This window comes from Cetorhinus maximus, chromosome 25, assembly GCF_964194155.1.
Source record: "Cetorhinus maximus chromosome 25, sCetMax3.hap1.1, whole genome shotgun sequence".
In the NCBI taxonomy this organism is placed as follows: Eukaryota; Metazoa; Chordata; class Chondrichthyes; order Lamniformes; family Cetorhinidae; genus Cetorhinus; species Cetorhinus maximus.
In genome coordinates this window covers 34657912-34946269 of record NC_135903.1, presented here as the reverse complement: position 1 = coordinate 34946269, position 288358 = coordinate 34657912, and the positions used below count along the sequence as shown (strand labels likewise).

At 44.8% G+C, this 288358-nt stretch overlaps 2 protein-coding genes across 13 annotated transcripts; one reads left to right on the top strand and one right to left on the bottom strand.

Annotated features, from left to right (window-relative positions):
* Positions 1 to 61519: 61519 nt before the first annotated feature.
* LOC144668048 (supervillin-like) lies at positions 61520 to 202799 on the top strand. 4 transcript variants are annotated; one of them, XM_078529791.1, is made up of 31 exons: positions 61520 to 62159; positions 76440 to 76477; positions 84170 to 84231; positions 84901 to 85046; positions 97689 to 97935; positions 105423 to 105930; positions 108026 to 108254; positions 109586 to 109715; positions 114505 to 114573; positions 114815 to 114886; positions 121358 to 121505; positions 124553 to 124648; positions 131081 to 131167; positions 134441 to 134618; positions 137200 to 137372; positions 139239 to 139394; positions 140987 to 141123; positions 141957 to 142104; positions 143674 to 143819; positions 149742 to 149917; positions 151796 to 151934; positions 163142 to 163418; positions 167077 to 167231; positions 175410 to 175512; positions 182302 to 182512; positions 188629 to 188762; positions 189422 to 189577; positions 193478 to 193618; positions 193734 to 193846; positions 198135 to 198293; positions 200056 to 202799. In XM_078529791.1, the coding sequence occupies exons 1-31, from the start codon at positions 61642 to 61644 to the stop codon at positions 200140 to 200142; spliced, it is 5139 nt and encodes a 1712-aa protein (XP_078385917.1). In that variant the 5' UTR covers positions 61520 to 61641; the 3' UTR covers positions 200143 to 202799. The 4 variants fall into 4 exon arrangements, with proteins under 4 accessions (XP_078385917.1, XP_078385918.1, XP_078385919.1 ...); XM_078529792.1 differs by lacking the exon at positions 114505 to 114573 and adding an exon at positions 111460 to 111504; XM_078529793.1 differs by lacking the exons at positions 114505 to 114573; positions 114815 to 114886 and adding an exon at positions 111460 to 111504.
* An 11500-nt stretch (positions 202800 to 214299) lies between these two features.
* tmem98 (transmembrane protein 98) lies at positions 214300 to 287774 on the bottom strand. Of its 9 annotated transcripts, none has more exons than XR_013573415.1 (9): positions 284608 to 284694; positions 276353 to 276431; positions 245704 to 245922; positions 239529 to 239660; positions 237496 to 237529; positions 235284 to 235399; positions 233941 to 234000; positions 221329 to 221895; positions 214300 to 220979 (listed from the first exon to the last, which is right to left on the bottom strand). XR_013573415.1 is itself a non-coding variant. In XM_078529786.1 (9 exons), the coding sequence occupies exons 4-9, from the start codon at positions 245832 to 245834 to the stop codon at positions 221688 to 221690; spliced, it is 681 nt and encodes a 226-aa protein (XP_078385912.1). In that variant the 5' UTR covers positions 245835 to 245922; positions 257525 to 257606; positions 276353 to 276431; positions 284608 to 284694; the 3' UTR covers positions 221299 to 221687. The 9 variants fall into 9 exon arrangements, 8 of the variants coding, with proteins under 8 accessions (XP_078385912.1, XP_078385911.1, XP_078385913.1 ...); XM_078529786.1 differs by lacking the exon at positions 214300 to 220979 and adding an exon at positions 257525 to 257606 and having other exon boundaries at positions 221299 to 221895; XM_078529785.1 differs by lacking the exons at positions 214300 to 220979; positions 284608 to 284694 and adding an exon at positions 287630 to 287774 and having other exon boundaries at positions 221299 to 221895.
* Positions 287775 to 288358: the final 584 nt, after the last annotated feature.

Below are 288358 nucleotides of genomic sequence, written 5' to 3'. Positions count from 1 at the left end.
TGTTCTGGCATCGGGGGAATTTTGGGCATTGTCGGAGCTTTAATCCCTCAGATTATGTGTTAAACTAAGAGATAGATCATCAGGAGAGGCACCACATCAGCTAGGCTTTCAGAAGTTGCAGTTGCGTCTAGGAGTTGGAATGGACGATGGTTCCCCTTCACCCTGGCTCTAGGAGCTACTGACAGCTTCCCCTCCCTACCTCTGTAGCCTCCTCCAGAACCTCCAAGATTCCTCAGCTGCCCCAATTCTGGCCTCTGGCACATTTGCAATTCTAATTGTCTCCCCAATGATGGTCGTGCTTTCAGTTGCTGAAGCCTGAAGTCCAGAACTCCCTCCCTAAGCTTCTTCACCTCTCCAGCTCCATATCCTCCTTTAAGATGCTCCTTGAAACCTATCTCTTTGACCAAGATTTTAGTCGTCTGTCCAAATAGCCCCTTGGGATGTCTTATTACTTTAAAGATGCTATATAAATGCAAGTTGTTGCTCTTGTATCTCTTGCTTCTGGGACTAGGAGCTACTGGTGGTTCCATCTGTGTCTAGACCGTTTGGGTAGACTGTGGGGCAAAGGTGACGTAGTGGCAGTGTCACTGGGCTAGTAATCCAGAGGCCCAGTCTAATGCTCTGGGGTCACGTCCCACCATGGCAATGCGTGGAATTTAAATTCAGTTAATAAGCCTGGAATTGAAAACTGCGCCATGAAACTATCATTGATTGTTGTAAAAACCCATCTGGTTTGCTAATGTCCTTTACGGAAGAAAATTTGTCATCTTTACCCAGTCTCATCTACATGTGATTCCAGGCCCACAGTAATGTGGGTGACTCTTAACTGTCTCTAAAATGGCCTAGCAAGACACTCAGTTCAACAGCAATTAGGAGAGAGCAATACATAGATTAGTAATGAAGTGTCATCAATTTAAGAAAATGAGGAGAGGTGAAGTTGCTTTCTGCACAAGACTGCAGGAATGCTTTGCCACAGGAATGCTAGATGCAGAGATCATTGCATCTTTTAAGGGAAAGTTAGGTAAATACTATGGGACAGTGGTATTAGCCTTGGATTGCTCTAGTGCAGGATGATTGGCCAAATGGCCTCCATCTGTCCTGTAAACCTCTATAGAATGACGATTATATTTGTATATCTAACAGCCACTGCTCTCTTATTTAAATAAAACGTACCTCAGGGTGTGAGTCATTTTCAGGTGTTTTGACACAAGGTTCTACATAAATGCCAGCTTTATAATTTTCAATTTAAATTGCCTCTATCTCTTTTTGTGTAATAAGAAAATTAAAGCTTAGGAGTAATGTTCTATTATTTTCTGTTTGTTGAATGAGTTTTTTGGCGAGAATGTAAACATGGAATTCATTCACCTGCTCCAGCTGGAGGTGTAAGATCAGCAAGTCCTGGACTCATCTGAAGGAGGTGAAAGTTATTCTCTCAAACAACAGAGCGTTTTCTCAATTACCGCTGACAACATTATTTAATCAGCTCATAATGCATCTTCTTAATTAAATATTACCATCATCAACCTGCTTCCCAACAAAACAAACAAGGGTCATTTCAAACTTCCTGTTGTAGAGGTGGGGTCTGCACCTTGCTAAAAACACAAAAGCAGAGTTTCACTTTCATTCCTCTGTGTTATATCCAGACAGCCTTCACAACTTGCACTCTGTTTCACACTCTGACAAGGGATGCTGTTTGTCCAGGACAATATATTCTTCTGATAATGATGATTTTCCATTGCGATTCCATCTTCTTTTAATCCCCTTTCTCCTTTCCTTCTCTCCTGAAAGTCCTGCATCTTTTTTGGACCTAGTTCCTTAGGTACCCTCTGGCACCTTGTTCAAATGGTCATTGTTTATTTGTGAGTTAGGCAGGGGGCGGAGATTGTGAAAGGCACCATAGCTTCACCTGATGCTGTCCTTACTTGATGTCCATGTGCATTTCCCAGTCAAAATCACCAGATAGTACAGGAACCATGGTTGATTTCATATCTTTCTAGTCAGTGTAACAGGGTGCAAGGGTGGTGGAGTATGGGGAGTTGAGGTTGTGGGAGCTCGAGCTAATAGTTGCACTTGTTGCCCCCAATTCCTAAGCCAGTAACACAGCCACAAAACAGTGAGTGGAAGCCTATTGAGATTGTAGCTCACATTCACATCACTCAACTGCATGAAAGTCAGTTTTTAATTCAAATGATAAACTAGTTGGTCCTGTAGGCCTCAATTAAATATGACTCTGACTCTAAAGACATTTTTCCATTTTATAGAAACACAGTCAATGAGAGACAGGTCAGTCTCTCTCTGGCAGCCCTTCATGTTATAAATGTTCACATGCTCAAGGAGCTAAAGGTACCATAGGCCCATGTGGGTTGCCAACTCTGGAAGGATACATTCCTGGAGGTTCTATCGCATGATCTCCAGCCTCCAAACATCTCAAACAGCCAAGCATTCGTTTCTCCATACCTCCAATACTCCTTAGAATGAAATTTAAAAAGTGGCCAAAGGTCATTAAGAAAAGCACACCCATTTTTAAATCCTCCCATCAATTTTCTACCAAGGCTGTTCCCAACAGTGTCCACAGGTTTATTCTTCAATTCCCGGAGGCTCCCGGTTAATCCTGGAATGTTTGGCAACCACAGTGTGCCATCTTGTTAAAGGAGCTATTTCCAGGACAGTAACTGTGGGAGATGGGGTTGTGCATTTCCGTGATGCCGCAACTGATCTTCACATTCCACAGCAGAGCAACCAGCACCCCACTTCATAGTGAAAAGGAGAGAAAGGTGTACAGAGGCCACTCTCGCTCCAGCTGGGGAATGTACCAGAACATGTTTAAAACTAGCCTTCTGTCTTCATTCCTTTTGACACCTGTCCGGGGAGATTTGAATTCCTTCAGGCCAAAATCCTGAGCTAGGAGCTGTTTAATTCCTACCAGCTGCTGGAACTGAACAGAATGCTTCTTCTTGTTCTGCTACTCGGTTTTAAGTTCTTATAAAAAAGAACATGAAGGAATAAACATTGTTGCTAAGAAACATATATAGCACAACAGGATGGGATTGGGTAACCTTTACCATGAGGTGCTTTTCTTTAATGTAATTAGCGGAGGCCTGGGAATAACAGGCTGTAATTAAATTGCCTGCAATGTTCCTGGGGATGCCCATAGGTTAAGAGGAAACATGCTGAGAGGTTGAGGAACAGAGCTAATCAGTCAATTTATAGTGCCTGCATTTTGCTAGCGTTTGTCTGCCCATGCATCTAGTGTAGAGTGGGACTTCTATTCATGGGAAATTCTCTTTGACATAAATTTTGTAAAAGCAACAGGAACCGCTTGCATTTTTATGAGTTCCTAAAAAGAGTCATGTTGGACTCAAGATGTTAACTCCGTTTCTCTCTCCACAGATGTTGGCAAACCTGCTGAGTTTTTCCAGCACTTTCTGTCTTTATTTCAGTCTTCCAGCATGTTTTTCTTTTATAACATTACATTTATATGGCACCTTTAGTAAAACATCACAAGGCACTTCACAACAGAGTTATCCATCAATATATGACACTGAGCCATAGGAGAAGACATCAGGACAGACAACCAAAAGGTTGGTTCAAGAGGTGGGTTCTTTCAAAGGAGGAGACGTTTAGGGAGGAAATTCCAGAGCTCAGGGGCAAGGAAGCTGAAAGTCCGGCCACCAATGGTGGAATGATTAAGGGATGCTCAAGAGGTGAGAATTGGAGTACAGATATCTCAGAGGGTTGAAGGGCTGGAGGAGATTACAGAGTTGGTGAAGAACAAAGTCATGGAGGGATTTGACAATAAGCGTGAGAACTTTAAAGTTGAGACAGTGTCGGACCGTGAGCCAATGTAAGCCAGCGAACACAGGGTTGATGGGAAAGCGGAACTTGACACAAGTTAAGATCGGCATGGTTAAATGGATTCTGGTTTCAGGATTTGGTTCTGTGGCAACCTCCTGGCATTAATATCCATCATTTATTTTCTCACTCAGTACAACATTAGTTACAATTTGAGAAACCAGAGATTTGTTTGCTAAAGGAAAATAATGCCATCTCTAAGACTGATTCCTTGACTGTTCCTTAGTTGGTAGCATTGCCCTCTGAATCAGAACACGTGAGGAGCTTTCTCCAGAGTGCTCTCGCACTCCAGAGACCTCAGTACAAAGTCCAGGTTAACACCCCAGTGTAATACTAATGGAACATTGCAGTATTGGAGGTTCAGTCCTTCAGATGAGGCATTAAACCAAGGCTCTATCTAGCCTCTCGAGTGGATGTAAAAGATCGCAGTGTATTATATGGAGAAGAGATCCTTCATTGGCTGTGAAGTGCTTGGGAACTTGCTGAGTTTGTAAAGGGTGAAATTTAAATGTAAGTTTCTCTTACCGTGCTATGGGCTGAGACATTTGTCCACCGACCCCTTGTATGAGGAGCTTGGGTGCTCCTCCCTCCTAAGATAGTGTAGCTGCCATTTCTGAAACCCTGAGACTCAGAATGCCAACCTCTCTGCCTCACTCCAAGCATTTTGCTTTGACCCTGGTAAGATACCCAGCTGCACCAAGCTGCTCTGCTGGTTTAGTGGGACAGAAATTGAACCAACGGATTTGGCAGCAGTTCACAAGATCAGTCCTTTGAGAAAGGTGGATCTCCATTGGAACAATGGCGGGTTGAGTGTTTTACTGTTCCCCAGGCAGCTCAGAGCAGGAAAACTGTTCGTTTGATGCCAGTTACATTCTATGAAGATAAAGATGGCTGTGGAGACCATTTAATAGTCAAAATAGGAAGAGGACACAGAAGAAAGAGAGGTGATCTTATTGAAATGTACAAGATCCTGAAGAGGGTGACAGAGTAGATGCTGAGAGGTTGTTTCCCCTGGAGGGGGGAATCTATAACACAGGGGCACAGTCTCAGGATAAGGGGTTGATCAGCTAACACTGAGATGAGAAGAAATTTCTTTACAAAAAGGTTTGTGAATCTTTGGAATTGTCTACCCCAGGTTCAGGAAGATCCATGGTTGAATATATTTAATATAGAACGTTTTGCTGTCAGGGTATCAAGAGATATGGAGAGCGGGTAGAAAAGTGGATTTGAGGTAGAAAATCAGCCATGATTCTATTGAATGATGGAACAGGCTCAACCGGCCATATGGTCTACTCCTGCTCCTCTTTCTTAAGATTTTATGAACAGGAGGGCTCGAACTATTTATTGTTCCAAGCAGCCAGGTAAATGTAACAGTTTAAACGAAGGCTGATGAGCGGGTTGGTCAACCAGGCCTGCCCCACACCCACCCTTCCCCATACCGCACCAACCCCAGTCCCCTGTCCTGTGTCTGTAAAACCCAGAAGTGGGCAGGTTGGAGACGAGTTTGGGTCGGGTTTCAGATTTTAACAAATTTTAGCAGCTGACCAGATCCCAACGCACCCATTCCAGTTTGCTAAATTTCAGTTCTTTGTTGTCCCAAAAGCATTTGTGTGGATGTCCTTCAGTTGTCCCATGCAAAGGGTTATTTTCTCCCAGGCTAGTCATGGGGGTTTTTATTGAGGTAGAGAGGTTGCTCCTGCTGTGAATACATTAACTGAACATAATGAATAAAACAAGATGAAAGTCTAAATGCCTCATTAAGGCAACTAAGGTTAGGCAATAAATGTTGACCTTGTTTGTGACACCCCATATCACAAGGGTGAATCTTAAGAAGCTTAGAGTAGAAGTAAGTAGAAAGTCCAGGGGCGGAATCGTCCCAGATTTTCACAAAGTGCAGTAGCTGCATTGGCGGCTTTTCACGCGGTAATCGTCCCAGACCCGCCTCATTAATCATGCATTACCAGGAAACTTGCTGTTTGGATGGTGGGCGGACTCTCATTCACCCGCCATGCCATCATGTCGCTTCATCACGCCGGGCGCCATATTTAAAGTGCAGCCGTGCGCACACCTCAGTGCTCCCAGCCCAGGACTGCTGCACAAAAAGCATGGCCCCAAAAGGCAAGAAGACTACAGCCCCCCCCAATTCAGTGACACGTCCCTGGAACACCTTTTGGATGCTGTGGAGGCCCACTGTGGTCCGAGGTTTGTTTGCCTACCTTGCTTCAGGCAGCACGCGAAAATGTTAGCGCCAGGCTTCGCAGGCAGCACCAAAGCACTTTTAGGGGGGCTCATGGGCAGATCTCTACCTATCAGACCAGCAGAAAGGTGGGTGTAGCTTTTCAACAGTTGCCGGGCAATAGCTTGCTTGGGGATGGGGGAGGTGGCCTCAGGTAAGGGAAGAGGCTGCAGGGTGAGGGCTGTTCTGAGGAAGGCAGTATCCCAGGGTGTGTGTGTGGGGGCACATGTTGATCTGTGCAAGTGGCCTTAAGACGGTGAGGTCTGAGGAGGCAGTCTCCAGAGGAGATTACGCCAGATGGAGATGTGAGGGTGTGTGTGAATTAGTAATTGGTAATGTCCCTTGAGCTGGAAGGGGGCGAGATGCCAGTGAATGTGTGATGGGCTTGTGAGTGTGTGAGTTGAGAGTGAAAAGATGGTTGCTTTATCCTGGCAGCACGGACAAGATCATTCATCCATTTTCTGCACTGGATGGCCAACCTCTTTTGAGCAGCATTGGCACTGACCACCTCTGCCACTGCCTCCCAAGCCTGAGTGGGGAGATTGATGGGCCTCCTGCGGTCAGAGTGGGGGTAGAGGGCATCGCGGTGGGCCTCCATGGCATCCAGAAGGCGTCTCTGGGATCTGTCACTGAATCAGGGGGATGCACTCTTCTTGCCTTTGGGGGCCATATCTTCACCAGAGCAGTCCTGGGCTGCAAACATTGAGAAATGTGCGTGTGGCAGCAGTTTAAATGTGATGTCCTGCATGAGGAAGCGGCAAGGTAACGGCGTGGTGGGAAAATTGGAGGCCGCCCGCCTGTGAGATGGCGTGTTTCCTGTGGCTGTATAATTAATGAGGTGCAATTGGGATGATAGGGATTCTGCCCATAGTCTTTGATGTACCAGCTCTCTGGACATATAATTTTATTTCACATGTGGCTGAAGAAATGTAGCACTTTTCAGTTCACCATCGTTGCCATGATCCAAGAAAACTATTTTCATTAAATGCAAACCCTTATGTCCAATTCCTGCTCTGCACTAATTGACCTGCACTGAGTGATGCTGATAGTAGTCATGTTAAAAATTAACCTCAGTACCCGCTGGGCATGGGAGGGGAAATTAAAAAGCTATGGCTTCCTCTTCCTGGTTGTCATCCAGTGATTCCTGCCAGTGAGTGAATTTATCCTGAAGCTGAATTGCAGACATGCATAATGCCCCACTTGGTTGAATGGCCTGCCAACATTGACTGTTGAAATTCACGTATTAAGGTGAGATATTGAGGGTAACTGACAAATTCCCCAGCATGAATCAGCGTCTCCAGCAGCTACAAAACAATTGCACAAAAATGGTTAGCAAGTGATTTAACAAAATAGAAAATTGCACAGAGTCTTAGAAGTTTGTTCATGCAGCATGCCAGACAGGCGACATCGATTCTGCACGGGCAGGCAGTGTGCCAGGCAGGTGACATCGATTCCCCGTGGCCAGGCAGTGCACCAGGCAGGTGACATCGATTCCCCGTGGCCAGGCAGTGCACCAGGCAGGTGACATCGATTCCCAGTGGCCAGGCAGTGCGCCAGGCAGGTGACATCGATTCCACACGGGCAGGCAGTGCGCCAGGCAGGTGACATCGATTCCCCGTGGCCAGGCAGTGCGCCAGGCAGGTGACATCGATTCCCCGTGGCCAGGCAGTGCACCAGGCAGGTGACATCGATTCCCCGTGGCCAGGCAGTGCACCAGGCAGGTGACATCGATTCCCCATGGCCAGGCAGTGCACCAGGCAGGTGACATCGATTCCCCGTGGCCAGGCAGTGCGCCAGGCAGGCGACATCGATTCCGCACAGGCAGGCAGTGCGCCAGGCAGGTGACATCGATTGCACACGGGCAGGCAATGTGCCAGGCAGGTGACATCAAACCCAGCCTGTGACCTTATACTTTCGTGTTCCCCAGCAATCAGTCACTGGCTGGGTTAATTAATTATCCAAAAGCAGTAATTTGTCTGGTGATCTTGGGTCAACAAAGGTCACAAGAAGTGTTTTTATTCCTTTATTGTTAGGAATTGCTAGACGACAAAAGACCAAAACCCATCTAGTTGACCATCTACCATCCTGGTATTTACATAATACAATAATCATGGAGTTGTTAGCATTGTAATCAATCTCTATTCTATTGATTGGTCTACAACAGACCAGGAAATGACACAAGGGAAGCCCCAGTAGAGGCAAGTTTTGGGAAATTGTTCCACCCAAACATGCTCCACTTACCACCAGTCCAGGCCTCAAGTTACTCAGATAACAGAACGTCCCTTGCTGTTTGTGAATACGGAACCTAATGCCTATTGGGATTTGTTCTGGAAATTGGGCTGTGCTGAATGCAGCAGGATCTCTTGACTGACATGCAGCCTAACTAGCAGAAATAAAGGAGGACACCAACAAAACATGCACTTTCGTTTCAACTTGTGCAGATGGGAGGGCCAGGATTGCTCCTGCCAGCTCCACAGCATTAATGTAGACCGATGATGCTCCTAACCCCTCATGACCCGACAGCCACTGCCTTCTGGCTATCAGTGGCCATGTGTGTGTAACAGTTAAGCACCTTCCTGCACTCAAAAGGGTTGGTTTCAAAGTTCCAGTACATCAAGGATATATGCAGGGCGGTAAGTTATGTAAGTGCACAGTGGTTAATTTATTGCAGCAATCAGAATAGCCCAATGACAAAACAGAAGTGACTTTTAGAGTTTGGTCTTCTACTGATTTGCTTTAGTTACAGATCAAATGTAATTCTGGCTCACCGAACAGAAGTCTTGTTGCAAACAGCATTTCACCAGAAATTTTTAACGGGATACAAATAGTAAATGATGTGAAATAAAAACAGAAAACGTTGAAAAGACACACTGGGGTGATTTTCCCGCATGCCCATTCCTTGTTTATGAGGCAAATGGCATTTGAAAATGGCAGGGTGACATTGGCTGCTTCTTGAATGGACAAGTCCACTTGGTGGCATTCTCTGTCTGTGCCTATCAATGGACATCAATTATGCTGCCTCAAACAGGCAGGAGATTGTTTTTATCTGTCCCAGTGTGTGTCCCCATTTGCAATTTACATGTAGAAATATGAGGGAGTGTGTGCCTCGCATCATCCACCCACCCAAACCAGGCGCGGGTGTTAGAAAGTATAATAATTTTCATATTATTTTTCTGGTTTATTGTAAGGTAGATTTATGGGGATGAGTGTAGTTGGTTCTGTCTGTGATCTAATTACATTTGGAGTCAGGTAGACTGCAAGCTTGGAATTATCAAAAGAAGCTAGGTGTAGAATTGTGTTTGAAATGCTAATGAGTAAACATGAATGCTGGCTTAGCAAGTAAGGTGTGAAGGGAATTTGCATTTTTAGACGAGTGAAGGGATTGTTTGAATTTTAAAGGGATGTTAGTTTGTTTACAACTAGCCAGATAAGCAAGGCTAAGGAGCGTGTTTATTTTTCCCAAAAGTTACTGACAATATTGGTAACATGAAAGTTTTTATATAATGGGAAAGGTACCATTCCAAACACATATGAAACAATAGAATTTATATATTAAAGAGAGAGAAACATATATAAAGGAGCATGAAAGGCTATGTGAGGGGAGGTTCATGTAAGATCTAACACCAGTGTGTGAAACAGCCTTCAATAAGCCTCCAGCCACTTGTGCATAAGTCTGTTATGTCCAGTAACTGAGATTGGAGGAAGTACCCACTTGACAGTGGAATTCCAAATGGCTGTGTTAACTTGCTGCTTTGTTTTTAAGTCCAAAACCTATTTTGAACTGTTGCCTTAAAGGGGCTGTGTAACTAGAAGTCAGGTTAATTAGGAATTTTAGGATTTGTTATAGTATTAAGAATTGAAGTCTTATGTATGTGCTTGAAATCTCTTATTTTGTTTATAAATATATTAATTTAATTTTTAAAATCTTTAAAGATCTTAGTGGACTCATTACCTCTGCAGTCAGTGTACACATCTTCTCATAATAAAAACAAATTGCAAAGTCATTATGATAGGGTGGCCAAGTTTCCCTTGTAGATTTGGTCTGCCAGGCACACATCATCTGCCACGTCATAACACGAGGTCTAGCCAGCTTGAGGCTGCTCCAAAAATAGCCTGGAACATTTTGTTGGGGGAGGTCAAGGGGAGCAGGTTGGTCAGTCCAGACTCCTCTTAAATTCTGGATTTTTAGCACCCTGGCCCTCGGTCTGCAAGTTGCCAGCTAATGTTCATTGAGAGTCGGGCAGATTACCAATTGTATTATAACGAGGCCTGCACCATCTTGAGACTCAGGTCTCCTGTTGAATGGTCCGGATGGGCACAGCAGGTGCATCGCTAACTTGCCACTGTATTGGCCATTTGTTTAAAATCACTCTTAACATCAGAAAAGTGCCAGGTTGAAGCTTCAGGTAGAGATCAGTTTATCAAGTTGAAAAAGGGAGTTTAACATGCCAGGTATCCAAAATTTATACAGTTTGTGATGTATCTCCAGTCCAGAATGGCTGCTGTATTTGCCTATATAACAATGGTAAGCAAAATCCAAAAATAATTAGTTGTCCAAGGCACTTGATAGTTTTATAATTTAGAGCAGGGTGTACTGGTACAAGATAGAGCTACCACTAAAACAGTTTTAACAATTAAGTCTGTTTTAATATTAAAAGAACAGCTGTGATGCCCCCCATGGTCAAACAGCCCTTGGTGCTCAAGGACAAGTTCACTGGTCCCACACTCCCAATGAGGAGCTGGAGTGTGTGAGGAAATCGGGCATAATCATAGCACCACACTCTGACAGGAGGGTTGAATTTTAGTTACAGGGTCCTAAACCCTATTGCCACACTGAATTCCAGGCTGAGAACATAGAAGTGGCCATAACAGGACCCTAGAGGAAATTTATGAGGAGGCACCTATTAACAGGCTGACTCTGAGAGCCCTATCCAATGAAAGATGTTGAGCGGGCTCCACAGGAAGAGGACCAATGGGAGCACCTGAAGCTCTGGACAGCCAAATGTCCTACAAAGAGAGATGGGCACTGCCCATGTAGGTAGTTGACAGTGAAGGCACCTCAAGATGGAGGAGCTCTCTGAAAACTTGTAAATAACACCTTGTGGGCCCAATTGCCAGGCCATCATTGCAGAAGGGGAACCCCTCCACAGGATGGCCTGCAGCTGTCACTGTAGCCATAGCGGCCCAGTGGACCCATGCTGGTATGCTTTTCAGGATATGTCTCTGGCCCCCTAGTGTAGCATTGAGAGGCCACCACCATGTTGCCTATAGGCTCCAGCTATATTGGGGGACCTGCTGTCTGGAAAATCCAGAGGGTGTGTGAAGAGTGCCCACAATTGGCACTTAAATTGGCCTCATTGGCTACCTGCTGGAGGGCAGGGTCTAAGAAGCCACCCCCTGTAAATAGGTCAGAGGTGGAACATGCTGGAAGACCAGCACTCCAACCTGTAGCATCAAATTGCTGACATGCCAGGCTCCACCACGGAATGCATATCCAGCCTCGAACCTAGCTCCCTGCTGGGATCAGCAAGTTAATCCATGACTATGAGGCATCATACGGTGAGTTGGCACAGGTGATGGAAGCCTCCCGGTCCAACAGAACTCTGGATGCATCTTGAGCAGAGGAAAATTAGGGGAAAAAGCTCTGCCTCTGGTCACTTCATAAAAGGGAGAGCTGGCCGTTAGGTCTTGTGGCTTTCCTTCTTCATTTTCCAGTACCACTGCCATTTACGTGAAGGTGAAGTCACACAATTTTCCAAAGTCCGGAATTCAATAAGGTGCATTTACATAGCACCTTGAATGTGGTAAAATGTTCCAAGGTGTTTCACAGAAGCATAACCCTATGTAAATTTAGCCAAAGAAGAAGACATGAGGACAGGTGACCAAACTCTCAGCCAAGGAAGTACATTTGAAGGAGCGTCCTTAAGCAGGATAGACAGATGCATAAGGTAGAGTTTGAAGGAGAGAACTCTAGATCTTAGGGTCCAGATGGTTGATAGCTCGACCACCAATGTTAGTCTGGAGGAAAGCATGAGTGAAGACCCCAGAACATATAATATGCAACATATAACAACAATGTTGGAGGAATGCAGAGTCCTTAAAGAGTTGGGGCATTGGCAGTTCACTGAGGTGAGGTGGGTCAGGGCCTTGAAGTGATTTGAATATGGAGATGATAATTTTAAAACAGGGGCATTCAGGGAGTGTGAATCATCCAAAAAAAAGTGTTTGTTAATGGGTCTGACACAGCAAATAAAAGCCGGCTAATGTTTACCCCTGCTGTTTGCTCTCAAAACACTATCACCACACCCATTCTAAGCTGTCTGATTATCACAGCAACCAAACAGAATGCAAAAAGTATAGTTCCAATTTCATTCTATTTTTAATAAAAACACATGGAAGCATATCAAAACACAATTGGCAGAATTTCCTGTGAAACACCCCTATTTGACCATGTCACGAAGGTTCATGTTTTTCATGAAATGTACTCATCTTATTGCACATACACGATCAATGAGCATGAAGATAGGAATGCAGATAGCCCAGCTGAGTCTGTTACTACATATGCTATCACCCTCCTTCCCAGGCATATATTAAACATTTATATATCTGGTGGTGAATGCCTAAATGTCTGGACAGGGAGAAAATGAGACTGTATCTCCAAAAGCATGTGCTGGTGGCACCCACAGGGTAATGACAGCCTGTGACCCACAGTCACTGTAACTGGTGCCATCTATTAATGAGTTTGAGTGTACAGACGTAAATACATTTTCAGAAACAGTTTAACGTTTGTTCACACAATGGCTGTATAAAATAAGCGTTAATTTTCCATGATTTTCTTCACCTAAAAGGTCCCACATAGTCATTATGTAATGGCACCCATGGCCTTCCTGGCCACTCCCAAGGGTGTAACGGGGCTGTTGGAGGTTACTTTTGCACTTGCTGACACTGTATACAACTTCTCACTAAACTCTCTGGGCAGAATTTTGCCCTTGGTGGGTGGGCAGGCCCCAGCAGCTCGGCAGCAAGCAGACAGCCGACTCCCACCACCGAAACGGGGCCTGCCGCCATTTTGAGTGGGTGGGCCAATTAAGGCCCGCCCAGTGGCCTGCCCGACAGGAAGCGCTATGCACTTCCTGTGTGTGGTAGGGGGGAAGGAATCCCCAGCTGTCAAAGTGCACACTGCTCCCTGAGACGAAGTGCTGTCTCAGGGAGATTACTGACAGTCCAAAAAACTTTAAAAATAGAAAAATAAAAAAATTATTAACATGTCCGCTACCCCCCACCCCCCCGGCCCCCCCCGTCATGTGACCATTCATGTGACAATGTCACACGAGATGGGACATGTTAATAAATATCACATAAAATGTATTAAAGTTTTTAAAAACAGACATGAAACCTCATCCCGCCAGTGAATGAGGTTTCATGTTTTACCAGAAGCCCCCTGGGCCTCCTGGCCTGCCCGCTAGCCTTAAGGTTGGATGGGCAGTTTTTTAATTATCTTAATTACTCTGTCAAAGGCCTTAATTGGCCATTGACAGGTCGGCGGGCAGACAGCTGATTTCGCTGTCCGCCCGCCTTCCTAAAAATTTAAAGGGACCGGGATGACGTCGGGGGTTCCTCCCAACGTCATCTCGCATCATTTTCCCGTCGGCGAGCAGGCCCCACCCCCAAATCGCCGACGGGAAAATTCAGGCCTCTATTTCTCCATCCATCCCTGGCCACCATAGATAGCTGCATACTATGGTCTTCATTCGGGAAATTCTTGGATAAGCACTATGTAGTTCAGTTAACAATGGCTTTCATCCTTTTAGAGGAACAATCACTCGAGCTCCCCATAATAAGATACCATCCTGGCTGGTTATCTCATATCTTCTGTGAAAATATGGTTTCATTTAATCAGATTCCTGCTCTTGTGATCAACCGTGAAGAACTTGTTCTCATACTTTGGATAAGACTGCGTCTCAACTTGTCCAATCTCTGATCTGTCTAGCACATACTGGTGATGAATCTAAGAAGATCAATAATAAAATGAGTGCTTGAGGAACTGGAACATCCCCATCGTTTTCTTTCAAAGGCAAATGACTAAGTGCATCAGCATTTGCAATCTGATTTCCTGGCCTGTGGATGAAAGTATACTCATACCCTGCCAGAATCAATGCCCATCTCTGTATTCTTGCTGAGGCTATGGTTGGTATAGCCTTGTCCTCGCTGAACAATCATAGCAAAGGCTTGTGATCCGAAATGATAGTAAAATGAAAACATGTACATACTGGTGAAATGTTTTGACGCCAAAGATGATTGACAGGCCTTCTTTTCCTATTTGTGAGTATCCCTTTGCCGTTGTGTTGTGTGTTCTTGATACATATCCAATAGGCCTTTCTGAGCCACCATCCATTCGATGGGAGAGCACTGCTCCCACTCCACAGGGAGATGTGTCACATGTCAAAACTAAACCTTTCCTTTGCTCAAAATGTAGTAATAGGGTGAATGAGTGCAACAATTGCTTCACCTTTGTGAAAGCTTCTTTCTGTGGTGTTTGCCAAGACCAACGTGGGTTTTTCTTGAGTAGGTATTACAGGGGGTGCCAGTTCTGCCGACAAATTGGGCAAGAAGTGTCCATAGTAATTGATCATCCCCAAGAATGATTTGAGCTCGGAGGTGTTCTTTGGCGCTGGTGCCTCTCTAATGACCCTCACTTTTTCCTCAACCGGGTGGAGGCCCTGGGAATCTACCGTGTGATCTAAATAAATTACTTCTTTCGCTTGGAACGTGCACTTTTCTTTTTTTAAACATACTCCCGCCTGCGAGAAATGTTTCAAAACTTCTTCCAAGTTTGCCAAATGCTCCTTTTCAGTGAATCCTGTCACCAGAACATCATCTAAATAAACTACAACATGGGGCAGTTCCTGCAGCAAACGTTCCATTGTTCTCTGGAAAATGGTGCAAGCTGAGGATACACCAAAAGGCAAACGGGTAAATGGTACAACCCTTTATGTGTATTAATTGTGACAAATTCCCGGGAGGCTTTCTCTAACTCTAATTGTTGATCAGCATGACTCATATCAAGCTTTGTGTAGGCAGTTCCACCTACCAGCTTAGTATACAGGTCTTCAATTTTTTGGTATAGGGTGTCTGCCCAACTTAGCCACTTTATTAACAGGCAATTTGTAGTCTCCACAAATTTGAATGCTTTGGTCACGTTTAAGTACGGGGACTATTGGTGCTGCCCATTCTGAGAACTGCATAGGTTGTATCAATCCCAGTTTCTCTAACTTGTCCAATTTGGCGTCTACCTTTTCCCGCCTTGCCTTCATAAATTGGGGGATAGCGTCTGGATCCACATGAATTCTTGCTTGTAGCCCCTGGATCTTCCTGAGTTCATCTTGGAAAACTGAGACATATTTTTGTAGTAGTTCAGGTAGCCCACTGGCTCTCAGTTGGAAGATCTCAGCTCAATCCAATTTAATATCTTTCAGACAGTTTCATCCAAGGAGGCTTGGCCCCTCAGCTGTTACCACCATCAAGGGTGATTTTACTGATTGACTTCCATACTGTACAGTAACCCTGCTTTTGCCTTTGAATTTGATGTCTTTTCCTGTGTAAGTTTTCAATTTGGCATCTGTTTATTCCAAATTTGACTTACATTCTCCATAATTCAGGTATGTGAAGGTATGCTCACCTATTACCCGTAGTGGAAGCTCCAGTATCCATCTCCATTCTGATAGGTCTATCATTCACCCTCACTGTTACATAGATTGGATCTGTTCTTCCTACCTTTAAATTATACAATGATTAAATATCTGAATCTGTTACTTCAGGCTGTTTTACGTTATGGATCTCCATGGGGTTTTTCTTTTGATTGAAAATCTGCCTGATCCTATCCTTGCAATGTCTCATGCGGTGTCCATTTCGATGACAGTGAAAACATTCAATTTTTGTAAACTTCCATTCTTTACAAGGTTATCTGCTTCCACCTCTGTTACTATTATTCCATGTTTTCGCTGCTAAGTCATTTCTTTTTATTTGCCTGCAAGAGGTGGCTGCTTCCCACTTCTCAGCTGTGCATTTTCAAGCCTTTTGTGGCTGGGGCTTCCCACCCAATATGGAGAACTGTGCCATTCTACACTCCTTGTATGGCTTCCCAGTCCCTCACTGTGCTTTCCATGGCCAGTGCTATTTCTAGCACCTTCTGAAAATCCAAAATTTGTTTCAGACAGTAATCTCTTCTGAATCGTATGTGCATTTATACCACACACCAAACAATCTCTAAGTATATTATTTATAGATGTACCAAACTCACAATATTCTGTAAACTGTTTCAGACTTGCCACATAACAAGCAACTGTCTCCCCTGGGGCTCTATTTCTTGAGTTAAATTTGAACCATTGCATTGTTACCGGGGGCTTGGGCTGGTAATGACTCTTTACAAGGTTCACCAAGTCATCAAAACTTTTCAAACACGGGGGACTGGGTGCCGTCAAACTTTGAATCAATCCATAGGTCTTACTCCCACACATGGATAAGAGGATCGCTCTCCTCTTCTCTTCCCCCGCAATGTCATTAGCATGGAAAAAGGACGCGAGGCATTCAACATAATGAGGCCAATCATCCTCATTTGGGTCGAAAGATCAGCTCTTCCAAGCTGCAGTATGCTTCAGGGGGACTTCTTCAATTTACAATTCTATTTACAATTACCGTGCGAGGTACGGCCCGCTTTTGGTCCATTTGATTTCCTTCCTCACGTTTTCTTGCTTTTTTTCTTGTCCTTCCTTGTTTTTTCCTCATCGCCAGTTTGTTGGATCCTGGTTAGTAGTTTAGTTGGACTAATGGATCCAGGTTGCACGCTTGTCTCAGGATGCCAAGTTGGTACCATAGACAGAGTGGATCAGCAGACAGTTCTTATGTCGAATACATTCTATTTATTTACAAAGGAACTCAGCAGCTACACGTGTGTGCTTACAACTCAAACCCTGTCTCTACATTACAGAGTCTAACTCTGTACTACTCGCTACTGATTACTGGCTACTAAGGTAGCTTGCGCTACTCTGCTATTGGATGCTAAGATTATGTGATCTTCCATTATAATATTCTTCTTAAAGGTATATTACACATCAGATTATCACACCCACACTGTTTCTTTTAAACAGACTGGGTTAGATCATCTCTTAGATTCAATCTGATAAAGATTTGGATTACAAATATTTGTCATGACAAACCTCATCAGGTGTAGAATTCAGAGCAAGACCAGCTCCGAGCTTTCAACAGTTCCAGGTGGCACTGGTAATTAACTAGCGTGCCAGCACATGATCCATTTGCAATCCCCAAGGAGATGCTTTTGGCCTGGCAAAAACATGCTCCAGTTTTAGTACTGAGCACATTTTCTCCTTATTTGTGCCTTTGTTCCTGCCCAGGTTTTTTCAGCACTGAGGGTTTTACGTCAGTGGGTCTTAGCTGAAGTTAGGCAAGGAAAAACAAGAGGAGCGTCAGCATGGAAATCTGGGATCGTTCTCCACAGAGACAGTTTAGGGGAGCTTTAGCTGTTCAGTGGTGCGAAGGGTTTGTTAAACTAGGGAGAAACTGTTTCCACTGGCAGGGTGGTCAGTGATAAAATTTAAGGTAACTGACAAAAGAACCAGAGGGTGGATGAGGAGATTTCTTTTAACGTAGTGAATTGTTGTGATCTGCAATGCACTACCTGAAAATGTTCTGGAAACAGATTCAATAATAGTTGTCAAAAGGAAATTGGATAAATATTCAAAGTGTAAAGGAACAGCAGGGCAACTGGGGAAGAGTGGGGCAATGGGACTAAATTGACAGCTCTCTCAAAAAGCTAGCATGGGCAGAGTAGCTTCTTTATGTGCTGTATGATTCTATAATTCTATGAAGTCTGAAAACATGTGATATCCACCTGGAAACTATCGTGCACTTGAGTACAATATGTACACAAGAATTTGATTTTTGATACTCTAGGTAAAAAAGCAGCAGCGATTAATCTCAAAAAATTTTGGTAAGTTTTGATTTAAAATAATTGACAGGAGGAGCTGTCAGAGATGTCAGAGAGTTTCCTGACAGCAGGTTCTTTTGACAGCACTGAAGGGAAATCCAGGAAGGTATTTGGCCCACATTAGCTCCAATGTTCCCTCTAAGCTGTGCAGATGTGCGACCATCCAGCACTCACGAACATACCATGCAGTGCAACAAGCAGGCTGTGCGCAGCAAAGAAAATGAAGAACTTTGGTCATCTCCCCATCTCACTGTTTGTTGAATTAATCTGATTCTCATGCCCTCACCTTAATCTGGCTGGATGCATTCCCATCAACATCCTGGGTGTTACCATTGATCAGAGACTTAACTGGACCAGCTATACAAATACTGTAGCTACAAGAGCAGGTCAGAGGCTGGGAACTTTGAAGCAAACACTCACCACCTGACTCCCAAAGCCTATCCACCATCTACAAGTCACAAGTTAGGAGTGTGATGGAATACTCCATATGCATGGATGTGTGCAGCTTCAACAACACTCAAGAAATTCACCACCATTCAAGGCAAAGAAAGCTACTTGATTGCATCCCATCCACTACATTAAACATTCACTCCCTCCACTACAGGTGTACAGTAGCAGCAGTGTAAAGCAGCAGTAAAAGATGCACTGCAGCAACTTGCTAAAGGCTCCTTTGACAGCACCTTCCAAACTCACATCCTCTGCCTTCTAGAAGGACAAGGGTCCCAAAAACATGGGAACACCACCACCTGGAAGTTCCCCTTCAAAACACTCAGCATTTCCCTTGGAAATATAATGCCGTTCCTTCACTGTCATTGGGTCAACATTCTGGAACTCCCTCCCCAGTAGCACTGTGGGAGCATCTATTCCACATGAGCTGCGGTAATTCGAGATGGTGGTTCACCACCACCTTCTCAAGGGCAATTAGGGATGGGCCTTGCCAGCAATGCACAGCCCAAGGACAAATTTTAAAAATGTGTTGTTTACTCTTTGCCCGGATATGTTCTTTCAGACAGCTGTCCCACTGGACCGTTCACCAGTTTTAACTTATGCCTCTTGTTTTAATATTCTGGTCTATCTTGAAGTAGTGCTGCAGATTAATCTTCTCTATATAGTTTAATATCTTCAACATTTCTATATAAGGCTTATTTTTGCTTGCTTGCTCAGGACTAAAGAGCCTTACTTTCTCCAGTGTTTCCTCATAACTAAATCTTTTGATCCTTCTTCGCACTGTCTCCAAGGTTTGAATTTTCCGTTGATGAGTGAGAGATCAATATTGAACACAGTATTCCAGGCGTAGTCTATCCAACATGCTGTCCAGTTTTAGTATGACATCTCCTGACTTATATCCAACCAACCTCAAAATATAATTTAGCATCTGTTTGCTTTTATTGCTGTTACGTGTCAAATCTCCGATCATCATGCGCTCCTTTTACCTTTAGCTGTCTCTACACGATCCACAGTTTTGGTGTGCCATCTGTATTGAATTTCATCTTCCACTGTTCTAGCCAGTTACATTTCATCAAAGGTTTATTTATTTCAAAACCAACATCCTTTGCAGCTAAGGGCTGAGTTGAAGTAAGGTTTACAATCAATCATTCCCAAGTTAAATATAAAATACAAAAAAAAAGATAGAAAGAACAGAGTCGAATAACATACTGATCATCAGGTCAGGGTCTTTATGCTATCAAGGTTCAAAGTTTAACAATCCTTAGAGTTTGTTCATTGTACAGTTGAGATATGGCATTGGACCGTTGATGAAATGGAATGAAATGAACTGCCAAGAACACCCTCATATTTTTCTATCTTTAAGTCTGTCGCTATCTTGCCCTGTGGGCCAATTGGGGTCTGATTGATTGATTGATTACATGAGGGACTGACTAGTTTTCCTGCATGTGCACTGAGGGCCTCAACCTAATGGCACTTGCAACAGGCCCTCTGGGAATGTCCAACACCGCTTAGTGTCTAGAAGCACTGCAAGTATACAACCACTCTGTGAACTGAACACAATGCAATGCTTTTTTTAAAATCTAAATCGGTATTGTCGCTTAATACTGGTTGATCGCAGTTGATGATTTTGATGATGATCCACTCCTGTGGGTCTATGTGTTATCCATCATGACAGGGCTGTTAGAGCAGATCCAGATGTTTGGACAGCAACATACACTCTCTGTTATTGCACCTACAGAACTGGTTTGTTTGCCAAGGGTTTTCCACCTCTGCACTGACCTGCCCTCAGTTTGCTGTCCATTTACAATGCTGTCTACAGCCTTCAGAGATTAGGGGGACTTAATTCAGCAAATGAGGTAGAAGTGCCATGAATTTTTGCACCTGGAGTTCAAATCAACAGCAATTTGCTGCTTTTCCAAGAAAAAAAGTCATTTTCTGTCCTGATTGGAAGCAAGCACTTTCATTGCAAAGTTTTTAAAATCATTTTTATTTTATGAATATACCTTTCTCAACGATTATGCATTGAGAATAGTTCAGTTGTTCCAATCTGACTGTTACCACAAACATCTGTGGAATTATTTCCTCCAAAATTCAATAAATCAGCTGATAATACCTAAGGCAGATGGAGAATAAAGCTTCAGAATGTGCCATCTGAGTCAGAGCAATTCTAGATCCTCAGCATACAGGGATCTGCCACACGTTGTTCTTCCCGTCTCTGCCTGGCCCATACAGTGTACACCCCGATGGGCCACAAGCAACAGGCCTCTCTCCACTGCCAATGTAACATTTAGTGCCACAACCCAATTTCTGTCCCTGGCTCCAGCATATTGCAAAGAGGTGGAAAATACTGTGCGAGTCATAATTCTTGTGCATATTTTTACTTTGTTCCCCTTGGCACCTCTGAATGCATTTGAATATGTCAGGGCTTTGGACAATGTTAGACCCACCCCCAGGTGAGGTTCCCCAAAGTTGTTGACCCAGGCGAGACCCCTCAATTTGTCAACATCTGGCTGGGACACCTCCAAATTGTTATGCCCCGAGTGAGGAGGGGTGAACTGGCTCCCTGTCTTTATTCAGCCCAACACCCACCCACCCACCCCTCCCCCGCCCTCTTCTGTTGTTTGCAGCAAGATTTAATCCAAAGAGGATTCCTTTCATGGATACTTTTTTCCCAGGCCCAATCACTCTGGTTTTGAAGGAGCTGATTTGATCAGACTTTCTTGAGTTAAAGGTAAGGGTAAGTTTATTAACTACTAAAGGCAAGAAAGGATGAAACACATGCATATACAGTCATACAGTTTAAAAATAAGAATTTACCTTGAAGTAAGTGTGTGTTTGTGTGTGTGTATATATATATATATATATATATGTACCGGTGGACGAATAGTCAGTTTAGAGGTTCCAGTGGTGTTGAATTCGGTCAAGAGGGAGAGAGATTGGGATACCTGCAAAAAATGGTGATTTTTCAGGGGCACTGTGTATGGCTGTTACGTCTGAGTCAAACTTCCAGCACGTGCCCTCTCAGAATACCCACCAACAGACAGACACTGGGGCAGCTTTTCAGCTCACTTTTAATCCCTTCTTCTTTATATCTCAAGTGGGAAGCGAATTCACGAATCTGTCTGGGCATTGCTCACAGGGTTTCTGGATGAGGTGAGATGATATTTATCTCCCAATATGTCCCACTGTCTCGACCGGAGGCAGCAATTAGTTTCTGGATGTCTTTAGAAGTACCTTGTTTGGTAACAGGGCAGGATTCCATTACCTCTTAGGGAGTCACCCTGCACCATTCCAGCCAGTGGGCTCGTGTGCATTTTTAAAAACTCAGATCTTATTTTTAAAGTCCAATCTTTCCAGATGCAAATCAGTGTTTTTCCTTTATTATCATGACCATAGAAATGGGGACATGGAAAAAGGCAGGTGGAATTATCTGCTCGAATGTACTTGTCATCCCAGTTATGCTTAGGGTTGCCAACCCTCCAGGATTGGCCTGGAGTCTCCATGAATTGAAGGTCAGTGGCTGTGTACAATCCTGGAGAAAAATCACTGGGACATTAAAAACATTGGGACTTTTTTGTCATTTCTTTGAACATTTCTATTTTCCAGATATAAAAATATTGAAAATGGGAAAAAACGGTGGTTTGGCTGACAGTCAAGCATCAACCCAATTGGGATATGAGTCTTTTTGCTTTCCAATTGGCATAGGAAGGCAATGCGTCACAAAGATGGATGTGGTGGCTGACTAATGGCTGGAGCATGGGAGCAGTCATGTGATGAAACCTCCAGGAATATATTTAATCACAGCTGGCAACCCTAGTTAAGCTGGAAATCAGTGAGGGATGGTTGGGAAGTTAGGTCAGAGGGCACACTAATGAATAATATTTGAAGTAACTGTGACAGGAAGTAAATGTGATTCTTACAGGGAGTGCGCACTTTAAGCAGCACTTAATCTTTTATTGATAAATAGAAATAGGTTCAGCAACTTTTTATGTCTTTTTTAGAAGTATTTTCAATCATGCACTTCATATAACCCAGCAAGACCAAAGAATTAAAATAACCAACCCTGACACTTTGCCACATAACTCTGCCCTTCACTGTACTGCAATGTAAACCTCCAATCCAGATGCCGGCCTTTGACCTGTGTACATTGACCTTTATATTGGACACTGACAGCTGGCTTGTAAAACTGTCCCTCTGCACTGATTCAACGCTGATCGGTGCTGCTGTCCTGTTACCAGTCAGACTTGAAGAAGTCGGCTATATGACAGATCCATGACTGATGAGCAGTTCCCATATATGTGGATCAACACAGACGCAGAGGCTCATGACCAATTTACTGAGTCCTGGCATCTTATTTAGGCATCGGATCTACTTTGAGTGATGGCTCAGCCTGCCCATGTCATTCACTAAACATTCAGATAACATTTCACTCAGGCGCTCCTGCAAGACACAGGCAACATAAATTTAAAAATTTTTTTTACAGAGCAAGAATTCCATAATAGTCAAGTTGCTATGGTTCCATTGAACAGCCTCTAGTTAAAAATTAAGTATTTTAGTGATATCAATGCAGGGCAAAGTCAGTTAGTAAAACTGACTTCAGGAACAATACGGAATATTATCAATGCCTATGATCCCACTGTAGGAAAAGCATGTTCATTGCATGAGTGTCACGAGGCTATACTGTTAACATGCAGTAAGTTGCTGTTCCCCAATATACACAGTTTATCTTCATAATATGGTTGTTATTTTATGAATAGATAGAAATAGCCTTCTGCACCAGTAAGTCAAAGTTTGATTCTCAAAATTGAAATCTCTATTATTAGTCAGATGGGAAAGTTTAACCATTCTTAACACATTGGCATGGGAATAGAGCGAGAGAGAGAGAGAGCAAACTGGTCTGTTCCTGACTGACTGCAGCATGAAGCCTAGAATCAGAGAATGCTACAACTGTCTGATCTTTGTATCTCGGTCGCTGTTCCCTGTGTTCCCCTGCCCTCCACTGCCCTTCCCTTTGCTGTATTGTGTGCTCTCCCATGCACTCCCCTGTCGAGCTCCTCCTATTGCCATGTCTGCTCTAGCCTATGCTATCCTGCCTGCCCTCCTCTCCCTTGCATTCTCCTGCCCTGCCCTACTCCTGAAGTTGAAAGCTTTTACCCAGTGCCAAATGGTGTTGAGAGTGCATTGGCTGGATTTTCAAAAAGTTAAAACTAGGACACATTTGAAAGCCTGGGTGAGGCCGGGCTCCATGATGATTGACACGCTGAGTGACCAATGGGAGGGGCAGTTGACAGTAGGAGATCATTTGACAACATCTCCCGGAATGTATCCAGGCAGACTTGGCAACACTACAGACACCCATTAGACAGCCGTTAGAAACCACAGACTTTTGTTTCAGTGACGTTCCTGCTTCATTTTCTTTCATAAAAACTGAACCAAGTCTTTATTTGGCACGAGATCCTATTTTGAGAAGAGCAAGGGAGTTATCTCTGCTGTCCTAACCAATATTTATCCACAATCAACATTACAAAAACAAATTATCTAATCATTGTCGTATTGCTGTTTGTGGGAGCTTGCTGTGCACAAATTGCCTGCCATGTGTCCTACATTACAACAGTGACTACACTTCAAAAAAAGTATTTTTAAAGCGTTTTGGGGTGTCTGATGGTCATGAAAAGTGCTATATAAATGTAAGTTGTTATTTTCTTTCTATAAAGGGATTTAAGTACTTTCTCCTAAGGAAGCAATGTAAAAAACACATTTGTAAATCTTACTCTGGTCTCTGGCAGTTCTTAAGATTAGCCAATAAGTTCATAGAAACTTAGAAAATAGGAACAGGAGTAGGTCATTCGGCCCTTCGAGCCTGCTCCGCCATTCAATATGATCATCGCTGATCCTTTATTTCAATGCCATACACCTACTCTCTCCCCATACCCCTTGACACCTGTAGAGTCGAGAAATCTATTTCCTTCTTAAATATATTCAGTGACTTGGCCTCCACAGCCATCAGTGGTAGAGAATTCCACAGCTTCAGTCCCCTCTGAGTGAAGAAGTTTCTCCCCATCTCCGTCTTAAATGGCCTGCCCCATATCCTGAGACTGTGACCCCCTTGTTCTAGGCACCCCCATCCAGAGGAAACATCGTCCCTGCATCCAGCCTGTCCAACCCTGTGAGAATTTTATACAATTCAATGAGATCCCCCCTCTCATTTTTCTAAACTCCATTGAATACAGGCCTAGCCAGGCCAATCTCTCCTCATATGACAATCCTGCCATTCCAGGGATCAGTCTGGTGAACCTTCGCTGCACTCCCTCTATGGCAAGTATATCCTTTCTTAGGATAGTAGCTGGCTTCCTGTTTTAGTTTAAAATTAAAAATTGCTATTCCATCTATTGGTGTTTTTGGAATCGTCTTCAGAACTCTAGAGTTCATTGCTTTTAGGAGAGGTCAGCACTTCCTTATTACATTATGATGATCTGAAAAACAAATCTATTTTATGTTTCTATCACACCATTTTATATTAAAGTTAACTTGTTGGAACTTTTTATAAACAGGTTGATTATGTTAAAAAGCTGCTGTCAAGATTTGGTTAATATCAAATTTAATAGGTTCATACATAAAACGACATTCAAGTTAGTTAGTAGCTAAATCCCAATGTTCATTGGCTCTCTCCGATAACCAAGAAAGCTTTGCCTTTTTGAAGTGTTGTCTCATTATGTAGAGGGATTCTGTCTCCTAACATTTAGTTTATGACTTGAAGGGAGAGGCTGAGCAACATTGATTATAATCTATGTAGTTATGAAGGAAGTTTCTCAAAATCCAGCTACTTCTTTATTTGTGCTCCCAGTTCCTTGTTAACAGAAGGGAACCAAGTGCCTACCAGTGGGCGAAATTCAACTCCATCTACTAGGGTTCGAAGAGTACTCAAGTTTTAGGGCTGAATTTTACGTCCCCGTGGGCAGGCGCATGCCCGACCCAATCGGGTGTAAAATCGCACGAGAAGATGTCAGGCGAGCGTCCTGACATCATCGCGCACTTGCACGATATTTCACGTTTCTGACTTTTGCATGTGCCCTCCGACAACTAAGAGGGCAATTAAGCCCATTAATGGTGCAATTGTCTCCGAGTTTATTTTTGTGGCCCGTCCAACCTTACGGTTGATGGACGGGCGAATTGACTGGACGGCCTTTGCATTTTTCATCAAACCTCATCCAAGGGCGGGATGAAATTTCCATTATGAAATAAAATAAAAATAAATATCTGTGGACAGCATTTTTATCAGATATGTTTTCAGGTGATTGACTGTGATACATAGACTTTTTTTTTGCAGCTTTTGAAACCTTTATTTGAACATTTTCAGGTCTGCAGCTCCCTGACGCAGCTCTATGCTTCCAGGGAGGTCTCTCGTTGTGCTAACCTGTGCCTGTGGAAACGTCATTGCTTGCCTCTTCCCACCTCAGCAGCGCTGCGCTTTTCAACGCGCGTTTCATGCTGGCTGGCTGTTAATTGGTCAGAGATTGTGGTCAGAGGTCCGTTTCCCAACTGCTCCCGGGCCTACTGATCGCATGCACCTGCCAAAGGTAAAATTCAGGCCTAGATATCTGTATCTTGAGATTATATCACAAAAGTGATGGGGCTGAATGCCAGAAAATATTTTTGTGGTCGAACATAGTTGGCTTTCTCATGCAGCTGTCACTGTGAGCTCTGCACTCACTAGTCATTTGGCCTTTGTACTGCCACAGTATTGGCCCAAAACAACCTGTACTGGGATAGTACCGTAACCAATATTGTAGATAAAGCGTTAATGGTTATGTTAATTAGATAATGATGTTAACAATGATGTAAGCATGATATCAGGGGTTGGTGACCAAGAGACTCCAAGGGTGCAAGACACAGAACAGTCTGTGCCCAGAGAACAATGTACTTGCCATGAGGTTTTGTATGTAAATAGTTCCAAATGGTTTGAAGAAAAGCTTAATGTTGACTATCCCCAAGTCACTCATGGAGTTAGAGAAACCATACTAGCCAGAAGCCAACACAAGTACAAAGGAACAGGACAAACCAAATATCAGATTAGAAAAGTCACTGCTTCAATTATCATTTGCTGCAGGTGTTCCCCTGACTGAACAGGAATCAAACATTGGGACCCAGGAATGTATGGCATCTGTGTTCTGGCCCCTTGTACCTGGTTGATTGGGCAGGAGAGTGTGGGGTCTGTCGGGCATCATAACAGCCTTACACAGCAGCAGATACAAAACTGGGTGACCATTTCAAAGCCTTGTTTATTTCATGGACGCTTACACAAGATGTCGCGATGGGTTCTTCTACTTCTAACAATAAAATAGAATTTTCAGCCAGCCAGAAGCAGGGAACCAGCAAGCGTACCTGGAGTATGAAGAACCAGAGCTGCAAGCAGGAAAGCATGCGACGATCTTCAGACCTCAAAACGAGAAATTTAGTTGGGTGCCACAGCTCAACAGGATTTGCCTGCCACCGCCCCTCAGTGCTAATTGGTGCTAAACCTCTACAAGTGCAGCTTCAGTTGGTGGACACCGCCGTCAATCTCCTATCATCACCCAGCTGATTTCCTGGATGGAATGGGAGGAGCGGGGTAAAGGGGGGTGCGGGGGGCTTCAGCAAAGCCGAAAACCCGGATATTTGAGCAATGCGGAGATAACTATCAGGACACCAGCACATTTAGAGAGAAACCCGGACTGTCCTGTTTAAACTGGGGTATCTAGTCACCCAAGTTGAGAGTGATCACACAAGAATAGGACACAAATTATATCAGTTTCTCCACAGCCTTCTGGGCTCAACATTAAAGTTAACAATTTTAGATCATAAACTCTGCCTGCATTTTATTTCATGTATTTTTTCCCCCACTGGCTTGTTTTCACTCTCTCTTGTTTCTTGCTTATTCCCTTCACTTTGCATTTGGATGACTGCCATCCAGCTATTCACACCCTCATCCAGATACATCTTTTATTTCTTTACCCACTTGCATTCCTTTTATAGCTTTTGTACTATGGACCTTCTTACCATTTAATCTGTCTTGCTCACAGGGACCTTCCCTTTTGGTCTTCCCCCACCTATTCCCGCTCCCCCCTGCCTTTCACTTACTCAAAACCAATACGTTTCTAACTTTCCTCAGTTCTGTTGGAAGATCATCAACCTGAAACGTTAACTCTGTTTTTCTCTCTGCAGACGTTGCCTGACCTGCTGAATGTTCCCAGCATGTTTTGTTTTTATTCCAGGTTCCCAGCACCTGCAGAATTTTGCTTTTGTGCCACTTTCATTGTGTAGTTTATGCTTCTTGGTGACTTCACAAGAGATCATCCTTTCCCCTTGGGAAGAAATGTGGATTTTTCAACCAGATTGGTGCATTGATTCTTAAAAGCTTGTCAATTGGAATGACTCAGCTAGCTAGCTTTTAAGGAGAGATATCCCTACCTGGACTTTGCAGGCCTGTTCCTTGTCATTCCCATGTTCTCAAAGCAAGAAACCCATCAAGCTGTAATAAGTTAACAGGTGGGCATGTTTCATACGGCTGAGAGCTTGGCCATTACAGATTATCCATCGTCCAATCTGTTGCCACGTTCTTTGCATTATAAATAGGTTATGATCATTTCAAACCAGGTTTTATATCTCATTTATCAAGTGCTATTTCAACGTTTCATAAATGTACATCGATCAAGCGAATCTCATTTCAGGTCTAATAAAAGGAATTTAAATAGATAAGCAGAGCCAGTGGGCTGCTGATTCATTTGATTCTGTTACTCTTTAACCAATAAGGCATGTCCTCTTTGGGTTGAAGGCAATTCACCAGGGGGAATATTCTTGGCAGCAGTTTCTTTGAAGGTAATTTCTAATGCAGCCATCTGCTCCCCTTAACATTGACTCTCTGAATATCTGCATTGCCCTTTTTGCGCAAAGCAGACAGGGAGAGCGGCTGCTGCTAGTACTTGTACCGCAATTGGTTTTATCATCAGGTTTGTGCATTCTTCCATCTAAACGAGAATCTCTGAGGCGAGCACTGATGCGAGCAATGAAAGGCTGACATGAAGAAAGGGAAGTACCACAGAGAAAGATCTTGAGTGCCTACATAGTCGCACCCTCATCCTCTATCAACTACGTCTTAATGTTATTCTTTTTTACCCAGAGGTCTGGAATGCACTGCCTGGGAGGGTGGTGGAGGCAGGTTGCCTCGCATCCTTTAAAAAGTACCTGGATGAACACTTGGCATGTCATAACACTCAAGGCAATGGGCCAAGTGCTGGTAAATGGGATTAGGTAGGTAGGTCAGGTGTTTCTCACGTGTCGGTGCAGACTCGATGGGCCAAAGGGTCTCTTCTGCTCTGTGATTCTGTGTAAGTCATCGTTGAAATGAACTGGCTAATAGTTAATGGGCAGAGTATTTAAAGGCTACCTAATGTATTTTTTTATTCTTTCACGGGATGCGGACGTTGCTGGCTAGGCCAGCATTTATTGTCCATCCCTAATTGTCCTTGAAAAGGTGAGCCACCTCCCTGAACCGCTACAGTCCACGTGGTGTAGGTACTCCCACAGTGCTGTTAGGAAAGGAGTTCCAGGATTTTGACCCAGCTACACTGATGGAACGGCGATATAGTTCCAAGTCAGGATGGTGTGTGGCTTGGAGGGGAACTTTCAGGTGCAGGTGTTTCCATGCATCTGCTGCCCTTGTCCTTCTAGGTGGTAGAAGTTGTGGGTTTTGAAGGATCCTTGGTGAGTTCCTGCAGTGCATCTTGTAGATGGTACACACTGTTGCCACTGTGCGTCGGTGGTGGAGGGAGTGAATGTTTGTGGATGGGGTGCCAATCAAGCGGGTTAATTTGTCTTGGATCTTGAGTGTTGTTGGAGCTGCACTCATCCAGGCAAGCGGAGAGTATTCCATCACACTCCTGACTTGTGCCTTGTAGATGGTGGACAGGCTTTGGGGAGTCAGAAGATGCATTACTCACTGCAGAATTCCCAGCCTCTGCCCTGTTCTTGTAGTCATGGTATTTATATGGCTAGTCCAGTTCAGTTTATGGTCAATGGTAACCCCAGGATGTTGATAGTGGGGGATTCAGTGATGGTAATGCCATTGAATTTCAAGGGGAGATGGTTAGATTCTCTCTTGTTGGAGATGGTCATTGCCTGGCACTTGGGTAGTACAAATGTTACTTGCCACTTATCAGCCCATGCATGAATGTTGTCCAGGTCTTGCTGCACTTGACACAGACTGCTTCCATATGTGAGGAGTTACAAATGGTGCTGAACATTGTGCAATCATCAGCAAACATCCCCTTCTGACCTTATGATAGAGGGAAGGTCATTGAAGATGGTTGGGCCTTGGAAACCCTGAGGAGCTCCTGCAACGAGGACCAGGGGCTATGGTAATTGACTTGCAACAACCACAATCATCTTTCTTTGCACCAGGTGTCACTCCAGCCAGTGGGGAGTGTTCCCCATGATTTGACTCCAGTTTTGCTAGGTGTTCTGTCCAAGGGGCATCTCCTGGAACATGACTTGTATTGTATAAACATTTTAGCCAAGCCCACATAAAGGTCTCTTAGGCGTTACATCTGCACCAGCCACTCTGGATAAAGGCAGAGCTATTTGGGACTTGTCATCTCCAATGTTGTACTAATGGTTATTCAAGTACCTGCCCAAATCACAATGGGTGATTGTTAGCTGAATAGCTCAATCTGAAGCTACCTGTCACATGACCGAGACTTGAGCTACCTGAATTCCTTTAATTTTACAGTTTTTTGAATTTTAACTTCAGTTGCGTTTTAATGTCTGAAGAGCACCAGACTCCAGGCTACCAGCCTGCCTTTAACCTCCACCTCTCTCCAAGTCTGATCTCCAGAAAGAATCCTGTATTTCGCCTACAGAATTAACTAATATCCAGGATATGAGAATCCTTTGCTGCATCTTCAATTGACTCACCCTGCAACCGAGTTCCTAGGATCAAGATCAGGAATTCTGCCAGAAAAAGCCACCTGAAAGAACCTTCCTTGGACATTGATTCTGGACACTGGACTCACGTGAAACCATAAATCTTATTTTTATTGTGGCTTTTGCCCTGAACCCCATTCCTTCCCTTAACCCTCTTTTATTTCATGAATGCAAAGAGGGGTGGATGTTGCGAAATCCCTTCCCACATTTTTTGTGTGTGAGTAAAATAAACCAATCCCTCTTAGTTTACCTTATCTTGAGTTTACTGTGGGGTTATTAATGGAGGATTGGTTAACTCCAAAATTGAAGGTTTGGGGAAATCAAAAATTAAAAACACTTTTCTGTTTACGGATGGGTAGTGAGTGAAGAAATCAGGCTGTTTAGATTAATGACTATCCTGTCCATAACAAGCAATTGGGGGCTCATCCAGGATAACCCAATTCGAATTTGGCCAGAGTCCAAATTTTAAAATGAGCCTGAACTGGATACTGAAAGAAACCGATTGGAAGCCAAAGAGAGAAAACTCAGTGGCCAAAATGACCTGCAAGACAAATACACGTACCGTAGCAAACTCTGTTAGTCTTACATTAGAGCAACATGGTAAGTTATACTCCAAAGATGGGCATGGAAAAGGAAATACTAACTACTGAAACCTTAGTCTCCCCAAGTTGGGGACAACTCAGATTTGTAGCTTAGAAAATACAGGTAAAAGTTCCTCATGAGGCCAAAAAGCCTGAGGCACTCCAGATACTTTTGGAGAAGTTAGACCTCAGGGCCTATCCAGACAGATAGAAGAATCAGAACCAAACACTGATTGGAGACCTGTATTCAAGATAATTACGCCAGCCACAAACCGGCTGTTAGAGCTGGAGAGGAGGAGACTAGAGAAAGAGTTCCTGAAAAGAGAGCAAGAGAGAAATTGGGCTCACCAGAAAAAGATGCTGGAGATAAAATTAAAGGCTCAAGAAGCGGAGAGGGAATTCCAAGAGGAGAGGGAAAGGAGGCAGAGAGAACTAGCTAGATTACGGAGAAATGACTTGGTGAGGTCCCAAGCACTGCGGCTGAGAACCCAGGACAGTCCAGAGAAGTTGGGCAAACCAAACGATTTCTGCAAAGCCCGGCAGTGTGGCAGGAGGCTAAAAAAAAGTTCAAAGACCCTGCAGGGGAGTGAAAGAACCCATCAGGGATAAGGTGGCTCAGGAGAAGCTACCTGGATTTTAAAAGGCTGAGATTAAGCCAGTAAAAGTAAAAGAGGCCAGGAAAATGGATTTCAAAAGAGATGAAGGGAGTGAGCCAGAGACCAAATTGGCAAACACCTTCTTTGCTAAATTAAACAGGGAACAAGGCCATTCCCAGGCAGCGAAACTGATAGTGAGGGAGCTGCCTCACACAGTCAAAGAGCCACATGGCAGAGCCATAGAAGCTAGCCAGCCCTATGTGAGCCAGGGTGTCCCAGAGGACATGGGATCGAATAGGGACCAGCCCACCCCTACAGTAACTACACTGGGGAAGTCATTACCCTGTGAGCAAGTCCAAAAGGCAGAGCAGGTGTTGCAGTTAACGCCGGGCCATCCAAAACAGGCAGACAGTGCTGCACTGAGGAGCCAGGGGGAGGAAAAAGGCTGGAATGGCAGTAGCAAAGGGTGGAGGCGATGCAGCCAAAGAGGGGTGAGCAAAATCCTTCTCCCGGGGATAAATGGGGGCATAGAAAGCCCCCAGACTTTAAAAAGAAAGGAGCCCATATCCCTGCCGGATGAGCAGGAGGTCTGGCTGTCTGAAACCATCTTTTCAATTTCAGATGAGGGATAACAAGAAATTCCCCGAATAGATGCTCAGTTGCTGAGAAAACTACCTTGCCCAGATTTAAACCAAAAGGAGCCGGCACCCCTGCTGGGTGAGCATGAGGTGTGGCTAGCCCACACCATCTTTCCAAACTTAGAGGGGGAACAGGGAATGTCCCAAGTAGACATGCAGATGGTGAGGGAGATGCCTCACCTAGTTGATGAGCTGCAGGGCAGTGCAGCAGGAGCTGGACAGCCATTTGAGGGCAGTAGTGGCCCAAACAAAATGGGACAGTTTGGGAACCAACCCCTCCCCAAAGTAACAGGTCAGGGAAAGACAGTAACCTCGAAACTTCGCCCCCACCCTTGGGACTACCACAAGGGGAGTTCAAGTGCAAATAGAACCAAATTGAACCCAGAGCCCAGTCAACCGGTGAGTGTCTGCCAGGCGTTGGATGCATCTGAGGGTGGCCAGGAGGGGTTAAGTGAGAAGGAAGCTTCCCCAGTTGAACCCTCAGCCGTCAGTCTGGCAGATCCAGAGTCTCAACCCCCCCAATCAGCAACCCTGCCCCAAGAGCAGTGGGAGGATGTGGCCACCCTGCTTGGGAAATTTAGAGAGGTTCTCAGGGGTCCTCTAGAGGTTCCCCCACCAGCAGTTCATGACATGGATGTGGGAAAACCCCCACCGATACATTGAAAGCACTACCAGCTGAGCCCCAACCAGCTGGCCCAGGTCAGGCAGGGAACCCAGCATCAGCTATCTGATATAGCTGGAGTTCCCCCAATACCCTGGAGTTGGATCTTGTAGTCTTTTAACCAACAAAAGAAATTACTCACATTGGCTGACCCCCCTGTCCCAAGTGTAAACCTTAAGAATGCAGCAGGGGACTGACATTTCCCCCTGCTAGATGTGTGTGTTTGTTTTTTTCAGGAGAGAATGAGAGAATGCAGGTATACTTCCTCACTTCCTCTTCTTCCTTCTTAATGCCCCACATATAAAAAAAAAACGAAATGGAATTCATTTTGTTTTTCTACAGCGGGCAGGTGTGGCCCATCCAGTAGACAAAAAATAAATAAAACATATATCTACATCAGCCTGGCTACTTTACAAAATTTTTTCTTCTGTTTTTTACAAAATGGACAATTGCTGGGCTGATAAAATGGCTGCAGTTGATCACGTGCTCGTAGTTCTGGGAGATTCTAAGCTGTTCCAATGGACAAAGGCTACCTCATCAACTTCCTGAAACGTGGCTTGTATTACATAAACATTCCAGCCAAGACCACAAAAAGGACTCATGGGTGATATGCCTGCACCAGCAATCCCTGGACAAAGGCAGAGCTGTTTGGGGGTCATCGTCTCACACTACAAATGGTTCTTCAGTTACCTGCTCAAAACACGATTGGTTTTAACAAGGGGTCTCGTCAGCTGAATAGCCCAACCTGAAACCACCCTGTCACATGACTGAGACTTGCGGTGTCTGAATTCCTTTAATTTTACAGTTCTTTGAATTTTATCTTCAGTTGCGGTTTAACCTCTGAAGGGAACCAGACTCCAGGCTAGAAGCAAGCCTTTGACTTCCATCTCTCTTAAAGTCTGATTTCCAGAAAGAACCATGTATTTTGCCTACAGAATGAACTAATACCCAGGATACAAGAATACTTTGCTGCATCTTCAATGGGTTCAATTTGCAACTGGGTTCCTAGGACCAAGATCAGGAATTCTGTTAGAGCAAGCCACTTGAAAGAACCTTCCTTGAACATTGATTCTGAACTCTGGGCTAACGTGAAACCATGATTCTTATTTTTATCATGATCTTTGCCCTGAATCCCTTTTTTTCCCTTATCCTTCTCTTACTGTATGAATACAAAAAGGGGTGGATGTTGCGAAACCTCTTCCCATGTTTTGTATGTGAGTAAAATAAACCAACCCTCTTAGTTTATCTTATCTCAAGTTTGTTGTGGGGTTATTAATAGAGGATTGGTTAACTTCAAAATTGAAGGTTTGGGGAAAATACACCATCACTAATATAGGGGGGAAATCAAAAATTAAAGACAAGCCACTTCTCTGTTTATGGACGGGTAGTAAGTGGAGAAATCAGGGCTGTCTAAATTAATCCCCTTCTGGTCTGTAACTTAGGGCTCCATGATGCCACACTCGGTCAAATGTTGCCTTGAATTCAAGGGCAGTCACTCACACCCCATCTCACTATGGGAGTGATTGAGAGTGGCACAGAAGACCTTCATTAAAATCATCAAAAAGTGAGCTTAACCTAAATGTTCAAGCAGCGGAATAATAACCTTGCAATGATGGGTGGCATTTGCATTAGTTTCTGTATCAGGAGGTTTGTCTGCAGCTTGGCATTACCTTTTATGTAAGCAGAATGTTCCTGTACAATGTTGCACAGCTCTGATGGTAAGTGATGTCAAGTGACGGACAGCTCTCATCCCACAGAATCGCTATTGTGCAGAAGGAGGCCATTCGGACTATCGTGTCTGCACTGGCTCTCCGAATGATGATGCACTTAGCCAGGCTTAATTCTACTAATCCTTTCACTGCGAGACACTGATGTTAGCAAGTACTTAGACAGAGTTGCAGTGTTCTGTGAAGGTAGGTATGTTAAGTTTTACTAACCTTCCCTTATTTAACAAGTCAGTGAAACCATTTTTTAAAACTGACTTTTCCATCGCTCCTGTGGTAAAAAATTAGTATTTCAAAATGAATTTTGGTTGAGACATTTCCATTTTGTAGAAGATGTTTGACTATTTGAAGCTTGACTTTGCTTATTGTGTATTATTATTTATGGGATCTGTATAAAATGAATTTAAATAGGTGAAAATGGAAGTAAGCCTGTGACACTGACTCTCTGGGGAATTTTTAAGTGTGGTAACCAAATGAAAAATAATTGCTTCAAGTGTTGTCAATCCTTGTGTGTCAAAGTCTTAATTATACATTAGTTTGAGCCATTCAGCTTGCTCAGAATGGACTTGCATGCAGCGAATCTTTAGCATTGCCAGGAATACGTCTTCAATCTAAATATATTTTTAATGTCATTTAATACAATGAAGGTAAGGGTCCTTGTTAATCTGGTAGCACGGGGGCCCTTGTGCTGATTTCTTTCTGGAGTTCCCAGTGTCTCTTCCACTGATCCAATTAATATATATGTGATTACTAAGAAATGATGGGAGTACATGAACACTTGGCAGGAGTCTACACTTCAAATAAAATCAAAGTGGATCTTATTGCAAAATCACTTGTTTTTCCCATCTCTAATTTTCTTCCCTGCTCTCCCGCAGACTCTGAGAGATGTAAGGGTTTGATTCTACAAAAGCCAGCAGCCCTCTGTTATCCAACCCAATTAACCTGACAGCATGTGCTCGCAGGTTATTTTCCCAATATAGGGAGGGGGAGCATCACAGCGGAGCCCAATCCTGTCCTCCACTGATATCCACACGGCCACAATGTTAAAGGATACATTTTGTTAGGTAAAGATAGCAATGGCAGGAAAATTGAGTTGAGGTACAGACCTGCTGGGAGGAGGCCCTGGGGTGCAGTGGGTAGTGTCCCTGTTTGTGAGCCAAAAGCTTGGGTTCAAGTCCCACTCCAGGACTTGATGGCCAAGGAAGATGAATTCATAATGTGGCCAAACAGGTTGAGTATCAACCTGTAAATCCTTCCAGCACATGCCAATGGCAGGCAGTAAGATTGGGAGAGATTCCTGGTCATCTGTCTGATGGAAAGAAAGTTGGAGATTTATCCATAGCTCCAGACTACAACATGCATGTTGTCAGAACAACTCTGACTCCCTGGGCTGGATTTTATGTCACCCACTCCCCAGTCAGAGTATTGAAGGTGGTTGGGGTTGGGGTTGGGGTTGGGGTGGGGTGTGGGGGATGGGGGGTGCAGCAGGTGGAGGAGCTTGTCAAATAAAGCAGGTGGCCTTCCTATTGTGTTCCTGCCCACCCCTGACTTCTCCTATATTACTGTGGGCAAGGAAGGCATCAGGCAGCATGCTCTCCCTTAGGCCTATTGAGGCCCTTAAGTGGCCAATTAAGGCCCTCATCCCACCTCTGTTGCTATTTTACTTGTGGCGGGGGAAGGCAGAGGCCAAGTGGGTAGCCTGGCAGTTTTCACTGTGCGGACTGCCATCAGGCAGCAAGTGGCGGGGAGAGGGGAGCCTCCTTTGGGGGTCCTCCATGCCCATCAAAGGCACACACCCCCAAGATCATATCCCCTTTAACCTTCCCCCACCACCCCCCCAGCCTCTCAAACACACCCTCCCCATTCCCTCTACTCCCCACCCCTTACTGGGGTCTGGCAGCCAGGCCCAACCAAAATGTTAGACTCCCCTTTAAGTCTGGGCTCCATCAGTCTTCTGCCTCAGGAATTGCCTGTAATCCCAGCAGTGGCCACTGTCCGAACGTGGCACTGCTGGGGCTACAGAGCTGCTGGCCAATCAGATTGGTCAACAATTCTCTAGGGCGGGACGTCCCTCCAGCTGGGGGTGGAAGTCCCACTCTGACCCATTTAACGCTGCTCCCAGAGTAATCTCGCTACAGGGCAGCTAGGGTCTCGGGTGGGCAGGCTGACAAATGATTTTCCTTTTGGGGACATGGGGAATACGGAGCCCTGTAAAATCAAGCCCCTGAGTGATCTGTAACACACCTACCACCACCACAGATCCACCATGATCTAGTTGATGGTGAACTAAGCCAGAGGGGCTAAATGACCCACTTGGGTTTCTAATGTTACTATGCTAAGGAGCAAGAACTCTCGATGAATTTGTCCTCCCAACACAATGGAGGTCAATTGTGATAGTCGACTATCTGATCTAGTATGATTCAAGCCAATTGGTGAAGTTGAAACTGAGACACAGAGCTTTCCTTTATTCAGAGAGTTTATTGACTTTGTTCAGACTCACAGCTCTCCTCCCAAACTATCCAGTGTGCCTGCTGTCCCCTATTTTATATGTGCTCAAAGTACTTAATTAAACAATGGCGTTTACCTGTGTATCCAAACAATATAACTAACATAGCAGACCTGATCACGGCTGAGGTCAGCCAACTCAGCACAGATTAGAATCAAGTCTGGGTCCTTCCTTTTCCTTAGTGACACCATTGGAAATTACCTTGGTGGGGGGATGAGAGCTGGGGGCTGGGGGGAGGGACAAGGCATTTTTAGAAATTCCAGTAGCACAACCTATAATATTTACATCAATTGAAATGAATGGATGGTGAAATCAGTGTCTAGAGAGCACTGGATTGTAATCTGTTCCAGTACAGCTACAACCTGGCATTGAACTGACAATGTGGAAAATTGCCCAGGTATGTCCTGTCCACACAAAGCAGGACAAATCCAACCTAGTCAATTACAACCCCATCAGTCTACTCTCAATCATCAGCAACATGATGGAAGGTGTTACTGACAGTGCTATCAAGTGGCACTTACACAAAAATAACCTGCTCAGTTTGGGTTCTACCAAGGCCACATGCCACCTGCCCAAAAATGGACCTAACTGGAGTCAATGGGAATCAGCGGGGAAACTCTCCACTGGTTGGAGTCATACCTAGCACAAAGGAAGATGGTTGTGGTTGATCGATGCCAAACATTTCAGCCTAGAACATTGCTGCAGGAGTTCCTCAGGATAGTGTCCTAGGCCCAAGCATCTTCAGCTGCTTTATCAATGACCTTCCTTCCATCATAAGGTCGTTGTGGCGATATTGGCTGATATCTTCACAGTGTTCAGTACCATTCGTGACTCCTGAGATACTCAACCAGTCTGTGTCCATATGCAGCAAGACCTGGACATCATTCAGGCTTGGTCCAATATAATATTCATGCCAATGAATTATCATCTTCAACAAGAGAGAATCCAACCATCTCCCCTTGACATTCAGTGGCATTACCATTGCTGAATTCCCCACTATCAACATCCTGGGGTTACCATTGACCAGAAACTGAACTGGACCAGCCATACAAATACTGTGGTTACAAGAGCAAGTCAGAGACTCAGAATTCAGTGGTGAGTAACTCACCTCCTGACTCCCAACACCTGTCCACCATCTACAAGACACAAGTCACAAGTGTGATGGAATACTCTCTACTTACCTGGATGAGTGCAGCTCCAACAACACTCAAGAAGCTTGACACCATCCAGGACAAAGAAGCCCGTTTGATCAGGACCCCATCCACCACCTTCAATAATCACTCCCTCTATGGCAGCAGCGTCTACCACCTACAAGATGCACTGCAAAAACTCACCAAGGCTCCTTCGACAGGACTTTTCAAACCCACAACCTGTACCACCCAGGAAGACCGAGTACAGCAAGTGCATGGGAACACTACCACACCCGCAAGTTTCTTTCCGAGTCACACAGCATTCTAACTTTAAACTATATCGCCATTCCTTCCCTGTCACTGGGTCAAAATCATGGAACTTCGTCCCTAACAGCACTGTGGGTATACCTACACCACATGGACTGCAGCAGTTCAAGAAGGCAGCTCACCACCACCTTCTCAAGGGCAATTAGGAATGGGCAACAAATGTTGGCCTGGTGAGTGAAACCCCCATCCCATGAAAGAATTTTAAAAAATCTTTCTTAGAGTGTGCAAAGCTCCTGAGAGAACACCCAGCGAATCAGGGAGGCATTGAGGAGATCTCGGCTTCATGGAGTAAAAGCTGATAAACCACTTAGTAGTGAGGCGGCAGCACGGTGTACATGTCTGTCCATTTTTCTTCTCATTGAAGTCAGTGGAAATCAAAAAGGGACGAGATATAAAACAGGCTGTGAACTCGCTACCACCGGTTTTACACAATTACATAAAAGCAAAATCCACCTCAGTTAGACTGCAGGGTCTCCTTGGATTGGGAAAGGGAGAATCGGCCACAATTCTTACTTCTGATCACTCATCAGTGACATCTTTTAAAGCATAGCCTGCCTGTGGAAACCAGATGCTGACAAGGGTTGGTCTCGGGTGTGATGCCCTACAATTGAATAGCTGCTGACAATAGTTGTCTATGTTCACAAGCAGCTTCCTGTGAGGGATTGTGCCTCAGCAATAGCAAGTGTAGCATCAACCATTCTGAAAGTGGAGTGGGGGTGTGGTGGGAGGGTGAGGAAGTGATACTGGAAGGGACAAACAAAAATGGAAGCATGTAAGCAATGCATCCCACATCTCGACAGAGGGATCACCCAAAGACCCAACCCTTACACCGACCTCCACTTCACGCACACAAACCCAACCTCGTACCTTGCCTGTAAGCAATGTCATGGGAGTTCCACAAGGAATCATGAAAGAAGTTACTTAAAGAAAAAGGTTTCCGCTGACAGGAAAGTGAGTAACCAGAGGACAGAGATTTAAAATATTTGTCAATAAAACCAGAAAGGAGGTGAGGAGATTTGTTTTTTGCAGGCAGCAATCTGTTAGGGTCTGGAATGCACTTCCTGAAATGGTGATGGAAAAAAATTCAATAATTGCTTTCAAAAGGGAATTGGACATTTACGGTACATACGTAAAAAAAGATATATTTGCAGGGCTATAGGCAAGGAGTAGGGGTGGAGACTAATTGGATAGATCATTTAAGGCATTGATACAGGCTCAGTGGGACGAATAGCCTCCTATGTTGTATGATTCTATAAATTTACCAAATAACTTCTTAGTTCCTCTAAAAGAAAAAGAATTTTCATTTATGAAGCGCCCTTCATGTCTCAAAATGTTTTACAGCCAATGAATTATCAAGTGTAGTCACTGAGGTAATGTAGGTAAACACAGAGCAAGTTCCCACTGGCCACAGTGAGGTGATAGTTGATTATTAATGGAGTTTGTTGAAGAATAAATATTGGCCAGGACACAATCTTGTTCTCTGCTCTTTTTCATCTCATGCCATGTGACATTTGAAGCCCGCCTGAGAGGGCTTTGCCTAATGCCTGTCCCTTCAAGTATCGCTTCCTCACCCTCCCACCACACCCCCACTCCACTTTCAGAATGGTTGATGCTACACTTGCTATTGTTGAGGTACAATCCCTCACAGGGAGCTGTGTGTGAGCATAGACAACTATTGTCAACGGGGAGAAAATGAGAGTAAAACTTGTAGCTGTATTTGAGTGATTTGTTGCTAAATATCCTGATTTGTTCAAACTGTTCAGGTAACGCTGGGTGAGTGCCATCTGAATGACAGGCACCTCCCTAGAAGGAGGGGAGAAAACAGTCAGTTGAAATTATAATATTTAAGCTAGTGGTAAATTTAAATTAGAAGTTTAACTCAATAAAGTCAGTCAATGTTCTAAAGGACATAGCTATGACCAAAGGTGTCAAGTGGACCAGTAGCAACTGAGTTCTTATTCTCAATGGCCAGCAAGGTGTGTAGGAAGGATCAGAACATTTATAAGCAGGCAGGCAGAGTCTACCCAGGTGAAGCTGCAGAGCCAGGAGGTCGGGAATGCATCAAAATTCAAACTTACTTAAAGGCTGTGCAATGAGCAAGGGTGTTCCTCTGAACCAAACTGAACACTGCTTCCTGCCTTAACATCCCCCATCCAAGCCTCCTGTTGCACACCTAGGCATTCAGAAGTAAAGTGTGCGGTATGATTGGGTACATGCCCCTCCCACTCTGAGGCTAAAGTCTACATCCACCTTTAGGGAAATGCAGTACCAACAAACACTTCCAACAAACCGCACAGCATACAGCGTCCGACATCCGCACACAACCTTTCGTTTTCTGTTGCCCAGAACATGAACAGGATGGGTCTGGGTGTCACAGGACGCAGGAACATTTGGCAGGTATCGGCGAGAGGAAGGGACGAGAGTTTTGATGTGTCTTCTGCGAGATACTAGAGTTGTGGCTCCGCCAGTCATCTGTACCCTTGTGATCTGTGCCTGTCAGTGAGGGCTGGACCTGTGTCAGGAGAACCTGTTTGGTCACATTTCCGCTGAGTGACAAGTCTAAAGTGACAGTTTCGTAATCTGCTGTGGGTGTGTGGGATGATTCTGTTTAAAAACCTGCGGCAGGGAGGCCACTGAGTGAACCTCCTGTTTGCTGGCGCTTCCTCGGCAGGGTAGATGTGAGAAGCTCTCCCGGGAGCCGAGGGGAGGAGAGTTGCTCAGAGCCACCGAGAGTTGTTAGCGCTGTGCAGTCGGATCGCCAGGCGAACTGCCCTCAACCTCACACCGCCCGATGGCTACAGGGGCAGGAAATCTCAATTGACCGGAGCCGAGAGAAACCATCAGATTGTGAGTCAGTTCAATTTTTGAAAATGTTCCAAGCCTCTTTTAAGGAAGACGAAAAATAAATATTTTTAAGAAAAATTCCGGGAGCATAATCAATGGTCAGGAGTTTACAAAATGCTGCAAGTTTGCCACAAGTGACTTTTCAACTTCAAACCTACTGTATTTTTAATAATATATTAAGTTAGAATTTTGATGGATTTATTATCATATTGCCTGTTCTTGCTTGTGGTTGAGCCTCTTGGATACATTGTAAATTGATTTAAGAATCAATTCTTTATCCCTGTTTCAGATGTGTTTTTTTTAAACTACTCGTTCGACTTTTACTACTTTCTGCTGATGTTTTGCTTCTGAGTCAGTTTCCTGCTGGACTATTGGGTTACTCAGTACACCTGGAGGTAACAGCTCGGCTGGAAGACTGAGTCCGTTTAGTCAGTGTGCAGAATTAAGCGAGTCGTTTAGGGAAGCGCTCAGCTCAGCAAAACCTACAGCAGGCAAAGGAGGAAATGTGATTTTCATTATGTGGGCGGTGGCGAGTGACACTGCTCTTTGTAGGTGTCTGAGCTGAAGCACGTGGTAATTCAGAAAGCTGGGATTATTCGCTCACTTTCTCATTTCTCCACTCCTCTCCTCAAGGTGCTGCCTCTGGTCAGGGGGCAGTTCCACTAGATCCAAAAACCAGCCAGTGGCTCATGCAACAGGATTTTTAAAAATAATAATTCTCAGCATGTCGGTGTGCCTGGCCGGCTTGGCATTTATCGTCCATCCCTCCTTGAGTCATCTTGGACTGATGCAGTCTTTGAGGTGAAGTCGCAGTCATAACGCTCTTGGCTTGGTTCAGTACAATTTTCTGCAAGGGGATTGTAGGGGTTGGGGTGGAGATGGGGGTGGGGTGGTCAGTTAGCTCAGTTGGCTAGATGGCTAGAGTGTGATGCAGAATGATGCCAAGGGCATGCGCTCAATCCCCGTACTGGTTGTGGTATCTCTTGGAGGCCTTGCCTCCTTGCCTTGCCCTGGGCTTGTGGAGTGGCACCCCTCAAGCTACAAGTTGCCAAAATTGACCCCCACCCCTCTCTCTCTCCCTAATGGAGAACGATGCCTATGGGCGTTTGGGACTATGGCTACATGACATGACTGATGACAACTTTCTGCTGAACCAGGTATTGTCCTTGACTGACAGCTCACACAAAAGCAAACCCTTGCTGATTTGCTCTCCTCTCAGTCCACCAGTGCTAAACCCTATTGTACAGCTACAATTGTAGGTCCAGCAAAGAGCCTGGTCCAGGGCTCAAACCGGGAACTTTCTGATCTGCATGGTACTGAACCATTGCAAGCATCACACATGCTCAGAGAACTACCCAAGAAAGAGTCTTTAAATGGATCAACAACTGTTATTGAGATTCCCCCAAGATCAGCCGATGGATCTTTGCACAGATAATATATAAGATATATAATATATATATTTTATATATATATCCAGCATTAGTCAGTCTTTGGTGGAAAGATTGAGCAAAGTGTATGCAATAGGTGGTTGCTTTGGTATACCCCTGCTGAAGCTGAATTTCAACACCCCACCCCAAAACCCGGCCCCACTCCCATCCACCTCCCCCCTCGCTGCCCCCAACTTTGTTGATCTGGATGATCTTGGCCAAAGCCACTGTCATTTATCTCAGCACTGTCTGGCTGGGAAGGGGGCAAATCAGTGTCAAGTTCTGCTCCCAGTTGTGACCCCTGCTGGAAGTGTGGACATTGGGAGCAATGTGATGCCCCTTGTGGTATATTCTCCTGCCTCACTGTCAAAGCTCGGACTTGACTAATAGCCACTTAGCTGATGCAGAACGGATGATGGCCATCTGAGGAACTAGAGCCTACCAAAGACTCAACCTCCAGGAGAGGAGAAAATTAGTAATAAAAATATAAATATGGATAATTGGCTGAGCGGTCCGTTATTTAAATATAGAATAATGATTAGCAAATAATGTATTTAAGACAACAATATAATTGATAGGAGGCCCAGTGACGACATAAAAGGTCAGAATAAAACTGTACTAGATTATTAATGTCCTGTGACTCTTGGTATTAGGTTACACCCTTGTAATTACTCCCTTCTGTTTGCCGTTATGTAAAATATTTGTTGCAAAGTTCAATTTGTGTCACTTAGTGTGTTTGCTTTCTGGCTGCTCTCCTGCCTCCAGGAGTTGTGCAAGGTAAGGAAAGTGCCAAACAGTTTTGTGCTTCATTTGGTTTTTTGTGCTGAGATCCTAGGCTGAATTTTGTCAGCCCTATGGAGACAGGCTGGGAGGTGGGACAGCTGGTAAAATGGCGGTGGAAGGTGTGAAGAGGAGAGCCTGATGTCCTTCTGTGCCTTGGATTGTACCAGCAGCAGAGCCTCAGAGGCATGGCTGTCCACTGGATGTTCAATTGTGGCCACTTAAGGGCCACCCCCTACCTTGCTGGCATTTTACCGGCATCGGGAGGGGCTGCCACCACATGATGAGACCACAAGGTAAGCTATGGCAGTCTCCCAGTGGGTTCCTGGGGTGGGTGGGTATGGAGGGGTCCCTCCTTTATGGCTACTCCATGCCCCCCCATGGCATTGGCCATCACCGTGGCAATGGCACCACTGCTTGAGCATCCCCCAATCACTGGGGGCTGCCTCCCTGGTTACATTAAACTCAACATGGAGGTACCTCTCCTTAACTTTGCTCTTTTAGCAGTGGCCACCTCTGACAGTGGCATTGATGAGGCTGCTGAGCTGCTGTCCCTCCGATTGGGCTGGCAGCTCTGAAAGAAGGTCCATCATGATCAATTGGACAGCGGCCCTGGGGGTGACCTTTTAATTGCCTACTGCCAGTGAAATGCTGCCCATGGGTCCCACTGCCTGTCGGTGAGGGGTCGCCTCCCATTTTTGTCCCAGCCATGGGACTTCTTCACTAATGGAAAAATTCAGCCTTGTGCAGAGAAATATTCCAACCCTGTCAGTAAATGATGATGAATGACAGGCAAAGTACGACATTGTTAAGTGTCAGCCATGGCTCAATGGTAACCAGAAGGCACTATTTGAAGAAAAATCAGGGAGTTCTCACTGGTCAGCATGTATCCCCTAAATCAACAGATTATCTGGTTACTGTCAGATTGCTGTTTGTGGGAGGGGAGCTTGCTGTGTGCAAAATGGCTGCTGTGTTTCCGACATTACAGCAGTGTCTACACTTTATTAGTGGTAAAGCCAAGGCTGTGAGAGGCACTCTATAAATGCGAATCTTTGCATCTTCCTTGTCTGACTGCCCAAAGTGAATTTCACCCTCATGAAGAAAAGTTGAACCTTGGTTCTCGTCAATTTGCTCATATCTCAAGTTGCTGATACTTTAGATGTTCTGCTTTAGGAAGCAGTAAGTCTAAAACCAGTCTTCCCCAAACTTCCAGAGCACCACTTTAGTGAGTTTGTGTACTGGACAGCTGACATCAGTGCAATTACCATTTTGAGAAGCATTAAGGTGTTTGCGAAACAATGACAGAAAAATGCTCTGTAGCTTATTAGAGAGAAAATCCATCCCCTTTAGCTTTTGAATCATAACTTTCTATAATCAATTGTAATTGATGTATTTCTGTTAGCAGTGCAGCAATTCTTCTGATCCATTAATCAAGTTTTGTTACACTAAAAACCCACAATTTTTTTGTGTTAAGGAATGCGACCTTTCTAACTTTAAAACAGTAAACAGGGTAATGAAATAAGGAAGAATAAAATTAATTTAAGGCAGAGAATCTTGGGTTGATGTTCATGTGTTTAAAAAGTGAATTCTTGCTTTGAAGAAAAGGTTTATATAATATACTTGACTCATATATTTCATTCAGTTATAAACTGTTTGGCTCTGTTCTTGTAACTTTTGACATGGTTTAAACCTCCTCCAGTGGAACATGGAAATTGTACATAAGTAAAACCAACATCAGGATCAAATGTAACACAGACTATGACAATTTCTAGTGCAAGACTAATGACCAACTAACAGTTCTGCTTTTCAGACTGTTGACTTCTTAACACACATACAACAGGCCATTAGACTCATGGATTTTAGATAAAGGCTTGCATTTATGTGGCACCTTTCAGAATGTTGGAGCTCAATATCCAGTTATTCTGTTTTTGGTGGCATTGATTGAGGAATAAACGTTAGAATAACCCTAATGTGTGGCTGTTCTTCACATAGTGCCGCAGAATCTTTTACACCCTCCAGAACAGCTGGATGTGGCTTCAGTTTAACACCTCATTGAAGAAGCAGTGCCGCTGACAACGTGGTCCTCCATCAACACTGCACTGAAGTCTTGGCTTAGGTTAGCAGGGCCCATAGTGGTGATTAAACCCACTACATTTTGAATCAGTGGTAAGAATGCTACCAACTGAGCTAAGCTGTCATTTCTGAAAAGATGTAAGGCAACTCAAAATATAACTTGGCTTGTATTATATATGTTTTATATGCTTTGTTACATGATTTATTTTATGAATGTTTAACTCATCTTTATCACATTTAATAAATAAATTAATATCTATATCCAATACAATTGTGGATGAGGGAGTGTTATATGAGCATATGATACATTGGAACACTAACAGGACAAATAGTAATATTTAGGCTGGTATGAATATTTCCCTATCAGCATTTGCAATATGTAATAGAAATTCTTCCTGCAAGTATTTAGTCAATGCCAGTTAATTATTGAGAAAAATTATGCGGTCTTACTGAGTTCAGTTAGCAGTGGAAACAGGCGATCAGGACTACTGAATTGATAGGAATTTGAGAGAAGCAAGACATTGCTTTCTGTGTCGCACTTTTGCATGTTAGTCAGAAGGTTGTGGGTTCAAGCCCTACTCAGACTTGAGTATAAAATCTTGACTAGCTCTAGTGCTTTGCTGTGGGAGTGCTTCACCGTCAGAGATGCCTACTTTTGGAAAAGATGTTAAATCAAGGCTCATCTGCCCTCTCAGGGAGATCCTATAACACAGTTTTGAAAACTGGAGGGGGGTTCTCCCTGGTGTCCTGGTCAATATTTAACCATAACCAATATCACAAAAGCAGTTTTCAAATTATTGTCACATTGCTGTTTGTGTGAAAATTGGCTTTATAACAGTGACTATACTTCATTGGTTGTAAAGATCTTTAGAATGTCCTGAAGTCACGAAAGATGCACTAAGAGAGTAAATAAGCAGTCTGTAACTCATTTAAAACCCGTAAGTGATTTGCTGAGCACCTGGAATCATAGAATGATGCAGCATTGAAGGAGGTCATTCAGCCCATTGTACCTGTGATGTCCCTTTGGTAGAACGAACCAATTATGTCTACTCCTAACATTTTCCGACACCCATTTCCTCCATTCTTATAATGATTGTAGCCGGCTTTCTCCAGCAGTACTTCATATAGCAAGGCTCCGTGTTTTAAAATATTTGTTATGCATTTTAGTTGGCGGAATATCAGAACTTTGAGCATTGCAATGCAAACAATTCTTTATGATTTGATATTAAATATTCAGAATTTTTGCAATAATGCATATTGGAATTCATGCCAGTGAGTTTACATTCTGATTATTACTGATAGTAAAGGTACACTTTTGTGGAAGTTTGAGGATGTCAAGGTAAGGGATGTCCATCCTGGTACCTGTTAACACTTCTAGATCAGGTATTGCATAGGGCGACCCCTCTACTGAGCCTCAATCATATGCATGAACCCAAGCCTCAAATGAGCATCTACTGCATCAGTGTGAATGTTTCCATTTGCTGTACCAGCCATTATGGTTGCAATGTGAAGCTCTAATAATTTAATGCCAACTTGTTTAACACCATTAGCTGTTCTGTACTGGAAACTCATGGCCCACAGGAATTGGGCTGGGACTCTGCAGACTTTTTTCACCTAAAACTCTTGTTTTAAGAGAGCAGACTTTTGACCCATCAGTTTTGGGTGGATATTGGAAAAGCTCAGGTCCCACACATTTTGCTGCCCAATTCCAGTTATTATATTGGTATATGGAAAAAGTTGTGTACAATAAGGAAGTTAAATATACTGAGTGGATTTGAGGAACACAATGGGTCAGGACCTGAATTTTCCCATCTTTAGTATATAGTAGAAAGCTTTTAGGAAGTAATGTATGCCAGGAACAAAGGGACCTTGGCATGTGTGTCCATAGATGTCTGAAGGCAGAGGGGCATGTTAGTGGGGTGGTGAAAAAGGCATAAGGGACACTTGCCTTTATCAATCGAGTCATAGTTACAAAAGTAGGGAGGTCATTTTGGAGTTGTATAGAACCTTGGTGAGGCCACAGCTGGAGTACTGTGTGCAGTTCTGGTCACCACATTATAGGAAGGATGTGATTGCACTGGAGGGAGTGCAGAGGAGATTCACCAGGATGTTGCCTGGGATGAAATATTTAAGTTATGAAGAGACATTGGATAGACTTGGGTTGTTTTCGTTGGAGCAGAGAAGACTGAGGGGCGACCTGATCGAGGTGTACAAGATTACGAGGGGCACGGACAGGGAGGATAGGGAGCAGCTGTACCCCTTAGTTGAAGGGTCAGTCACAAGGGGACATAAGTTCAAGGTGAGGGGCAGGAGGTTTAGGGGGGATGTGAGGAAAAACTTTTTTACCCAGAGGGTGGTGACGGTCTGGAAAGCACTGCCTGGGAGGGTGGTGGAGGCGGGTTGCCTCACATCCTTTAAAAAGTACCTGGATGAGCACGTGGCACATAATAACATTCAAGGCTATGGGCCAAGTGCTGGTAAATGGGATTAGGTAGGTAGGTAGGTCAGGTGTTTTTCACATGTCAGTGCAGACTTGATGGGCCGAGGGGACTCTTCTGCACTCTGTGATTCTGTGACTCTGTGAGGTGGTGATCAATGTGTATGTGGTTTATGAATGTGACAGCACTCTGAGTGAAACTGTTGATTAACTCTTTTAGAGTCAACCAAATAAACTAAGTTATGTGGACTCATTATGGCTGAATGTTAGTTAGATGGAGATCATTGTTAATGATTTGTTCAAACTCTGGAGAATTGCTGTGTTGGTAGGGAGGAATGTACTACTCATTGTTGTGATCTCTGGCTATTTCCCATTATAATAATCACTCAATGTGATTAGAATGGTGGCTCAGTGAAGTGAGCAGAGGTGGTGTGCAAAATTAGATTTCAAATTTTAATCAATCAAAAATGGAATAAATTGTTTAATTAACTTTGGGAATAATACAGGCACAGTGAGCCAGATGGATTCCTTCAATGCTGTATCATTCTATGACTCTATAAGCATCATAATTTCTATCCACCAATTTCTTTTGCTGCTTCAGATCATTACCCATAGTAGAATAAAGACGCAAACTGATACATTTATCATTCACAGCTGTTTGTGCATCATAAAATACACTGCAAAATCCATTGCATAAATCACACGTTCATACACAACGTTAATTGTACTGGGGATATCTAAAATTAGAACTTTACGGTAAAATGAATTAGTTGTGGCTCATTCAGCAAGAAATTGAACTGATATTTCATTGGGAAGTTTTAATGACTACAGGCAAATTTCACCCAGAAGTCTGTGACTACAAGAGAGGAGACTTTTGACTTATCAGTTTGGGTGGATTAAAACCAAAATGTTGGAGAATCTCAGGCCCCACACATTTTGCTGCCCAATAGCAGTTGTTATATTTACATTATATTGGTACATGGAGGAAGTTGTACATGAAAAGCAATATAAATATACTAAGTGGATTTGAGCAACACAGTGGGTCAGGACCTGAACTTTCCCATCTTTAGTATACAGTGGAAAGCTTTTGGGAAGTAACGTTTATGCACAAAAATTTAATAACCATTACTATAAAAATAGCCTGTATTCATCAGGATATAATGCTGATAAATATGTTTGGTGTTTCTATAATGGTGGCTGCATTCAGTGAAGATTTATCTGTTAAAAGAATGAAGACTGTAGGAGTCTGTAAAGTTCAAAATAGTTATGATGCGATAGTTTTGTATGGAATTCAGAGATTAACTTGGCACAGTCTGGGCTGTGGAGAGAGCTGGTCAAAGGCTGCCAAACTGATTGCATTTTGTTTAAAAATCAGGATCACGTTCCTCAAATGGGAGAATTGGTAAGGACACTCCCATGTGGGACTGAGCCATGAAGAGTATGAAGGTTCCTCAAAAGAATCCCTGACCTGGACTAAGTTAGCAGATTTCAGGAGCATTGCTAACGTTGACATCTGCGCCAAGGGTTCATGGTTCTTATTACTGCGCTGTGATTCTTGATAAAAGGCGTCATATGCATGATCATCATATGATGCCCCCCACAGAAGACTAGCCTACACTATCTGGACGTGGGTATAACACTTTCAATTGAATGATGTATGAAAGGTCTGGCAGTGTTACATTGTGAAGGTTTGTTAACTGCATTGTTAAGGTTAAGAGAAACAGGTGATGGGTATTAATTGTCTTTGAACACATAAATAGGGAATCGCTGGGACATTGGGTTGTGTGGGAGAAAAGCTGCGAGACTAAACGAGTCAATAAAATTTCTCAATAAAGAAAAGTATTGTGTCTTGGTTCCTGCTTCACAACCGCCTGGGATCCTATTAACAAGCCGTCCCTATGGAAGAATAGCCCATTAGTCTATACCTTCAGACTAGAAGAGGTTGAGAAACTCTATTAAACTTGAAGTTGTGTTAACTAAGATTGATACTCCCTCTCTCTCTTTTATATACCACTGAAAAAGATCCTTTGATTTACCATTTTTTCTTTTTAACAGCAAATTTCTATTGGAATATAAATGAAATCTGTGACTTATTTGGAAGGGATACTCATTAAAACACACTTTGGTTATGTGATATGCATTCCTCCTACTTATCCATGTATAAAATGTATGTAAAGAATTAGAGAAATTGAGAAAGAGAGTATGAGCCAGAGAGAGAAAGTTACCATGTGAGGAAAGTGTAGGAGAAATACAGAGAAGGGGTATGGAAGACACTCATGGAATTAGAAATGGGGAAACAAAGAGGCACATGATGTGCAGGTTTTGCATGGAATTCAGAGATGAACTGTGCTCAGTTTAAGCTGTGGAGAGAGCTGATCAAAGGCTCCCAATCTGATTGCATTTTCTTTGAAAATCACAATCAGGTTCCTCAACGGGCTAATTGGTAAGGATGCTCTCATTCTGCTGATAGGTGTTTCTTTCCTTTTTTAATAACTGCTTTTGGCACCTATCTTATGTCGAGTTCAGACCAACGTTTTTACCGATTTGTGTCAATTACTCTTAGTATTTGGGACCTCTTGAGACTAGAGAAATTAACTTGAAGCATGAGGGAAGAAGAAGCCTAGCAAAATATTAATTGTGCAAAAATACAAGCTTATATCACATAAGCAGGAAAATTTGAATAATTGAAGGTAATATCTAATCTGGTTGATGTAAAATGGTTGAACATTGCCCTTGTGTTTTGTGTAATCTTATCCATTCAATACAATAACAGCTTCTTTCTTCCAATCCTTATACTCATTTATTTTGTTGGCTGGGGTAAACAATCAGGGACCCTGTTGGGAAAGGATTCGTTAAAGCTACACAAGACATCTGGTGGTATTTTTCTTCATTCTACTCATGGTGGATCAGCTGAGGATCAAAACTTTTTTGATGACTTATTAGCTGGGATGGAGTAAATTGGGTACAGGAAGAGAAATAAGGAAATGGAAAAAAAAATTAATAGAGAGCAAAGAGACAAAGAAAAAAGTAAGGGTTTTTTTAATTCAACATTTAAAATTTTTAAAAAGTTGTTAAGATGATATACTACCTGTTGGAATGAGACTTCATAGTTTAAATTGTTCTCCTCCTGGGCTGGAGAGCTTGAGTAAATCTGCAGGAACATAAATCTCCTCAGTAAAAAGGTACTTGTGCTGCTAAGTAGAACTATACTTATTGCTTGTACATGGCAACTGACAGTGAAACTAGTCTTTCTAATCCCATTGTTCCTCCAGATTAGCCCGGCAGCCATTCTAGCAAGTTGTTTACTGGTCTACCCCATTGGTAGTGTCAAACCTGGTCTTCAGGGGATTTAGTAGTAACAGTTAATATGGTGACGTGCTTTCACCTCTGGAACATGGGCTGAATTCAAGCCCAGATTGTGATGAATTTAATTTTGTGATAGTGCATTTAAATTGTTCAATGGTATGCCATACAGTTTCCTTTTGTAGGATGTTTGAGCTTGGTAATGGCACCTATCTTTGAAGACCCAGAAAATTGTTCAATAAATGTTCAGTCTGCAGAAGTTAATTTTTCTTCAGTGCAACTTGTGACCTTGTATTTCAAAACCTGTCTTAAAAGCAGGCTTTATAATATTGGTTCTGATGAAGAGTCATATGGACTTGTTAACTGTATTCCTCTCCGCAGATGCTGTCAGACCTGCTGAGTTTTTCCTCAATGAAAAATAGTGGGAACGGCACAAGTAATGTTAAAAAGATAAGCCTCAAGGCTTTGTGCCTTAACGTGAGGAGCATTCACAATGAAGTGGATGAATTAACCACGCAAATAGATGTAAACAGGTATGACATAGTCGGGATTACGGAGACATGGCTGCAGGGTGACCAGGGATGGGAACTGAACATCCAGGGGTGTTCAGTATTTAGGAAGAACAGATAAAAAGGAAAAGGCGGTGGAGTTGCATTGCTGGCTAAAGAGGAAATTAACGCAATAGTGAGGAAAGATATTAGCTCCGACGATGTGGAATCTGTATGGGTAGAGCTGAGAAACACTAAGGGGCAAAAAATGTTAGTGGGGGTTGTTATAGACCCCCAAACTGTAGTGGTGATGTGGGGAATGGCATTTAACAGGAAATTAGAGACGCATGCAATAAAGGGACATCTGTAATTATGGGTGACTTCAATCTGCATATTGATTGGACAAATCAAATTAGTAACAATACCGTAGAGGAGGAATTCCTGGAGTGTATACGGGATGGTTTTCTGGACCAATACATTGAGGAACCAACTAGAGAACAGGCCATCCTAGAATGGGTATTGTGTAATGGGAAAGGAATAATTGGCCATCTAGTTGTGCGAGGCCGCTTGGGGATGAGCGACCATAATATGATAGAATTCTTCGTCAAGATGGAGAGTGACGTAGTTGAATATGAGACTAGGGTCCTGAATCTTAATAAAGGAAACTACGATGGTATGAGGTGCGAGTTGGCTATGATGGATTGAGAAACGTTACTTAAAGGGATGACGGTGGATAGGCAATGGCTAGCTTTCAAAGAGCGCATGGGTGAACTGCAACAATTGTTTATTCCTGTCTGGCACAAAGGTAAAATAGGAAAGGTGGCCAAACCATGGCTTTCAAGGGAAATTAGAGATAGTATTAGATCCAAGGAAGAGGCATACAAATTGGCCAGAAAAAACAATGGACTTGAGGATTGAGAGCACTTTAGAATTCAGCAAAGGAGGACCAAGGGATTGATTAAGAAGGGGAAAATAGAATTTGAGAGTAAGCTTGCAGGGAACATAAAAACTGACTGTAAACGTTTCTATAGGTCTGTGAAGAGAAAAAGATTGGTAAAGACAAATGTAGGTACCTTACAGTTAGAAACAGGGGAATTTATAATGGGGAACATAGAAATGGCTGACCAACTAAATACATATTTTGGTTCTGTCTTCACACAGGAGGACACAAGTAACATACCAGAAATGTTGGGGAACACAGGGTTTAGTGAGAGGGAGGAACTGAAAGAAATCAGTATTAGTAGGGAAATGGTGTTTGGGAAGTTGATGGGATTGAAGGCCAATAAATTCCCAGGGCCTGATAATCTACATTCCAGAGTACTTAAGAAAGTGGCCCTAGAAATAATGGATGCATTGCAGTCATCTTCCGAGATTCTATAGACTCTGGAACAGTTCCTATAGATTGGAGGGTAGCTAATGTAACCCCAGTATTTAAAAAGGGAGGCAAAGAGAAAACAGGGAATTATAGACCAGTCAGCCTGACGTTAGTAGTGGGGAAAATGCTAGAGTCCATTATAAAAGATTTAATAGCTGAGCACTTGGAAAACAGTGATAGAATCGGACAGAGTCAGCATGGATTTACGAAAGGGAAATCATGCTTGACAAATCTACTGGAATTTTTCGAGGATGTAACTAGTAGAGTTGATGAGGGGGAGCCAGTGGATGTGGTTTATTTGGACTTTCAGAAGGCTTTCGACAAAGTCCCACATAAGAGATTAGCGTGTAAAATTAAAGCGCATGGGATTGGGGGTAGTTTATTGAGATGGATAGAAAACTGGTTGACAGACAGGAAAGAAAGAGTAGGAATAAATGGGTCTTTTTCCGAATGGCAGGCAGTGACTAGTGGGGTGCCGCAGGGATCGGTGCTGGGACCCCAGCTATTCACAATATATATTAATGATTTAGATGAGGGAACTAAATGTAATATCTCCAAATTTGCAGATGACACAAAGCTGGGTGGAAGGGTGAGCTGTGAGGAGGATGCAGAGATGCTTCAGTGTGATTTGGACAAGCTGAGTGAGTGGGTAAATGCATGGCAGATGCAGTATAATGTGGATAAATGTGAGGTTATCCACTTTGGTAGCAAAGACAGGAAGACAGATTATTACCTGAATGGCTATAAATTGAGAGAGGGGAATGTGCAACGAGACCTGGGTGTCCTAGGACACCAGTCGCTGAAGGTAAGCATGCAGGTGCAGCAGGCGGTAAAGAAGGCAAATGGTATGTTGGCCTTCATAGCCAGAGGATTCGAGTACAGGAGCAGGGATATCTTGCTGCAATTATACAGGGCCTTGGTGAGTCCACACTTGGAATATTGTGCGCAGTTTTGGTCTCCTTATCTGAGGAAGGGTGTTCTTGCTATAGAGGGAGTGCAGCGAAGGTTTACCTGACTGATTCCCGGGATGGCGGGACTGACATATGAGGAGAGATTGAGTCAAGTAGCATTATATTTGCTGGAGTTCAGAAGAATGAGAGGGGATCTCATAGAAACCTATAAAATTCAAACAGGATTAGACAGGGTAGATGCAGGAAGGATGTTCCTGATGATGGGGGTGTCCAGAACCAGTGGTCAGAGTCTGAGGATACGGGGTGGACCATTTAGGACTGAGATGAGGAGAAATTTCTTCACCCAGAGAGTGGTGAGCCTGTGGAAATCGCTACCACAGAAAGTAGTTGAGGCCAAAACAATGTTTGTTTTCAAGAAGGAATTAGATATCGCTCTTGGGGTGAAAGGGATCAAAGGATATGGGGAGAAAGCAGGAGCAGGCTATTGAGTTGGATGATCAGCCATGATCATAATGAATGGCGGAGCAGGCTCGAAGGGCCAAATGGCCTACTCCTACTCCTATTTTCTATGTTTCTACGTGGGACCAAGTCATGGCTGAGTGAAGACCAGTCATGGCTGGTTTTGACTTTTGTCTATTAGTCTATAAATAAATATGGTTTATATAATACAAAGGAATTGATCTCTATTTCTATTCTCTTTTGTATCTCATCTTATATTTTGCGATATATCATTATTTTACTTATCTTTAATAATCTTGAATTGTGATTTCTTCAGTATGCTTTCATTCTGATCTTATACTTTCAGCAACTTCAGTAAGATGCTATGAAGTACAAGCTGATTCTTTGGTTGACAAGAGGTGACTCATTTGGCTGAAGGTGCTCCCTTGTCATGAGGTATTTGTTGCCTCTTCATAGCCTGGAATCTTATTCCTCCAGCCCAGTACTGAGGGAGTGCTGCACAGTCAGGAGTGCCATCTTTCAACTGACACCTTAAACCAATGCCCTATCTGCCCTCTAAGATGGACATAAAAGATCCCGTGACACTATTTTGAAGACGAGCAATGGAGAAAACCTCAGTGACCTGACCTGTATTTATCACTCAATCAACATCACAAAAACAGATTATTTGGTCATTATCATATTGCTGTTATTGGGAGCTTGATGTGTGCAAATTGGCATGCCACATTTCCTATACTACAATAGTGATAACGCTTCAATAGTACTTCATTGGCTGTAAGGTACTTTGGGATGTCCAGTGGTCATGAAAGGCACTATATAAATGTAAGTGGAGGTCTTGTGGCACATTGGGTAGAGTGCCTACCTCTGAGCCAGAAGCTCTGGGTTTGAGTCTCACCCCAGGACTTGATGACATGGAATGGGCATTCATGGCGTGGGCAAATGTAGTCTAAGGGTATCTAGCATAGCAAGGGTTAATGTGGGATTGGGAAACAGTACTGCCCACAGTGTGATGTAGAGACACATGACCTGAATCTAGAGAGAGTTGTGGACTGGTCAGAGACCTGTGCAGAAACAAGCATGGAGTTAGCTCATAACTTGGGCTATACCCTGTATATATGTACATAGTTATGTGTTATCAATAAACAGTTCATGATCAACCACGCAAGACTGAGAACCTCTTTGTGATACCTACTGAACGCACAACACCAAGAAAATTGATGGTCAACCTGTACATCTTTCTGGCAGGCGGTAAGTGCGGGAGAGTATCCCGGTCAGCCAGAACCTTGAGGTCGCTGCAGCGCAAAAGTCTCCATGTGCAAGGTCTTGCCACAGGCACGTGGCAAGCCTCCTCCTTGCTTTGAGGGACTGCTAGAGAGAAATGCAAGTGATTTTTTTCATTGGATTCAGCTGTCGATTTTTCTGTTTTTGATTAAATGCGTCCAGTCCTTTTAGGCCCTTCCAAGAGTTAAGAATGTGCATCTGCTGACCAGTGATGATATAGATAAGGTCATTGGTTTAAATTTGTTCTTTGCTTGGTTTTGGTCATGATGTATGTGTGGTATTCCATAAACACCATGGACTATGTGAATTCGTTTTGGAAGCAAGTATGTTTGGTACTTTGCAAGGATGAAATCAGATGGGCTGAATGGCCTACTTTACCTGAATTAACCTTGATCCTTCAATGGTTTGAGGTTGCCTCCTTCTTTGATCCTGCCTTTTTGATTTTTGGAGATGTTCAGGAGAAAAGTGACTCCAACACCTTTTGGCTCTTTTGAAACTGGATTTTGCTGTCAGCAAATTCAAGGTTATTTATCAACTACAGAGATAAAACTGACGGTGAAAAGATCACAACACAGGCTATGAAAAAGAGTTGAACAGGTTTTTGACGAGAAAAACTATCCATCAGAGCAGTTTAATATCTCCAATCTCACAAGGATTTGTTCACACACCACAACCCAAATACAATTACGAAATATTAAATTTTGAATTTTTCAAATCATGAAGGACCTAGATAACATTTTGAAATGTGCTTAGGTATTCGTGCCTGAACAAGCTCAAAGAAAAGAAACACTGGAAATCATGTACTCTGCTCAATGCATAGCAAATTGTCTGAATGCTGATGTGTTTATACATGCAATTGTCTGCCTGTGTTAAAATATGTGTGGTGAACAACACTGTGTCAATATGATTGAGACTTTAACCTGTAGGCAAATGGACAGCATGGAGCTTCAGTCTTCAGAGAACTAAATCTTCCTCTGTTAAAGTTTCCATTGTCTAAAGCACCTCCACAAAATCATAAAGGGACTCTACCTCTCTTTCCCTTTCCTCTTAAATCCCCTCATAAAATTTGAAGAATTCATGTGATGTTAAAGGTGTAGATCTGCTAAAGTAATGGGAAAAAAACATTGGGACCTTTTTTAAGATTACAAACCAGCCATCTACAAAATCCCAGAAGTGCATTTCCCTGACTCCGGCTCTTTGGTGCATCTTACAAAATAGTGACAGACTGGATATGAGCTGGTACATTAGCAATGAGTTTAACCCTGTGATAACTGAACCTTACAGATTTGGAAGATCCCATCTTCAATTCCTGGATGTGCCAAGTTACCCAGTCTCGGTTGGAATGAAAAGAGGTGTTATAACTGCTGTCAGTTTGGGACCCGAAAACCAGTCAGCCTCCTCACTCCTGATCACTATCTAGTGACTCCTGTTATCTAGCTATTATTCTGAACATTACTCAATTAAAAGCTACTTCCTTAGATCTGTTTTAAATTTACCATTCACTAATTTGCATCCTCTGATCTTTCCATTCCGCCTTAATTTGAAGAATAACCTGGGTTTACTTAATCTGTTACTTTTAATATTTCTTAACTTCCTTCAGGCCTGCCCTCAACAACCTTCTCTCTACACCATGGCTTAACATCCAATCCTTGCTTGTCACTCACTCTAATACTGCTTAGGGTAATTAGTAGGCAGATATTTTATTCAATATAAAATAAGAGAGTTCTTTTAAATAATAAATACCTTTTAAGATCTAGTCGTAGAGTGTTGCCTTTCATCCCACCAGCTGGATTTGCTTCAAACCCAAGTGGGTCTGATCGGACATGAGAAGGAGCCTTTGATCTGGCTAACATGGACAGTCACGGTATCATTTCAAACAATCTGCAGTTTTGTTTCTACATGTCTTTTTTTCTACATGTGTACCTTGGATTCCTAGGATCTGAGGTCTGGAACTATATATCTGCTATGGACTTCAAAGGAGTTAATTTTCTCCAACATACGTACAGTTTCAGAATTAAGATTCTGGAAATTCAAGTTCCACAGTTGTGGCCAAAAAATTGGTTTGCTGTGAACAAATGAACAATTGCTCATCCCTATTTACCTATCTCGAAACATCCAGAATTCTGTGGCCCAAACTCCCTTGCTCAATGAATACCATGCACCTTCCTCTGTTCTCATCCGTCTCCAGCAGCTTCATCAAAATCCATTTCAAGCTCTTTGTCCTTCATTTTCAAATCCAAATACAGTTTCCCCCATGTTCCTGAGGGAGATTTTCCAATCCTATGTCCCAGCCTCATTCCTCCCTTGACTGTGGGCCTGGTTCCTTGCTCCTTCTCTCCACCATCTGATGCCAGTTTTTAGCCACTAAACTTCTGGAATTCACTTCCCAAATCATTTTGCCTTGCCATCTTTATATCCGATTTTTTAAAAAAAAAATCCTCTTAAAATTTGAGATAGATTTCAACTTTTACTGTTGGCTGGGAGAACTGATGGCAGCAGGTCAGTCACCTGTTAAACATCCTGCTCAATGTTCTTTTCCATTGAAGGTAATAGAAAGGTATAGCAGACAGGCTGTATAATGGGCAGATGATTCACTATCACTAGTTTTCCTCCAGATGGTGAAAGTGAAAATATACCAACGTATTTTTTCAACCATGCTTTCAGCTTTTCACAATTGCTCACTCCCTATTTACCTCGCTCTCAGAAACCCCTTTACTGGATGGGTACTCTGTCAATATATGTTGTTGAGCCCTTTCGCTTGTTACAACAACAACTTAAATTTATATCGCGCCTTTAAAGTAATAAAACATCCCACGAGACTTCACAGGAGCATTATAAGCCAAAGTATGATAACGAACCACATAAGGAGATATTGGGTCAGATGACCAAAGGTTTGGTCAAAGAGAGAGTTTCTTACAAGTGTATTAAAGGAGGAAAGCGAGGTAGAGAAGCAGAGAGGTGTAAGGAGGATATTCCAAAGCTAGGTGCCTGGGCAATTGAAGGCACGGCCACCAATAGTGGGGCAATTATAACTGGGAAGGCACAAGAGACCAGAATTAGAGGAGCGCAATCTCTCAGAGGGTTGTGGGGCTGGAGGAGGTTAGAGATAGGGAGGGGTGAGGCCGTGGAGGGATTGAAAACAAAGATGAGAAATTTAAAGCCAATACACATTTCTTTAAAACTGGTGGCAAGTTTCTTTCTCCTGCATTGCTGGTGCTCATGTTTTATACGCAGTACTATTTTAGCCTGCTCATGGCCTGTTGATCCAAAAACCTCGTTAACAATGGGGAGTCAAAAGCAGCACTTGACACCTTCATGTCACTGGGAGTCTTCAGTCTCTGTTCTACTGTTATTTTTGAAGTTTCAAATATAAATGACCTCAGCACTGCCATTTAACCTTGGGAATTTGGGAGTGAATCCAGCTCACACAGATGGGAGAAAGGTTTGCTTGGGTTAGCTCTCCACAATTCAAAGGAACTATCTTTAAAGCCCTTTAAGTAGCTTATTTCCTCATTTATGTGGAAATAAACTGGGCGAAAGCACAGTCAGGTGAGTTCTCTGCTTATTACTAAGATTTCCAGTTCCCTTTCTAATTACCAGTGAAGGGAGAGGGGGCCCTTTGAGTGCCAGTCTCCCAGACATTGGCATGGAAGCTGGCAGTCAGCAGCACCTACAGTCCATACCAGAATTCACTTTCTATCCTTGTCAAACAGCAACCACAAATATTATGGATTCTAAAGGATTTAAGATTTTTTTCCAATTTAAGGAAACCAGGCCAAGATGCAATGAGAGATAGACAGTGGCCACACTACTAATCCCCCCCACCATCCCCCCCCCACATTGAGCAGGATAGGGTGGTGGGGGGAAATGGGGCAGAATTAGAAGTGAAATACATGAAATGCACCCTGCCACACCTATCATTTTACACCTGCAGACATTGGGCCATACAAATTTTCCACCGTGGCAAGGTGGCATGCTTAATTAACAGTGTAATAGGGCGCTCAACTTGAAATTTATTGTTGCTGCACAGCTTTCCAAGGGGTTGGGAAATCAATAGTGAAATAGATGCGGGGCTATGGTAAGTGGCTGTTTCAACACTCCTTGTGGACCAGAAGGAGCGGGAGTACCACCACCCAGTCCCTCAAGGGAATCTTTGGCTCCCGCCCAGCCCCAATTGTTAGCCTCCCCAATATTGATCACTGGCCTCTTCATGACCCCCTCCTCTTCCCTTCCCCCTCCTGATTGCTAACTACTCAATTGGACCTACCCCCCACCCCCTAACCTGATTGCAGGCCTCTTCTATCCCAACCCATCCCCCATTCCCGATTGCCAGGGACAGTTCCCAATGGTCTCCAGCTACTGCATTTTGCAGCTGGTGTACCTCTCCACCAGCTGACCAGACCAGTCATTTGGCTGGCTGATGGGTAGGAGTCTGAACTACAAAGTGCTAATGAGGTCGTAACATTAGTATTGGCACCACCTCTGTATCCCTGGCCTTGCTGGATTCTTTAGCTGTTTCTCACCTCCACCTATCTCCCCATAAGTATCATGGCCCTTGAGATTATGAGAAAATTATGAGAAAAGTGAGTGAAAAGGCCAGAGACTCATGTCACCTTCATTTGCTACTGGCTCATGGCCCCTCTACACTGTATCCCATCCACTGGCCACTCATTTTGTTCTGTATGGCTGGAGTAACTGCCTCCCTTTCTACTCAGTCACCTCACTGCATTGCTCCTTATGTAATCCTGCCAACGAAAGCCCAATCATCAGATTCTCAACACATGGAGATAAATGAGCAAATCTCCAGAAAATATTTTCAAAATGCTGGTGAAAGATTTAGCACAAAAGGACCAACAATTTAGCTTCTACCTTTCTGACTGCCTTTCTTGCTCACAATCAGAAGCAATGCATATCACGTAAGCATCAGAAGATGCATGAGTTTAGGGAACCTCGATACAAGGCACTTGAGACCACCTATAAAATCTAGCCTTGTAACTGACCCAAATGGCTCTAGCCCATAAACGTTTTATTGATTCCATATGGAGTGTGCTTCAGTGTAAAGATTGGCAGTAAGCACTGTGCCAGGCAAACAAAAGGTGATCTATTTAATTTGTGCTATACTTTAATTGAGAGCAGTGCTTATTGCCAATGTTAGACTCTGACTGGGTAAGCAATGCTATTCTACAGAACTTCTCTCCTTCACCTAGATAAATAGAAATAAAATGACCCAAATGGAAGCTCCATTATAAAAACACACATTGGCCACACTATAAAAAGACACAGAGAAATCAAAGAGCAGGAAAACATGCCTTCTGCCTTGGGAAGTTTCCTGCTTGTGACCATACTCTCTTCTGTCCATCTGCCCTCTCCTTGCCTTCATTATCATTTCTCTCTGTCTGCAGGATTCATTTCTTTTCCTCACACTAAGCTTAAAATTAAAATTTTCTATTCTCTTTCTTATTAACAGTGAGAGGAGAGGGGTCTTTTGAGTGCCAGTTTCCTAGGCATCGGCGAGAAGGCTGACTGCTATTGCTCTTAGTGCCCACGAGAACGTCACTTTCTACCCAACCTTTCTGCCCTTCCCAACAGATGTCACAAACATCATGCATTCTGAGGAGAACCAGCTGACAGAAGCTCGGGCAGAATGCATTGCCAGGTTCAAGGCTCAGAGGCACCGAGGCTTGGCCGAAAAAATCAGCAACCTCGCTGAAAATACCATCGTCATTGCCAAATGCTTGAGGAAGGAGAAGGAAAAGGAACCTTTGGAAAATAGACATTCTCTTCCAGAAAGATCCAAGGCACTGGAGAGCTTTGTGAGCAAATCGACTCTGCACGTTCCTTTCAAACTCCGGGGATTAAAGGGCACTGAAATTCCGAAAGAAATCGTTTTGCATAAAGACAGTGGGAACGCCATGGAAAAGGAGGGTTCCTTGTGTGTCCAAAGCCGAAACAGTAGGAATGAAGTTTGGGCAGCAGGGAAAGGGCTTGGTGATTCTCATGTTCAGGAGATTGATGGTTGCTACAAAGAAAATGTGACTGTTGGTTTGGAAAAATCGCTGCTTTTCCCACAGCAATCGTCTATTCTTGAGACCCAAATCACAGGTTTACCTCCACGAGTGAGGTTAGTATTTGTGTTTTTAGTTAATGCATGACTGATTATTCAAGTTGCTGAGGGATCATGTGTCTCCATGCAGTTAAACATTCTTGGAGATTGTTGCCATTTATCTCATGCTGCCTTTGTAGTTCTAAATGGATAGAGCTCTCCTTTTACTGATAGCTAAAGAAAATTGACTTTTACTTTATTCCATGTCTGTCTGCAAGAGAGTATGTTCATCTCAATGAGTTATCCAGTTAGCTCTATTGGTTAAATACTGAACTGGAGGTTAGTAAATTGTCGGCTTGACTTTCATCAGAGCTCATTCAGCATTTTAACCTTCTGAGACAGATAAAATGAGCATCACCAGAGAAAGCAAGGGATTACATAGACTGTGCAGTCCTACTGTCATAGTGGGATGAGAACGTCAACATCTCCAAGTCTCACACTATCCTTGCCTTGCACTCTTCGTTGTTACCAGGTTAAAATCCTGCAACTACATACCTAACAGCAATGAGCAGAATTGGCCCAGATTTGCACTAAGTGCGGTAGCGGGCGGGTAAATGATGTTTTACCTGCCGGATGCAATGGTGGCTTCACACGCCGTATTGCCCCAGATCCCCGCATTAATTGTGCATTCCCGGGAAACATGCCGTTTCCACGGCGGGCAGGCTCTCATTCGCCTGCTGCGCTATCACCTCGCCGCTTCACCGTGCCAAGTGCCATATTTAAAGTCTAGCTACACGCACATCTCTCAGCGATTCCAGCCCACGACTGCTGCAAAAAAGACATGGCCCTGAAAAGCACAAAGACTGCAGCCCCCAGGTTTGATGGCACATCTCTCCAGCACCTTTTGGACGCAGTGCAGGCTCACTGTGATGTCCTCTACCCCAGCTCTGGCCGCAGGATGGGCAGCAACCTCACTAATCCAGCTTGGGAGGCGGTGACAGCGGTGGCCAGCACCAATGCCCTGCAAAAGAGGATACCCACCCAGTGCCACTACAGGATGAATGGTCTCATCTGTTCTACCAGGGTAATTCACTCTTCTCATCACTCTCAACTCACACACTCACAAACCCATCGCACTTCAAGGGACAACACCATTAACTCTCACACACACCCACACATCTCCATCAGTCTCAAACGCTCTCCAGCTCACATCCTCATCCTGTCCATGGCTCCACTCACCACACAAACATTCCACGCAGAGCCATGTGTCCTGCTCACACTCTCTCCATCTGTTTTCATGCAGGAGAAGCTTGCTCACATCAGGAGGGAGAGGTCCCAGACCTGGGGGTGGAGTGGCCCACATTAGGCCCCTCACTCGCTTTGAGGAGTGTGCCATCACGCTGACTGGTGAGGACATGGAACATTCCTGCGGTAACAGTGAGGTCCACAGAGAACACCCTCATAAGGATCCCGCACAACATCATCCCTCTCTCAACGCAAATTTGAGTGCTCTCTCTCCTGCTTTTGACTCTGCTGCCTGCACTACTTATTTCTACTTTGGTTCACAAGGAGCTCTGCCAAGTGACCGACACCCTCAGCCAGCCATTCCCTCAGCTACATCCACATTCTCGCCTCCAGCCAAGAGGACACCTCCTCCACTGAAGAGCTGGGAATAAGCAGCCTGGAAGACCCATCACAGCGCTTACCCACACCCTGCACCAGCGCAGAGACACACACCTCGATGGGACCTAGATCTAGAGCAGGCTTGGGTTCACAATCTGGTGTTCACCGCACGGACACATGTCCGCAGTAGAAGGAGGCAGATTTGGCCAAGTTCCCTGGCACTCGGAGGACTGCTGGGGAAGAGGTATCTGTGAGGTCCGAGTCAGTTGACAAGCCTCTAGATTTGGCCTTCCAACTCATCATGGAGAGTCAGCAGGAGGTGTGGGAACATTACACAGAGCTGTTGGAATCCCTCAACACAGCAAGTCCAAGGAGTGTGTCTGCCTGCTCTCTGATGAAGTGGTGCCCACATGTGAGTGTGTGGAGGTCTCCATGGGGAGGATGGCGAACTCCATGGAGACCCTGGTCCAACAGAATACGGAGATTTGTGCAGACGTGCACTCCATCGCGGGAGCCGTGGATGAGTTCCTGCAGTGGCATTGAGAGGGGGAAACGGGGCACCTCGACATCCCTCCAGGTGCTCTTTCCCCTCATGGAGTCAGGCTGGGTCCCCGAGCACCCGAAGGGAGGGGGAGCAGCAGTTGGACACCCCTGGGACATCTACTGAGGAATTTCAGAGGCTGTACTCTCCCTCCAAGTCCCCTTTGCCTGTGAGCCCCTCAACCTCATCCTCTGTTAGTGCAGAGGGAGCAGCTGGCCAACGAGTGATTCTGGAGGGAGGAGTGTGAGTGTGGCAGGGTCTTTCGGAACTGCATGCAAGCACTCTCCCATGCACGTGGATCCTTCACGTATCACACTCACCTCAATGTCCTGAGCATTTTCAATGCTGTCTGCTGGGGTTCGCTTTCAGTTGTCCATCTGAGTTGACCTACATCTCCGCCCACCCAGTGATCACACCCCCATGCAGCACCTGAACTCGCCCACCACGACTCTCATTTCACTTTCGATTTGGACAGCATGGTCTGGATTCAGTTTTTCGTGTGCTCTCCCATCTTTTTCCCTCCCTCAGTCGCTCATTTCCTTTTCCCCATCACAGTTGACCTCTCTGGCATCACCTTCCACCTCCCCTCCGTGACCTACCAGCCACAACCCTTACCTTTCGAGGATGTCCTGGTGAATGTGCATGTTCCCTTCCTTCCCAAAAATCCCATCCCCATCCACATTCACCTCCCCATCCTCCTCCTTCCCACCTCCAGGGTCCGTGCCTGTTTCCAAGTCCCCACCTAACCATCCTCATCCTCCCTTCTACTGCTACCATCGAACCTTCACCCTCCCACCCCTCTGGCCTCAGTCATTCTCACCATTCCCTCGTACCACACCCACCCTTAGCTCACTCCCCAAGAGGCAGTCACAGACCCATCAGAAACCTCCCTTGCACGTTCACATGGACATACCCCCCCTCCAGACCCCTGTCCCCCCGGAAGCCTCCCCCCACCCCCTGCTTTATCTTCCCACTTCCCCCCCCCCACCACCTCCCCCCCCCCGCCCGCCTAGTCCCTCCCCCTTACTGACTACCTCAGGCACCCTTACTTCTTCAGCCACCCTTAGTCCTACACCCCCTCCCACCAACTCCTTCATCCAGCCTCACCTCTTCCTCCAGTCTCACTTCTTCCTTCAGCCTTGCTCCTTCCCTCTTCCTGACTCCCTCAGACACCTTCAAATCTTTCTCCAGCTTTACTCCTTCCCCCTTCCTGACTCCTTCCTCCACCCTTACTTCTTCCTCTACCCTTATTCCCTCCCCTCTGCACACTCTTTCCTCCTTCCGGACTCCCTCCCTTCTCTACACTCCTTTCTCCCGCTGGACTCCCTCCCCTGTCCGCGTTTCTTCCCCTCTGAACTCCTTCCTTTATACCTTCCACATCCCCATACACATACCTCCCCAGTTGCCATCTTCTCCCCCGTTACCCCCTCCTCCCTTCCTCCACAACCTTAACCCCCACCGACACCTTCATTCCCCCACTCCCAACCCCACACCCTCGACACCTTCATTCCACCCCCCCTCCAACCTCACCCTCCCTCGAAACCTCTTCCTCTCCCAGTCAATCTTAGACCTTCCTCTCCCACCCCCTTAACCATGTGAGCATCAATGGTGACTTTCCAACTTCTGTGAGCTGCTTCTCAGCAGATCCATGTCCATGAGAATCCACCCAGTGTGCCATGGACATTCCTCCAGGATCCCGTTGCTGTCGGGCTCCAGCATCTTCTGCTCCTCTGATGTCCACCATGTGAGCAAGGCTCTGGTTGTAAGTCCCGGCTTTTGCATGTTACAGTTGTCAAGGCACGTTCTGCACCGGCGTGTTTTCCTGCTGACATGGGCGGACGATCCAGCCGGGAGGTGGAGTGGGGGGAATGAGTCCGGTGGGCTAGCCTTATAATGATATGCCGATGTATTACAATGAGGTTCCTGATGTCGGATGGCGGGAAACGCAGCCCGTTATCAACGGGCGGGGCGGACAATCACAAACTGGTTTCACGGCACTGTGAAACTGATTTTTGGCCTTCCCGCCATATTGTCTGCTCACGCCACCAATTACACCCAACGCCAGTGGGTGTGGAACATCCTGGCCATTACTGGAGCGTCATCATCACATGGAATGCAATTGTTCAAATCGATCAATTTCTTCTCAACTATGGTATGAGAAATAAATACTAACCTTGCCAGTGATGCTCACATCCCAAAGAATTAATAAATGAAACCTATCTGTCCCTGGGTACCCTCATCAGCTGCAAAAGAAACAAGAATTCAAATACCTCATGCTACCTTCTGGTAAATGTGTGGCTTTTGGCCTGTTAATCTGTCTTTCCTCTTTTTCTCTCTCTCTTTCTCTCTGTCACTCTCTCTGTTCCTCTCTGTCGCTCTCTGCCTCCCTGTTCCTCTATGTATCTCTCTCTCTATCTTTGTCCCTCTCTCTGCCTCTCTGTCTTTCTCTCTCTGTGTCTCTCTCACTCTCAGTTCTCTGTTTCTCTCTGCCTCTCTCTCTCTCTCTCTGCCTCCCTGTTCCAAAATGTTTCTCTCTTTATCACCGAGTGTTTCTCTCCCTGACCCTCTCTGTCCCTGCCTCTCTATTTTCTTCCTTTCTCTTTCTGCTTTGACTCTGTCTCTTGTTTTCTCTTACTCTTTTTTTCCTTTCCCTTTCTCTCTTTTGACTCTACCTCCTTCTGCTGTTTCTCCTTTGGCTTTCTCTCTTTGTCCTTCACTCTCTCTTTCTCCTTTCACTCAGTCTCTCTTTTGCCTTTCACTCTCTCTTTCCCTTCCTCTCTGTTACATTTGAAACGTAATTGACAATGTCCATAAAGAAGAAACAAAAGCCTCCCATCATATCACCAACGAAAAGCCTATTGCATTCAACAGGACTGATACAGGACAGATGTCTGTCAAAGGAATATAAACCTTGTGTAACAGAAATCTACACACATTAATCATTTTAACATTTTAGTTGTGTGATGATATTTAATATCATGCAGCTTTCGTTTCTAGTTGTACACGCAAAATACATTACTTGGAGTTTAATTGTGAAGGACAGGTGATATAATTCATTGGAATGTTAATCTTTCATTTCTACCAGTGTTAGACTAATACTTTCCAAAGAGGTTCTTCCAGCCATGTGTAACGTCTGTGCAGCTTGAGCTGTTAGTCAGGTGCCACAGGTGATTAATGTCCCAGTGGTTTTATATATCTGGTTCTAATCCAGAATTCACTGGGGAGCTGTGAGGGGGAGAACTCTGTGTAAAACTGCCCTTGGCATCAATTCTCCATTTCAAATGATCTGGAATGCAAAATGTTGAGAAGGTAAGGAGGACCAGTTTAATAAGGTCTCGGTTATGCTACAAGCCATCAAACTTAGGTTGCTATTAAATTCTACATAGCAAATTCCATTTGTTTTATGTTGTGCGAGGTGCAGGATATCAGGATTGGGGGGATGGATAATGATGCGTTGCAGACATCCAGTGGATGTGGGCATCAAACACTTGTTAGCCTGTTAGCTTCATGCGAGTTCATTCGATGATGGTAAAACAATATTTTCACTCGTTTAAAGTTTAATCCTCGAAATAAGGTGAAATACTTTTTAAAAAATCAAATGAACCTGATTCAGGGAAACGAGATCTATCAAGTATACAGTCCTTGGGCTCAAACTTCGCAGGTCGTATCAAACTCCTGTTATAATTCATCACCGTTACTACTTTTCTAAGCCTCAAAATTTATCAAAATATCAACATATGGTCAACTCCACAGAGTTCTAAATACAGAGTAGTGACTAAAGGGTGATCTACAGTGCTTCTGATTGACAAAGGTAAGGATAATCATCTCCCACTTTACTGTCATCCTCCATTTTCTCAGCCTTCTTATTTCTTCCTGAGCTGGATTTTACGGTTCCCGCCAGGAATGTTTTCGTGGGGGCGGGTGGGTGGGGGGGCATATGGAATATGCCAGGTGGCTAGTCCACCACCTGAACGCCTACTCCCGATGAGGTAAGGCGCCCGCCCACTCTTAGGCCTATTGAGGCCCTTAAGTGTCCAATTATTTCGCACTCAAGGTCCTCAATCCGCCTTCACTGCCATAATACACTTGGCAATGGAAGGCAGCGAGAGTGAGAAGGACCTCTTTTCAGTCAAGCTGGTGAAAAGGCGGGAAGGAAGTTGGGGGGGAATACATCATTTGGAGGGTGCCCTGTGCACCTTGGGGATTCCCCCCGCAAGATCATTCCCTCCCTTTGTGCCTCCCTACCTGGCCAGCTCTAAAACCCGCTCCTACCCTGCCTCCCTCCTTCCCTATGGTGCTCAATCCCTCCCCGTCCTAAAAGCCTAGAGCCTATCTCGGTCTGGTCTCCGTGATCTTCTTACCAGAACCTCCTTGCAGTCCCAGCAGCACCCACTACTGAGTCCTGGTGCTGCTAGAACTGCAAGAATTGACGGTCAATCTGATTGACTGGCAGCTCTCGAGGGAGGGTCTTCCTTCCACTGAGGGGTGGAAGTCCCTCTCTCTGCTTGTTAAGCCTCCCTCAGTGTGTTATCATGGTGGGGCAACCTTATCTGGTTTGAGACTGACTTTTCTTCCCGGGAGCTGAGCATTTTGCAGCCTTGTAAAATCCAGTCCCCTAAGTTTGTCCAATAAGCCTAAAGTTAAATTTTGGGTTCACTAAGTAAAACTTCAAGAATCTGTCAAATAACTGGGTTACAATTCCCAGCAGCAAACACTGGGTTACAATTCCCAGCAGGAAGCGCTGGGTTACAATTCCCAGCAGGGAACGCTGGGTTACAATTCCCAGCAGGGAACGCTGGGTTACAATTCCCAGCAGGGAACGCTGGGTTATAATTCCCAGCAGGGAACACTGGGTTACAATTCCCAGCAGAGAACACGGTGTTACAATTCCCAGCAGGGAACACTGGGTTACAATTCCCAGCAGGGAACGCTGGGTTACAATTCCCAGCAGAGAACACGGTGTTACAACTCCCAGCAGAGAACACGGTGTTACAATTCCCAGCAGAGAACACGGTGTTACAATTCCCAGCAGGGAACACTGGGTTACAATTCCCAGCAGGGAACACTGTGTTACAATTCCCAGCAGGGAACACTCGGTTACAATTCCCAGCGGAGAACACGGTGTTACAATTCCCAGCAGAGAACACTCGGTTACAATTCCCAGCAGAGAACAGTGTTACAATTCCCAGCAGGGGACACTGGGTTACAATTCCCAGCAGGGAACGCTGGGTTACAATTCCCAGCAGAGAACAGTGTTACAATTCCCAGCAGGGAACACTGGGTTACAGTTCCCAGCAGCAAACACTGGGTTACAATTCCCAGCAGGGAACACTGGGTCACAATTCCCAGCAGCGAACACTGGGTTACAATTCCCAGCAGGGAACACTGGCTTACAGTTCCCAGCAGGGAACACTGGGTTACAATTCCCAGCAGGGAACACTGGGTTACAGTTCCCAGCAGGGAACACTGGGTTACAGTTCCCAGCAGGGAACACTGGGTTACAATTCCCAGCAGAGAACACGGTGTTACAATTCCCAGCAGGGAACACTGGGTTACAGTTCCCAGCAGGGAACACTGGGTTACAGTTCCCAGCAGGGAACACTGGGTTACAGTTCCCAGCAGGGAACACTGGGTTACAGTTCCCAGCAGGGAACACTGGGTTACAATTCCCAGCAGAGAACACTGGGTTACAGTTCCCAGCAGGGAACACTGGGTTACAATTCCCAGCAGCAAGCACTGGCTTATGATTAAGATGTTGCTGATTTCCCCTCCCTAATTCAATGGTTTCAAATATTTGGGTCCACTAAACGTGATGTTTTAAGTTGTTAAGACCTGTGAGGGAATCTAAAACTGAGGAACATAGAGAGAAGAAAATAAATCCAGTAGGGAATTCAGGAGAAGCGTTTTACCCAGGGAGTAATTAGAATGTGAAATTGACTACCACAGGGAGTAGTTGCGGCAAATAATGTAGATACATTTAAAGGCAAGAATAGGTTAGGCTGATGGAGCTAAATAATGTAGGTTGGGAGGAAGCACATGTGGAGCATAAACACTGGCAAAGACATGTCAAGCCGAATGCACTGTTCCTCCACTGTAAATATTTTGCAACTCCTCTCCAGAAGCCCAGCAAAGCTCTGATGGTAAACTTTTCTGGTAGATATACGCTACAGGCACCAGTTCACAAAGCGCCAGTGGTACGGAAGGTCTCCTGTTACGACGGCAGTGGCTCACGGCGCCCTGAGCTGGCAATGGTGGACACGCGGGTCTCCGTGGGTTGTCTGCGCAGCACTTTCCTGGGGAAGAGCAGCAGCTGCTGCGAAGATAAAGTGTAGGTGCCGAGGCTTGCTCTGCGTTCCACCTGACTTACCCAATTGCTAAAATACACTTAGGTTCTGAGCATTAATCCAGAAGAGCTTTGTTGGTTTGTTTGGCTGATGTTAGAAGCCATGTAGAAAATAGTCTGGTTCAGCCCTTAGTGCCTTTAAACATAATGATCGGGGAGTTTTGTGGTTTTCGAAGTATTTATTCACTGAGGTCAATGCATTCCGGAGCACGGTTATTCAGTAATTAAATTCCAGTTTTCAGCACAACTTTTGTTGCCAATTTTGGTAACAAAGGAAGCCCAGAGCCAGCAATCAAGTATTGCTGTGTCTGCCTTACAACTGCACTACATTGTGCCTTGCTGCAGTCTGGTACGAATGCAGAATGTAGTTGTGGGGAGTGTTGTTCAATATGTTGACAATTAGCCTCATGAGGGAAAATGGGAATCCAGATGTGGCCAATTGCATTTCTAATTAGCATACAAAAAATTAGTACTAGACACCGTGGTTGGGCATGTAATCTTAACACTCATACGCATGGCGTTTGCATGTAGATTTGAACCTTTTCTGTGTGTTTGTCAGTAAAACAAGCGTGTGAGTATTTTTTCATTGATGTGAGTGCTTTACTTCCTTAGTTACTGAATGGTGGCAGATGTTTGTTAGGTAAATGTATGCATGTGTGAAATACATTTACCTGTATTGTGTGCTGATGGGTATTTGAAGGCATGGGGGATGGAGTGGGAGAGCGGAACTGACTGGACTGCTCTGCAGGGAGTTGGCATTGACTCAGTGGGCCAAATGACCTCCACTGTAAATGACTATGACTATGATACTGCATTTTCTATTAAAACTACTGCAGGTGGTTAAAACAGTGTCACCCTAGCAACACCTGTAGCTAATATTTAGGGATCCCAACATGAGTCGCTAAAAATAACAAGTATTCCTACGTGTGATCTTGCTAAATCCAATAACTCAGAAGCATCTTTAAACATGAACAAAGTTAGTGGCCACCTTCCACCCCAAGATCCTTGATGCACTATGACTGGTTCTGGAGTAGGTATTAATCTGCTGTAACAGCTGGAAGAGCTGGAGAACTGGTGATCTGAGCTCTTAACAGATTCCAGGATCCATAATCGACAGCTTTATTGATCTGCAGCAACTTTGAAAAATGGCTTTTGAGGATTAGCCTGTAAGGGAGGGTTGCATCAGTGTCCCCTTTTTAGCAGGTACACTGTTCTTAATAAAAGTCTTTGATTTAAATTGAGCAGATCTAGAATTAACTGGGGGCTGGTGTGAGAGTTGACAAGGTTCCTTGTTCTACAGTTGGAGTATTCAGGGAGAGGTAAAACTAATGTTAATTAACTGCAATGCAGCAAGAGACTTCCCTTTCCCATTCCCCCTCTCCCTTTCCATGAAGACACATGAGCAGTGCCAAACTCAACATGTCTTCTGATTTTATATATAAAATGCTACCGGATGTCTCTGCTATCCTAGGGCTCACCTCACACCATGATTGGTCTCATCTCATTGTCATCACTCTTCTCCCTATCCAGACCTGGATGCCCAAGGGTTAATTCAGTGTCCCAGATCACCAGACTTTCTCCATTGGCTATCTGGTTAGCAGCTGTGGGATGTCCATGTGACTGTGCAACTCACAGAGGCCACGCTAATAAAGACCCAAGGTCCAAAGTGTCTAACGCTTCGCTACTGGGACCAATGGATGGGGTCAGCCAGTCAAAGATCCAAATCTATCTTAGGAAGCATAAATGTAAGATAGTCACTAACAAATCCAATAAAGAAATTCTTTACCCAGAGTGTGGTTGGAATATGGAACTCGCTAATGCAGGGATTAGCTGAGGCGAATAATACAGATACCTTTAAGGAGAAACCGGATAAACACAAGAGGGAGAGAGGAGTAGAAGGGTATGCTGATGGGATTAGATGAGGTAGGGAAGGAGGAGACACAAGTGGAGCAACATCAACATGAAATCTGTTGTTCTGAATGGTTTCTGTGTAAATATTCTCTTTAATTCCATGTCATTCCCTCCAGCCAGAACTTGCTGGTTACCCAAGCATCATAATTTATTTATACCAGGATAAACACACCAGAAGGTGCCCTACTTATTATTCCCACTCCCTTACTACTATTTTACACAGTGTCTATCAGGATCCCCTCCCTCCACCTTCATTTTTATCTGCTCTTCTTATTTTCTCCTCCTTCTCTGTTCATTGTTTTCCCCTTTGTGCTGGTGTCTCTCTGACAATAATGGGGAAGTGAGAGGGTAGGTTATGACCAGAGTGTGACAGGGAATCTCTTCAAGGAAAGTTCACAAGGAACCACTTGTGATATGACCTTCAAACTAGGCCAGGCTCTCTTCATAAGTGTTTCTGTCAAGTGCCTGTTTGAGGAAGATGTGAACACTGCTGAGTAATGCAGAAAAAAAATTGAAATGTAGAAGAACTAAAGGGAAACAGTTGTGACAATTGACAACATAATGAGAGACCTCCTCGGGTACAAATTGGGAAGAATCTCTGGGGAATTTTTGGAAGAGGGATCAGTAAACAGATAGGGACAGCGAGGAGGATGAGAGTTCTTGATCCCCACAGTCATTCCGCTCATACAGCTTGGGTGTGCAGGGGCCTTGGTTTAAGTTACAATGAAATGGCAGAAAGGAATAAAAACAAAAAGCTAAAAGCTACTGCGGATGCTGGAAATCCAAAACAAAAACAGAATTACCTGGAAAAACTCAGCAGGTCTGGCAGCATCGGTGGAGAAGAAATCAAAAATCCGGTTCTGCCGAAGGGTCATGAGGACTCGAAACGTTAACTGATTTCTTCTCCGCCGATGCTGCCAGACCTGCTGAGTTTTTCCAGGTAATTCTGTTTTTGTTTTGGCAGAAAGGAATGACTGGGAGACTTCAACTCAATGACCCTTTGTTTCGGCTTTGCTAAGGTATACAGTGACGGGTAGTTTTATACAATGCAATTGATTGTTTCCATTCATAGCTTGGCTTCCTTAACCCATGGAGGCCTGAGTCCAAATTTTTGGAAGTGTAAATGTTGAATTCTGTTCACCCACCTGATACCTTCAGTTACACACTCAACTGCCAGAACAAGAGTCACTTTGATGCTGTACTTTGTTCATGTTCAAACCAGCAGCAGATCCAGGTCAATTAATCCCTTCCTTCTCTCTGCCTTTTACTTTGCTCACACTGCAAATTTCTTTTCTTTCTCGTTCATGCTGTCCATATTTTGTTCTCTGCTCTCTCTCTCTCTCTCTCTCCTGAACCAGTGGTGATGATGCTACCCTGACACTGAGTCTCGATCTGGCAACAGGGCCTGGCTCAGAGGTGCGGAGGAGGACCAGGCGGTACATTAGCCAAGGCCTGAATCGCAAAACGTCAGACCGGTTCAGGACACAGCCTCTCACAATGACTGAACGGTGAGGTACAAGTGGGCAAGAGGCTGCTATATAATTGTGGCTTGAATGTTTACTTTCAATTAAGAAAAGCAATAGAGCAATGTTTTAATCCAACTTTCCTTCCCATGATGAATAGTCGCTGCAATGCAGAAAACGTCAGAACTGAGTGTTGTACGATATTTTTAACCACATTGGAGGAACTCTGACATTCTATCTGATTTTCATCTCTCCACCAATTTCCTCGCAGCCCCCACCGCCTAGTTTCTTAAAGATGCTGGTTCTTGCAGGGCTGCAGGTTCACGTGCAACCCTAGATAGTGCACGTTGACAACCTATTCAACTGTTGAGGCATCACAGTCATGCCTTATCCTAGCCTACATGCAGATATGGATACTTACCAGTTTCTGGACTGTGATCATGAGCAGGAACTCTGCTGGTCACCATCATGTCCAAGGGATTTTGTTATACTAGTTATAGCACCTCAGCTCCTGCCACACTAACATCAACTAATTCAGCACTGCCAGGAAGGTGAACTGAGGACTTTCCAGTCTGTGGGGCGGAGTGATACACTGAGCCAGTTATCCATCTCATGCTGTAACAAGCCCCCAAGCTAACCTGTCTAACTGCTTACAATGAAACAAGCACTGGAGAGAGAAGTTATGTGATGAAATGATTGTCAATCTGAGCTTTTGTGGCATCTCGCTGAACAGATGACTGCTTGAATGATTGTCCGGGAATAACGTGGCAGGGTTTATATGGGATACTTAAGCCCCAATTTTAACTCAAGTCTTCCGGCAAGGACTGGCTGATGCCAATTTGATGATCCATCTGATACTTTATGCTGGCTATCTGTACACTTTCTCAAATGTTAATCAGAAAAGAAAACACATTTTTGATTAGCCCCTGCTGTAGAAATAGCTGCAATCATAAAATTAGAGCTAGACCAATGAGGACTGAAATCAAAGCACTCAGTTCACACAGTGGGCATTGGAAATGTGGAGCTCTCTTCCCCAAGCTATCTTCATCTTAGGCAGACCCTCGAGACCGGGGTGACTTACATCAATGGGTTCTGAGATGGCTGATAAGTCCAATATGCGACCTGCAGACTCTGCCCCATGTGGGGCAGGTGGTGCTTGAAGGGTTGGGTAGGTGGGTTGTTTGGAGGTTTGTGTGGCCCCCTGACTTCACCTCTGCATGTTCCCAATGAAGTCCCTCGATGTGTTCAGTGCCTCCCTGAATGAACCTTCTCCATTTTGATTGGTCACAAGCCAGGGTCTCCCATGCGTCCGGTGGGGGGGGATGTTTGATCTCTCCAGGGATGCTTTGAAGAAAGCGTTTCCACTGTCCTCCTGGGAGTCTCCTGCTGCAGCCGAGTCCTGAGTAGAGCAGTTGCTTTGGGAGTCTGGTGTCAGGCGTACAACAACATGTCTCACCCAGCGAAGCTGATTTTCAGTGATTAGCGCCTTGATGCTGGGCAAGTCAGCTTTTGAGAGGATGCTGCTGTTGGATTGCCTTTCTTGCCACTGGATTCAGAGGATCTTGCGAAGGCATCGCTGGTGGTACTTCTCCAGTGCTTTAACGCACCTGCTGTAGGTTGTCCAAGTCTCCGAAGCACTTGGACAATCCCCAAAATATGATGAACGTGGGCTCATAGAAAATTTTCAAGACTGAGATCGATCGATTTTTGTTGAGTAAAGTTATTAAGGGATGTGAAGCAAAGGCATGTAAATGGAATTGAGACGCATATCAGCCTTGATCTAATTGAATAGTGGAGAAAGGCTCGAGGGACTGAGTGGATAATTTCTGTTCCTATATCCATATTTAGTTGTTAAAGTTTCAATTAACTTCCAACATCAGCAAAGATCAGAAACTGAGCCGCCATCTCTAATCCCTGCCCTTCATCCCTGTCTGCAATAGAGCTGATAGAAAGATAAGAGACTAGATGGCCTGGTGTGTTGTGATTCATCCTCTGATTATACATGGAGGGTGATTTTCACTTGCATGTCTGTGTGAAAAATGTTGTAACTTCCAAGTACAGAGCAAGCATGGCCCAGGAGCACAATGAAAATTGCTATCATAGGTGCAAGAGTACCAGACTCTAGTACAGTGTCACAAACCTTCCTTTTGTCTTTGTTCCACCCACCCCCCTCCCCCTTTGCTCAAAGCCTATTCAATTTCTAACTTTCCCCACTTCTGATGAAAGGTCACAGGTGTGAAATGTTAACTCTCTTTCTCTCCCTGCGCAGATGCTGCCTAATCTGCTGAATTTTTTTTCCGTCATTTTCTGTTCTTATCTCACCTACGGACATGTAGTTTGTAAAGATTTAATTATCAAACTGAGATTATGCTGTGTTGGGGAAAGATATGAGTTTTGTTAATTTCCCCATAACATCCTTCTGCACAGTTTGTATCAGTGCCTGATGCTCAGTATCTCTCTCCTTTTCGATTTTACAGAAATTCAGTGCTGAACGCAAGCAAGGGAGACACAGAGGGTGAGTACCACATCTGAACTTCCACCCACACCCAATCAACTTGAAATATTGGTGATGTAAACACTTTATAAAAAATCTAAAAAAATTGAGGGCAAATTGTTGCAGGTAATTGCAGAGTGGCCTTTAGACAGTTTCAAACAATAACCTGTAGGGCTGATTTCTGACTTTGTGCCTCTGGTAGGGAGCCAGCCACAAGCATCAGGAACGTGGCACCCTTGTTCCTTTACGACATCTTTCTCTTTTCACTGAACTCATGTAGCGATGTGAACATTGATGCATTGCTGCATATTTCAACCTCCCCTTTCTCATTCCCCCCCTTCCCTGAGGGAGTGATTCACTTTGTGCCTCAGTCCCAATGTTGGTAGCAGCTTTGCTGGACCTCAGATACTTTACACACGAGCCTAGACTATGAGTTGTCAGAGGCCAGCAATTGGAACCCTGCCTTTTTTGTTCTCCCTCCCTAATTCAAGGACTATACTGAGCCTAACTGAAGCCCAGCACAGACTGAATGTAGCTTTTGCTCTCTTGCCAATTACTTTAAAATTGTGCTCTCTTGTCCTCGTTCCTTTCATGAACAGGAACAGTTTCTCCCTATCTACTCTGTCCAGACCAGAAAAAAATGTTCCGCAGCAACATGTTAAAAGTAAAACACAAATTAATTGTTAAATGGATCCTAGCTAGATGGTGAAGTATGAACTAGACACAGATCATTTTCTTGACAGTAGGCTGATTCACAGAATGCAGCATTACAGATCTCTGCCTCCTACCTACCAACCTCTCCAGTGTCCCAGCAGTCCCCTTTTATACTCTTTTGAGTATACCAATACAATAAACAAATGAGCTAATAATCAAATTAGTTAATTAACAGTCCCTTAAAGGGGCACTGTAATAAAAAATCAAAACTTTAAAAGAAACTAACTGAATTTAGATTCCATCAGCTGCTGTAGCAGGATTTGAACCCACAGCCCAAGGCCTAGGTCTCTAATCCAATGACATTACCAATGCATCGCTGTCTCCCCTATGGCCATCCCTTTTTATACTCTTTTGAGCAGAACAAAATAAAACTAAATAACTAATAAAAGAAAACTGAAGAACCGCCCCTTAAAAGGGGCACTGTAACAAAAGCAAAACTTCAACAGAAACTTATCAAATCAAACTAAAATGTCATTGTTGGGGGAAGATAATGAACTACAGAACGCCTTTTTATTCTCCTTTGAAAAACCAGTGACCCAATAGATTAACCTAATTAACAAGGGTGACAAGCCCAGAAGAGACATTAAATTCCACGAGCTACCATAGCAGGATTGGAACCCACATCCCCAGGTCATTACCCTAGGTTCATATCCAATGATATTACCTCTACACCACTGTCTCCCCAAGTCTTTCTAATCTGTGTCAAACATAATTAACTAAGCAATACCTACCACCTTGTTTATCCTTAACTGTAGAAATATAATTGACATAACATTAACATTAATGTTTTGGATTGAGGAGCTTTAATCAGAACAGGTGAATTTAGTGAATTTGACACCTCCTTCCTGCTTTTGCCCTTTAATTCATTGTTGTCGTCATGCCAACCTGATAAACCTTTACATTCAGGGTTCCGGTGCTCTAGTGATTTCTTTTCCATCTCCAGCCCTGCCCAAAGGATTGTATTCACGGGTAATCCCTCATTTCCTGTGAACCAAAACATGACCTTATGCATGGAGTAATGCTGACGGTGCAGTCTAAACAATGAGCTTCTTGTGCTATTAATAAGCTCACTGAATAGTGTGTGAGATACCTCAATGGTAAAATTAGCAGAAGCGAGAGCAAATTTAGGGGATTTAACTAGTCGGCAAAACCTCACTTGCAGCTCCTGCTCCAATAAATTAATAATATCTCAAGAGTACTCAAGTTTATTTAGAAATAATGTTTAATTGGGTCCAGCATCAATAAGTTTATATGTGAAATCAAGAATTCATTGGGTACTCCTATTCATGTCCCTGCTTGTGAAGTACCTGACAGAGGAGGAATCCACACAATGGCCGGGATTTTCCGGCCCCATCGTTGCGGAACTCACCGGGGGAGATTCAATGGCCCGGCCAAAAGTCCATTAACTTTCGGCAGGGCCGGACAATCCCAGCAACAGTTATTCTCACTAACAGAATGGCGAAAGGACATCTTGTACAATACAACTGTCACTCACAGTAGAGTTTGAGAGCCACCTTCCAAAAATTCCATTGACACATCTGACAGTGCAAACAAGGCCTTTGATAAGGTACCACATGGTAGGCTTATGAAAAAGGTTAGTGCCTGTGGAGGCGGGACAAATAGCTAATGGGTAGCAATTTGGCTAGAAGATAGAAAACTGAGAGTAGGCGTAAAGGGTATTTATTCATGTTAATTGGAGGAAGGTGGAAAGTGGTGTTCCGCAAGGCTCGGTGCAGTAACCACTGTTATTCACCAGTTACCTTAATGATTTGGACTTGAAAACAAACAACTCGCTATCTAAATTTGCAGATGCAGCCAAACTATGGGTGAAGCTAACATGGAGCAGGGTTGAGACAAAAGGCAGGAAGACATTAATAAACTTGTAGAATGCGCATTTAACTGGCAAGCAAACTTCAGTATGGATAAGTGTGAGGTGGTACATTTCAGTAGGGAGAGGGAAGCCACATACTTCTTGGCTAAATGGGGTAAAGGAATAGAAGGATCTGGGAGTATAGATACATGAATCATTAGAAGTAGCAATGCGGATTAATAAAGCTATTAAAGATAGAATTGAAAAGCAGAAAAGTTATACTAAACTTTTATAGAACCTTGCTTAGACCACACTTGAAGTACTGTGAGCAGTTCAGGTCTCCATATTATTTTTTCATTCGTATGGACAGGGAAGCAGTTATAATATGTTAAGGTTAACAATCCATTCTATGGCTTCAGCTGATGCAGTGTGAATGGATGTGATGCCACCAGGAATGGATGTCTCAGGGCTGGAGTTCAGTATGTGGGCGATGCTCTGACTTGGATGGCCACAGTCACAATTTAAGCTGTTCCTCATGTTCCACTTGTGGAGCAAGGGGCCACATCCTCCCTGGCCCGTCCTCAAGCAGTTGAGGGTTGTCCACATTTTCCATGGAAGGCGGAAAACTGGGACTTCACCGCTGGCGTCTATTACCAAGGTGCAGTTGGTGATGTTTGCGGTCAACCAGGAGGTGCACCATTGAGAGGTGGGGCTGACGTCAGTTTGTAGAGTATGGAGTGTGTTCTAGTAGGGATGACAGGGTTTCAAACGAGTGTGTGGGGGTTTTTTTTTGAGGTCCTGTGTCAATGTAAGTTCTTTGTTAGCTGTCAGCCATTGGTATTCTTTGAGGAGGATGTTTTCCTGTGAACGCCAGGACAGTCAGTATGTGCTAGCACAGGAAGGCACTCAAATTGTGTTGATTTGAATGTCCCAGAAATAATCCTCATGGCTTCCCAGAGGTGAATATCGACCACATTTCTGTGGCCACTCCTGAACCAGATTGAGCAGCAATTGTGTTGTTGGATGGACCAGGGCGGGTGAAGCAGTGCGAGGTGTGTTGACTCTGCTGCCCCAGGTGGTACCCACCAGTTTTCGCAATAGATTCACCCTCGTCTTGACCTTGGCTCTGGTGTTCTGGAGGTGTTGCTGGTGGGTCAAGAGTGATTCCAAGTTATTTTGGAATTGGGTCATGGGTGAGTGGTTGGCCACAGAACTGGACATGAGGTTCCTCCCTGGACTTCGAGTTGTTCAGGTGGAAAGCTGAAATGACAGTCTTGGCAGGATTTGCTTGAAATCTCCATGTTGGCTCCAGAGACCATGGGTCTTCAGTGAGTGTTTTCTCAATGTCCTGGAGTTCTTTAGTTTGGAAAGCCAGGGCCAAGTCGTCAGCATATGTGAAGAGCCTTGACATTGTGGTAGGGAGATCGCTGGTATATATGTTGCAGAGAGCCGGTGTGAGGACTGAACCCCGTGGAGCCCATTTTGTTGGGAATGTGTGGGCAGCTGACAAGGAGCTGTCAGTTGCTAATCGTGGAGTTGATTAGTTGTCGGGTTTTCACACAGCAGATGATTTTGCAGAGTTTCAGCAGCATGCCTGTGTGCCTCACTGTGTCATGGGCACGGGATAAGTCAGTAAAGACAGTTCCTGTCTTCAGATCTTTCTGGAAACCCGCCTCAATATATAAGGTCAGTGTCAGGACCTGTTGGGAGCAGCTGTGGCCTGTGCAAAAAGGGTGTTCCAGGACCTTATATGTTATTGAGAGCAGGGCGATGGGGTGCTAGATGCATGAGTCATCGAGACCCTTCCCTGACTTGGCAATGACAACTATCTGGGATTGGTGCCGGAGGTTTGGAATGTTGCTGTGCTGTGAATGTTGGTAAACAGCTTTGTTCGCCACTTCCTTCCCTGTGATTCAATGTTCTTCTGGAATTGTGGGTAAATCCCATCAACTCCTGCTGCTTTCCCTGACTTGGTTGCTGTCAGGGCGCCATCCACTTCCTCTTGTGTGTAAAAGATTGAGAAGTCTGTCTGCTCTGGAGCAGTCTTGCACCACGGCTGTTTTTACTGCCCACTTCCCCGCTTGCTGGTATCTTTGAGTTTATTAGGAGTTGTAAAGTGACAGCATCAGCATTGATTCTGGGTCACTGGTGTGGTTGTTGCTCAGCTGCTCCCAGGTGGTGCAGGAGTTTCCACACCTTTCAGCTTGAGTGCGTGAAGCCAATATTCTCCGTTGTTATTATCCACCATCTTATGAAGCGTCCTTCATCAAGGGACCAGAGTAGTGTTGTTGCCACATTGGGCTCTTCATTTTCCCTGTGCAGTGCCAGCAGCCATTCCCTTTCTGAGGTCCAGCAGGGATGGAGGTTTTCTGATGGGACTCCATGGTGGTTTCTAAGTCTCTGCTGTAGACATCCCAGTTGCCCTTCTGCAAATTTTAGCTTTGAGTTTATGGATGGTAGTTTGAGGCCAATGCAAGTGGGTGATGTAGGACTGGGGTAAGATGGACAACACTTGTTGGGAGCGGATCAGCGATTGCTCATTGCTGCCAGTGGTCATGAAGCAAAGATCAGTCCTTCTTCTACCTGGAGGAATGGAATGTCCCAGGCTGCTTTACATCATACCCAAGCTTCAGGTCATGCACAGAGCCCCAGTCTGACAGCAGTTATCCCATGGCTTTGTTGCTGAGATACCCCACATGTGAGCAGCTGTGGCCTGTGCCAATGAAGACCTATCCTCAACAAAATGTGAGCTACTTGCAAAAGAACTCTCTGACAGGAATGTGGACATAGTCACCCTGCAAGAAACCCATCTCGCAGACCACTCCAGCCATCAAGCTCACATTCCTGGGTGCCAACTCACTGCAAGCAGGGATAACAAGATATACGGCCTAGCCACCTACATCAAAGAAAGCCTCACCAAAGGTGCTGAAGACTGAAAATCAGATGTCCCCTACTCCATCTCCATCAAAGTAGGATAAGCTGACCCTCACAAATGCCTGCAAGCCATCAGATGACCTGTGGCCCAACATCGTAATGCAGCCTGCAGCACAGCCAACCATCCATATTGTTCAACAACATCGTGCGTTTATATCATGTTTTTCATTCCACTGGACATCTCAAAAATCTTTACAACCAATGAAGTACCTTTTGAAGTGTGGTCACCGTTGTAACAAAGGAAATGTGACCGCCAATAAGTGCTCAGCAAGCTCCCAGAGACAAGATCGTGACAATGAACAGATAATCCATTTTTTCTTTTGGTGGTTGAGGGATTAATGTTGTTCAGGACAATGGAAATAACTCTCCTGTTCTTCTTCAAAATAGTGCCTTGAAACCTTGTGCATCTACCAAAGTAAGCAGATTAAATTCAATTCATTTCAATCCAAGTCACTTCTATTGTCCATACGGTTATTTCTTTTGGGTACATTGCTTGTTCATTTAAAAAAAATGTCTCAGCTTAACATCTCATCAGAAAGAAAGCATCTCCAACTATGCAGTGCTATCTCAGTACGGCACCAGAGTGTCAGCCTTTATTTTTGCTTAAGCCCAGGAATGGGACTTGAACTCAGAGCCTTGGGAATGCTGAGGTGATAATGTTACTAACTGAGCCATCGCTGACATGGAAAGTAAATGCTAGACAAGGCATATAAACAGGACATATAGAGGCACTGGAGACAGCACAAAAATATTTAGCAGAGTGATACCAGAACTGAGAGGTTGTACCTATCAGGAGCTAAGGCTCTTTCCCCTGGAAAAGAAAAATAACAGCTGGCAAGACAATAAACAATGCAATTAAATAAGCTTGAAGGGTTGCAAAGAAACTTCTTTTTACTATATTAAAGGCATTTCTGGACTGTTTTTCTTAAATTTCCTGTTAGCTGTTTTGTTTATTTATACATTCCCACACAATTAATGTGTTTCCCAGTGGGAATTTCCCAATATGAGATGCTGGGAAGAAATGAGAATCTCTGAAGGAATGCCAGGCACCCCACCCAGGTGGTGATCTAATACCCACATCCAAAGGTGACCAGATCTCCCTATAGTAAGTGATTAGTCCAAGCAGAGGTTCCAGTTCTAAATGTAAATTGTAATAGCGACCCCAAAGTGCGTGTGAAGAACAGACTAATTATTTTGCTGGATGGTTTATCAGATGAACAACATGATATTGCATAGAAGAAGGCATATCAGGGTAACCATCAGCCAGTGCTGCATCCACCAAAATGCCATCAAACTACCTACAGGTATTGTTTCAGCCACCTGATTGCGACCATGGGGAAATGTTGTCACAGAGTCTGATACAAACCTACCCACCTACTTGCTATAAGGACATCGGCACAGCTTATAACAGAGCTGTGGTCTCAAGGAGGGGGGTGTCCTTTGGTTTCATTTTTTTTCTTCACTTGCTAATACCCCCAGTCCTTCTACCTTGTCAAAGGTATTAATGGGTTGAGATGCCTTTTGAGACTTTCTAAAGGTTTTCATAATTTTTGTCTGCCTAAATTAACGCTCCCCTTTAAATTTCACTCTATCTTTAAATTCTACATGCGCATAAATTTCCTCTCCTGCTAAGATGCTGTGTACACCTGTCCCAATCTGCACCTGCCAACTCTGATGAAATGTATTCCTGGAGGTTTCCTCGCATGACTTGCTTCCACACTCCAGCCATTAGTCGGCCAACACATCCATCCTTGGAACGCGCTGCCTTCCAATGCCTATTGGAAAGCAAGAAGACTCATTACCCAATTGGATGATGCTTGACTGTCAGCCAAACAGCTGTTTCTTTCCCCCCACTTTCAGTATTTTTATATCTGATAAAGAGAAATGTTCAAAGAAAATGACAAAAAAAAACAAATCTTTCTTAACGTCCCGATAATTTTTTTTCTCCATGATTATACACAACAGTGTCCTGGAAATTGATCTTCAATTCTTGGAGACTCCAGGCCAATCCTATAGGGTTGACAAGCCAAATCTGGATCTTGAACAAGGAAATTTGAGTGTTGGTTCCACACTACCACTGGGCACATTTAAAGCTTTTTAGCCTGAACTTACTCAGGGAAGGAAAACTAGCCTCATTAATGAGATCTACATTGCTTCCCCTTCATTCCCCCTCACATATTAAAAAACGCATATGCTTCATGTAGGATTGATGTGTTTGTCCCTTCAGTAACCCTGGTCATGGTTTCCTCTTATAGACGATGAGAAGATGGATGCAAGATCGAAGCTGAGTGTGGCTGCAAAGATGTCACTGTTTAAAGTAGGTGCTGGTTTGCAGAATATTCACCATGATGCAAGGAGAATTTAATACCTTATCCCCTGTTCATACCTACTAGTGGAGTGTGGGGCATATTTGGAATCTTTCACATTTTTATGAATTCTGACTGCTGTTGTTGGGAGTGGGATAGAAACCTTTGTTGCAAAATCTTAAAAATACAACCATTGAACTAAACAGAGCTTTCAAAGGGGTTAAATTCAAAGTACAGCAGGGAGATGTAGATTAACATTCTGATTGGATGTTTAAAGCAGTGACAATGAAAGCTAGCTTGGACATTTCAACAGTTGTTCATGACAACTTTGATTGAGTTGATTTAACTCGGTCCATTTCGAGACAGTTACCAGGCTCATCGGATGAAATTCCATTTCTTGGGGTCAGAAATAACAAAAAGAATAGAAAAGAATGTGTCAGGCCAGACAAGTCAAATGCAGGCTGCAAAATGCATAGATGTTTGCCTGAGTTGGAATTAAGCTGTAGCAGGTTGGCTTTCCCAGCTGAATTGTTACTCGAAAGAAATAGAATGAGGACTTATGTGTAGTCTCTTTGGGACAATGTGTTGCACAGGGAATCTAATGCTAGGATTATGCCTGTTTATGGAGAATGATTCTGTTTCTTTTTATTCTGCCATAATGCTTGTTGTATTTCCATTAGGAACTGGAGAAAACATCCCCTGCGGAGTCTGTTGCCTTGCTGCGTCCTCGGAACAGTAACGTAGCTATGGAGCGCAAACTGCGACGATTGCAAGACCGAGCTCGGACTCAGCCAATCACCACGGAAGAAATGATGGTGGCAAACAGGTATGGGATGGATAGAACAGGGGAAAGTTATTTATTCAGGGTAGTCTACTGAGCATGCACCGTGGCAGGAAACCCTGCCTGCCTTTTACACATTTCACACCTTTCCAGTGTGTGTGTGAGAGAGAGAGAGACACAGGCACGGTTTGTGCTACCATGCATACTCCGAAGGCATCTATAAAGGAATCACAAATGTTTACAGTGGCACAGATTTTGCCACCAGAGTAAGAGTGAGCTGAATGGGGCACGCCACTGTCAATGTGTAACTCGTCCAACAACATGTAGCATGGAATAGGTACTCCATGAATAGGGAATCGCCATCAGTTACCGCAAGAATTGTGCTGCTCCCTGTTAGCCTCACAAAAACAGCAGCTCACCCTTATGAGGGGTAGTGTCCACTTAGCTCTCTCATCTATAAGTTTAGAATGTTGTGGGTTAAAGCCCCATTTCAGTTGTCAGGACATAACTTTGGTCGACACTCCAGTGTTGTACTGGATTGCCAGAGGTGGTGTTTTTTGAACGAGGCAGTCAACCAGAAACAACAACAACTTATGCTTATATAGCACCTTTAACATAATGAAACACCCCAAGGTGCTTCACAGGAGCATGATAAAATGAAACATGACACTGAGCCACATGAGGAGATATTAGTCCAGGTGACCAAATGGTTGGTCAAAGAGATAGGTTTTACAAGTGTCTGAAAGGAAGAAAGCGAGGAAGAGAGACAGAGAGGTGTAGGGAGGGAATTCCAGAACTTGGGGCCTCGACAACTGAAGGCACGGTTACCAATGGTGGAGCAATTAAAATTGGGGATGCACAAGAGGCCAGAAATTGAGGAGCGCAGATACCTTGGAGGGTTGTGAGGCGGAGGAGATTACAGAGATAGGGAGGAGTGAGGCCGTGGAGGGATTTGAAAACAAGGATGAGAATTTTAAAATCAAGAGGGGGAGCCAGTGTAGGCCAGTGAGCACAAGGGCGCTAGGGGAATGGGTCTTGCTGTGAATTAAGACATGGGCAGCAACTTAGACCCTCTAGCCTCAAAAAATACCATTTACTAATTAAAGAAGAGGAGGGAGTTCTCCTGGTGCTACAGTTCATCAGTCCTTATTATAGATTATCAGTCTTTATCAGTCCATCAGTCAATACTACCAAAAGAATAATTGAGTGGCCTTTCATTTACTATTCGTGTGCTGCCACATTTATCCAGGTGACACTCACTTAGGGACAATGGGGACATGGTAAGGTGCTAAATATAATATCAAGGGGAAGCTACACCCGAGAGGGAAAGGTGTAGAAGGATATGTTCATGGGATGAGAGGAGATTCCTGTGGAGCATAAATACCAGCATGGAGCTGCTGGACTGGATGGCTTGTTTCTGTGCTGGAAACACTTTGTAATACTTTGTCAATACAGGTATTTCTTTACCTTGGTGTGCATGAACCTTGTGAGGTTGTGGGGAAACGGTTGGACTGCACGGTGAGATTGTTCAGTTGAAACCTTCAACTCAGCAGTCCATTTTCCACTTTCTAAGTGGCATATCTGCTTCTGTCAGCTGCTAATACTTGGTTAGCACGACTGAAATGAATCATGGGCCTGAATTTTGTTCAGAGGCAGGAGGTCCCGGCAGCGGCACCAGAAGTGTCTTGCAGCCAGTTAACTCGGGGGAGGAACGGGGCCCCTCCAATTGAAGGATGAAGGTGGGCAACGATCGCAATGTTAACTGACTCAAAGGCAGATGCTAGTGTCATATTTAAGGGTTTTAAAGTCCTCCATGCACTGCTGCCTTGTTTGAAGTGCTTGACTGACCAACAGTGCAGAAGATCCCTCCTATTGACCCACCGTGCAGAAGACCCAAGGAGCTGAGCAGGAAGCAGGGCAGAGAGAAGACACTGGATGGCCCCACGGTTTAATGATGCCTCCCTGCAAGTTCTCTTCCAGCCTGCAAGGGCAAGGCAGGAGGTCCTCTTCTCAAGGAATGGCAAGAAGACACTGGCCTACCTACCCAGGATGGAGATTGGAGAGGACGTCAGCAGCTGTGGGATCATCTCCTCCCCCGCTTCCCCGAACCTGGGTGCAGTGCTGCAAGAGGATCAATGACCCCCCTTTTGCTCCATCAGGGAGAGTTCCCCATCCCACTCTCCTCTTTGGGCCTCCATGTGGGGCACTAGGTGGGGAGGGGATTGGTGGAAAGGGGTTCAGGCAGCTCCAGGTCCTGTCGGAGCCATGACTGTATCGCGGCAAGAATCTCCCATCTCTATTTGCTGACCTCCACCACATCCATGCAGAGCCAAGAGGAATTCGTGAGGCCCTCCATCATGAGCCAAAGAGCAGCCACCAGCATAAATGTTGTGCCAGTCTTTGTGGAGAAACTAACAGTGTCCTTCCTTCTGCTTACAGGAGAAATGGGCACACAGCAATGAAGAGAGGGCCAAGATGGGTGGATGCCTCCCAGCCCTGATCCCACTGGAGGAGGAGGTCCTGGAACTGGTTGGGTCTCAAGGTTTCTGGTAGTGAAACAGGAGTGTCCTCACAGGAGAGTGAGTGAATGGGTGCAAGGGAATAAGGGTGCATTTGGGCCACGCCAGAGGCAGAGTGCTCATGTGTTCACCACTGGACATATGGAGTGTCCACATCAGGCATAGTTGGGTTTTGGAGATGTGAAGCCCTAAATGTTTATGTTCCCTTATACAGGTATCGGTAATCCCAAAGGACCTGGAGCTGGAGGGAATGGGGGCCAACTGACCACCTCTGAGGAGGAGGAGGAGGGGCCCTCGAATGCTGCAGCGTCACTCCATTCCCCTGCACCCTCCCCCAGTGCAGATACTCTCATGTTGATGGGTCTGTGTTCACGATTAAAATTCAGGCTCACAAGCTGGGGAGCACATCACAGATGTGCCCAAGCAGCTATTGGAGGCTATGAGAGCTGAGGCCACTGACAGTAGGAGGAGGGTGGAAGCCCAGGTCCGTGCTGAACCCCAGGCTGATGATGGGCCTCTGGAGTTGTCAGCAACAAGGCAAGCACTGCAACTACACTGAGAGGTAAGGGAACATCTGGCAGAACTGCCAGAGGCTATGTACACCAGGCATAGATGGTGGAGGAGTCCATCCAAGCCACAAGTTCTGCCATGTCTCAGGTGTGTGCATGGCCTGGCTTCCTTCATCAAGAGCTTGGTAACCCTCATGGAGATCCAGACCGAGCAGACCACTCAGCAGCTACTGGACATGTGCACAGACCTGCATACCATCTCCTTCTTCAGGCGCTCAATACAGCAGGGGTAAGGCGAGAGGAGACTAGGTACCTGGAGTCTCCGCCATGTCCTCATCCTTCTCAGGTGAGTAGGAGGTAAAAGTGTGCCTTGTGAGGGAGGAGAAGTGGCTCCCTTCTGCATCTGGGGCCACCTCTCAGGCCTTCCAGTGTGGATAGTGATTCCTCTGCCAGAGACCCCAGTGTCTCCAGTAGCTGCAATGACAGAGGAAGGTTCTTTATCTGAGCAGAAAATCCTCAGAATGGCGGGACCCTTCAAGCCTCAGGCTGCCAGAGAACAGCCGCCAAGGTCACCCCAGGTCACAGGGCTGTTAGAAAGCAGGCTGCCTCCACCTCAGCTGCAAACTTAGGGGTCGCGCCTTGTGAAAACGCATGAAAGCCAGTTAAGAAAAGCACCTGACTGCACTGGGGGTTCGCAGGCAATTAAGTGTTGTACAGGTTGAGGTTTTATTACGTTATACCACCCAATAAATGTTGGACTCACTGCTGTTGGTCACCCTTTTCATTCTCGCTGCCATGTTAGATGCCATCTACAGTTTTACTCCCTCGTTGGGGTGCTAGGTTTGTGTAGAATAGTCAGTTTCTCAACTTTGTCAGAGTGTGTTGTGAACCTGGCGCTAGGCAATGGAGTGCGAGATGATGGAGGTGACAGCAAGTCTGCATAAAAGTGAGTCTTCATTGCACAGATTGTGAATCCATCCCTGTAGGCATAAGGGAAAGTGGCACCTGGGACTGCCAAGTGTTGTAGGCATCATGTCTGCCCCATGGGAAGTGGTTACATGCCTAAAGGGCTCGCTTTCAATGGCCACAGATGAGTTGCACATTGATGGAATGGAAGCCCTGCTATTGATGAGGGCCACTGGCTGCTCTGTGAGAGCCTTGATGACCACGTGTGCAGCCAATGACAACGTGTACCTGGGGGAATCCAGAGATCACTCCGAAGCTGATGACCCTCTCTTCATGACTGTCAGGGGCAGTTCAGTAATACGCATAGACCTTGGCTCCCTTGAACATGGCATGGGCTTGATGCATTGATGGGCTGCATCCTGTGAGATCCCATACATGTCCCCAGTGGATCCCTAGAAAGATCCAGAGGTGTAGAAGATGAAAACCATGCTGACCCTCAGGGCCACTGACATTGAGTGTCTACCAACCCCCCCATAGTCTTAGCTCATAGGAACATAGCAGCAGGAGTAGGCTATTTAGCCCATCGAACCTGCTCTGCCATTCAATATGATCATGATTGATCATCCACTCCAATGTCTTTTTCCCACATGATCCCCGTATGCCTTTATGTCATTATTTAGAAATAGGTATTTAGAAATCTGTCAATCTCTGCTTTAAACTTACTCAATGACTGAGCTTCCACAACTCGCTGGAGAAGAGAAATCCAAAAATTCACAACCCCTTGAGTAAAAAAATTTCTCCTTATCTCGGTCTTAAGTGGCTTCCTCTTTATTTTGAAATTGTGTCCCCTGGTCCTCAACTCCCCAACCAGGGGAAACATCTTACCTGCATCTACCCTGTCTATTCCTTTAAGTATTTTGTAGGTTTCAATGAGATCACCTCTCATTCTTCAAAACTTTAGAAAATACAGGCCCAGTTTCCCCAATCTCTCTTCACAGAACAGTCTCACCATCCCAGAAACAAGTCTGGTGAACCTTCGTTGCACTCCCTCTATGCCAATAATATCCTTCCTAAGGTAAGGGGATTAAAACTGCGCACAGTACTCCAGGCTCAGTCTAACCAAGGTTCTACATAATTGAAGCAAGACTTTTTTGAAGCATTGCAGAGAGATCAATGATTGCCTCCCTGGGGAATCTTAGGGCAGAATTTTGCCCTCGGATGGTGTGCGGGCCCCACCGGCTCAGCGGCGGGCGGACAGCCAATCCCTGCCACCGAATCGGGGCCCGCCGCCATTTTGAGCGGGCGGGCCAATTAAGCTATGCGCTTCCTGTTCCGGGGGGGGGAAGGGAATCCCCAACTGTCAAAATCCGCTCTTTCATGCATGCGCACGAAGGAGTGCACTGCTCCCTGAGGCAAAGTCCTGTCTCAGGGGGATTCGTGAGAGGTAAGTAAACTCTAAAAATAGAAAAATATTAAAATTATTAACATGTCCCCCTCATGTGACAATGTCACACGAGATGGGACATGTTAATAAGAAACACATAAAGTTTATTACATTTTTAAAAAACGGACATGAAACTTGATCCCGCCAGTGGATAAAGTTTCATGTATTATCAGAAGCCCGCTGGGGCTCCTGGCCTGTCCGCCAGCCTTAAGTTGGACGGGCAGGTCTTTAATTATCTTAATTAGCCTGTCAATGGCCTCAATTGGCCTTTGACAGGTCGACGGGCGAACAGCTGATTTCGCTGTCTGCCCGTCTTCCTAAAATTTTAAAGGGACCGGGATGACGTCGGGGGTTCCTCCCGATGTCATCCCGCGTAATTTTCTCGTTGGCGAGCGGGCCCCGCCCCCAAATCACCGAGGGGAAAATCCTGGCCTTGGCCTGTGCTGACACTGCCATTTGGACATCTACAGATAGTTGAGCTGTGTATGGTAGACTGTCTCTCGGGGAGAGACACTTCTTTATGTAGGAGGCTGTTCACGTGCCCACTACGGCCTTCTCAGGTGTTCCCACCCGCAGGTTGGCCCTCTTGTTGCTCCTGGCATTCATGCCGTGCCCTTCTGGTGCCTGGACCTCCTGCCCTCTCCTCAGTGGAAAGGGTGACTGGTTGGATCAGCACCTTCCAAACCCGTGACCTCTACCACCTAGAAGGACAAGGGCAGCAGATGCATGGGAACACCACCACCTACAAGTTCCCCTCCAAGCCACACACCATCCTGGCTTGGAACTATATCATCGTTCCTTCACTGGGTCAGAATCCTGGAACTCGCTTCCGAGCAGCACCATTGGTGTTCCTACAAAACATGGACTGCAGCAGTTCAAGAAGGCAGCTCACCACCACCTTCTCAAGGGCAATTAGGGATGGGCAATAAATGCTGGCCTATCCAGCAATGTTTCATATCCCATGAATGAATAAAAAAAAGGCCCCATGGTAGGTGGGCTCTCTCCTAGTACTGTGTGTCTTTTGAGGCCCACCTTCCCCAAGTCCCCTTCCTTGACTACTCCTTAGGGAACAAGTGCCACTGCGCCTCTGTGACCCTTGCAGCTTGCCCTTAGTGTTGTTACCTTCACACATCCCCCTCCATTAGTGCTGCCACCATCACCAATCTTCTGCCATCATCGCCACTGGTCTCCGTTCCCCACCCTCCTTTCCAATTGTCTCTCAATATGGCTGGCTGGCAGAGGCAGAACTCTCGCCTCCTTGTCGCCTTCTTTAACCAAATGGGGTCTGAAACCATTCATAAAATTCTAACAGCACCGTAAAATTCAAACTAATTGCCATTTAAGCTACTTTAATTGATGTCTTCCCACGTCATAGTGAGGAGACTGCCTTCTGTGATCCCCTCTGCAATTAACATCACGCATTTGGGCTTCTGGACAAACGGGTCTTGACCACTTTTTACACGCATACACACGCCCATATACATGTGCATATATTTGTGCGCAAACACATATGCACGTATAAACACGCACATGCACAAATGCACAGACACACATACCTCACCAATCAGAACTCAGAAATCAGCCAATGTGAACCTTTGTTGAACCCTCGAAATCAAGCAGATCCTTCTTTTGGGAAGTGGATCAAACAGTACACAATCCTCAGGTGTGCTCTCAGCAAAGCCTGTACAATTGCAGCACAATTTCCTTACTCTTATACTCCAGCTCCTTACAATAAAGGCTTGTTTTCCTAATTAATTGCTGCGTCTGCGTGTTAAATTTCTATGATTTGTGTACAAAGAAACCCTAATCTGGCTGAACACCAACATTTGCTAATTCTCATTATTTTTAAAAATGTATTCTGCTTTTCCATACTTCCCACCAAAGTGGATAATTTTGCATTTCCCCACATTATAACCTATGTGTTAACTTTTGTTCAATGACTTAGCCTGCTTACAGAGCCTTTGCAGCCTCTTTACCTCCTCCTCATACTTTACTTTTCCACCTAACTTTGTATTGTCAGCAAACTCACATATATTGGGACAGGATTTTTAGGTTGGCGGGCGAGTGCAATTGGTGGGCCCGCGAGAGGCCGGGGAAGGGACTGCCGACTGCAATCAGCCCCCCGCCGCGATTTCACGCTGGATGGCCAATTAACGGCCAGCCAGCATGAAACTCAAGCTGAAATGCTCAGCGCTGCCAGGGTGGGGGCGGGAGGAGGGTGGGCACTGATGTAAGTGTGGGCATGGGCGAGCGTTGAATGAAAGCTCCCTGAAGGCAGAGAGCCGCCTCAGGGAGCTGAAGACTTCAAAACTAATAAATAAAGTTTTTAAAAATCTGGAAAAGAATGTCCAAGCATCACAATCAGTCACTGAACACATACATGATAAAAAATGCTGTCTATAGATGTTTTACATTTGATAACGGTAATCTCATCCCGCCCTTGGATGAGGTTTTATGAGAAATGTACAGTCCGCCTGGCTGATTCGCCAACCATAAGGTTGGATGGACCATGAAAAACCGGAGACAATTGCAACTTTAATAACATTAATTTGCCTCTTAATTGTCGGCGGGCACGCTTCCGACTTTTACACACGCCCGCTGACTGAAATATCACGCGAGCGCGGGATGACGTCGGGACGCCCACACAACATCGTCTTTCCGCATCCGATCGGGTCAGGCACGCGCCCACACGCCAACCTAAAAATTCCGCCCTTGGTCTCCTCATCTAAGTCATTGATATTGTTTATAAGTAGCTGAAACCCAAGCACTGACCCTTGTGGTTACTCCGCTAGTTATACCCTGCCATCCCGAAAATGTATTCCTATTCTCTGTGTTTTGGCCATTAACCAATCTCCAATCTATGCTAGTATATTATCCCCAATCCCATGAGGCCTAATCTTGTTATCAACCTCTGTGTGGCACCTTACCTAATGCCTTTTTAAAATCCAAATATATTACATCTACTATATCCCCCGATCTTTTCTGCTAGTTATTGTAGTATAAGGGTGTTCAGCATAGCAAGGGTTAAAGTGGGACTGGAGAACAGTACCGCCCACGATATGATGTAGAGAGTCCGACATGACAGTAGACAGGAGACAGAGTGGTGCAGGGAGAACCTGAGAGAAGTCGGCATGATGACATCACCTAGATTGGGCTAAACCTTGGAGGTAAGTATATAGTTGTGTGTTAATAATAAACGGTTTATGTTCAACCACACAAGCCTCCAGAATTCTTAGTGAGACACCAAACAACTTTACAACAGTTACAGAACTCTAATAGATTTGTCAATGACAATTTTCCTTTCAAATATCATGTGGAATGGCCAACTCATGGTCTGATGTTCCTAAAATGTGCTTCCTGATTTCGCTCTCGTTTAGCTCTAATTTTAAGTTTATGTCCCTCTGTTCTGGATTCCCTGATCAAAGGAAATAGTTTTGCACCATCTACCCTATCAAATCCTTTGATCAATTTAAACATATCGATCTTCAAGTTATATAGTTCCAATAATGACTTGTCAGAGTCATTATTCTTCAACTGTGAGTCTGGATAGTGGATGTTGGCAGGATATTTGACCATGGATGGCATCACATCCAAACCTAATGGGAGGGCTGGAAACATGAATTTCTGAGAAAGGGTCACTGCAGTGCCATCAGGAATGGGATGCCCAGCAGTTTTAAGGCCATTTGTGGTTGACACCAAATTGTAGGGTACAGTTAGTACTGAGGAAGGCTGCAACAAATACAAGAAAACATGACCACATGTGCAGAATAGGCATGTAAATGGCAATTGTGCTTCAATATTGATGAATGTGGAGTTGGGGAGGGGTTAATTCTAGAAGGAGAGGTTTGAAAATCAGAGATGTTATGTTAAAATTGTTTTGGACCTTGGTTTGTGTGCACTTGGAGTACCTTGCACAGTTCTATTCCACATGTTGTATGGATGAGCAGCCATTGGAGGAGGTGCTAAACAAAAAAATCTACAAGGATGAAACCAAGGATTACACCTGTCAGTTGAACAAGCTGGGCCTTTTTTTCCAAAAAGAGGGAAGTCTGTGAGATGACCTGGTAAACCTTTAAGATTATGGAATGATTTGACAGGGTAGATGTAGAGAAAAGAACTTGCGGGGAAGACCAAAACTGGGCCATAAGTATTTTTTTTAAAATCACCGATAAATCCAATAAGGAATTCAGGAGAAACTTCTTTATCCAGTGAGTGTTTAGAATGTGTAACTCACTCCCCCATGGATTGACTGAGGTGACTAGCATAGATGTATTTAAGGGGAAGTTAGATCAACACATGAGGGAGGAAGGAGTAGAAGGATATGCTGATAGAGCTAGATAAAGTAGGATTGGAGGAGGCTCGTGTGGAGGATAAACACATGCATTGACCCCCCCCTCCCCCCTCACTACCACCACCATTCCATGTTACTCTATGTAATTTGTTTATGGCTGATCAGTAACCTAACTCCCTTTACCCACTAATACAAAAGCAAAATACTACGGATGCTGTAAACCTGTAACAAGAAAAAAATTGCTGAAGATACTCAGCAAGTCAGGCAGCACATGTAGCGAGAGAAACAGAGGGCAGAATCGTCCCAGATTTGCACTAAGTGCGTTAGCGGGCAGGTAAAATGACATTGGCGGATTTTCACGCTGTACTGTCCCAAACCCGTCACACTGCTTATTCATTCCCGGGACACATGCAGTTTCTGTGGCGGGCAGGCTGGACGATCGCAACTGATTTCACACCGTCGTGAAACCAATCGCGCCATATTGTCCGGTCATGCCAGCGAACAGGCCCAATGCCGCCGGGCACGGATAATCCCGGCCAGAGGTAACGTTTCACTTCAATGACCTTTCATCAGAACAGAAGGTCATTGACCTGAAATGTTAACTGCCTTTACCCACTTTGGTTCCGCAGCCCTTAATACTCTTGTCTACAAAAAAATATCTATTTCAATTGACCCTCAACTTCAACAGCTTTTTGGGGGAGAGTTCCAGGTTTCTACTTCCCTTTGCGTAAAGAAATGCTTTCTGATATCACTCGACTCGCTCTAATTTTAAGCCTCACTGTTCAGGTTGCCCCAAATAGTTTCTCTCCCACTACCCTACCAACTCCTGTGATCATCTTAAACACTTCAATTTCATCACCTTTTATACTTCTGTCTTCACTATAGGGGGTACAAAAATCACTCCAGTAATAGCTGTAAGCCTGGAGATGGAGAGGAGAGGGCAACTTGGTGAAATTACAATCACTATGGAAGCAGGACTGAGCAAACTGATTGAACTGTGAGCTGACAAGTCTCCAGGTCCCGATGGATTCATCCTAGGGTCTTAAAGAGGTGGCTCATGAAGTAGTAAATGTGTTAATTTTCCAAAATTCCCTAGATCTGGAAAGGTTCCATCAGACTGGAAATTAGCAAATATAATCCTTCTATTCAAGGGAGGAGGGCGGCAGAAAACAGGAAACTATAGGCCGCTTGGCTTGACGTCTGTCGTGGGGAAGGTGTTAGAGTCGATCATTAAAGAGGTTTAGCTGGGCACTTAGAAAAGCTCAAGGTAATCAGGAAGAGTCAGCATGGTTTTATGAAAGGGAAAGGGAAATCACATTTAACCAATTTATTAGAGTTCTTTGAAGGAGTAATATGTGTGGTGGACAGAGAGGAGCCTGCAGATGTACTGCACTTGGATTTCCAGAAGGCATTTGATAAGGTGCCATATCAAAGGTTATTGCAGAAAATAAAAGCTCATAGTGTAGGGGGTAACATATTAGCCTGGGTAGAAGATTGGCTGGCTGGCAGAAAACAGAGTGTATGCATAAATGGGTCTTCATCTGATTGGCAGGCTGTAACAAGTACAGTCCCACAGGGTCTGTACTGGGGCCTCAACTTTTTACAATTTACATCAATGACTTAGATGAGGGGAGCGAAGACATGGTAGCAGATTTTTGCAGATGATGCAAAGGTAGGTAGGAAAGTATGTTGTGAAGAAGACATAAGGAGTTTGCAGATGGATATAGATAGGCTGAGTGAGTGGGCAAACATCTGGTAGATAGAGTATAATGTGAGAAAATGTGAAATTGTTCACTTTGACAGGAAGAATAAAAAAGCAGAGTATTACTTAAATGGAGAATGATTTCAGAATTCCAAGGTGCAGTGGGATCTAGGTGTTCTCGTGCATGAGTCACAAAAAGTTAGTATGCAGGTACAGCATGTAATCAAGAAGGCCAATGGAATGCTATCCTTTATTACGAGAGGAATTGAACATTAAAGTAAGGATGTTATGCTTCAGTTATACAGGGCTTTGGTGAGACCGCATCTTGTGTTCAGTTTTGGTCTCCTTATTTAAGGAAGGATGTGAATGGATTGGAGGCGGTTCAGCAGATGTTTACTCGATTGACACCTGGAACGAGCAGGTTGTCTTATGAGGAAAGGTTGGACAACCTGGGCTTGTTTCCATGGGAGTTTAGAAGAGTGAGGGGTGACTTGATTGAAGTATATAAGATCCTGAATGGTGTTGACAGGGTGGACATGGAAAGGATATTTCCTCTTGTGGGCGAACCCAGAACTAGGGGGCATTGTTTTAAAATTAGGGGTCACGCTTATAGGACAGAGATGAGGAGAAACTTTTCTCTCAGAGGGTTGTGCGACTTTGGAACACTCTGCCTCCGAAGGTGGTGGAGGCAGGGTCACTGAATATTTTTAAGGCAGAGGTAGATAGATTCTTATTAGGAAAAGGAATCAAAGAGTATTGGGGGGTAGATGGGAATATGGAGCTCAAAACACAAACAGGTCAGCCATGACCTTATTGAATGGTGGAACAGGCCCGAGGGGCCGAATGACCTACTTCTGCTCCTATTTCGTATGTCTTATAGTCAAGGAAATACAGACTTAGTCTATGCAAGCTGCATTCCTTATTTAAGCCTTATGGCCCCTTCCTGGTAAACCAGAGTTTCAATCTCCAGAACATCCTACTCCTTTTTCATACAATGGGTAGTGGAAAACTGAAAATCTCTCACCACCCCCTGCCCCTTTCAAATGGTCGTGGCTGCAGGGACAATTGGAGTTTGAAAAATTAAACTGGTTGATTTTAAATCTATCAAGGTATATGAAGCATAAGCAGATACATGAAGTTGAGATGATGATCAGCCTAGATCTAATTGAGTGTTGGAGCAGGCTGGAGGGGCTGAATGGCCTAATCCTGTTCCTAAACCCAAGAGGCATTTAGCTGTCTCTGAAGAGAAGGAAGGAATTAAATTTTCATATTGCTCATTTTTCTGTTTCTTCACTAATTGAAAACTCCGCTGTTAGCATCTCCAGGGCACAGTCACCAAAGGAGCAGGATATGGAGGGGAAAAAGGAAAGTGCAGTTCAACAGGAGGCAGAAGAGAGAGAGGATAAGAATTCAAAGCTGAGTCTGAACCAGAAGATGGCCTTGTTCAACAGCCTGTGTCAGCCTGTGCCAAAGAAGATGCCCGCATTGGAAGGGCGTAACGGGCGGAGACAAAAGGGGGCACGATACCGCACCCAACCTGTCACCATCAATGAGGTCCAGCTGGTAAATATTAGTTTTATTTTAATGTTACCAAGATGATGAATAATTTCCTCTACTTGTCCTGTCACAGTAAAGAAACTATAAGTGTTCAGAGTGTTAGTGCAATAATTATTTGCTGAATGTGCATGCTGCTAAAAGGTTTTAAGAACAAAGAACAAAGAACAGTTTTACACTTTATTTGAAGACTTTAAACATTGTGATTGCAGCTCCCTTCATGGCTTGGTTGTCACATGATAACATGTTAACTGAGCCATGCAGAATGTACAGGCCCAACCTCTGGTCTGTGCTAGTTGATATGTGCCAGGGTATCAGTACTGATATAGCTAACTGCCTTGTACTAGCAAGAGCAAAAATCGGCCACCATTCCTGCTCACACTTAACATCTAATGATTCCTGCTGGATGATGCATGGACATCGGGTGAGGATAGGATGGGTCTTCAACTGTGGTGCCCTCTGTAATCAAATGGCCCGCTGGCACCATACAGGATCACACTTGAATAATGACTATCTGGGCATGGAACTGTAGCATTGAGGAAAGAAAGAAAAGGATTAGTGTAAAATATTGGGCCAGAACTTCCAAGGACTGGCGATCACAATTGGATTGCCGCTCTGCTTCTTTCTTCCTACCTTACTCAGGAGCTGCACTTTCCTCACCTCACCCTCCAACTTGGGCTGGGTGAGGAAAGTGCAGCGCAGCGATTTCCTTGGGCCTTCAGTGCAGGGCTGCAGAGTCAGGGAGAAGTGAGGCCATGCCCCCAATTTACATCACTAGCTGTTGTAAACTGGGTAAGTTTAAATTTCCCAGCCACTTTAAAAACTGGTGAGAAGGTAAGTGTTTAAGGTAAGTGGGTAGGCGTGGTGGAGGGGCAGGGAGATGGATCGGGGAGGGGGAGGTTTCAGGTGATCATTGCAGGATGGGTGGGGGTCGGTGGGGGAGGTTTGTGGGTTAGTTGGGGCGAGTCGGTAAGGGGTAAGGGGTAGTCGGTGTGTTGGGAGGGTAGTCAGGAGGTTGGAAGGGTAGTTGACGGGGGCTGGGTGATAGTCGGGAGTAGGGGTGTATTCGGGGAGTGTCAATGGGGTAGTAGGGGGCGTGGTCAATGGGGTGGGGGGGTAGTCGGGGTTTTGGGGGGGTTTCCAGTGGGGGTTTGGGGGGGATTCACTAATATAATTAGCCAAGCGTTAGAAGTGTTTTTAATCCTTTTACCATTTCCCGAGTAACTGTTCTGCTAAGACAGTCAGAACCATCTAAAGTCTCTGATTTAAATTGGAATACCGTATGGTTCCCAGTGCAGGGCAATTGCCCATCGGAAGTTTAAGGTTCCTGGGCAATTCCCATGCAGTTCTTGTGTGGGGACTTCTGGGGCTCCCCCATCGCATTTTCTGGGGTACCTCCTGGGTACAATGCCCCCGGAGATCGGAAGCTATGGGCCAGAAAGTTGATTGGAAAATGTACCTGAAAATATCATTGCAAACTAAACCGCAGTGCTATCAGCCCAGCAAGCCGTGACCTATAACCAACTCTCATTCCCGAGATCTTTAAGCAATGCCTGTGAGGGAAACTCAATTGTATTTTCAAAGAGGCTGGAATTGTCAGTGAGATTGGGAGCAGCAAACTCCTGAAAATGGACCATTGCCAGTTTCTCATTTGTGTTTATTTAAATAGAACAATGACCAGTGGTAATCTATGGGGAAGAATGAGCACATCACAAAGCAGGTAAAAAAAATAAAGCCAGTCAAAGAAACCATTCAACCAAATCGTGATGAAATTTATAGTTTCAATGTTCAAAAGCCCAAAGGCTTTGACCTCAGATTGCCAGTGTGTATTTTATAAACATATACGACTGGCAAGTCAGGCTGCACTCACATTTAAAAATATATTCTTATATCAACATGGTGTAGTTGGCAGCACTTGAAACAACAGGTTGAAGGTTCGAACTCCACTGCAGGTCTTGGGCACACACCCTAGACTGACACTTTCAATGCAGTACCAAAAGAGTGCTACACTGTTGGAGATGTTAAACTTGAGATCTCTCTGCCTGTAAAAGGTCTCACAACATGATTTGTAGAAGAGCAGAGAGTTCTCACTGTGTCCTGGTTAATATCCCTCTCTCAATCATAACACCAAGAACAGCTTAACTGGTCATTTGTTCATCTGCTGCTTGTGGGATCGTACTGTGCATAAGTTGAAGCAACATCACTTTAAATGTGATTAACTGTTTGTGAAGTGATTTGGGGGAATTGAGGATGTAATAAATTGATTTATAAATACAGAATCTTTCCTATGTTTGCGGAGCCTGAAGAAGAAAGTTTTAGCTAACAGGACAGTCGTGTATTCTCACTTCTGTCTCCTTTGGTATTAATTTCCACTAGCTTTGAAATGATACTGTGAATATTAGCAATCCATTCATCATATACTACCCTTAATGCAGTGAGAAATCCCAAGTTGCTCAGAAAGGAGAAGGTCGCGTGTCGAGTCTCAATTGAGAGAAGGTTGGGAAAGTGACCTTAAGCCTGGTCAAAAGCAAAGGTTTGAGGAGGCTTTTTAAGGAAGACAGAGGGGGTAGGGCAAGGCAGGAGTACTTAGGCAGGGAATTCCAGAGTACAATGTAAAATCAATCCCAAGCCAGTTGAAGTATGAAACTAGACACTAATACTTTTCTTGATAATAGGTATTTACGAAGGCGTTACTAATGTCTGCATCCTACCTCCTAACCCCACTTCCCAGCAAGTCTCTCTTTATATACTTTTGAGTGAACAGTTAAACAATGAGCAAATTAGTAAATTAATAAATCAAATTAAAGTAATAGCCTCTCGAAAGGGCACAGTAACAGAAACAAAACTGAAACTATCCAACTAAATCAAAATGTTATAATGTGGGGGTGAGGGAGCACTCCAGCCCCCGCAGTGCACACTGGCTGTGGAAGGCCTCAAGCCTGCCAGCGGGCACCGGGTGCCAGTCTATCTTTATGCTCTTTTGAGCACCGGTGGAAAGAAAAATTAATTAACTAATAAAGAAAAGCCAACTAAACTAATTAATAGTCCTTTAAAAGGCATTGTAACTAAAAGGAAACATAAAGGAACCTTACATTATTAAATGAGAATGTCATTTTGGGAAGTCTATCTTTATAACTCTTGTAGAGTCAAAACAATTAACTAAATTAACAATAACAAGGGAGAAATCAAGCACAGCCCCTAAGTCAGGTCAGCTGTAAAATCAAGGAAAAACTTTAAAGGAACCTTACAAACATCAAACTAAGATGTGATTAAAGGGGTCAACAAAACACCCCAGACCCCGCGGTGCCCACCGGGCACGGAAGGCCTTGATGGTGCCGGCAGACACCGCGTGCTCCCTTTCCAGGGACATCCGGCCGCGAACGTAGCCGCGGAAGAGGGACAAACAATCGGGCGGGACTCCCCCGTCGATCGCCCGCTGCCTGGACCTGTTGATGGCCAACTTGGCCAGGCCCAGGAGCAGGTTCACAAGGAGGTCCTCCTCCTTCCCGACCCCCTTCCGCACCGGGTGTCCATAGATCAGGAGCGTGAGACTGAAGTGCAAACAAAATAGTAACAAAAGATTTTTTAAATAACTAAAAAGGGAGTGCAGCCTAAGACACCCTATATATGCATGGTCCACGGACTCCACAAGACCACAAAAAGGGCAAGTGTCCTGGGAGTCCGTGAACCTAAACATCCTCCTATTGTAGGGGACTGCTGTATGCAACACCCTCCAACCCAGGTCCCCGATAGAAAGAGGGAGAACACCTCCGTAGAGGGCCTCCCATTGGGGGCCTCCACCGCCGGACGGCAACAAGGCACGCCAGGGCGTGTCCGGGCGGCAGACCAGGGCGAGAAAATGGAAGGTGTGCAGCAGCAGTCCGTACAGAAAACCCCTCCGCGCCGTGCCAAATGGCACGGAGGGCATGTCCCCGAGGCGGCTCATATTATTGCGGGGCACCGGCACCCGAGGGAGGGTTCGGGGCTTGGGGCCAATGTGGAATTCCGTCCGAACAGGGGAACGTTCAGCCGGAAGATCACCGCGCACCTGGGCCACCTCGAGACCTAAAATGACTTTGGGTCCGAGCACGACCGTCCTTAGGTCTTGGATGGCATTGGTTGCGATCTGGACACTCACTGACGCGCGATGCGCCAACTCCTGCGGGAGCATCCAGCCCAGTCCTCCGCCACCCAGCAAGTCTATCTTTATAAGTGCTCTAGATACTTAATTAAGCAATGTCCTTCACCTTGTGTATCTTAATGTATTTAACATATCATTAGCATGCGAGGTGGTCACAGCTGAATGGAGTGGACAGGCTGAGCCCACGGTGTTGTCCAGACACAGAGGGACAGAGGTGGCGAGCTGGCATGTAGGGTCAGATGAGGCTGGAGGGGGACAAGGCCATGGAATGAACCCATGAGCTAAGGAATGGGGAATGGGGTTTAATCTGGGATAGGGGAGCGGGATTTGGGAAAGAGGTGGGGATTGGGGATTGGGGGCTGGGGATTGGTCTTGTACAGCATAGGATGAGTGTGACAGGTTCAGATAATATGTTGTTGGTGCTAAGGTGACCTTGGGAGGTGTCATTTTGCCTGAGAGAGTTATTTTTGTGAAAGAGGGAGGCTGGAATTTGAACCGGCAATTTGCTGAACGGTGCTCGATTTTCTGCCTATTCATATATTCAGTGAGAAGTAAATCAAGCTTTTAAGTGCTGGAGCGTCAGCTCTGGAAGGACATTACTAATGTAAAATGAATTAGAACAGGGTGGGGCAAAGAGCTAAACATGTAGTTTTGCTGAAATGAATCATTTTTTTCACTGCAAAAAAAAAATCAGGTGTGTGGAGTTGGCACTGGGCCATGAATTTAAATTCAAGTCTTAACAACTTTTTAGAGAAATGTAAGGATTTGAAAAGCACTGCGGGATTCTCTTTCAGGTAGGAGCTGGTCCATCTGCTTCAGTACGTAGAGAAACAGCTGGTTTTAAAAGTTTATAGATCACTTTGTTTGATGTAAACTGCTCAACTGTTAAAGTACATCTTAACAATAATGTTATACGAATTTAACGCAATAATCGGGCTCCCCCAGAATGGATTTTGCCAAGGAGAGAAACGTGCAGAGGATCAGATTTCAATTGCTGTCTGTGCAAACTTGGCTGGTGCAGGCAAGTGCAAGTTTTTGGGAACTAGATGTTCTCCACAACTTTACTGGCCACCTTCAATCATCAGTAATATGTAGGAGCGGACGTGTTTATTCAGCAAGTACACAATTGTGAAGTGCTCCCTCAGTGTGTTAGCTAACTTGACGTGTCCAAGACCCTGCAGCCAGGGTTGAACCTGCAAACTCTGAGGTAAGTGTGCTACCAACTGAACCAAGGCTGCAAGATGGTTATTAACGGTGTTTGTCTATAGGAAGGAAATACTTGACATTCTCAGTATGGTCTGCTTGACGAACTGGAGGAAATCGAGTATGCAGTGAGTTAAGGCAGTTTAGCTGGTGTGCATGTTTAAAGTTCTGCGGCCGATTGACACATTAAGCTGCCAGCTTCAGTTGGGTTGCGGTTTAATATTTCTCAGCTGGGCTGCCAGGTGAAATGCTGTGTTTATAGTGGTGTTTCACTCCAGGGAGGAGAAAGTGGACATTGTCCAGTGAGAGAATAACAAGTGTACTTTCAGTGGGCCAATTGCGGAAAGCAGTCATCGAGACATTTATGATCTCAACAGAATTTTCACTCTGGGCGGAAGCAGTGCAGGTAAAGTGGGAGGAGGGAGCAGGGAGAGCTGGAGAAATCGGGGGCTCAATTTAAAAATCGTCCATGGGAATTTGGATCAGGTCAATAGAATCACTGAGGCTAATTTGACCGGGGAGTGATTCCCACACACGGCAACAAAAGCAGGCACAGTTAGAAATTGTGATTTTTTTTTTCCCCCCTGATTTTAGTCACTGCACTCATCAGTGGGCTGGGTCAGCAGTTTAGCAAGTTAGTTCAATTTCTGCCGATCTAGACTCCCTCAGGCAGAACAATACAGTATTTGTGCTTTGATCTCTGGACTTAGATTGCCCCTGGTTCTACATTCCTGCTGAATTCTTCATCGGCAAGTATGTCATGATTTTAAATTTGTGTCAAGCTCTTACTGCCCTTTTACCATGATTTACCACCGATCTGCCATCAGTGGCACCCGACAACCTGAAGTCTGCACCTCTGATGCTGAGGGCTCAAGTTTTCACAGGGTCTACCAGATGCTGTTGGAAGGAGAAGAAAAATGTGGGCTCCATCCTATTGGCTGCAAAAGGTCTGACAGGGCCGGACACACTGCAGGCAAAATCAGGGATGCTGACGCTCCATCAATCAACAGTTTCTGTTTGACCACTGCCCTCTACATTGACATGATTATTCATGATGTAGATTGGATATAGCGGCCTGCATATTAACAGGGGCAGGTTACACAGGTGGCAGGGGAGACATTTCTGATGGGAAACCTGACATGCTGTGGAGTTTTCTCTCAGTGAGAGGTTCCCCATCCAGACGTTAGGAGGAGCGCTCTGGATCAGGCCGCAGGAGCAGGTAGGTCAGATGTGGGCATTGGGGTGGTGGCGCGATATCTGATCCCTAACCCAGGGGCCTTCCTATGTGGGGGCTATGTGATGTTTTTATTTGTATATTCACTTATGGGATGTGGGCGTCACTGGCTGGGTCAGCATTTATTGCCCATCCCTAACTGCCTTTGCGAACTGAGTGGCTTGCTAGGCCATTTCAGAGGGCATTTAAGAGTCAACCACATTGCTGTGGGTCTGGAGTCACAAGTAGGCCAGACCAGGTAAGGACGGCAGATTTCCTTCCCAGAGGACATTAGCGAACCAGGTTGGTTTTTATGACAATCGACAATGGGAAAAACTTGGGGGATTGGGGGGGAGGGGGGGTGGCATGGGGTGGGCATGGGAAGCCTTCCTGTTCCTCCTGGCCCACAAGCAGTGCTGTAAAGGCACTTACCTTCTCTCTTAGGCTGTCCTCATGCCCCTGGAAATGTGGTGTTTCCAGAGGCCTGGCAAATCCAGCCAGTCACAGATAAAGCTATAAATCAGGTTAAAAAAGAGTCTGTCAGCCTCATTAAAATATTTACGTTCCTGGTTGGTTGCCGGCCACTTGTCCCATCTCATTAAACTCAGAAGCGGGAGGGCAGATTTTTTTAAAAATTCACATCTGCGCAGACCCTGACCAATCCATTCTTGCCTGTTAAAATTCAATTTACTGCTTCCTTTGTGCTTGTCCTGAATTCATGTTATAATTCAAATCGTCCTCCTCTACACGACCCTTGGTCCTCTCTCGAGGTCATCTTGCTCTATCCAGCCTCCTCCAGTCTGTGAACTAAGCCAATCAAGTTAAATCACTTTCAAACGGTCACAGATTAGAGGCTGGGATTGTAGACGCGAATCCCAGTTAACAAATCCCTGAATAGCTTGCGTGCATCAGTAATTAAAGCATGTGTCACACTTTCAGCTCCAGGGAGTACCGGAACAACAGCTTCATCTTCTGCCCAACTCCCAAGTACAGACTCCTGCAGATAAAGCAGCATTGGATATTTTAAGTCTTCCTCCAGCCCAGAAGGAGATTGGGAAGCCTGAGATAATGTCAGCTGTGCCAGTCACCAACTCTGAGGGCAGCAGACAGACGGCTACTGTGGGAAACGGGGAGACAGCTAAGGAAATTAAAGGGGTATTGAAAACACAAAGAATCAGCAAGGAGCGAGATGACAGCTCAGAGAGTCATATCCTGCAGGAACAACCTGGGAAATATGAAGCCAGCAGCACAGCCGGTACACCAGCAGAGAGCAACTCCATTCCAAGTGCCCTGTGTGGAGATTATAGAGAGCAACACAACACAGGCATGACACACGTAACCCAGGAGCTGGAGAGAAGTGAAGATGAAGTGAGAGTAATTGAGAAAGGTCTTTCAGAGAAACAAAACTCCAGTGAAGTACAAGAGGGCGACCAGAGAGAAACAACAGGTAAATAAAATGTTTGTGCAGTACCACTTGTCTCTTTACAGTTCGAATGTTGATTGTTGTACATCATGCCATTTATCCTGAATAGAGGCCACAGTGCTTGAATTGTGCTGTTATCATTTTTCTGGATGAAAGTGAGTTTTCTCTATTCCCTCTCGGGGTATAGGCGTCGCTATGAAGGCCAGCCTTAATTGCCCATCCTTGAAAAAAGTTGTGAGGAACTTTCTCGAACCTCTGCTGTCCGTGTGCAGAAGGTGTTCCCAGAGTGCTGTTATCCCCCACATGGGAAAGTGGAATTCAAAACACAAACAGATCAGCCATGGTCTTATTAAATGGCAGAGCAGGCTGGAGGGTCCGAAAGGCCTACATCTGCTCCTATTTTGTATGTTCGTAGGTTGGAAGGTCCAGGATTTTGACAATGAAGGAACCGTTCAAGTGTGGATTGGGTGCGGCTTCAGGGAGCTGAGAGGTGAGGGTATTTTGATGCAAGGCAATGGGTTTGAGATGATTTATATATTGACACTTTCATAGGTGGCGTTATATTCACCAGGGACTGATGTTGACTGTCCACATGCAGTCTTTCTCCATTGGCCACCCTCCATAGTGAGAACTGGCTGAGGTTCCAGGAACAAAGAACCTCATAGATTGTTGATGATAAAAAATTGGAACCTGGCTCCATAATCCAAATACAAAAGTGGGAGACCGAGGTCCAGAGGTTAGTCTCTGCAGAATGAATGAAGTGGTATAAAACCAGCTTAGATATTCTGCCGCTTCCCTTCAACAACAGAAGCCACGTTTGCAGCCTGATCACTGACAACAGGTTGTGGATTGGTCGTTATTCAGCTCCTTATTCTCTGTAAGGGGTGCTATTACAGAGTTATTAACAAAGCACCCAATATATTCTGTGACTCCTGATGTGGAAATATTGGCTGGGATTTTCCACTTCTGCTCTCCTTGGCCCATTACTATCTGCCCGATTCAAATGAATGGAATGAGTGCAGAAAGGGGAAAACCACACTCATGAGTCAATAAGGCCGCAAAGATTTTTTGCTGCGTCTTAAGGAGGAGCAAAGTAAACATTGGAACATAGGAAAGGAAAATAGGCAACACTCATAATCCAGGGATGTTGCTGAAATAAGTCATGGTGAAACTGAAAGAGGCCAAGTGGTGAAATCAGCCATTGTGGAGCAACACTCAACAAAGGCAATAGTTATGACCAAAACGGTAGAATATAAATTAGTGAATGTATAACCTGGCTGTACTGCCTCCAGCTCTAGTCCCTGAGAAACAAGGGAGCATTCAGGGGAAGGGAATGTTCCCCAGTGTCAATGAGAAACTCGGGCTTTCCAACTGAGAAAGGAGGCACCTTTTAGGTGACAATGGGGAACATCCCCTTCTCTTGAATTTATTTAAGGTAATAGAGCTAAGTTTATTCAATGTAGTAAAGGGAATGAAACAGTTAAATCTGGAACACTACTTGAAATTAAGTTGCTAGGGTAAGACAAAGGGTCAAACCGGTAAAGACAAATTTAGGACTGCTGTCAAATCTTCTTCACACTGAAAATAATTAACACACAAAATGAGCTCCCAGGTAGTGGATGTGAAAAACCTGACATCATCAAAAAAAAAAGCAGTTACAGCAATGAGAGGACATTAAGGTCGTTCTGGGTGGATGAGTTAAGATGGGCCAAATGACCTTCCTCGTCCGTAATTATCTTGAGAACTCAAGACCAGGGGAATGGAAAACCAGCTCAGGTTCCTGTTCCTGCTGCTGATTTAGTGATTGCTGCCTTAAACTATTTGGCTGTGGGCACCGGTTAGAAGGCTGAAATTGGCTGAGCTGTGAAGGTTCTGTTAACACTCTCGCTGTCTAGATCTCGCTCCCTGAACAGTGGTCACTTGGGAGGGGAGGCAAGTTGTTGGGGGAGGGCCAGGTGCGTTTGCAAGAAGAGTTTTGGAATTAAATGTAGTTATGATGGTTAGAGGTGCACCTTCAATATATTCGGTTAGGACCTTGGTCACTGTTAGTGTCAGTGGAAATGCTGATGCTCCTTTTGTTAGGGTGCTGGTTTAAACAGATTTCTGTTCCATAATGCAGAGACTGAAAAATTAGAAGTGCTGTCCCAAGACATTTTCTCAACACCACCCTCCTCACCGCCATGGCAACAGGGAGACAACAGCTCCTCACTGCAATACCAAGAGGCCGATATCTACTCCACGCCAATGGGCCAAGGGCAAGAGAAAAGCTATGTGGATCAGTTATTTGACGATAACAATGTGGAGCAGTCCCTAACTCCAATTCATGTGGGAGCATCTGTAAGGGACAGGTACAGAGATTGAGTACAAATCTGCCTTACCCATCAGTTACATTCTAACCCCACCTGCTCGTCCCTCCTCCCTCTTTCTTTCTGCCTCTGATTGTTTTGTTCTGATAGAGGGTATCCAGAGCCTATTACAATGTCCAGTTGGCCAAGCTTGCACAGGAGTCTGAAGAGCAGGAACTAGCATGCTGTTCGACTGTGGAAGGCAGCACTGCTGAGTACGGTGCTCTTCTTACCCTACACTCACATAGGTGCACTTTATAGTAAGGATAACTGACAGTGATTCTGGCCAGTTACCCTGGTTTGGGCAACTGAGCAAGTGTAGTGCCCACAACTGCTGGTCTGTTGAGGAACCACAGTAAGACCACAGTGACTTAATCAGTCCAGCCTTTCCTCCAGTTTTACCTTGAGTCATTCTATTGCACAGAGTTCCTTACAGTAAAACGCATGTAAGATCATCAATATTGAAAAGAATTGTTTAAAATCTCCAGTCAGGCAACGGACAGAACCAGATTCTGACCATGTGTAAATGGTTTACTCACTGCTAGCATCATGCACAAACAGCATATGTCAATGAAATCATTTTAGGTATGGTTTTCATTTGAATCGGAAGTGTTTACTTAATGTAAACTGTCTGCTTTGTATATTAACAAAACTCAGCACCAGGGTATGCGGGAGTGTCTGTTTTCAATGTGTTCCTCAGCAAGTCATCAGGTGATTTTACAATTGTGTGAATGAGACCACTCATTTCCACCTCTAACACCGTCCGGCGCTGTCTCTGCCTCAATGCCCCTGCTGCTGGAAACCTCACCCATGCCATTGTTACCTCTACACTTGAGTATTCCAATGCACTTCTGGCTAGCCTCCAGTATTGGCCCTTTTTAATCTTAAGATCACCCAAAACTCTGCTACCCGTGTCCTAATTCACATCGAATCCTGTACACCCGTCAAATCCCTCCATGGTCTTGCCCCTCCCTATCTCTGCCATCTCCTTCAGCTGCACAACCCTCCAAGATGTCTGGACTCCTCTAATTCCAGCCTCTTGAGCATCCTCAATTTTAATTGCACCACCACCACCCGCCTTCGGCTGCCTGGGCTCCAAGCTCTGGAATTCCTTTCCTAAATCTCTCCATCTCTCCCTGCCTCTCTCTCCTCCTTCAAAAGGCTCCTAAAAGCCTTTGACCAAGTTTGTGGCTGTCTTTCCTGATATCTCCTTATTTGACTCCGTGTCGATATTTTGATTTATAGTGAATCTGGGAGGCACCTCGGGATGTTTTATTACGTTATAGGTAAATACGAGTTGTTGTTGTCCTATCTCACTAAGTGTGCTCCACCAGGTTGCAAAAGCTGAAAGGTGGCGAAGAACAGTGGAAGAATAAAATGAACAAGAGGCAGAGTGATGTCCATGTCCGGTTGACTGAGCGCTGCAGCCAGCTTCAACATGCTGAAGACGCCTGGAAGAAAAAGGTAACAAGAGTCACGAAAGGTCAGGGTTGAGATGTGAGAGGTCGGTCCTGTTGATACCAGCCGTGTAATGTGCAGCCAGTTGAGGGGTATTCATGTGAAAATGAAATTGGTCGTTGGGCTTGGAGTTACTGGTGGATTACTGGTCAGTGAAAAATCCTAGGATGTGATTCAGAAATAGTAGAAGAATGGAATCAGAATCTTTATAATTAATCCCCTGTTAGCAAGAGCTGCACAAGATATTACATATCAACCTAAATATACCGCAGAGCTGAGCTGGTAAGAGCACCTTGCTGATATCACTGGTTAAAATTTATATCTCAGTCAAGTTTACTTTACCAGCAGTTACAGGGGTGGAAATTGTCTGTTTTTAATTTCTTCCTGCTCAGCTGGTGACACTGTATATATTATTAATTTTAAAAAATATAGCTTTGTGTTTATGTCTGTATCCAGAACTGGAGAGACAGATTCTGTAATTAAGCTATTCATTTTGTGAAGTGCAATATTTACTAGAAACCAGAGCCTGTAAAATTCAGGCAATGCCAGATGATGCTGTTTACCACTTTTAGGTTGTGACAGCAATATTAATGCACTGAGTCCAGGTCTACTGATAGCTCAGCTTTTTAAAGCAGTGAGTCACTGAGCCGTGAAGCCCAAGACAGTCCAAGTCTGATATGAGGCCTGTGCTGAGTTAGCCGATTGAGGTCAGCTGGTCAGCTTCCACGTCCTTGGGCTTGGAAAGGAAAAATTGATAAGATTAAACTTTGCCAAGTATTCAATGGTTTTGCACTTATATGTCAGTCAAATCCATTCATCAACACTTGATTCCATCGGAAACAAGCATCTTGCAGCAAAGCAGATGTCTGCAGTGTGCAGCCCTATCTCTAGAGCACATCACCAAATTTGAACTGGGTTCCTTTTGAAAATGCAGATAGTCAAAACTGTCCTCTTAATTTCATTGCAATGCCTGGAGAAACCCATTACTCAAATAATAAATCATTTGGAATCTGAATACCACTCGTCCAGAGCTCTTCAAAATGAAACTCGCCCGGGATATTAGCGGGAGAGAGATGAAAATAAGAGGTTTAATTCACAGAATTTCTTCACTTTGAGCACAGGAAATGTGCAGGAGAGAGCAGGGTAGAGGTTCTGGTACTCTGTGTGGTTTGAGTGCTGAAGTTGATTCTTGCACAACAGTTATGTCACTTCAAAAGCATTTCATTGGCTGTAAAGCACTTGGGACATCCGGGGGCTGTGAAAGGCACTATCTAAATGCAGCTCTTCCTTTTAATTATTCTTTAGCTTGCTGTTCACCTGAGGCTGCATCCTGTTCCCTGGTTGTTCCACTGATGTCCAAAATGTACTTGTGTAAAGAGGGCAGGGATCCCTAACTCTTCTGCTTCTGAGTAGGAATGTTGCAATTCTCGTGGTGTTTTGTCCCATTCTTACAACATCAGTAAGCACAGTTCTGATCTACAGGTCCTCCTGCCATAGGCTATTATTGCCAATTGGGAAAGTTAGCAAACAGATTTACCAGCTGGTGTATTTGGCTGAAGTCCAGACCAAGAAAGAATTTATTTCCTACTCCTTAACTTACAGACAGACCCTTCCCCCATCTCTGCTTCTTTTTGTTTCAATATCCTTGGGCAGCGTGCTCCGTTAATTTGTTGCGTGTGTTCACCCTCTCTTCAGGTAACCTTTTCCTTCCTGTATACCTCTATCTCTCTGTCCTTTTTCCTGAATGCAGGGAGAAGATGGGAGCCTGAATGATGCAGAGCAGTCACAGTATTGGGTAAGAGCACAAGTCCAACAAAGCCCACTGGAAGAAAGACAATATGATGAAAGCCAGGATCAAATTGTTATATGGTTGAGTGAAATGCATTTAAATTGGTCAAATCCATCACAATCCCACAGCCACCATACACCCCACATACAGGTCACCCCTCCTTCCTCATTGAAATATGAGCTAAGGTACGGGCAGGGCTAGACCTGACTGATAACTTTCCAATCTTGGGCTCACAATCAACTAAACCCTCTCTGATTTTCTTTTGCATCACTCCTTCTATATCTCAGTGGATGGTGTCCACCGTAAGTTGATCAGTTCTCTTGCTGGTTACCACACAGTAACAAGCATATAAACAAACTGAAAACAGCTGTCAACGTTAAGGAAAATGAGCCCTGCAGTCACGCACAAACAATCCCACAGTCCAAGGGACACATCACAGACATACACTGTAGTAAAATCCTAAATAGATATCGAAATCTCAGTATAATTTGTAAAATAAAGCTCATCATCACTCCAACCCACTCCTTATAAACCTTCAGATTTAAGGCAACAATAGGACTTGCCTCATAATGTTTCTTTGAAAAAGATGAGATGTTTTTCAAAGCAGCCTACTTGTTATATACAACTTTGTTAGGAAGCAAACAGTAAATTAAAAAATATATACAACAGTATTCTAGGCTCCCAGTAACAGTTTATTTTAAACCTTGCTTTAAAATCTGCCACCGACAGTGAGAGGAAAAGTCTGGTTGGTTCTGTAGCTAGCAGTCCCACTGCTCTGTAATCCCACCGCTCTGTAATCCCACCGCTCTGTAATCTCACCGATCTGTAATCTCACCGCTCTGTAATCCCACCACTCTGTAATCCCACCGCTCTGTAATCCCGCCGCTCTGTAATCCTGCCGCTCTGTAATCCCGCCACTCTGTAATCCCGTCACTCTGTAATCCCGTCGCTCTGTAATCCCGCCGCCCTGTAATCCCGCCGCTCTGTAATCCCACCGCTCTATAATCCCGTCACTCTGTAATCCCACCGCTCTGTAATCCCGTCGCTCTGTAATCCCGCCGCTCTGTAATCCCGCCGCTCTGTAATCCCGCCGCTCTGTAATACCACCGCTCTGTAATCCCACCACTCTAATCCCACCGCTCTGTAATCTCACCGCTCTGTAATCTCACCGCTCTGTAATCCCACCGCTCTGTAACCCCACCACTCTGTAATCCCACCGCTCTGTAATCCCACCGCTTTGTAATCCCACCGCTCTGTAATCCCACCGCTCTGTAATCCCGCCGCTCTGTAATCCCGCCGCTCTGTAATCCCTCCGCTCTGTAATCCCACCGCTCTGTAATCCCACCGCTCTGTAATACCACCACTCTAATCCCACCGCTCTGTAATCCCACCGCTCTGTAATCCCACCACTCTGTAATCCTGCCGCTCTGTAATCCCACCTTCCAGTTGATCTGATGGATCGTGACAACCTGCAGTTCCAATGGAAAAAAGTGCCTGACTACTTGTCGAACACCAACAAACTGACACATGGGCTGAAACACTCTCAATTTAAAGACTGTAATCACTGGCATGCACGCAATCCTCACTCCTTTAATTTCGTCCCTCATCCGTCAGCCTGCACACCCTCCAGGGGGAGGACTTTCCCCTCGTCAAGCGGCCGCGATCAGGTCCTGACCGTGATTTCACGCTGGATGGCCAATTAACTGAAGGAGCTGAAGGATTTAAAAATGAAATATAAAGATTTGAAAAATAAGGGAAACATGACCCCCACATGTCACATGAACAGGGACATGCTGAAAATGAGTTCAAAAAATTTTGATTGTTCTTTTTATTCACTGTTGCCCACCCGCAGTTGAGGTTTCACATAAAATGCAAAGGCCGCCTGGCCTATTCGCCTGCCCACCAACCCGCAGCAACAAATTCAACATAATTACCAGCTAAAGGGCCTTAATAGGCCTCTTAATTGTCGGCGGGCGTACTGCTGACTCTTGCCCACCAACTGAAATATTGTGCGAGTGCACGATGACATTGGGATGCTCGCCCGATGTCATTGCACATTATTTTACACTTGGGCATGTCGGGCACGAGCCCGCACGCCAATCTTAAAATCCTGCCCCAGAGCTGGTTTGAGTGCTCCGATTTTAAGACAACGAATGACTGAATGGTGGCTACATTTCTTTCCTCATGCTTTACATCATCTCATCTCTACCAAGAAATCATCTTCCCCCCCCCCTTCATTATCCCATTAGAAACATTCCCGACCTTTCCTTTAGTCCTCTTATCCCAGCTTCAGAGTGATGGATGAAATAGAGAGAAATAAAAGTGAGGGGTTCCTTGTTTATTAACTGAGTGACGGGGTTAATGGAGTTGAGATAACAATAGTCATTGAGGAAAGTTTAAAAAGTGCTGTAGTACATTTCTTTAACGTTTTGTTTTGTTACTGCTGAACCCTTCAATCTGAGGGACTGTACCCTTGTGGAAATCGACAGCTTCAGAAGAGGTGGGGAGAAAACTGGGGCAGAGGGGGAGGGGTGGAGGGGGACTGAAAGCCAAAGGTGAAAAATTGCTGATGTTCCTGAGTTTCATCTCATGCTTTAGTAGTGCGATTAAAAGCCGCCCAAAGCCCTGGGATGTTATTTGTCAGCAGGGTTATGTTAAGATCTAATTTCACTTATAGGATGCTTGCTGTACAATTAGAAAATGTTGCTCACATCTGTAACCTTAAGGCTACAGCAGTAATCCTGGCAATCTGAATTTTAGCTTTGCGCCTCTAACTATTCATTGTGTTTCTGTTACTTTTAGTGAAGTTAATCTCTTAATATAGCACAAGCTGATTCTTGCAACTATAGGTATTGCTGTATAAATATATTTTTGTACCAGGCTCCTTTTTTATTAGTTAAAGAAATGAAGGGGTTGTGTATTTCTGTTGGCCTTACACTTTTCTCAGGCTGCCCTGTCATGTCTTGTTCTAACCTTTCTCCATTCTGTCTCTTCTGGCACATGTAGGACCCAGTCTTTTCCTCTATCTATTCCCCTGTTATTAGACAGTGCCAGTACATCATGTATTATGACCAGGTGAGCTCCTTCCCTATCCATGATTCATGCCTGTTAATTTAAACTGAAATACTAAACGCATGCTGCTGTTGCCCATAGTGACAACCTAGCACTAACAGTTCTTTGGGCTGTGCTTCAGGTCTGGCTTCTCAGTATTACTATGTCAGTGCATCAAGGTTATGATTGGTCTGATGCATTTTTCACAGCTGTCTCCAGTTCTTCTTTATCATTCTTCTGTCTCTTTCTCTCTCTCTTCCTGAAGGAAGCTTTTTCTTACAAGCTCAAAGAAGCGACGTTTAATCAGAGTGGCCCTGAGTGTCTGTGGAGACGAAAGGTGACCATTTAACTATTTCCTGTGTCTGGCTTGGGTGTATAGGGAGCAATGGATACCTGGGAGTAACCGTTAATCACCTCCCCCTCCCCTTTACCTCTATAAGTGAGTCCCCGGATTGCATCTTCAAAAATGGTGTTAAGAGCTCAACTGATTGTCTTAAATTGGTCCTCAGTCCTGAGTGTGCTAAATTAACCAACTTAGGATAATCAGTTCAGCTCATAACGTGTCTCATTTATACATGCTAGAAGCAACGCAGGGACCCATTCTCTGCAAACAGAAGGAATATGTTCAAACCTTGTGCCTTTTTTGACTTATGCAGGAGCTTGAGGTGTCTCTAGTTCCCCGTTGCTTTTTCCATGGCAACAGAGTTGACTTGCCAATCAATCAGCATCCTTTTCTCCTGTAGTCTAAATTGTTGTGATCATTTGAAACTTGGCATTCTTTCATTTGTCCTGATGAGTGCAAGATGAAAAGCTTTGGCAACACATCCCTCTTTTCAGCAATATTCAAGTTCTGTACTGCTGAGTGAATCTTAAAATTAGAACTAGGGCACTTAGGAGGGAAAACAAAAAATGTTTTTTTCACACAAACGATCGTGGAAATCTGGAATTCTCTCCCTCAAAGGCTGTGGATGCTGGGGGCAACTGGAGCTTTCAAGGCTGAGATCAGTTGATTGTTGTAGGATAAGAGCATCAAGGGATATGGAGCAAAGATTGGAAATGGAGCTGAGGTATAGATCAGCATTGATCGAATTGAATGGCGGAGCAAGACTTCCTGGGCTGAATGGTCTCCTTCTGTCCCTTATCCTGACCACCGACTGAAACAATTGGTAGCCTTTTTCCACTTCTCGATTGCTCAGCCCATGATATTTTCACCTGTTCTAACACACTGTTGGAACAGCAGCAACAGGCTGCTGAGTGCAGAAAGGTGTCTGTGTGTGTGAGAGAGAGAGAGAGATTACATAAACTATGTTTCCAGCATCAACAAACACTGTTCTGTTGGGAAAAGCAGTGAGCAGAGACCTGTTCAGACTGGTACGGCCAGGGAGACGGAACACTAAAACAATGAGGTCATAGCAAGTCTGGGTAAACTGACTACTCTAGAGTGCTTGCTAAATCAGTTTTGAGTACAGTAATCCAACTATGAGTGGATGCCACTGTATCTTTGAGGGGTGATTTTTGAATTGATAATATCATTTATCACAGCTCTGGAAGTCTCCGGTCTTATGTCATACTTTTAACCTGGGGCCATGATTAGTTCTGGCATTCCCCAGTATGAGAATTTATTGACCCAGTGTGAGAATTTATTGTAGGGCAAATACCTGCAGAGACACACGGGGATTCTCAAGTCTGGGTTTTCACCAAGTTGGGATGACTTGAGAGCCCTTTAAAAATATTGGATGGATCCCAATTCCAAGATTGCCGACCCCATTCCCGGGCTATCTGATTTTCGGGAGTGCCTTTCTAGGGTGCAGTCTGGTTCAAGTCAAAAGCCTTCACCTGGCCCTCCTGACCTGGCCAGCTCCGTTGCGGAGATAGGTATCTCCTACTCCTCTGCAATTTTCATGGATTCGGGCCAGGTTTTTAAGGAGTCGTAGTTCACGGCCCCTCCAAGGAGTCATGAACCCTAGTCTGCATGAGGGGACCTTTTCAAAGGTAAGTTCAAAAGGTCCTCCTCATGCCCCCCCCCCCCGTGCCAAGGCAAGACCTCTCCACCCACCGCAACGTGTGACCATTTCTCCACTAGCAATTCACATCTACCAGCAACTGAGTGAGACTGACCCAAAAATGATCAAATATAGGACTCTAACAGCTATGAGTGTACTGGAGGGAATAAAATCTTAATTTCCATTGACAAGCATATACTGGTTTTAAATTGGGTAGCTCAGTGTTTTGTCATAGTATTATTGTTAACAACGATAATAATAATAACAATAACAACAAAGCTTTGGTCAGAAACCCACCTCAGAGAGGGAACCTCTGAACCCAAACCTACGGCCTAGAGACCTCGCCTAGTTCGCTGGGCGATTACAGATGAGCTCCAGGCTTAAAGGGTAGGGTCAGTCAACACAAACCATTCTCCACCTTAAAGCTCCATTGCGCAGGCAGGAAGCAAAAAAAAATGTCCACCCAACTGCAACTCAACAAGAAGAAAAATATCACCTTCCAAAAACCTTTGTCCACAAAGAAATGCCAAGAATTGTTAACAAGAAATTACCTTCCGCATGCCACATTGTCTAGAAAAGTTGGTAGAACTCTAATGCTGGAAGAAAATTTGAATGAGTGGCTGCAGCAGAGACAAATAAGTTGTTCCTCTAGTCAGGGTTATGAATGCTTTGTATATCAATCCAACCTGGTGGTTTCCATGACCGGTGATTGACCGTTCCTGCATCCAATTATGAAATTATCTTTCAATGATGATTTATTTTTTTAGCTTGGGCATGAATCAGTCAAAGTGGAGAGTCCTGCCAACAAAAACAACTTGCATTCATATCGAGCCTTGAATGTAGTAAAACAAGGCACTTCATGGGAGCATTACCAGGCAAAATTTGACACTGAGCCACATAAAGAGAGCTTAGTACAGGCGCTCAAAAACTTGGTTAAAGAGTTCGGTTTTAAAGAGTGACTTAAGGAAAGAAAGAGCAATAGAAAGGTTTAGGGAGGGACTTTCAGGGCTTGGGGTCTGGGCTGATGAAAGCATGGCTACCAATGGTGAAACAATGAAAACTGGGGATGCGCAATAGGTCCGAACTGGTGCAGCTCGGACTTCACACTGGGTTGTGGAGCTGGAGCAAGTTACAGAGAAAGGAAGAGGAGAGCCCATGGAGGGATTTGAAAACCAGGTTGAGAAAGTTAAAGTTGAGGCGTTGCAGGAGCAGGTGCCAATGTAGCTCAGCGAGCACTGGGGTGATGGATGGACAGGACTCGATACAAGTTAGGATACTGACAGCAGAGTTTTGGATGACCTCATTTTTATGGAGGGTGGTAGGTGGGAGGTGGTAGGCAAAGAGAGCAATGGAATAATCAAGTCTAGAGATAACTAAGACACAGGTCTGCTTTTCAACAGCAGATAGACTGAAACAAGCACGAGCGGAGATGGTCGATGTAATGGAAGTGCAAGTATGTGGTCTTGGTGATGGAGAACATAAGGGGTTGTAAGTTCAGCGTCATCGTTGGTTGGTGCCATTGGAAGATTTAGAATGGGGCTACAATCAATTGTCACATCATTAACACTTTTATATTAGACACTCACGATGAAAATGGTGAAGTGGAGGTGTGTCACTTCTCTGTTAATGTGTCCTACAGGCGTGTGAACATCGTGTAGATTAGCATATCAATGAGACCCTGTCAGTCTGGCTCACATCAGCCTGTTTTTAATGCTGTATATTCTAGCATTTCTATATAACACCAACCTTAATGCACTTTTAGCCATCAAAAAATGGTTTTCTATCAAAACAGATCGAGGAGAAGGCAACCAGCGCACAGGTTCTTAGAGACTTGCCAATATCTGTTAAATTGGACTTGGAAAACTCAAACAAAATTTTGATTCGAAAAATTATTGGTAAACAATTGTGTGGAATTTTCCCTCTTGTCCTTCCATTACCTCAGCTAACTCAACTAAGTTGTGGGGCTTTTAAATGCAATCAAATTTTTTTCACTTGCGAAAGAAAATGGAAAGAAAGGAAAATGGTTGAGTCAAGAGACACATAGGAAGAGTAAGAAGTTATTCTGTCCCTCAACCTTGATCCACCTTTCAAATAGAACATGACTGGCAAATACCCCACATCCATTAACTCCATTTTACCAGCTTCTATACCATATCCCTTGATATCTTTACGTAACAAAAATCTATCAGTCTCAGTTTTTAAACTTTCAATCAAAACCACCATTTGTATAAAGAGTGCTCCCTGACATCTAGGTTCAAGGGAACATCAGCTAGGTTTATGCAACATGTCCTTATAACTTAACCCTTTTAGCCCTGGTATCATTCAGTTGAATCTGAGCTGCCCCTTCTCCAAGGACAGTATGTCCTGCCTGAAACATGATGCCTAAAGCAAAAGTGAAATCAATCAAACAATGTTTCCTCTGGGGATCAGCTGTTCTAGTATTCTAATAGCTGTCTAGGCTTCCAGCCACTGACAGTTCAGGCTCTCTGATCTCTACCGTCAATTTTGCAATGTTGACACAAGTTAAGTGGTTTCAAGGGTTTGTGAAACTTCAAAGGGCCTGGACGATTGACACTTCTATTAGCTTGCACTCCAGACTTTTTTTTTTGCACAGGAGAAAGTTATCAATGGATTACATTTTTTCAAAGCTTTATTTTTTTACACATCCCACTATACACAATGGTGTTCATTGGTTCTAGAAAGTGTACAGTGAGTCAATAGGAATAGAAGCACCAGAGATTGGCATAGGGGGCATGAGGGGCCTAAGGGGGTGGGTGGAAGGGCAGAGCTTGGCATAGGGGCATGAGAGGACATAGGGAGTGGGTGGGAGGCATGAGGTGGCATGGGTGTGGCATGGGGAGTGTTTGGAGGGTGAAAGGGGTGTGAGGGGTGAGGGCTGGGAGGGCCTTTGTGTTTTTCTATCCACTGGGACAAAGTCCCACAGCACTGAGGTGGGCCTTTTAAACAGCCCGCCTCTGCACCCAACACCCCTGTGGCTGCTTCCGCACATTCCCAGGTCGGCTGGCCTGACTCCCACCCACACCAGGGCCCTGGCAATTGAAGATTCCGCCTTGGCAGACACTTTCTCCTGAGGCAGGTGGGCCGAGTTGGAAACTCTCCCTCCTCAAGGATGAAAATCCAGGCTTTTTTCTCTGGAGAAGGGAAGACTGAGGGGTGACCTGTTGGAGGCCTTTCAGATTATGAAAGAGTAGATGTAGAGAAGATATTTCTGTTTGCAGGTGAGACCAGAACTAGGGACCATAAATATAAGATAGTCACGAATAAATCCAGTTGGGAAATTCAGGAGAACCTATTTTAATGAAAAGAGTGGTTAGATTGTGGAGCAGCTGAAGCAAGTTGCATGGAGGAAATTTAAATGAAAGCTGGATAAGTATATGAGGGAGTAAAGAAGGAGAATAGAAAGATACGTTGATGGGGTCAGATGAGGAGGACTGCAAAGAGACTTGTGTGGAGCATAAACACCATCGTAAATATGTTGGGCCCAATGACCTCTTTCTGTGCTGCAAATATTTTGTAATAGATAAAGAGCAGTTAGTTCATCAAGCCTGCCCAACACCCATGATGGCTCAAGTATCATAACTGGGCACTCCCCACCCCCTCTGCTGCCATGTAAACCCCCGGAAGAGGCAAAACAAAATCAAAGAACCCGGGGTCGATAGGGGGTCCTGGAAAATTTTCCCCTCAGGAGATTGAAACCAGTTCAGGAGATCGTGGATATTTATGATGTTTGCCTAATTCATGCAAATCAAATCCCTTACAAAGACCTTACTGCTTCAATGTGCTGTGTTTAAATGCAGATAGCTTGGTGGAATGATTGAAGCTGCTGAACTCACTCCACCTGAAGGAGAATTATAAAAGTTCTCCCTGAGGCTAGAGTTTGCAACACAGGGAAGGTTTAAGCTTCTTTTTCTCTGACATTTCCAACTGCCCCAATTGATGTAACTATTGATGATGAAGAACTGTGTCGGTGTTGGAAACAGTTAAAATTTCCCATAGATTAGAAGGGTTTTCAACCTTTGAATTACACGTTATTTTTCATTCACTTGAGTGCACAATGGACAAGATGTTATGGACAGAGTGCACACCTGTACAATTTACAGCATTTGTTTAATTGGTGTCGAGACCAGGGAAACTTTTTGGTCTCAAACTTAACAACCTTTATTGTTGCATGGTAGGAAAACGTTAGAGTATATAAAAGATCATATCGTCACTTGGTAGTACAGCACTTGAGTATTGCTGAAAAAAGAAACATGCTGTCCAAGCTTTTCATTTTGCACTCACTAGAACAGAATCAAAGGCAACAACAATTTATACTGCATGATAAGAAGGTGCTGATTGGTTGGCAAGTGTACTCTGATTTGTAAAGGTGTTGCCATGGAAAATGCATCAGGGAATAGTTAACTGTCAAGCTTTTGTTTAAATTCAAACTAGGCAGGTCGGTCCTGATTGGTCAAGGCATTGCCCATTCCCCATGGTAAGGTTTATTTCCATCTATCCTATCAATTCCTTTCAAAGTCCTAAAAACCTCAAATCAAATCACCTCTTAATCTTCCATATTCCAGGGAATATAAACCGAGTTTATATAATCCTTCCTCATAATCTAACATTCGTAAGTTTTCCCTGTGTGTGCACCTCCACTGCACAGCCACTGATGTACCTAGTGTCCACGCAGCTACTTCCTATACAGGTGGATTACTCCCACACCTGTGACTACGGACAACCCAGTGTTTTCTCTCTGTTTTAAAATAAAAACAATAGTGCTGAGATACCTTTTACTCTGCCAGAGAACAGCATCTGATGTTGGGGGACAGGTATCGCTGCAGGAACGAAAGCAGCTGATCAGTGTGAGTGAGGAGCAGTGGAAAATGAAAGGCAAAGGTGCATTCAACGACTCCACCCAGTTCACAGTGGCAGCGCGTATGGCGAAGAAAGGTCAGCCTCGAACTTCTCGATCTTTGAACGTTTAATGATTGGAATACTAACACTTGACATCGCAGAAGGGTTTTCTTATGAACAAAAGCAGAAAATTAGAAATAAAAGCAGAAAATGTTGGAAATTTTCAGCGTGTCAGGCAGCATCTGTGGAGAGAGCAGAATTTTACATTCAGCGTGCGGGCACGCACCCAACACGCTGGAACGTAGAATGACGCACGATGACATGGGGCGTGCGTTCCGACGTCATCGCGCTGTCTCGCGATATTTTGTTTGGCGGGCACGCGCCGGAGTTGGCTGCACACCTGCCGATAATTGAAAGGTCTTTTAAGGCCATTAACAAACTAATTAACTTCAAATTTACGCTACCCATCTAACCTAACGGTTGGCGGGCAGGTGAAAAAGGTTAAATGGTCTTTACGATTTTTAGGAAACCTCATCCACGAGCGGGTTGAGGTTTCCTGAAGCTGATACTAATTATATAAAAACCTTATTTTGAAATTAAAAACATGACTCATCTCATGTGACACAGTCACATGAGGGGACGTATTTCATCAAATTTTTACTGTCCTTATATATATATTTTTTTAATCTCCCTCAGGCAGCTCCGTGCCTTAATTGGCCCGCCAATCGCGGTGCGGAGCCAATTGCGGGTGGCAGTCAACTCCGCAAATGCCCCTGCCCACTCCCGCCGTGCCCACCTGACCAGTGTAAAACCCTGGCCATTGTTTCAGGTCAATGACCTTTCACCAGAGCTAAAAATTACAGGGACTGGTTCCATTTTCCAGCTGCTGGAACATATTTGCCACGGTTTGTTTTCAAATCTCTCTCTTTCCTTTCATATAGGTTTTAACCACCACCCTTCCTCTCCCAATTGAAGGGGCACATGGGCAACTTGTCTCCGAGCCCCTAATAATATCTCCCCTGAGGTGGCCACCCCAAGGTTCTCAAAGGTCAGGAAGCGGATCAGATGGCTGGCATCACAGGACAGCACAGCTCATGCACAAACCTTATCAATCCTGAGAGGTCCTCACATGAGCGAGTCACCATGGTCTGCAAATTGGTTTGCACCAGCTTGGCACTGGCTGTGTTCAGGGCAATCTGCTTTTGCAATGACTGCCTCGATGAGGCATTAGGAAGGCCACTTTATTTGAATATGAAAAGGACCAAAAGCCGGGATTTGATGCACAGCCTCTTTTTCTGGCTTTACCAATATGGTGGGTGGCACAGTACCAGCGTGGAACCTCTGCACGCACATCGCCCACCAAACTGAACACTTCGGTGTCTGTTTGACGCCTGTCAAATAGGTGCAGTGCCAACCAATTTCTGGACCGCACCTGGAAGTTCTGTCTCTGTTTTTGGGCTGCAAATAATTAACCTTTGAATTGTATTGAAAGCTGGACGTCAAATGGGCCAGAATAACCTGACATGAAACATAACTTGATGGAAATGCAGTCCCCTCTGGCAACAGTTGCAAATGCAGTGTGAAAAGCTTTACCAATCTCAGGATTGATAGTATCTGTTATCATCATGATTGCTTTAGGTGCGGTGAGACTGAATAATTAAAATGCTTGCTACTTCATGCCATCATTTCAAATTTTTGAAAAATTTGTTGACAGAATTTTAAGCTCCTCTATTATCTTTCCTGGTACTGATATGAAAAGCCTGACAGCCTGTTCTGTACAAACCGGGAATGTCTCCAGTATGATCGCTGGCCTCTGCGGAGTTGACTGATCTCATTTTGAGTGGAAAATCAAAGCATCAACAGCTTTCCTTTCTATAGCACCTTTAACTTAGTCAAAATGTTCCAAGGCAGTTAACAGGAGCATAATCAGACCTAATTTGACACCAAGTCATGTAGGGAGCTAATAGGACAGGTGACCAAAAGATTGGTCAAAGCAGCACGATTAGCTTTACTACTGCTGAACTAGGAGAGGGGCATAAATCCACTCCTGTTCCCAAAGAAAGTGTTGGGCTGGAGTTTGATATCCTCCATTGACCACTGCCACAAAGACTCAGGTGTTCAGGTCAGGTAGACTGCAGCATGAATGATCATATCAAAGCTAGTGTCGGTGGGAGAAGAATCATAGAATCTTACAGAATAGATGAAGGTTATTCAGCCCATCTTGCCTGTGCCAGCTCTTTGAAAGAGCTATCCGATTAGGCTCACTCCCCTGTTCTATTCCCATTGCCCTGCATAGGATTCCTGGGCATCCCCCATGTTTAGGAGAAGGGGAGCAAATTGGGAGCAAAATAAATCCCAAGGAAAATATTTACCTCAGAATTTGGTTTGAATCAAAACCATTTTTTTACTTTAGTGCCTGACCTCACCAGGTACAAATATAGGAAAAACACTCACCTTGTAGGAATGTCTGAGACATATGGAATAAATCTGAGCTTTATGCTGAATAAAACTACAGTGTGGAAGGTAGGGACATGCTGAGCGAGGTGTGAGCTTTTTAATCACGTGACGAATTTACATCAGTTAAGCCAAGTCTAGCCTAGAAATCTCAACCGCCCTTGGCTTGTTCAGGGCCAAGTTCAGGCTTGGAATGGAATGGAATTCTCTGATCTGTCAGGAATCAGAAACCTGGACCCCTTGGAACAGGTCCAGCTCTCCACTAGTATTGCTGCCTGTCAGAAAGTGCAGAGTTTAATCTGGAGGGTTTTTGGAAATGGAAAGAGCGATAGAGAGGAAGGCCCTTTCGGGGTGACTTAATAGTGATGAAGAGTGGGGAACAGTGGCCGATTTCATCATGTTCTTCCAAGCTCGGGAGCTCTGCCTGTTTGTATAGAGTCCAGATCGCCACTGTTGTCAAGTTCAGTAAACTCAGCACAGGTCATAGGCTGAACTTTGGTCCTTCTGGTTTGTACAGCACAGCCACAACTAAGCTAATAGTGAACGGGGAGCAAACATCATCACTTATGTAATCTAGGGTTGAAGTACTGGCTTTTCGATTCAGTTTAAGTTGGCACATCACACTGTCATTATCATGTTGTATTTAAGATTTTATAATTATTCTGAAACACCATTTTATTGAATTATAGGGTTAGTGCCTTTGACTGCTGGAAATAATGATGATGCAATTATTCCTTTCAAGAAAGTTGCTACAGCATCGAGCACACCAATCAAACCTCTGGAAGGTGAGTGAAGCTTTTCAGTGTTTCAATAAAGTCACTATAAATTTTTAAAAATTTGAGTTAGATATAAATGTACCAAGCTTTATTCACTCACTCGGGTAAAGACATGTTGGGCAGAATCTTGTTGAGGCTTCGGCAGTCTTGCCTGCCAGCTGGAGAGCCGGCGAGAGACCTGTGCTGCTTCTTTGTGCAAAGGCCCGTCGAACCACAAGCCAATCAGGCAGTGGTGAAGCCTGGGGTGGGCCTTCCCCTGGGATCAGGTGCCCGGGGCAGGAGTCTCACCCACCGAGAGCTGCTGGCGAATCAGAGGCCGGCAGTTCTTGTGCTCAGTAGCACCACATGGGAGGCAGTGGCTGCTGCAGGAACAACACCTAGTGGAATCCCAGGATCGCGGAGTGACCCAGGCCACACAGAAGTAATGTTGAGGAGGAGAGGTTCACAGGATGGGGATTGCGGGGAGAAGGGTGTAGGGGGGGACCTGCAACAAGGGAAAGGTGGCATTCATTGGGCCACGCCCCCCACTCCCCCCCAGCCATTGTCCAGTCCCTCCCCACAGGAGGTGACAAGCTGGCCTTACAGTTTTAGCTGCTGTGCTCACCGCATGCAGGTCCACCTGCAGCTGGGTTAATATTAGCGGCGGCAGGATGAGATCCTTAAGTTGCCATTGATTGGTATTTAAGACCGAGATAGATAGGTTCTTGATTGGTAAGGGGATCAAAGGTTACGGGGAGAAGGCGGGAGAATGGGGTTGAGAAACTTATCAGCCATGATTGAATGGCGGAGCAGACTTGATGGGCCGAATGGCCTAATTTCTGCTCCTATGTCTTATGGTCTTAATTGGGGGTGGGTGTGTTGACCATGAGCCTTCCCACCCAGAACTTAATTCTGGACAGAGGCGAGAATGCGGCAGGGTTCTGATACGCCACCATCCCGCCTAATTAATTGCCCTTCCCGCCTCCAAGCTTGCCACCAGCGAGTGCACAAGATACTGCCCTCTATCTGGGGAAATGCATGTCTGAAATCCGCCTCATTGCTGCAGCAAATGGCTTCACGTTGTTGCTGGAACAAAAACGATATCAAGTAAAATACCTGGGGATATTGCTTCCATATCATAGTAACAGTCTGAGAGGCCTCAACATGAAAGCTCCTTCAACTTTATACTGGTCGACAGTTGGTATTATGGGCTCCCAGAATCCATATGATAAGGGATGTGGTCACGCACACACATGAGACACAGGGGCCAATGCAGAATTTAGAGCTGGGATTCCCAGCTCCATTTACCAGGAGTATTTGGAATTGGCTTTAAACCCTAGACTTTGTGACTCCAAGGCGGAAATGATACCACTTCACCAAAGGCTCACTGCAATCCCTGTGGATCATTAAACATTAATCGTTGTGTAAATTCATACACTTTATTGTGCACTGGGACAATCATGTGACCTTCGTATATTCATCCATTTGTCCATCTCATCAGTCTGGTTAGAAATAGTTTGGTCAATTGAGATTAACAAATGAAGTTGGGATAAGCAGAATGCGCATTGATGAAATGGATACTGCTTCTGAATTGCACTCATTGCTCACTCATAACTTTGTCTCACGGAAATCATCACTTTCGCCCAGGCACAGGATACAATTCTAATCCCACATCTCTACATCTGTGTGCTTGATGTTCCCTTTTCACAAGGCTTTACTTATTTTGTTTCAGTTTATTATTTTGTGATCCTCTCGGCCCACAGATTTAATGTTTTGGTGATGGATCAGAATGGAGATGGTATCAGGCAGGAGTGGGTTATGTGTCAGTCTGTCCAGTATGCACGATCCCTCCTGTATCCATACCTGCTGGTATTTGTGCTTGGTAAGGATGACGATGGTGGGAACCGGGGTTGGGGCTCGACAGGTTCAACTGGAGCCCAGTCCGGTTTCCTTGGAAACAAAACTTTGCCTGAGTGAATAATGTTGGGACTTGACGGAGTATGAAACTAGCATGGTTATATATTAATATTCATAAACATTATGACAGAGTGGTGAGGCAGTGCACTAGCGTCATTTCTGGTAGTTTACTAGCTGTTTACTCACCAGTGATGCCAATTTTTTGTATCGTGTTCATTGTTTAATTAATCCTGAATTTTTGATTCCTGTCAGAGGCTGGACCAGAGGTGGGATATTTTTAAGTTCATAATATTGCTGAGATATTATAATGAGTTCAATAATGAATATTACAATGAAAGGGACTCAACTTCTGTCATCATTCAATTGTCAAACAAAAAATAAAATCAGAGCTTCACTTGGTCTAGTTTCACCCACCTCCCACCAACCCCTCCCCCAGGTTTTTTATAATCCTTCTTTGGAATCTCCTATTGACTAAAACCTGCAGCTCCCCTTACATTAAGGCTGAGGTAGCCAGTGTGTTTATAGATTAGGGCAACAAAATCAGAAAGTGTTCAGCTCAGCCAATTTTGAAGAAACAGTTGCACCTGAAGAGGGGATTAGAAGGGATAGATTTGGGAATTTTGGATCCCATTACTGAGCTTGGTCTGCTTACTTAAGGAGGGATATACTTATATTGAAAGCAGTTCAGAGAAGCTTCACTAGGTTGATTCCTGGGATGATGGTTTCATCTTATGAGGAAAGGTTGAGCAGGTTGTGCCTGGACTCCTTGGAAATTAGAAGAATGAGAGGTGATCTATTGAAACAAGATTCTGAGGGGGCTTGACAGGTTAAATGCTGAGAAGATGTTTCCTCTCATTGGAGAATCTAGAACTATTTCAAAATAAGGAGGTCTCCCAATTAAGATGGAAATGAGGGGGAATTTCTTCATTGAGGGTCATTAGTGTTTGGAATTCACTTCTCTGGTGAGCAGTCGTGGCTGAGTCAGTGAATATATTCAAGGCTGAGTTAGGCAGACTTTATTCACAAGGGAGTTAAGGGTTATGAGGAACGGGCAGGAAATTGGAGTTAAGGCCACAATCAGTTCAGCCATGATCTTACTGAATGGTGACAGAGGGTCAAGGGGCTGAATGGCTCCTATTTCTTATCTTCTTTTGGATTCTTAGGGCTTTGGAGCACTTGCCCAAGTCCCCATTGTGATTCCAATGAGTTAGGTTCCCTTAAGACCATGAAATCATAATTTATATTTGTTGTTATAATACCTTTCCTCTAGGTGTAATGGGGTTTGCAATGGACTGGGGGGTGGGGAAAAGGGTTTATTCTGTTTTAGCTTCCTTTTATGATGTATCATAGCTGCTTTTTTAAATTCATTGATGGGATATGGGTGTCGCTAGCTAAGCTAGCATTTATTGCCCTTAAGAAGGTGGTGGTGAGCTGACTTCTTGAACTGCTGCAGTCCATGTGGTGTAGGTACACCCACAGTGCTGTTAGAGAGGGAGTTCCAGGATTTTGACCCAGCGACAGTGAAGAAACGATGATATATTTCCAAGTCAGGATGGTGAGTGGCTTGGAGAGGAACTTCCAGGTGGTGGTGTTCCCATGTGTCAGCTGTCTTTCTAAATGGGTCATGGGTTTGGAAGGTGCTGCCTAAGGAGGCTTGGTGAGTTCCTGCAGCACATCTTGTAGATGGTATGCACTGCTGCCACTGTGCGTTGCTGAACGTTTCTGCATGGGGTGCCATATCAAGTGGGCTGCTTTATCCTGGATGGTGTCAAGCTTCTTGAGTGTTGTTGGAGCAGTTATACTCATCCAGGCAAGTGGAGAATATTCCATCGCACTCCTAACTTGTGTCTTGTAGATGGTGGACAGGCTTTGGGGAGTCAGGAGGTGAGTTACTCATCACAGGATTCCTAACCTCTGACCTGTTGTTGTAGCCACAGCATTTATATGGCTAGTCCTGTTCATTTTCTGGTCAATGGTAACCCCCAGGATGTTGATGGTGGGGAATTCAGTGATGGTAATGTCATTGAATGTCAAGCGGCGATGGTTAGATTCTCTCTTGTTGGAGATGGTCATTGCCTGGCACTTGTGTGGCGCGAATGTTACTTGCCACTTGTCAGCCCAAGCATGGATATTGTCCAGGTCTTGCTGCATTTGGACATGGACTGCTTCTGTTGGTACTGCTTCCAGTTCACATGGACCAGTATTTCTTATTATGCAAGAAAATTGCAATTGATCACCTTACAATTGATGCAAACTCTGAAAAGTCATATTCAAACATTCTTAGAAACATTAAAGATTCCCTTGACATTTGAAAGAAATTACAAACTTCCCTTTACTGTACAGCTTCCGGGCCAAAGTTCATCACGAGAGAACAATCTGGAAAATCAAGAAATAATGATTAGAAGATGTGAGGCTTGAGTTTCACAGCCTCATAGATTGTAAGAGGAAGGGAAGTCTGAGAGGGGTGAGGAGCCCCACAGTATTGGGGATTAAATTCAGCAGCTTCCATTTTTGGGTCGCTCTTTCCCCTGCAGCATTGTGCAAATGTGCAAACATTTACCATTTTGAGGCCTTAGGAGGCTACACTGGGCAAAGTGACAAAGTGCCCCGTATTTTAAGGGACTGGCCCTCATAACTGTTTGTCCCTTGTCCCTAAGGGACACATTTTGTGCAGTATTTCTGGGCCAGCCTGTGAGAGACTGAGCAAGGGAGTCTCAGTTGAGTGGTTTGAGCGGGACTGCTAGTCTGTGAGTCGGCCAGCAGAGAGATGGTAATGTTGTGACTTCACAAGATCTAATTTTTGTTTGCTTTAACCACCGCCCCACCAACACCTCTAACCCTTCCCCACTCTTATAGTCACCAGCAACACCCCCTTTATCCTAGCCCCCTGATCCTATGGTCAAAATGTCCTTTATTTTATTTCATAGGAGTTGGTCACCCTGGCAATGCACCTGATAAGTGGGCAAATCAATTTAGCCCCCCCCCCCACCAGCCGCCACCTTAATACCCTGAGTGCGACATTGAGTGATGGTTGTCTTGATTTCACAGGGGAGATGTGGGTGGTGAGGGAGGGCAGTGTTTGAGGATAACCTGTGGGTTGGTGTTTGGAGCTTGGGAGGAGCAGGAAAAGAAAGTGCAAAGGAATGATTACACAAAGGAGCAGTGAAAAATTACTATTCTATTAATATAGGGTATATTATTCCAGTTTGCCTATGTGCGTTTTTTAAAAATATACCCCTGCACACTTATTGTTTTAATTCTCAATTTTTATTCTTTGATGGGGTGTGGTTGTCACTGGCAAGGCCAGCATTTGTTGCCCATTCCTAATTGTCCTTGCTAGGCCATTTCAGAGGGCAGCTAAGAGCCAACCAATTGCTGTGGGTTTGAAGTCATATGTAGGCCAGATCAGGGAAGGGTGGCAGATTTCAACGCTTAAAATGTCACGCGAGCATCCCGATGTCAGCACACGGCATCGTGATGTTTAGGTCGGCATGCGCACTATGCAGCGCGACGCACGCCCGCCATTAATTAAAGGCCTCGTTAAGGCCATTAAGTCACCAATTGTTGACGATTTTGAGGGGCCCATGTGAACTTCGGCTCGGCGCACGGGCCCAACGGGCAGGCGGGTAGGTGATTTTTTAACCAACCTCATCCAGTGGCGGGATGAGGTTTGATTTCGGATTTTAAAAAGTTTAGTAAAGTTTCTGTGTACTTCATTAACATGTCCCATCTCGTGTGACATTGTCGCATGACGGGGACATGTTAATGATTTTTTTATTTTTCTAGTTTTGAACTTTCACCACCTTTTAGCGATCTCCCTGAGGCAGCACTTAGCTTCAGGGAGATGTGTGCACTCTCGCAGTTGGGGAAACCCCCCCCCCGCTCGCACAGGAAGCGCATAGCACTTCCCATCGGGCGTCACGCTGGGCAGGCCTTAATTGGCCCGCCCGCTTAAAATGGCAGCGGGGCCCGTTTCGGCGGCGGCGATCGGCTGCCCTCCCACCCGTCAAGGGCAAAGTTCAGCCCCTGATGTTTCACAGTCACAATTACTAAGACTATCTTTCAATTCCAGATTTTATTAATTTAATTTAAATCCCACCAGCTGCCCTGGTGAGATTTGAACCCATGTCCCTAAAGCCTTAGCCTGGGCCTCTGGATTATTAGTGACATTACCACCACACCACCAGCCACCACCAAACCACCCAACCGCGCCCCCGCTCAGTTAATAAAGTAGGGAACAAAAAAGTTACATAATGATGAAAAATAAAGATGTAAAACTACTTAATAATTTAAGCATTCCATTTTTATGCAAACCAAACAAAAGACAGCTTTCCAATTGAAAGCAATATCTTTGTGAAAGTGTTCAGCACAGTGTTCCCCTCAGGCAATAATGATCTGTCCGATGTTCACAATGATACACCTGAATTAACGTACAACTTTGTTTTGCTGGAAGATTCTGAAAATGTAGCTGTGCCCTATGTTGTCATGTGATTCTTCTTTCTAAAAACCTCCTGGCTGTTTCAAACCCTCTGATCTTTGTTTCAGAGATTACAACTCGCCCTGACATATCCCTGGAGAGTGATGCGACACTGGATAACCTGGAGAGCTTCCTCAATAAGCTGCAAGCTAAAGGTAAGCCCGTTATCTACAATCATCTTGTTTGAGTTGTTGTTCTGTCTGTAACGCCTCAGGGAAGCCAAATATTTAATGAAGGATCAGCCATTAATGGACTGCCCTGTACTAGCAACCTGAACTACCTTCTACACCCTGGTGTAGCATTACAGTCTACACTATTACTGTTCAGTTATAGTCTGGGATAGTGTTTAAGGCACTTGTGTCTTGAATCATTACCTTGGGCTCAAAGGGTAACATAGAACTTTCCATTGTCATTGACATCATGGAAAAGCAACTGGCTTGGACCCAGTCATGTATTGGAATGCCTGGTAAAGCTATCCTTGATTGGGTTTGAATATGAACCCTTTATTCAATTGGAATTGTGCTGCAGCATTTTCAAACGATATCAGTGAATACGCACATCCTCCTTTATCCGAATCATGGCTTAGCTGATTGCCAATGGAACAGCAGTCACCACTTTTCTAGAAATAAATTGCAATGCAAAATGCGTGAGATATTTCGAAACGATGGAGTTATACATAAGCACAAGTCTTTCTTAACTGCCCTCACTTTCTGGATCCCATTCAGACCATGTTGAGATCTATGCAAATTAAAGTGAAGATTGAAGTCAGACAGCTAGGATGGGTGAGTGAGGGAGTCGGAATGGAAACTGACAGGTCCGCTCGCTCTCGCCCCTGCCATCTCTACTTGTCCAATCAAGCGTCAGATGGACAATTAGTGGCCGTCCAGCAGGAAGGAGGCCAATTAAAGGAGCAAAGTGGGGCTCCACACCCAATCAGGAGCGCAGGCCGGGATGTCAAACAGCCGAGGCCTAACGCCCGCAGACAGGAAGCTGGTCACGGCTACAAGTTTAAAGACCTCCTGCTCTCAGAATCAGTCTTTATTTTTTAATGAAGGCTCAAAAAAAAATTTTAAAAATGACTTAAAAAAAAACATACAGATGCCGCCACCTTTCCCAGCAGACTCTGCAGCCGCATTCAACCATGGTCTCAGTGGCAGGCATTTTCTCCTGCCCTTGTGCTACCTCGTCATAGCTGCTGTAAAACACAACCAAACATTTTCATGCGATGCCCAGAAAATGCAGCGGGCAATGAAAAATTGCAAATGATTGGGTTGTTAACAAGCTCAACGGCTCGTTAATTAGTTACACGAACATACAAACTAGGAGCAGGAATAGGCCACTTGGCCTCTCGACCCTGCCCCGCCATTCAATACGATCATGACTGATCTGATTGCGACCTCGACTCCACATTCCCACCTACTCCCAATAACCTTTCACCCGCCCCCTTGCTTATCAAGAATCTATTTAGCTCTGCCTTAAAAAAGTTCAAAGGCTCTGCTCAAAATGGCAGGCGGCCTACCAATATCCACACCCGCTTGCCTTCTGTAATTTGGGAGATTGTCATGATGACGTATTACCCGCCCAATTTGCTGACACAAAATCCAGTCCCTAGTTTTATTTGTTTATAGGATCCAGATCTAATGATTCCTTACTTCACTGTATTCTGTGCACATCATATTCATTTCCATCAGAAAGGAAGATGGGCTCCCTTAACTCTGTGAAGTACAAACCTATGCACAACCCAGCGCTGTTCTCTTCAGTGCAGTGGAGACTTTATTAATAATCTGCGCAGATCTAATGGATCAGTGTTTGTCGGTACATCCTATTGTTACTAGTTCCCCACGCTTGATTAAAAAATGCTCTTTTCTAAAACCTTGAGAATGTGGAATTCAGAAGAAATAGAAAAAAAAGTCCATAGCAATCAAAGCAGCTTGCATTTACATAGCTACTTTAACATAATTAAATGTCCAAAGGCGCTTCACAGGATTGTTATCAAACAACATTTGGTACCACATGAGGAGATATAAAGACAGATGACCAAAGATTTGGTTTCAGGGAACATCTTAAAAGAGGCGGAGATGTTTAGGGAGGGAATTCCAGAGCTGAAGGCGTGTATGCCAATAGTGGGGAAATGGAAATTGGAGACATGCAAGAGGCCAGAATTGGAGGAACGCAAGAGTTGTAGAGGGTTTCGGGCTGAAAAAGTGAACAGAGATAGGGAGGGGTGAGGAAGGGATTTAAAGACAACAGCATTGTGTAAAAACATTGACCAAGTTTGGCTATTTTAGATTGATCAGAAGACTGCTGTTAGAGGCTGTTCCAAAGACACCTCCCTCAAGTGACCAACTTTCACTGAAGCCTAGATTTTTCAAATCGGTGCTGCTTAACCTATTTATTTTAAATAGGTTAATATCAAATTAATGTAACTCCATTGGTAAAATCTACATTTGTGTTGGAAATTATTTCACTGCAGTAGCATCATGGCCAACCCCAATTCTGCACCGAGACACTGTCCATACAGGTGCTTTACACCAGAGATCACTGAATAATAATCAGGGAATGGGGGTCCCAGTTGACCTTCCCCTCGGTATTACAGAGATGCTGAGGTACCTCAACTACCATGCTGGTTAAAATCAGTAAACTCAGCGCAGACCAAGGACACAGCTGAGATTTTCCTGTTCTGTGGGGCTCAGTTATTCACCAGCTGGGCCACCAAGCAAACTCAAAGGTGAAATTTAATCTTTTTATCTCAACCAATTGGTTGTGATGACACCGCACTGAGAGAGTGTTGCACTGCCAGTGATACCAACTTTCGGATGAGATTTTAAACCAAGGCCTGGTCTGCTTGTTCAGATGGACACAAAAGATCCAACGGTATTATTCAAAAAAGAGTTATCCTGATAAACAAATAGCAGTATGCTGCAGATGTTGGAAATCTGAGACTTCCCAGCCAACTATTATCCCTTATTCAACATCAGCAGAAAGATTTAATTATTATCCCATTACTGGTTGTGGGAGCTTGTCGTGCACAAATTAACAGCTCCATTTCTTTCATTTTAACACCGACTACTCTTGAAAAGTACATCATTGGCTGTGAAGCATTTTGGGACTGCCTGAGGTAGCGAAAGGTGCTATATTGAGGTTATATAATTTGAGGTTGTGTAATTTAATTTTTTAAATTCATTCATAGGATATGGGCGTTGCTAGCTAGGCCAGCATTTATTGCCCATCCTTAATTGTCTTTGAGAAGGTGGTGGTGAGCTGCCTTCTTGAACCGCTGCAGTCCATGTGGTGTAGATACACCCGCAGTGTTGTTAGGGGGGGGGAGTTCCAGGATTTTTGACCCAGCGAATAGGGGATAAAATCTAGTCATCTAGATTCCTAGGTGTTGCTGTGATTGACCTAACTTTGAACAATCTTTATCCCAGCCACAAGTAACATGGAGACAACGATCACAGTGACAGAACAATCAGTGAAGGAAGTGATGAGGCCAGATGACGAAGATACCTTCAATAGATTCTATAAGCATACGACCACCATTCTGACGCCCGATGTGGTGAAAATCGAGGAGAGTTTTGATGCTATTTTTGAATCCAACACCCCAAAGTAAGAGTTAAACTGTTTCACTCAAGGGGATTTGCTTTGAATTTTAGAGGAGGGATGGCATATCTTTTGTTTCAGTTTAATTCACAAAGAAAGACAAGAGCAATAAAATCTGATGAGGCCAGATATATAGGAGAAAGCAAACTGTACAGGAAAGGAAACAGTCGGACATCTCTTTAGATTTAAATTATGACATGGATCAAAAGGGATGCAGGTTTAGGCCAGCAAGAAGGAAATGTAGGACTGATGTCAGGAACTGTTACCTTTCCTTGTTTCAGAGAGTTCAACATATGGAATGGGCTTCCAGATACAAGAGTGGAGGTCAAGATCATTTTCAAACCAGTTGGGTGCGGAGACTATGTAGGGTCCATAAGTTCTTCCTATGATATGTTGGGCCAAACAGCCTTCCTCATCCATTTCTATCATGTGAGGCTTAAGAAAGTAACTGGGAACCTTCATCTCAACCCAAGGCTTGAGATCACCATTGACAGGAGAGGGAGCCAGGAAAAAAATCTTCTTTACTCTGAGAGTGATAGATGTTTGGACCAATTTACAGATGGAGGCAGAGGGCTGCATTTTATGTGCCGCTGCCATATTTAAATAGCTAATTAAGGATCAATTAGGCTTGTTATCAAGCCAATTGACCCTTATAATACGTTTCCCACGTCATAAAACGTCTGGCATGGGTGGTTGGGTGGGAGTGGGCAGCCTGATTTTTTTTTTAAATAAACTTTTCAAAGGGTGGGAAGGAAGAGGGGGTTTCTATCTTTGGGGGCTGACCTTTGCCAATCAGGGTGCAATGCCCGCTTTCTTCCTACCCACCCACAGCCTTAAACCCCCACCCCCACTCCAACATCCTTCTCCCTGACCTGTCCAAACCCTCTCTGCCCAAGACCCCAGACTTACCCATCTCCAGGGATCCATGGGCCTTCTTCCTCCCCCTCTAGCAGTCCCGGCAGTGCCCACTAATGCGATCTTGGCGCTGCTGGGACTGGTGGAGCAAGCTGTTCGCCCCCGCAGGACCCTCCCCACCCCCACCCATTCAGCCCATAAAGTCAGAGACAGAGAGGCTCAACATTGCTAGCTTGTGTGAATTATGATATGAGTGCCGTTAGCTCAGTGGGGTAGCTGGCCTATTTTGTGCTTTTTGGCATTTGGTTATGTTCTCACAAATGGAGGTGTGGCAGCATGTCACTCTAGTTGTAGAGTCGGAGCTTTAGGTTTTCAGTCATGCCCTGCTATCAGGGCGAGCGGGCTAGAGTTGCTGTGGGTCACCAATACAAACCCAGTGTTAGGAAAGAGAACTGTGAGCTTTGTTTAGCGAAATAGAGCCAGGCTTGTCCACAAGATGAAAATCTGACTGAAAGTTGAGATGGGAGAGGTTCTATTGAAATAGGAGAGTGAGAATGGCTCGGATTATAGAATCTGTTAAAGAGCAGTTTGAAGGCTGGGGCAGCGAAATAGGCAGCAACCTCACTATGGTGACAAGCGGATCATTTTTAAACCTATCCAGGCTTTCAAGTTTGGACTTATTCCATTGCATCTCTGAATAGTCCAGTGTGTATGTACATTATATATGACCTGTCTGATAGTTTTGAATTAATTTAGGAAAATAAGCTATGGAACGTGTGATGTCACATATGCAGTCTGTTTTCATAACTTTGTTTACAGACAATCTGTAACTGTCTGGAACAGGGTGATGGGGGCATGGGGAATGAGCTATCCCTTAACAAGCCTGAAAAGCGCATGGTTGAGAGCATGTGAAACAGTGAGTTTCTGTTCTGGGGAACTAGCCTCTGTAGAAAAGCGAAGTCTGGCCTCCCATTGTAGACTGTCTCTCTCCCTGTGAGCCCTGGCTCAGTTGGTAGCACTTTCACCACTGTGTCAGAAAGCTGTGGACTCTAGTCCCACTTTCGGGACTCGAGCAAAAAAAGTCAAGGCTGATTCTTGAGTTCAGCACGGAGAGAGTGCTGCACTGTTGAGGTGCAGTCTTTCAGATGAGCCATGAAATTGAGGACCTATCTGGCCCTGCAGGTGGATGTAAAGAATTCTGTGGCACTGTTTTGAAGAAAAGCAGGGGAGTTATCCCCGATGTCCTGACCCAACATAATTCAAACAGATTATCTGATCATTACCTCATCGCTGTTTGTGGGAGCTTGCTGTGTACAAATTGGCTGTCGCATTTCCTACATTACAACAGTGACTACACTTCAAAAAGAGCTTAATTGGTTTTTAAAGCACTTTAAGACGTCCAGAGGTGTGAAAGGAGGGGTATTTTTGCAAATCTTTTCTTTACTTTGCACCATAGGCAGGGGACGGAGTGAGGATAGGATCCAGTTCAAGAGTGAAGATGAAAGTGTCTTTTTATTTGAGTTGGTTTGCTTTTGTATCACCAAAGTGCTGGTTTGATGTTTGACTTCATGTACAAAATGCAAAAAAAAAAGGTAATTTCCTCCTCGGGTCAGATCAGAGTACGAAGTAATAATGATAATGAAACCAATGCTGAGCAAACACCTAACGGTGAAAAGCTTAAGGTGGTTCCTCACTTGGAGCTGTGTTGACTTTCACTTTTGACTTCTTGCAGACTGACCTCAGAGGTGGCAGAGCACAAGCGAGCTGTGAGACCTCCACGAAGGACGCAGTGTTCTCGCAATCCCCTGAGAACCTTGGCCGCTCGAGAAGATATCCGTCAGGAGTACACCGAGCAGCGTTTGAATGTGGCTACAGTGGAGGTCAGGAGGATCCGGACCGAGAGAAGTAGGTCTGAGAGGTTTCCTCCTTCAATTGTCCCTCAATGTGTTCGAATATAACTGCCCGGCATCCTCCATAAAAGGATGTGACACAGTAGAGGTCCATTTGGGCCATTGTGCTTCTGTTGTCCATCGCATCCCTTTTGCACTCTTCCCAAAGCCTTGACAAATAGACAACTTGGGCTATTTTATTAGAAATTCTTGAAGGGAAGGAACACCATCTCTTTGTGGTTGAAAGTATTCTTCCATCACATATCTTTTACAAATACATCAACCGACTTTCCAAGCCTTCCCTATTGAGAAATTGTCTGAGCAATGCCCAAGATTCTATTCACAACAAAAACAGAATTACCTGGAAAAACTCAGCAGGTCTGGCAGCATCGGTGGAGAAGAAAAGAGTTGACGTTTCGGGTCCACATGACCCTTCAACAGAACGGATTCTATTGTCCAAGATTCTATTGTCCATTCACAGCGCAAACTTGGAAAATATCCTCACGCAATTATAAAAATCTTACTTTTTTATTTTTGGAAAAATGTTTATTCTCCTGCACTGAGAGAGACTGGTCGTCCCTGCTCGCTGCTATGCCTGAGAGGTGGTCCATCCACATCTGCCCAATAGGAAACTTTCCTGAAATCCATTGACAACCTGGACCAGTTATTAAGTCTGCTCTGAAACCATGACCCAAGTGGTTTTCAATGGGATCGCTCTGGATCACTCACTAGTCTTGTCCTCCGGCGGCCTAGTATTCAGGAGGTGACCAAATCTAGCTGTCCCATTCATAGCGTAATCACAGAAGCACAATCATACACATTTACAGCACAATTCACAAATATTTCTAATAATCCTCCTTCCAACGAATGTGTGTATTGATGTCCCTCCATCCCCCCTTCTACAGAACTTTATTCCTCATTCTCCCTCTCTCCTGCCCTCTAGTGACAGTAGATCGTGCAAAACAGGCAGCTAATCTGATCCTGTCAGCTCTTTGGTGAGTGATATAGGTTAAAATAACCCCGTCGTGTCTATTCCATTAAAAAACAGATGTCTTCATATATTTCAGTACTTTAATAGGTGATTCAGATGATCATAAGCTGATGTCACCTTAACCTTTTTATATCTTATAATCCCTATGTAAGGCTCTAATTTTTGTACCAACTTATAAATAACACACTCCAGCCCGGGTTGTCTCCACTACATCATATTCCAACCAACGTATTGCATTCTATATAACATGGCACACTCTTTGCATTATCCTCTGTCACAGACTGCAGTAGTTTCACTAACCTGTAGATAGAATTGCCTGTAGCTCTCTATAGCTGGTGCGTTATCCCATAAAAAAGACTCACATTTATATAGCACCTTTCATGACCACTGGACATCTCAAAGCGTTTTATAGCCAATTAGAACTTTTGAAGTATAGGAAACACAGCCGGCAATTTGCATACAGCAAACAACAGCAAATAACAACGTGATCATGACCAGATCTTTTTTTTTTGTGTCAGGTTGTTAGAGGGATAAATGTTTACCAGGACACCAGGATTAACTTCCATGCTCTCCTTCGAAATAGTGCCAGGGATCTTTTAGATTCACCCACGCAGTCAGATGGGACCTCAGTTTAGCATCTCATCTGAAAGATGGCACCTCCAATAGTGGAGCACTCCCTCAGTACTGCACTGCTGCACTGGAGTATGAGCCTTGAATTTTGTGTTCAAGCCCTGGAGTTGAACTTGAACCCAGAGCCCCTGTGACTCAAGGGCAAGGGTGCCCTGTGTCGATCACCTTGTTTAGCTGTTCCCAGTGTATAAAGTAGATCAATTTTTTATTCTGCCTTGGAGTTATTAGTCCATCTCAGGAACGTTTTTTGCCTGTTTACAGTGGCGAAACACTCTAACTACGCAGATGTGGCGTTGGCAGGGCTAGCAAGCAAGGAGAACTTCAAAAATGTGAATCTCCGGAACGTGAAAATAACAGAGCAGACGTCCAGTAACAGCACACTCCCCTTCAACAAAGTGATGCTGCTGCAAGTTAAAGGTAATCATGGTCCAGGGGTATCATTTCCTGAAAATTAAGATGAACATTTAAGGCTTTGAGAAAACAAGTTCATACTTTTAGTTAAAAAAACACAGCATGGCCTCTCTGATCTCGTATCAAATCGAACCACTGTAAACATGAACTGTAAAGTGTTTGACTTCAATTGGCTTTGGTCCCTCCTGTTTGTTCTTTTCTGAATGAACTCACCTACAGTTCCACAGATGTTGACTCAGCTCCCTAGCTTAAATGTCCCATGGGAGCCAAATACTGAAACTCTGATTTTGATTCAGGGCAGGAGAGCAAGATTTTAGCAAGTGGCCTTGAATGTCTCAGCGTGAGACCTGCATCATTTTAGCTCCCAAGCCTTGTTTAAATGATTGAAATCCCACTCCTACCCAAACACAGCGGATATTGCTATCTGGCCAGAGTGTGATTTCGGCCAGCAGGAAGCCAAGGGAATAACCCTCAGCATAAGGTAAGTGTTCGGAGGGAGGGTGTCTGAGGCAGTCAGGGTGGGGGAAGGGGAGGCAAGCTCGAAACTGGGGAGGCCCAAGATTTCGTTCCTCCTTCCGAAGGAGTGTTGCTTACTCCCGCACTGAGCATTACTACCACAATCCCATGTTAAAATCATGTCGGAATCCAAATGACATCACCAGGATTTTAACCCCATCAGCCTTCATTGTTCCCACTGGTGGGAGGAGCTAGAATCAGGCTCTAAGTGTCAGCAGACATGAGCTTTGTGGAATCGGGTAGGAAAGTGGGGAAAAACATCCTGAGTGAAACAATCGAACCTGGAAGAAAAACATGTTCTCCGCCATGTGTTGCTACCTGAACCAGTTGTGTCACTGAGTGATGTGGTCCATGCGTCTGGTGCTAACTGAGTTCATGTCATGATAATCCTTCTAAACACACTACTTTGTTTAAGAAAGCTGCTACCACTCGATCTCTGTTCTTTCTATGTAACAAGGTGATGGGGAAATGTCACAGATATGTCTACAGCTGTCGTCACTATTGAGTCATTTGGACTTTGGCTGAAAATGTAAAATGGGTGACATTGAATTGACTGCTATCCAACTAAAGTTAACCAAACACGTGCAGGAAAAAAAATAAAAACAAAAAAACTGCAGATGCTGGAAATCCAAAACAAAAACAGAATTACCTGGAAAAACTCAGCAGGTCTGGCAGCATCGGCGGAGAAGAAAAGAGTTGACGTTTCGAGTCCTCATGACCCTTCAACAGAAGTTCTGTTGAAGGGTCATGAGGACTCGAAACGTCAACTCTTTTCTTCACGTGCAGGAAAAATCTGGCCAACCCTCCCCTTACCCAGGTCTGCCCATGTCACCTGTAGCACCTGGGCTGCCACTCAAGCTGAAGTGGCCCAACATCCAGCAGGTTCTGAATCCAACAAGCTTTTCCACAGCTGTAAAGCTGATGTGCAAACTAGCTTGGACTTCTTCATTAACAATGGTATCTGCCTTTATGTGCAGTCAGTCCAGTTTGGTTTATGGCACAGTTAAGTGTTGACAATTGATGACTTGTTTCTGTGTGTGCGGATCAGGAGCAGAACCCGAGATAACTCTGCCCTTTCTCAGGTCGCAGGCATGTCCAGGTACGACTGGTGGAGCCAAGAGCGAGCTCACTGAACAGTGGGGACTGTTTCCTGTTGGTCACTGCACAGCACTGCTTTCTTTGGACTGGAGAATTTGCAAACGTAATTGAGCGCTCCAAGGTATGGCCATTAAACCTGATCACTTGAGTTAGAAAAATTCATCGTTGAAGGCCTTCTCTTATAACTCAGCTGCCGCCCCCCCCCGCAAATTCCCAAACACCGCCCCTTCCCAATGCCAGGCCCCTCGATCAGACATCAAGTGCCTTTTAATGAGAAACCCCTTCTGGGAGCATGCAAGCAACCCTGACGGGGTTTGCTTTTCAGGCTTTCCACATGGTGAGAGGCCTGCCCAACACTGGGTGAATACAAGCAGTGTTGGGATGAGGTCCAGAAGTGGGCATTCACTGCCCAATTAAGGGCCTCAATTGGTGGCAGGATGGGAAGGTTGTCCATGGGCTTTCCTGCCACCGACTTAATCGGGGCAGTCATGGGTAGGCGGTTGGGTCCCTGCCCACCAGCCTCCCTCTCGATTAAATGCACCAAACGCTGGGGCGGCCATTAAGTTCCATCAAGTAAGTGTGACAGTGGCAGGGAGAGCGCACGATGTGCAAGACTTAAGCCTTTGTTTCATTCATGCCCTCCACACCAGTCATGTCCCAAAGCCCTTTCTGTCATCCCAGGTGACACTCAGCTCTTTGAACAACAGTGAAATCACAGGCAGCATTCCAGAGTGATGCCTCGGATATTCATTTTACTCCGTTTCTTGTTACTGATGCATCTGAGTCTCTGGATCTCACTGTAGTGACAGGTATCACTTAGTGTAAAACTTAGATTGACCAAAGCCATGGATCAAAGAGGTTGTTGCCTGTTCTGCCTCCAATTCATTTGAATGATCTCATATTAACCAGTGGTTCCCAATAGGTAATCATCACTGTACCTCTTTACTATTTTAGGCATCGGAGCTGGCTGCTTTTATCCAGGCAAAGCGTGAACTGGGCTGCCGCGCACCAAACGTTACCATTATTGAAGAGGGCATAAACAGTCAAGGCAAAAGGGCCAAGGAATTCTGGGATCTTCTGTGTGGCCAGGTTCAATACCAAGGTAAAAAGCTCAAATGAGCGGTCGATTACACTGGACCTGCAGATCACTCAGTTGCAGCTAATTTACCCGTGTGAATTAATGGAAGGACACCAGTGAAGAGAGAGATCATCAAATGACAACAGTTTTTCTTGTTGTGTGAATCTGTTGAAAACTCCTGCGTTGATTAATCTCACTGTAGTTTGGGACAAGTTGAGGTGAAGCACAAAGAGGAATTGGACAAGGAGCATTGATTCCGGTCATAAAGACATGCGGCTGATGTTGCTCCAGGTGCTGTGCTTAGCTGGTGTAATTTTCTCAGATCCAATACCAGGAAAGTATGCCCCTACTCCCTGGTGTTACTGCCTCTGTGCTTTTCCTATGGTGTCACCTATTGTTGGATCACAGAATTACAGAAATAATCTAAAGTGTTTAGGACAACTTGAAAACTTTAGCCATAAACATTGTGGTTGACTAAATAATAGGTAGTTGAAGTGTGTCACGTTATTATTATTGAATGGTGTTGACACTACCAGCAACACTGTCATGACCACTGATACAACCACTATGGACATAATAAACATCACTTCCACTGACACAAGCATTACTCATTTCATCATCAGCACCAACACCATCACTTGTTTTGATCTTTCCTCCACAGAGTCATTGTGTCATTGGAGCTTGCTCATTGTTTTAGGGTGCTGTAGATGCTCAGAGTAGATTTTAACTTTTCAAGAGAAGAGGTTCTCCTTTCTGTCTCCAGAATTACTTGTTGGGATGAAATGTATGGAGGTCTTCGGATATCTGTCTTTGTGTCTAAAATTCCCACTTTACGATGTTCAACATGCCTTTTTTTAAGTCACGTGGAAACAAAATTAATTGTCCTTTAGACACAGCCCAGAATCCTATTTACATTTACTCAGTCTGTTATATGTCTGTATATTGTTAAGTGGTTGGAGATTATTGCGGTTTAGTTTTTAAAATAGGATTAAAATCTCATTGACTGCCCATGGATTATTTAATTACAGCAGATTGTTGAAGTTGAAACTTTCATTCAAGAGCTTGTTTTAAGGACAATAGATTTTCTTTCCTTCTATTTTCCTTCTATTTTATGCTGTTCCCACTTTCTTACACTGCCTCACACTTTCACACTTAGACTCATTTACTCTCACAATCTCACTCATTCTCGCACTCTTTCACTGACACATTCTCTCACCCATTCTCATACTCTTTGGGGTAGACCTCGACTGTGATATTGTAAAATGAGTGAAAGCGAGTTGGCAGCCATTTTACACCTCTCTGGATTAATATTTCCATTCACCTTAATTACAAAGGCGAGAGCTACCCTCCACCCTGACTCCCTTTCTCTTCCGCTCTCTCATACTCCTCACACACATGACCATAAACTCCTTATCATTGAGAGAACAAGTATCCTGTTCACAGATTACTGGCAATACAGCTTCAAAGAGGTGCCCTGAGTTCAATGGGAGAGCGATCTTGTCAAAAGCAGGTTCTAACAGCCTGGAAGAGCCTAGCTGATCACAGCCTTTGCATTGTTAATGTTACTGATTTTTTTCACTGTTGGCTCTGCAGCTGCAGGAGATCCCGAGGAAGATGAGCTGTATGAAGCCGCAATCACAGAAACAAACTACATATACCGTCTGGTTGAGGACAAGCTGGTCCCAGACATTGAATCATGGGGGAAGATCCCTCGCTGTTCCATGCTGAATTCGAAGGAGGTAGGAGCTCAGTGCATTTGTAATTTTGATCCATGAGGCCTTGTGTCTGACCCTAAATGTGTGGCAGCGCATCAACATTACTGGGCTCGCTTATTTTTCAGAGCCTATGAGTTGGTTGCAGTTTTTGGCAGCATTTCAAAAATCCAGGAATACATGTGATTGGTGTGAAACTTACACAAAATAAAATGGAATTTCCAAAAATGAAGCCCACCTATAGCATTGTCACCTTCGTTTGGAGGTATTCCAGGCGGTTTAATCACATGATCTTCAAACCACTTAATGGTGTGATGTCTGTACATGTTAACGTGATTTGCTTGTTGTCTCCTTGGCTCTGGTTTGGACTCATGTGTATGGAGGTAACATCTCTGAACTGGGAGCCTCATTCAGAGCTGATCTCTTCTTGGTCTTCACACATTAAAATCAAACCAAGACACTGCGCAAAGGCAGCATTTCTCACTGGGCAGGTTGTCCCAACTCAGTCCAGCATCAATATTTCTAATTCACTCCACAGATTCACACTGAATAAAGAAGAGTTTTCAACGAATAATAGAAATTATTGTATGTGTTCCCAGTGCCTGCGCCAATGCTGTAACCTCATTTCCCCCAGATATCTTCTATCCACATATTTATCCATTTGCTTTTAATTATCTTATCTTTAGCTGAATAGTCACTTATGGTGAACTAATAGCCTTCAGATCAAAAATCTTACTTTCCCATTTCCCACTTAAGAACTCTGTCGCTGTTCATCCACTTGCCAGGTTTCATTCACCCCTTTTCTGGCTGTTTCTCTCACTGCACCACTCCCATAGGAAATGACAGTCACCCATTCCCCATTCTCCAGGCTCCCTCTCTCCACCCCCAACCTTATCCCCACCCCCTCGATCCCCAGTCCCCCCCATCTCCATTCTTTAGTCCCCTTCTCTCCAACCCCCACTCCAAACTCCCTCAATTCTCACTCGCCTATCTCCTTGTCCCCATGATGTTCATTCGGTGTTACCTCTCTCTCTATCTGACCTCTCACCATCCTTCGACTCTTGATTAGACCCCCAGTTGTTCCCACACATCAGCCTGTCTCAGCTGTCCGCGTGGCAGCTGGGGACATGGAGTGGTGCTGCGATGGGAAAATTAAAGCACAAAGATCTCCCATGTTGTGAGCAGGAACACTCGTTGTCATTTGGGAGATTCCTGGAAAATCTGGGAGTGTTGGCAAACGCTGCCCACATGCGCTAGATACCCATAAACTGTAGTATGATGGGGATCAGAGACTTGGGGGCAGATGTAGTATCAGGGGTTAATTCTAACTGTGTGATATGCTAACATGAAGGTCTTGTGGCACAGTGGGTAGTGTCTTTGCCTCTGAGTCGGAAGTTACAGTTCGAATCCCACCCCAGGACTTGATGGCCATGGAAGGTAGGTTCATATCGTGGCTAAATAAGTGGATTATCGGTCTGTAAATCCTTCCTACACCCTATGGCAGGCAGTAAGAATGGGACAGTTTCCTGGTCAGCCGTGCTTGATGCAGAATGGTGCCCCTCAAGCTATAGCCACTGGCCACAGGCTGGCAAACCTGTTCCAAGAGAAACTAGCCATGGCAACAAACATAAGCACGTGCTTTGTCTGCCCTCATATGCCACGAGGCACAGGACAGTTCTAAATCTTAAGATATGCTAATGAGACACAGTATACATCATCACAGGATGTGATGCAACATCTTATGATCTTGCTCTCCTGTCACAGATGAGTAAATCATCAATGACACTGTGGTGTTCTCTCTGTTCATAGTACTGTCTGACAATGGGATTGTGTGGCATGTATTCTGACCATCCTTTGATGCAGTACTCTCTGACCTGAGTACGTTCTTCATCAGATTTCTGTGCATCTCTGATTTCATTCAGTCGCCGAATTGGTGCAGGTAGGGTTGTGGTTGATGCAAAGGTAACAAAATGACCTTATTCAGGTCTTGCCACTGGGATATGGGACAAAGCATCTGCTGTGGACTACTGTTTTCCCAGAACGTAATCTGTCTTTGCATCAAACCTCAACATCCTGAGTCTGAACCGTTTTACTCATGGAGGAATTTTTGTTAACGCTTTAGAATTTTAGAGTTGCACTAAGGGTTTGTGATCTGTCTCTATCTTGAAGTGAAGACCACAAGCCCATGTAGCAGCAGCTAATGCTTCTTTCTCTATCACCGCATATCTCTGTTCAGTCTCTGTCGGTGAACGGGGTGCATAGTGAATTGGTCCATGCTTTCTATCCGTCAGTATCTGAAAGAGTACAGCTCCCAGTCCTGTCGAAGATGCATCTGCAGCAATGATAGTGGGTAGCTCTGGATCATAGTGAGGTACAATATCAGGTGACATCAGCATATCTTTGATTTTCTCAAAAGACCTCTGTCGTGTTTCCTCCCAGCACCATGTGTTGTCCTGTCGTAACAGTTAATGGAGTGGCTCATTGATAACAGCTAGGTCAGGCAGGGACTTTCCAACTTGATTCGCCACACCCATGAATCCCTGGAGCTTAGTCATGGTGCGAGGAGCTGGGAACTCCTTAATTGCTCTTGTAGATCAACTCTGACACTGGATGCCCAAGGAACTTGAGAATCGGCTGCAAGAATTCACATTTGTTGTTGAGTGTAAGTCCTGCCTCCTGTAGGTGTTGCAGCACAGTTCGCACTCAGGTGTCATGTTCTGTCTGAATGGATCCATGATTCAGGACATCATCCATGTGACATACGATTCCATCCAGTCCTTCTAGGATACTTGACATTGTCCTCTGGGAGATTTCTGATGCTGATCTGATGCCTGAAACAAAATCTCCCAAATGGTGTAAGCACTCCAGTAGCTTCTGCTGGGTTCCTGGATTTCTCCAAGGATAGACATCTCAATATCATTGACATCTTCTACTTCATGGATCTTGCCATTTCCCAAAGGCGTTTCTTTTTGGTTATTCTGTACAGTCCTCGTGCTGTGCCATGCAGCCTGGAAGTGACCTTTCTTCCTACAAAAATAGCATTCAGACTCTTTGGTGGGATAATTTTTGTGCCTATGTCTTTCCTCACCAAACAGATTACAATTAGCTCGGGTGGTTGATGGGTGCTCTTCTGCCTCCCCTAATTTTTAATGACTACCTCGCTGCTTTTAAATTTGACATGCTCCACTGTGTCTGTTATTTTTGGGATGTGGTTCACCCTCTCACCCTGAATCACTGATGGATTTTGCTTCCTGACCTCAGCTTGTCTGCCCAGGTGACTTGCCTTTGTTCAGGTTAAATCATCTCTCGACTGCAAGTGACCAGATAATGCTTCATTAAAAACTCTGACAACAATTCCGCCCATGATTAGTTAATCTTTTAAGCTGCCATATTCACAGTTCTCTGCAAGTCTATACAGATCATTGATAAATGTATCAATACTTTTCCCTTGTCGTTGGGTCCTCTCAACTTTAGTCCGCTCAACAATGGTATTCTATCACAGATTGAAGCAAACATTGAGCGCTTTTATTACTTTATGGTACATAGCTTTTTCTTCATTGATCCCTTGCGTGACTAGGATATCGTCTGCACAGCCACCCACTGCATATAATAGCGTACTGACCTGCCCACTGTTAGGCTTCGCAGCGAGGCCTGCTGTGATGTGCTATCTTGTAAATCTTTGGTGCCAACTCAGTCAAGATTCTGCTTGATTAGGGCCAGCGACCTGGTTGAAACTTTCCAGTGATGGCAGAGACTTTTCCAATCTTGTTCTCTCACTTGCTGCCACCATATAACATTATTGGTCTTGTTGTGCTAACACAGAATATTTACAGAGTCTGCTGAGGTAAGGAAAACACTAACCGTACTGAAAAACATCTTGCAGTGGCTTCATCTTGCCATGAAATCAACACGAGAGAGAGCAAGATCTCTCCTGTGAGAGAGATGGCAGGCTCACTTCCTGTGATGATGTAGACTGTGCCTCATTAGCATAACACACAGTTAGAATTAACCCTTTATACCACAGAGACCTTCTCATTCACCCACACCTGAGTTACCCAGAATCCTTACCCATTAGTGCAATGTGGGATTTCTCCCCAAATGTTTTTATTTATTAAAACCCATTTAAAAGAAAGAAGTTTTCCTGAATTTAAAAAACTGACAGAATTCTCAGAAGGAAAAAAACAGTTCAAAATTTTCAAATCCCATTAAAAATCTTTAATACTGGCACCAGTAATACTGGAGTTCCATTCTAAGGTATACAAGACCAGTTCGGACGAGCTTTATTGGTGCCCTTCATTTCCAAGTTATGTTGCTTTTTTTCTACCAAAATTAATATTGGGTGGGGGCCAACCCTTGGTACAGCTGGTGGAGAGGAAGCTCACCCGCTGGCACAACATATCGGAATATCTTGAGCACGCTGCCCGCAATTTATCATTCCAAATGCTGGGCAAGTTGTTTGCAGTGTGCCCCACAGTTTTTGATCTGCCAGTCAGTGATCTCCCTTGTTACCAGCAGGTAAACAAAAAACTGACACGCTACAGGCAATATTGAATATTGTCACATTGCTGCTGAATATCAGTGTCAGTGTATTTATATGACCATGGTCATAGCTGGTCACAACATATTAGTAGAGAGAAACCTTTCACCAACCTGAAACATTAACTCTGTTTCTCTCTCCACAGATGCTGTCTGACCTGCTGAGTATTTCCACCATTTTCTGTTTTTATTTTAGATTTCCACCACCTGCAGTATTTTGCTTTTGTATTTTAAATCAGATAAGATCTTGCTTCAGGAGGTGCTGCCCTCATGGGGTACAATCTGTGGACAGCAGGACTTTATTCCTTTCTGTGTGAACCTAAACAACTGATTACAGGCAGGATATTCAACAACAAAGGACATCACAACCATGCCAGACCCTGTCCTCAATTAATGTCCACACACACTCAGGTTCCATCAGGATCACTTAGAAACAGGAATTCTTTCCAACCCTCCAGTTCAGGAATGCTGTGGGCCAATTATAGTAAAGCATTGCTAACTCCAAACAGATTACAGATCAAACCTGAGACTTCTGACATGAGTGATATAGTTCCACAGCGGGTAGTCAATCATTCACTGTGGCTACTGAAGCCATAAGAGCAGTTTCTTGGGGCATCCAAATGCACTTTGAAAAGCAATGAATTACATTATGCCATCACTGTATTGATGTAGTTAAACAAGGAAGCAAATGTGTGCAGAGCAAGGTCTCACAAACAGCTGAAGAGTTGGATTACTAGTTAATCTGTTTTTAGTTGAAGGAGGAATGCTAGCCAGAACACTGAGACAACCCTGTACATGCCTTCATTTATCTGCTCACTGGAATAGGTAAATGGGTTAAAGTCTTATCTGAAAGTTGACCCTCAGTGTTGCACTGTGCACTATGTCCTCCTGCTCCTTGTTGTAATGTGCCTTTAAGGGATTGCAACATGATATCACTAGAAAGGAAATGTGTCATTAAGGGATTACAGCATGTGATGTAATCCTTTAAAAGTATATTACAACACTCTTGGACCCACAAATGAAAGAAAAATACTCACCTTTTTTGGCTTTTTCTGGGAGGATTATCTTCTCTCCTGGGATTCCCTGAAGTAGCTGCTTCCCTGCTCAGGTCTGTGTTAAAATTGCAGTCTGGTCTGGATAACATCATCAGACTCAACAAAGGAAGACGCCACCAGTTTTCAGTGGGTGTCCTTGTTGCCCGCTCGAAAGAGCGGGTTAGAATTGTGGTCAGGGAGATCCCGATGCCTTCAGGCCAGGGAAGTAACTCAGGGCATTTTAATTGTCCACTCCCCTGCTTTCCACAGAGCACACAGCATGAAAACCGCCCAATTCTGTACAACTATATACGTTTTCTACATGATTGAGCCGCATTGGTTGACTTTATTGAGCTAATTGTTTTCTCTTGGTTTGCAGGTGCTGGTGCTAGATTTTGGCAGCGAGTTGTACATCTGGCATGGCAAAGAGGTGACCCTGGCAGAGAGAAAGATGGCACTCCAGCTGGGCAAACAGTTGTTGAGTGGTCCTTATGATTATAGTAACTGTGTGGTAAACCCCCTGGACCCCGGAGCCAAGAAGAACATTTCCCGGCAGTGAGTTGAGAACAGTATGTTTGGGCGATGGTACCTGGTCAGATTCAGTATAGTTGGAAGTAGGGGTGTTGGTGCTGGGGCAGAATCAGTAACATGGGAACTGAGCCACTTTTAAACACTCTTTTACAGGAACTAGAGATTGCTGTGGGGTAGACAGACAGACCTATCCTGCCCGATATGGGTTTGAATCTAACCCAGGCCCTTCTGCCTGGAATCCATAGGCAGCAGCTGCCCTCATGTCTTACCCCAAATGACCATTCTTCATCTCTGTGGCCGGACATGAAGCTCTGGCAAAGCTTTCTGACTGCGGCGCACATCGACACTGAGACTAATCCTATCCTCACCGAGTTAGTATTTTCCAGCAGACATTAATGGTCAGTGGGTCTAGGATTGACGTTTCCATTTCGTGTCCCACTACAACACCTGGTCTGTCTGGTGAAATTAGTTTGTATGGTCTCAATCAATTGCTCGTGGGCACGAGACCACAGTGCAAATCTGCTTCTGATTTGTCACTAAATTGGCAGAAGGTGCAAGAGATGGCGGGCATGGGGGCTGAAGAAACCATACTGGTGCTATCAAGGTTTCTGAGAATGTGGATTTCTCTGCTCTTTTCCTCTATGTCTATATTCTCTGTTTCTCTTTCTCTCTCTTTCTCACAATTTGGCGCTCACAAGCTTTTTCAGTTAAGTTTTACTGTAAATGAATTCAATGATCATTTTAATTGATACGGGGCCAGATTAGGGAGGGATTATTAGAGTGGGAGGAGGCTTACGTCGAATATAAACACCAACATAGATCAACTGGATCTGAATTCCTTACTTGTCTTCTGTAGATTTTGTGTAATTCTATCAAATAAAAGTTGCAACAAGACACCTGAGAGACTGGGCAGAGGTGGCTCACAGGAGATTAATAGGATTTTTTAAATTAAGAAGGAGTTTGATAAGTTGAACATAGAGAAACCATGGGCAGAATTTAGCCCTTGTCGGGTGGGGAGGGGAAGGGGGGAGGGGGAGTGGAGAGGAGGGGGGGAGAGGAGGGGGAGGAGGTGGAGGTGGAGGTGGAGGGGGTGGGCGGGGGGCGGGGGGGGTGGGGGTGGGGGGGGGGGGCCAGGAAGGAAGGCAATTTGACACTGTCACATGAGCAGGGACATGTTATTAATTAAATTTTAAAATTTTGCATTTTTATTTGCTTTAGGAAACCTCTTCCCGCCTGTGGATGAGGTTTCCTAAAAAGTGCAAAGGCCGCTTGGCCTTTTCACCTGCCAGTCAACCGTCAGGTTGGACAGGCGGCAAAAAATGTCAGTTAATTGAGATTTTAATGGCCTTAACAGGCCTTTTCATTGTCGGCGGGTGTGCTGCCGATTCCCACACGCGCCCGCCAACTGAAATATCGCGCGACTGCGCGTTGACATCGGGATGTTTGCCCGACATTAACGCGCATCATTTTACGCTCGAGCGGGTCGGGCACGTGCCTGCCCGCCAAGGTAAAAATTTTGCCCCATATGTCCTCATGAGAAAGGTTCATCCATTTATAATTGTCACCAGGGGGTTGAGGGGAGGGGTCAGGGAAAAAATAGCCACGACAAAAGTGGTTGGAGCATGGAGTGCTTTGCCATGGGGAGTAGCTCAGACAGAGACTGTTTAAACTTTTCAGAGGAAAGGGAATGAAAATGTGAAGCAAAGGAAGATACAGGAGTGTGCAAAAGAGAGCAAGGCAGTGTGACGGGCTCTAGAATGACTCTCTCAACCGACACCGACACGAATGGCCAAATGGTTTTTGCTGTTCTGTAAACCTCTGTCATTCAACTGTTAAAACTTACTGAGTTTAATTTTCTTTCTAACGGAATTCCTCAAATAAATGTCACTTTCGTTTCCACAGACAGGGCCGCCCTGATTGGGTAATCTTTGGTCGATTGTCAGAGCATAATGAAACAATTCTATTCAAGGAGAAGTTTCTGGACTGGGCAGAGTCGAGGAAGCTGGTACAAAGGGACATTGAGATCACCGCCGAGTTAAAGGTATGCTGGGGGTTAAAAAGAAAGGCAAGAAAGGCTTGGATTTCTATAGCACCTTTCATAACCTGAGGATGTCCCAAAGTGCTTTACAGCCAATGAAGTGCTTTGAAAGTGTAGTCACTGCCGTAATGTGTCAAACACGGCAGCTGATTTGTGCACAGCAAGATTCCACAAGAGGCATGTGATACAGAGCAAAGTAATCTGCTTTTTAATGATGCTAACTGAAGGATATATATTGGCCACTGGGGATACCTCCCCTGCTCTTCTTCAGATAGTTCAAATGTGGAAATCTGGGACAGCCTCCCTGACTGCCAGTTCTGATGAGTTTTCCCCCTGATTCCCATTGACTCCGGTTTTGCTCGGGTTCCTTGATGCCACACTCAGTTAAATGCTGCCTTAGTGTCAAGAGCAGCCACTCTCACCTCACCTTTGGAATTCAGCTCTTTTGCCCATGTTTGGATCAAGGTTGTAATGAGGTCAGGAGCTGAGTGGCCCTGGCGGAACCCAAACTGAGCATCAATGAGCAGGTTACTGCTGAGCAAGTACCACTTGATAGCACTGCCGATGACCCCTTCCATCACTTTACTGATGATCGAGAGTAGACTGATGGGTCAGTAATTGGCCGGGTTGGATTGTCCTGCTTTTTGTGTATAGGACATACCTGGGAAATTTTCCACATAGCCGGGTAGATGCTAGTGTTGTAGCTGTACTGGAACAGCTTGGCGAGGGGCACGACTAGATCTGGAGCATAAGTCCTCAGTACTATTGCCGGAATATTGTCAGGACCCATAGCCTTTGCAGTATCCAGTGCTTTCAGCCATTTCTTCATAACATGTGGAGTGAAGTAAATTGGCTGAAGACTGGCATCTGTGATGCTGGGGACCTCTGGAGGAGGCCGAGATGGATCATCCACTCGTCACTTCTGGCTGAAGATGATTGCAAATGCTTCAGCCTTATCTTTTGCACTGATGTGCTGGGCTCCTCCATCATTGTGGATGGGGATATTTGTGGAGCTTCCTCCTCCAGTGAGTTGTTTAACTGTCCACCACCATTCACGACTGGATGTGGCAGGACTGCAGAGTTTAGATCTGATCCATTGGTTATGGGATCGCTTAGCTCTGTCTATCGCTTGCTGCTTACGCTGTTTGGCACACAAATAGTCCTGTGTTGTAGCTTCACCAGGTTGACACCTCATTTTTAGGTATGCCTGGTGGTGCTGCTCCTGGTATGCCCTCCTGCACTCTTCATTGAACCAGAGTCTACCCCCTGACTTGTTAGTAATGGTAGAATGGGAGGTATGCTGGGCCATGAGGTTACAGATTGGGATTCTGGCTGGCTGCTGATGATGGCCCACAGCGCCTCATGGAACCAGTGCCTCAGCAGAAATGGTAAGTAAGAAAATGGCAAAGGCTTTAAATTAGTAAGACAGAGAGATGGTTCTATAAGAAAATAAACAAGCCTGAATAGAAATGAAACAGGAAAGAAGAACATAGAATAGACTAAACTAAGGAAGGATATAAATGGGCATGGAATAAATAGACTGTAGAACAGGAGTGTAAAAAGATGGTTAGAAGTAAAGTCAGAGGAATAGTTGTTAAAAATGAGTTAAATCAGTTACAACAATATACATAGTGTCTCTTATAAAACAGGGGAACTAGAGACAGTAATAGACTGTAAGGAACCAGGTGTAGTCGGGATTACAGAGACATGGCCACAGAAAATAATCTGGACTGGGAATTAACCTTTGAACTGTATAATATATTTAGAAAGGGAAAAGGAGAGGTAAGAACTTCTGTACTTATCAGAGACAAAGGATGGCAATAGAGAGATGTATTACAGTAATAAGATAGAAATTGAATTCATATGGATAGAGGTAATAAAGGGTCAATCACACAAATGCGTAATCTACAGTGGAAGGGAAGGGGGAAAAAGAAAAATGAAAACTAATTAGGGAAATTAGAGGAAAAGAATAGAATAATGATGGGAGAAGGATTTGCTGTTGGGTCTAGTAATGTGGAATGAACCAGAGCTGTTACAGTAGTAAAAGAAGGGGAACAACTAGGCAATAGTAACCGTAATGTAACATGGTTTAAAATAATTGAGAAGGACATTACATGACAAAGACCAGGGTAATCGATTAGAAGAAAGCTTTTCCTAAACTCACAGAATCACAGAATGTTATGTTGCAGAAGGAGGCCATTCGGCCCATTGTACTTGCACCAGCTCTCTGAATAAGCATTATGACTTACTGCCATTCTCCTGCCTTTTCCCCATACCCTTGCACATTGTTTCTATTCAAATAATCATCCAACACCCTCTTGAATGCCTTGATTGAACCTGCCTTCATCACACTTCAGGGAAGTGCATTCCAGACCCGAAACACTTGCTGTGTGAAAAAGTTTTTTTCTCACATCACATTTGCTTCTTTTGCAAGTTACTTTAAATCTGTGCCCTCTCGCTCTCGATCCTTTTATGAGCGGGAACAGTTTCTCCCTACCTACTCTATCTGGCCCCCTAATGATTTTGAACACCTCTATCAAATCTCTTCTTAGCCTTCTCCTCTCCAAAGAGAGCGCTCCCAACCTCTCCAATCTATCTTGAAAGCTGAAGTTTCTCATCCCTGGAGCCATTCTTGTAAATCTCTTCAGCACTCTCCAATGAGTTCACATCCTTTCTATAGTATGGTGCCCAGAACTGCACACAATACTCCAGCTGAGGCCTAACTAGTATCTTATATAGGATCAGCATAATTTCCCTGCTCTTGTACTCTGTGCCCCTATTAATAAAGTCCAAGATACCGTATGCTTTATTAACTGCTCTCTCCACCTGTCCTGCCACCTTCAATGATCTATGCACATATGCACCCAGGTCCTTCTGCTCCTGCACCCTCTTAAGAATTGTACCCCTTATTTTACATTGTCTCTCCATGTTCTTCGTATCAAAATGCATCACCTCACACTTCTCCGCATTGAACTTCATCTGCCACCTATCTGCCCACTCCACCAACATGTCAATGTCCTTTTGAAGTTCTACACTGCCCCCCTCACAGTTTACAACACTCTCAAGCTTCGTATCATCTGCAAACTGTGAAATTGTTCCCCGCACAACAATATCAAGATCATTAATATATATCAGGAAAAGCAAGGGTCCCAATACTGACCCCTGGGGAACCCCACTACAAACCTTCCTCTAGAGTGAAAAATATCCATTGACCATTACCCTCTGTTTCCTATTACTCAGCCAATTTTGTATCCACATTGCTACTGTCCCTTTTATTCCATGAGTTATAACTTTTCTAACAATTCTGTTGTGTGGCACTGTATCGAATGCCTTTTGAAAGTCCATGTACACCACATAAACCTCTGTTACCTCTTCAAAAAAACTCCAGCTAGCTAGTTAAACATAATTTCCCCTTTAGTAATCCATACTAGCTCCACCCACAAAGACAAGTTGTGACGGGAATTCACCACGGAGTAATGCCATCATAGTCATAGAACAGCACAGAAACAGGCCCTTCAGCCCATTGTGTCTGTGCCAACCATCAAGCAGCTATCTATTCTAATCCCATTTTCCAGCACTTGGCCTGTAGCCCTGTAAGCTATGGCATTTCCAAGTGCCCATCTAAATACGTCTTAAATGTTGTGAGGGTTCCTGCCTCTACCACCCCCTCAGGCACCCTGTTCCAGATTCCAACCACCCTCTGGGTGAAAAAAAAATTTCCTTCAATCCCCTCTAAGCCTCCTGCCCCTTAGTTTAAATCTATACTCCCTGGTTATTGACACCTCCACTAAGGGGAAAAGTTTCTTCCTATCTATGCCCCTCATAATTTTGTATACCTCTATCAGGTCCCGCCTCAGCCTTCTCTGCTCCAAGGAAAACAACCCTAGCCTAGCCAGTCTCTCTTCAAAGCTGAAACGCTCCAGCCTAGGCAACATCCTGGTGAATCTCCTTTGCACGCTCTGCAGTGCAATCACATCCTTCCTATAGTGTGGCGACCAGAACTGCACACAGTACTCCAGATGTGGCCTAACTAGTGTTTTATACAGCTCCAACATAACCTCCCTGCTCTAATATTCTATGTCTCGGCTAATAAAGGCAAGAATCCCATATGCCTTCTTAACCACCTTATCTACCTGTGCTGCTTCCTTCAGGGACATGTCAAGGTCCCTCAGATCCTCTGTACTTCCTAGAGTCCTACCATTCATTGTGCATTCCCTTGTCGTGTTAGTCCTCCCAAAATGCATCACCTCACATTTCTCAGGATTAAATTCCATTTGCCACTGCATCTTACCAGTCCATCTACATCGTCCTGTGGTCTAAGGCTTTCCTCCTCACTATTTACCGCACCACCAATTTTCATGTCACCTGCAAACTTACATTCCTACATTCACATCTAAATCATCAATGTATGCTACAAACAGCAAGGGTCCCAGCACCGATCCCCGCGCTACACCACTTGTCACAGATTCCAATCGCCAAAACAACCTTTGACCATCACCCTCTGCCTCCTGCCACGAAGCCAATTTTGGATCCGATTAATCCCCGCCTCTCCAAGTGGAGATCAGTCCAGTCCCTCAGAATTTTTTCCAATAGTTTCCCTACCACTGATGTTAGACTCGCTGGCCTGTTATTACCTGGTTTATCCCTACTACCCTTCTTGAATAATGGTACCACATTTGCTGTCCTCCAGTCCTCTGGCCCCTCTCCTGTGGCCAGAGAGGATTTGAAAATTAGTGTCAGGGCCCCTGCAGTTTCCTCCCTTGCCTCACATAGCAGCCTGGAATACATATCATCTAGACCTGGGGATTTATCCACTTTTAAGCCGGCTAATACCGCTAATACCTCCTCCCTTACAATGCTAATTTGTTCAAGTATATCACAGTCCCCCTCCCTGATTTCTACTCCTACATTGTCCTTCTACATAGTGAATACAGATGAAAAGTAATCATTTAAAACCTCACCTACATCCTCCAGCTCCATGCACAGACTGCCACTTTGGTCCCTAATGGGCCTACTCTTTCCCTGGTAATCCTCTTGCCCTTAATATATTTATAAAATGCCTTGGTTTTGTCCTTTATCTTTTTTTGTGCCTGCTCTTGGCTTCCCTAATTACTTTTTAAAGTACCCCCCTTACACTTTCTACACTCCTCTAAGGTTTCTGTTGATTTCAGCCCTCTGTATCTGCCATAAACCTTTTTTTCCCTTATCCAATCCTCTATATCCCTTGACATCCAGGGTTCCCTGAACTTGTTGGTCCTACCCTTCATCTTTACAGGAACATGTTGCCCCTGAACTCTCACTATTTCCTTTTTGAATGACTCCCGCTGGTCTGATGTAGACTTTCCTACAAGTAGCTGCTCCCAGTCCACTTTGGCCAGATCCTGTCTTATCATATCGAAATCAGCCTTCCCCCAATTCAGGACCTTCGTTCCGGTCCATCTTTGTCCTTTTCCATAGCGACCTTAAATCTTACAGAGTTATGGTCACTATCCCCGAAATGCTCCCCCACTGACGCTTTTACCACTTGCCCGGCTTCATTCCCTAAGATTAGGCCCAGTACCGCCCCTTCTCTTGTAGGACTTTCTATGTGCTGGCTGAAAAAGCTCTCCTGGATGCGCTTTAAGAATTCCGCCCCCTCTAAGCCATTCACAATAAGACTATCCCAGTTGATATTGGGGAGGTTGAAATCCCCTACTATTATTACCCAACTATTTTTACACTTCTCCGAGATTTGCCGACGTATATGCTTGTCTATCTCCCCCTGACTGGAAGCCTATAATACACTCCCAGCAAAGTGATTGCCCCCTTTTTGTTTTTCAGTTCTACCCATTTGGCCTCATTTGAAACCATCCCTCCTTACTGCAGTAATTGACTTCTTGATCAATAGTGCAATGCCACCTCCTCTTTTACACCCCCCCTTCCCGTCACGCCTGGAATATTGAGCTGCCAGTCCTGCCCTTCCCTCAACCATGTCTCTGTGATAGCAACAATATCATATGCCCGTGTGTTAATCAATGCCCTCAATTCATCTGCCTTACTTGTAAGACTCCTTATGTTAAAATAGATGCAATCTAGCCTTGCATTATTCCCTTGTGCCTTAACAGGTCTATATCTGCTCTGCCTTCCAGGCTGACTTAGTTTCTCTTCTATATTTGGCTGTGCATCACCCCCTATTGTACCTCCACTCTTTATCCCATCCCCTTGCCAAATTAGTTTAAACCCCCCTCAACAGCACCAGCAAACCTTCCCGCAAGGATGTTGGTCCTGTTCCGGTTCAGGTGCAACCCGTCCGACTTGTACAGGCCCCACCTTCACCAGAAACAGACCCAGTGATCCAGGAAACTAAAACCCTCCCTCCTGCAACATCTCTTTAGTCACGTATTCATCCTCTCTATCCTCCTATTCCTATACTCACTAGCACTTGGCACAGGGAGTAATCCAGAGATTACAACCTTTGAGGTCCTGCTTTTTAATCTGCTACCTAGCTCCCTAAATCCTTGTTGCATGACCTCATTCCTCTTTCTACCTATGTCACTGGTACCAATGTGAACCACGACCTCTGACTGTTTACCCTCCCCCTTCAGAATGCCCTGCAGCCGCTCTGTGACATCCTTGACCCTGGCACCAGGGAGGCAACATACCATCCTGGAGTCACATCTACAGCTGCAGAAGCGCCTGTCTGCATCCCTCACTATCGAGTCTCCTACCACTATTGCTCTTGCGTTCTTACTCCTCTCCCCTTGTGCAGCTGAGCCACTCACAGTGCTGTGAACTTGGCTGTGGTTGCGCTTTCCAGAGGAACCTTCACCCTCACCATTTTCCAACACAGAAAAAAGGTTCTTGAGTGAGACGCACTCTAGGACTTTCCTGACTACCTGCCTGCCCCCCTTCTTCTGACTGGTGTTCCCCCATTCCTTCCCTGAACTGCACGTCCTTAAGCTGCGGAGTGACCACATCTAAAAACATGCTATCCACATAACCCTCAGCCTCATGGATGTACCATTGTGTCTCCAGCTGACACTCGAGCTCCGAAACCCGTTGCTGAAGCTAGTCAAGCACATGTGGTCATCCAGGCTGCAAGGAGTGTCTAAGGATTCCCACATGCTGCAGGCTGTACAACACACGGGACTGAGCTCCCTTGCCACACTTTTAGTTTGTTTTTAATTAAAAGACTATTTCCTTAAATTTAAGCCAAGTAGAAACTATTTAGTTTTTCTTAAAAAAAAAACAAATGCTGAGACTCTTACCTTCTGTAATGTCACTTTGGAGTGGAAAAATAAACTTACCCACTACCTACCATTCAGCTCCCTCCCTTGTTCTGACATCACTCCTTTCGAATTCCAGCGCTGCTGAGTGTTTAGGTGAGAACAAGCTCCCTCACAGGTAGACTCCGGTCTGCTTTTTATACAGTCGCTCCGCTCCCTCACAGGTAAACTCCTGCTCTTTATACAGCCACTCCGCTCCCTCACAGGTAAACTTCACTCTGCTCTTTATACAGTCGCACCGCTCCCTCACAGGTAAACTCCTGCTCGTTATACAGTCGCTCCACTCCCTCACAGGTGAACTCCTGCTCTTTATACAGTCGCTCCGCTCCCTCACAGGTAAACTCCTGCTCTTTATACAGCCACTCCGCTCCCTCACAGGTAAACTTCACTCTGCTCTTTATACAGTCGCACCGCTCCCTCACAGGTAAACTCCTGCTCGTTATACAGTCGCTCCGCTCCCTCACAGGTAAACTCCTGCTCTTTATACAGTCGCTCCGCTCACTCACAGGTAAACTCCTGCTCGTTATACAGTCGCTCCGCTCCCTCACAGGTAAACTCCTGCTCATTATATAGTCGCTCTGCTCCCTCACAGGTAAACTCCACTCTGCTCTTTATACAGTCACGCCGCTCCCTCACAGGTAAACTCCACTCTGCCCTTTATACAGCCACCCCCCTCCCTCACAGGTAAACTCCACTCTGCCCTTTATACAGCCACTCCGCTCCCTCACAGGTAAACTCCACTCTACTCTTTATACAGCCACCCCCCTCCCTCACAGGTAAACTCCACTCTGCTCTTTATACAGCCACTCCACTCCCTCACAGGTAAATTCCTGCTCTTTATACAGTCGCTCTGCTCCCTCACAGGTAAACTCCACTCTGCTCTTTATACAGTCGCGCCGCTCCCTCACAGGTAAACTCCACTCTGCCCTTTATACAGCCACCCCCCTCCCTCACAGGTAAACTCCACTCTGCCCTTTATACAGCCACTCCGCTCCCTCACAGGTAAACTCCACTCTGCTCTTTATACAGCCACCCCCCTCCCTCACAGGTAAATTCCTGCTCTTTATACAGTCGCTCTGCTCCCTCACAGGTAAACTCCACTCCCGCTCTTTATACAGTCGCGCTGCTCCCTCACAGGTAAACTCCCACTCTTTATACAGCCACTCCACTCCTGCTCTTTATAGAGCTGCTCCGCTCCCACTTTGCTCCCACTCCGCTCCCTCACAGGTAAACTCCTGCTCTTTATACAGTCGTCCGCTCCCTCACAGGTAAACTCATGCTCTTTATACAGTCGCTCCCCTCCCTCACAGGTAAACTCCTGCTCTTTATACAGTCGCTCTGCTCCCTCACAGGTAAACTCCTGCTCTTTATACAGTCGCTCCACTCCCTCACAGGTAAACTCCTGCTCTTTATACAGCCACTCCGCTCCCTCACAGGTAAACTCCTGCTCTTTATACAGTCGCTCCACTCCCTCACAGGTAAACTCCTGCTCTTTATACAGCCACTCCGCTCCCTCACAGGTAAACTCCTGCTCTTTATACAGTCGCTCCACTCCCTCACAGGTAAACTCCTGCTCTTTATACAGTCGCTCTGCTCCCTCACAGGTAAACTCCTGCTCTTTATACAGTCGCTCCACTCCCTCACAGGTAAACTCCTGCTCTTTATACAGCCACTCCGCTCCCTCACAGGTAAACTCCTGCTCTTTATACAGTCGCTCCACTCCCTCACAGGTAAACTCCTGCTCTTTATACAGTCGCTCTGCTCCCTCACAGATAAACTCCTGCTCTTTATACAGTCGTCCGCTCCCTCACAGGTAAACTCATGCCCTTTATACAGTAGCTCCACTCCCTCACAGGTAAACTCCTGCTCTTTATACAGCCGCTCCGCTCCCTCACAGGTAAACTCCTGCTCTTTATACAGTCGCTCCGCTCCCTCACAGGTAAACTCCTGCTCTTTATACAGTCGCTCCACTCCCTCACAGGTAAACTCCTGCTCTTTATACAGTCGTCCGCTCCCTCACAGGTAAACTCATGCTCTTTATACAGTCGCTCCACTCCCTCACAGGTAAACTCCTGCTCTTTATACAGTCGCTCTGCTCCCTCACAGATAAACTCCTGCTCTTTATACAGTCGTCCGCTCCCTCACAGGTAAACTCATGCCCTTTATACAGTAGCTCCACTCCCTCACAGGTAAACTCCTGCTCTTTATACAGCCGCTCCGCTCCCTCACAGGTAAACTCCTGCTCTTTATACAGTCGCTCCGCTCCCTCACAGGTAAACTCCTGCTCTTTATACAGTCGCTCCACTCCCTCACAGGTAAACTCCTGCTCTTTATACAGTCGTCCGCTCCCTCACAGGTAAACTCATGCTCTTTATACAGTCGCTCCACTCCCTCACAGGTAAACTCCTGCTCTTTATACAGTCGCTCTGCTCCCTCACAGATAAACTCCTGCTCTTTATACAGTCGTCCGCTCCCTCACAGGTAAACTCATGCTCTTTATACAGTCGCTCCACTCCCTCACAGGTAAATTCCTGCTCTTTATACAGCCGCTCCGCTCCCTCACAGGTAAACTCCTGCTCTTTATACAGTCGCTCCGCTCCCTCACAGGTAAACTCCTGCTCTTTATACAGTCGCTCCACTCCCTCACAGGTAAACTTCTACTCTTTATACAGCCGCTCCGCTCCCTCACAGGTAAACTCCTGCTCTTTATACAGTCACTCTGCTCCCTCACAGGTAAACTCCTGCTCTTTATACAGCCGCTCCACTCCCTCACAGGTAAACTCCTGCTCTTTATACAGCCGCTCCACTCCCTCACAGGTAAACTCCTGCTCTTTATCAGCCGCTCCACGTCTTTGCTTTTTGTTCAATTTATTGTTCAGCAACTCCCGAAACCGCCCGTTATAATTGCAACCTTCTTTGGCCCGACTTTTATGACTTTTTTTTGTTTGACTCTCTCTTGCTCACTATTGATCCGGCCCACATCCTGGTCACTCTCCTTTCCCAACTGAGCTGGCCCGGTGCTGATACTCTCGACACGATGCCCCACTCATGAAACTGACAGGCTATTGCCTGCAATCTCACCACGAGGGATCCGTCTGCTTACCAGCTATTTACTCGAGCACTGTAGCTGTGTCTTCAAGGTTTTTCTTTGCAGTCAGCACCCTGCATTCTCAGCACTCTCCCATGCTGTGGTTTAGTTGTGGCCTTACCAAAATGTCGAGGGTCGTCTCACGCCATGTATCACAATCTAAGACAGTTCCCCATGCCGTGCCTGTATTTAATCTTGCTGTCAGCTGTGCCTGACCACCACTGATCACCATGTCATTTTATTATAATGATATATGACCAAATCGCTCATAAGGGATTGGGTAAACACATCATGGGTTCATTTATTAAGACTAGGCACCTGAGAACAGTTATAACATAGGTATAAATCTTGAAGACATCAGAGCTGTGTGTGTGTGCCCCGCTCAAAGCAAAAGTGAAACTAAGACTGGATCACATGACACATTTCCCATCCAGTGATGTCACGCTGGTATCCCTTAAAGGCATATTACAACAAGAAGGAACTCTTCATCGGGGCTCCACAGCATTTACTCTCCTTGTCTCTCTGTGTGTAAGGGCCATTGTTTCCTATGGTATAATGTTGGACCATCTAAACTTAAAAAAAAGACTTGTATTTCTATAGCACCTTTCATGGCCCAGGATGTTCCAAAGCACTTTACAACCAATGCAGTATTTTTGAAGTATTGTCACTGTTGTAATGTGGGAAACTGCAATAAACCACCAGATGTCAATAGTAATATTTGCGAACTTGCTGGATTAGGCTTAAGAGGCTAAATAGTCTACTTCAGTTCCAATTTTAACTATTTCACTGCCAGAGTAAATTAAACCCCAAAATGGATTGTAAACATTTATCTAAGGTCCTTTACCTTTTGTTTTCAGTTAGAGACTCAGAATGACCTGAAGCCATATGATGCTAAGATGCTAATTCCACTCCCAGAGGTGCCCCTCAGAACAATCCTGGACGGAGTGAATGTGCAACGCGGTTATGGATTTCTACAAATGGACGATGAGAGAATGTCGGAACTGAAGACCACTGGCGTGGAAATCTGGCACGTTCAAGAGTTCGATCACAGCGAGCTCCCCAGAGAGAGTTACGGCCAGTTCCACGAGGGGGACACTTACGTTATTCAGTGGAAGTATACCATCAGCAGTCTGGGTAAGGGAGTGACTTTGTCCTGGCTATTGCACGACAAACACAACTGATTGCTAAAGTTGTAGCAATGTGCCCTCTGGTGGCCACACACCGTGCTGCAGTTTGGTGAGCAATAACAACAACTTGCACCTCCATCGCAGCCAAGGCACTTTACAGGAGCTTTATTAAATACAATTTGAAACTGAGCCACATCAGACGATATTAGGGCAGGTGAACAAAAGTTTGTTCAAAGAGGAACTGAATGGGAATGGTACCATCGTGATTATGTTACTGGATTCGTAATCCCGAGGCCTGGACGAATGATACAGAGATATGGATTCACCTCCGTGGTGGCTGAGTTTTTAAAATTCCATTAATTAAATAAATCTGGAATTTAAAAAAACTAGTAACAGTAATGGCGACCATGTAACTACCAATTGATTGTGTAACTGGTTCAATAATGTCACTCAGGGAAGGAAATCTGCCATCCTTGCCCAGTCTGACCTCTGTGACTCCAGATCCACCACAATGTGTTTGACTTTAATAATTTTAAGAAGCATCTCAGAGGATGGGATGTAGAGATTTCAAGGGAGCAATTCCAGATTTAAGGGTCTGGGCAGCTGAAGGCATGACCAGCAGTGGTGGAATCACCATATGGTGAAAATTAGGGATGTACGAGGGGCTGGAGTTGGAGGAGCACAGAGATCGGGGAGGTTTGTAGGGGCTACGGAAGGTTACTGAGATAGTGAGGGCCAAGGTCATTGGATGACTTGAAAACAAGGATGGGAATTTTAAAATCCAGGAGCTCCCAAACCAGGAGCACAGGGTTTGTGGAGGTAGACAAGGGGAACTGACTTTTGGATTAGTTAAAGCTTATGGAAGGTGGGAGATGCTCAGTCAATCAGGGAAATGCTAGAATAATCAGGTCCAAAGGTAACAAAGGCCAGGATTTCCCGGTCGGCGAGCGGGGGGGCGGGGCCTGCTCACCGATGTGTAAAATGACGCGGGATGATGTCGGGCGGAACTCCCGAAGTCACCCCGCGTCATTTCCATTTTCAGGTCAGCGGGGGTGCAGCTGAATCAGCTGTGCACCCGCCAACCTGTCAACGGCCTATTGAGGCCATTGACCATGTAATTAATGTAGTTAATGGACCTGCCCGTCCAACCTTAGGGTTAGCGGGCAGGCCGGGAGCCCTGGCGGGCTTCAGAAAAAGCATCAAACCTCATCCACGGGCAGGATGAGGTTTCATGTATGTTTACAAATTTTTAATAAAAGTGAAACGGAAAGTGATGGACACGTGACAGTGTCACATGAGGGGAGATGTCAGGGAATTTTCTTTCCTGTTTTTAACATTTTTTAACACGGAGCTGATCTCCCTGAGGCAGCACTTAGCCTCAGGGAGATGAGTGCGCACTTTCGTGTGCATGCGCTAAAGAGTGCACTCTCAGCTCAGGGAATTCCACCCCCCCACCCCCACCCACACAGGGAGCGCTTCCTGGCAGACGTCACGCTGGGCGGGCCTTAATTGGCCTATCCACGTAAAATGGCTGCACACCCCCGATTGGGGGCGCTGATCAGAGGCGCACCTCCACCCGCCCGCTCCTGAACTTCCCCTCCCGACAGGGGGGGACCATTCTTCCCAAAGGCTTGGATGAGGGTTTCAGCAGCACATGAGCAGAGACGAGCGGAGACAGGTGGTTGAAATAGGTGGTCCTGGTGTTCGGGCGTATATGGGATCTGAAGTTATCTCGGGGTCAAGTACGACACCAAGATTGCGACCAGAATGAATGAACCTGAGACGCTGGTCAGGGAGGGAGATGGAGTTGGTGACTTGGGAACAGAGTTTTTATGGTGGGAGCCAAAGACGATGGCATCAGTCTTCCCTATGTTTAGTAGGAGGAAATCTCTGCTCACCCGATACTGGATGCCAGGCAAGTCTGACAAATCAAAGACAATGGGGTAGGGGGTTGTGGGGGGGAGGGGGAGGGGGAGGGAGCTGAGAGAGGTGGTGGTGAAGTAGGTCTGGGTGTTGTCAATGTACATGTGGAACCTGACACGTTTTTGTGTAGATCGCAGATTAATTTACCTGGTGTAGGGCGGAGGAGAGGACTGAGAAGATTAAACATTTCACTTAAAAGGCGTTTTTATGCTGAGAATGAACTTCTAGCAGCTCACCTGATGAGACAATATAAAGGAGGCAAATTCCATGGCCAGAATTTTAGGGTTGGCAAGCAGGGGCAGGGCCCACTCACGAGGCGTAAAATGACGCGCGGTGATGTCGGGCCTGCGTCCTGATGTCACCGCGCGTCATTCAGATTTTCAGTTCGGCAGGCGCACAGCCCAGTTGGCTTCACACCCGCTGGACTGTCAAAGGCCTGTCAAGGCCATTCAAATATCAATTAAAACACTTAACAGAGCTGCCCGTCCAACCTGAAGGTCGGCGGGGGGCAGGTGAAGAGCCCAGGCGGCCTTCGCATTTATCGTGGAGCCTCATCCACGGGCGGGATGAGGTTTCATGAAGGTTTTTAAAGTTTTATGAAAATGTTTAATAACATTCATTGACATGTCCCAGCTCGTGTGACTCTTTCACATGAGGGGACATGTCTTCATTTTTTTTCTTTATTAAAGTTTTCAGAACTTCAACTAATCTCCTTGAGGCAGCTCTTTGCCTCGGAGATTTCTTCTCTCTTTTGCACACGTGCGTGAAAGAGCGCACTCCCCGACTCAGGCAACACCCCCACCCCCCACCACCCCCCCAGCCGCCCCCCACCCCCGCCCACACAGGGAGCGCTCAGCGCTTCCGGGCGTGCATCATGCTGGGCAGGCCTTAATTGGCCCGCCCACGTAAAATGGTGGTGCAGTACTGAGAGAGTACTTTTGGATGGGACGTTAAACCATTGACCCATCTTCCAACTCCAGTGGATATAGATGGTCTTATTTTGAAGAAGAGTGGAGATGTCCTCCCCAGTGCCCTGGCCACTATTTATCCCTCAACCAACATTACTAAAAGAGATTATCTGGCCGTTATCACATTGCCGTCTGTGGGATCCTGCTGTCCGTGGGATCCTGCTGTGCAACATTCCCTCTAAGCTGCACGGGTGCATGATCTTCCAGCAATCGGGGATGTGCCATGCAGGGAATAAGGAGGCTGCTCACAAGCACTGGTCCCTTTAAGATGCAGACACATACCACGCAGTGCAATAAACAGGTAGTGCACAGCTAAAGGGAATTGGAGAAAATGTTAATGTTGCAAGAATATTAACTGCTCCTTAATGCTGCATTACAAAAATTACTACACTTCAAAAATATCTCATTGGCTGTAAAGCGCTTTGGGGTAATCTGGGGTCAGAGAAGGTGCTATAGAAATACAAGTCTTTCTTTAGCAGCTATTCAGCTCAGCTAACTCGGCATAAACCTGGGGGTCAGAATCACAGGGCTCACTTCTACACCAGGCAGCGACCTTGCCAACTGACTGTCAGCGGAGCTCCCGTACTTTGTGCTGAAACCCAAGTCATGAGGATGTGTGTTTAAAATCGCTGCTGTAAGTCAAGATTCTGATATAACTGAGATCAGGACCTGATCTGAGCCGATGGACAACAGTCAGACTAGGTACTGACCTGCTGTTACAGAAAGGTTAACGCAGTGTGGCTGAGTTTGGGTCTCCTTGTGTTTTCCCTGCAGTGGCAAAGCGACAGAGACCGGATCAACTGAGCAGCGCTGGTCCTGGGAAGGAGCGATCTGCGTATTTCTTCTGGCAGGGCTGCCTGTCGAGCATCAGCGGCAAAGGAACTTCTGCGTTGACGACAGTGGAACTGGGCAAGGACAGAGAATCACAGGTAACAACAGTGTGTGTAAGAATTGGAGGTGCAGGGGTAGGAATTACAGAATTACAGTCACCATATTTAATCAGATTATCACAGTGACACTTCACCGTCCAAAACTGGACTGGGCAATTATGGAAACAGGTAGGCTATTCAGGCCCTTGAGCCCATCCTGCCATCCTATTGGATCATGTCTGATCTGTACCTCAGCTCCACTTACTTGTGTTTGCTCCATATCCCTCAATACCCTTACCCCACAAAGATCTATCAATTCTAATGTTGAAAATTTCATTTGACCCAACATAACAGCCTTTGGTGATCATAAGAAATATTTTGCTCTCTGATTTTCTACTATTCTTTTTCTGTCTTCTGCTATGAAAATGGTGGAGAGACTTCGATTTTCACTACCCTGTGTCTGGAAGAAGTACTTCCTAATTTCACTCTGAACAGCCTGGCTCTAATTTTAAGATTATGCAGCCCTTGGATAGCAGTGCCCACCAAAGAAAATAGATTCTCTGTATTTAAAGCACTTGGCTAATGGTTTAGATGTAACTGGAAAATAGTCCTATTTAGCTATGGAGGAAATTTAGTGCACTTTTTATCCAGGGGGAAAGAGATATATGCCTCTCTATTCCTTCATCTAAGTCATTTCTATAAATAGTGAAAAGCTGAGGCCCTGGTACAGACACTTGGGGGACACCATTAGGCACACCTTCACAATTTGAATACATATCCATTACCCTTCTCTCTCTCTCCTGCCTCGGAACTAATTCCCTATCTTAGCTACTGGGTTGTCTCCAATTCCATGCACTCGTTTTTGCTAACGGTCTCTTATGTGAAACCTTGTTGAGTGCCGTCTGTCTGTCTACATGAGTAACATCCATGGACACTCCTTTTTAAAATTCATTTATGAGATGTGGGCATCGCTGGCTAGGCCAACATTTATTGTCCATCCCTAACTGCGCCTGAGAAGGTGGTGAGCTGCCTTGTTGAACTGCTGCAGTCCACATCTATTACTTAGTTAGTTAGACATGGACTATACTTTACAATTCCATGCTGGCTCTCTCCAATGAGCTCATATTTGTCTAGATGCTCAGTTTCCAGTAATTTTCTCAAAATTGACATTAGATTACTGGGCGTTTAATTTCCTAGCTTATAGAAACATAGGAACTAGGAGCAGGATTCAGCCCTTTGAGCCTGCTCCACCATTCAATATGATCATGGCTGATACTCTATCTCATCACCATGTTCCTGCTTTCTCTCCATACCCCTTGATGCCTCTAATATCCAAAAATGTATCCATTTCTTTCTTGAATATACTTAGTGACCCGGCCTCCACAGCCTCTGTGGTAGAGAATCACACAGGTTGACCACCCTCTGAGTGAAGAAATTTTTCCTCATCTCAGTCCTAAATGACCTGCCCCATATCCTGAGACCGTGGCCCCTGGTTCTAGACCCCCCAACCAGGGGAAACATCCTTCCTGCATCTAGTCTGTCTAGCCCTGTTAGAATTTTATGCATTTCAATCAGATCCCCTCTCATTCTCCTAAACTCTAGTGAACACAGGCCCAGTTGAACCATGCTCTCCTCATACGACAGTCCTGCCATCCCCAGTATCAGCCAAATGAACCTTCGCTGCACTCCCTCTATGCCAAGTATAGCATTCCTTAGGTAGGGAGATCAAAACTGCACACAATACTCCAGGTGTGGTCTCACCAAGGCCTTGTATAACTGCAATAAGACATCCCTACTTCTGAACTCAAATCCTCTTGCAATGAAGGCCAATGTACCATTTTCCTTCCTAATTGCTTGCTGTACCTGCCTGTTTACTTTCATTTACTGGTGTACAAGGACACCCAGGTCCCTTTGTACATCCACATTCCCCAATATATCACCATTTAAATAATACTCTGCCTTTCTGTTTTTCACACCGAAGCAAATAACTTCACATTTATCCACGTTATATTGCATCTGCCATGTGTTTGCCTATACACACAACTTATCTAAATCACTCTGAAGCTTCCTTGCATCCTCCGCGCAACTCACAACCTCGCCCAATTTTGTGTCATCAGCAAACTTGGAAATATTGCATTTAGTTCCCTCATCCAAGTCATTTATATATATATATATCAAATGGCTGGGGCCCAAGCACTGACCCCGGAGGTACACCACTAGTCACCACCTGTCATCCGGAAAAAGACCCATTTAATTCCCACTCTCTGTTTCCGGTCTGTCAACCAATTCTCAACCCATGTCAATATATTACCCCCAATCCCATATGCTTTAATTTTACCCACTAGCCTTTTATGTGGGGCTTTATCAAAAGCCTTTTTGAAATCCAAATACACCACATCCACTGGTTCTCCCTTATCTATTCTACTAGTTACACCCTCAAAAATCTCCAGTGGATTAGTTAAGCATGATTTCCCTTTCATAAACCCATGCTGACTTTGTCTAATCCCATTAATGCTTTCCAAGTGTTCTCTTACCACGTCTTTTATAATAGACTCTAACATTTTCCCCATTACTGATGTTAGGGTAACTGGTCTGTAATTCTCTGTTTTCTCTCTCCCTCCTTTTATAAATAGTGGGGTTACATTTGCCACCCTCCAATCTGTAGGAACTGCTCCAGAGTCTGTAGAATTTTGGAAGATGACCACCAATGCATCCAATATTTCCAGGGCCACTTCCTTTAGTACTCTGGGATGTAGATTATCAGGTCCTGGGGATTTTTCAGCCTTTAACCCCATTAATTTCTCTAGCACCATTTTTTTTTACTAATACTGATCATCTTCAATTCCTCCCTCTCACTAGACCCTTGGTTCCCTAACATTTCTGGGAAATTATTTGTGTTCTCTTTTGTGAGGACAGAACCAAAATAAGTGTTCAATTCTTCTGCCATTTCTTTGTTCCCCATTGTAATTTCCCCTGTTTCTGACTATAAGGGATCTACATTTTTCTTCACTAATTTTTTTCTCTTCACACATTTAAAGAAGCTTTTACAGCAGTTTTTATGTTCCCTGCAAGTTTACTCTCAGACTCCATTTTCCCCTTCTTGATCAATCTTTTTGTCCATTTTTGCTGAATTCTAAACTGCTCCCAATCCTCAGGCTTGCTGCTTTTTCTGGCAATTTTATATGTCTCCTCTTTGGATCTAATACTATCCCTAATTTCTTTTGTAAGCCATTGTTGAGCCACCTTTCCTGTTTTATTTTTGCGCCAGACAGGAATGAATAATTGTTGTAATTCATGCATACGTTCCTTAAATATTAGCCACTGCCTATCCACTGTCAACCCTTTTAGTAAGGTTCCCAATTATTATTGCCAGCTCACACCTCACACCCTCGTAGTTCCCTTTATTTAGATTCAGGACCCCAGTTTCAGATTCAGATTCTTCACTCTCCATCCTAATGAACAAATCTATCATTTTATGGTCGCTCTTCCCCAAGGGACCCTGTACAACAAGATTGTTAATTAATCCTTTCTCATTGCACAATACCCAGTCTAGGATAGCCTGCTCTCTAGTTGGTTCCTCAATGTATTGGTGTAAAAAAAATCATGTCCACACTCCAGGGAATCCTCCTTCATAGTATTATTGCTAGTTTGGTTTGTCCAATCAATATGTAGATTAAAGTCACCATGATTACAGTTGTACCCTTATTGCATGCATCTCCAGGTTCCTGCTTAATGCTTTCCCTTACATCTGCATTACTGTTTGGGGGGCCTATAGACAACCCCACCAATGTTTTCTGCCCCTTGGTGTTTCTTATCTCCACCTAAACAGATTCCATATCATGATTTGCTGAGCCAATATCCTTCCTCATTGTTGCATTGATTTCCTCCTTTACTAACAGTACTACCCCACCTCCTTTTCCTATTTGTCTGTCCTTCCTATATATTGAATACCCCTGGATGTTCAGTTCCCACCCTTGGTCACCCTGCAGCCATGTCTCCGTAATTGCATCTGTTTATATATATTTGCGCTGTTGATTCATCTACCTTATTGCGAATGCTCCGCGGATTAAGATACAATGCCTTTGGACTTGTCTTTTTAACCTTGTTAGTCATCTTAGCTTTATTTTGCACTATGACCCCATTTGTTTCTCACCCTTGTTTTTTCTGCCTTCCACTTTTGCTTATTACTTTTCTGTCTTTGTTTCTATCCTTGTTTCCCCCTCCTCCGTCTCCCTGCTCAGGTTCCTATCCCCCCGCCATTCTAGTTTTAACCCTCCCCGACCGCACTAGCAAACAGCAACCCTGAGGAAGTGGCATTGGTAATAATCCTGAGATTACTACCTTTGAGGTCCTACTTTTTAATTTACGTCCTAACTCCCCATATTCAGCTTGTAGGACCTCATCCCTTTTTTAACCTATGTCGTTGGCACCAATATGTACCAGGACCACTGGCTGTTCACCCTGCCCCTACAGAATGCCCTGCAGCCTCTCCGAGACATCCTTGACCCTGGCACCAGGGAAGCAACATACCATCCTGGAGTCTCTTTTGCAGCCACAGAAATGCCTGTCTGTTCCCCTTACTATTGAATCCCCTATCACTATAGCCCTGCCGCTCTTCTTCCTCCCCTCTTGTGCAGCAGAGCCACCCGTGGTGCCATGGACTTGGATCCTGCTGCTTTCCCCTGAGAAGTCATCTCCCCCAACAGTACCCAAAATGGTAAATCTGTTAGAGAGGCAGATGGCCACAGGGGACTCCTGTACTAACTGCCTTCCTCTACTCTGCCTGGTGGTCACCCATCCCCTTTCTGCCTGTTCAGTCTTTACCTGTGGTGTGACCTCCTCACTGAACCTGCTGTCTATGATAATCCCAGCATCGCGGATGCTCCACAGTGAATCCACCTGCAGCTCCAGCTCCGAAATGCGGTTACCCAGTAGCTGCAGCTGGACACACTTCCTGCACACATGGTCACCAGGGACACTGGAAGTGCCCATGGCTTCCCACATAGTGCAGGAGGAACATATCATGAATGCGAGATCTGCTGTCATGACTTCCCTTTAGATTAAGCTTGTTAGTTACTCCCTTTAAAGAATACTAACTACGCTAGGGGCCTTATTCCACTCCAAACACTCCCACTACAATCCAAAGTCCTCACTTTATTTTGTTTAAGCTAATGGACAGCAGTGGTTTAATTAGTAGAAAAAGTAGAAGAACTCACCTGACCCTACTTCCCAATCAACTGCCTCCCCTGCGTTGGGTCACGTTTTGAATTGTGACATCACTTCGAACTCCTCTGCCTGAAGGTCCTGAGGGTACACCTCTCCTCTCCGATCTCGGCCTCTGTTTCTCGTACCCTTTTATACCGCTCTCACTGGCCTCTCCTCTCCGATCTCGGCCTCTGTTTCTCGTACCCTTTTATACCGCTCTCACTGGCCTCTCCTCTCCGGCCAGCCCCAAGTCTCCCCGGAACTCTCACTCTGTCCTCGGGCCGCTTTCAGCCCCGAATCCAGCTCCCGCTCTTTTTTAGATCTTTGCTCTGACTCTCAGCCCCCGCTATTTTTAAATCTTACCAAGGCTGCTGCTCCTCTCACGCTGCCTCCCTGTCCCCCTCTAGACTCTGGCCTGGTTTTCTTTACACTTTAAAATCGCCGCTCCTCTCGAGCTGCCTCCTGGTCTCTCTCTCCCCTTCGCTTCTTACATAATGGGATCCATTCCAGCATGAGGATTCTTGGTGCCTCCAGAGGCATTAAGATCCCCAAAGGGATTTTTCCCCTGGTTTCAGTGACTCTAACAATGAATATAACCATAGCCGTCAGTAGCTTCAGCTACTATTTCTTTTGTTCACAGACAACTAAACTTTACCCAACTCGTACAGCTCAACAGTGCACTGTTCCCCTCATTGGCTCGTCCACAGTCAGCGGGGAAGTTTCAGGAGTCACAGTCAGAGTTTACTGTTTCAGCCCAGCAATGTTCATTGGGACTAGCTCATCACACCCAGCAACTTCAGCTTGTCTCACAAGGGCTTGTTTTGCAGTCAGTCCTGTAACATGACAGATTATCGGTCGGGTGTCAGTGAAGACTCAGTGGTAGCAGTTTCACCTTAGTCAGAGTGAGTTCAAATTCAACTCTAATTTTAGTTGATGCCCCAGCAGAGTAATGAGGAAATGCTGCACTGTCAAAGTGCTGCCTTTCAGATGAGATGTTAAACCAAGGCTTCAGTCTTCCCTCTCGGGTAGATTGAAAAGATCCCACGGCACTATTTCCAAAAAGAGAAAGGTAAGTTTTCTCTCAACCTCCACAACATTGGCCTTTCTGGTGTTTGAGGATTGGCAGCTTGCTGAATGTCAAAGTGCGGGGTAGGGCCAGATGGGCTGAACCCATTGCATATAGCGAGCACCATCTGTTTTAATGCTGACACTACTGTATCCCACCATTGGTGAAGGCTACAACTTCAGCTCCCTACCTGGAACATCCTCTGATCATTAGCATGGTTTCCCAGGCCTCTTCCTAACCACAGATAGACAGTGCATCATTTGTGGGTCAGGATGTGAAGATTAGAGGACACCCAGCGCCCCCCACCCCCCCACCACCCACCCCCCTCCCCCCCCACCCCCCCTCACACCGAGTAAACAGTCAGTACAGAGCTCATGGTGTAGGGGGTAGCATGATCATCATGATCATGCATAGATAGAGGATTGGTTAGGTAACAGGAAATTGGGTCATTTTCAGGTTGTAATGAGTGGAGTGTCACACCGATCAGTGCTGGGGCCTCAACTATTTACAATCTATACCAATGATTCGGATGAAGGGACTAAATGTATGGCTGCTAAATTTTCTGATGACACTAAGATAGGTCGGAAAGTAAGTTGTGAAGAGGACATAAGGAGTCTGCAAAGGGGTATAGACAGGTTAAGTGAGTGGGCAAAAATTTGGCAGATGGAGTATAATGTGGGAAATGTGAACTTGTCCACTTTGGCAGGAAAAATAGAAAAGCAGCAAATTATCTAAATGGGAGAGAGATTGCAGAACTCTGAGATACAGCGGGATATGACTGTCCTGATACATGAATCACAAAAAGTTAATATGCAGTTACAACAAGTATTTAGGAAGGCAGATGGAATGTTGGCATTTATTACGAGGGAAATGGAATATAAAAGTAGGGAAGTTTTGATAAAGTTGTACAGGGCATTGGTGACATTGCATCTGGAGTACTGTGTACAGTTTTGGTCTCCTGATTTAAGAAAGGATATAATTGCATTAGAAGCAGTTCGCAGAAGGTTCACTTGACTGATCCCTGGGATTGGGGGTTATCTTATGAGGAAAGGTTGGACATACTGGGCCTCTATCCATTGGAGTTTAGAAGAATAAGAGATGAGCTTATTGAAACATATAAGATCCTTTGAGGACTTGACAGGGTGGATGCCGAGAGGATGTTTCCCCTTGTGGGAGAGACTAGAACTAGGGGACGTAGTTTAAAATTAAGGGGTCTTCCATTTAAGATGGAGACTAGTAGAAATTTGTTTCTCTGAGGGTCATCAGTCTGTGGAACTCTCTTCCCCATAGAGCGGTAGGGGCAGAGTCATTGAATATTTTTAAGGCAGAGGTGAATAGATTATTGACTAATACTGGAGTCAAAGGTTATTGGGAGTAGGCGGAATGTGGAGCTGAGGCCACAATCAGATCAGCCATGATCTTATTGAATGGCAGAGCAGGCTCGAAGGGTCTACTGATGCTCCTAATTCGTATGTTTGTACACACTGGAAAATAGCTCAGTATGATAACTGAGTCCAAGTGAGGAATTTCTATTTTAATATGGCCTCTGTTTCTGGTTATCTTGCAAGTGGTTGATCATCATGTTCACAAAACTCATTAACAAGCATTTAGCACAATGTGCTTCATTCCTTCCTCAAAATGTGACAATTTATAGCTTCCAGTGCCTCAGCTGAAAGGCACCAGTCATAGACACAGTAGCATGTCCAAATACTCCCCAAAATTGGTGCCTGCTAGGCCTTGCTCACCTTCTCTCATTCTGTATCGTGTACACTGCATGGTGTACTGTATATGAGAAGTATAGTGTTTAACACTGCATCAAAAGCATCATGACAATAGAGAAAACAATTACTTTCAATTTTCCTGGTTGATATTTTATTGAACCAAATTGATCTACTTAATATGGGTTTGCTGAAATATAGCGCTGCTGATTGGTTGATTAAGGGTTAAATGTGTGTGCTGTTGCCTAGGTGCTGGTGTCACAGGGAAAGGAGCCCCCCTGCTTTCTCCAGCTGTTCCAAGGAGGAATGATTACCCACAGTGGCAGAAGGGATAACATCAGAAGCTCACAAGGTTTGGATTGTGAACATTTTATTTTGAAGGAGTAAAGAGAGTTTGAATTTTTTTTTATATGCATTCATGAGGTGTGGGTGTCGTTGGCTACACCAGTATTTATTGCCCATCCCTACTTGGGGAGCCAACCACATTGCTGTGGGTCTGGAGTCACATGTAGGCCAGGCCAGGTAAGGATGTCAAGATTTCCTTCCCTAAAGGACATCAGTGAACCAGATGAGTTTTTACAACAATCAGCAATGGTTTTGTGGACATCATTAGGCTTTTAATTCCAGATTTTTATTAGATTCAAATTTCACCATCTGCCATGGTGGGATTCCAAACCCAGGCCCCAGAGCATTACCCTGGGTCTCTGGAATATTAGTCCAGTAACAATACCACTATGCCACTACCTCCCTGTTGTGTCGGAGAAGATTGTGCAAAAAAACTACAGTCTGTGATGGATGTTTAAGGGAAAGAACTCCCATTTCCCCATATTCATGCCTCTAGGCTGCAAAACTATTTCTCTCATTATATTGGGGTAATGTTAGCTTTGTGTAATAGAGTGACTGATTCACTATCACTGTTGTGAAACTAGTGTACAAAGTCAACATTACCCCCCTCCTCTGTCATTCATGTTTCTCTCCCTCTCACACTAATCTCACTCCCTCTGATATATTTTGTATTATATAATCCCAATTTTGCCCTCCATGACCCTTTCTGAAGAAGGCAACCTGTGCCATTGCCGGGAAAAATACCAAAATCTCTATTGCCAGGAGGTTTTCCTGGGCAATTCTGATGCAAAGAGCTGCTGCTGATGAAACCAGCTGATTCAGCAAAGGTCCAGTATCTTGGCCAAAAGTTTGCCATTTCTGACCTATACACTTCTCCAGCGTCACTGTTTGTAATATATCATTTGCCAGACATTATTCAAAGAGAACATTTAAATGTTGCCCATTCAGGAGGTGACAGCTTGGCTTTGTTGCTTTGCTCTTGTCTCTGAGCCTGATGGTTGTGAGTTCAAGCCCTACTCTAGGACTTGAATGTGTGATGTAGACTGATACATGTGTGCAGCACTGGGGACATTAATACTGGCCCCATCCACCTGCTCAGATGGATGTTAAAATTGCACAGTACTGTGTTGAGAAAGTACAAAGAGCTTTGCAGTGCCCTGGCCAATATATATTACTCAGCTAACGTGACTAAAACAGACTTTCTGCTCATTTATCTCAATGCTGTTTATGGAACCTTGCTCTGTGCAAATTTGTTGCCTTCGTATGTGATGACACTTCAAGAAAGAATTCATTGATTGTGGAGCCTTTTGGAATATTGAGGACACAGGAAAAAATGCATTCCTCTTGCCCTTTGTGTGACATTTCTGTGGGCACAAAGTGTTTTATGTTCACTGAAATACTTTTGTAGTTTTGTTATTATAACATAGCAGCCGGTTTGCACACAGCAAGCTCCCACAAATTGCAATGAAATAATTAAACAAATGTTCTGTTTTAGTGATATTAGTCGAGGGGTGAATGTTGACCAGTGAAAAATTCCCTTTTCTTCAAATTGTGCTGTAGGGCCTTTTAAAGTGCTGTACTATATAAGTGTTAGTCTTAGAGTCATTGTGCATTCAGCTATATAGCACTTCAAGTCTATTCTGGCTTTCTGTAGATTCATCAAGTCAGTCCCATTCATGTGCTCTATTTCCATTGCTCTATTTCCATTCTCAACTGCCCATCCAATTTCCTTTTGAAACCACTGATCATCCCCATTTCCACCCCCTCCTAGGGTGAGAGTTCCAGGTCATTACCATTTGCTGTGTAAAAAAAAAAGTTCCTCAAACACATCCCCAAACATTACTGCAGTGGTTCAAGAAGGTGGCTCACTACCACCTTCTGAAGAGCAATTAAGGATGGGCAATAGCTAAGCTAGAGAGTGACTCATCAAAGCCCTATATAAGGAAGGGACTTTTAAAGCACACGGTCAGTAAGAGACGCACAGTCCGCGAGGGGAGACTTCAGCCTGACTGAGACAGAGATCGAGTGAGTATTTTTGGGAATTTGGTTCAAAGTGGAAATTCGTTGCATAGGAGGAAAGCGGTGCTTTAGGTAAAGTTTACTGCAAGAAGTAAAGTGTGCTGAGTGGGGAGTTCGGTGAAGGGCAGGGAGGAGGTACTTTTTCCTTCTCTTTTTCAGCCTCCAGTATTTGATTTCCACTTTGGTGCAGCAGAAGGAGCACGTAAACCAGTAACTGGTATTATTAGTTTTATCAGTATTGTAAAATTTACTGGCAGTGCCAAAACATATTAGGAGGTGTAGGCTTTATTAATTATAATTATTAATGCAATTATTAATTAATTAACACATATTGGGAGATGGCAGGGCAGGCGATGTACTGCGATTGCAGGACATAGGAGCTTCTGGATACCGGTGTGATCCAGGGCAAACACATATGTAGTAAGTGTTTGCAGTTTCATGAATGTCAGCTCCAGGTTATTGAGCTGGAGGCTGAGCTGCAGACACTGTGGCATATCGGGGAGGAGGAAGTTACCTGGGCACTTTATTCCAGGAGGTGGTCACACCCCTTTGGATAGGGTCTTCTGATTTGGCCAGTGGTCAGGGACAGGAAGGTCTGACTGCAAGTGAGGCAGGGAAGGGGACCCAGAAGGCAGGAGTGCAGGAGCCTCGGCCTTTGCAATTGTCCAACAGGTTTGAGGCTTTTTTCAGCTTGTTTGGATGAGAGTGGGGCTGCAGGGTGGATGAGCTAACTGGCCATGGCACTGTGGTACAGGAAGTCATTCAAGTTACAAGGAATGTAGTAGTAGTAGGGGACAGTAGAGTCAAAGAGATTGACACCATTCTCTGCAGCAGAGCATGAGTCCAGGCAGCTGTGTTGCCTGCCTGGTGCCAAGGTTCAGACATCTGCTCGGGGCTGGAGAAGAACTTGCAGTTGGGGTGGGGGGGGTGACCCAATAATCATGACATAGGCAGGACAAAAAAGGAGGTTCTTCATTGACAGTTTAAGGAGCTTGGCACCAAATTAAAAAGCAGAACCTCAAAGGCAATAATCTTTGGATTATTGGCTGAGCCATGTGCAAATTGGCAAAGAGCAAATCAGATTAGGGTGATGAATGCATGGCTCAAAGTCTGGTGTTGGAGAAGTGGGTTCCAGTTCGTGGGCCACTGGCACCAATACTGGGGAAAGTGGGATCTGCGCCATTGGGTTAGTCTACACCTGAACTGTGGTGGGACCGATGTTTTTGTGAGCCGCATAATTAGCGAAGTAGGGAGGGTTTTAATCTAAGTAGTAGGGGCAAGGGTACAAATTTGGCAAGATGTGGTAAATCAAAGAGTAGAGACAAGGCAAAAGAGAAAGCTAACATTTAAGAAGTATTTGGATGTGTACATGCGAGGCCATGGCTTACAAGGTTATGGACCTAGTGCTGGAAAATGGGATTAATATAGTTAGGTACTTGTTTGACCGGCGCAGACTCAATGGGCCAAAGGGCCTTTTTCTGTGCTGCAGACCTCTATGACTCTATGAGAAAGGTATCATTACAGGAAATGAAAAACAGACCATGACAGGAAGGGACAGAGAGTACAAATCTAACAGTAAATCAACAGAACAGACTAGAGGTTATGAAAAGAATAAAAGGATCAAACTAAAGGCTCTGTATGTGAATGCATGAAGCATTTAAAACAAAACAGATGAACTGACAGTGCACATAGAAATAAGTAAGTATGATTTGATAGCCATTACAGAGACATGGCTGCAGGTGGACCTGAATATTGAAGGGTATAGGATATTTAAGAAGGACAGGAAGTGAGGAAAAGGTGGAAGGGCGGCTCTGTTAGTTAATGATGGTATTGGCATAATAGAGAGGGATGACCTAAGTTCAGGAAACTAGGGTGTGGAAACGGTTTGAGTAGAGATGAGAAATAGTAAAGGCAAGAAGTCACTTGTGGGAGTCATGTACAGGCCCCCTAACAGTAACCACATGGCTGAATGGAGCATAAAGGAAGAAATAATGGGAGTTTATCAGAAAGGCATGGCGATCATCTTGGGAGATTTTAATCTACATATAGACTGGAAAACTCAGATGGGTAAAGGTAGCCTAGATGAGGAGTTCATTAAATGTTTTTAGGATAGTTTCTTAGAACAGCATGTTCTGGAGCCAACCAGAGAGCAGGCTATACTAGACCTGGTATTGTGCAACAAGATGGCATTAATTAATGACCTCATAGTGAAAGTGCCCTTAGGTAGCAGCGACCATAATAAGATTGAATTTTATATTCAGTTTGAGAGAGAGAGAAGTGAGTCTGAGACTAAATTTTTAAACTTAAATAAGGGCAATAATGAGGGCATGAAAGCAGAGCTGGCTACAGTGAATTGGCAAATTAGGTTCAGGGATAGGTCAATAAAGATGCATTGGCAAACATTTAAGGGGGTATTTCAGAATATATAGAATAGATACATTCCAATGAGTAAGAAAAAGTCCACGGGTTAGACACACCATCCATGGTTAACTAGAAAGGTTAAAGATAGTATCAAACTTAAAGGAAAAGTATATATTTGTGCAAAGATAGGTGGAAAGCCAGAAGATTGGACAGACTATAAGGAACAGCAAAGGACGACTAAAAGGTTAAAAAGAAGCGAAAAATTAGAGTACAAGAGAAAGCTAGCCAAAAATATAAAAACAAATAGTAAGAGTTTCTATAAATATTTAAAAAAAGAAATGAGTTAACAAATTGAACGTTGGTCCTATAGAAAATGAGTCTGGAGAATTGATAATGGAAAACAAGGAAATGACAGGTGAATTGAACAGTTATTCTGGATCAGCCTTCACTATAGGAGATACAAGTAACATCCCAGAAGCAGCTATAAATCTGGAAATGAAAGGGAGGGAGGAACTCAGGAAAATTACAATCACCTGAGAAGTGGTACTGAGTAAATTGTTGGAGCTGTGGGGTGACAAGTGTTCGGGTCCTGATTCACTTCATCATAGGCTCTTAAAAGAAGTGACTAGTGAGATAGTTGATGCATCAGTTGTAATTTTCCAAAACCCCCTAGATTTGGAGAAGGTCCCATTAGATTATAAGATAGCAAATGTAACTCCATCATTCAAAAAGGGAGGGCACAGAAAGCAGGAAACCACAGGCCAGTTAGTTTAACACCTGTCATAAGGAAAATGTTCAAAGCTATAATTAAAGAAGCTATAGCAGGGCACTTGGATAAGCTCAAGGTCATCAGGCAGAGTCAACATGGTTTTGTGAAAGGGAAATCATGTTTAACCAAATTTTGGAGTTCTTTGAGGAAGTAACGTGCTGTGGATAAAGGGGAACCACTGGATGTACTGTACTTAGATTTTCAGAAGGCATTTGATAAAGTGCCACATTAAAGGTTATTGCGGAAAATAAAAGCTTATGGAATAGGGGATGGAATTGGCATGGATAGAAGATTGGCTGGCTAACAGGAAGCAGGGTGTAGGCTTTTTCAGGTTGGCAAGATGTAACAAGCGGTGTGCCACAGGGGTCAGTGCTGGGATCTCAACTGTTTACAATTTATTTAAATGACTTGGATAATGGGATGGTTGCCAAATTTGCTGATGACACAAAGATAGGTAGGAAAGTTAGTTCTGAAGAGGACATAAGGAGTCTACAAAAAGATATAGATAGGTTAATTGACTGGGCAAGGATCTGGCAAATGGAGGATAATGTGGGAAAATATGAAATTGTCCATTCTGGAACTATGAATAAAAGAGAAGCATATTTCCTAAACAGTGGGAGATTGCAGAGACTTGTATCTGCTGGAGTTTAGAAGAGTAAGAGGTGACTTGATTAAAACATATAAGATTCTGAGGGGTCTTGACAGGGTGGATGTGGAGAGGATGTTTCCTCTTGTGGGAGAATCTAGAGCTAGTGGTCACTGTTTAAAAGTAAGGGGTTGCCCATTTAAAACGGAGATGAGGAGAAATGTTTTCTCTGAGGGTCGTGAGTCTTTGGAACTCTTCCCGAAAAGGTGGTGGAAGCAAAGTCTTTGAATATTTTTAAGGCAGAGGTGGATAGATTCTTGGTAAACAAGAGGGTGATAGGTTATCGGGGGTGGGTGGGATACAGATTTCAGGTTACTACCAGATCAGCCATGATTAAAGGGCAAAGCAGGCTCAAAGGGACAAATAGCCTAACCCTGCTCCTTGTTCATATGTTCATAATAAAAATGCTGGCTTAGCCAATGACACCTACGTCTCATGAAAGAATAATAAAAAAAAATCTCGGCCACAACTTTAAATCTGTGCCCCCCCCCTAATCCTTGTACCATCAGCTAATGAGAACAACTCTTCTTCGTCTACCCTATCTAAAGCTGTCATAATCTTGTAGACCTTTATCAGATCCCCCCTCAACCACCTTTTGCTCCAAGGAGAACAACCCCAGCTTCTTCAACCTAACCTTGTGGCTAAAATCCCTCATCCCTGGAACAATTCTGGTAAATCTCCTGTACAGCCTCTCGAGGACCTTCACATCCTTCCGAAAATGTGGTGACCAGAACTGGATGCAATACTTTAGGTCTGGCCTAACTAGAGCTTTATAAAGGTTCAGCATAACCTCCCTGCTTTTGAGATAAAGACCACTATTTATGAAGCCCAAGATCCCATTTGCTTTCCTAACTACTCCCAACATGTACTGTCACCTTCAAAGATTTATGCATATGAGCCCCAGGTCCCTCTGTCACCGCACACTCTTTAGAACTGTGCCATTATCAACCTTCCCTATCCCATCTGCCAAAATTTTAAGTTGTTCTGTCTTCTGTCTTCAGCAGGACTATGGCGATTGTATATTGTGCAGGGAGAGGTTGCAGTGGAAGGGAGTCTCCTGGAGGTGGCGTGTGAGTGCAGGAATCTGCGCTCGAGGGGCTCTCTTGTCCTGGTGAACACTCAGCAAGCTCTCATCTATCTGTGGCATGGCTGCAAAGTTCAAGCCAGTGTAAGGGAGGTTGGCAGGACCACAGCCAATCACATTAAGGAACGGTAAGGAAGGAATTGCATTCAGAAAGCTGCCTGATAAATTAAAATGATAGTTCTCTAGGATCTTTACATTGTGAAAAGTACTGGTTACTTTGTCTTTGCATTTTACCACTGCCCCCCTCCTCCGAAGGAAAAGAATTGCAACTGCAGTGTTAAATCGGAGGAGTTGCTGTGCAGCCAAACCTTCCTCCCCGTGACCTACAAAACTGAATGTATGTCTCCCATCACCAAGGATACCAAGAAACAATCTGAGGGTCGTATAGTAATAGGGAGTTTATCACTGCAGCTTTCACTCAGGGTTAGCTCTCCAAACAGGCCCTGGCTCCAAACTGAAGCAAAATACTGCAGATGCTGGAAACCTGAAATATAAACAGAAAATATTGGAAGTACTCAGCAGGTCTGGCAACATCTGTGGAGAGAAAAATACAGTTAACACTTCAGATCGATGAGCTTTCATCAGAACCAAACAAATCTGAAATATTGGCGAATTTAATCCCCCCCCCCCCTGCGCCCCACTATGGCAACTTTGGAGGTGATGAGCAATTTAATGACTTAATTAGGTGGGTGGGTGCCAAGTGGGCACCCCAGCTCCTTCCCGCCTCTGGTGATTAACTCCAGGGTGTGAAGGCTTGTGGATGACCTTCCTGACTGGATGCTAATTGAGGCCTTTAAGTGAGAAATTAATGCCCACTTAAGGGCCGCATCTCGTGAGGCGGATAGGGGAGGCATCATCCGGGAAGCCTGGGGTGGGGGGAGGGGATTGCGTCCCTCGTTCAAAGGCACTTGGTGCTTGATTGAGGGACCCAGCATCAGTGGGGGGTGGGGGGGGGTGCGGTTGCTGAGAGCCACACCCTGGCCCTTAGCTTTGACCCCCTCCTCTCTCTCTCTGGGAGGTAGCGCCTCTCCTAGACGGGCTCGCTACACTCTTTGGAGAGGCTCCTGTATTCCTCACCTTCACCCAGTTCTCAACTGTGGCTCCAAGTAGTTGGTAGCATGTGAGAGTGGGCACACCCCACTTCAATAGGTGGGTCAAATCAAGTGAGAGTGGCTGTCGGGCCTCCTACCCTCAGCATCTCAGGGACTTGTCTCCCTGGCATATGAAGACTGTTTCCAGAGAGCTGAGCAGATGAGACCAATCTAAGGTCCAGCAGTCTTGAAGGCAGCTCAGCGCCGGGTTGTGGAACGTGTAGAGCTCGAAAAGACACAGAAGACGTCCTGGTCACTCACTACATCCGGATCTATCTCCAGCCGTCTAGACTCATCTTGCCACTGGACCAAGATAAGTCAGGATGAGTGAGTGAGGCTGATAATGCCCAACTCTCCCACACCTATAATCCAATTCATGCACAAGTCATGTTCATCAACTTTCTATCATCTGTCATCCACCAACCATCTGTCACAGGTCCTATGGTGATGGGTGATTGATGTAGCAGCAGGTGTGGATTCACTGGGAGCTGATACCGTGAACCTGCACACAGGCGGCTCAAGCCATAGGGTCGCATTTCACTGGAAAGAAGCAGAAGAGGAACTCTGCAGCTCCGTGACTGAGCAGCCCTTTCCAGGACCACACTGCTTACCTTCCTAGTATGAGGAAGGGGCGAGAAAAAGTGCCCTAAATATTATCTGCTTCACCTCTCTGACCAAAAGGCTATAGCCACCAGGGATCCCATCAATGTAGTCGTAAGTCAATCTCCAAAAAGTAAAGGTGACACCTGTCAACACTGGCGCATGGAACGTGTGCACCCTCATGGACAACACCACAGTCAACAAGACCTGAGAGAAGAACTCTTGTCAGTAAAGAGCTGGCCAGGAACAATGTCCAATTCAACGGCCTCAGTGAGACTTGTCTTCCTCAGGAGGGTCAACTCAAGGAAATCGGAACAGGTTACACATTCTTTTCGAGTGGCTGTGGGGAAAAAAAGAGCGATGTGAAGCTGGCGTAGGCTTGAACCATCTCATCAGTAAGCTGACTTGCCTTGCCAAGGGTGTTAATGATTGTTTGATGGTGCTTAAACTTCCCCTGCACAGCTACAAGAAACTGTCATCAGTGTGTATGCCCCTGTCATGACCAACCCTGATGAAGTCGAGGATAAATTCTATAATGGCCTCCTCTCTTTGATCGCTACTGTCCCGATGTCAGACAGGCTAATCATTCTTGGTGACTTCAACACAAGGGTTGGTACAGATCACCATTTGTGGGAAGAGGTAATTGGAAGAAATGGGAGTGGCAGTTGTAACAGAACAGTCTCCTCTTGCTGAGTATGAGCTCTCAATCACCAACACTGTTTTCCACCTCCCTAATTGCAACAAGACGTCTGGGATGCGCCCCCATTCTATACATTGGCATTTAATCGACCATATCATCAGCAGGCAGAGGAACAAGCAGGATGTGCATGTAACAAAGGCCATGTGTGGCGCTGACTGCTGGACTAACCACCATCTTATAATTTACATGCGAACATACAATGTAAGAGTAGAAGTAGACCATCTGGCCCCTCGAACCTGCTCCGCCATTCAATAAGATCATAGCTGATCTGTTTGTATTTCGAGTTCTACATTCCTATCTACCTCTGATAACCTTAGATTTTTGTTAGATAACAGAATCAGCCTACCTGTTGGATCTAATGCCCTTTGGCTTATTGGGGCTAAAGGATCTGGGTTGCACATTTTATTCAGGGCGATCAACTCAGTACAGAGACAGAGAACATCAATGGATTGTTGTTAGAACAAACACATGCTGTTTATTTACAAACTAAACTCAGCAGCTACATTTGTGTGCTCACAACTCAAAACTCTGTCTTCACTCTTCAGTGTCTAACTCAAGACTCTCTCTCAGTGGTAACCCACACTACTCTGCTATTGGGTATTAAGATCATGTGATCTTACATTACAACACTTGTCATAAAGGTGTATTACATATCAGATTACTACATCCCTCCCCATTTGCTGAAAAATACATTTTATATTTTCAATATATCAAGTTATTTACAATGTCAGTCTCTCTGGGGGTTTCCTTATACATATAGAACGTCTCAGCTCTACAACTTCTGAAGTATGATTTGGAACCTCCTTTACTGGAGTTGACTGAGCATCTAATTCTTCAGTAGGTACCTGTAAATCTGTTTCTTCGACTATTTCAGGTATAGTTGTCCCTTCAAACACATTTGTACTCTGCTTAGTCCTTTCAACTATTCAGTCGATTCAGTCTTGAACAATTGTGGATTCATTTCAGGGTATTTGGTTTCTCCTCTTCGTATGTGATACACATGTCTTCTAATTACTCAATCATCGACTTTCTCATGGTAGGAAAGGGGTCCTGTTACTGCACTTATCTGACCAAGCACCCGTGCTGGTCCTTCTCTAAAATTTTTCATGAATATTTTCTCTCCTACATTAAATATTCTGTTCCAACTGTTACAATCATGTCCCATTTTCTGACTTTGCTGCCTTCCTTCTACTTCCCCAACCCCAACTTTGGCGTAATTAGGCTCAGTCTCAATCGGAGATGGTGCTTCATTAACAATTCCGCAGGTGTGACACCTGTCACCGAATTAGGGGTGGTTCTAAAATGGAATAGAAATTGTGCTAACTTAGTTGCTATCGAGTCTTCAGACAATTTCTTCATACCAGATTTGAATGTCTGAACTGCTCTCTCAGCGAGTTCATTTGAAGAAGGGTGGGATGGAGATGTTTTCACATGAACAATACCATTGAGGCTTGTAAATCAGTTGAATTCAGCACTTGTGAATACTGTTCCATTATATGGTACTAGCACTTCAGGTAATCCATTAATTGCGAAACTTTGTCATAGCTTGTCTATCACCGCTAAGATGTGGGTGACCTCACTTTGTATATGTCCATCCATCTTGAATGAGCATCTACGATGAGTAAAAACATTGTTCCCATAAAAGGTCCCATATAATCAATGTGTACTCGTACCCCTGGTCTTCCTGGCCATTCCCAAGGGTGTAAAGGGGCTGTTGCAGGTAATTTTTGTATTTGTTGACACTGCATACAGCTAGTTTTCTATTTTTCCATCCATTCCCGGCCATCACATATAGCTGCGTGCTATTGCCATAATTTTGGAAATTCCGGGATGTGCACTGTGAAGTTCGGATAACAATGGCTTTCACCCTTTTGGAAGAAAAAAATCACCCGAGTTCCCCACAATAAAATACCTTCTTGGCTGGTTATCTCGTATCTTCTCTGGAAATACAGTTTCATTTCATCAGATTCTTGTTTCTGTGACTAACCATGAAGAACTTAATTTCTCACTTTAGATAAGACCGGGTCTCAGTTTATCCAATCTTTAATTTGTTTAGCACATATCGGTGATGAGTCCAGGGAGTTCAATAACAAAACAAATTCCTGAGGAATTGGAACATCCTCATCTTTTACTTGCAAGGGTAAATGACTGAGTGCATCTGTGTTTGCAAATTGACTTCCGGGCCTATGAATATAAGTATACTCATACCCTGCCAAGATCAACACCCACCTTTGTACTCTTGCTGATGCTATAGGGGGTATAGCCTTGATTTCCCCAAATAGTCATAATAATGGTTTGTGGTCCGTTATGATGCTAAAATGACAACCATGCACACATTGATGAAACTTCTTAACCCCAAAAATGATTGCCAGGCCTTCTTTTTCAAGAGTACTTTTTATCTGCAGTACTGAGTGTTCTAGACACATATCCTACAAATCGTTCTGATCCATCATCCATTTTGATGGGAAAGCACTGCTCCCACTCCATTTGGTGATGCATCACATGTTAATATCAACTACTTTTTGGGGTCAAAATGTACTAGAAGTGTAGATGAGTGTAACAACTGTTTCACTTTTGTGAAAGCTTCTTCTTATGGTGTTTGCCATGACCATCTCTGGTTTCTCTTGAGCAAGTTATACAGGGGTGCCAGTTCTGTCGACAAGTTAACTAAGAAATGTCCATAGTAATTAATCATTCCCAAGAATGATTTCAGTTTGGATGTATTCTTTGGCTCTGGGGTTTCTTTAATGGCTTTCATTTTTTCTTCAACTGGATGTAGGCCTTGTGGATCTACCTTGTGACCTAGGTAAGTTACCTCTTTCGCCTGGAATGTGCACTTTTCCTTTTTCAATCTCACTCCCACCTGCGAAAACGTTTCAGAACTTCTTCCAAGTTCATCAAATGTTCCTTTTCAGTGAATCCAGTCATGAGAATGTCATCCAAATAAACTACAAGATGGGGCAGACCCTGTAGTAAAGTTTCCATGGTTCTTTGGACTACGGCGCAAGCAGAAGATACGCCAAAAGGTAAACGGGTGTATTGGTACAATCCCTTATATATATTTATGGTGACAAAATTCCGAGATGCCTTCTCTAATTCCAATTGTTGGTAGGCGTGACTCACATCTAACTTCGTGTAGGCCGTTCCACCTGCCAATTTAGTGTCTAAATCATCAATTTTAGGTATGGGGTGTCCGTCCAATTTTGCAACTTTATTGACCGTTAATTTATAATTCCTGCATATTTGAATACTTCGGTCAGGTTTGAGAACAGGTACAATTGGAGCTGCCCACTCTGAAAACTGCACTGGTTGTATCACTCCCAGTTTCTCTAATCTGTCTAGTTCTGTGTCTATCTTCTCCCGCTTTGCATAAGGTACTGGTCTTGTCTTCATAAATCTTGGTGTTGCCTCTGGATCTGTATGAATTTTTGCTTGTAGCCCTTCAATTTTTCCCAAGTGCTTCCTTGAAATCTGAGGCATATTTTGTAGTAGCTCTGAAAGTCCATTGGTTCTCAGTTGGAAGATTTCAGTCCATTCCAATTGAATTTCTTTCAGCCAGTTTCGTCCAAGGAGACTAGATCTCCTGCTTGCTACGACCATCAAGGGTAGTCTCACTGTTTGAGCTCCGTAGTGTACTGTAACTTTACATACGCCCGTGACTTTTATGTTTTCTCCGGTGTATGTTCACCCTTTGCTGTTTGTTCAGTCTTGTTGTGAACATGTCGGGTGAGTTTTCTGAGCAAACATGAGCAACTTAACTTTAAAGTAATCCCATTGTATTTGATGGGCTTTTGGAACGTTTCTGAGAGTCATGATTAGGCTCAATATAAATGCAAGTTCTTTATTTCCTTAGACCTCCTCAGGAGCTGGGTCTGTGGAGTAGGACAGATGTAACGGTGTGTGAGTTAGAAGAAGGTTCTGAACATCCAGACTTCTGGCGTGCACTAGGACAGCGGAATCGAAAAACGTATGACTGCATGTTACAAGGTAACAGAACTGGGACTCTGGGGCTCAAAGTAGGCTGGGTGTGGAGTCCAGATTGCAAGTAAAGCGAAATGGGATGGGGATGGGGGTGGGGGGAATGAGGGGTCCAGATATACTGGGGGCAAAACAGGGATGTGGGGGTGGGGTAGTGTAGTGTCCAGATTGACTGGATGCTGAGTATATTTTCTTTTGGTTCCAGACTGTACCTCTTATATAGTTAAAATCTTTGTCACCCAGTAAGCATGGGGAATGGGTGGTGCCGGTTAATGGAGAGTTCCGTTTACCAATGGAATACAGTGCAATACTTGTAGCATGAACTAATATGTAAGTACTCAGGAATTAAAGAACAGTATTCTTTATACTTCTAATCTTCAACAGTACATTAAAACATAAATTAAAGTCTAAAATAATACAGTATACAGGTATGAATTCCAGATAACTTTGTAACTGCTTCTGGTTGGTAACGTGACAATTCGTATTAGGGGAAGATTAGAAATTCCGGCTAGTTGGTGGAGTTTCAGATAATGCAAAGCTTACGGTCGTTCGAAGATGGGCTGAGACATCCAAAAGCTGCTTGCTCATTGCTAATAGTCTCATTAGGTCTATTTAATAACTCGGGTATCTCCCTCCCTGTCTTGATTGTTAGCTTTCACTTCCCACAGATCCCGGGAAATACAACTTCACTGTGCGGCTCTTCAGGTTGACTGCTTCCTCGGGGGAGTTCACTGTGACAGAGCAGTTCAGTCCCACACGTATCACCAGTGGCATCATGGCAATGCCATTCCTACAGGAGGACCTCTGCTCAGTACCTCAGCCAGGTGAACACTCTTTCCTGCATGCAGCACTAAACAGGTAAAGGGCAGACACAAACCAGGGCACAAGCAGGAGGGGGAGGGGTACAGATCCACAAGGAAAGGGGATTCTGGGTTGTCTTTCTCCAATGACATCATTGTCAACTTGGTGACGTTTGTTTGCTTTTGTGTCAGAAGGTGTCAGGTTAGAGCCCTAGACGAGAAATTGAATGCCTATTTCCAACCGGGCACCACATTGAAAGAAACAATGGCTTGTATTTATACGGCACCTTTACAACTTCCGTACCCCAAAGGATTTTTAAAGCCAATGGAGTACTTTTTGAGGTTCAGCCACTGTAGTAATGTAGGAAATGGTGCAGCACAGCAAGATCCCACAGGCACCATTTTTTATTCACTCACGGGATGTGGGATTCACTGGCTCGGCCAGCATTTATTGCCTAGCCCTAATTTCCCTTGAGAAGGTAGTGATGAGCTGGCTTCTTGAACCGCTGCAGCCCATGAGGTGTAGGTACACCCACAGTGCTGTTAGGGAGGGAGTTCCAGGATTTTGACCCAGAGACAGTAAAGGAACGGCGATACATTTCCAAGTCAGGATGGTGAGTGGCTTGGAGTGGAACTTCCAGATGGTGGTGTCCCCATGTGTCTGCTGCCCTTGTCCTTCTAGATAGTAGTGGTCGTGGGTTAGGAAGGTGATGGTACACACAGCTGCCAGTGTGCTCCATTGGTGGAGGGAGTGAATATTTGTGGATGGGGTGCGAATCAAACCAGCTCCTTTGCCCAGGATGATAACAAGCTTCTTGAGTGTAGTTTGAGCGGCACTCTTCCAGGCAAGTGGAGAGTATTCCATCACACTCCTAATGTGTGCCTTGTAGATAGTGGTCAGGCTTTAGGGAGTCATGAGGTAAGTTACTTGCCAAATGATTCCTAGCCTCTGACCTGCTCTTGTAGCCAAAGTATTTATATGGCTAGTCCAGTTCAGTTTCTGGATCAATGGTAACCCCCAGGATATTGGTAGTGAGGGATTCATTGATGGTGATGCCATTGAATGTCAAGGGGTGATGGTTAGATTCTCTCTTGTTGGAGATGGTCACTGCCTGACACTTGTGTGGTGCAAATGTTACTTGCCACTTGTCAGCCCAAGTCTGGATATTGTCCAGGTCTTGCTGCATTTAGACATGGACTGTTTCAGTATCTGAGGAGTTGCGAATGGCGCTGAATATTGTGCAATCATCAGTGAACATCCCTACCTGTGACTTTATTATGGAAGGAAAGTCATTGACGAAGCAGCTGAAGATGGTTGGGCCTAGGACACTACCCTGAGGAACTCCTGCAGTGATGTCCTGGAAGTGAGATGATTGACCTTCAACAACCACAGCCATCTTCCTTTGTGCTTGGTATAACTCCAACCAGCGGAGAGTTTACCCCCTGATTCCCATTGACTCCAATTTTGCTAGGGCTCCTTGATGCCACACTGTCAAATACCGCCTTGATGTCAAGGGCAGTCACTCTCACCTCACCTCTGGAGTTCAGCTCTTTTGTCCATGTTTGAACCAAGGCTGTAATGAGGTCAGGAGCTGAGTGACCTTAGCAGAGCCCAAACTGATTGCCCATGAGCAGGTGATTGCTAAGCAAGTGCTGCTTGATAGCACTACTGATGGCCCCTTTCATCACTGCTGATGATCGAGAGTAGACTGATGGCACGGTAGTTGGCCAGTTTGGATTTGTCCTGCTTTTTGTGTACCTGGGCAATTTTCCACATTGCCAGGTAGATGCCAGTGTTGCAGCTGTACTAGAACAGCTTGGCTATGGGCGCAGCAAGTTTTGGAGCACAAGTCTTCATTACTATTGCTGGAATGTTGTCAGGGCCCATATCCTTTGCACTATCCAGTGTCTTCAGCCTTTTCTTGATATCACGTGGAGTGAATCGAATTGGCTGAAGACTGGTATTTGTGATGCTAGGAATCTCCGGAGGAAACCGAGATGGATCATCCACTTGGCACTTCTGGCAGAGATTGTTGCAAATACTTCAGCCTTATCTTTTGCACTGATATGCTGGGCTCCCCCATCATTGAGGATGGTGATATTTGTGGAGCCTCCTCCTCTAGTGAGTTGTTTATTTGTCCACCATCATTCACGACTGGATGTGGCAGGCCTGCAGAAATGAATTAGGAGCAGGAGTAGGCCACTCGATCCCTCCCTGCTCCACAGCACTGAGGTAGTTCCCCATCATCAGAGGTGCTTGTTCTTCACTGGTGATCCCTTCTGCCTCTTCAGACTGTAGTCAAAGTACAGCTGGTGGTTCCCCAGTATCCTAGCCAACATTCCTCCCTCATTATTTACCAGCAAATGGAACCTGTGACAGATTACTTGGGCATTTATCTTATTGTTGTTTATGGGATCTTCCTGTGCACAAAATGGCTGCATCGTGCGAAATGACCGTCAAATAGCAGCTCAAAATAGTTTATTTTATGAAATATTTAAGTGCAATAATGTAAATATGCATATAAAAAGTACATTAATTTATTTTACCAACTGATCGCTTATGGAATTGCCATGTTTGGCCCTGAAGTACAGGAAATCTCAAGGTCTCAGACTAGGTATGCAGAATTGCTTTCTGCAATTTCTAATTTTCCAATACAGTACTGTATAAATCCCTATATCCAAAAGATGGCTGACCTGTCAATCAAAGAGGTCAGCCATCTGGTGAGCTAGGTGGCCATCTGTTCAGCCTGCTTCAAAGGTTCCAATGTATTCAGATTTAGAGCTTTTGTTCACACAGCTGTGTAATGGAATCAAATTATGAATGCTTGTCTGAGCTCCAAACCCACAAATGGATTCAGTTCTATAGGGGGTTGTTTACACAGCAGTGAAGGGGACTTTTAGCTTTGTTTGATTTACAGTTTTATAAGATTTTATAAGTAATAACATTATCTTTCTTTTGAAGTGGTTTTTCAATACCCTTGTTTATTTGGACAAGATTAAGAAGTGTTAAGAGAATTAAAGCTTTTTTTGATGCGGGTCTGAATGGCTGTGTTTTATTGACAGTTTTAGCGGCTTGTAAGAGGTGCAGTTTTTTTTTACGGGAGTTTGAATGACTGTTCACTTACTTTGACAATTTCATGAGTAGTTCAAAAACTTGTTAGTGTTATTACAGGGCTCATTGGTTCTGTACCTTGTGGACACTGGAACAGTGGGTACGGAGGATGCAAGAGGGGTATGGAGAATACTTGGGGGTCTGGAGGGGGCATGCAGTATGGGTAGGGGGGATGAGAGTTAGGGGACCTAACCACCATGTTGTGAACTGGGTCGATGTCCCAGTGAATGCAAGCGGGCCTTGTAATCTGCCCACCTTGGCATTCGCTCGTCTCCATTAATGTCTCTGGCCTGCTACGGGAGGCAGTGGGTCCATCTCCAGTCCATGTTCACCTCCTTGAGATGGAAATACCCTGAGCTCGCACTGCCAGGTTCACACCTCACAGGCAAAAATCCGGCATCAAGTTCCTAAGCTCCCTCTGGGGTAAATGGAAAACTAGTCTTTGTCAGGGCAAGAGGTCCTGGGTCCCACAAAGATAGTCATGGCCTTCTCTGCTCTTGTCTTGCCTTTGCCATCCCAGCACTTATCTCCCGAGGGTTTCTCCCAAAATGCTTACCTGGCTGCCAGTGAACTGTCCTTTGCTTCTGAACAGCATCCTCTGGCCACCCAAATTAATGTTCCTGTCCATCAGCCATTAGCCACTTTCCAGCTGTTTCAGGCAGTCAGCTAATCAGGGGCATACCGACAAGGCCTGGAAGTCCAGGCCTCAAGTTAGACCTCCTGTCCCAAAAAAGTGCTGGGGGTTAACATTGATCCTATTGTCTAAATTGTATACGACCGAATATCTCACTTTACACATCGGGTTTCTCCAGCTTTGTTCCTTGTCGATAGCCATCTGGAAGTTTACCTGTGGCAGGGCTGGTGGCCAGACAGTGAAAGCACAGGCTCAGCGAAAATTCGATGGGACATGGAGCGAAAATGTGCCATGGAGACGACACTGCAATACTGCACAGGTCAGTCGCACAATGCAATGCGATAGATGGAAATCATGAGCTGACACAGTCAATTCTTCAACATTGGTCAACTGTCTTGAGGCAGAAAATGGAATCTTTGTGTTTATCCATTCAGAAAAGAACCCGAGGCGACCCCTAAAAGCATACCTGGTGCATGCTGGTGCAGAGCCACTGACCTTCACCAATATCTTCCCGCGGTGGGAATACGACACGGAGATCATGCAACAGGTACCCTCACTTCTCAACAATAAAATGCTTTTTAATTATGAGCTGTTTAGAATGATTATTGCTATTCTCTCCTAAAATAGGCTGGATTATAGTTCTGCCGGAGCAGGTACCCTCCAGAACCTCACACATTAGTCATCCTTTATGGATGAGCTCCCTTCTTTGGAATTCCTTCTGTAAACCTCACTATCTCTCTCTTCTCCTTTTATGATGCTCCTGAAAACTTTAACCCAACGAATTTTATGGTTTTAACTCAAGGTGGACTAAGTCATTTGTGTGCAAGACAGCAACACCATGTACTAATTGCCTCATGAACTGTTTGATGGCTTTTTCTTAGAAGGCCTCTTCTGTCTTTGCTACACTTTTTTTTTAATGAAGCTTTTGATCACCTATTCCAATATCTCTTTACACAGTTTGATTTAAAATTTTGTCCGATAACCCTCCTATGAGGTGTCTTGGGATATTTTACTATGCGGCAGGTGCATTACAAATGTTCGATATTGTTGTTACAATGATGCACTTACCTAACCAGAGAGCAATGGAAAGACCACAATATAACCCAGTGCTACATCACCCTGGGCGAGTACCTGTTTCAAGCTAATGCCTAGTGCATAACCCATCTATTAGGATGCAATTCCATTTCAACCTATCAGGTTTTTAACTCCTTTTTACAAGCTCAACTGTTTCAAAGAGTTTTGCAAAATTATTGCATTCCAAATAGGGTAGATTTTGACTTTAGGCTGTAATGTGAGACATGATGGTAAGTGGTATTAATTCCACTAATCATCTATTGAGGGAAGGATGAATCTGAAGCCTGTCTTTTCCTTAAGCCAGGTTTATTTCCAAGACTACAGAGTAAAGACAGATTCCTCTACAGCAAACTCAGCCCTGTCAACCCTGCAAAGTCCTCCTTACCAACATCTGGGGGCCAGTGCCCAAATTGGGAGAGCTGCCTCACAGATAGCCTGACACAGTCATTCTCACAGAATCATACCTAACAGACAATGTCCCAGACACCACCATCACCATCCCTGGCTATGTCCTGTCCCACCAGCAGGGCAGACCCGGCAGAAGTGGCGGCACAGTAGTATACAGTTGGGAGGGAGTTGCCCAGAGTGTCCTCAACATCGACTCCAGAACCCATCTAATGGCATCAGGTTAAACATGGGCAAGGAAACCTCCTGCCGATTACCACGTGCTGCCCCACCTCAGCTGATGAATCAGTGCTCCTCCATGTTGAACACCACTTGGAGGAAGCATTGAGGGTGGCAAGGGCACAGATTGTACTCTGGGCGGGGGACTTCAATGTCCATCACCAAGAGTGGCTCGGTAGCACCATAACAGATCAAGCTGGCCAAATCCTAAAGGACATAGCTGCTAGACTGGGTCTGCAGCAGGTGGGGAGGGAACCAACAAGAGGGGAAAACATATTTGACTTCATCCTCACCAACCACCTGTCCATATCGGTAGAAGTAACCACTGCTTGGTCCTTGTGGAGACAAAGTCCCTTCTTCACATTGAGGATACCCTCCATCATGTTGTGTGGCACTACCACCGTGCTAAATGGGATAGAGTTTGAACAGATCTAACAACTCAAAACTGGGCAACCATGAGGCGCTGTGGGCCATCAGCAGCAGCAGAATTGTACTCAACTACAATCTGTAACCTCATGGCCCGGCATATTCCCCACTCTACCATTACCACCAAACCAGGGAATCAACCCTGGTTCAATGAAAAGTGCAGGAGGGCAGCACCAGGCATACCTAAAAATGAGGTAAAAGAAAAATACTGTGGATGCTGGAAATCTGAAATAGAAACAGAAAATGCTGGAAAAACTCAGCAGGTCTGACAGCATCTGTGGAGGGAGAAAGAAGAGTCACACAGACTCAAAACATTAACTGTGTTTCTCTCTCCACAGATGCTGCCAGACCAATGGAGTTTTTCCATCATTTTCTCTCTTTATTCCTAAAATGAGGCATCAGCCTGGTGAAGCGACAACACAGGACTTCTTGTGTGTCAAACAGCATAAGCAGCAAGTGATAGACAGAGCTAAGCAATTCCACAATCAACAGATTAGATCTAAGCTCTACAGTCCTGCCACATCCAGTCATGAATGCTGGTGGACGATTAAACAACTCACTGGAGGAGGAAGCTCCACAAATACCCTCACCCTCAATGATGGGAGAGCCCAGCACATGAGTGCAAAAGATAAGGCTGAAGCATTTGCAACAATCTCTAGCCAGAAGTGCCGAGTGGATGATCCATCTTGGCCTTTTCCAGAGGTCTGCAGCATCACAGATGCCAGTCTTCAGCCAATCTGATTCACTCTACATTATATCAAGCAACTGCTGAAGGCACTGGATCGTGCAAAGGCCATGGGCCCTGACAATATTCCATCAATAGTACTGAAGACTTGTGCTCAGAACTTGCCACGCCCCTAGCCAAGCTGTTCCAGTACAGCTACAACACTGGCATCTACCTGACAATGCGGAAAATTGCCCAGGTATGTCCTCTACAAATAAAGCAGGAAAAGTAATATCCAGCCAATGACCACCCCAACATCTCGATCATCAGTACAATGATAGGAGTCATCAATGTTGCTATCGAGCGGCACTTGTTTAGCAATAACCTGCTCACTGACACTCAGTTTGGGTTCCGACAGGGCCATTCAGCCCCTGACCTCATTACAGCCTTATTTCAAACATGGACAAAAGAGCTGAATTCCCGAGGTGAAGTGAGTGTGACTGCCCTTGACATCAAGGCAGCATTTGACCAAGTGTGGCATCAAGGAGCCCCAGCAAAACTGGCATCAATGAGAATCAGGGAAAAAACTCTCTGCTGGTTGGAGTCATACCTGGCACAAAGGAAGATGGTTGTGGTTGTTGGAGGTCAGTCATCTCAGTTCCAGGTCATCACTGCAGGAGTTCCTCAGGATAGTGTCCTAGGCCCAGCCATCTTCAGCTGCTTCATCAATGACCTTCCTTCGACTATAAGGTCAGAAGTCGGGCTGTTTGCTGAAGATTGCACAATGTTCAGCACCATTCACAACTCCTCAGATACTGAAGCAGTCCATGTCCAAATGCAGCGAGACCTGGACAATATCCAAGCTTGGGCTGACAAGTGGCAAGTAACATTCACACCACACAAGTGCCAGGCAATGACCATCTCCAACAAGAGAAAATCTAACATCACCCCTTGATATTCAATGGCATTATCATCACTGAATCCCCCACATCCTGGGGGTTACCATTGACCAGAAACTGAACTGGACTAGCCATTATAAATACTGTGGCTACAAGAGGCTAGGAATCCTGTGGCAAATAACTCACCTCCTGACTCCTCAAAGCCTGTCCACCATCTACAAGGCATAGGTCAAGAGTGTAATGGAATACTCTCCACTTTCCTGGATGAGTGCAGCTCCAACAACACTCAAGAAGCTCGACACCATACAGGACAAAGCAGCCTGCTTGATTGGCACCCCATCCACAAACATTCATTCCCTACACCACCAATGTACAGTAGCAACAGTGTGTACCATCTACAAGATGCACTGCAGGGACTCACCAACATTCCTTAGACAGCACCTTCCATACCCACAACCACTACCATCTAGAAGGACAAGAGAAGCTGACACATGGGAACACCACCACCTGGAAGTTCCCCTCCAAATCACTCACCATCCTGACTTGGAAATATATCGCCATTCCTTCACTGTTGCTGGGTCAAAATCCTGGAACTCCCTCTCTAACAGCACTGTGGGTGTACCTACACCACATGGACCACAGCAGTTCAAGAAGAACAGCTCACCACCACCTTCTCAAAGGCTAGTAGGGATGGGCAATAAATGCTGGCTTAGCGCAGCGATGCCCACATTCCATGAATGAATAAAAAAAATCACTGAGTGAACTGGTTTTTATACCCTTGCAACAATTCCCTAATCTTTTCCCAACTGTTTCTTGCTTTATCCTTTCCATGTTGCATTCAGATGGTTGTTCTTAATTACCAACTTAAAGCATATACTCTATTGAAGCACAACTCCAACATTGACAAGTGGGTGCCTTTACATCTCTCCCCACTTTTATTCTGATTAACTTGAATGGAAATAAGAACAAGAGAGACATGAGACAAGCTGCAGATTGACAATGGCCTATCACCTGTTTTAAACTTTGTTTTAAACAATCACACAAAGTCAGGAACTACCTGTCTCTCAAAGTGTGTATGCACAATGGTGTTTGACACTTTTCATATTGAGAGTAACTTTTCTCATCAGTGTATTCCTTGTATGACTCAGGTGCAGCAGGGTGTTGCGAAAGGAGTGCTCCTAGTTCAGGATGCTTTATCGAGACTGTGCAAGACACAATACTCACTGGAGGAGATCATGTCGAGACCCTTACCAGAGGGGATTGACCCACACAGACTAGAAACCTATCTGTCTGATGAAGATTTTAAGGTAACCCTTGTCTAATGTGATAAATTACTCTTGCAACATTACTTGGATGTTCTGGGGTTCATTGGGCAGAAATTGCTTTTCAGAACAAGTCTTGTTTGAAGGACTAATGGAGGCTAACATCAGATGTTGGCATTCAAACCTGCACTTATCACGTTCAGTATGTGGGTGAACAATGTGATCAGGTGTGGCAGTGATGCCTCCACTATTCAATAGCCTTAAATCACTAACTTTCCAGGTCCACAGGTGAAAAATGGCAACTTAGGTGAGGCACAAGAAGGCAACAGGAGTCCAAGGGGCCTTACTGCAGCTGGGAATCAACACCTTCAAGAGAGGAGAGGAGGAGAAAGTTTAAATCTCCTTTGACTCGATGTTTATTTTGTGGATTTCTTTGCTGTTTGCTAGTTCAGTCTGTCTTCCTGACTGTCTCTTAAGTAGTGAAAGGGTTCCATTGATCTGGCATAAGTACTTAGTTTCTTTAGAGAACATATATCACGATCGAAACAATGGCTCATCTAATATTTGCCACCCCTTCTGTGCTTGATGATATGCAGCTTTTCATATTTAGCAGTTCCTCTATTTACTATTGACACTCCAATCCTAGGCTGACTCCGCTGAGGGAGTGAGTGCACTCCTATTCAGATGAACTAGGACCATACAGCACAGGGAGAGGCCATTCAGCTCATCATGCTTTTGCTGAATCTTTGAAAGACCTATCGAATTAGTCCCACTCCCCTGCTTTTTCCCCATAGCCTGCAAATTATTCCTTTTCCAGTATATCTCCAGTTGACTTTTATACATAACTATTGAATCTGCTTTCACCAGCCTTTCAGGCAGTGGATTGCAGATCACAGCAACTCACTGTGTAGAACGCAAAATAAAATTCTCCTCTCTGGTACGTTTTCCAATGAAATATTACATAGGGATTTAGGAACAGGAGTAGGCCATTTGGCCCTCTGAGCCTACTCCGCCATTCAGTAAGGTCGTGGCTGATCTGATTGTGATCTCAACTCTACTTTCCTGTCTGCCCCCCATAACCCTTGACTCCCTTGTCCATCAAAAATCTGTCTAGCTCTGCCTTGAATAAATTCAATGACCCAGGCTCTGCTACTTTCTGGGGAAGAGAATTCCATGGACTAACTACCCTCCAGAGGGGAATAAAAATTCCTTATCTCTGTCTTAAAAGGGCGACCTCTTATTTTTAAACCGTGCCCCCTAGTTCGAGTCTCCCCCACAAAAGGAAACACCCTCCCAGTGTCCACCCTATCAAGTCCTCTTGGCGCTGTTTGAAAAAGCGGAAACTCTTTTGGTATCCTGACTAACTTCAAAGAAGCCCAGGAAAAGATTAACTGGTCGTTGCTATCTGGGGCACTGTATTCTGTGTTCCAGAAAGACTAGCAAAGACAATATATAAATGCATGACTTATTTTCCCTAAAACTTCTTGCTTAGTTGTGTGATGGCATAGGCTCCTGGTTGGTCATTTAATCTACTCCACTTCTTAAGCATGTGGCAAAGGCAAGTTCATATGTATAAAAATTATCTTCCTGGTTTGTGGAATCCTGCTGCACACAAAATTTCCAACACATTTTCCCATGTAACAGTTACTGCCCTTTAAAAGTAACTCATTTTGTGTGAAGCATTTTGGTACGTGCCAAAGAGACGTAACATTTTTGCATGTCTGTTTTGCCTCCGTTCTTTATTATCTCGTTTTAATTAACATTTTTCTAATCTGATTTTTTTTCTTTGTTTCATTTTCCTTTGCAGAAAATTGTGCAAATGCCAAGGGAGGAATTTTACCAACTTCCCAGCTGGAAGCAAGTGAATTGGAAAAAAGCCAAGGGCCTGTTCTGACAAGACAACGAGAATTTCAACCTAGTCTGCCCAGGAATGTTAACAATTCCACCCACAGCCCCCCAGCTCACCACATTATTCAGGAGGAGCTTGGGGAGTGAGGTTCATCGATTAAATTGCCACGGCTCCGTAAAAATGTCTTCCGTGTGTTTTAAACTCTGTACGGGTGCGTAGGTTGGAGTGCATGTCCTTCTGGGTTAGTTGTGACTTTCCGGCCCTGTCATGGCCGGACCCACCACGGGAGATTGGGCGGCCCAGCCAAAAGACCATTGACTTTTGGCGGGACCGGACGATCCCAGCGGTGGGTGGGGCCGGAAAATCCCGCCCCTGGATTTTCTCGCAGGCCCATTAATTTCCCATCCTGACCAATGCTAATTCCTGCCTCTAGCGCTGAGGTAGGGTTGTCATTTCTCCAGGAGTTAAACTCAATCTCTAGAAAGTGCTGCGAGCAACCAGGGAGAAGCATCACAGAGACATTATGAATGATTGCATCGTTTTTTTTTTTCCACACTTATTTGTTATAAACATATTGGGGATGGGGGAATAAAAGGCTGGCTGACTGGGAGGGAGATCATGTGCTGAAGCCTCCAAAAATTCATCCTACTAGAGTTGACAACCCTATGGTGGGGTCCTTGTGCTTGTCATGCTTTTTGGTAACTTTTTCCCTCAGAGTTAATCATTAGGCCCTCCTTGGGGCCTGAACTTTGACACCTGAGTTCTGTACCCTGATTGGTTCATCAATCCCATGGCTTGGAAGAACAAAGTTATACAGGTGACTGAAGTTATTCCCATTGGTGGAGAGCTGAGAGGAGACACAGCTCGGGTCTCTAGACTAGTGAAAGGCACGGGTAAGTCCGAGATAGGTGGATTATTTGGCATGGACTGTGAACACAGGATCCAAGGATGAAATTACAAATACATAAACCACTAGGACAGAGATTATGAAACTCTTTGTCCCTATAAATAGTGGATGTGGAACAGACCAGAAAAAGAAGCAGTTAACTCTGGGTTGATTGCTGAATTCATGCAAGAAATGGCAACAGTAGCTCTTGAGAAAGGGGATCAAGGGTTAGAGCAGGTCTCTTTGGTTCATACGGAGAATGGGAAGATAGCATGGAAACTGAGGGAAATCTGTAGTTGAGGTGGCTGTGCATTTACTGCAGAAGAATGGGTGTGTGGCCTTTTCTATTTTTTTTGTGCCCTTTATATCTACCACCATTGCATTCCCCCACCCCTGGACCCAATCAAATCTCTCCTAGTATTAGTGGTGCACTTGTACAGAGGTTACACCTAGAATTTGAGGCTTTCTGCCTCATATTAGTAATGCATTGTGATGTAAACTTTTATGTTTTTAATTTAGTTTTTTATTATTATATTTTGTAAATGCTGGGAGTTTGTATTTCGAGCAGTGTTAACAAGGAACCTGTCCAGCCTTAAGCTACCATTTGAAATGTTGACACATCCCAGTGGCACAGGCCAGGGCCTGGCTGTGTCCCAGACCCACCAGGGTGAGCTAATGAGCCCTTAGTGGACTGACCGGCCCCTGACAGTGGTTATGACCATCGGAACTGCCAGGATACTCAGTGATTTTTCAGCTGCTGAGTTGCTCAGCCCAGTGTTAAGGGAACCAACAGCTGAGGCTGGAGATTACTGAGAGTGATGTTATTATGTGCATGCTTAACATACCAGGTTATCCACACGCCTTCCTGTGTTGGGCTTAATCAGGTGGAGGCAGGAAGGCGACGAAATTCCCACCCCACCCCCTCCCGCCCGATCAAATCAAATGCTCCCCCTGCTTCTAAACTCACCTCCAGGGTGGGCATTAATTTCTGCAGTGCTTTCGAGGGACTGTGCCAATTAACTCCCTGCTGATTTCAGATGGAGTGCCAATGTTTATAACATTTTCTTTTGTTGTTTTTCCTTCCTCCTCTCCCACCCTTTTGAAAGCACTGACTCTTGCTGGAGTCTAGATCCATGACATAGCTATCCCTTTGCTGCCTTATCCAAGTGTTTACTCTTCATGCAGGGAACCTGTTATTAATATTGACAAAATCATTGGCTTTAAAGTGACCCACTTTCCTGATTTAAGAGAAATCAGTCGATCCTGCCTTAGTGATGCGTTGATGGGTAAGGAGCTCAGTGCTGGTGAGGAAAATTGTGTAATCTCACAGCAATTATAAACCAGGGCATTAACATGCCACGAAACTAATGTAAAAGCACCATCTATTGCCTCACTCCTATGTGTTATGCTTATGCGGCTTTTTAAGTTGATACTTTGTTTTTATAAACATTGCACAATTCCAGAGGTTTCTGGAAGTATTTTAATGCCTTTCAGTCCGCAGAGCAGCCTCTGCTCTTGCTCGTGATCTGCCTGCGGGGGTCACATTGCAAGGTGACAGGGAGAAAGTTAGAAGGGAAGCCGAGACTGTGGGATTCCCTTGGTGATTATCACAAAGAAATATTTTGCAGCAGTGTGTTTTTTTTTGTTGCCCCCTGTGAAATGTGGATCCTGAAATTGTGATATTTAAATCTCTTTTTTTTTAATGTACAGTTTTAAGTCTGCTTTTCAGGGCCTCTAGGAAGTTGAGGCTGTGTCAAACAACAGTGTATTTAATGTAATGCAGCTGTATTAAAACTGAATGGAGATATTTTGTGAAGGTGGTGAGTAAACTGATCTGTGTGAGCGGCCTATGTTTCTTCAAGGTGTTTGTTGGGCTGGCTCTATCCTGCTTCAGAATGGGGGTAGGTATCATTGAGGCAACGAGGAGACCCGCACCCCCCACCCCCCAGCCTCCAAAATGCTGAACGAGGCATCATTTGGTGTACCAGCCGGGGATCACTGGCAATCGTGGCTCAGCGTCCTCTGCTCAGAGGATCGTGGGCTCAGAGCCCCAGCTGGTGGTTCTGTCCTTCGGGCGGAGGCTCCTGTCTGGCAGTTCCTGTGAAAGATCTGGCGGCACCGGTCACAGGGAGAGCGAGAGATTTCTCCCGATGGATCTGGGAAAACATTCGCCTTTCAGCCAGTTTCCCCAGAATCAGGTTATCGTGTCTGGCACCAATTGGCTGTCAGTTTGACCTAAATCACAACATCTCAAAACAACTCAGCGACTGGGAAGGCTTCGCCCGGACGACAGTCGTTAAGGGGAATTTTAACCCCCTCCCCCAAAACACTTCGGCTGAATTCGAGGTGAAACTTGAAACATTCTCGAACCTGACTCCAGCCCACCCACTCTGGAGGGAGCAACCAATCCACTGGCAGGAGCTGAGTTGGTTATTTAAATATTATAATGAGGCTGCCTTCCACTTTAACCTTGACCAACTGGATTTTACACAGACTTTGTAAAATCCAGCAGCTAAAGCATTGCGAGGACAGATGCCTGGAAGATGGAAGTGCCTTTTCCAGCACTGCTTGTGGGCCAGGCAGAGCAGGAGCGATGCCTCCCAGTCCCCCCAAGCAAACCATCACACCCCCCCACCCACCCACCACCTCACCCCCCCCCCACCCCACCCACCGTCACACCCCCCCCGCACACCGTCTCCCCTCGCCCACCGTCACACACCCCCCCGCCCACCGTCTCCCCTCACCCACCGTCACACCCGCCCACCGTCTCCCCTCGCCCACCGTCACACCCCCCCGCCCACCGTCTCCCCTCGCCCACCGTCACACCCCCCCCGCCCACCGTCTCCCCTCGCCCACCGTCACACCCCCCGCCCACCGTCTCTCCTCACCCACCGTCACACCCCCCCACCCGCCCACCGTCACACCCCCCCGCCCACCGTCACACCCACCGTCACACCCACCGTACCCACCATCACATTCACACACCCCCACCACATCCATACCCACCATCACACCCCCCCACACACACCACCACATCCACAAGCCACACCCACCACCACATCCACAACCCCCCCGCCCACCATCACACCCCCCCCGCCCACCATCACAGCCCCCACACCCACCACCACATCCACAACCCCCCCCACCCACCATCACACCCCCCCCGCCCACCATCACACCCCCCCACACCCACCACCACATCCACAACCCACACCCACCACCCCACACACCCCACACCCACCACCCCACACACCCCACACACCCCACACCCACCACCACATCCACAACCCCCGCCCACCATCACACCCACCCCCCGCCCGCCCACCATCACACCCAACCCCCGCCCGCCACCATCACACCCCCCACCCGCCCACCATCACACCCCCCACCCGCCCACCATCACACCCCCCACCCGCCCACCATCACACCCACACCCACCATCACACCCCATCCACACCCACCATCCACCCCCCACCATCCACACCCCCGCCCCTCACCACATCCACACCCCCCACCACATCCACACCCCCCACCACATCCACACCCCCCACCACACCCACCATCACAACCCCCCACCCACCATCACCGCCCGCCCGCCCGCCTCATCCACCCCCTCCGCCCCCCCCACCCACTACCACATCCACACCCTGCCACCCCCAATCCCACCAGTAGGATTGTGGACAGACTCCATTGACCAAACTCTACCCCCAGGTTCGCTGATCGCCGTCTTCCCTCCCCCACCCCACCCCCCAATAACCTGGAACACCACCGCCTCTAAGTTAAAAGCAAAAAACTGCGGATGCTGAAAATCCAAAACAAAAACAAAAATACCTGGAAAAACTCAGCAGGTCTGGCAGCATTTGCGGAGAGGAACACAGTTAATGTTTCGAGTCCGTATGACTCTTCAACAGAACTAAGTAAAAATAGAAGAGGTGAAATATAAACTGGTTTAAGGGGGGGTGGGGGGTGGGACAGGTAGAGCTGGATAGAGGGTCAGTGATAGGCGGAGATAGCTAAAAGATGTCATAGACAAAAGGACAAAGAGGTGTTGGAGGTGGTGATATTATCTAAGGAATGTGCTAATTAAGGGTAGAAAGCAGGACAAGCAACTACCTCTAAGTTCCCATCCAAGCCCCTCACCATCCTGACTTGTAACAATATCGCCATTCTTTCACTGTCGCTGGGTCAAAATCCTTGATTTTACCCACCAAATAGCACTGTTGGTAAGTTACCCACACCACAGGGACTGCAGCCATTTAAGAAAGCAGCTCACCACCACCTTCTCAAGGGCAGTTTGGGATGGGCAATAAATTCTGCTCTAGCCAGTGATGCCCACCTCCCATGAGTGAATAAAAAAACCCGCCACGGCACAAGGTCAGGATCCCCTCCCGCAAACATTGCCGATCCTACCTGCTCCTGGCCTCCGGGTGCTTCAGAACCATTCTCTGCCTGACAGGAAGCCAATTCCATCAATCAGGCTGGCTTCCAAGCAAGAAACACGTGGGGAAAAAAGGAGATGCACACTCCATAGTTAAAACTCCACAGCGTGCAGGTAAACCCAGACTTCAAAACTTCTGCACCCCACCCTGCTCGAAAAACCTACCCCAGTCAAGAGCAGGACTCTCTTGGTTCCTGATAGGCTGGGTCCTTTATATCTTAATAACTGAAAGGCAAAACAGGAGGAAGATCTTTCACAACAGATGTCAGCCAGGTTATTCCTGGAAAAGAAACACGGCTTCTTGGTGAGAGGGATGAAGGAGGAAATGAAAAGTATGAGGGCAGGACCCAGGAGCAACCAAAGCAAATGTAGAGGACATCTTCCTGGCAACATGTTTGAGATGGGGTGATCAGGCGAAGAAAATTACAGCAAAACATTTGTTGATGAATGTCTACTGCATCGATCAATCAAGATCAACCAAATGGCCATAAATGTGGCCAATGATAAGGGGATCATTCATTCACGTCACAGCCTCTGAACTGACCACGCTGGCCAAGTCCAGAAGGACATTGCTGCCATACTGAGCCTGTGGCAGGTGGTGGGGGAACCAACAAGAGGGAAAACCTACTCGTCCTCACCAATCTACCTATCGCAGGTGCACCTGTCATTGACAGTAGAGCTAGAAGTGGAGTCTTCAGACAGAGGATACAATATTGTATAGTGTGGTAATACCACTATGCAAAATGGGTTAGATTCTGAACAGATCTAGCAATTCAAAACTGGGCATCCATGAGGTGCTGTGGGCCATCGGCAGCAGCAGAATTCTATTCAACCACAATCTGTAACCTCATGACCCGGTTTGTGTCTCACTCTAGCATAACCATCAAACCAAGGGATCAACCCTGGTTCAATGAAGTGCAGGACCAGGAATACCTAAAAGTTAGGTGTCAAGCTGCTGAAGCCACAACACGGGACTACTTACGTGCCAAACAGCGGAAGCAGGTATGTGATAGAGCCAAGCAATCCCACAACCAACATATCAGATCTCGGACCTCCTCTCCCTTTTCTCCCTCTTCTCTCTCTGCAGTCCTGCCACATCCAGTTGTGAATGGTGGTGGACAATTAAACAACTCACTGGCGGAGGAGGCTCCACAAATATCCCCATCTTCTATGAAGGGGGAGCCCAGCACATCAGTGCAAAAGATAAGGCTGAAGCATTTGCAGCGATCTTCAACCAGAAGTGCCGAGTGGATAATCCATCTCGGCCTCCTCCTGAGGTCCCCAGCATCACAGATAACAGCCTTCAGCAAATTTGATTTACTCCACGTGATATCAAGAAATGACTGAAAGCACTGGATAGCGCGAAGGCCCTGACAATATTCCAACAACAGTACTGAAGACTTGTGCTCCAGAACCAGCCACGCCCCTGGCCAAGCTGTTCCAGTACAGTTACAACACTGGCATCTACACAGCAATGTGGAAAATTGCCCAGGTATGTTCTGCCCACAAAGTCAGAGCAAATCCAATCCGGCCAATTACTTCTCCCATCAGTCTACTCTTGGGGCAGAATTTTCTCTTTGGCCCCCGCACGCCGACGTGTAAAATGACATGCGGTGACGTCAGATGTATGCCCTGATGTCACCGCACGTCTTTCCAATCCAATATTAAATTAATAAATATTTTTCACACATTTCATAAACATGTCCCAGCTCTCGTGACACTGCCACATGAGGGGACATGTCTAAATAATTTTAATATGTCTTTATTTTAAACTTACAATTTGAACATAATCTCCCTGAGGCAGCTCCTGACTGGCCCACCCGACAGGCAGAAGATTCTGCCTTGATCATGAGTAAAGTGATGGAAGGTGACATCAACAGTGCCATCAAGCAGCACTTACCCAGCAATAATCTGCTCACTGATGGTCAGTTTAGGTTCTGCCAGGGCCTCTCAGCTCCTGACCTCATTACAGCCTTAGTCCAAAAATGGACAAAAGAGCTGTACACAAGAGATGAAATGGGAGTGACTGCCTTTGACATCAAGGCAGTATTTAACCGAGTGTGGCATCAAGGCAAACCTGCAGTAAATGGGAATCAGGAGGAAAACTCTCCACTGGTTGGAGTCATGTCTAGCACAAAGGAAGATGGATGTGGTTGTTGGAGGTCAATCATCTCAGTCCCGGAACATTGCTGCAGGAGTTTCTCAGGGTAGTGTCCTAGGCCCAACCATCTTCAGCTGCTTCATTAATGATCTTCCGTCCATCATGAGATCAGAAAAGGGAGATGTTCCTCAATGATTGCATTATGTTTAGTCCTACAACCCCTCAAATACTGAAGCAGTCCATGTCCATATGTACCAAGACCCAGAGAGCATTTAGAATTGGGTTGATAAGTGGCAAGTAATGTTCGCGCCACACAAGTGGCAGGCAATAACCATCTCCGGCAAGATAGAATCTAAACATCTCCCCTTGACATTCAATGGCATTACCATCACTGGATCCCCCACTGTCAACATCCTGGGGGTTACCATTGACCAGAAACTGAACTGGACTAGCCATATAAATACTGTGGTTACAACAGCAGGTCAGAGGTTAGGAATTCTTTGGAAAGTAACTAACCTCCTGACTCCTCAAAGCTTGTCCATCTACAAAGCACAGGTCAGGAATGTGACGGAAAACTCTCTACTTGCCTGGATGAGTGCAGCTCCCACAAAACTGAAGAAACTTGGGCACCATCCGGGACAAAGCAGCCCACTTGATCGACACCCCATCCACCAACTTGAACATCTACTCCCTCCACCACTGATGCACAGCAGCAACAGTGTGTACCATCTACAAGATGCACTGCAACAACGCACCAAGGCTCATTCGACAACACCTTCCAAACCTGTGACCACTACCTGACTTGCGAGTTGTATTAAGTCTGTACGGACTCGAAAATGTTAACTCTGTCTCCACAGATGCTGCCAAACCTGCTGAGTTTTGCCAGCATTTTCTGTTTTTATTTCAGATTTCCAACAGTATTTTGCTTTTATATTGAAATTGATCTCTGTGCCTTTGGGCTAGGGAAAAGATGCGATTAGCCAGTGTCTCTTTGCTGGAAAGATTGGCCTAATGTGTGAGGCCCTCTACAGCCTAAAGTTTTCAACATGGACTGTCTGTCTCATACCCGAAAGGACGACATCAGTATCAGAGAGATGGAATAGTCTTCAACTACACCCCAAAAAACAATTACCTCAGGGGAGATGGGAAGCAAAATCAGGCCGTGGAAATAAGCCATTTTATGTATTTTTTTAAGAGAAATGCCCATTAGATTTCTTGCTACACATCTTTGCCTTTCCAGTCAGATTTGTGTAAGGAGCAAATATTCCCCAGAGAAACTCTCTCACACAGGATTCGGTCCTACGACTTACTTTATTAACCTGTTATAAGGCACAATCAGTAATACATCGCAATTTTAAACAAAAAGGCAACATGTTTAATATATTAAAGTACAAAATAAGAATAAGTGCTCTAAGTTATACATACCACGAGCAGGAGTGGAAATTCACAGTAACCCCAGGCTAAGAGAACATCCATTAAGGGTACTAAAGTTCTAAAGTTTGAAACTTGGTTTCCTTTTTGTTTTCCACATGTGGAGATCTTAAGCCTGGACAGCCACAATGCTGAGCTCTTTAAAATGGTGGGACTTCCATATCTTACTGGCCATCATGAAAAGTAAGAATTTCTAGTCTGTCCACTACATGAGACTTGGGTGACAAACATTTGCTTAGCAACAACAACGAACAATATTTACAAGAATATTCACATTTCTAACCTTGCCACAAATGCTTTAAATTTAGAATAGATCGAAGGTGAAGCCTGTATCATAAGTTCTTAATTAATTTTCATACTGTAGGCTTGGCAAAGCAATGAATCTCATTGACCAAGAGTCAAGAGGCCCAGTTACTGTCACCTTAGCTTCTATTAGGAATTTTGAAAATGAGATCAGGCAGTGATTTCTTTATCCAAAGATCATTTCCTCACTGTAAGGCTTTTAGTAGTGTTACGAAAAATTGGAAACTAATAAATCTATTCCCTCAGAAACTGTGTTTAAAACATTTACCAGTCTTCTGGTGGGTAATCACAGTGTAATCATGCATTCCATCATACAAAATATTTATATAGCATCCGTCAGTGAGAATATGTGTTACTAGTACTGGTCATTAACAGTGAATTTAAGTAGCCTTTTGGAATTTGTATATTAAGGATGAATGGTAGTGTGAACTGTGAACCCAGCTAAGATAATGGTCAATGCACTAGATATACTGTCTCCACCCTACCGTTTAATTTTTAAATTGAGAATTCTATACAATTTCACAAGTTGAAACCTCTGGAAGGAAGTCAGTGTAGAGATTGTTGGACTCATTGATTTGGAAGGTAGTGGCATAGTTGTAATGTTACTGGTCTTATGAGCCAATGGCCTAACCTAATGCCCTGGGGATGCAATTCAAATCCCATGGCAGCTAGGCTTATAATGATATGCAGATGTATTATAACGAAGTTCCCGACGTCCGGTAGCGGGAAAGATGGCCCGCCATTGACGGGCAGAGCAGACGATTGCAAACTGGTTTCACAATGTCGTGAAACCAATTTTTGGCCTTCCCGCCATATTGTCCGCTCGCGCCCAACATGACACTCGACACCAACAGGCACGGAAAATTCCGCCCTTTGGAGTAGAGTTTCCACTAGGCTCTGTCTGCATTTCTAGCACAATTCATCCAAAATTGACCAAACCGCCAGAAAAGATCAGGGAATTTCAAGTGCAAGTTAATCTCAGTGTAAATCGAGTTTTTGTGATCTTTTGTATTGGTTTAAGAAAAGATCTCACTGGAAAACAACCTCACCCACAAAATTGGCCATGGCCACCTCGAATTAATCAGCATGGCAAGTTTTTACAACCCTTCAAAGAGACTCTTAAAACTAAGCTTTTATTTAGGTGCTGGGGCACTAACTGGCATATTTTAAAAGCATTTAAATATTAAATATTATTTGTACTAAGAGGCTGACTACTGTACACTGATGAAGCTAGTAAACAGTTCCTTATAGTGATAAATCCATTTTCAATTAAATTCATTAAAATGCACCAGGTTACTACTTTCAAATAATATAAAGGAATATTTTTCAATGCCAAAAAATTACGCTGTAAAATGTTGCCTGGTTGTGCTTCATCAGAGCTAACTTTACACTTGTGTTTATGCAAATAAATTTGTGCTGAAACATGAATCATAGCTTCTCAAAACCAGCGCAATTTTGAGTGCATTTTGTGTCGGATTGCTGATTGCACCTAAAGTGGAAACTCTGCCCCACTTTATGCCAACCCCATAAAACCTTTTTAGAATCGCAAAGATCTCAAACTGCTCACCCCTCAGCTTTCTCTATGCTGAGAAATTAGCCTCAGCCTGTTCAGCCTTTCCTGATAGATATACCCTCTCTGTTCTGGTATCATCTTTATAAAATGATGCAACAGCGTGGTTCTTAGTAGTTCAGTGCAGTGAGGTATAGTAACCTTTCTGGTAGCACTGCCTCCTGATTAGTAGCACACAAGTCAAAGTGCTCGCAATCCCTGACATAAACATAACAGCCCAATAACTGACTAATAGAATCCAGTGACTCCTACACTTAAAATTGTTATATTCTTGACATGAAAACTGCAGCCTTCAAACCTGCCTTCAGGGGATGTGAATGCAGGCAATCCAAAGCTGCACACTAACCTGGATGCTTGTCCAAGGCAAAATGTACTTTAAAACCTATGGACATTTCCCTCTTGTACAGCAGGAATGTTCACTCTGTTGCAAACAGCAACTTGATTTTATATAGTAAAACACCCTGAGGTAGTAGTATAATCAGATAAAAGTTGACTCTGAGCCAAAGAAGGAAATATTAAGGCAGGTGAACAAAAGATCTTTTTTTAATATTTGCTCATGGGATGTGGGCATCACTGGCTAGGCCAGTTTTTATTGCCCATCCCTAATTGCCCTTGAGAAGGTGGTGCTGTGCTGCCTTCTTGAACCGCTGCAGTCCACGAACTAACTGCTGTTAGGGAGGGAGTTCAAGGATTTTCACTAGAAGGAACGGCAATATATTTCCAAGTCAGGATGGTGAGTGGCTTGGCTTGGTCAAAGAGGATTTAAGGATTGTCTAAAAGGAGGGGAGAGGGAAAAGTGAAGAGGTTTGGGGAGGGAATTCAGAACTTTAGGGCCTACATGGCTGAAGACATGGCTGTCAAAGATGGGGTGAAAGAAGTGGGAGATACCACGAGGCCAGAGTTAGAGGAAGGTAGAGTTCTTGGAGGGTTGTAGGGCTGGAGGAGGTTCCAGATGTATGGAGAGGCGAGGCCATGGAGGGTTTTGATATCTTTTACAGGAACTGATGCTGTGGAGTGAAACATAGAAATTTAGAGCAAAGCTCTTGTATAAATTCAAATGTGGCTGAACATTTAAGATCTAGATAGAAAAAGTGAAAAAAGACTTCTGATGACCAGGAGCGTTGTTGCAATCTTTTTTAAATTTATAAATGAGTTACTGTATGCTATATTTTGAATAACATCACAAGTTGTTAATAAACTTTTGGAATTAGATTTAGTATTATAATGTTCTTAATTCAGCAAATGTTAACACATCGGTATGAAATTCATTTGTTTTCTATTTAACAGAGGCATTTTGACCAGTTTAAAGTAAACTGGGTTAAGGCCTCAGATGGAGTAGTGAACCAAGAAACTTTGCAAGAAAGCATTATGCATTCATTACTGATATTCACGGCATGTAATAAGATTTAGGAGCCAAATCTGTATCTAGATTACATTACAGAGCCTTGAGCAGAGTGGGAGGATAAGAGGAAGCAAAAGACAGAAAAGAAAATAAACTCTCAGAGCTCAAAACTAAAAGTTGCCAACATGTGTAGGAAAAAACACTGGAGTATCAGGAGAGAGGCAAACACAGGCGGGCGTATAAAAATGGATGCAAGTTGATCCGTATTTCATACAGGTTGCTTTTCTCAACGAGTTTTATTCAATTAGTAATCTCCTTCCTGCCTTTGTTTGTGGTGACTGCCAAAGAATACAAGTCCTACATGTGTATCATATCTATAATTGTAATTGAATTCTACATTATTTTTAATGATTAGAAGGCATTTAAAGGTTGTCATCATCCAAAGCATGGCGTTAATAGTGTCTCATTAAATAAAAACAAAAAACTACTGCGGATGCTGGAAACCCAAAACAAAAACAGAATTACCTGGAAAAACTAAGCAGGTCTGGCAGCATCGGCGGAGAAGAATGCCGATGCTGCCAGACCTGCTGAGTTTTTCCAGGTAATTCTGTTTTTGTGTCTCATTAAATCTTCTGCCAGCTCTGTCATAAGAGTTAATCTGGTAATTGAGTTGTTCCACAAAGAATAGCTGATTGCTCTGTCACCAACCACCCCCTTTCTTGTAACCCCAAACACTCCTGTTTTTCCTGAGACTGTCCCATTTCATAGGAAAAATATCCTCTTTCCTTGAGTCCTGACGCAACAGGACAATAACATGCAGGAAAACCACCTCCAGCACCAGTGGTCATGAGACTAAAAGATGTCATGTCCCTTTAAGTTAAATGCTGTCAATGTGCACAGAGAGAAAGCCCACTTCGTCCTCCTCCTGCTGATTAGTATGAATTTCCTTCATGCCAGAACAAAGATGCTTTATGGGTTTAATAAAAGTCTTAGACAAGAAACCTCAGAAAAATGTTCACACCTTAGAAAGATTGGATATTGTTTGGAGTGTCTCGTTTTATGCTCAGAGCTGGTAGATTTATATCTGTAGATTTATATAATGCAATGAAGAAATTGTTTATGCTACAGAGAATGTAAAGTTCTGAACACCATCGGTTTGAATACATCTGCTGCAAGCATCGGACATTAAAACATCCTCACCACAGCAAAGCAAAGGTTTAAAGCCTCATCAAAAAGGACACTAAAGAGACATCAGTACTGACTAACTAAATAACAACTGTGTTTCTCTGCAATTACTTAGACCTGGCACATACACGCTACATGTCCTATTCCCACTTGTCAGATCTCTCCTATTGCCCCAGGGCATACCCGATTCCTTTCAAAGTTAGACTGGCGTCACTACAATATATATTGACATTTTCTCAGAAAATTCTGCATTTGAGTTGTTTTAATTCATCCTCAGGAATGGAAGCATCACTGTCTATGCTGGAACTTATTTCCCATCCCTAGTTGTTGTAAGGAGGTAGTGATGGAAAATCTTTTTGAACACCGGTAGCTGGTCTGATACAACTGAATGGTTTGCTAGGCCATTTCAGAGGGCAGTTAAAAGTCAACCACAATAGTGTTGGACTAGAGTCAGATATAGGCCAACTGGAGTAAGAACAAATTATTTCCTTCCCCAAAGGGCAATTGGGTTTTTAGCGCAAACTCACAGCTTCATGGTTACTTTTACTGATACCAGCCTTTTTTATTGCTCGATTTTAAAAATTAAGTTTTTGAACCAAGTTCAGATTCTCAAACTATCATTGTGGGATTTGGATTCATTCTCTGGAGACCAAATCCTAATCTCTGCATCACTATCACGCTGCCAAAATGTTCTGCAGTTACATCACATTTAAAGTGTTTACAACGCTGTAGCTATTGTGTGATGGGGAGTTTGTGCAAGTCAAAAGCCATGAAAGAACAATCTGGCTTTGGCTCTGTGACAGAGCCTCTGACTATTATCATTATCCTGTTCACTACTGGAATCAAAAGAAATAATGCAACGTGGATCAATCAGCAGCTAAAAGGAGAAAGATGCTGCACCTGAACTGCTAAATTCCCTTTCAGTTGCTGATCAAACTGTTGCATATTTCCAGAACGTGCTTTCCTTTTAACTTCTGTTCAGGAATATTCCAGGATTCCAGTCCATCATTGTATGTTCCTAAGAGGCACTGTCATCCTGCTGAAGGACCTGTTCAGCTCCCGAGACAAGAATGTCCAGGTTTTTTGCCTTTCGGGGCTGAGACCATATGTAAAGTTTAATCTCTGCCTCCGTTTAATTTGATTATGTTTCAAGTTGCTGAGACCAGCATTGTTGAGACTAGATGTCGAAATACTCGACACTATTATGGATATCTATTGGCTTAAACGTACATTCATTCCAGGGGACTGTTGCTGCAACGGGCACCTCCACCACCTTTATGGGAAAGGGCAGCAGGTGCTTGGGGGCACTACCCACCTCCAGTCACATACAGCCTTGACTTTGACAAAACTTGACATTCCTCAGTTGTGGCTGGGTTGTAATCCTGGAACTCCCGACCGAATAACATTTTGGGAGTGCCTTCACCACATGGGCTGCAGTGGCTCAAGAAGGCGGCTCTCCACCACCTTCTCAAGGGCAATGAGGGATGGGCAATAAATGCTGGCCTAGCCAACAATGCCTACATCCCAAGAAAGAATTAAAAATAAAAAGTCCTGGTGTTCTGATTTAGGATTTGTCTACCAATGCGGCAGCTGTACGAAGAATAGCTCTTTCCAAAGCCATCAACTCGCAACTTTGAAACGAACAAACAAATGAGAAATAAAAGCAAAATGCTGCAGATGCTGGAACTCTGAAATAAAAAGAGGAAATGCTGCAAAATCTCAGCAGGTCTGGCAGCGTCTGTGGAGAGAGAAACAGAGGCCAGGATTTTTTCCACACAATCAGCAGGACCAGAAGTGGATGTGAAACCCGCTTCCACCTGATATCTTAGAAACAAATGCGATTTCACGCTGGATGGGCAATTAAGGCTCGTCAAGCACGAAATGCAACAATTAATAGGTTCAACGGTCCAGGTAGGGGTGTGAGCATGTCAGACATCAGGTACAATGGGACTCCAGCTGGGGGGGGATTTCAAATGCAGCTCCTTGAAGGCTACTGGGGGACACAGAGGGAGGTTACCATTCATTAAACTTCAGTCTGCAATATAGCAATGACTTCAGCACCTGCTGGGCATGCCAGGTGGGAGGGCAATGCTGGTGGGCACTCTGACCCTTGGTTCTTGGTCGAGTGCCTACGCATTCTCATGGAAGAAGTCAGTGCCAGGCGTGATGTCCTGATGTCCGTGGGATGGCAAGAGGAGCCCACCGCACCTCACAAGGAAGGCATGGACGCAGCTGGCAGCCCAGGTAAGCGGGCATGCTGTGGTGCACCGCACCTGGATACGGTGCTGCAAAGGGTTCAATGGTCTTCTTCACTCTGCAAGGGTGAGTACTGACTTAGCATGGAGCTGGGTGTGGATGTGCTAAGGAGTGGCCGTCCACTGGCACTCGCAGGTGTTAGACAGTGTGTGCCAAATGGCACCTCAACGTGCACCAGCCAAGGCTGGCAGATCTGCCCACTTGACTCAGGTGCATTGAAGGGTGAGGTGTGTTAATTGGATGTGCACCTCAACCTGCTTCTCGGGCGAGGGGGTTGGTGGGGATTGGCCAGGCTGGTATGGTGCTGCATGTAGAAGTTGCACTAATGATATCTCATCTGCCCGTTCAGGAGAAGAGAAACCATAACACTCTTTGAGCGAAGAAGAGTGGGTTGTAGGGTGGCCAACCTGCTCATTTTGACAAAGTTTGAGTTGGACACTCTGGAGTTAGAATGCAAGCCTGGAGCAAGGTCCAGAGATCGTGGAGAGGGTGTGGTCTCAGTGAAGGTAAGAGTCCAATGGGCAGGTGCAAGACTGGCTGAAAGCACAATAGACGTAGGGTTCTCTCATCTCAAATGTGAATTTCAAAGGAAGAGATGCAATTGATAGTCTGATCATAATGCTTCTGTCAGGCAGTCATTCATGGTGTCAGTAAGCCGTCATTGCATGCACATTGAATATGTGAAGATTGACAGCACTGACATGTTGTCTCCCTCCCTCAATGAACCATCATCCAGAGGCCGCAGAGACCGAGAGGACCCCCATATAACACCTGAGGAGGACCCCCAGGCAGATCCACCCATGTCACATCCTCTTTCGGAGCCAGGCAGAAGTGCAGATACAAGCATGTGGGCATTATATCGTCAGCTCAGATGGTAGAGCACAGTGGGGAGGTCATGTGACACTTACATGAGGAGCTAGCAGAGGCAGAGAGTGCTCAGGGTGAGCTCCGAGGACACAGCCTCCTCCATTGAGAGAGTGGTAACTTTCAGGGCGAGGCAATCCCAGGAGCAGACTCAGGGGTTCCTGGGGTTGCACTTGGACCTGCAAGCCACCGCACTGGCAACGACCTCAGGATGTCACTGCCAGTGTGAGGGATGGATGAGGCACCTAGTCTCTCTGCTAGGTGCCGGTCCATCATTGGCAAGCAGAAAAACCAAAACCAACCTGAGACTGTTGGACAAGCTTCCTGTCATCTCTGCGGGCTCCTCTCAGGGCACTCCAGGTGATGGCAGCAGCTCCTCTGCCCTTCTGCCAGTGATTGTGGCATCCAATCAGGCCGCGATGACTGACGAGTACCCAGGCATGGGCCTGGGTGAACTCTCCCAGACGGCAGCCGTTCAGGCTCCGCCAGCCAGAGGACGACCACCAAGGTCATCAGGGCAAACAGGACAGCAGAGTCGGCAGGCTGCCTCCAATGCCAGTGCCAGCGAGGTGGGGGCACCAAGACATGGCACTCACTAACATAAGCTTAAGGTACCGTGAGCACAAGAGAGGGTTTTCACAGATGAGATTATTTCACTTCATCAGTGTTTTGTATTTTTTTGGTGTGAATGTTAAGACCACATGATGTTATTTTCCTTTTTTCTTATTGATTTTGTTTTAATGGCCTGAGTATGCTTGATGTTTTTCATAGGTGCAGGCCATGGCAGTGGCTTATGATGGACAACAGGGGCTGGAAACTTTATTACCGAGGTTATGAATTGACTTTGGGGTCATAGGTTTGGCTCATCACAACAGGTAAGAAGGCGGTGCCCTTGGCATGAGCTCGAAGTAATACCTTGGCAGCCTAGCTGAACGTACGTAGAATCAAAGCCTCCCTGGTGTCCCTGTCTCCCTGAAGGTTCCTCATGTCTGCCTCCATGTCTTCACCCTGTGCCTCCACCGCTCCTCATCAGTTCCATCACTTGAGTCAGCCTCTGCGTCCTATGGAGCTGCCTCACTATCCTTATCCTCCAGTGGTTCCCCACTTGCCAGGGCCAGATTGTGCATAGCGCATCACACGACAACTATAAGCGAGACGGACTCTGGAGGCCACTGCAGTGCTCCCCTGATCAATCCAGACGTCTGAACCGCATCTTCAGCAGACCAATGGTCCTCTCAATCACTGTCCTTGTGGAGGTGTGACTCCTGTTGTACCTCTCCTCTGCCTCTGTCCTTGGGTGCCGGAGTAGGGTCATGAGCCACCTTTTCAAGGGGTCACTCAGGAGCCATCCATCCAACCGAGCAGGAGCCACGAAGAACCTTGGCACCTGTAAGTGTAGCAGGATGTAGGCATCATGTGAGCTGCCAGGGTAATGGCCTGGGACTTGCAAGATCTGTGTTATATGGTCGCAGACAATCTGAATGTTCATTGAGTGGAACCCCTTCCGGTTCACAAAGGCTGCTGGGTCACCTGCAAGCGCCTTGATGGCCACATGACTGCAGTCGATGGCACCCTGAATTTGGGGGAAGCCTGTAATCGCCACAAAGCTTCCGGCTCTCTCAGCCAGGCTCACCTCGTCCATCTGGTAGGATAAATGGCATGACCCATCTCAAGAGAGCACCAGTAACCAGCTAGATGCAACTGTGGCCAGCAGATTGCAACACACCACACAGATCCCCCACTGACCCCCGGAAAGAACCTGTGGTGTAGAGGTTGAGGGCCACTGTGACCTTCACAACCACTGGAATATGGTGTCCACATATGCAACTGGAGGCAATTTCTGGCCCAATCATCTGGTATATGGTGGTGACAGTGTCCCTACAGAGGCAGAGCCTCCTTCGGCACTGAACCTCGGACATGTTGAGGTAGTCAGACCACTGCCTGTACACTCTGGCTGCGGGGTAGTGGCATCTCCAATGGACCTCTTCTGTGTCTTTTTTTAATTCATTCACGGGAAGTGGGCTTCGCTGGCTGGGCCAGCATTTATTGCCCATCCCTAGTTGTTCTTGAGAAGGTGGTGGTGAGCTGCCTTCTTGAACCGCTGCAGTCCATGTGGTGTAGGTACACCCACACTGCTGTTAGGGAGGGAGTTTGAGGATTTTGTCCCAGTGACACAAAGGGACAGTGATATATTTCCAAGTCAGGATGGCGTGTGGCTTGGAGGGAAGCCTCCAGGTGGTGGCGTTCCCACTTGCACTGTCGGCCCGGCACACACTGTGCCAGTGCCTCTCCTCCCAAAGGTCTCTCCCTGGGACACTGCCTGTGCTCACCTGGCCTCCCCTCCCTCCTACACCTCTCTTCCTCTTCAGCTAAGTATACTATCCCCATTAGATGAAATGCACAAGGCACTCTGCCTTGCAACAATCTGCTGCAATCTTCAGACAAAGCTGCCAAAAAAATATGAAGTCCTCAAAGAAAACCAGACAGGCTTAGAAAGCAACAACAATCAACAGATAATCTCTCAAAGCTCTGAACTACGACACCAGCAAACTCTCAACTAAACTGAAAGCTCTTGTGCTCCGGATGGCTTTTTACCCACCCTTGCATGACAACTTGATGAAAACGTGCTGCCCATTATACCCGCGTAACGAGCGCAAAATTACACAGGCAATGTAAAATTGCCATCTATAGGGTTCACAATTGGTTTAATTGGCCCTTTAATTGTCGGTGGGCGCCCGCTTTCAACATGTAAAATTCAGGCCAGGATTAATATTGCGAGTCCATGTAACTCTTTTTCAGAGCTGAAGAGAGGTAGAAACATGATGGGTTTTATACTGTTGAAAAAGGGGCGGGGGAGGGTTGGTGGAGCAGGTGGAGCAAAATAGAAAGTCAGGGATAGGTTGGAGATCAGAAGAGATTAAATGACAAAGATGTCATGGACACGAGACAAAGGGAGTGATAATGTTAGTGTTATAGACTAAGGCGGGTGTTAATGGTAGCACACAAGTTAAATAGCAGAATGTGTTAATAGCAGAACAAGGGTCAGCACTTTCTGAAAGTAAAACATGAGAACAATTTACAGACTGGCCTGGGCGGGAGAAAAGTGTGGGAAAAAATCAAAATGGAGGACCGAGTTTATGATCTGAGGTTGTTGAACTCAATGTTAAGTCCAATGAGAAATGTCAGTGTAAACAGGGTTAGGGTGCTGGAGCCTCAGTGACCACATTGCCAGGGCTTAGAGGCTGCAGATGGCCCAGTTTAGACACCGCCACCCCATTCCCACGGTAACATTATTGTTTCTAGCTGTGACTTAAATAAAATATTAAAAATACAAATGGAATGTCAAAATCAGCAACTTTTACTCTAGATAGAGGCCCAAGGACGATTCTCTCTTTAAGAGTTCATTTGCCAAACAGGAGCAACTCTATTGGGAAGGGGTGTCACATGATCAGGAAATAGGCATAAGCTTCACTCTGAACACTGTACCTGGCACACAAATTGGAACAAGAGCCAATAAGTAGCAACAGATCCATCAGCAGTTGGAATGATTAGAATAGGCACACCAATTAGATATAGTCACTGGGCCTTGCTTCACTCAAATCGGCAGCCTGACTGCTTTAAGTACCAAGTTGGTATCTGCACACATCAGGCGGTGGTCTCTGTTACTGGGACTTTCCAAATAAAAAACATAACATTTTTCACAATCCCCTGTTATGCTCATGGTCCTACACTCACTTTAAATAAAGAAAAACCTGCTTACAAATTTGACAATGATACGATCAAGGCTACATCCTTGATGAGGCATTATTTCGATCAAATAGTCCTGCCTCTTTCTCACAACGTAAGATTAATTGCGCAACATGAGTTTGGGCACGGAGCGCTGGTTCTGAGGAGTACAGATCGGAGATTTGCTCAGCTTGGATCAGGGAAGTATGCTTAATTTGAAGTGCCTTTGATTTTCTGGTAAGCCTTGCACAATTTACCCTGAAAATTTAATTGGATTAAATCACACTGTGTAATGTTAGTGACAAACCTGGTCCAGTGAGCTTCCTTACTCTGATACCTTAAAGCTGCCAACCTGCTTTAATAAAACAGGTTAATACCTTTGCTAAAATAGTAATGACTCTTCATTTGACCACGCTCGTTCTATGGCACAATTTCAACACAAACAGCTTTCGATAGACATATCAGTAATAGTCATGTCTACAAAAATTTCCAATATCACTAAAGTCTTTAGCTGATTTTGAAGCAGCCTAAGAGATGTCTGATGCATTACGTAAATTCTACATCAACTCTATTTTCACTATGGCAGAGAAAATCAGATAGTTAATAATTAATTATGTTTAAAAGCAACCTTTTCCTGGCAGATAAGAATGAACCTCAGTTACACTCATTGTGTGTTAAGGGCAGGGCTGCTTTTCCTCAATTTATCATTTCTTTAGGTTCGCGACTCAAACTTTCAAGCACATCAAGTTAAAGAAAGATCAAAACAAAAAACTGCGGATGCTGGAAATCCAAAACAAACAAAAAAAAACCTGGAAAAACTCAGCAGGTCTGGCAGCATCGGCGGAGAAGAGTACAGTTGACATTTCGAGTCCTCATGACCCTTCAACAGAACTAAGTAAAAATAGGAGAGGGGTGAAATATAAGCTGGTTCCCTTCTCCCCCACACCCCCACCTTAAACCAGCTTATATTTCACCCCTCTCCTATTTTTACTTAGTTCTGTTGAAGGGTCATGAGGACTTGAAATGTCAACTGTACTCTTCTCCGCAGATGCTGCCAGACCTGCTGAGTTTTTCCAGGTATTTTTTATTTTTTTGTTAAAGAAAGATCAAACATGGGATTTGCTAGAACTTGGCCAATGAAATTTTCTGTAGATAAAGAGCTGATAAATAGTGAAGTTAAAAAAAAGCAGCAGACGGGGGCACATGAATATTTAACATGCAACCACGCTGTTGTTAAAGTGTTTACTGTAAACATTAGGTGAACAATCAAGCAGATTTCGAGACTATGATTGACATTAATATCTGACCTTTGATGTCCAAAAATTATTTGAACAGTGAAGCCCAGTCCTCAATTAATTTTAAGGTATCACTTCACAGGTTGATTACACTGTGCTACTGTGGACAGAAAAGGTTTAAGTTGAAACTGAGCTGTTCAAATTGGGCAAGTCAAGGCCTTTGCCTGTTCCATCACCAGTCAGGCCCCAGGGGCTAAATTGAAGATTGTTCCTGACAGAAGTTCTCACACCCCATGAGGTTCCTCTCAGGTTCACTCGCCAGAGCTGCCTCCCTCAGCACTAACATGTGCTCCTCAGCTGAGGAGAGGGACTGGTCAATCCAATCGAGGCTTCCAGTCATGTGACATGCATTCCTGGTAACCAATACAAGATGGCTGACAGAGAGTAGGAGGGCAGTGGTTCTGCAAGAAATGGAAAAGCATTGTCACACATCAGAAAGGAAACTCTTCAGCGAAATATGAATGAAAACAAAGACTGCAATGATTATACGTTCTATGTTTGGGCTTCTGCTCAATATATGAACATACAAAATAGGAGCAGAAGTAGGCCATTCGGCCCCTCGAGCCTAAAGCTGGGTTTACCATTAATGGTATCTCTGGGTAGCAAGGAGGAATGTGTGAAGCCTCCTTGGTGTGTGTTGGGCCTTTGGGAGAAGTTATCAATGTAGCTTCTGATGTCTAATATTCTCTAAATTCTAGAGATTTCTTTCCTGAAATTAAGGAAATTAATGCATGTATTTTTCCCTTTGATTGGGCCACATAGTCCAAGGGGAAGCATCTTTTTTAATGCTCCCCCCTTGCTGACAATTTTTTTCTCTTCTTCCTTGAAGGCAACAATTCCCCGAGAAAGTTTTAGTTCCACAGACGCCTCACACGTCCAAGTAGCCATTTCACATATACGAGTCTGAATGTTTCATTTGGAAACTATCCTAGCAGGGGAAGCCTAAGTGTGGAGCTTGTGCTCACCGCTCAGACCATAGTTGGATAGCAGGCAGGAGCAGAATGCTTTTCCGATTTTCCCTTCCTAACCCAGGTTTTCTGAGGTCCTCTGTCACAGTAATTAAGATCAACCAATTTAGCTAAGGTTTGAGATCAACCTGGTCTGTATAGCTCCAGTGACCCATCAAAGGAGCCATCCTCAAATTTTACAAAACCAACAGTTCAATTCTGGAAAACAGGTTGTTTTCAGTCTCCATTTTGACTCTGGTTTTGTCCCTGTAAAAGTGGATGATGTCATCTTCACTATAATTATTAGCATACATTAGCATTCATTAGCCTATATAAAGTACTGCACTGGTATAGCAGATTTGCACAATTCTAATTTCCGATTCTCACTTAGTCAGCGGTGAGAAAAGGTTTATTGCAAACTGGAGCATGAAATCGTGAGTCTCTATCGAACTGTTGGAAGGAGTGTTTACATTAGGAAAAGAAATAGTCAGATCACTTAAGCCTGAATTTTACCCGTATCGGGTGGGCTTGGTAGTTGCGGGCAGGGAGCTGACCGCCACCCGCGATTGGCTCCGCACTGTGATGTCACCTGGGTGGGCCAATTAAGGCCTGCCCTGCGTGGATGGCGAGCGGTAGCGCTGAGCGTACCTGTGCGGGCGGGGGGGAGCAGACAGAGTCGGGTCTAACACGCAGTTTGCGCCATGTGTGCGAAAGAGCGATTCAATCTCCCTGAGTCACGGAGCTGCCTCAGGGAGACTGACGCGCTTTTTAAAAAAAAATAAAGACATTAAAAATTTAATGAAACATGTCCCCCTCATGTGACTGTGTCACATTAGATGGGACATGTTTTTATTTTCAAAATAAAGGTTTTATTTAATTAGTGTTAGCTTTAGGAAACCTCATCCCGCTCGTGGATGAGGTTTCCTAAAAAAATGTAAAGGCCGCTTGGCCTTTTCGTCCGCCCGTCAACCTTTCAATTATCGGCGGAAGCGCAGCTGATTCCGGTGCACGCCTGCCGAACAAAATATCGCGCGAGTGTGACCTCGGGCGTGCGCCTGCACACCGAAGGTAAAATTCAGGCCTTAGTGTTAGCTGCAAATCCAGTGGTGCTAGGGGTTAGAAGCTGTGGTTTTGGCCTCTATTAATAAGCAAAAGTGTGGACCTGCATCCTTCACTTTTACTGCTGAGGATTATAAGTCTCTGATTTCCAGTAGATGGTCCTCAGGAACACCAACACTTTATAGGGGAATTGCAGATTCCCCTTTCCGCACCCCTCAGGAACTCCTTGGACCAATGCAAAGGTGCCTTAAAGTTTAATTAGATCTGGTAATGTGTTAGTGATGGAATCAACTTTAAGGGCAACAGGTCATTTATTTTTCAATTTAATTCTGTTGTTTTCTTCTCCTATTTTTATTTTGCTTGTGGAAGGACAAATTTGAGCTGGAGAACTTTTCCAAGGCCTCTGTGAGAGAAAAATACAGGCAACACTTGCACAAAGGGCTCGGCTACAGAGGTATGTCAGGAGACATGCAAAATTAGCCCAGAGGAGTTTAAATCATTGACTCTCCCTCCCTCCCTCCCATTAAGGCACCACCTGGATTTGTTAATTTAAAAATAGGAGCTCACAGGACAGAGAACTGAACTCCTTAACAATAAATGATAGTCGACTGGAACTCTAACACTCCCTATAGCTGTTGTCATATATCAGACCATCAATACCATCAGGCTCCAAATTCTTGTGGGTTATGTGGTTCATTCCTATAAATTCTCCCCTGAAGCTTTAACACCAACTGACCTTTGAACCTTGATCACGCAGGTCGTTCTTAGGTATTGCAGTTTATTTACTGCTGCCTGAGCTTTAACCCGCTGCACGTTTATGGATCATTACCACATACCTGCTTCATTTTAATTTACACAATCGAATCCTCACAAGAAGCAGCAGCAACGTCAGAGAGAAGTAATTGAGTAATCAGTTCCTGTTCAGTGAAACATTCCTTTTGTTTTGCAGACAGGGGGTTTATTTTGTTAGATTTCTTACACAAATAGCCTGGATTTTCGGGCCCGGTGCAGTGGGTCCGATCATGGCAGATGCGTCAAGCTGTTCAAAAATCCACTGACTTTGGTGGGACCAGAAGATCCCGCCCGCGGGATGGGACGGAAAATTCCGGGCATAGTTTTCAGCTTTTCCGTTTATCATTACTGTTCCTATCTATTCACCACAGTCTCATTAGAATTAGTTTCACATTAAAGCTGTTTGTGTCAAGATATCACTGACTCCAACCAACGTAATTGTCTTAATCCACACAAATCTATACCATTGTCATCCCTTCCCCATGACCTGGAACTAAATCACCGTTCCTTCACTGTCACTGCGTCAAAATCCTAGAACTCTCTTCCTAACAGCACTGTGGGTGTACCTACACCACGTGGACTGCAGTGGCTCAAGAAGGCGGCTCACCACCACCTTCCCAAGGGCAATTAATTAGGGATGGGCAATAACTATTGGCCTTGCTAACGACGCTCACATCCCTACCAATGAATTAAAAAACACAGCGTCAATCCTGGCTCTGTGACAAAACAACCCCCTTGATTTTTTTTTATTCTCATCCATGTTTTTAAATTATTTCATGAGTCTTTATTCCTCCTTACCTCTCTAACCTCCTCCATCCCTAAAACTCTCCAAGACCTCTGCGTGCTTTCATTTCTGGGGTTTGAATGCTCCAGCATTGGCAGACGTGTCTTCAGTTGCTTCAGGTTCTAAACTCTGGAATTTCCTCCATAAACCACTCTGCCTCTGTACCTCTCCTCTTTAAGCACACTCCCTAAAACCTACCAGTTTGATCAAGTTTTTGATCATCGATTCTAATAGCTCCTTATGTGGTTTGGTGCCAAATTGTGTTTGGTGCTTCTAAGAGATGTTTCATTCTGTTAATGGTGCTATATAAATGCACAATGATGTTTTTGTGGCATGTTACAAACTGTCCCCATGGCTGTACCATTTCTGACTCTGTGCTAGCATACGCCCACCTCAGTGACAGTGCCATGGTGACTCCTGTACTCTGCTAAATATCCCTTTATGTACCCCCTCATTTTGCCTTTACCCGGCACAGCTGTGTGGGATGGGGGTAAGAGGAATGGGAAAAGCAACATGTAATAGGGGATTCTATAGTTAGATGAGCAGAAACTTTGGGCTGAATTTTGCCATCAGCAAGCAGGAGGCCGGGCCCACTCGCCAACGCGCAAAATGACGCGGGATGATGTTGGGAGGAACCCTTGGCATCATCCCGCACCATTTAAATTTTCAGGAAGGCGGGCGGACAGCAAAATCAGCTGTGCACCCACCGACCTGTCAATGGCCAACTGAAGCCATTGACAGGATAATTAAAACAACTAAAGGACCTGCCCGTCCAACCTTAAGGTCGGCGGGCAGGCCAGGAGCCCCGGCGGGCAATAGAAAAAACATGAAACCTCATCCACAGGCAGGATGAGGTTTCATGTAGGGTTTAAAAAACTTTAATAAAGTTTTAGTTAAATTTATTAACATGTCCAACTCGTGTGACATCGTCACATGAGGGGGACATGTTAAGGATTTTTTTATTTTTCTATTTTTAATGTTTAAACAAGTGTAAGTGATCTCCCTGAGGCAGCACTTAGCCCCAGGGAGATGTGCACATGCGCGAAAGAGCGCACTTTAGCATTTGGGGAAATCCCCCCTCCGCCCGCACAGGAAGTGCACCGGGCATCACGCTGGGTGGGCCTTAATTTGCCCACCCACATAAGATGGCAGTAGGGCCCGCTTCTCCGGTGGGGATCGGCTCCCCGCCCGCCGGAGATTGGGTCGGGCCCACCCGCCCGACAGGCAGAAAATTCTGCCCTTTGTTTCCGCGGCTGCAGAGGTGATTCCAGGATGATACGCTGTCTCCTTGGTGCACCGGTGAAAGATGTTACTGTGTAGCTGTAAAGCAGTCTGAGGAGGGGAAGGGTGTGGTCCATAGATAAAAAATCTGGAATTGAAAGCTAGCTTCAGTAATGGTGGCCATGAAACTATCATCGATTGTTGTAAAAACCCATCTCATTCACTAATGTCCCTTAGGGAAGGAAATCTGCCGTCTATACCTACTCTGGTCCTCATGTAACTCCAGATCCACAGCAATGTGGTTGATTCATAACTGAACTCTGAAATGGCCAAGCAAAGCATTCAGTTTAAGGGCAATTAGGGATGGGCAACAAAGGCTTGCCTTGCCAGCGACGCCCATTTCCCGTGAATTAATTTTAAAAATTGGTACCAATGACACAGAAAGAGGGGTGAGATCCTGTAGACAGATTTTAAGGACGTAGGAAAGAGACTAGCAAGCATGACCTCACAGGTAATAATCTCTGATTGTTCCCGATGCCACACACTAGTGATTATAGAAATAGGAGGACCGTGCAGATAAATGCATAGCTGAAGAAATGGTCCAGTAGGGAGGGGTTTAGTTTCCTGGGAAATTAGGAACAATTCTGGGGGAGGTGGAACATGTACTTTCCAGATGGTTTGGACCTCAACAGGGGTGGGACACATGTCCTAGTTAGGTGGCTTGCTAGTGGGAAAGGGTTTACATTAATTGGCAGGGGGTGGGAACAGTATGTAGCATTAGAAAGGGGAAAAATGGCACACAAAGGATTGGGAGAGAGAAATACAGTGAGGTTTACAGTGCATGTACATAAAGGGATATGAGGATAGTAGGGTAAGTTGGTGTAGAGGTAGTTAATTAGCCACGATCCATTCGAATGGCAGAGCAGGCTCAATGGGCCAAATGGCCTACTCCTGCTCCTATGTTCCTATGTAAATGCACGAAGCATGGTAAATAAGGTCGGTAAACTGCAGGTGCAAGTAGCTACATGAGAATATGATGTTGTGGTGAGAATGCTGACCTGTTCAAAAAGGGATAGGACTGGGTACTAGCTCTCGCTGAATACAAGGTGTTGTGAAAGATAGGGATGGAAAAAATAAGAGGGTTCAGTGTTGGTGGGTGGGGTGGGGGGGGGGTCTGATTATGAACCAAAAAGCAATTAATGCATTGAGGCAGAGGGCATGACTGAGGTACTAAATGACTACTTTGCATCTGTCTTTACCAAGGAAGAAGATGCTGCCAAAATCATAGTGAAAGAGGAGGTACTGGATGGTTTAAAATTGATAAAGAGGAGGTATTAGAAAGGCCAGCTCCAGTTAAAGTTGATAAGTCACTAGGACCAGATGGGAAAGTGCTGAGGGAAGTATGGGCAGGAATTGTAGAGGTACTGGTCATCATCTTCCAATCCTCCTCAGATATGGGGTGGTGCCTGAGGGCTTTTTAAAATTCCTTCACGGGGCGTGGCTGTTGCTGGCCAGGGTAGCATTTATTGACCATTCCTAATTGTCCTTGAGAAAGTGGTGGTGAGCCACTTTCTTGAACTTCTGCAATTGATGTGGTGTAGGTACACCCACAGTGCTGTTAGAGAGAGAGTTCCAGGATTTTGACCCAGCAACAGTGAAGGAACGGCGATATAGTTCCAAGTCAGGATGGTGTGTGGCTTGGAGGGGAATTTGCAGGTGGTGGTGTTCCATGTGTCTGCTGCCCTTATCATTCAAGGTGTAGTGGTCATGGGTTTGGAAGATGCTGTCAAAGGAGCCTTGGCAAGATGCTGCAGTGCATCTTGTAGATGGTGCAAATTACTGCCACTGTGCATTGGTGGTGCAGGGAATGGATGTTGAAGGTGGTGGATGTGGTGCCAATCAGGCGGGCTGCTTTGTTCTGGGTGGTGGTGAGCTGCACTCATCCAGGCAAGTGGGGAGCATTCCATCACACTCCCGACTTGTGCCTTGTAGATGGTGGACAGTCTTTGGGAAGAATCCCCAGCCTCTGACCTGCTCTTGTAACCACAGTATTTATATGGCTAGTCCAGTTCAGTTTCTGATCAATGGTAACCCCCAGGATGTTGATAGTAGGGGATTCAACAATGGTAATGCCATTGAATTTCATGGGGAGATGGTTAGATTCTCTCTTGCTGCAGATGATCATTGCCTGGCACTTATATGGCACAAATGTTACTTGCCAATTATCAACCCAAGCCTGAATATTGTCCAGGTCTTGTTGCATATTGACATGGGCTGCTTAGGCTGCTTCAGAGAAGTTGCAAATGGTGTTGAACATTCTGCAATCATCCACGAACATCCCCACTTCTGACCTTATAATGGAGGGATGGTCATTGACGAAGCAGCTGAACATGGCTAAGCCTAGGACTCTACCCTTAGGAACTCCTGCAGGCATGTACCAGGACTGAGAAAATTGACCTCCAACAACCACAGCCATCTTCCTTTGTGCTAGGTATTACTCCAACCAATAGAGAGGTTTCCCCCTGACTCCCATTGACCTCAGTTTTGTTAGGGCTCCTTGATGCAACAGTCAAATGCAACCTTGATGTCAAGGGCAATCACTCTCACCTCACCTCGGGAGTTCAGCTCTTTTGTCCACATTTGAAACAAGGCTGTAATGAGGTCAGGAGCTGAGTTGCCCTGGTGGAACCCAAACTGAGCGTCAGTGAGCAGGTTATTGCAATGTAAAAACAAAAAACTACTGCGGATGCTGGAAATCCAAAACAAAAACAGAATTACCTGGAAAAACTCAGCAGGTCTGGCAGCATCGGCGGAGAAGAAAAGAGTTGACGTTTCGAGTCCTCATGACCCTCCAGCAGAACAGCTGAAGGGTCTGCTGAAGGGTCATGAGGACTCGAAACGTCAACTCTTTTCTTCTCCGCCGATGCTGCCAGACCTGCTGAGTTTTTCCAGGTAATTCTGTTTTTGTATTGCAATGTAAATGCCGTTTGATAGCACTGTCGATGACACATTCCATCACTTTAATGATAACCAAGGGTAGACTGATGGGGCAGTAATTGGCCGGGTTGGATTTGTCCTGCTTTTTGTGGTCAGGACATACCTGGGCAATTTTTCACATTGCTGGGTAGATGCCAGTGTTGTAGCTGTACTGCAATAGCTTAGCTAGAGCATGGTTAGTTCTGCAGTACAAGTCTTCAGTACTATTGCCGGAATATTGTCCGGGCTGGTAGCCTTTGCAATATCCACTTCAGCCATTCAGCCTTCAGCCATTTCTTGATATCAAGTGGAGTGAATTGAATCGGGCTAAAGACTGGAATCTGTGATGCTGGGGACCTCTGGTGGAGGCCGAGGCGGATCATCCATTTGGCATTTCTGGCTGAAGATGTTTGCAAATGCTTCAGCCTTGTCTCTTTCACTGATGTGCTGGGCTCCCCATCATTGAGGATGGGGATATTTGTGTACCCTCCTCCTCTGGTTAGTTGTTTAATTGTCCACCACCATTCATGACTGCATGTGGCATGACTACAGGGCTTAGTTCTGATCCACTGGTTGTGGAATCGCTTAGCTCTGTCTATCACATGTTGCTTTCACTGTTTGGCATGGAAGTAGTCCTGTGTTGGTAGCTTCAACAGGTTGACACCTCAATGTGAAAGCAGGACTTCATCTCCGCCAGGGCTGTGTGGTGGTTACTCCTATCAATACTGTCATGGACAGATCTATCTGCGACAGGTAGATTGGTCAAGACAAGGCCAAGTAGGTTTTCCCTCTTGTTGGTTCCCTCACCACCTGCCGCAGACCCAGTATAACGGCTATGTTCTTTGAGACGCGACCAGTTCAGTCAGTAGTGGTGCTATACCAAGACACTCTTGGTGATGGACTTTGAAGTCCCCCACCCAGAGTACATTCTGTGTTCTTGCCACCCTAATTGCTTCTTCCAATTGGTTTTCAACATGGAGGAGCACTGATTCATCAGCTGAGAGGGGGCAGTCAGTGGTAATCAGCAGGAGGTTTCCTTGCCCATCTTTGACTTGATACCATGAGGCAATGTTAAGCACTCCCAACTCCCTCCCGACTGTATACCACTGTGCTGCCACCTCTGCTGGGTCTGCCCTGCCGGTGAGACAGGATATACCCAGGGATGGTGATGGTGGTATCTGGGGCACTGGGCGGAAATTCCTGTGGCATCAGGACATGCTCGGTGGCTTGTGCAGACATTAGCACGAGAAGGCCAAAAATTGGTTTCACAACATTGTGAAACCAGTTTGCAATTGTCCGCTCAGCCCATCGATGGCGGGATACACGGCCTATCATTGGACGTTGGGATCCTCATTATAATACATCTGCATATCATTATAAGGCCAGCCTGCCGGACTCATTCCCGAAAGCTGGATCGCAGGCCCATGTCGGCATGATTGCAGGCCGACGTGTTTCACAACTACACAAGTGACGGGCACCTGGCGAGCTGCACTTCACTCGGGACTTCGAGGTTTGTTTGCCTACTTTGCTTCAATCGGCACTCGCAATCATCAGCGCCAGGCTTCACAGGCAGTGCCACATCACTTTTAGGGGGAGCTCATGGGCACCTACCTACCTACCAGACCAGCCATAAGGCGGGTGTGGCTTTGTGCGGCTGCAGGGCTAGGGCTTTGCTTGGGGAAGGGAGGGGGTGGCCTCAGGCAAGGGGAGAGGCTACAGGGTGAGGGCTTCACTAGGAAGGAGGGTATCCCAGGGTGTGTGTGGGGGGCACAAGTTGATCTGTGCGAGTGGCCTCAAGATGGTGAGGTCTGAGGAGGCAGTCTCCAGAGGAGATGAGGCCAGATGGAGATGTGAGGGTGTGTGAAAGAGTGAGTGATGATGTTCCTTGAGCTGGCAGTGAGTGAGATGCCGGAGAATGTGTGATGTGCTTGAGTGTGTGAGTTGAGAGTGATGAGATGGTTGCCATACCCTGGCTGCATGGATGAGATCACTCATCCTCTATCTGCATTGGATGGTGAACCTCTTCTGTGCAATATTGGCACTGATCACCACTGCCATTGCCTACCAAGCAATAGTGGTAATGTAGCTGCCCCTCCTGCAGCCAGACAGGGGGGGTGGGGGGGTGGGGGAGCAGAGGACATCACGGTGTCCAAAAGGGTCTCGAGGGATGCGCCACTAAACCTGGGGGCTGCAGTCTTCTTGCCTTTCAGGGCCATGTCTTATTTGCACAAGTCCTGGGCTGGAAACACTGAGAGGTGTGCGCACGGCTGTACTTTAAATGTGGTGCCAGGCGCGCTGAAGCGGTGAGGTGACAGCCCACCAGCTGTTTCTCAGGAGCGCATAATGACTGCGGTGGGTTTGGGACAATACGGCGTGAGAAGCTGCCATTGCCGTTTTCCCTGCCCGCTACTGCACTTAGTGCAAACCTGGGACAATTCTGCCCATTGTCTGTAAGGTATGATTCCATGAGTATGACTATCTCAGGCTATTGTTTGACTCATCTGTGGGACAGCTCTCCCAATTTTGGCCCAAGGCCCCAGATGTTAGTAAGGAGGACTTTGCTGCAGGGTGGACAGGGCTGAGTTTGCTATTGTCATTTCCGGTGCCTAGGTCGATGCCAGGTGGTTTCATTCCTTTTTTTAAGAATACATAGTGGTTCAATACAATTGAGTAGCTTGCTAGGCCATCTCAAAGGGCAATTAAGTGTCAATCACATTGCTGTGGGTCTGGGGTCACAGGTAGGCCAGACCAGGTAAGAGACGCCAGATTTCCTTCCCTAAAGAGCATTAGTGAATCACATGGGTATTTATGACAATTGATGACAGTTTCATGGCCACCATTACCAAGACTAACTTTAAAATCCTGATTATATTAATTGAATTTAAAGGCTGTGTTTGCTGTCATTGCCGTGCATGTGCAGTTAAACTGTTTTACTCCATTACGTCAATGTGAGCAAGCAGCAGCCAGGGGCAAAGGTCACACTGCTCTAATCATCATGGTCATATTTTAGCCAGCTTGGTATACCTTAGTGGCCTTGTTGTTTTCTTTATTTTTGACTGGGTCTCTCTGTAACTTGCTAAAATACTGCAGATGCTGGAATTCTGAAATAAAAATGGGAAAATGCTGAAAAAAAACTCAGCAGGTCCGGCAGCATCTTTTAATCAAGTTTTTGATCATCGATTCTAATAGCTCCTTATGTAGTTTGGTGCCAAATTGTGTTTGGTGATGATGTTTCATTCTGTTAGTGGTGCTATATAAATGCACAATGTTGTTTTTGTGGCACGTTACAAACTGTCCCCATGGCTGTACCATTTCTGACTCTGTGCTAGCACACGCCCACCTCAGTGACAGTGCCATGGTGACTCCTGTACTCTGCTAAATATCCCTTTATGTACCCCCTCATTCTGCCTTTATCTGGCTCAGCTGTGTGGGATGGGGGTAAGAGGAATGGGAAAAGCAATAGTAATAGGGGATTCTATAATTAGATGAGCAGAAACTTTGGGCGGTCTGGCAGCATCTGTGGAGAAAGAAACAGGGATAACGTTTCAAGTCCAATATGACTTCTTCAGAGCTGAAGCTGAGTCATACGGACTTGAAACGCTTTTCCTGTTTCTCTCTCCACAGACACTGCCAGACCTGCTAAGTTCTTCCAGCATTTTCCTGTTTTTAATCTCTGTAACTGAATTAGTCCATCCAGTTTACAAATTTGTCTTGAACTGCTCCTGATCTGCGGAGCTCATTGCCATATAGACACACAGCTGCCTCAAGGAAGGGTGAAGCCCATCCAGGTTAAATTACATGAAAAAGAACATTACCACGTGTAAATGCAGCTTATGCAGAGTTAATTACGAGAAATGACTAACATAATCCCATCCTGTGAACAAATAAAACTGTATTCTCAGAAACAGGCAGATGGTGATGTCATTGACACATGCATAGAGGGTGCTAGCATGCTGGGTACTGGATTTCTTCACATGTGCAAATAGGTGTCAGTGGCCATCTTGCATTGGCAGGAAAAACAGTGGAATTTAAATTCCACCAGCTGCCATTGTGGGATTTGATCCCATATTCACAGAGGATTAGCCCTGGCCATGAGATGACGAGCCCAGTGATATTACCACTATGCCACCACCTCCCCCTGCAGCTAGGACCTGGAATGCACTGCCTGGGAGGGTGGTAGATTCAGGTTCAATTTTGGCTTTCAAAAGGAAATTGGATAAGCACCTGAAGATTTAAAAAAATGGCAGGGTTACAGGAAAAGGGTGGGACAGTGGCACTAACTGATTTGCTCTTGCAGAGCCAGCATGAACTGAATGGGCTGAATGGCCTCCTTCTGTGCTGTAACCATATGGTCAGAACACTTTTTTCTTCGGCAATCGCATAAACTAAATAGTCTAATTTCTCCTTGGAGCGAACCATGCACGTGTCTCTCAAAAGCTCTGTTATAATTAAGACCTCCCAATATTAAACGTTGATCTTGAGAAAAGCATGAGTGACATGCATATCCCGCACGGTAGCAAAATCAGCTGATATTCCAAATTGTGCAGGAAACTGGGCTCATATTCCACCCATTCAACATATTCCAGATTGAGATGTATGCCACACATATTTCAGTCTATAATTATATAAATATTAATATTTTAGAAGCAATAGAAACAGCTGCAGACCTGGCATCCAGGAGCTTGGGATCCAGCGGAGGGTACATCGATCTTACAACATCGTCCACCCTAGTGACAAAGGGGCAATGAAACAAAATACATTATTGTAAGCTCTGCCAACGTGGAGAGAGGACTTGATGAATTCTTTGCTCACAGAAAGCAGTGACTAAATGTAACAATAGTTCAAACAACGTAAACAGAATCAAAAACAAAAATTGCTGGAAAAACGCAGCAGTCTGTCAGCATCTGTGGAGAGAAAGGCAGAGTTAACGGTTTGAGTCTGTAACCGCATCCGCAGTATTTTGCTTTTAACATAAACAGAATGTTGGGATACATAGGCAAATTATTTTGATTAACTTAAATTTGTGTTCTCTTGGTACCTTCTTATCTATCTGTGGAAATAATCTCGTAACTCTTCATAATCTTTAAGATAGCCCTCAGCTTCACATAATCATAGACATAGTCCTTCACTTCTCAGCTTCCTTCACTATTGTAACTCATCATCTCTGGTAGAATTCTAGTGAACCTACATTGTACCTTTGACATTGCTGCTATATCCTTCCTATAAGGGAATGCACAACACGGTGCCCTTATCCAGGCCTATGACTAGTCTCCAAACAAGACCAAATCCATTGAGATTAGTCCTCTTGCTCATGTCATCCTACTGCATTTGCTTGACTGAATATCTACCAGCTTCCCCACTGCTATAGCTTAAAGAAAAGAGCAAATTTGTTTAAAAATGATTATGGGGAAAGTACTTGTAAATCCTGGCTCTCTCTCTTGCGTAGAATTTCCTCGTTGAATTACAATTTCTAACATACTGTCAGATTTTCCATCACAAAATAGCTTTGAAATTAACTAATACACATTGCCAAAAGGTGAAGTGAATTGAGATAGGGGCAAGACTTCAGTGCTGTGAGGTGAAGTACAGACATCAAGTTGTTTTCAAAAAGTGAAGATGAGGAGAGCAAGGGGGTCGAATACAAGTGTTTACAAGTGTGAAAGGAAGTGATAAGATGGAAACTGAGAAGTTCTTACTGTGATCCCAGGGTATTTCATGGTATAATGAAGTCCTGGGCTTTAGGAAGTCTCAGATGGATCTGAAGTAGTGGCCTGTGCACTTTTCCCTGACTCCCACTTGGGAGACCTTGGGAATGCTCATCAGCAGTGAAAGACCGGTGTCTAACCCACTGCATCAACCCAATTTCCACCATACCTTGTATCTCCTTATGGTGGTGGCCCTTTCAACCCATCACTGAGGGAAGATCAGCTCTGCAGATTCATCCTATTGACTAATGTCTGCACGTGCATAACAAGGTAATTTGTGCTATCCCAAGAGAGGTCCTTCTCACCTTGGACTAATCCGCTTTGCCACCACAATTATGTCACTCAGCCTCGCTGGCGATTTAATCTTTGCCCCTGATCCCATCGTCATGGCAACAAGTTTCTCAGTTAGAGTATGACATATCTGTAAAACAGGAGTATAGAAGAATCAACAACTGTGAAGGTTGGCTTTTTTTAAATACTCAAAAGCAAAGAATCTAAAAATGACAAAACAAAATTTGCCCTCAGATGTGACATTTTGTTTTCTAATTAAAAATGTTATTGGGTGATTGACATGTCAAATCTTTCATTCAGTGCAAGGGGATTACCAAGCCCATGCAATCTCACCATCGGTTCCTGTATAGTCTGATTGGGCCCGATTTTAACTCTGTGTAAGTGAATGGGTTTTGAGTGAATTAAAATCTCACCAGTGACTCTCTGGTTCCTCTGCAACATTGTGACACATATTCTTATCACAAGAGAAGGCCCTAACTGGAGTGAGTTCAGATGCCAGTGGAGACTCGACAGGTGTAAATGCAAGTGAAGAATAAAATTTATATCCGGCCTGGATTGTCTCCATCCAATCATGTTCTGTATCTGCTTGGTTTGTAGACTATCACTGTTAGATGCATTGAGGACAATTGCTAATGGTTTAATGATTAAATTCACAGTCTCCAACTTCACATTTTGAAGAAATATAACGCAACTTTGTAATTCATCTTTTCTCCTGCGCTTGCTGCTGTGCTGTGCTAAAATGAGAGAGCGACTCGATAGGATAGACACAGAAACTATTGTCTTCTGGCGGGGAGCTGCACAATACAATGGCACAATCTTAAACTTAGAGTTAGGTTACTTAAAAGGAAAATCCTAAAGCACGTTTTCACACAGAAGGTAGTGGAAATCTCTCACTCTCTCACCCCAAAGGATGTGGGTGCATCGTCAATTAGAGATTTCAAGGCTAATATAGATTTTTGTTCGGTAAGGGTATGAGCGATATGAAGCTAAGCTGGGTAAATGGAGTTAAGGTATAAATCAGCCATGATCGAATTGAATAGCATTCTCCTGCTTCAATGTTCCTAATATAGGACTTGGGGCCGGATTTTCATTAACGAGGCAGGAAGCTCAAGTCATCGGCGGACCTATCTTCTTAATAATGGCCCCCACATGCACTGCACTCAGGGGGCAGGGGTGGGGTCAAGGTGGGCCCACTGCTCCTGGAAGCAGTTTGTATGTGGCCATGGAGGCATGCACGTGCCAAAGTGGGCTGGTTAGAAGGCCTCCCTCAGCTCTTTGGGTCTTCATCCCAGTTGTAGTAAAGGCCGTTAGGCCCACCAGACCTCAATCCTAAAGCCCCCTCAACACCCACCCACTCCCAATGCCTCCATGCCCCCTCCATGCCCACTCACCTATTATGCACAGAACCAAAGAGCCATATAATAACAATGGCAAATCTTGAAATGCTCATAAGAAATACTCATTCTGAAATCTGATTTGAGAAAGAATTGCTGCACTTACAACCTTATAAAAGTGTCTATCGGACATTGCCAATCATATTTTCAATAACAGAAGCTTTACCCAACTTCACTCCTCTTACTCTTGTCCAAATAAACATAGAGACATTGAAAAATAGGTCAAAGAAAGAGTAACTTATTATAACCTCATCTAAATGTAAATCAATCAAAACTAACACCACCCCTCAAGTTGTCTAAACAGGCTCCTGCTGAGCTAATCCATGAGTGAGATTTGGAACTCAGCCAACCATTCATAATGGGGCCATCTGAGAAATGTATCAACTGAAACAGATGGCCAAAATCATGAGCATTTCAAGACTTGCTATGGTCACTATATGGCTCATTGGTCCAATACATATTGCATAATGGGGAATGGAGGGCATAGGAAGGGCATGGAGGTGGCATGGGGAGATGGAGGTGACATGTGGGCATGGAGGGGGCATGGGGAAATGGAGGGGACATGAGTAAAACCTTTTAAACATACCTTTCAAAAGGTTTCCAAGTCCAGACTGTGGTTCATGTCTCCTCTGTGGGGCCTTGAAACATAAGGCCTCAAAAAGGCACAGCTCCACAAAAATTATCCCACACCAGCGAAAATTTCCAGTGCTGGGAATGGGGGTGGGAATCCCAGAATCAGGTCCTACCCACCATTTTTAAAGGCCTCTGGAGTCAGCCTGACCGCGCTAAAACCCGGCCCTCGGTCTCTAGTGAAAATTGACACAATTCTTACCTTAAGGATCTCAATACAGTGTGACACCAAACCCCTAGAAAATAGAAGTCTATTTTAGTTACACAGATTCAACAACAGCTCATATTTATATAGTACCTTTAATGTAAGGTCCCAAGCCACTTCGTAGGAGCATTATAAAACGAAGTATGGCACTGAGCCACATGAGGAAATATTAGATCAGATGACTGAAAGCTTGGTCAAACAGGTAGATTCTAAGAAGTGTTTTAAAGGAGGAAAGTGAGGTAGAGAGGCAGAGTGGTCTTGGGAGGGAATGCCAGAGTTTGGAGCCTAGGCAACTGAAGATGTGGCTATCCATGGTGCAACAATTATGATTGGGAATGCATAAGAGGACAGAATTAGAGGAGCACAGCTATCTCAGAGGGTGGTGAGGCTGAAGAAGATTACAGGGTTAGGGATGGGCAAGGCCATGTAGGAATATGAAAATAAGGATTATAATTTTAAAATCAAGGTGCTGCTTGACTGGGAGCCAATGTAGGTCAGTGAGGACAGGGATGATAGGGGATCAAGACTTGCTGCAGATTAAGACATGGGCAGCAGTGATTTGGATTACCTCAAGTTTATGGAGGGTAGAATGTGGGAGGCAAACCAGGAGTGCGATGGAATAGTCAAGACTAGAGGTAACAAAGGCATGGATGAGGGTTTTAGCAGCAAATGAGCTGAGATTTATAAATTCACGTGTTCACATATAAAATTCAATCAAATACACACAGATATACTCAACCAGCCAGAAGAATTACCCACACTTTGCCACACATTACCGGAGCACAAAGAGAAAATGTTCTTCTTATCCAAAGCATCTCACAAACACTGACTGACCTCCTGACTACTTCCAGCGTTATGTGTTTTTGTTTCTTTACATGTTTCGTTCGTGTTTCATTTTAAAATGTGTTCCTCGTATCCATGTTTGTAGAATGTATTCATCAGAAACCAGGAATTCAGTCTTTGGCCACTGTTGAGTTCCAGCACCACGTTAAGTTGAATACCAGTGGTGTCAAATTTGAAACATGAGGGCTCCTTCACTGTTAATAGGGCCTTAATGATAAATGCAGTTACAGGCTAAACTCAGATTTAGATCATTATAAAATATCCCCCTCATAAAATTTTACCAATCACCTGATAAAGTCCTACATAGGTTGGCAAAGCCTTAATGCTTTTAAAGACAATGGTCTTGATTTTCTGATCAACATTATTTTAACACCAACATAACCCACTTATTTCAAAGAAGTTGCTGTTCGCATACAAATAATCCCAACTGGAAAATCAAGCTTAATGTCACTATTGGAACAAAGATGCTTGGGATTGATCCCTAAACACAGGTGAATTCTCAATCTTAGCCTCACTGCTACTAGGAGACACCAATCAGATGCCAGGCATTTCCTGACATGGAATGAGGAAGGAGGAAGGAAAATCAAACAGGGATTTGTCACTGAGCCATTTTTGTTCATCTCCTGGTAACTAAAGAAAGAACTTGCATTTAGATCACACCTTTTACAACCAGAGGACATCCCAAAGCACTTTACAGCCAATTAAGCACATTTGAAGTGTAGTCACTGTTCTAATGTAGGATTGATGGCAGCCAATTTGTGCACAGCAACTTCTCACAAACAGCGATGAGATAATGACCAGGTAATTTTTTTTTTTAGTGATATTGGTTGAGGGATAAATATTTGTCAAGATACAGTAAGACCTCCCCTTGTACTTCTTCAAAATGGTGCCACGGGATCTTTTACATCCAAATGAGAAGGCAGACCAGGCCCCAGTTTAACATCTCATCCAAAAGACAGCACCGACAAGAGTGTAGCATTCCCTCAGTAGGCACTGAAGTACCAGCCAAGTCTTTGGTGGTTGTCTAAAAGCAGGTGACCTACCTGCTATTTGGATGCAGTAGGCTTGGCCTGGTGGGGTATACACAATATTTATTGTTCTTTCACCTGAGATCATGAGAAAGATGTGCTCAGTGTTTGTTCAGGCAACATTGGTAAATCAGCAATAAAGGAACGTGCAGTACATACGAGGCATCCTCTATCCAGTCTTCGTTTTCCAGAATTGCCTCAATGTGTGGGTTTGTGATAACAACATCATCCAGTTCCAGTTCTGAGGGTTCACTCTGGGTTTCCATTGCACCAATCAGATCCACTGTAGGCCTGTGAAACAAAATAAACCATTAGGTAAATCAGAAATTTTGAATAATACATTCAGGAAGGTGGGTGCAGCACTAATGACAGTGAGTAGCTGAATTGGGCAATCTAAGTATTAAGCCCTTGTCCATTCTAAGATGGTCTTGGTTTCAGCCTAGGTGGAAGATAGATATTACACTAGGCTAAGCCCTCCTGGCTTAGCAAGGGGGAAATTGAAAAGGGTTCTGAGCCTTGGCTGTTCCAGTGATCCCTGATAGAAGTGGATATGTGTGGATGTTAGGGAAGGGTTTGGATGTAGTTGAATATCTTTCCAATACTTTGGTGTATAAATTAATCTGGGCCCATTTCCCATCTTGATGCCTGCATAACGCTAAAGCTTAATGATTAGCAATGGGCCCCCGGGTTTATTCACAGCTGTTTGTTACAATTGGTGAGGGTCATTTTCCACAAGACAAGTTTTTAACTTTTCTGCCAGTTAAGTTTTAATCAATGATGCAATGGCTCCTTTTATCAAAATAATAGAGAACAGCAATGAGACGAATGTCCAGTGTCTTTAGGGAAGGCAGGAGAGTTGACCAGGAAACTTGCTCTTCAAATGTTACCATGAGATCTTTAATTTTCACCTGCACAGACATCAAGTCTCAGTTTAACATCCCAGCTCAAGGAAGGCACCTCTGACAGTGCAGTACAGCTCCCTCTGTGCTAGAATGTCAGCCTAGATTATTGGCCTCACGGCCTGGTGTGGGATTCAAACACACAACCAACTGCCCCAGAGATACAAGACTTGAGCCAAACCAATGTGTTACAGGTCAAAACATGCAATATTTTTTTTTAAATGGCCACTGCATTGCTACTTCAAACTGCCAATCAACAAGAAACCTGGTCAGGATGGAGGGAAAAAAGAGCAGATACTGGATGTCCTCGCATTAACCCATTGACACAGAACTAGAAACTATAAGCTCCTCTGTACGTCACTCTCCACAATGGTATAAGGAACAGGCTCTTTCAATGCTCTTATCCTTCTATATATCCAGCAGAGGGAGTCCGTCAACAAGAGCGACAATAGCAGAAATCTGAAAGACAGTCCCTTCATACAAAGAGTCATGAGCAACTGCGGTTTCAATGACCACTGGTGTAGTTTATTCTAAGTTTATTTGTGCAGTCTTTTTAATGAACTGGTTTCTCCTTTGTTCTTCTTTGGCTATTTTTAGAATTTCTAGTCACAATTGAGAATTTTCATGTGAACACTCTCTTCAGTGAGCTGATTTACTATGTGACTCATGGTTCATGATTCATTGTTTGTCTCAGATGAAAACCAAGGTCTTTAAGCAAAGTGTTAATATTTAACCCAGCTCTATGACACTGAGCTGGTAGGTGTGGTCCAAGCTGCACATATCAGTTTGAGAATTTAAGCATGGCCTTTTCACACAAAGCTACAACAAGTGTTTCCTTTAAGATAATGAGTGTCTGCAAATGATTGTAATATTCATTGATTGTATTGATGCACCTCGTGATACATGTTGTAAAAGTTGAACCTGATTGTACTTTTGTGATGGTGATTTTGAAATGGTTTGGAATGTTATTCCAGATATTTTATGAATAAAGTATATTTTTCAAAAAAAAACCCTGCACTTTAGCAAACTTCAGTCTGTTGTTTGAAGGCCACGGAAGGTTTGGAGAAAGAGGTCCAAATATGCCATTATCCAGATCATCAGAGACTGGACTTTAGTTGGGAGATGCACGTCTGGTCCCCTTGGAAGTCCTGACTCACACACATGTGCAAGAATTGCCTGGGAAGTTTAAGCGCTTCCGATGGGCTGCTTTCCGCTGCCCAGGACCCACTGCAAATGTCTTCAATCCCGAGCTCAGTGCCAGAGACTCTGGTCTGATATACTTCCCCGGGAAATGTTACGGTGATTAATACTTGCTTTAACTCAGTGATTAGCCAACGTAACTCAACTGAGCACTACAATCAATCCTTCCCCCCAGTCATACTCCCAACCCGACCTGAATACCCCCCACCACCACCAACCATCGGACTACCCCCCAACGGTCTTACTACCCCCGACCCAATCCGACTACCCCCAACCACCTGGCTACTACTCTGATCATCCAACTACTCCCCACACCCAACTAACCCCCAAGGGCCCGACTGCCCTTGACCCGATCCAACTACCCCCGACCACCTGGCTACTACTCTGATCACCCAACAACCACCCACCGACCACCCGACTACCCACCCCCACCAGACTACCCTCTCGGCCACCTGGCTTACCCCCTTGACCACCTGACTACCCCCTGACCCAACCACCCACTCGCTCTGTGCATCCATCCACCAACTCATTTACTGAAAGACTTGGACCTTTAAAAACTTGCCCGGATAGAACAACTACTGTCGAGAAAAGGTAGGGTGGGGTGTGGGGGGAGTGGGGGGTGTCCTTTCTTAGTCCATCTTTTCTTCCATTGGAGAGACTGCACTGACCCATCAATGCTACAGTCAGGATCAGAAGTCCTGGCTGAAAAATCGCAAAAGGGTCAGTTCGTAGAAAGCGTCACAGACAGCATCAATGCATGCAGCATCAACACTGACTGGAGGATCTGGGCCATAATATTTTAAAATTTTGCAAATTAGTGGAAAAGCTCATCGTTTAACTCTTGTACAGTTGAATGTTTAAACTTCATGAGGTGTATGATAAAATGTTCTGACTGATGTTGGATATCTGGTGAGGCGCAGGTGGAGTAGAATCAGGCCTATTAGCTCTCCTGGAGCAGGTAGGAGTGATTTAATGGAGCTTGTGAACTCCCAGCCTTCTGCTTGGTGCTTTTAAGCACACACTTCCACTGTGGGCAATGAAAGTGAAAGAAAGAAGGGTTAGTGAACCAAAAACACAAAGAGCAGTGTGGGAATAAGGTGCAGTAGCAATAACACAAAAGTGGCTTAAAAATGGTGAGGACTGAGTGCTTAATATACAAGAGTAGAAAGTGTTCAGAAAAGATAGGGAAAGAAAAAGGAAGCCATACTGATTAGAGAAGACATGGCAATGTTGGAAAGAGGGGATATCCTTGAGGGGACAAGGCCAGAATCCATTTGGTTAGAGCTGAAAAGCCAAAAAGACGTGGCCATGCTATTGGGGATATCCTACAGTCTATAATTAGAGGAGAGAGATAGAGGAACAAATCTGCTGGGGAAATCACATAGATTGGCGATAGTGAGGCACTTTAATTACTGAAATATTGATGTGTTATCAATATGTTAGAGTAAAGGGGAGGAGTTTCTAAAATGTGTTCAGGAGAACTTCCTTGATTAGTATGTTTTGGGCTCAACTAGAAAAGAAGCATTGCTGGATCTGGTGCTGAGAAATGAGGTGGGCCAAGTGGACTAAGTGTCTGTGGGGAACTTGGGTACGAATGATCATCACATCATAAGGTTTAGATTCTTAATCGAGAAGAGAATGTAATGGCGGTCAACAGAAAAGGGAACTCAAAAATCCTCTACCAGCATGTAAATAGTAAGCGAGTAGTAAGAGGTGGAGTGGGTCCTATTAGGGGTAAAGAGAGTGATATATGCTTAGAGACCCAGGACAAGTCCAGAATACTTAATGAGTTCTTTGTATCGGTGTTTACTAGGGAAGAGGAATCTGACAGAGTATCGGTAGAAGTGGAGATAGTCGATGTAATGGATTGGGTGAAAATTGAGAGGCAGGAGATTCTGGAAAGGCTGGCTATACTCAGGCTAGATATCTCACTTGGTCCAGATTTTCTTTTCATTCATTCATGGGATATGGGCTTCGCTGGCTGGGCCAGCATTTATTGCCCATCCCTAGCTGCCCGTGAGAAGGTGGTGGTGAGCTGCCTTCTTGAACCGCTGCAGTCCATGTGCTGTAAGTGCACCCACAGTGCTGTTAGGGAGGGAATTCCAGGATATTGACTCAGTGACTATGAAGGAACGGCGATATATTTCCAAGTCAGGGTGGTGAATGACTTGGAGGAGAACTTCCAGGTGGTGGTGTTCCCATGTGTCTGCTGCCCTGTCCTTTTAGATAGTAGTGGTCATGGGTTTGGAAGGTGCTGTCAAAAGAGCCTTGGTGAATTCCTGCAGTGCATCTTATAGATGGTACACACTGCTGCCACTGTGCGTTGATGGCTGAGGGAGTGAATATTTGTGGATGTGGTGCAAATCAAGCGGGCTGCTTTGTTCTGGTTGGTGTCCTCAAGTAGGAGGGAGTGGGGTAAAGATAGCAGAAGGTCTTGCCTTAATCTTCCAATCTTCCCTGGATACAGAGAGGATTGGAGAGTGACAAATGTGACACCTTTATTCAAGAAAGGATGTAAGGTCAGTCCCAGCAACTACAGGCCAGTTAGTTTATCATCAGTAGTAGGTAAGGTTTTGGAGTCTATAATCAAGGAAAAGAATTAGCAGGCACTTGGAGAGGTTTGAATTAATTAAGGAAAGTCAGCATGGATTTGTAAAAGGCAGATCATGTTTGGCTAATCTAATTGATGTTTTTGATAAAGTAACAGAGAAGGTTGACAAAGGTAATGCAGTGGATGTTGTCTATGTGGATTTTGAGAAGGCGTTTGACAAAGTACCACATGAAAGGTTGGTTAACAAAATTGAGTTTTATGGAATAGTGGGGTCAGTATCAAGTTGGATTAAAAAATTGGCTTAATGGCAGAAAACAGCGAGTTGTGGTAGATGGTTGTTTTTTGGACTGGAAGGTAGGAGACAATGGTGTTCCCAAGCATCAGTGCTAGGATCACTGCTTTTTTTTGCTATATATAAATGACTTGGAGATGGGAATATGGAGTAAAATTTCAAAATTTGCCAAGGCAATCTTGGAGGAGTGGCAAACAGTGAGGGCGATAAGAGCCCCCTGCAAAAGGACATAGATAGACTGGCAGAAATGGGCAGACAAGCGTCAATTGGAATTCAGTTCAAAGAAGTGTGAGGTGTTGCTTTTGGCAGAAGGGAAAGGGAGAGGCAATGTAGAGTTAATGGCACAATTCTGCAGCATGGGCAGGGACAGAGGAACATGCGGCTGCATGTGCATCAATCTTTGAAGATGGCAGGACATTGTGAGAGAGTGGTTAGCCAAGCATATGGTATTCTGGTTTTTATAAATAGAGGCATTGAGTACAAATCAGGAAAGTTATGCAGAAACTTTATAAGGCTCTGGTTAGGTCCCAGCTAGAGTACTGAATCCAGTTCTTTAGGAAAGATGTGAAAGCCCTTGACAGGGTGCAGAGGAGATTTACTAGAATGGTTCCAGGGATGGAGGATATTAGTTACAAGGTTGGGTTGGAAAGGCTGGAGTTGCTCTTCTTGGAGCAAAGGAGATTGAGGGGTGATTTGATAAGAGGGGTGCAAGATTATGTCAGGCTTAGATAAGGTATACAAGAAAAATACTCTTCCCATTAGCTGATGGTACAAGCACTAAGGGGCACAGGTTTAAGATTTTGGGCAAGAGATGCAGGGGGAATATCAGGAAGAACATTTTTATGTAGTGAGTGGTGACCTGGAATCTACTGGTTGTATCCGAAACAATCAATGATTTTGAAAAGAAATTGGTTGGGTACTCGAAGGAAATAAGCTTACAGGGTTACGGGGATCAAGCGGGAAGTGGAACTGACTGGTTTGCTCTGAGGGGAAAGGGTATGGACTTGATGGGCTGAATGGCCTACTTCTGCTCCATAAATGACCCTATAAAGAATAAGTCTGCATTTATAGTGAGTATTTCACATTTATAGGGAATGTTCCAAAATGCTTTGAATCCAATGAACATCATTACATTTAGTCAATGCTGTGTGGGCAAATGCAGAAGCTAATTTCTATTTGTTATAGAGCTATAGGTCTATCCTAGCTTCCATTTCAGTAATGGATGCTCTGTATTAAACCTATGAAATCCCTTTGGGCTGACTGCCCCACTCCTGCGAATTAACAGCTTCTGGTAGTAGTTTTAATGATCTTTGCAGCTGAACAAATATTAGCACTAAAATTAACTGAGCCAATTTCAAAATGGATTAGGCCTCAGGCCTTGCTGGCACTTACTTCGAGTCAAACTGGTGCAACAGGTTGCTGGGCTGACAATAACGGTGTCTGCAGACAACCACAAGAGCTACAAAGGAGGCCAGGAAAATAGTCGCAAGGACCCCAATTGCTACTATAACCACCGTCTCCATGGCAATTAACACTGGAGAAATGTTTTAAATTGGATGAGGCGCCGTCTTTGTATCGTTGTCCTCTCACTTTGCTATGGCTTCATTGTATCTGAAATCCAAATAAGAAAGACATTTCATTTACTTCAATATCAAGTAAATATAGAATAAAGTATATTCTGAAGGGAACGCGGAAGCAGGGGGATCTGGAGCTATCTGTGCACAAATTGTTTAAGGTGGCTGGGGAGCAAGCAGTTAAAAGGCACATGGAATCTTGGGCTTTCTAAATAACAGCATAGAGTACATAAGCAGGGAAATTATGGTGAACCTTTATAAAACACTGATTCGGCCTCAACTGGCGCGTTGTGTCCAATTTTAAGCATCACATTTTAGGAAGAATTTAAAGGCATTTGAGGGTGCAGAAAAGATTTATGAGAATGGCTCCAGGGATAAAGAACTTCAGCCAGGTGGTTATAGATTGGAGAAGCTGGGACTGTTCTCCTTAGAAAAGAGAAGATTGAGACAGGATTTAATGGAGTTTTTCAAAATCATGAGGGGGCTGCATGGACAGGCAAAAAATGTTCCCATTGGCAGAAGGGTTGAGAACCAGAGGACACCGATTTAAGGTGAATGACAAAAGAATAAAAGGTGATATAAGGATAAACCTTTCTTACAAAGCGAGTAGTTAGGATTTGGAATACAATGCCTGACAGTGTGGTGGAGACAGATTAAAACGTGGCTTTCAAAATAGAATTGGGTAATAACCTGAACAGAAACTTTTGCAGGGCTATGGAGAAAAGGTGCGGGGTGGGTCTAGCTAAGTTGCACTTCCAGAGAGATGGCACAGACCCAATGGGCCAAATGGCCTCCTTCTGTGAAGTAACCATTCTATGATTCTATGGGCGGGATTTTCCAGCCCTGCCTGCCGCTGGGATCATCCGGTCCTGCAGCAAGTCAATGAACTCTTGGCTGGGCCACCGAATCTCCCATGGCGGGTCCCGCCTAGACGGAGCTGGAAATTCCCGGCCTATGATTCTATCTGTCATGGTAAGGAGGCCTGGTGGGGCAATGGGTAGCGCCCCTGCCTCTGAGCCAGAAGCTCCGATTCAAGCCCCACTCCAGCACTTGATGCCAAGTAAGGTGCATTCATAATGCGGCCAAACAGGTTGAGTACCAATCTGAAAATCCATCCAACACACGCCAAGGGCAGGTGGTAAGAGTGGGAGAGATTTCTGGTCAGCCATGATACGGAAAGAATGTTGCCGCCTGTACCATCACTATCCATAGCTCCAGGCCTTAAGACCATAAGACATAGGAGCAAAAGTAGGCCATTCGGACCATCGAGTCTGCGCTGCCATTCAATGAGATAATGGCTAATCTGCTAATCCTCAACTCCACTTTCCTGCCTTTTCCCCATAACCCTTGATTCCCTTACTGATTAGCAACTCAGGCTCCTTGTGTGGTAGGGGGACGACTGGCGTGGGTCAGATTGGTCCCAAAAACATGAGGTTCAATCTCCATTCCGTGGTGGAATTGGGACCTGCCTCCTTCCTGTACCCAAAGTGGAAGACGTACGTGGGGCTGTGGATCAAAATTGCCTTCAGGCAGAGAACTGAGGAAGAAGAATATGTCATGGTCATGAAATCAAAAGTATGCATTCATTTAAGTAATGTGATCAAAGCGTTTCAAACAAATTGCACAATGAATTTTCTTTGCATATAGTGGCTGTTGATATGTGGTCAAGTGTGGCATCCATTCTGTGACTGTTATCTCCCATAAACAGCCAGGCGATAAACACTTAATCTGTTTTTTTTTAGTGCTGCTGTTGATTGAGGGGGAATCTTGGCTAGGATACTGGGAGAATTCTCAGCTCCATTGTAAAAAGCCTTGCAGCAGGAGAGACACTTTGAAATAAGTAATCAGGACTAACAGACCAATAACTGATCGAGTACTAACAAAGCAATGAGCCTGAAGAAGGGCTACTGAATTATAATATCTTGTAGTAGGTTGGATTATTTTACAGATACTAATCCACAATTATTTTCTTTTTCCAGGTGTATGATGTATGTCAGTATTTAAAATACACAAGAGCATAGATTAAAGAAAAAGGATAATTGTTTTTGCAGGGCATTATTTTCTGGTTGTGCATTTAGTGCTTTGAGATTATTTGGGTTTTGCTGTCAGTCATTACAGAATAGTGAACATGAGACAGATTCCTGGTCGAAACGGTTTAATGCCGAGTTACTCACCTCTGTCAGAAGGAAGTTGGGTAATTACCTGGGATATGGAATGGGCCCCAATACATAAGTCTCACTGCTTCTATTATCACTGTATCACTGCTAACTTTAAAGCCTGGGGCAGCTGCTGTAAAGGCTCAATGTGGAAAGGCCCTCTCACCATAATATACTGAGGGGCTGGAAACCATGCAAAACTCCTCAGGCTTTATGCACCCGTTGATGTGAAATGCAAATATACATCGTAAATATAACCTGCAATGGCAACAAGTGTAGTGAAGCACCTCACATACTGTATTGAAATAAACTGATATGTACTGCACTTTTGTAATGTCATGTCAAATTTGAAGTGTTCTATAATGGACCTTTACAAATTTAATGAATAAAGTATATTTTTGGGGGAAAAGGAAGTATCAGAGATGCACTGGTGGTATCAGAAAAAGCTCAGATTGAAAATTAGCCAATCATAGCCATCTAGTTGTCATGTTATAATGTAGTAAGTATTTGAAATATATAATGGCTGGTTGCATTTATTACTATGATCTTCAATCATTGCAAGATACTGAGCAATGCTTTTTCAAAATGACAGTGTAAGAGGGATTTTCACAACAGACTAATGCTTGATGGATGGGTTGACTAAAACCTGCTGTTTTCCCATTTCCTGTTACATACCTGCAGCAATCAGCAGCAGAGGATGATGAAACTTATGCCAGTGTTCAGAGCACCAAGCTGCTCCTGATAGACACACAAAAAGGCTAGGGGCCCAGTCATTCAAAAGTAAGTAACCCACGAGCTGCGATATACAACTATGAAGCTGCATTGCTAGATGCTGTTATTGAGAACTGTATTTTCAACAGTAGTAAAATATTTATATTTCTTATTTTCAGCCCTATTACCCTCCAAGATCTCTACACTCCTCTAATTCTGGCCTCTTGCACAAACCCCAATTTTCCACAATTGGCAGCTGTGCCTCCAGCTGCCAAGCCATTAAGCTCTGGTACCCACTCCCTAAAGTTTCTCCACTTCTCTTCCTTTCTGAAGCTCCTTTAAGCCTACCAATTTGACCAAGACTTTTCTCCATCTGTCCTAATATCACCTTATGTGACTGGGGTTGGACTTTGGGTTTTGAGTCGGGGCCCCACCTTTGGAGCCAAATGGGAGTCCTGTGTCCCCACTGTATCGGGAACAGTCAGCCAGCAGTGATTTTAAACTAACTGCCTAGTTAGAAGCCAAAGAATGCACTTGCTGATCAATTATGAATGGTGGGCAGGCTTTAGAAGCTGGTTTGAACTCACCAACTTTGAAAACAATCAAGTCAGAGGGAGTACAGCTGCAATAAGCTTCAAGGGAGTAAAGCAAGGCTGGATGGCCTCTACTTTAATGCCAGGAGTATTACAGGTAAAATGGATGAGTTAAGGGTGAGGATTGACATGTGGAATTATGATATAGTAGCCATCACAGAGACGTGGTTCAGGGAAGGGCAGGATTGGCAGCTCAACATTCCGGGATATAGAATCTTCAGGCGAGACAGGGGAGGGGATAAAAGAGGAGGCGGCATTGCATTATTAGTTAAGGAGTCAGTTACTGCAGTAAGGAGAGATGGTATCTTGGAGGGGGCATCGAATGAAGCTTTGTGGGTAGAGCTTAGGAATAAAAAAGGGGCAACCACATTATTAGGTGTTTATTATAGACCCGCAGGTAGTCAGCGGGAAATTGAGGAGCAAATATGTGCACAATTTGTGGAGGTATGTAAAAACAATAACAACAGGGTAATTATATTAGGTGATTTCAACTTTCCCAACATTAATTGGGATAGACATAGTGTTAAGGGCTTGGATGGAGTGGATTTCTTGAAATGTGTACAGGAGAACTTTTTAGGTCAAAATGTAGAGGGTCCAACAAGGGACGGTGCAGTGCTGGACCTAATTCTGGGGAATGAAGCCAGACAGGTGGCTGAGGTGGTGGTGGGCGAGCATTTTAGCGATAGCGACCACAACATGGTACAGTTTAAGTTTGTTATGGACAAAGAAAACGGCAAGTTGCAAAAAAATGTTTTGGACTGGGGGAGAGTGGATTTTAGTAAAATAAGGCAGGATCTGCCCAAGGTAGAGTGGGAACAGTTACTTGTGGGGAAATCTACAGAGGAGCAGTGGGGGGTGTTCAAAAAGGAAATGGGGAGGGTGCAGGCTCAACATGTTCCCTCGAGGGTGATAGGAAGGAGTAACAAGCCCAGAGAACCATGGATGTCCAGAGATATTCAGGTTACGATGAGAAGGAAAAAAGAGGCTTTTAGCAGGTACAAGGGAAGCAAATCAGCAGAGGCATTAGTGGAGTACAGAAAGTGCAGGGTGGAGCTTAAGAAAGCAATTAGGAGAGCAAAGAGGGGATATGAGAAAGTTCTGGCTGGTAAAAGTAGGGAAAATCCCAAGATATTCTATAAGTATATCAATAGGAAGAGGATAACCAGGGAAAGAGTAGGGCCCATAAGGGACCAAGGGGGCAATCTATGGGTGGAGCCAGAGGACATTGCTAGATTGTTGAATGAATACTTCACGTCCGTCTTCACCCAAGAGAATGAGAATGAAGGTTTCGAACTCGGGGAGAGAGACTGCGAGATTCTTAAGCAAATTGATATAGGGAGTAACAAGGTATTGGAGGTGTTGGCAGGCTTAAAAGTGGACAAATCTCCAGGTCCGGATGATTTGTGTCCCAGATTGCTGAAGGAGGCAAGGGAGGAGATCGCAGGGGCTCTGACCCGAATTTTTAATTCCTCTCTGGCCACAGGGGAAGTACCAGAGGACTGGAGAACGGCTAATGTGGTTCCACTATTTAAGAAGGGTTGTAGAGATAAGCCAGGGAACTACAGACCAGTGAGTCTCATGTCAGTGGTAGGGAAACTATTGGAGCAATTTCTGAAGGAGAGTATCTATCTCCACTTGGAGAGGCAAGGTTTGATCAGGGATAGTCAGCATGGCTTTGTCAGAGGGCGGTCATGCCTAACAAATTTGATTGAATTTTTTGAGGAGGTGACTAGGTGTGTAGATGAGGGTAGTGCAGTTGACGTAGTTTACAAGGATTTCAGCAAAGCCTTTGACAAGGTCCCACATGGGAGACTTTTAAAGAAGGCAAAGGCACATGGGATACAGGATAATTTGATAAGGTGGATTCAAAATTGGCTTAGTTGTATGAGGCAGATGGTGATATGACAGAGGGATGCTTTAGTGACTGGAAGCCAGTGTCCAGTGGCATACTACAGGGATCTGTGCTCGGTCCCCTATTATTTGTCATTTATATAAACAACATAGATGACTATGTGGAGGGTAGGATTAGTAAGTTGGCGGATGACACAAAGATTGGCCGGGTGGTTAACAGTGAGATTGAGTGTCTTGGGCTACAGGAAGATATAGACAGGATGGTCAAACGGGCAGATAAATGGCAGATAGAATTTAACCCTGAAAAGTGTGAGGTGATACATTTTGGAAGGAGTAATTTGACAAGGAAGTATTCAATGAACGGCATGGCACTAGGAAGTTCTGAGGAACAAAGGGACCTTGGCGTGTGTGTCCATAGATCTTTGAAGACGGAGGGGCATTTTAGTGGGGTGGTGAAAAAGGCATATGGGACACTTGCCTTTATCAATCGAGGCATAGATTACAAAAGTAGGGAGGTCATGTTGGTGTTGTATAGAACTTTGGTGAGGCCACAGCTGGAGTACTGTGTGCAGTTCTGGTCACCACATTATAGGAAGGATGTGATTGCACTGGAGTGGGTGCAGAGGAGATTCACCAGGATGTTGCCTAGGATGAAACATTTAAGTTATGAAGAGAGGTTGGATAGACTTGGGTTGTTTTCGCTGGAGCAGAGAAGACTGAGGGGCGACCTGATCGAGGTGTACAAAATTATGAGGGGCATGGACAGGGTGGATAGGGAGCAGCTGTTCCCCTTAGTTGAAGGGTCAGTCACAAGGGAGCATAAGTTCAAGGTGGGGGGCAAGAGGTTTCGGGGGGATGTGAGAAAAAACATTTTTACCCAGAGGGTGGTGACGGTCTGGAATGCACTGCCTAGGAGGGTGGTGGAGGCGGGTTGCCTCACATCCTTTAAAAAGTACCTGGGTGAGCACTTGGCACGTCATAACATTCAAGGCTATGGGCCAAGTGCTAGTAAATGGGATTAGGTAGGTAGGTCAGGTGTTTCTCACGTGTCGGTGCAGACTCAATGGGCCGAAGGGCCTCTTCTGCACTGTGTGATTCTGTGAAAAAAAGAATGATCAAAGCTGCTGGGCCAGCATTGTGGACGGGGAGCCCAGTCGGCCTCTGATAATTGGCCTTAATTGGCCTGCTATATGTTTTTATTGATTGCCCGGCATTTACGAGTGGTTAGACCCTCAGCCCCCAATCCCACCTCCTGGAAAATGGCCTGGGAACGGGATTGTGCCAACCAACTGGCACACCAGCATTATTATATGCCTGCCCACCTCCATACTCACCCTATATTGTGGCAAAAATTCAGCCTTTGGTTTCAAATTTTGTTTGATGACCCTCTTCTGAAGCACCTTAGGCTGTATTACTACGTTAGAAGATGAATATAAACGCAAGTTATTGTCTTGAAGGGATGTGGTGGGTTGTCAGTGTAGAAGCCATTTAATTTAGTCATTGCATTGAGAATGCAATCTCTTTGCCGGTCCAAACTGACTCAAAGGTCATGGGCAGAATTTTCCCATCCTGCCCGCAGTGGGTTTCGTGGCGGGCGTGAGAGGAGAATCCAGCGGCAGGCAAAAAGTCGGACTGTTGTTCGCAAGGACACCACTGGGCAGGGGTAGTCAGGCAGAACTCCATTTTCAGAAACTAGCATCTCAGCCAGGGGCTGGGCTGTGAGGCGAGGGTGGGGATGACGAACACAAGGTGGGCACTGGGGAAGCAAGGCCGTGGAATGGCGGTGAGGGGGGGAAGGGCAAGCATGAGGGGGGCAAATCAGACGCCGCCCGCCAGTGAGATGGCGTGTTTCCTGTGTCTGCGTGATTAGTGAGGCGGGAATGGAACGATATGGTGTGAAAAGCCGCCATTGCGGCCGGCGGGTAGAACATCCTTTTTCCCGCCCATTACCGCATTTAGTGCAAATCTGGGACGAATCCGCCCTTAGTCTCATAAATGGAAAATTCCACCCATGCGTGGCCCTAAGCAATCTAATCCCTAAACCCCTGGCAACTGGCTTGTCATGTTTGAGTTTCAGGGGCATGCAATTCGCCAAAGGACTATTTTAACTGCAGTGTTGGTGACTATACTCTCTTCATTGTAGCCCATTTGAGCTCCCATATATGTATATTAATGGGAATATGGATTTAACTTTAATTTACCCCATGATCATAAAATTGTAGAATCATACAGAAGGCAGCGATTTCTATTGAGTCTGTGTCTGCCCTTGCAGGAGCAATTAAGTTAGTCCCAGTCCCTCACTCTCTCCCCATATTCCTGCAATATTTTCTCCTTAAAGTATTTATCTAATTCTCTTTTGATGGTGGCTATTGAAGCTGTTTTCACCACCCAACAGGCAGTGTGTTGCAAACCCTAATCACTCTTACGTTTAAAAAAAAAGGTTTTCCTCATATCACCGCTAGTTCCTTTTGCTAATCACCTTAAATCAGTGTCCTCTGGTTAACAGCCACCTTTTTCCCCAGAAAGCAGGTGCTGGTAATGTTAATGCTGTTCCCATTTACAGCTCTTCCACACTCATCCTTTTATTTCTTTACTTATTCCGTCATCGCCCTCTTTGCCTTGCACCACCGTCCCTTTTGTCATTTTGCCCTTCAACATTGGAAACATCTAGGGCAGCATTCTCCGGCCGGCGAGTTGGGGCAGGGTTGGGTGTGGGTCCCGACATCACCCCGCGTCATTTAGATTTTCAGTTCGGCGGCCACGCAGCCAACTCGGCTGCGCACACGCCGACCTGTCAACGGCCTATTAAAGCCATTAAAAAAGTAATTAAAATGATCAATGGACCTGCCCGTCCAACCTTAAGGCTGGCGGGCAGGCGAAGAGCCCAGGCAGCCTTCCAAAAAAGCATGAAACCTGATCCACGGGATGAGGTTTCATGAAGGATTTAAAGTGTTTGGAAAATTTTTAAATAAAAGTGATGGACATGTCCCAGTTCATGTGACAGTGTCACATGAGAGGACATGTCAGGAAAATTTTTTCTTACCTTTAATAAATTTTTTAAAGTTCAACCGATCTCCCTGAGGCAGCACTTTGCCTCAGGGAGATCTGTGTGCGCTTCTGTGCATGTGCAAAAGAGCACACAGACCTGCTCAGGGAATCCCCCCCGCCCCCACATGGAGCGCACAGCGCTTCCGGGCGGACGTCATGCTGGTCAGGCTTTAATTGGCCCGCTCACGTAAAATGGCGGCGCGCCCCCAACTGGGGGTGCCGATCAGGAGCCCGCCCGTTCGCCCCCGCTTCCGCACAACCCCCCACAACAGAGGGAAAACGCTGCCCTAGTTTCTCTTCATTTACTCTGCTTAAACCCTTCATAATTTTAAACAGCTCGAGCAAATGTCCTCTTAGCCTTCTCAGCTCTAACATCCACAATGATGCATATCACCACGTTAGAATTATTTAGGAAGTGTGTGAATTTTCCATCCGTTTGCAAAATATGAGATTTTAGACAAGGATCTTCTCTCCGAACCATTCATCAACCTTTCACTCTGAATTTCCAGTATTTTCTGTATTGATTTCAGGCTTCTAGTCCTCAGTCTTTATTGTCAATCTGTGGAGTTCGACAAGTTTTCCTTGTGGTCTGTGGTTTGAAGATAGGATTGTTTGAATAAATTTGCAAATGTGATTTACTCTGCTGGTCCCACACTCAATTCTGGTATTTCGACTTTGAACAGCAATAGAAAACACGGAATGTTGGATCAGCACCCTGATTATACATCTCTCTCGATCCAATGGTTTCAATCAGGAGAGAGGGGCTGATTCAATATCACTCATTTCACATTATCACCCAAAGTTAAAATCTTCCCCGGGAGGGCTTGAAATATTTTTCTATTCTGTGATAGGCTTTGAAATCAGTGACCTCAAGATCATCGTCACTAACATTTCTGCCAAATATCAATCAGCTTATAGGGGGGTGAACTTTCTGTTCGGCCAGTGGGTTCGGGCCCTGCACGCCGACACGTTAAATGACATGCGGTGATGTCAGGCGTGCGTTCCGATGTCGCCGCGCACCATTCTGATCTTCTGCTTGGCGGGCGCGCACTGGAGTCAGCTGTGCACTTGCCGAACTGTCAAAGGCCTGTTAAGGCCATTAATTAACTAATTTACCAAATTGACAGGGCTGTCCGTCCAACCTTAGGGTCGGGGGGCAGGCGTAGAGCCCAGGCGGCCTTCGCATTTTTCATGAAACCTCATCCACGGACGGGATGAGACTTCATGAAGAGTTTATTAAATTAATAAATATTTTGCAAACCTTTGATAAACATGTCCCAGATCATATGACGCTGTCACATGAGGGGACACGTGTGAATGATTTTTCACTTTCTTTATTTTGAACTTTGAAACTGTGCCTAATCTCCCTGAGGCAGCTCCGTGTGTGTGAAAGAGCGCAGGCCCCGACTCTCCCTCCTCCCCCCGCCCGCGCAGGTGCTGCTGAGCGCTACCGGGCGTGCGTCACGCTGGGCGTGCCTTAATTGGCCCGCCCACGTAAAATGGCGGCATGCAGCCAATCGTGGGCGGTGATCGGCTCCACACCCGCCCGCGCCTGCTCCCAACCGGCCTGCCCAATGGGGAGAAAATTCTCCCCATAAAGTCTGTCAGCTGAATAGTTCAAGGAATTCCAGTTTTAGTCATTTGTTATGGCCTGAGTGATACAGACCAGAGAATTCATGACTACAGCCAGCAACATTGATTATCTACAGTTGGCCTGGCAACCCCTGGGCTCAGGAGGGGAAAAGTTCCAGTTTCTGATCGCCATCCTGTACCTAGAGTTTGAGGGTGGGGGAGGACACATTCTCATCATCAACAAACAAACCTATGGAGCTTCCATAACCATTAGAGCTCCAATAGGCCTATGTGTGGACTGATGGTTCACTCCAAGGAAGATGGAAAAAATGGCACTCAACATTTCCCTTCCCCAACCCCACCGTCCCACTGACTCGAACCACCAAGGAGAACAAGACCACCATTGGCTTGGGAATACCATCTCTTCCAAGTCACGTAGCATCCCGAATTGGACAAACACCATTGTTGCTACATCATTGCTAGTTCAATTTCCTGGGCTTTACGAACATGTGGTGCGAATACCATCACTAGAAAACCCACCACCACCACTTTCCCAGGACATCTAGGGACGGCCAGCAAGTGTAGACTTGCCGACGTTCCAAGAACAAATGAAAGCCTCACAGATCTGCAGTTGATCAATGTTCTTTCAGTGCCTGAATAACAATATTTCAGGTTGGTAGGCTGTAACTAGTGGGGCACAGTAAGGATCAGTACCTGGGCGTCAGCTACTTACAAACTTTGTTCATAACTTAGATGAGGGGACTGAGTGTAACATATTCAAGTTCGCTGACAATACAAAGCTAGGTGGGTAAATAAGCAATGAGGAGGAAACAAAGATGCTGCAGAGGGACATAAATAGGTTGAGTGAGCAGGCAAGGGCGTGGCAGATGGAATAAAATTTGGCGACATTTGACACTTTGGTAGGAAACATTTAAAAAGCAGAATATTTTTGAATAGTGAGAGACTGGAAAATGTTTTCATTCATAGGGACCTGGTTGGTATCCTTGTACATGGATCGCAGAAAGTTAACACACAGGCACAGCAAACATTTAGGAAGTCAAATAGTATGTTAGCTTTTGTTACAAAGAGTTTTGAGTCATAAGTAGTAGCATTAGGATTGGGCATTGGTGAGGTCACGCCTGGAGTATTGTGTGTAGCTTTCATCTCCTTACCTAAGGAAGGAAGTACTTGCCATAAAGAGCGCAACAAAGAATAGCTAGATTGGTTCCTGGAATGAGGAGATTGTCCTGTGAGGAGAGATTAAGTAGAATAGGCCTATATTTCCTGGAGTTTAGAAGAAGGAGAAGTAATCTAATTGAAACATATACTTGTTAAGGGATTTGTCGGGGTAGACCCTGAGAAAATGTTTCCCCGGTTGGGAAATTGATCATTTAGAACTGAGATGAGGAGAAATTTCTTCACTCAAAGGGTTGTGAATCTTTGGAATTAGAGAGCTATGGATGCGGTCACTGTGCATATTAGAATCAGAGATTGATAGATGTTTGGACACTAGGTGAATTAAGGGATAGTGCAGAAAATGGAGTTGAAGTAGAAAATCAGCCATGATTTTATCGAATGGTGGAGCAGGCTCCAAGGGTCAAATGGCCTAAACAGCCCTTATTTCTTATGTTTTTACATTAAGGAAATGTATCCAGAAGGATTAATCTCCTCTGATGGTTAAATATTGAAATCCATACCCTATTCTTACCTAATCAGAAGCTAATCATTCATCTGTTTGGCACCGTCTAGCCAGTGGAACTATTGCAGATCTCTTCAAGCAATTGACATCTCTGAAATATAAACCAGCATTTCCTCATATAAAATACTATCTTGCATACTTCCCATTTACTCTGTTAGTGTGTGCTCTTGATAAGTGTACAATAATTCGTTAAAAAATCAATTGTAAACTTGGGAATAATGGACTAAGATTCATACAATTTTACCGTATACAGGGCAGTGTTGTGCCACAATGCATGTAGTTAATTTGTTGTGTTTAAACTGAGACCATCACAACTGTACAAAGGTCAGTTTTTAAACATGTGTTTCATTAGTGCTTGGGTGATAATTTTGAACTTAAGAACTCCTCACATAGTTTGCTCCATGGCAGGAGAGGTAAGTAAGAAATGATTTGATAAAATGAAACCCTATTTTATCACTGATTTTTATGACAGATTTTAGCTCAGTACCCCCTCCCCCGCCCCTGTCTGGTCCTTCTGTTGTTCTTCGTATTAACAAATGCTCTGTTCTGCCATTTCACAAGCCTCACTGCAAAAGTCAGGAATTGCAAGGGCTCCGCATTCATATTACTCAGGAGTTATTGTGTAAGCTCCTGCCTTACATCCCTTTCAACTATGACAAGCCTTTTAAGTGTGTCTTGGAATTGCTCCAATGTAGAGAGTCTGTCTTGTATACTCTGGAAGAGTTCACCCTTTGAGAACCATTTTACATCGTAGCGGGTTAGAGGAGTCTCTTCACATAAAGGCAATTGAGAATGGCCTTAGATGCCAGCACTGTGGGATCTTCCCCAATTACAGTGTATCCATATTAGTAGAGTCAGAAGTAGACATGCGATAATTTGAAAACAATTAACAAAAGAGCCAGTGGGGAGATGAGGAGAAATTTTTTAACGCCGCAAATTGTTATGAAATGGGATACCTGAATGGGTGGTGAAATGGATTCAATAGTGACTTTTGAAGGGAAATGGGTGCATACTTGAAAAGGTAAATAATGTGGCACTAAGGGAGAAAGACCAGGGGAGATTACCAGTCCAGTGATAACCCAACTACACCACCAGCTCCCCTCTGCAGCTCCTCACACATAGTGACTAAGACTAAGCAATCAACAAATTACAGGAGCAGCTTTGAAAATTCCAAAAGACACTTTGTCAACCAAGGGTTAAAGTGCAAGTGTTCTGGCTTTGAAACAAACTTTAGAAAAGAAAAGAAGAAACACTAAGTACAAATCAGTCACTGTCAAAAGTATAAAGCCCAATTTCTATTCAGTGCTGCACGTCCATCTGAATAGCAACCCCTATTCATTGAAGGAACATGTTAGAAAACAAATGCAGAGAGGTTGAGATAAACCCATAATTAATCCAAGAATACTTCAGATTGCAGCATTAAATTGTAAAGTCCTGATCCCTCACACTTACATTGCACAGATATCTTGTCTGAACCATACAACATTTCTTGGCAAGTTAATAAAAGGTTTAACAGGGCTCAATCCAGTAAAAGATTTGGATTTTTGAAAGCTAAATGCTGCAGGGGATTCGCAGTGAATGAGTTCAGTTTTGCCCCTTATTTTTATCTTTGTGAAGCTTTTAAACATTGAGAAGGGCAAAGCTATCATCTTCCATCCTCATCACAAACTTCATTCCCTTTGTTATATATTGTTATATTATTCATAAAGAGCTAGGAGCTAATTGCTATGTGAATATATATCCCGGGATGCAATGTTTTACTGCTGTACTGCAGTTATCTGCCGAGTAACAATATATCAGTCCACAAGCCACGTGGAGAGCAGCAAGAAATACACGTGATGAAGCTCCAACGTTTGGAGTCTAAAATGTGATTATTTCTTACTTATGGGGGGGAAACGGTGGAATAGTGGTAACGTCACTGGGCTAGTAATCCAGAGGCTCAGGCTAATGCTCTGGCAGCTGGTGGAATATAAATCTAATTAACAAAATTTGGAATTGAAAGCTAGCCTCAGTAATGCTGACCATGAAACTGTCATCAACTGTTGTAAAACCCCATCTGGTTCACTGATATCCTTTAGGGAGGGAAATCTGCTGTGCTTACCTGATCTGACCTGCATGTGTGTCCAGACTCACAGCAATGTGGTTGATTCTTAACTTGCATCTGAAATAGCCTAGCAAGTTATTCAGTTCAAGGGCAATTAGGGACAGGGAATAAACGGGATGCTCGTATCCCTATGAAAGAAGAAATTAAAAAAGACATAACATGGTGGCAGCGGGTTGTCTGTGAGGGGACATTTTAAATGAATTTAATGCCGAATTTGATCGAAATAACCTAACTTAGCGCCAGAGAAAGGGAAAAACTGAGTAAGTTGTGCAAAAATGAAATGGCTACCATAACAATGAACGCACAGTTACAGCCCATGATGAATTGGAAAGCTGATGATGTCACAGGGGCATTTGAGGATCTTAAATAAGAGTGCAGACTGACATTCAGTGGCTTTCTAAAAGGCACTAGTGAAGAGGAAAGGGTCAGCTGCACCCTTTTGTGGACAGGAGGGAAAGGGTTAAATGTGTTTAATAGGTGGGAGCTGAGTGAGGATGACAGCAAAAACCCAGACAATTTTTAAAAAAAGTCAGCACACACTTCCAGCCAAAATCAAATCCTCGGATCTACCAATGTGAATTTCAAGGCCTGAGGCAGGAAACAGATGGGCCTGTTGACAGTTTCATAACAAGATTGAAAAAGTGCAACCAGAAAATGTAAATTTAATGACACTGATGAAAGGCTGCTACATCAACTCAACTGGAGCTCTGCACACCCTGAAGTACAAAATGGTTGGAAAGGGCAAGCTCATCATATCACGGACTGTAGACACTGCCAGAACACATGAAGCCACATGTAGACAGATGAAGATGCTGATTACCCAAATGGCTAGTTTTCAGTTAAGCCAAGAGAAAGGCAGCAGCAACAAAAGAATGCACACCAGACCGAGAGAAAGATGTGCAAGATCTGTGGACAACCACATGAGTTGACAAGACAGAAGGAAATGTCTCACATTTGGATCAATCTGCAGACCTTGTGGAAAAGATGTGCAGAAGAAAGAAGGAGTTATCAGAGTCAGAGCAACAGGGCAAATGAGAGGGAAAAGAAACCAAAAATCCATAGAAGACGACAATGAGTTTGAGGACACAATAGGCATAAGAACTGTACAACTGCATGAAATGGCTGGATGTGACAGTACCCAGAGAAAAGAAATGCACACGACCATTTGAATCAAGAAGAGAGTGGGAAATAAGCCCACAGCCATAAATGTGAAGCTGAAGCTTGATACCAGAGCACAGAGTAGTATCATCCCACTCAGACTGTACCAGAAGATCGTCCCTGAAAATTTGAAAGAAAATAGTTACCCAAGGAAAGATGCCCTGAAACTAATGCTAACAGTACACGGGGAATGGAGATTCAACAGCCAGGAACAATGCAAATCAGAAGGACACACAAAGGGGAAGATGTTAACTATATGTTTTACTTCACTGTAAAAGATGGTCCTGCTGTGCTGCGGTTGAGCAGTTGCAAAGAGCTGCAGCTTATCTCAGTAAACCATGAGATGAAAGATCTGGGCATAAAGATCCATCACCGACTGACCATAACACAACTGAAACTGGGTCAAATTAGAGATCAGACAAGCAAAGATGAAAAGTTACAGAAGCTCTCTCAGCAAGTAATCCAGAGATGGCCTGATAAGATAGGCAAATACAGCCAGCAATACAGCAGTACTGGCAAATCAGAGATGACATCTCACAAGAAGATGGTGTTCTGCTAGCCGGATCCAGAATAATGATAACCAAAAAAGGACACCTCCAGAAGATACATGAAGGCCACATGGGGATGGAGAAGTGTAAGCTCAGAGCCAGCTCTGTTGTGTGCTGCATAGGCATCTACAAAGAACATTGAAAGAATGGCGTCTACATGCAATGTATGTCTGATGTACACAGCAGAAAGAGGAGATGATAGCTACTGAAGTACCACCCAGATCATGGCATATGTGGGAGCCGATTTATTCAGACACAATCAAGAATGGTATCTCATAGTTGCAGACTACAATTCAAAGTTCCCTGTAATCTGAAAAGTGAAAGATTTAAGAGTTACGACATCATCTCAGCAGTATGAGTTCTGTTCACTGAACAAGGGATTCCTAAAAGAATAATCTATGACAATGAAACCCAGTTCACCTCCAGACAATTTAAGAAATTTGCTGAATAGTATGGGTTCAACATCATCACCACATTACCCAAGAGGACATGGATTTATAGAAAGACAGGTCCAGACGGTTAAAAGAACCATCACAAAATGCCAAGAGATAAAGGAAGACCCAAATCTTGCCTATTTTCATTCCTACACTTCTCTACACCTCTCAAGGCAGACATGAAATTGCCAGCAGAGCTGTTGAATAGAAGAAAGTATAAGACAATTCTGCCAAGCAAGGTGCTTCCTTAAAGTGACCAGGAGGAAGTAAATGTATAGGTAGGAGGTCAACACTTTAACAAGCATGTCAAATCCCTACCTGAGCTGTTGAAAGGACAAATTGTATATGTACAGGATCCAATCATGAAAACCTGGAGCTCAGCAATAGTTGCTGATGAAGCTGAGACTCCAAGCTCATACATCATTGAGACTGAAACTGATAAGCAAATGAGAAGCAACAGAGTCCACATTTGACCTACAACTGAGCTGGAAAAGCAGGAAAGATCATCAACAACACCAGCAACATCACTAACTAGCGAGACAACATCATCAACATCACCAGCAAGTGACAGAATATTAGCAACGTCAAGCACTACTCCTACAACACTAGGAGCAACATGCACAGCACTGACATGCAACATGTCAACTCACCACTGAAATGGAGGGACAACATCCTACCACTTAAATCATGCCATGAATAATGTTTTCCTAAGAAAATAAGCTATAAAAGACTCTAAAAATGTACTTATAAGAGTCAGTTGTTCATCTTCCATAGTTTAGAAAAGAAAGCTAATGATTGGAACAGTTATATTGATGTAGAGACAGTATTTTGTTAAAGAAAGAGGGATGCTATATTGTTATTTTGTTATAATATTTGTAAAGAGTTGGGAACTAATTTAATGTAAATATATATCCCGGGGTGCCACATTCACTGCTGGTGTGCCAAATAACAATGGGCACAAACACCCGATCAGAGTCGGAACCCCTGTGTCCGATTCTGATCAGACAGGAAACAGCCTACTTACCTGCATACTGTTGAAAAGGCCCTGACTTCTGATGGAGGATCCTGCAGAACTCTCAGTATTTGAATCCTCACAGAGAGCACCTAAGATAATCTGCGGTGAAGCCACACCCTCTTACGGCAGCAGCTGCTGTATTCTGGTAAGTGTTTGAAGGCCCCCCAACCCTCTCAGTGTATTAGTGTATGAGTGAATGTGTGAGTGAATGGATGAGTGTGTAGCTGTGTAATAATGGGTAGCTGGATAAGGTGAGTGAGCATTTGGGCCGGGTGGCAGCAGGGAAAGGTGGCAGGTTGGTAGGTGGTTAGATGGTAGGGTTGGTGAGGTGGGTAGGTGGGTCGGGGTAGTCAGTTCGAGTCAAGCGGTGTTGTCAGGTCGGGGTCTAGTCAGTTCAGGTGTGGGGAATCGGGGGCTTAGGGGGAGGCGGGTGGTGGGGGCTACTCAGGTTGTATCAGTGGGTGCTGTGGGATCAGAGGGGAGTCTGGGGTTTGGGCAGGAGTCAGGGGGCTCGGGGAAGTCAGAGGGGATTGAGGAGGGAACTGGGGGTGTCAATAGTACAGTTACCCAGGAGTTAGACTAGGATTTTTCTTTCTAACATTTACTGGGTAATTATTCAGGTAAGTCCCACGGAACTGTCCCAGGAAGCAAGGGAATTGCCCATCAGAAGTTTGTACTTCCCAGGCAATTTCCATGGATTCATTGCATTGGGACCTCTGCAGGATCCTTAAGTGAGAAGTAAATCTCTATTTTAGAGCCAAGTGGATGCTGGGGTTGGGGAGAGATGGTCAGGGGAGGTTCCGTTTGCTTTGGAGGGGTGGGGGTAGAATGGGGCCTGTTGGAGAAGTGGGGGTAGTTTGGGGGGTGTTGGAGGGGTGGAGGGTAGGTTGGGGGCTCTTGGAGGGGTGGGAGTAGTTTCGGGAGTGCTGGAGGAGTTGGGGCAGGTTGGGAGTGTTGGAGGTGTGGAGTGGTATGTTGGTGGCTCTGGGAGCGGGGGTGTAGGTTGTGGGGTGTTAAAGGGGTGGGGGGAGATTGGGGGTGTTATGAGGGGAGGTTGGGAAGTACTGGGGGGAGGTCAGGGGCTTTTGGAAGGGTGGGCGGCAGGGGTGGTGTGGACTGGGAGATGACGTGGCTTGGGGTGGGGTGTGTCACTCGTATTTTGCTGTTGGAGATTCATATTTATTAATTACATTTTTCCATTTTAGGCCGTAAATTCGCAGCGTACAACACAATTTGTATTACAGTTTCTGGGGAAAGGGGAAACAATCCAGTTCTTGAATTAAGGCAGTACTGAGTTTTTGAACATTGTGCCATTCTTCTCTGTAAAATTCAGATCAGCAATTCAATCTACTGTACATTTTTCCTAAACTGTTAGTAGATGTCTGATTGGCAAGTTCTGGGGATAGTGTCATTAGAGTATAAGGAGCAGATGTGATTTATGGTATATTGTGGGTTGTCTCCAGAAAAGTCAGAATAGTAAGCCTGTATTAGCTATAGGGTTGAACTGTTATGTAAATGTAATGATTTCATTGTAGCCACTTTCATAATATCAGTTGATTGCTCTATGATTCTTCGAAAAATCAGCATTGGGCCTCCAATTTCACTATTGCTACAAACACTCTGCCTACTGCATGCAGATGTAATGAAGGAAAGGCAAAACCTACATTTATACAGCACTTTTCATGATGTCTCAAAAGTATTTCATTGGCTGTAAAGTGATTTGAGTTGTAGACACTGGTATAATGGGTGCAATATTATGAAATGGTGGAGCAGGCTCAAGGTGCCAAATGGCTTACTCCTGCTCCTAATGCAAATGTCAGTCTGGATGGATGAGATGAGCTGGGTTAGATGGCCTTTGTCATCCATAATTATCCTGCAAAGTGTGGACTCATGGCTGGAGTTCCGTTTATTTAGTTACTAATGGAAGTTTACTGTGAGCAGGTTTTGTGGGTGAAATTGCCAGGTCAGGAGTGTGTAATGGGCTCATACTGAAATAATAACCTGTTTTATCCTGCACATAATTCTCAAGAGTCTTGTCCATTGACTTCAATCTTGTCCTGTTGTCTATTTACCTATTGCCCCACTCTATCTTGGTGATTTTATGAGATTTTTGAAGCGTTGAAATATTGCAATAAAGTTGTGTTGCGTAATAGATATTGAAAATATATTGTAGTGAGAAGCAGCAATCAGCAGAGTCTTCAGACTTGCTGATCAGGAAAACATAGATACAATTGTGAACCATTGAGTCTTTGTCTTCCGGCCTCTTAAAAGTTATGCCGCACAGAGACACCCGAGGACTCCAATGCTTCTCACTCACAACGTAGGTGAAGGCCTATGTTGTTCAATAATTTCACTTTGTTGCTCAGGAGTCACTTGCTCTTTCTACCCTGTGAAATTACTGATAAAATAGAATCCAATTACACCTCTTCAATGAAATAATTATATTGAATAATATCATGCACCCAGCTAGGGGAAAGTCTTATAATTCTTCCACAGAATGGAAAAAATCTTGTGCAGTTTATCTAGGTTGCAATTCTTGAATCTTTCCCCCAAATATGAATTTACCATCACCGTGTTCATATTGTGCAATGTGCAGAGCATGTTAATGAGTGCTGAGTCAGTCACCAAAATCATTATTATCATCTGCACAGTGTTATAAGTAACAAATAGGATATTTTCCTGTCAAATTAATAATATTCTATGATGCTGATAAAGTAAAATTTGTACTCTCTGCTTTGTTCAATAGTTGCAGTGGGATCACTCAAAGGACACACACAAACTAACACTGCATTATATTGTTGCTGCTCTTAATATTAATGACCCATGTTGAATATATGTCAGACGATATTTGTAACCAGATGCCAACACTGGGAGTCACCATCTTACTAGTACTTTTCTGTAATTGGTGAATTGATTGGTGAATCTTGCAAGGGGAAAGTATCATGCATGATTAAGGAGGAGGGTTAAATGGGTGAGGGCATGGGAGGGCGTGTGGGGAATAAGGGGCCCGGAATGAGGAGAAGCATCAGGGCCCATGATTTCTCTCCCTGGCCCTGGCTGAGCTTCTGACCTAATTTTCTCTGTTACAAAGACTGTCTATTTCCACCTCCAAACACGGCCTGCTTCCATCCTGCCTCAACTCATCTGCTGCTGATGCCTTTAACCATGTATTTTCCACCTTGCCGGCTCTCTCTCTCCAAGGAGAGAGAGAGCCGGGAGTTTACAGATGAAATCTAAAGGTGACATCACAGGAGTCCCGTAAGTTGATTGGTTGGTAAGTATGGGACTGGATGCTGGTGGATGGTGAGTGAGAAGTCTTAATTTTTTAAAAATCTTTTTGTAAAAATATAATTTTGTTTGTAGTTAGCATTTAACTGAAATCTACAGTTTAAATTCTAAAGTTCTCAGCCTTAAATAGGAGCGGTGGTCTTGGTAAGTAAGACCTGATGAGTACTTCTACTGTCCTTAATATTCCTTAAACTAAAGGAAGCAATTTAGCGGTAGGTCATGGCAGTGCAGCTTGACCATGTGGAATGCTCCTCCTTTGCAATGTGGGAAGTCAGGGACACATCCAGTGTCCAGGGTGACCACGTGTTCAGAAAATACCTCCAGCTGCAGCTACTCAAAACATGCGTTTCAGAGTTGGAGCTGCAGCTGGAGTCACTGTGGAGCACCCGCAAGGCTGAGATCTTTGTGGATAGCATGTACAGTGAGGTAGTTACACCGCAGGTAAAGAGTGCACAGGCAGAAAGGGAATGGGTGGCCGCCAGATGGAGTAATAGCACTAGGCAGGTAATGCAGAAGCCCCCTGTGTCCATCTCCCTCGCCAACAGACTTTCCTGTTTGGATACTGCTGGGGGAGATGCATTCTCGGGGGAATGCATGAAGAACCAAGTCCATGGCACCATGAGTGGCTCAGCTGCAGGGGGGTGGCAGGGGGGGAAGGGGAAGAGTGGGAGAGCAATAGTGACAGGGGATCCTATCATAAGGAGAACAGATAGATGTTGCTGTGGCCGCAGATGTGACACCAAGATTGTATGTTGCCTCCCTAGTGCCAGGGTCAAGGAAGTCACTGAGTGGCTGCAGGACATTCTGAAGGGGGAGGGTGAATAGTCAGAGGTCGTAGTCCATATCGGTACCAACAACATAGGTAAAAAGAGGGATGAGGTCCCTGAAAGCAGAATATAGGGAGCTAGAAAATAAATCAAAAAGCAGGACCTCAAAGGGAGAGAGAGCTGTTTCTAAAGCATACAGTATTCTAGGCTTCATTAATGGGGGCAGGGAGGTTATGATGAATTTATACAAAACACTGGTTAGACCTCCACTGAAGTATTGTGTACAGTTCTGGGTGCTGCACTATAGGAAGGATGTGAACGCATTGGAGAGTGTGCAGAAGAGGTTTACCAGAATGCTTCCAGGGATGAGACACTTCAGTTATGAGGTAAGATTGGAGAAGTTTGGACTGTTTTCCTTGGAGAGAAGGCGGCTAAGAAGGGACTTGATAGAAGTTTTCAAAATTGTGAGGGGTCTGGACAGGGTAGACAGGGAGAAGCTGTTCCTGCTCGTAAACGAATTCAGAACCAGAGGGCACAGTTTTAAAGTGTTTTGCAAAAGAAGCAAATGCGAAGCAAGAAAAAACTTTTTCACACAGCAAGTAGTTAGGGTTTGGAATGCACTGCCTGGAAGTGTGGTGGAGGCAGGTTCAATTGGCGCATTCAAGAGGGCATTGGATGATTATTTAAATAGAAACAAAATGCAGAGTTACGAGGGAAAGCAGGAGATTGGCGCCAAGTTAAAATGCTCAGAGAGCCGGTGCAGACACAATGGGCCGAATGGCCTCCTCCTTCATTGTAACAATTCCGTGATTCTGGTAATCTCAAGATTACTCCCACTGCCACGTGCTAGCGAGATCAGGAATAGGAGAATAGATCAGATGGATGTGTGGCTGGAGAGATGGTGCAGGTGGGAGGGATTTAGATTCTTGAGGCATTGGGGCTGGATCTGGGGCAGATGGAACCTGGACGGGTTGCAGGACTGAAACCAATATCCTCGCAAGGGCATTCGCTAGTACCAGGGGAAGGCTTTAAACTAGAGTGGCAGGGGGATGGGAATCTGAGTGAGGAGACACAGGAGAGGGAAACAAAGATAGAAATGAAAGACAGAAAAATAGAAAGCAAAGGTGGGAGGGGAAATGGGGGCTAGCAGCAAATAGGGCCATAGTACAAAAAAAAGTGTAAAAATTGTTAAAACAAGTCTAAAGGCACTGCATCTGAATGCACGGAGCATTCACAATAAGGTTGATGAATTAACCGTGCAAATAGATGTAAACAGGTACGAAATGATTGCGATTACGGAGACATGGCTGCAGGGTGACTAAGGCTAGGAACTGAATATCTAAGAGTACACGATATTTAGGAAGGACAGGCAAAAGGAAAAGGAGCTGAGGTGGTGTTGTTAGTTAAGGATGAAATCAGTGCAATAGAGAGAAAAGATATTGGATCAGAAAATCTAGATGTAGAATTAGTCTGGATAGAGCTAAGAGGCAAGAAGAGCGGAAAATAGGAAATTAAAGATGCATGTAACAAGGGTGCTACAGTAATCATGGGTGACTGTAATCTACATATAGCCTGGGCAAAGCAATAATACTGTGGCAGATGAATTCCTGGAATGTGTACGAGATGGTTTTTTAGAGCAGCATGTTGAGCTAACTAGGTATAACAGGCTATCCTAGACTTGGTATTTTACAATAAGAAGGGGTTAATTAGTAATGTTGTGCAGGGTCCTTTAGGGAACAGTGACCATAATATGGTACAATTCTTCATTAGGATGGAAAGTGAAGTAGTCCAATCCGAAACTAGGGTCCTAAATCTAAACGAAGGAAACTATGAAGGTATGAGGGGTGAGTTGGCCACAATAGGTTGGGGAACTTCATTAAAAGGCAGAATGGTGGATAGGCAATGGTTAATATTTAAGGAATGAATGTATGCATTGCAACAGTTATACATTCCTTTCTGGCACTAAAACACAACAGCAAAAACTGCCCAGCCATGGCTAACAAAAGAAATTAAGGATAGCATTAGATCGAAAGTGGAGTCATATAAAGTTGCTCAAAAAGTTGCAAGCCTGAGGATTAGGAACAGTTTCGAATTCAGCGAAGGAGGATCAAGAGATTGATTAAGAGGGGAAAAATAGAGCGTGAGAGTAAACTTGCAAGGAACATAAAAGCAGACTGTAAATCTTCTAAAAGTATGTAAATAGAAAAAGATTAGTGAAGACAAGTAGAAGTCCTTACAGTCCAAAATGTGAGAACAAGGAAATGGCAGAGCAATTAAACAACCACCTTAGTTCTGTCTTCAGAGGAAGACACAAATAACTTTCCAGAAATGCTAGGGAACCAAGGGTCTAGTGAGAAGGAGGAATTGAAGGAAATTAGTTTTACTAAAAAAAAGTGCAGGAGAAATTAATGGGACTGAAAGCCAATAAATCCCCAGGGCCTGATAATCTACATCCCAGGGTACTAAAGCAGGTGGCTATGGAAATAGTGGATGCGTTGGTTGTCATATTCCAAAATTCTATAGACTCTGGAACAGTCCTGGCAGGTTAGAGGGTGGCAAATGTAACCTCACTATTTATTTATTTAAAAAAGGAGGGAGGGGAAAAAACAAGAAATTCCAGACCAGTTAGCCTGACATCAGTAGTAGGGAAAATGTTAGAGTCTATTATAAAGCATGTGATAACAGGACACTTAGAAAATATCAATGGGATTAGACAAAGTCAACATGAATTTATGGAAGGGAAATCATGTTTGACAAACCTACTGGAGTTTTTGGAGGACATAAGTAGCAGAATAGATAAAGGAGAATCAGTGGATGTGGTGTATTTGAATTTTCAGAAAGCTTTTGATAAAGTCCCACATAAAAGGTTAGTGTGCAAAATTAAAGCACATGGTATTGGGGCAATATATTGGCATGGATTGAGAATTGGTTAAGAGACAGGAAATAAAAAGTAGGAATAAATGGGTCTTTTTCGGAGTGGCATGCGGTGATTCATGGGGTATCTCAAGGATCAGTTCTTGGGCCCCAGCTATTCACAATATATGTCAATGATTTGGATGAGGGAACCAAATGTAAGATTTCCAAATTTGCTGATGACACAAAACTAGGTGGGAATGTGAGTGGTGAGAAGGATGTTAAGAGGTTTCAAAAGGATTTAGACAGGTTGAGTGAGTGGGCAAATACATGGCAGATGCAGTATAATGTGGATAAGAGTGAAATTATCCACTTCGGCAGGAAAAGCAGAATGGCAGAGTATTTAAATAGAGAGAGACTGGGAAATGTTAATGTACAAAGGGACCTGGGTGTCCTTGTACACCAGTCACTGAAAGCAAGCATGGTCAGGAAAGTAAAAGCCCATGGGATTCAGGGTAATGTGGCAAACTGGATAAAAGGTTGGCTTTGTAACAGGAAACAAAGGGTAATGGTCGATGGATGCCCTTGCGAATGGAAAGTTGTCTCAAGTAGTGTTCCACAGGGCTGTGTTGGGACTCTTGCTCTTTGTGTTATATATTAATGATTTGGACATGAACGTGGGGGGCATGATTGGGAAATTTGCAGATGACACAAAGATTGGCTGAGCAGTGGATAGTGTAGAGGATAGCCATAATCTCCAACGATCTAGATGGGTTGGTGGAGTGGGCGGTAAAGTGGCAGATGGATTTTAACATAGAGAAGTGTGAGGTCATACATTAAGGGAGGTCAAACAGTTATAGGGATTACACAATAAATGGAAATATACTGAGGGGTAGATGAAGTGAGAGATTTTGCCGTACAAGTACACAGGTCACTGAAGACAGCAGTTCAAGTAGACAAGGTTGTAAAGAAGGCATATGGAATGCTTTCCTTCACTGGCAGAGGTATAGAATATAAAAGTAAGGATATAATGTTGGAATTGTATAAAACACTGGTGAGGCCATAACTGGAGTATTGTGTGTAGTTCTGGTCACCACATTACAGGAAGGACGTAATAGCTCTGGAGAGAGTGCAGAGGAGGTTTACAAGAATGTTGCCAGGGTTAGAAAAGTGTAGCTATGAGGAGATATTGGATAGATTGGTTATTTTCCTTAGAACAAAGAAGGCTGAGAGGTGACTTGATTGAGGTGTGCAAAATTATGAGGGGAATAGATAGAGTGGACAGGATAAAATTGTTTCCCTTGATGGAGAATTCTAGAACCGGGGACATAGATTCAGGATAAGTGGCAGAAGGTGTAGGGGGGACATGAGGAAGAACTTTTTACGCAGAGGGTAGTGGGTGTCTGGAATTCGCTGCCCAAGTTGGTGGTAGAGGCAGAAACTTTAAACTCTTTTAAAAAGTACCTGGATCTGCACCTTGAGTGCTGTAAGCTGCAGGGCTATGGCCCAGGTGCAGGAACGTGGGATTAGAAAGGGCACCTGGGTGTCGTTGGGTTGGCATGGACAAGATAGACCGAATGACCTCCTTCTGTGCTGTAACTTTCCTATGGTTCTAAGTGCAGCAAGCAGTTAAGAAGGCAAATGGTATGTTGGCCTTCAATGCAAGAGGATTTGAATACAGGAGCAAAGATGTCTTACTGCATCTGTCCAGGGTGTTGGTGAGACCACACGTGGAGTAGTGTGTGCAGTTTTGGTCTCCTTACCTAAGAAAGGATATACTTGCCATAGAGGGAGTATAGCGAAGGTTCACCTGACTGATTCCTGGGACGGCAAGGTCGGCGTATGAGGAGATATTGGGTCGTCTAGGCCTATATTCACTAGAGTTTAGACGAATGAGAGGGGATCTCATTGAATCGTATAAAACTCTGACAGGACTGGACAGACTGGATGCAGGGATGATGTTTCCTCTGGCTAGGGTGTCTAGAACAAGGGGTCACAATCTCGGGATACGGGGTAGGTCATTTAGGACTGAGATGAGGAGAAACTTCTTCACTCGGAGGGTGGTGAACCAGTGGAATTCTCTACCATAGAAGGCTATGGAGGCCAAGTCACTGAAGGAAATAGATAGACTTCTAGGCATCAAGAGGTATGGGGAGAGAGCGGGAGTATGGACTTAAGATAGGGGATCAGCCCTGATCAAAGTGAATGGCAGAGGAGGCTCGAAGGGCTGAATAACCTACTCCTGCTCCTATTTTCTATATCACACTGTTGAATGGAAGGCTGGCCAGGAAGGTTTGAGGATCAATCTGGCCTGTGTTCAATTAGTTAATCTTAGCGATAACTGTCCTCAATACCACTGGGCTAGAGAAAGCTATGGTTTGTGTTCCTGATTGTTAATCAGCAGCTCATCCAGGAAATGTGCCAGGTGCCTAGACACTGGCTGAGGACAGTATTGGGCTCAGCTTCTGCTGCCTATCATGGATGAATATCCACCTAACACTCTCAGCCCTGGCTCACTGATGAGAAATGTCAATATGTTTGAGGTAGGAGAGGGACTGCCAGTGTCTATTGAAGTGAAACACCAGAAAGAGTATTGCCTTCAGCAGTAGAAGAAGGTGAGAAAGAAGACTTTTTTTTTAATTCAACCATGTGCAGTATGGTAACACAGTGCTGACACTTCTGGACCAGCTACATCAAAGTCATGAGTTTAAATCCATATTAATGTGAAATTAAATGTGGTAATTTGTGGACTGGCAGCAGGCTGTTGTTACATCACATTGGCAATAAGACATCATCACGCCAGTCTCCAAAACTACAGAAGTAAAGCGGGCATGGAAATCGGGAGCTCAGCCAACATTTTGAAATGATTAATTAACAAGCTATAAAGCATTGGACTTAAAAAAGTTTGGGAGTGTTTTATGGCAGCTATGACAAGACAGCACAATGGCGGAAGGAAAGTCCTACCACCAGGACAATGAATGAGTGTAGCAGCAGATTCTGCTGGTGAAGGTGGCAGTACCTGTATATTTTTTAAATCTTTTTTTTACTTTTTGGAATCTGCCATAATAAAATAATTGAGGTTGAGAGAGCTGGGGAGTCTTTAAATTTGTAGCTGTGACTGATTTCTTGTTAACATCATAACCCCTCTCCTGCATGATGTCCTGGCCTAGATCCCTGATTGGACACGGAGCCCCCCCTTTCCATTCTAATTGGCCCCCTTCCTGCCAGAGAGCCACTGATTGGCCATCTGACTTGATTTGGCAAGCTGAGATGGCTGGAGCGAGCCAACCACTCACGTTCTGTAAAATCCAGCCCTAGAAACAGGATGAGGCCATTCAGCCAGTCGAATTAGTCCACATTCAATTAGATCATGACTGATCTGCACCTCAATTCCATTTGTCCACCCTTAACCAACAAAAATCTATCAATCTCTATCTTGAAAGCTCCAATTGTCCCCAGGTACCCACAGCCTTCCAGGGGAAGAAAATTCCAGATTTTTTACTACCCTTTGAAAAAGCACTTCCTGGTTTCACTCCTGAATGGCCTTGCTTTACTTAGAAGATTACGTTCCCTTGATCTTGATTTCCCATCACGATATGGTGATTCTTAATGCCTCTGGGCATTGGCAGGGAACTGGGCCATTCATGTATGTCGCCCACATCCCAATAGCAAATAAATAAAAACACATGGCAATTCACAAACATTTATCCATGTCTTACATATCTTTGGAATATCTCATGACATAGGATTTAGGAGCAGGAGTAGGCCATTCAGCCCTTCAAGCCTGCCCTGCCTGTTGGTCAAACTCTACTTTGCCATCCGCCCTCATAACCCTAAAATCCCTTGTCTATCAAGAAACTGTCCAACTCAGCCTTGAATAAACTCAATGAACCAGTCCTCCACTGTTCTCTGGGGAAGAGAATTCCACTACTAGCAACCCTCATCTCCATCTTAAATGGTAGACAACTTATTCTTCAACTGTGTCCTCATTAATTTGTTCCAGTCTAACTCGACTTTTTATCAGATCTCGCATCTCATAAGACCCCCTCCACCTGCCCCATCCCAACCTCTTATATCACTGACTCATGCTGAAGTCTTGCTTAAGCTACCCCATGATGCATGTGTGAATATTAAAAGGACAATTTTATAAAGTCATGGTAACTGTACCTCACATTCTGGTCACACATCAGGAAGGTGTAGAAAGCTTAACCATCATGGAACTACCTCACTGTTTTATAAACAGTACATTTTCAATTGTGTTTCAACCTCCTTCATCAGATACATTTACCTAAAGTGACAAATCTTTTTGCACAACTATGTACCCTTGGCTGCACAGACTAATTCTTGTTCAAAGCTTTATCTTTCATGATTTATCTTATGCACTCTGCCCCAGGTCCCTCCCTCACATATTCCCCAGCACAGACAGCAGACTGGTGACCTGCACACTGGCTTCTCTGCTGTTGTAAATGTTGCCAACTCACCAGAGAGCTGCTGAGCTATAGACATTCATAACACAGGGAATCTGTACTGGGGCCTCAGATATCCACCATTACATACATCAATGACTCAGATAAAGGAATAGAGAGTTGTCTATCCAAGTTTGCAAATGGCATTAAATTAAAAAGGAACAGAGAATTTCATTCATGGGAACGGGAAGCTTCAAAGGAAAAAAAAATGCATTTATTAAGTGCCTTTCATGATATCCCAAAATGCTTCACAGCCAACAAAGTACTTTTGAAGTCTATTCATTGTAATGATGTAGGAAATAAGGCAGCCAATTTGTGCACAGCAAGCTCTCTCAAACAGCAATGTGATTTTGACCAGACAATATGTTTCGTGATGGTGATTGAGGAATAAATATTGACAAGAATCCTTGGCTGTCTCACCCAAGTGACCTGTTATAAGTCTGAAATCCTTTTCCAAACAAGGTGGTGTGTTAGGCAATAGACATCTTGTATTGTGGCTCTTCACACTTTTGAGAGTTTGGGACAGCCAAGGTCTTTGTTTTAGATGAGTGGTAGAATGAAAGATCAATGGGATCTATTTCATATTCGTCTAATACCCATTGAGTTTCAATGTCGCTGGTGAAAAATGAGCCAGGATTTTATGTCCTGTGGGCAGGTGTGCGCGCCCGACCCAAATGGGTGTAAAATCACGCGAGATGATGTTGGACGAACGCCCCAACGTCATTGCGCACTCGCGTGATATTTCACTCAGTGGGTGTGCGCAAAAATCCGAAGGGCGTCTGCTAATAATTAAGCTCATTCATGGCCTTATGGTTGGCGGAAGGGCCAATTGGCTCGGCGGGCTTTACATTTTTGATTAAACCCCATCCAAGGGCGGGATGAAATCTCCATTAGGATTTAGAATAAAAATAAATATCAGGGGACTGTTTCTTTTTGTTAAATGAGGTATGCTTTCAGCTGCTTGATTGTGCTGCACGGACACTTACTGCAGCATTTTTGTGCTTTCTTTTATTATTTGGAGGTCTGCAGCTCCCTGAGGCAGCTGTCTACCTTCAGGAAGCTCAGTGAAAGTGTTTACCATCACCCACCCTCTTCCTGCCCCCAACGGCAGTGCTGAGCCTTTCTCAGGGCGTGTTTCATGCTGGCTGGCTGTTAAATGGCCAGTGAGCGTGAAATTGCGGTCGGGGGCCAATCGTGGTCAGGGGAGAGGTTCCTGTCCGCTCCCGGGCCTGCCAATCGTGGGTCCCTGACGAGTGCGACATTCAGGCCGTGGAGATGAGTTGTCTGCAAACCCCATTTTCTGTAGGTTTTGGTCCATCTTTAAATAATGACATGTGTGAATCTCACAAGGGACCGTGAGGTTCCTTCGCTGAGATCCATATTTAATCTGGTATTGGCCGCAGGCTCTACTGTCTCCAGTTCAAATGCCAAAAATCAAATGGCATGTTGCAGCCATCTTAACAGCTGTTGAGTTCACTTTTTAAAATATAGCTTTAAAACTTGTAATATCTTCATGCCTATACTGGGCATGACACTATCCACTATACTTTGGCTCCTCATAAATTCACCTCAGTTAAATCTCCCCTTAACACTGCACCCCCCACCCTGACCCCCTTTCAAAGAAAACATTCCCAGCTTGTCCAATCTTTCCTAACAGCTAAGATCTTCCATTCCTGACAACACACTTATGAATCTCCTTGTGTGATCATATTCTATCTGTAACGTGTGATACTCTAACTGCGATCTAACTATGTTTTATAATTGTAGCATAGTCTTCAGTCAATTCAATTCATTCAATGTGATATTGAGATGGCTGGATACTGCAAAGACTTTGGGCGTGAGCAGTAGTGCTGAAGACTTGTGCTCCGGAACTAACCACATCCTTAGCCAAGCTGCTGCAGTACAGCTACAACATTGGCATTTGCCTGACAATGTGGTACTTGTTCTCCACAAAAAGCAGAACAAATCCAACCTGGCCAATTACCACCCCATCAGTCTACTCTCGATCATCAGCAAAGTGATGATAAGTGTCATTGATAGCGCTATCAAGCAGCATTTATACAGCAATAAGCTGCTCGCTGAGGCTCAGTTTAGGTTCCACTAGGGCTATTCGGCTCCTGGTCTCATTACAGCCTTGGTGCAAATATGGACAAAAGAGTGTGGCAGTCAAATACTGCCTTGATGTCCAGGGCAGTCACTCTCACCTCACTTCTTGCATCAAGAAGCCCTTGCAAAATTGAAGTCAATGGAAATCGGGGAAAACTCTACCGGTTGGAGTCATACCTAGGACAAAGAACATGGTTGTTGGTTATTGCTGAAAAAAGAGACATGCTATTGAAGCTTTTCATCTTGCACTCATCAGGACAGATGCAAGAATGCCAAATTTCAAAGAGCAAGAATTTATACTGCTTGAGAAAAGGATACTGATTGGTTGAGGTCTTGCCATGGAGAATACAACAGGGAACTATTGTCCCCCAATGCTTTTGTTTAATTCAAAAAATGGTGAAATGACTGGACAAGTTCCTTTTGCCTGCAGAACACAGGTCCCAGTGCATGAATATATGTAGCTTTAGCAAGCGTAAGTAAGCCAAATGGTGAGCCTGACTGATAATCTTAAAACGGTTGTTGGTGTAATTCTTAGTACACTTGGGATTGTTCAGCAAGTGCTGTCTAATTGTGGACTCATGTGAGCAATGTGGCTCACTTATTCTTCCTAAGCAGCATATAATCATACACAGGTATCTATCCTCTGCAGGCAAAAGGAACATAGAATATAAAGCAGTGTAAATTCCTGCTCCTTTTAAAATTTTGCATTCTTGTACTCACCGGGACAGATGCAAGATGAAATATTTCGACAGCACATCTCTTTCTTCAGCAATCCTCAAGTTCGATCCTATTGAGCAACTATGATTCTGGTTGTTGGGAGGCCAATCATCTCAGTCCCAGGACATTGCTGCAGGGGTTCCTCAGGATAGTGCCCTCCTAGTTCCAACCATCTTCAGCTGCTTCATCAATGACCTCCCCTCTATCATAAGGTTAAAATAGGGATGTTTGCTGATGATTGCACAACGTTCAGTACATTAGCATCACTGAGTCCCCCTCTATCAACATCCTTGGGGTTATCATGGAGAAGAAACTGAACTGGACCAGTCATATAAATACAGTGGCTACAAGAGCAGGTCACACATTAGGAATTTTGTGGTGAGTAACTCATCTCCTGACTCCCCAAAGCCCATCTACCAATTACAAGACACATGTCAGGAGTGTGATGGCATACTCTCCACTTGCCTGGATAGGCGTGTCCCTAATGATGCTTAAGAAGCTTGCCCATCCAGGCAAAGCAGCCCACTTGATTGGCACCTCAACCACCACCTTTAAATATTCACTCCCTCCACTAACAGTGTGCACCATCTACAAGATGCACTGCAGCAACTCACCAATGCTCCTTTGACAGCATCTTCCAAACCCGTGGCCTCTACCATCTAGAAGAACAAGGGCAGCAGACACATGGGAACACCACCACCTGCAGGTTCCCCACCAAATCACACATCAACCTGACTTGTTGTTATCCCTTCTCTGTCACTGGATCAAAATCCTGGAACTCCCTCCCTAACAGCACTATGGGTGAACCTACACCACATGGACTGTAGCAGTTCAAGAAGACAGCTCACCACCACCTTCTGAACAAATGCTGGCCTTGCCAGCGACACCATCATATGAATGAATCTACAAAAAAATCTCCCTGCTCTTATATTCTTGACCTCAGTCAATGAAGGAAAATATTCCGTGTTCCTCCTTGACCATCTTATCTACCTGTCCTGCTATTTTCAGTGATCTGCAGCCATACACTCAAAGGTCCTCATTCTTCTACAGTTTTCAGAATTCTACCATTTACTGTGTATTCCTTTGCCTTGTTTGTCCTCCTGAAATGCATTCCCTCATCAATCTCCGGGTGGAATTCCATTTTCCACTTTTCGGCCCATCTAATCAGTTCATTGACATCTTCCTGCAGTCTCCAGCTTTCTTCCTTACTATTAACCAAATGCCAATTTTTGAATCATCTGCAGGCTTCTTAATCAAACCTCTTACATTTAAGTCTAAAATGTTGCTTTATATCACAAAATGCAAGGGACCTGCAGAAATGGATCCAGTACAGCCCCTTTTCAGGTTAAGACATGAGTTAAACAAGGTTGTGTCATCGGCCCAACTCCCTTTTTTGATCTTCCTTGCTGCCATGCTCCATCTGACTAGAGACCAGCTCCCTGATGGAGTGCAGCTTATTCATTAGTCACTGAGCTCCAATACACTGAGGATGCTGCAGTGAGAGCTGTGTCAGAAACAGATCTCCAGAGAATCATCAACATATTTACTGAGGCATACAAGAAGATGGGACTTACACTCAACATTCAGAAGACCAGCAAGCTCCAAATGCACACACCCCAGCCACTTTGATCAGGACTCACAATGAGTGCCTGGAAAATATGGAACGTGTCCAGTACCTTGTAAGTTACCTTTCACAGAGGGTTGACATTGAAGAAATCCAGCATTGCCTGAAATCTGCTCGTGCAGCCTTTGGCCCCCTGAGGAAACGTGGGTTTGAAGATTTTAACATCTAAGCTCATGGCCTACCATGCAGTCGTGATCCCTTCCTTACTGTATGGGGCTGGAACATAGACAACATACAGGAGGCACCTCAAGGCACTGGAGTCATACCATTAACGCTGCCTGTGGAAGATCTTACATATTAAGTGGGAGGACAGACACACCAACATCAGTGTCCACTCACAAGCAGGAACCACAAGCACCGTGGCTATGAGCAATCGCCATCAGCTTCGTTGGGTTGGTCATATCGTTCAGATATCAGATACCAGGCTCTCAAAGCAGGTCATCTTCTCCCAGCTCAATCAGGGCAGACGCACCACAGAAAGACAGAAGAACCGCTTCACGGATGTGCTGAAAGCCAACTTGAAGAATGCAATATTGGCACCAACTCCTGGGAGACCATTGCCCTGGACTGAACCAGATGGCAGCAGGGTCTGTGGGAAGGATCCCAGCATCTTGAGTAACAATGATGACCAAATGAAGCGGAGAAACAAAAGTGCTGATAAAGATACACTATGACCCAAATTCACACCCATTATCATGTGAGATGTCTATGTGCTATAAAGTCTACAGAGACTGAATCAGCCTCATCAGCCACCTTCAGAGTCATGGATGATAATCACCCTCATTTGCAGGGATAGCCAATAATTTCAGGCTAATTCATTGCTGTATATCACAATCAGCAAGGGACTGCAGAACCCCACTGGAATCAGCCTTCCAGTCACATAAACACCTATCAGCCTTAACGCTTTGCCAATTTTGGATCCAACATGCCACTTTCTCTTAGGTCCCATAAGCTTTTAATTTACTGACCAGCCTACTAAGTGGGCCCTTGTCAAAAGCCTTGCTAAAATCTATGTAGACCACATCAAATGTACTACCCTCATCAAAACTCCTTGTTGTTTTCTCAAAAAATACGATCATGTTGCTCAGACACAACGTTCCCTTATAAATCAACGTTTACTGACCTTGATTAACCCAGGCCCCTCCAAATGACAATTTATACCATCTCTCAGAATTTTGTCCAATAGTTTGTCCCCCATCATAGTTAGGCTGAAGGGCCTGCAGTTACTTGGGGTGGAATTGTCCCAGGTTTGCACTAAGTGTGGTAGCTTGAGTAAAAGAAGTTGTTTTACCCACCGGTCGCAATGATGGGTTTTTGTACCATATCATCCCATTCCTGGCACGTTCCATCTCATTAATAATGTATTCACATGAAACACTCTGAATTGCTGGCAGGTGGGTTCAGATTTGCCTGTCACACTGTGACTTCAGCGCTTCCTTGTTCCAGGTGCCATATTTAAAGTGCACCAAAACGCAGCCTACTTCATCTCTACAAACCAGGACTGCTCCAGGTGACAGATGGCCCTGAAAGCAAAGAAGACGGTGGCCCCCAAATTTAGTGACACTTCTCTGGGGTGCCTGCTGGATGCAGTGGAAGACGACTGCAATGTCTTCTACCCCTCCTCTGGCCACAGAAGGTCCACCAGAGTCACCAATCTGCCTAGGAGGCAGTGGCAGTCAGTGGCACCGGAGCACAGAGGAGGTCAGCCATCCATTGCAGGGAGAGGATGAATGCTCTCATCCATTCCACCAGCGTAAGTCAACCACCTCATCACTCTCAACACTCTCCTCTCACACTCATAAGCCCATCACACATCCACAGGGATCTCTCACCTCAAGGGACAACATCACTAACTCTCACAAACACCCTCACATCTCCATCAGGCTCATATCCTCTGGAGCTCATGTCCTCATCCTGTCCATGGCTCCACTCACCGCACAGACATTCCACACAGTGCCATGTGTCCTGCTCACACTCTCTCCACCTGTTTTCATGCAGAAGCTGGCTCACAACTGGAGGGATAGGTCCCAGACTTGGGGTGGAGTGGCCCACATTAGGCCCCTCACTTTCAGGAGTGTGTCAGCGTGCTGACTGGTGAGGACATGGACTGTTCCTGCAGTGACGGTGAGGTCGGTGGTGAACACCCACATGAGGATCCTGTACCACATCATCCCTCCCTCAACGCAACTGAGAGCGCTCTCTCCCCTGCCTTTGCCTCTGCTGCCATGCACTATTTATCTCTACTTTGTTTCACAGGGAGCTCTGCCAAGCAACTGACACCCTCAGCCAGTCAGTCCCTCAGCTCCATCCACATCCTCACCTCCAGCCAAGAGGATACCTCCTCCATTGAAGAGCTGGAACTAAGTAGCCTGGAAGACCCATCACAGCACTTACCCACACCCTCCACCAGTGCAGAGACACACACCTTGGTGGGACCTAGATCTAGAGCAGGCTTGGGTTCACAATCTGGTGGTCACTGCACTGAAATATCTGCAGTAGGAGGAGGGAGGTTCAGCCGAGCTCCCCAGCACTGAGGACTGCTGGGGAAGAGGCATCTATGAGGTCCGACTCAGACGACGAGCCTCTGGGTTCAGCCTTCCAACTCATTGTGGAGAGTCAGCAGAAGGAGGGGAGCATCACAGAGCTGTTGGAAGCCCTCAAAAGAGTGGCACGTGAGTTGGAGGAGTGCGTCTGCCTGCTCTCTGATGAAATGGTGTCCACATATGCATGTATGGAGGTCTCCATTGGAAGGATGGCAGACGCCATGGAAACCCTTGTCCAGCAGAATGTGGAGATGCGTGCAGACCTGCACTCGATCATGGTAGCCATGGGTCAGTTCCTGCAGTGGCAATGCGAGAGGGAAACGGGGCACATCAACATCCCTCCAGGTGCTCCTTTCCCTCAAGGAGTCAGGCCGGAGGCCCCCAGGCCCCCAAAGGGAGGAAGAGCAGCAGCTGGACCTTCCTCTCCCCCCACCTCGCCGATCATCCGTAGCAGCCCATGGCCAAGACTGTGATGCTCTGAAGCATGCCTGATGCAGAAATGGAGAACTCCCACCTTCCATAAGCTGCTTTGCAGCTGAGCATGTCCACAAGAATCCATCCAGCATGTGATGTACATGTTCCTCCAGGGTTCGGTAGCTGTAGGGCTCCAGCATCATCATCTTCTCCTCGGGTGTCCGTGGCCTGAGCAAGGCCCCAACTGTAAGTCCCGACTTCTGCATGTCACATTTGTCCAGATGTGCTCTGGACCGGCGTGTTTTCCCTTCAGCATAACGGTAAATCCCATTAGCGGGATGCAAAGCGAGTTCACGCCGCCCTCCACCGGGATTCACGTTCTGCCATGGCGGACACTATCTGATGTTCCCACTGTGCTTTCACACCGGCATGAAACCAATTCCTGCCTCCCATGCCGAATTATCCACACCTCCCCCTCCAACCCCAGCCACCATGACATCTGACGCCAACAGGACCGGACGATTCTCCACCTTTGGCCTATTCCTTGCTCCCCTTTTTAAACAATGGTACAGTATCAACAGTCCTCCAGGAGCGTTGCTGCTTTTGGAGAGGATTGGAAAATGATGGTCATAGCCTCCGTTACTTCTTCCCTTGCTTCTCTTAGCAGCTGGGGATGCATTTAATTCGGGTTGCCAAACGCCTTAATATTTCCTGCCTCGCTATGTTTGTCCCATCCAAAGTCCTGGTCATTAACTACAATGTCCACTTCACACTTTGTGAGAACAGGTGCAAAGTATTCATTAAGAACCATGTCTACATCTTGTGCCTCCACACACAACTCAGGTCTCTAACTGGCCCTACAACTGTATCCCACTTGCTCTTTATGCATTTATAAAACATCTTTGCGTTTTCTTTGATTTCACTTGCCGATATATTTTCGAGTTAATGGGTTTGTTTCGACCATCTGAGAGGGCAGGCAGGTCGACAGTTGAACGTCTCATCGGAAAGATGGCACCTTAGACAGTAAGGCACTCCCTCAGTAATGCACTGGACTATCAGGCCAGATTTTTGTGCTCCAGAGACATTGAAAGGAATTTCAATGTGGGTAAGTGTGAGGTACTTCATTTTGGGTCTGAGAAATGTAGATCCAAATATTTCCTTAACAGTGAGAGACAAGGAACTGTGGAAGAGTCTAAGTACGAAAATCACAAAGCTAGTACACTGCTACAATAAGTGATCAAAAAGGCTAAAAGGATGTTTAGCTTTATCACAAGGGGTTCAGGAATACAAAAACGAGGAAGGGATATTTCATGTGTACAGGGCCTTGCTCAGACCCCATTTGGATTACAGTGTTCAGTTTTAGGATCCAAACCTCGTAAAGGATATATCTGTTTTGGAGGGGGTACAGCGAAGATTAAAAACTTAGTTTTTATTCTCTTCAGTTTAGAATATTTGAAGGGTGATCTAATTACAGAGTTGAAAATTATAAAGTGATACATTATGGTCGATACAAAGGCCCAACTATAACGTCCTCATTGACACGCTACTGTCTGAGCATCTATTCCCTCCCTCCCTCCCACCACCACCACACCCCTCATCACAACTCACCGCACACCTTCCCCATCACACACCCTCTGTGCCCCTGCTCCTCCCCCCACAACCAAACTAAGTAGCGGGTTTCAGTATTTCATACAGCGAAGCAACACCTACATGTGTTTATCCCAAACTGAGCTCAGTTCAACACAATCAGATAACACAGAATATCACCTCAGGATTTTTTCACTGATTTAAATCAGTTTCCTAGGGAACACATTATAACATTATATTCTCAAAGCTCTCAGTTACTTGCTCTGTCCATTCACCTTTGACCTGAGCTGTGTCAGCTGTGGCTCAGTTGGTAGCACTCTTACTTCTGGGTCATAAGGTCTTGGGTGCGAATTTCACTCTAGGATTTGAGTATAAAAATCAATGCTAACGCTCCAGTGCAGCGCTGAGGGAGTGCTGTGCTGTTGGAAATGGCATCTTTTGAATGAGGTGTTAAACTGAGGCCTCATCTGTCTGCTGGGGTGGATATGAAAAATCCCATGGGAATAATTTGAAGAAGGGCAGGGGAATTATCTCTTGTGTCCTGGTCAATGTTGATCCCTCAATAAACTTCACAAAAACCACATTATCTGGTTATTATCACCTTGCTGTTTATGGGAACTTGCTGTGCACAAATTGGCTGCTGCCTTTTCTACATTACAACAATGACTACACTTCAAAAAGAACTTAATTAGCTGTAAAGTGCTTTGAGACATCTGGTCATGAAAAATAAATGCAAAACTTTCTTTTTAATTCTCCTGACCGCACTGATTCACATTCCATGATATCCAACAAACTTCAGATACGTCACCCGCATGTTGACTCTTAATGTGTGAGCCATAACAGTATGCAGGGGGTTAATCAACCATGGAGAGCATCACAACTGAACTTGACTCTGTTCTCATTCAACACCCACACGCATAACCACTATCCCACTGCGTGGAGGTCAGGAATCGAAACATCAACTAAACCTCTCCACTGTCACTGAGATCAACGAATTCAGCGTAGGCTGTGCACCAACACCAGGAGTTTCCTGGACTGCGTGGCTCCATTTAAGCACAGGCAGTACATTTCTGAAGTAACAGCTAACGAGCAGCTTGGAGACAGGCCAGCCACACAGATTTGCTGAAAATCAGCTCTCTCTCAACAATTACTTACTGCTTCAAGTATGATCAGAAACAGCTTGTCAGCTCCAGATCAGTGCAAGACAGGCCACTAAAATGCTTCTGGTTGAAAAGGTGTCACCTGCTCTGCTTCTCTCAGCTACCCTGGTGCTTACAACCATTCTGTAACTACCCACTCCGCAATGAATTCCAAGCTGTATACAGTCCATTTAGTGCCAGCCTGCCGGCACTTCCCTGAACAGCATAACACACACACACACACACACAAGGCCTCTATCCGAGAGAACAATTCCTGTAGGAGTTGCAAACCCTGTTGATTATATCCTGTATTTATTTTACTGTATTACCTTACTTGGAGAGCACTTCTTAACATCTGTAATTCTTCGCCTAGTCTTCGGGCTGAACAATCACTTCCGCAAAGGCTCCAATCATTTGGAAAGCAAACAGCACAGGCTTGGTTTGACATTTGACCCAATCACTAACTAAGAAGCACAACAGTACACAGAATGGTGACAGTTCCCAGTACAAACTGCTCATGGGGTGTTTCAATTATATTGGCCTCTTTCCTCGATTAGTCATTTAGAAATAAACTGGGAAACCCACTTATTGTTGTCGAACATGATTATTTGCTCCATGTGATGTGATTCAGTAATGGTAAAGTGTTTTCCCCACTTGCTGCCCAGCATCCCTTTGTAAAATACTTGAGGATATTTTGTTGCAAGGAACAATATAAAGTATAATAAAGTTATATACTAGTGTAGTGGTGTCCATTATTATAGTAATGCTGGGGTCACTGATCTAGAAGTAGTAGCGCTGCGCACAAGGTTACACACTAGGGCTCACGGGGCGTTCAACCTAGACTTTAAGTAACCCTAATAAAACTTATGAATAATTTAGAAAGTTGTGTGTCACAGCTCACTTTCCCCATGTATGTTGTAGTCTGGAACTAGGATAGCGATGGTAGAGGTGGGGAGGGGGGAGGAAGGATGTGGGTGTGATGTGTTGGATGTGCCAGTGAATTGGAGACAAGCTAATACCTGCGATTGCCACCATGTGGGTCCTATCAAAAGCACCACACTGAGGCTCCTCATTGCATCAACACTGAGATGGATGGACGCTGAGAGCAATTTATCCCAGCTTGCTTTGCCATCCTATCTAGTTGTTTGTCAACAGAGCCCAAGGGCAGGGTTCCTGCTTTTTCATGTGTATGAAAGGAGCAAATGATGAGAAGCTAGCATTTTTTGGAGTGAAAGTAAACATGAAAAACTCCAAATTTAAAAACAACAAAGCTCTGAGTGAGCTTTCCCAAGTGTAAAACCAGCTGAATCTCATGAGGAGAGTGGTAAGGGTAAGTCACTAAACTGACACAGCTAGTTTAGGCATTGGGAGAAATTTTTACTTATCATTATGGTGGAGTGGGGTCCAGTGATGCATGGAGGCTTCCGATCTCAAAGTGGGGGTCTCTTATTATGCTGGAGTGGGATGGGGGTGTTTTTGTATGAGGGGTGTTTCGATGGTGGGAGAGATTGGGGGTCCGAGAGGAAACATTCCTGCTCCTCCTGGCCCAAAGGAATGCTGTGAAGGCATCTACCCTCTCCCCAAGTAGGGTTGCCAACCCTCCAGAATTGACCTGGAGTCTCCAGGAATTGAAGATCATTCTCTAGGGCACTGCTGTGTGCAACCCTGGAGAAAATCATAGGGTCATTAAAAAAGATTGGGTTTTTCTGTCATTTTCTTTGAACATTTCTCTTCACCAGATATAAAAATATTGAAAATGCGGAATAAGTGGCTGTTTGGCAGACGGTCAAGCATCATCCAATTGGGCAGTCAGTCTTTTTGCTCTCCAAACTGGCGTAGGAAGGGAGTGGGTCACAAGGAGGTGTTGGCCGACTAATGGTTGGAGTGTGGGGACAAGTCATGCGATGAAACCTCCAGGAATACATTTAATCAGAGCTGGCAACCCTAACCCCAAGGTCGTCGTCACCTCACTGCTGGTGCAGGATTTCCCTGGATAACCCAGCTGGACACAGTTAAACCTGAGAAAGCAGGTTAAATCCAAGGCTTCCAGCCTCATTGATGAGGGTGAGGGGGTAGGTTGGCGAGGTGGGGGGGAGATAAAGTAGTCAGAAGGTAGAACTGTACATTGATGAGTTGTTGATTGCATCAGAAGCACCAGGCCAAGGATTTGTTAGGAACAGAGGTGGGTCTTTCAACCTGCTCACTCAGGCCTCGACCTCCTCCATCCCCACAAGCGGCAGGCCCTGCCCCTCAGACCACTGAAGGCCTGGAAACCCGGAATATCCCCATTACGCATTCTCCTGCATTCTGCTCTCAGCGGTTTCCAGAAGGTGAATCTTTAATTCCTGGGAACTCTAGCTCATTCCCGGATGGTTGGCAACACTAACCCGTAGGTTCAGGAGGAGAGGGGGAAAATCAGCCACTCTTCCTGCTTCACTCTACAGTAATTCCAGTCCCCCCTGATGGGAATGTGGGATGGGGGTGGGTGGGAAGGGGAAGATGTGGCCGGGTGGTGGAAGCTGTGATTCCTTGACACACAATGTCCAGGTTTACAAGGGAGGTGGTCACTTGGGTGAGGTAGAGTAAGGCTGCTACCCTTCACCCCGCCCCCCCACTCCCCCGCCCCACACCCTGTGAGCATCACAACCCCATCCCCTACTGTGCACCTCAGCCAAGTATCAAGGCTTTTGGGAGGAGGATTGAGGGAATGGGGTATAGAGAGGGGGAAAAAGTAAAATCAGTTTTGCTGGAAATATTTCGATGTTGAATGCGGAACCTTCACCCAGTTCCAAAGCAATTTAACTAACAAATAAAATGGGTCCAGGTTCAAGCCCACCATCTTATTAAGATTGCAAGGGAGTTGTTCCAGTTTAACATGAGGAGTAGCAGAATCTGCAGAGATTGGTCAGTGCAGAAAGCCCCTCAAGCTATCCCGTAAACACCACAGACCGTCCAAAACCTTTCGGAAATGTCTGTGAACTATGCAGCTTTAGACCATCCCAGACACATCACAACTCAATACCGGGGGGGGGTGGGGTGTTGGGGGTTAGCTGTAACTCTCCCACTCTGTGACTGGAGAACTCTCACTTCAGACAGTGTTCCACCCTTTGGGCCTCTGAAGAGGGAAAAAGCAAGTTTTCAAGGGCCTGTCAACATTTGACAGAATCCAACTGAGTCAAGCCAGAGCCCTGGGTTACAATTCTGGTGCTGAGCACTCCTCAGTCCCGAGGAATTCCTGCATAGCAGGAACACCGCAACAGTCTTGACACTGGCAAGACAGAGAGGGGCCACCCCTCAGTCAGAAAGATGGCAATAAGCTACTCACATACAGATTTCAGAACAGGTACTTACACTGCAAGTCTGGAGCACGCGGCATGGCAGGCAGAGAACGTTAGTTTACTTGGTGCTGTTAAAAAAGCTGGGAAGGTAACAAGATCATAGGCGGAAAATGGGATAGCAAAGAGAATGAGGTAGCCTGGAATGCTGCTAATGCCTTTAATAGGATCAGTGCACAATGCAGCAAGGGCCGACTCCTCCCCCAACAGGACTGAGCAACTCCACGAAATCCAAATACATCAGCACACCCCCTTCCCCTCCTTCCCATCCCCCCATCACCCACTGACACATCTATAAAGACAGCACTTTCATGCAACAGGCAAACTTTCACTGCTCTCCACAAACTCTCACTGAGCCGTGTGTACGAGGCTGAGAGTATGTTCCTCATTAACTCCACACACTCAGCCAAAAGATCCCAGTTGTGTGATTCCTATTAAAACAAATCTACTGAGCAGATCGCAGTAAGTGACCATGGGAGAGCAGGGAGGTGGGGGTGGATGGGGTAAGGGGAGAATAAGTGGTGTGTGTCCAGAACTAATTTGTTGTTTTATTGGTCAGAGCCTGTTATGGTCATTTGATAAATGCATAGAACAAGATAAAAGGGAGTCAGAGGGTCATTACAGTATAGGGAGCCTTTCAGCCCATCTAGTCCATACCAGCAACCTGTAGAACAACCAAGACAGCCCTGTTAGCCCGCATTATCCTGAGTCCTGCAAGTTTATTATCCTCAAGTGCCTATCCAGT

What these genes read in the sequence shown, in the direction of transcription:
- LOC144668048 (XM_078529791.1), top strand. Translation starts at nt 61,642, where the DNA reads ATGCATTCTGAGGAGAACCAGCTGACAGAAGCTCGGGCAGAATGCATT. An exon ending in AAGACGCCTGGAAGAAAAAG is followed by an intron (nt 109,716 to 114,504) that starts GTAACAAGAGTC and finishes TGGCACATGTAG; the next exon opens with GACCCAGTCTTTTCCTCTAT. An exon ending in GTATACCATCAGCAGTCTGG is followed by an intron (nt 163,419 to 167,076) that starts GTAAGGGAGTGA and finishes TTTTCCCTGCAG; the next exon opens with TGGCAAAGCGACAGAGACCG.
- tmem98 (XM_078529785.1), bottom strand. Translation starts at nt 245,834, where the DNA reads ATGGAGACGGTGGTTATAGTAGCAATTGGGGTCCTTGCGACTATTTTC. An exon ending in GACTGGATAGAGGATGCCTC is followed by an intron (nt 237,530 to 239,528) that starts GTATGTACTGCA and finishes TCTATTTTCTAG; the next exon opens with GGGTTTGGTGTCACACTGTA. An exon ending in GCAAAGCGGATTAGTCCAAG is followed by an intron (nt 234,001 to 235,283) that starts GTGAGAAGGACC and finishes CTTTGTCACTAG; the next exon opens with GGTGGACGATGTTGTAAGAT.